The sequence below is a fragment of the Apodemus sylvaticus genome, chromosome 19 (assembly GCF_947179515.1).
Source record: "Apodemus sylvaticus chromosome 19, mApoSyl1.1, whole genome shotgun sequence".
Taxonomy (NCBI): Eukaryota; Metazoa; Chordata; class Mammalia; order Rodentia; family Muridae; genus Apodemus; species Apodemus sylvaticus.
The window spans coordinates 2,091,519-2,333,929 of NC_067490.1; the positions used below are offsets into that span (position 1 = coordinate 2,091,519).

Here is a 242,411-nt window from a genome sequence, read left to right on the forward strand (position 1 = left end):
TTCCTTGTGCCTCTAGGACCTGTCCAGTCCTGATTACTTATATACCACTTCTATTTGATAATAGGTTACTGTGTGTCCTATTTTATGATTTTGTATCCAGTAGACCCTGGTAAGTGTGATTCTTTCTTTCCCACAGTGTATGGTTTACCCTGGTGAAAGTCTGTAGATTCCACCAGGAAAGGACTGGAGAAAGGCTAGCAGTAAACCTTTTATGTATTTTATAAGATACTTACTCAGGGTAACCGGACCATTCAGTCATTCAAGGCATTCTGGGTGTGTAAACTGCCTCAAGTCTAGAAACTGATTCATGGGCAGAGATGATCTTTTGCCAACATTATGCAGCCTATTCTCTCAGTTGTTGACTATTTTTCTACTACCATGATCAAACAAAAAATCAGTAGGCTTCTATGGTAATTGGATTAAGAACATTTCTGGGCCGTGGTCCTGCATACCCAGAGACAGGCAGAACCCTGAGTTGAAGACTAACCTAGTGTGCTGAGTGAGTTTCGGAACAGCCAGGGACTCACAGAGAGAGCTGTAGCTGGTCTTTGTTACTTCATTGGATCTCTACTCAAAAACTCAGCCTGACCCAGTTTAATGTTCCCTCCACCATTATCCCACACCCTCACAATCCCTTCCCACACATTCCCCAGACTTCTGCTTAAATGAATTAGCGAACTTGTCAGGCTCCTTACATGTGTGCACAGAGGTGCAGGGCTCCTCCTCATGCACTACACACTCTACCTCCATCATGGAATCTACTTTGTGTGAAGTCTGCTCATAGGTCTAGAGGCAGGGAACACAGCGACTGAAAAAACCTGGAGTTGTTGTTGAGAAAGGTCTGCTGCATCCGATCAGCTTTCGTATGTAAGGACCGCACAGTGGAAGGAAGGAGTGTGCTGAGCTCAGCGAGAAGCTTTGCTGTTGTTTCAACAAGAGAAGGAAAGTTTTCAAAGTTGAACAGATAGTAGATGGCTAGAAATAAGCAATATTTGCCTATTCTGATGTTCTATAGATACAGAAGTGGTTTTTGAAAATCTCAGAGATCTACAGGTTATGGCGTTCAAAATGTTTTATTAACACGAGGCTTTCCACAGCACTGAGGCAGGACTGTGCTGCAGCACCCTTTCTACTTCAGAGAGGATGGTGGGCACTGAAGAATCTCCATATGGAGTTTGCTTCAAATGTGGCAAAGCTAAGTACCAGCCAAAAACCTGCCCTTACTTCAACTGCAGACTGCATGCTGTCCTAACAGTGGACAAGCAGAACATGGAGGAAGTTGACTGGTGAGCTTTGCCAAGACAAGTTGGGAAAGTCCTTCAATATTCCTGCTTCACATAAAAGTCTGTCATACACTGAGCCAGTAGCCTGAAGATGGATGCCCCAGCATTGCAGAAGAACCTTGGGTGACAGTCCAGGCAGCCATCTCTGCCATTCCCATAGCTTGGGAAGCTGCTTGCTTTGTACTTTCTGTTTCTCAGGTAACATTCATCCTTCTCAGGTCACTGATGGGGAGGAGACTACAGAGTTACAGTCTCACAGTAAGCTTAAGTTGTTTAGGATGTAAGAAACTGATTTAGGTCTAGGAAGATTTTTTAGGTGGAAAATTTCAAGTTACAGTACAAAGATAATTAGCCACAGAGTTTTGGACTCACAGGACAGATAATGATTTCTCAATTGTTGGCAAATACAAATGAGCCAGACATTATGAATGTAACTCTTATATTTTATATTAAGAATTAATTAAAGTTCTTAATTTTTTGTTTTTTTGTTTTTTTTTTTTGCTTTTTTGTTTTTTGTTTGTTTTTTTTTTTTTGGAATTGGTTTTTTCGAGACAGGGTTTCTCTGTGTAGCCTTGTCTGTCCTGGAACTCACTCTGTAGACCAGGCTGGCCTTGAACTCAGAAATACACCTGCCTCTGCCTCCCAGAGTGCTGGGATTACAGGCGTGTACCACCACCACCGGGCCAAAGTTCTTAATTTTTAAAAGTAAGTCCTCTTAAAGAGAGAATAATAATTTTAATAATTACTAATTCTTAATTAATTAATTTAATTAGTTTAACTTAAATTATTATACTTGTTTTTATTGTATATAGTTTATGAAATCAGAGAAGGAGACTTTTGTAGGAATAAAGGGGGCAATGCTGAAGTAATGTTGTCGTACCCTGTGTGAAGATGAGTCTCTGTCCTACCTTGCCTACCTAAAACACCCTCTGCGTGGTAAAATAAAAAGCCTATGTCCTGTAGCAAAGGAGAGTAGAAGGCAGGATTCTGGTCAGAGAGAGGAACTCTGGGAAGAGAGAAGCATGGGGGATTCGCCACCCAGACTCGGAGGAAGCAGGATGTGTGAAACTGAGAAGAGGTGACCAGCCACATGGCAGAACTTAGAATAGTATAAATGGATGACTGAGTTAGGAGAGAGCTGGGAACAGGCCTAGCATAAAGCCCAGGCATTCATAATAAATGTAAGTCTGCTGTCATTATTCAGAGCAAGGCGGGCAAGCAGGGATGTCCCACAGATGCAGCAGGAGCAGGAGCAGGAGCAAGCAGACAGAGAGCAAGCCTTCCCTTCTTCCATGGCTTCCTGTAGGCTTCCAGCAGAAGGTGTGGCCCAGATGAGAAGGGGGGGGGGCTGCAGCTCAAATACCCTGGGGCAGCTCAGCCAGCCTGGATCCCTTTACCCTCAGCTCTGTGGGCTCAGGCGCTGTCCTCTTCTGTTCCTCCACCAGGGGGCGCTGTTGCCCAAGACCGTGATGCTTCTCTTTAGTCTTCCACAGGTGGGACCCTGGAGGGTCTGCAGTGGGAGGAAGATGGGGAAGGGGACACCTTTCTCTGCAGGGACACTCTGGATGTTTGGATGTCAGGGTCTGTTACAAGTTAGCATTCAAACATCTGAGTGGAATTTATCTTGTTCACGGGCAATCAAAAACTCACATTGGCTCAAGTGCAAAGATGAGCACACACTGTGTTTTCTTCCTGGGATGATGCTGTGATCCACTGTGCACAGTAGGTCCATAAAATGAAATATCTTCTGTATTTTTAATTTTATGATTTTTTTCAAATTGTCTTTTCAGTAAAGTCTGTTTCTACCATCTTTTCCTGTTCTGTTCCAGAGCTCTGTTCATTGGCTGGTTGTACAGATTTGTCTAAAGAGCCCTGTGTTCCCAGGTCCTGGCCTCACACTCTAGTTGTGTAGGAGAGAGAGGGAGTATTTTTTCAAATCATATTTATAAAATGTTATTTTTAGTAGATGCATTTGTTTTTTGTATGTGAGTGTGTAGTGCACTAGCATTGGATCCCTTGGAACTGAAATTGCAGACGTTGACAGCCGCCATGTGCTGATGTCAGGGACTCAACCTGGATCCTCTGCAACAGCAGCAAGTGCTCGGAGCTGCTGAGCCATCTCCACAGTCACTGTTGCAATGTTTCCATCAGGAACCCACACAGCTGACCCACAGCACGCTGGCTGAGCACAGTGAGAGAACTAGAGGCTCAGGAAGAGACAGTGCAGTGCAGAGCTCAGGAGGGAGGGTGCTGGGCACTGATGGGGTGAGGCTGAGGGACAGAGACAGAGAGGGGCTGAGGAGAAGGAGACAGAGGCAAAGGGGAGATGCTAACTCAGCAGAGCCCCCTGTTTGAGGGCGTTTCTGTACAGACTGCACTGGACATGTATCTGGACCCTGCTGGCCTCTTACATCCCATAGTGAACGCTGTGCTGGTTTGAATGAGAACAGCCACACAGGCTCATAGCAGTGAACACCTCAAATCCAGCTGTTGGAGCTGTTCAGAAAGGATTGGCATGTGTGGCATGGTTGGAGAAGTGTCACTGGGGCTGGGCATTGAGGTTTTAAACTTTTCCAGGCTCCAGGCACCTGTGGTGGGCAGTGCCAGTTGACTGCACAGGCATGGGCAGTGGTTTTGGCTGGGATTTAATGTTATGGGTGGAAGAAAGTTGGACCCAGGGGCCATTATAGAGCAGGTGTAAGTGCAGATCGCTGTAGCCAATCACAGGAGCTGCTGGAGATGACTGACAGGTGTTTCAGGAAGTGCATCTGGAAGCCTGGGGCTCCTTGGATAACTCAGAGCAGAAATGCATCACCACGTGCATGGACCGCTACATAGATGCCTTGAACACTGTGTCCCATGCCTGCAGCTCTCCACTGCAGAGGGAACAAGCCAACATGTGACTGAGACCTGTGCCTCAGTGACCCGTCCAGCAGGTCCAGTTATTCCAGGGTCCCGAAGGGGCACTACCTGAGGGTCAAAAATGGGGGGGAGAGAAAAGGGAAGCCAAGCACGCTAACAAAATCAGAGTCAGTCTGGGTTGTGTCAAGGCTTCCTCTAATGTCGGGGAGGTAAGTGGGTTTTAAGGCTTACAGAGAAGGAATTGACCTTCACACCAGACAAAGGAGGGAAGGGCAGAGACACCCCTAGAGATGGAAGCAGGAAGCGAGGTGGTCATCTGGTCACCTGGAGGGGACACCCGGAGTTAACGCCAGCAGGTACATTCCGTGGTTAGGGCAGGAACATCTTGTGGTATTCTCGGGATCTTCTCACCCTGGGCAGGAACATCTTGTGGTATTCTCGGAATCTTCTCACACCGATAGCTCAAGGAGAAGGCTCTAGTTAATTGTTCTTATATTTTAGCAGCCACCACCTTAGGGCCATGAGTAAGCAAGCGTAAGTCCGAATAGCTCAGGATGGCTTCCCACACCTCAGGACCCTGTTCTCAGAAGAGAGCAAGGACCAGTGTGAATGCAGGGACATGGCTCCTTCCACTGAACTGTGACCTCATGAGGGCAGGCCAATAAATCCCTGCTGGGAGGGTGGGGGCTGAGAGACTCCTGCTGTTCCCCGATGGCCCAAGAGCTTTCAGAGGAGAAGAACTTTAATCTGTGGCTCAGAGACTGTTTTGGTGAAGAACATGGCTGCTTTTTGCCATTGTCTGAAGAGACTGCCTAGAGCTAAGGTAAAGAGATTTATATTAATTGCATCTGCAAAGGAAGTCTCAAAAAAGCTCAACAAAGACTTTGTTCTATGGTTAAGTCTGATGAAGAGAATTTTGAACAAACATAGCAAGTCAGTATGAAACATCCCTCCATGGTCTCTGCATCAGCCCCTGCTTCATGACCTGCTGGAGTTCCAGTCCTGACTTCCTTTAGTGAAGAACAGGAATGTGGAAGTATAAGTGGAATAAACCCTTTCCTCCCCAACTTGCTTCTTGGTCATGATGTTTGTGCAGGAATAGAAACCCTGACTAAGACAGCAGCCCTCTGCAGGTGAACACACAGCCTGGTGTCTGTGGGGTCAATGTGGGGCTCGCAGGCCAGCACCTCTGCTTCAAGGAGAAGCTTCTTTCCACTGCAAATCCCCTCCCCCCCCAACCTCTTACTGTTGACACTCTATTCACAGAAGTGGCTTTTCTTCTAGAAGACTCCAGGGTCTGACTTCTGAGGAGAAGAAGGAAGAGGAAGGGTGGAGGAGAGGACACAGGGAGTCTGGCTTGTGGATTTATCATGATGTCCAGACAACTTCTGGGTCAGAATTCTGAGGTAGTGATGTCATGGGTGGGGAAGCGCAGGGTTGGGGATTCCCCATCTCTCCAGTTTCACTTCTGCTCCTAACCTGTGTCAGGTCCACAGGTCCATCTGCCAGGACACTGATGACAAGCTGACAGGTCTCAGCCCACCCCCCACCCCACCCTGCAATTGGGTGGCAAAATCCTGGGAAACCAAACAGCATTTCCGTGGCCCTGGTTATAAATTCCACGCAGCCCGCGGGACTCAGATGCCCTGGATCCAAGATGAGTGCGATGGCACCTTGCATGATCCTCCTGCTGCTGGTGGCCGCCCTGGCCCCAGCCCAGACCCGCTCCAGTGAGTGCGGGGTCAGGAGGGAAATGGCCTCTTTGGGGAGGGGCGGGGACTTTACAGGGAAAGCAGTGTCCCCGTGTCGCCCACCGGACCCTCTGCCCCTTCTCCACCCGCGTCCCGAGCCCTGCGCCCTGCTCCCCTCCAGGCCCGCGCACCCGCCCGGGGTCCCGGGAGGAGGTCGAGGTCTCACCGCGCGCCGCCCCCAGGCTCACACTCGCTGCGGTATTTCGAGACCGCTGTGTCCCGGCCTGGCCTCGGGGAGCCCTGGTTCATTATCGTCGCCTACTTGGACGACACACAATTCGGGCGCTTCGACAGCGACGCTGAGAATCCGAGGGCGGAACCGTGCTCATCATGGGCTGAGCAGGAGGAGCCAAAGCATTTGGAGCAGCAAACACAGATCGCCAAGAGAGAAGAGCAGATTTTCCGTGTGAACTTGAAGACACTGCTCCACTACTACAACCAGAGAGAGGGCGGTGAGTGACCCCAGCTGGGAGGTCACCACCCCTCCAGGTCTCTACACAGGGGACAGAAACTTCCAGGGAACCAAGTCTCAGGTTCAGACCAGTTTCCCATTCAGTTTGGAGGAGTCTGCAGCTTAGGCAGGGATGATCCTGGGACAGGGCGAGTGGGCAGGGCCGGTGTGGGAGGGGCCGGTGTGGGTGGGCGGGGCCGGTGTGGGTGAGCTGGGATGACCACAGGGTCCCTGCAGGCTCCCACACACTACAGGGGATGTTTGGTTGTGACTTGGACTTGGACGGGAGCCTCCTCCGCGGGTACTGGCAGTATGCCTACGATGGCCAAGATTACATCGCCCTGAACGAAGACCTGAAAACGTGGACAGCGGCAGACAAGGCAGCGCGGATCACCCGACGCAAGTGGGAGCAGGCTGGTGCTGCAGAGCAACACAGGGCCCACCTGGAGGGCACGTGCGTGGAGTGGCTCCGCAGATACCTGGAGCGCGGGAAGGAGACGCTGCTGCGCACAGGTGCAGGGGCCGCGGGCAGCTCCTCCCTCTGCCCTCGGGCTGGGGCTCAGTCCTGGGGAAGAAGAAACCCTCAGCTGGGGCCATGCCCCTGTCTCAGAGGGGAGACAGTGTCCCTGGGTCTCCTGATCCTCATCACAGTGACTGCACTGCCTCTCCCAGGGCTCAGCCTCCTCCCTGGACAGTGCCCAGGCTGTGTCAGGAGAGAAGGAGAGAATTTCCCCCACTTAGCAATGGCGGCTCCCTGCAGTCTGAAGCCTCTGTCAGCCATGGCCTCTCCCAGGCCTGGTTCTCTGCCCACACCCACTGTTTGTGGACACGGACTCCTGTCATGCTGAGTGTGTCAGCCCTTACACCCTTACCCTTTACCGGATGGGAGACATGGACTCCCCTACACTAGGCTGGTTCCCCAGTTTCTACAATATTCCAAAGAATACATTTTCACAGATCCCTCCCTGTCTGCAGGGTTTGCATCCCTTCCACAACCCAACTCTATCTATTCCTACAGTGGTGAGTGGTCACAGGAGCCCTTATGGGGTGCCCTGGAGAAATATAAACTGTGGAATTTCCTTTGTATTTATTATTATTATTATTATTTGGTTTTTCGAGACAGGGTTTCTCTGTGTAGCGCTGGCTGTCCTGGAACTCACTCTGTAGATCAGGCTGGCCTCGAACTCAGAAATCTGCCTGCCTCTGCCGCCCCAGTGCTGGGATTAAAGGCATGTGCCACCATCACCCGGCTTTCTTTGTTTCTCTTTTCTTTATCTTCTTTCTTTTTTCTTTACCTTTTTTCGGTGGGGTGGGTGGAGAAGGTCTTATTTTGCTTCTAGTCAGTTTTTGTCACTGCACTGGAGTGGTCCTGTTTCTCCATGCCCTTGTGTTATCATTGGTATCAGTCTCCACAAGTGCCAGGGGAAACTGCTAACTTGGATAATTAGACAAGTTAAACCAGGGTTTCCATTAAAGAAGAGCTTCTTGTGATCTTAGACTGTTTCCTGTCAGAACTAAACATCCAGAGCCTCCTGATCTTCCTCTGTCCCACAAGTTACAGTGCTTCCCTAGTGAATCAGGAATTGGACTCTGAGAGACAGGGTCTTCTGCCATCCAGGGCTGGAGTGAGAGGGAAGATCCTCACACCCTGTGAGCCCGCTGTGTTCAGTGAGTGCTGCACTGGGGTCCACAGCACACTCCAGGGATCCTGTGTGACACACCTGTACCTTGTCCTACAGAGGCAGGGGCTGGGAGTCATTTTCTCTGGCTGAGTGTCAGAGGTTCACCACATTTCTGCTATACACTGTGTGATGGCTGCTCACTTGGACTGACAGTTCTGCTGGTCAGCAAGATGACCACAGGGGTTGAGTCTCAGTGGTGGCATCCTTCCAGTAGATACGGCTATAATTTCTAATTTTGATGTGAACTCAAGCACATATTAAATTACCTATTTTCCATTCCATCTTCCATTCTATTAACACCTATCTCATGCTATAGAACATCACGTAAGTACGACCATGTTGATCCACTGGCTCATGTGGATTCCTCTTAGCTTCTGAGTCCCCCAGGAACATGGGCAGTTCTGTGCTGAGGGGACCAGCTCTGACTGTTGCAATGACAGTCGAAGTGTCAGACACATAGTTCAGTGTCATCATTGATTTAACTGTGTCTTGTGTAGATTACCATTTTTCTTGTTAATTGTGCGATATTTTAAATCTTCCACACAGATCCTCCAAAGGCACATGTGACCCATCACCCCAGACCTGAAGGTGATGTCACCCTGAGGTGCTGGGCCCTGGGCTTCTACCCTGCTGACATCACCCTGCCCTGGCAGTTGAATGGGGAGGAGCTGACCCAGGACATGGAGCTTGTGGAGAACAGGCCTGCAGGGGATGGAACCTTCCAGAAGTGGGCATCTGTGGTGGTACCTCTTGGGAAGGAGCAGAATTACACATGTCATGTGCAGCATGAGGGGCTGTCTGAGCCCCTCACCCTGAGATGGGCTAAGGAGGGTGTGGGTGCAGAGCTGAGGTCAGGGAAAGCTGGAGCCTTCTGCAGACCCTGAGCAGGTCAGGGCTGAGAGCTGGGGTCATGACCCTCACCTTCATTTCCTGTACCTGTCCTTCCCAGAGCCTCCTCCATCCACCGACTCCAACATGGTGATCTTTGCTGTTCTGGTTGTCCTTGGAGCTGTGGCCATCATTGGAGCTGTGGTGGCTTTTGTGATGAAGAGGAGGAAAAACACAGGTAGGAAAGGGTAGGGTCTGAGTTTTCTCTCAGCCTCTTTGAAGTGTGCTCTGCCCATCAATGGAAATCACAGCCACACCCACATTGCTACTGTCTCCACCCGGGTCTGCTGTCAGTTCTGGGAACTTCCTAGTGTCAAGATCTTCCTTGAACTCACAGCTTTCCTTCTCACAGGTGGACAAGGAGGAGACTATGCTCCAGCTCCAGGTTAGTGTGGGGACAGGATTGTCCCGGGACATTGGAGTGAAGCTGGGGATGTTGCAAGCTCTGGGAATCCATAACAGCTCCTCCAGAGACATCTTCTGGGGGCTCAGTTGTGCCATGACATTAATACATATTTGTACATATACATTTTTTTAGCTATAGGCAGGGACAGCCTAAAGCACTGATATGTCTCTCCCAGATTGTAAAGGTGACACTCTGGGGTCTGACTGGGGAGGGGCAATGTGGACATGATTGGGTTTCAGGGACTCCCAGAATTCCCTGTGAGCTGTGGGTTGTTGGGATGTTGACTTCACAGTGATGGTTCATGACTTTCATTCTCTAGCATGAAGACAGCTGCCTGGAGTGGACTGAGTGACAGCCAGTGTGTTCAGGTCTCTCCTGTGACACCCAGAGCCCTCAGTTCTCTTTAGACAACAGTGTCTGATTTTCTCTGTGAGCCTCGGGGCTCAATGTGAAGAACTGTGGAGCCCAGCCTGCCCTGCACACAGGACCCTGTCCCTGCACTGCCCTGTGTTCCCTTCCACAGTCAACCTTCCTGGTCCAGCCACACACTGGGGGACATCTGCAACCTGTCAGCTCCATGCTGCCCTGAGCTGCAGCTCCTCACTTCCACACTGAGAATGAGAATCTGAATGTGAACTTGATTGTTCACATCATGACCTGAGGGTCGATTGCTTGTTAATGTCATTGATTGAGAATACATAAGAGTTTTATTTGAAGAAATACATGGTAGATGGAGAACCTTCCAGAATCTGCGTCACTACACTGTGTGTTTTGGGGACAGGATGAGGCTGTGGGAGCTGAGTTTGACAGGACTGTGCCCAGGTTGGTTCAGTGTGCGGTCGCCCCTCAGCTCTGTTACCTCTGAGCTGTGCTCTCTCCATCACTATGAAGCACATGCTGAGATTCTGTGATCACAATGACACTGGAATGCCAGAGCCTTGTCGTGACCCCAGGATTATGAGCACCAAGGACGAAAGAACAGACTCAATTAGGGATTCTTTAATGTGCCAGGTGCACAAGATAAGTCACACTACATTTCCTCTCACCCATTTGCTTTAGCTTCTAATGATGCAGTCGTGAAGCTGCCCTGGGTGCTCCCTGTCCCCTGCTACTGTGGTGATTTCTGCCTCTCCTTCTCTCCAGCGTCTTTTCCAGGGTTCTCAGGTGTCTGGTGTGACCTGTCTGCTCATCTCTCAGGAGCACATCCACAGCTGGGATAAGACCTGACAGCAATGCTTCTCTCTCCTGTAACTTGGGTACCAAATCCTATACCTGGAATATCTTATCTTTTACATCTTGAGCTCTGGAGTTAACTCCCTGAAGTCTTAGTCTCTGTTTCCAGCTCTGTGGACCTTTAGCTTGCAGCCCAAAGTCCTGCTAATCGGCCGGTTATAGCTCTGCATTTAGACGTGTCTGTATTGCAGGAGACCAAAATCCCTCTTATAGGCCTGTATACATTTAATTTATCTCATATTTATACCAATAAGGACACAGGACACATAAACTGAGGTAAAACCCTGCCAGCTCAGTGAGGAAACTTTATTTTCTTAACTATTTATAAGATTCTGTTTACAAGCCTGATTCTACAACTAAACTGCCAGCTCTTTAGAAATCTCTGTGTGTCATTCTACCAAGCCAGTCTGCCTTTCTCTTGAGCTCTACCAACCCTGAGGAGGTTCCTTAGCTTTCTTTCCTAGATTTCTGTTTTACCTGTGTCTTACCAATTGCTTCTTTGTTGTTCCTGCAAGCCCAAAGAGAAAATCCCTATTCCATAAAGGATCTTAAAAGCTAAGAGGAAAAAAAATATATAGGTTTTTTGGATTTTTTTTTGGGGGGGGGTTGGTTTTTTGTTTTGTTTTGTTTTGTTTTTGGTTTTTTGTTGTTGTTGTTTTGGTTTTTTTTTTTTTTTTTTTTTTTTTGCTGAGACAGGATTTCTCTGTGTAGCCCTGGCTGTCCTGGAACTCACTCTGTAGACCAAGCTGGCCTAGAACTGAGAAATCTGCCTGCCTCTGCCTCCCAGAGTGCTGGGATTACAGGTGTGTACCACCACTGCCTGGCTGAGAGAAAAAGAGAAAGAGGAAGTGAGACAGACCAACAGAGAGAGAGAGAGAGAGAGAGAGAGCTGTCAAAAGTCCAATTGCTTATAAAAGAAGTCTCTAGCTCCTCCCCTCCACCCTTGGCAGGTAGAGCCATGTCATTGTCATGGTGGGGTGGGGAAGGCTCCAGGGCAAGCCAGTAGAGTCTGAAAGTCTGAACCCTTTCACCTTTCAGGGGGGCAGCACAAGACCACCTGCTGACTTGTCTGGGGTCACAGGGCAAAGACCACAAGCCCTCTCCCATGCACCTTGCCTTAAAATAAGCAGGCACTTTCCATTCTTCAGTGTTCTTATCATGGAGAATTTAGAGGCACCCAAACTACAGCTCTTCAGGCCACATATAACTGCATCTGCCAAATGCAATGTCTATTTAGGCTTTTATATTTTGCTAACATTTAGGTTTCCTATGTACAATAATAAAATATTCTGTGACATAGGCCTGTCAGTGCTTAGGAACTGAACATGTCCGGTGCAGGCTTTTCTGGCTGGCAGGGAAGGCAGGAACTGGTCAGGCTCTCTTCTTTGCTCTTTCTGGGTCTGTGGCTAAGTTTTCATTAGACCTCCCCCTGACAACTCTGAGTTTTATTACTTATGTTACTATCCACATCTTTTGTGTCCTCTGGAAGTGTAAACAGTCATCATCCCAGCACCATACACTCACTGACTTCCATTCTGATGCTAACACATCCTTATAGTGTATAGGTTGATTTAATTCCACAGCGGTTTCCTTGATCCAGTGTCTCTCAGCTGCTGTTCTTTCTTGTTAATGCTCAGGAAATATGAAGTTAGTGGAGCATGATCTATTCCACCCCTGTGTCTTAATTCTTTCTTTTTGTTTTACAAGTGTGTTCCTTATGGTGTGATAAGGCCTTTTCTACAACTCATTGCCCTGCAGCATTGGATGGTGCAGCTGTAATGTGCTTTACCATGTGCAAAGAGTTGCTGCGTCTTATTGGAGACATGTGCAGGGCATTGTCAGTCCTGGTTTGTACATATTCCCATAGGAACCATTCTAGTAAATGTGTAATTGCGGAATTAGTATTTTCAGAACTCAAAGCAGTTGCACATTGGAAATCCGAGTATGTTTCAGTGTTATATAAACTTTAGTTTTCCAAATTCTGCAAACTGAAACACATCCATCTGCCAGATTTCATTTTTTATTTATTTATTTCGGTGCCCTGAGCATTTCTTCTAGTGAGTACTGGAGTTTGGTTCTACAAAAAACAAGACATTTCTTTATAAATTCCTTGGCTTGTTGCCAGGTGATAGAAATTTTTTCTTTACACCTTAACTGTTAACATGTTGTTTTTCATGAGTATCTGAGGTGTCTAACACATTTCCTATGAATAATTGGTTAATTTCTTCATTTCCTTGTTTTAATGGACCTGGCAAGCCTGTGAGAGACTGAATATGGGTGACATATCATGGGTAGTTTCTATTTCTGACGGCCTGTTGCAGCTCTGTCACTTCTGCGCTGTGCTCCCTCCATCACTATGAAGCACATGCTGAGATTCTGTGATCACAATTACACGGGAATGTCAGAGCCTTGTCGTGACCCCCGGATTATGAGCACCAAGGACGAAAGAACAGACTCAACTGGGGATTCTTTAATGTGCCAAGTGCACAAGATAAGTCACACTACACTTCCTCCCACCCATTTGTTTTAGGTGCTAAAGATGCAGCAGGAGCAGGAGCAGGAGCAAGCAGACAGAGAGCAAGCCTTCCCTTCTTCCATGGCTTCCTGTAGGCTTCCAGCAGAAGGTGTGGCCCAGATTAGAAGGGGGGGGGGGCTCCTGCTCAAATACCCTGGATTACAGGTGTGGCTTCCTACCTCAAAGAACAGGATCAGAAACTGATCTTCCCACTTCAAATTAAGCAAAAACACTTCTCAGATGTTGCCCTCCATTTTGGGGTTTTGGTTCATCCCACATGTAGCCGACATCATAGAATCAACATCACAGGCCCTGTCAGCGTTCTGGAGCTGCTCTGTTTGGGGCTTTGCAGCTCCTTTTAGCACTCATGGCTCTGCCTCCTGCCTCCCCTCTCACAGGGAGTTTTCTTCCCACGGGTGGAGAAGCATGTGAAGTTCTTCTGGGTGTAAGTTTGAGGAGAGCAGGGCAGCATGAGACCTGAGACCCCTGGAGAAGTGCAGACAGGAAGGAGGCCCTGGGGCAGCTCAGCCAGCCTGGATCCCTTTACCCTCAGCTCTGTGGGCTCAGGCGCTGTCCTCTTCTGTTCTTCCACCAGGCGGCGCTGTTGCCCAAGACCGTGATGCTTCTCTTTCATCTTCCACAGGTGGGACCCTGGAGGGCCTCATGGAACAGGTGCCTCTGAGTCCTGGTGAGGCTGAGGGGTGGCTGTGAACACCTGCATGAGGAAGTGACTGGAGTTCACACCCGTGCTCACCGACGTTTATTGCCGTGTGTGACATGTGACTGTGCAGGAGTCCCCGCCCATCTCTGCTCTCACTTTCCAGTTAAGTTACCTGTGGCTGTGATTTGAAGAGATCAGGTCAAAGTCCACAGATACAAATGTATGAATTTAATTTTTCCACACAGTACTCATCAGGGCTGAAACCTCACCTCACCAGCGTGCACTCTCTGCGTGAGAATCATCTTTCCTCCAGTGTCCACACTGCACAGGCCTGAGGAACTCTGGGGCCAACTCTGTTATCAGATGCAGTGTCCCACACAGCTGTGACATTCGTGTCTCTCACCTCATCAGCTAGCTCATAGCCATCTGGGGCTACAGAGGCTTCATCTGTGAGGAATCACGAGGAGTCACGAGGAGTGTAGGAAACACGAGGAGTGTAGGAAACACAAGGAGTGTAGGAAACACGAGGAGTGTAGGAAACACGTGGAGTGTGGGAAACACGAGGAGTGTGGGAAACACGAGGAGTGTAGGCCAAGGTTGAGAAGAGAAATCCTGGGAGAACAAAGTTTCCTCTTTACAGCCACTGCAGGTGAACAGAGACTGATCTCTGTGTGGTCCGTGTGGGGCTCGCAGCCCAGCGCCTCTCCTACAGCACAGGGTTGAGGTAAAGTCTTGGTCTCCAGGAGGTGAGGTCAGGGTGGGGAAGCCCAGGGCTGGGGATTCCCCATCTCCCCAGTTTCACTTCTGCTCCTAACCTGAGTCAGGTCCTTCTGCCCGGACACTGATGACGCGCTAGCAGTTCTCATCTCCATTGGGTGACGCGATCCCGGGAATTCAACCAGCATTGCCGCGGGCGCTGGTTATAAAGTCCACGCAGCCTGCAGGACTCAGATGCCCCGGATCCCAGATGGAGGCGATGGCACCGCGCACGCTGCTCCTGCTGCTGGTGGCCGCCCTGGCCCCGACCCAGACCCGCGCGGGTGAGTGCGGGGCCGGGAGGGAAACGGGCTCTGCGGGGAGGGGAGGGGCGGGGGCGGCACCGGGGAAGCCGCGTCCCCGCGTCGCCCACCGGACCCTCCGCCCCTTCTCCACCCGCGTCCCGAGCCCCGCGCCCTGCTCCCCTCCCGGGAGTAGGTCGGGGTCTCACTGCGCGCCGCCCCCAGGCTCACACTCGCTGCGGTATTTCTACACCGCCGTGTCCCGGCCCGGCCTCGGGGACCCACGGTTCATCTCTGTCGGCTACGTGGACGACACGCAGTTCGTGCGCTTCGACAGCGACGCGGAGAATCCGAGGATGGAGCCGCGTGCGCCGTGGATGGAGCAGGAGGGGCCGGAGTATTGGGAGGAGGAGACACGGAACGCCAAGATCGCGGAGCAGATTTTCCGAGTGAGCCTGAGGAACCTGCGTGACTACTACAACCAAAGCGAGGCCGGTGAGTGACCCCGGGTCGGAGGTCACGACCCCTCCACGTCCCGACACGGGGGGGGGGGGGGGGGCGGAGACGTCCCGGGTCCCAAGTCCGAGGTTCGGGAGCAGAACCGACCCGGGCTGGTTTCCCTTTCAGTTTGGAGGAGTCCGCGGGTGGGCGGGGCCGGGGCGGGGCTGACCTTGGTGTCCCGCAGGCTCCCACACCTACCAGTGGACTTATGGCTGTTACTTGGGGTCGGACAGCCGCTTCCTCCGCGGGTACATGCAGGACGCCTACGATGGCCGCGATTACATCGCCCTGAACGATGACCTGAAAACGTGGACGGCGGCGGACATGGCGGCGCAGATCACCCGACGCAAGTGGGAGCAGGCTGGTGCTGCAGAGAGAGACAGGGCCTACCTGGAGGGCGAGTGCGTGGAGTGGCTCCGCAGACACCTGGAGCTCGGGAAGGAGACGCTGCTGCGCACAGGTGCAGGGGCCGCGGGCAGCTCCTCCCTCTGCCCTCGGGCTGGGGCTCAGTCCTGGGGAAGAAGAAACCCTCAGCTGGGGCGATGCCCCTGTCTCAGACGGGAGACAGTGTCCCTGGGTCTCCTGATCCTCATCACAGTGACTGCACTGCCTCTCCCAGGGCTCAGCCTTCTCCCTGGACAGTGCCCAGGCTGTGTCAGGAGGGAAGGAGAGAATTTCCCCCACTTAGCAATGGTGGCTCCCTGCAGTCTGAAGCCTCTGTCAGCCATGGCCTCTCCCAGGCCTGGTTCTCTGCCCACACCCACTGTCTGTGGACACGGACTCCTGCCATGCTAAGTGTGTCAGCCCTCACACCTCAGGACTGGAAGTCTCCTTTACCTGATGGGAGACATGGACTCCCCTACACTAGCCTGGTTCCCCGACTTTCTAGAATGTTCCAAAGAATACATTCTCACAGATCCCATCCTGTCTGCAGGGTTTGCACCCCTTCCACAACCCAACTCTATCTATTCCTACAGTGGTGAGTGGTCACAGGAGCCCTTATGGGGTACACGGGAGAAATATAAGTCATGGAATTTCTTTTTTCTTTTCTTTTCTTTCTTTTTTGTTTTGGTTTTCCAAGACAGGGTTTCTCTGTGTAGCTCTGGCTGTCCTTTAACTCACTCTAGACCAGGCTGGCTTCGAACTCAGAAATCTACCTGCCTCTGCCTCCCAAGTGCTGGGATTAAAAGTGTGCGCCACCACTGCCCTATTTCTTGCTTTCTCTTTCTTTCTTTCTTTCTTTCTTTCTTTCTTTCTTTCTTTCTTTCTTTCTTTCTTTCTTCCTTCCTTCCTTTCTTTCCTTTCTTTCCTTTCTTTCCTTTCTTTCCTTTCTTTCCTTTCTTTCCTTTCTTTCCTTTCTTTCCTTCCTTCCTTCCTTCCTTCCTTTCTTTCTTTCTTTCTTTCTTTCTTTCTTTCTTTCTTTCTTTCTTTCTTTCTTTCTTTCTTTCTTTCTTTCTTTTTTGTTTTGTTTTGTTTTGTTTTGGATTATTTTTTCAGACAGTGTTTCTCTATGTAGCCCTATCTGTCCTGGAACTCACTCTGTAGACCAGGCTGGCCTCAAACTCAGAAATCTGCAGGCCTCTGCCTCCCAGAGTGCTGGGATTATAGGTATGCAACACCGCCTGGCTTTTTTTTTTTTTTTTTTTTTTTTTTGAGGGCGTTATTTTGTTTCTAGTCAGCTTTTGTCTGCACTGCAGTGACCCTGTTTCTCCATGCCCTTGTATTGTCATTTATATCAGTCTCCACAATTGCTAGGGGAGACTGCTAACATAAATAATTAGACAAGGTAAATCAGGGTTCCCTTAAAAGGGAGATTTTTGTGAACTTAGACTATTTCCTGTCAGAACTAAACATCCAGAACCCCCCTGCTCTTCCTTTGCTCCCACAAGTTACAGTGCTCCCCTAGTGAATCAGGAATTGGACTCTGACAGACAGGGTCTTCTGCCATCCAGGGCTGGAGTGAGAGGGAAGATCCTCACACCCTGTGAGCCCGCTGTGTTCAGTGAGTGCTGCACTGGGGTCCACAGCACACTCCAGGGATCCTGTGTGACACACCTGTACCTTGTCACCCCAGAGGCAGGGGCTGGGAGTCATTTTCTCTGGCTGAGTGTCAGAGGTTCACCACATTTCTGCTACACACTGTGTGATGGCTGTTCACTTGGACTGACAGTTATGCTGGTCAGCAAGATGACCACAGGGTTGAGTCTCAGTGGTGGCACCCTTCCAGTAGTACAAGGCCCTAATTTCTAATTTTGATATGGACTCAAGCACAGATTAAATTACCTATTTTCCATCCCATCTTCCATTCTGTGATTACCTATCTCATGCTATAGAGCATCACATACGGACGACCATGTTGACCCACTGGCTCATGTGGATTCCCTCTTAGCTTCTGAGTCCCCCAGAAACATGTGCAGTTCTGTGCTGAGGGGACCAGCGCTACCTGCAGGTCACTAGGGCAATGACAGTTGAAGTGTCAAACAGACACATAGTTCAGTGTCATCATTGATTTAACTGTGTCTTGTGTAGATTTCAGTCTGTCTTCTTAATTGTGGGATTTCTTATATTTTCCACACAGATCCCCCAAAGGCACATGTGACCCATCACCCCAGATCTGAAGGTGATGTCACCCTGAGGTGCTGGGCCCTGGGCTTCTACCCTGCTGACATCACCCTGAGCTGGCAGTTGAATGGGGAGGAACTGACCCAGGACATGGAGCTTGTGGAGACCAGGCCTGCAGGGGATGGAACCTTCCAGAAGTAGGCATCTGTGGTGGTGCCTTTTGGGAAGGAGCAGAATTACACATGCCATGTGCACCATGAGGGGCTGTCTGAGCCCCTCACTCGGAGATGGGGTAAGGAGGGTGTGGGTGCAGAGCTGGGGTCAGGGAAAGCTGGAGCCTTCTGCAGACCCTGAGCAGGTCAGGGCTGAGAGCTGGGGTCATGACCTTCATCTTCATTTCCTGTACCTGTCCTTCCCAGAGCCTCCTCCATCCACCGATTCCAATATGGCGACCATTGCTGTTCTGGGTGTCCTTGGAGCTGTGGCCATCATTGGAGCTGTGGTGGCTGTTGTGTTGTATAGGAGGAGAAACACAGGTAGGAAAGGGCAGGGTCTGAGTTTTCTCTCAGTCTCTATGAAGTGTGCTCTGCCCATCAATGGAAATCACAGCCACACCCACATTGCTACTGTCTCCACCTGGGTCTGCTGTCAGTTCTGGGAACTTCCTAGTGTCAAGATCTTCCTTGAACTCACAGCTTTCCTTCTCACAGGTGGACAAGGAGGAGACTATGCTCCAGCTCCAGGTTAGTGTGGGGACAGGATTTTCCTGGGGACATTGGAGTGAAGCTGGGGTTGGTGGGACCTCTGGGAACCCATAACAGCTCCTCCAGAGACATCTTCTGGGGGCTCAGTTGTACCGTGATATTAATACATATTTGTACATATACATTTTTTTAGCTATAGGCAGGGACAGCCTAAAGCACTGATATGTCTCTCCCAGATTGTAAAGGTGACACTCTGGGGTCTGACTGGGGAGGGGCAATGTGGACATGATTGGGTTTCAGGGACTCCCAGAATCCTCTGTGAGCTGTGGGTTGTTGGGATGTTGACTTCACAGTGATGGTTCATGACTCTCATTCTCTAGCATGAAGACAGCTGCCTGGAGTGGACTGAGTGACAGCCAGTGTGTTCAGGTCTCTCCTGTGACACCCAGAGTCCTCAGTCCTCTTTAGACAACAGTGTCTGATGTTCTCTGTGAGCCTCGGGGCTCAATGTGAAGAACTGTGGAGCCCAGCCTGCCCTGCACACAGGACCCTGTCCCTGCACTGCCCTGTGTTCCCTTCCACAGCCAACCTTCCTGGTCCAGCCACACACTGGGGGACATCTGCATCCTGTCAGCTCCATGCTGCCCTGAGCTGCAGCTCCTCACTTCCACACTGAGAATGAGAATCTGAATATGAACTTGATTGTTCACATCATGACCTGAGGGTCGATTGCTTGTTAATGTCATTGATTGAGAATACATAAGAGTTTTATTTGAAGAAATACATGGTAGATGGAGAACCTTCCAGAATCTGCGTCACTACACTGTGTGTTTTGGGGACAGGATGAGGCTGTGGGAGCTGAGTTTGACAGGGCTGTGCCCAGGTTGGTTCAGTGTGCGGTTGCCCCTCAGCTCTGTTACCTCTGAGCTATGCTCTCTCCATCACTAGGAAGCACATGCTGAGATTCTGTGATCACAATGACACTGGAATGCCAGAGCCTTGTCGTGACCCCAGGATTATGAGCACCAAGGACGAAAGAACAGACTCAACTGGGGATTCTTTAATGTGCCAGGTGCACAAGATAAGTCACACTACATTTCCTCTCACCCATTTGCTTTAGCTTCTAATGATGCCGTCCTGAAGCTGCCCTGGTCGCTCCCTGTCCCCTGCTACTGTGGTGATTTCTGCCTCTCCTTCTCTCCAGCGTCTTTTCCAGGGTTCTCAGGTGTCTGGTGTGACCTGTCTGCTCATCTCTCAGGAGCACATCCACAGCTGGGATAAGACCTGACAGAAATGCTTCTCTCTCCTGTAACTTGGGTACCAATTCCTATACCTGGAATATCTTATCTTTTACATCTTGAGCTCTGGAGTTAACTCCCTGAAGTCTTAGTCTCTGTTTCCAGCTCTGTGGACCTTTAGCTTGCAGCCCAAAGTCCTGCTAATCAGCCTGTTGTTGCTCTGCATTTAGATGTGTCTGTATTGCAGGAGAACAAAGACCCTCTTATAGGCCTGTATCTGTTTAAATTATCTCATATTTATATCAATAAGGACACAGGACACATAAACTGAGGTAAAATCCTGCCAGCTCAGTGAGGAAACTTTATTTTCTTAACTATTTATAAGATTCTGTTTACAAGCCTGATTCTACAACTAAACTGCCAGCTCTTTAAAAATCTCTCTGTGTGTCATTCTACCAAGCCAGTCTGCCTTTCTCTTGAGCTCTACCAACCCCGAGGAGGCTCCTTAGCTTTCTTTCCTAGATTTCTGTTTTACCTGTGTCTTACCAATTGCTTTTTTGTTGTTGTTGCATGCCCAAAGAGAAAATCCCTATTCCATAAAGGATCTTAAAAGCTAAGAGGAAAAAAAAATATATAGGTTTTTTGGAGTTTTTTTTTTTTTTTTTTTTTTTTTTTTTTTTTTTTTTTTGCCGAGACAGGATTTCTCTGTGTAGCTGTGGCTGTCCTGGAACTCACTCTGTAGACCAAGCTGGCCTAGAACTGAGAAATCTGCCTGCCTCTGCCTCCCAGAGTGCTGGGATTACAGGTGTGTACCACCACTGCCTGGCTGAGACAAAAAGAGAAAGAGGAAGTGAGACAGACCAACAGAGAGAGAAAGAGAGAGAGAGAGAGAGAGAGAGAGAGAGAGAGAGAGCGAGCTGTCAAATGTCCAATTGCTTATAAAAGAAGTCTCTAGCTCCTCCCCTCCACCCTTGGCAGGTAGAGCCATGTCATTGTCATGGTGGGGTGGGGAAGGCTCCAGGGCAAGCCAGTAGAGTCTGAAAGTCTGAACCCTTTCACCTTTCAGGGGGGCAGCACAAGACCACCTGCTGACTTGTCTGGGGTCACAGGACAAAGACCACAAGCCCTCTCCCATGCACCTTGCCTTAAAATAAGCAGGCACTTTCCATTCTTCAGTGTTCTTATCATGGAGAATTTAGAGGCACCCAAACTACAGCTCTTCAGGCCACATATAACTGCATCTGCCAAATGCAATGTCTATTTAGGCTTTTATATTTTGCTAACATTTAGGTCTCCTGTGTACAATAATAAAATATTCTGTGACATAGGCCTGTCAGTGCTTAGGAACTGAACATGTCTGGTGCAGGCTTTTCTGGCTGGCAGGGAAGGCAGGGACTGGTCAGGCTCTATTCTTTGCTCTTCTGGGTCTGTGGCCAAGTTTTCGTTAGACCTCCCCCTGACAACTCTGAGTTTTATTACTTATGTTACCATCCACATCTTTTGTGTCCTCTGGAAGTATAAACAATCATCATCCCAGCACCATACACTCACTGACTTCCATTCTGATGCTAACACATCCTTATGGTATATAGGTTGATTTAATTCCACAGAGTTTTCCTTGATCCAGTGTCTCTCAGCTGCTGTTCTTTCTTGTTAATGCTCAGGAAATATGAAGTTAGTGGAGCACAATCTATTCCACCCCTGGGTCTTAGTTCTTTCTTTCTGTTTTACAAGTGTGTTCCTTATGGTGTGATAAGGCCTTTTCTACAACTCATTGCCCTGCAGCATTGGATGGTGCAGCTGTAATGTGCTTTACCATGTGCAAAGAGTTGCTGCGTCTTATTGGAGACATGTGCAGGGACATTGTCAGTCCTGGTTTGTACATATTCCCATAGGAGCCATTCTAGTAAATGCATAATTGCGGAATTAGTATTTTCAGAACTCAAAGCAGTTGCACAGTGGAAATCCGAGTATGTTTCTGTGTTATATAAACTTTAGTTTTCCAAATTCTGCAAACTGAAACACATCCATCTGCCAGATTTCATTTTTTATTTATTTATTTCGGTGCCCTGAGCATTTCTTCTAGTGAGTACTGGAGTTTGGTTCTACAAAAACCTGCCCAATCTAAGCTTACACCTTTCAAGTAAAATAGCAGGATGGTGTGTCTTTTGTATGCATGGCCTAGAATGTGTCATTCTTTTATACCATTTGTTTTAATTACACTATTCATTGTAATTCTCAAATCTGTAAGCATCACCCCTAGCCCAATTTCTTTTTTATAGCAGGTTCAGGGGAATCCCGCGGGCAGGTAGACTCCTCTGTGTGTTGGGCCCCAACTGCTCTTGTGCCAGCTGATCAAGTGCCTGCAACTTTTCCTTAGAAAGAGATGCACACATGCTTGAGAGCCAACCATTTTAAGGGTAGGGCTATAACTTTAATTTTCTTAAACCATGTTTTTAATTATGTTTTTTAAATGCTTTAACATCTCTTTTAGCCCTTCCCCCAACTCCAACTCCAGAGCTAGCAGGAAAGAAAGGATACAGGGAAAATGGACCTATTTAGAAAGGATTTTTGAGTAACTCTCTCTGTGTTGTCTGGAAATCAGTGGTTTAGTTCATAGGTTAGAAGCGGTTTCTCGATCCATTTGCAAACAGTTCATGGATGCACTAGCAGTCTGGTTTGGCAGAGTAGGGAGAGCAAACACAATCAGCATTGTACTGGCTGGTTTTGTGTGTCAATTTGACACAGGCTGGAGTTAGCACAGAGAAAGGAGCTTCAGTTGAGGAAGTGCCTACATGAGATCCAACTGTGAGGCATTTTCTCAATTAGTGAACAAGGGGGAGGGCCCCTTGTGGGTGGTTCCACCTCTGGGCTGGTATTCTTGGGTTTTATAAGAGAGCAGGCTAAGCAAGCCAGTAAGGAACATCCCTCCATGGCCTCTGTATCAGCTCCTGCTTCCTGACCTGCTCGAGTTCCAGTCTTCACTTCCTTTTGTGATGTACAGCAATGCAGAAGTGTAAGCTGAATAAACCCTTTCCTCCCCAACTTGCTTCTTGGTCATGATGTTTGTGCAGGAATAGAAACCCTGACTAAGACAAGCAGTGTGGCAGTGCCTAGCAGAGACAGCCAGGCCTCAGCCTTGGCTCCACTCAGCAGGAGGGACCCAGAGCCATGTCAGGAGAAGTTTTCAGCTGTGTCCCTTTCAAGGAAGCAAAGGTCAGCAAAGACTTGAGACCCACGAGCTCACTGCACTGGCAAGCCAAACTCAGCCCGCGTCAGGGTCAGCTGAGTCCTGTTTACACTCGCCAGACATCACGCATCTCCCACAGGTCTTGCCTCAACATGTCTCTTGCCTGCGCATGTGTCTGTCTCAGCTGACATCACTCTGCCAATCAGCCTGAGTCTGCTAAGGCAAAAAGAAACTGTACCACAGCCCCACAGGATTTTTGGATCCCATCTCCCTATGGAGTCCCAACACATGCAGCTCAACCACGAAATGTAAGGCAGCCAATACACACGTGTCATTAGTGAAAAATCTTACACCACGTGTCCTTTCGTGCTTGCTTCAGCAGAACAGCCTTTCACCTGTGCTGCTTCAGCAAACATTCCTGCAGGAGTCGCCCTCAGCCTTTCACACCCGTGTCCACTTTAACAAAACCTTCCTTCACGGGTTTGCCCCAGCAAAACCCCATCCAACACAACTGCTCTTCCAAAGAACCCTTAGTTTCCACTTCATAGGGGCCATTTCAGCAGTGACCCCTCTTAGAAATTTGGAAACAATCCCTGTTGTGTCTTGTTTTTGAACAACTGGCATAGTCTGTAGTTGTTTTGGATGACATTTTTCAATAATTTCCCCAGAAGCATCTTCCATTTCACCCCCTTTTTAGGGATTGACGCTCATATTGTGGGAATATTAATCTCTGTTCTCTATTGTTGTAGTAAATCTCATCCCCATGAATTTATGGCTCTGTCAGCCACACGAGGTCTTAACTTTTCTATGTGACCTTCCGGTTCCACACATTTAACCCATCACACACTTGTTTTTACCTGAGATAACTCTTTCTATTCCTAGAAACTGAGTATAAACCTTTAAAAGTGGCCATTCTGAAATCAACAATTTGTGTCACATGATAGTTACATCCTGTATCCACAAAACCTATTTCAATGTGATTCACTTGATAACTCAGTTTTGGCCTCTAGTCATTGACAGCTGTTTGCCAGAACACACATTCCCAACACTTCCAACCCTGCTGAGCTTTCTACAGGAGCAGCTTAGCCTCTGATGTAGGGAAACAGTGACGCTCACGATCCCATCACCTGTGCTAACTGACATCTCTCTTTTTACATAAGCCATTATTTCACTTATAGTTGAAATCTACAACTATAATTTGTGAATGAACAATCAATCCTTCGAGATTCAAACTGTTTCTTCCCAAGACTGTTCCTACTGTCCCTGAGGGCAAAAGACCATATCATCATATCTCCAGTAGTTATTTTATAACTTTCAGTCTTTAGGAAGAGTGTAAGATGTTTGTCTGTGGCCAAGTCTAGAGCAGCACTGGCTGCAATAGCATGCTTTAGATCTGCAACACTTGGTTGAGGATTTTCTGCCTGCTCATTATTTCCTGGCTGACATGGGGCAAACAGCTTGTCCTTTATTCAGTTGAACTTGAGTTAGGTTCCCCATTGGTTTCCTGATGGCAAGAAAATGCTGTCAAGAAATCGCCTTGGCTATCTCTCTAGGACCTGCACTCCTTAGTCCAGTGGCAACCCTTGTTCTGTCACATTGCCTGAGCACTCCTGGAAGCCTAGGGTTTTCTCTGATTTATATTCAGAATATCCATTGCCCTTAGAGATGCCTGTTACAGTCCAAACTCTGCCATGGGATAACCAGGATTCTTTGGTCCAGGAAGGCACAGGTCCGGCGAGATGACAGACGGAAACAACCACACACACACAGAGGTGGTTGAATCTGAATGTATTTAGGAGCTTTAAAGCAAGGATTTTTATACACGAAGAGTTGGTATTACCATTTCAAAAGATGTAGCCAGTGAGGCAGGCACAATTATCATAACTATTTGGTACAAGGAAATGCAAAATCAATCAGGTACAATGTTTCTCATGTAACAGATACAGAGGATAAATTTACAGATGCCATCAAACTTCCTCATTAGAGTACAGGTCACTATTAGTTTACAGTAAACCTTCAGAGAGTTTGAAGTTTCTTTTTTCTTTTTTTGTTTTTTTTCAAGACAGGGTTTCTCTGTATAGCCCTGGCTGTCCTGGAACTCACTCTGTAGACCAGGCTGGCTTCAAACTCAGAAATCTGCCTGCCTCTGCCTCCCAGAGTGCTGGGATTACAGGCGTGCGCCACCACCGCCTGGCGAGTTTGAAGTTTCTTATACCCCCTGTATCTAAACAAGTTTTTGTGAGAAATCCTTATCTAACATTTAGCTTGTACCTTGTAAAAACCTTCCTGACTTAATCAATGCTTTCTGTACCAGAGTGCCAGAGCCACCCTCATCCACATATGCGCACAGCCATATAAGCCTGCATGTGGTTGGAAGGTTGTAATTATGTAAATGACTATGAGGCAAAGCATTGCAATTCTTAAAAGGGAGTTTGGTGGTCAGTGAGTCACCTTCAAAGGCCAGGCTTTAGGAATCCTGGTGAAGAGGGAAAAGGAGGAAGTTCAGAGCAAACTGCTTCTTGAGAACTACTGGCCCTGCTCAATAGCTTGGTTTACCTTGGTCCCAGCTACTGAGAAGGAGGAGAGTTTAGAAAATTGCCAAGTGAGATTTTTGGCTTCTGTACAGGCTGTTCCGCAAAATCCCAGGAGACATTTCCCCTCTTAGTCTGTAAAATTTTGTTATACAGAGTTCACTGGGGCCACTGCGGCAGATGCCTTGTTTACAATTTTGTTTCTGGTGAGCATGTTTCCCACGTTTAAAGCACAGGGCATTTTGAGATCTGAGAACATTACCAGATGGTTCAAGGTCTTTTTGCTGTATTTCCCACAGTTAAAGCACCATGCATGTTGAGATCTAAAACCTTTAGCTATGGCTCATTCAGTTACTGTGGCTTTATTCGGGCTAGAACCAATATCAGTATAGATGCTGTCCTTGTCTTTAAAGGCCTAATGACATTTTCATTCCATGTTTGCATTTTCAGATGCAAAGATGGCAATTAGTACTTGTCTCACCCTAGGGTCTGACATGGCTTTGTTCACAGCTGAAACTAATCTTCACACACACACACACACACACACACACACACACAATCAGTGAAGGTTTCCCCTGAGACTTGTATAATTTTTCTAAATGATGTGGTGGACTTCTTTCCTGACAATTCAAATTTGTCTCATCTTCTTAACACTTCTAAGCAACATCCTTCTAAGATTGTATCTTCAAATTGAACCCACTCTCGCATATCTGCCCATCCACCTGTCACCTGGACCTGTGCTATGTTAATTCCCCTGCTCCTTTGTGCTGATCCACATTCCTGGCTTCTCTCTCCATCATGGCAACCATTGCAGTGGAGGACCAGCCTCCAGTACAGCTGTTACCAGGCCCTCTCTGTCTTGGGGAGTAATTCTATGTTGACTAGTTTAATTATTTAGGGTTTGTTTCACACAGGACAAGTGCTTCCCATAAGACATCCTTGCCTCTTTAAAATGCCTTATGTCCATCATTTCTACAGCATGCTATCCTGTCTTGTCATAACCTTGTGGATTACCTCCATTAGCAAGCATATGCCTGTAACTACTCGGAATGCTGTTGGTGATTCTGTGACCCAGGACAGCCTGTCCTCACAAGGGGCTGAGTTTAGCCCTGTCTCCTGAACATGGCTGTCTCACCTGACCACCCTTCTGCTTTTCTATGTTGTTGACTTGACTGCCCTCTGACACCATTCCTTCCTCTCCTTCTACCTGGGGAAACTCACTCTCTCTGGTTCCATCTCTAGGAATGAACCTATTTGGTCTCCCTTTTCTTTCATTTTTAAAAAATAATTAAAATTTTTTTTTTGTGTATATATGAGTAAACTTTACTATTGCTCGCTTCAAACATACCAAAAGAGGGCATCAGACCCCATTACAGATAATTTAACCATTTTTATTTTATGTGCAATGGTGTTTGAGAGTACCAGATTCTCTGGAGCTGCAGTTACAGACAGTTGTGAGCAGTCATGTGGTTGCCCCGAATTGATCTCACGACCCAGGAAGAGCTGCCATCTCTCCAGGACCCCTCCCCTTTCTTGTGTTTTACATTCATCATCCAGTCTGTCTGTATTCTCAGTTTCTCTAGCTTCACAGCCAACTCTGTTACTATTTCAGAAAGGAGCGAGGAGCGAGGCCTCTCGTTTCCCTTTTCCCACAGTTGTTGATTCACGAGCTTCTGCATTTCTTCCCGAATTTATTCCAGTTGCTCAGTCAAGTCTTCTGTCCTTTTTATATACAATGTAGTCAGAAATGAGGGAAAGTGGAACAGAAAACTGCTGCTGAAAACCTTGTGGACCTGCCTCAAGAAGGAGCTGTTGTTGGTATTTTGAAACAAAGTATCCATCCTTCCTTTTATTGCCTTTGGCTCTCTGCTACTTGAAATCAAACCTCCCATTTTGCAATACTCCGGGTTGGATACAACTTGTAAAATGTGTGTGGGTTGTTTGTTTGTCTCTTTGTTTCTACAAACAGTAACAAGTTCTCTTAACTCCCTGCCTGCCTCCTCCTGGGTTCCAGCCTCCTCCTGGGTTCCAGCCCAGCCTCTTCAAACATTTTCCCCACCGCTTCTCCCAAAGTTCTCCACCCATCTGCTTAAACAGCCCCTTCTCCCAATTTCCCAATACCAGCACCTCCAAACTTATGTACCACGAAGCACACTGCAAAATTGCTCAAAGCTGCAGCAGGCCCTGCCTTCTCACCCCAGCTTTAAGATGCCCCCACAGGAACTGTCAACATTGGTGGCTCCTGTGACAATGGCTGCACCAAGGCACCATCAGTCTGAAGCCATCACAGCAGCTGTCCCTGGCTGTGAATCTCTTTCCCCCTAAGCAGGAGCTGCCCCTCAGGAGCAGTCCATGATGGGGGCAACTCCTCTCCAGCCTCTCCCAGCAGCTCCACAGAGATGGCACCTCAGCAAAAGCCACCTGTGGCCAAGAAGGACTTCCCACCCAGGAGCTCATTACAGAGAAAGGGGGAGGGAGGCGCTGTGAAAAATATCTACCAATCTCTGAGCAAACAAAATGAGCAAAACCACAAGTTCCTGAGCTTCCCACAGAAACCCACCAACCCCTGAGCCGGAAACCTATCAATCCTTGAATAGGAAATCCTACCAGTCTCTCAAAATTTATAATGGGAAATATCCTTTATAGTTTTCAGCAGCAGGTTTTTTTCTTCTTTCTTCATTTTGTGCTATTTCATGTCTCAGGTGCCCTTCCCCTGGGACACCTTCTTCCCTCAGATCTGTGAGATTCCTGGGCTTCTGAGTCCTAGGATGCCCTCCTGTCTGAGCAGAAACACATATTTTGGTGCAGTGACTGGAATAGGCTCTCCTGGTGCCTGTGCTCTCCGCAGTCCTGGGGTCTGATTCGCACTAAGACCCTATCCCCCATCTCCAGTTGGCCTGCAGGAGTCTCACCTTCTGGCTCACTGATTGATTAATATTCCACCCACCAGAACAATTCAGCAAGATTCCTCTTTTAGAAGTGGAAAATTCTGGTTTTATTGGAAAGTCAGTTATGTCAAATGTTTTGTTGGGGCACACAGATGAGAGGATGATTTGCGAAAGCAAGCATGTGAACGGACACATGATGTTAAAAAAATAATATAAATATGACCAACAGGTGGTAGAAGATGCTTGATGACATTGGTACCTAGCTATTCCTTGCTGGTCATTGTTTGTCGTGACTTCATAGAAAGAAATGGTGTTCTGGAGGCTTCTTGGCACTTCTGTGGACTTGGGCCAATTGTCAGAGTGAAGTGGAAGTTTCTGGATATATCACCTGATACAGACCCACATGGAGTTTTGCTAAGACAGACTAGCATGGTGTGTTGCTAAGGAAGACTCATGTGGAGTTTTGCTGATTCATGTGGTGCTTTGCTGAGCTGTGGAAGGACACAGGATTCTTGGAGGGAATCTAATAGGAAGCGATGGACAGTGATGGTGGACTCGCACAGCTAGCTTTGCAACGCCTCTTTGGTCTTAAGTCTATATCTTACCGGCTCTTCACTTTGTTGAGAGAGTCACAGCAGAGAATTTCTCCTGGTGTCCATGCTGATCCTGGTCACTCCTGCTGACTTGTACTACTTCAGGGAAGGTCTGGCCATTTCTGCTGGGTTGTGTTCTCGCTGTTGATTCCTGTTTGATATTGTGAAAACACAGAACTGGAGAGCTTGTATCCTCGCAATTGGAGTTTGAAACTGGACCAAAATGTTACTTCTAAACACCAATTCTTGAAAGGTGTTCGTGTGTGGATTAAGCTCCTGCCGCTGATCATGTGAACTGAACTGCTGATACCCTGACAATGCAGATTGGACTTGCTCCAAAGAATTATATCTAAACTGGTCCAGTTTTCTGATATACTAATTACTTTTCTTTCCCACTACCTTTGATGGGTGGTGGGCTAGAAGTTAAAGCATTTAAGAACCCTTATTATAAGTAGGTTTTGGAGTTGGAGAGATGGTTCAGCAGTTAAGAGCACTAACTGTTCTCCCAAAGGTCCTGAGTTCAAATCCCAGCAACCACATGGTAGCTCACATTCATCTGTAATGAGATCTGATGCCCTCTTCTGGGGTGTCTGAAGACAGGTACCGTGTACTTACATATAATCAATCAACCAATCAATCAATAAATAAGTCTTTACAAATGGGTTTTAAAAAATCAAAGCCTATATCTTTTGTTAAGTGTAAATGTTTCCCTGGCTCTGAGGAAATGACCACTGAGTGTCCAGTACCCTCTGTTGTCTTTGAGGTGGAGGGACCTCCAGTCACAGTCTTTAGGCTACAGCTGGCCCTCATCACCTGACCCATCCTCCTGCCATTGGAGCTGCTGTTCTGCAGTTCCAGAGGTCTCCTGGGCCATGGTGCCCCCTACCTGCCCTTTTCTCACCTTCCCTGCAGGGCTGCCTCTCCACAGAGCCTCCAGGCCCTTGAGGTTTTAGGTGCAGTCCCCTTAGGCCCTGCTGGGCTCCTGTGACCCTTCCTGCCCTCTCCTACCTCTCTCACTTTGGAGCTGCCCATAAATTCCACAGCTACTCCAGGCCCTCATGGCTTTTGAGACTCCATTCCCAAACCTGTCCTATGGACAAGATCCTCTATGAGAGCTTGGTTCTCATTCCACTTCTGGCTTCTACAAAAGTCCTGGTCCCAGGCACTGAGCCTCCTAAGCCTAGTCAGGCTAAGCTGATGGCTGCTGAATTGTGGTGATGACCCACTGAGCAGCTGGTCCTCATTTTGTTCTCCCTGAGTCTGGGGGCGCCCATGGCTACAGGCTGCAGTGGCACCCCCCTTCCCCTCCTCACCCTGAGGAGGAGTACCTTTCCTACCCTCTCACTCTCTTGGGATGTTTCTTAGAAACCTCCAACCTGTGCATCTGAAACCAAACCTGAAGAGCCCTAAATTTATGTACCTGTACAGTCAAAATTGGCCTCAATTTCCCTTAGATAAACAATATGAAAGGCCACCCAATGGAACCCTTGATCCTAGTATTAGTCAGGATTTCTACAAATAAATACAAGCAAACATGGAAATAAAGAGATTTTCCTATTCCCAATTTATCTTTTCTCCAAGCCCTGTTAACAGGAAAAATATGAAAATGTGAGGTATATCAATATTTTATCAAATTTATATTACTAAATTCTAAATATAATTCTTGAATGCATACATACCCAAACTAATACCTAAGTCTCAGAATTCAAGAAATACTAAGCTATACAATGAGCATTTGTGTTATGTATACAAAAATATCTCAACATTGTAATTAATCTTCTTGCTTTTAACTCATAATTTTATTTGTTCACTTTTGTATACTATGAAATTAATCATGTGTGAAAGAAAGTAAATAAGTTGGAGTCCTGTAGAGGCCAGCTCTCACATCTTAACCGTGGGTTTTCTGGAAGGAGAGATGGGTAAGGAACAGGCTGCAAGAGAAGTCACATGGAGAGACACAAAAACACATGGCTTCTGGTCCAAGTCTCCATCTTTAATCATCCCTCTCTCCCAAGAAACAAAGGCAGACCAATCCCCTCCCCTGAAGGCTGGAAACCGGTTCTTCTTGTTCTTCAGGAGGTGGGTGGTCAGGTTGCTGGCTGCTATTCTTGAGAGCAGTGGGCAGGGGGAGGTCCTAATTCCTCCTTTTTTTTTTTTTTAATTTTAAGAAAAACCAGTGGATAACTATATTCGTCAAAAGACAATGGGCGTTGACCTGTGAGGGAAAGCATTGGCCTCGACCCCCTTAAATATTAATTGACATCTTTTTCAGGGGAGGGGAAATAGACTGCCTTAATAATTTAAGGACAATCTTTCAATGTCAACCCCTATGCAGCCAGGATTACTTTCAGGTAAACTCAGAAGCAGGACATTTCCCTTTTCCTTTGCAGTGCCTTGCCTCACACCTCATAACTGGTGCCCATGTTTGTTTTAATTAACAAACATGCATAGATCTGAGTTCTGTGCAGCTCCATTTGTGGAGATCCACTGGTAAAGTAAATGCCCTGTGAATATGAGTTGGCTGGCTTTCATAGCAGCCCACCTTCGAGTCCTGGAAGCCATTGCTGTAGCAGCCCACCTTCGAGTGTTATATCTGAGAGATATCTGCTTGAAACACAAAATAGGAGATTACAAGGAAAAACTGCTTGGACTGTTTCTTTGGAGGGCCCATGGTATTTAATTTGGTTGTAAATTAGTAGCTCGGGAATAAAACCTGGTTGCAAATTAATGGCTAGAGGAAAAGCAGCCTACCTTCCCAATATGGGAGGAGTAGCTTTAAGAACATTATTGAATTAGTCATATTTACCAGCTGATTCAGGGTCTCTATTTACCTACCATATCAATCTTTCTGGCAGCCATCGGGCTCCATCTTCTTTTTGAGAGAAAATATAAATAGAACATCTTTTCTATAATAAAACAGGGTCTGGACCGTTCTATGTATTGGTTAACGAGTCCCGCCATTTAACCATGGCAATCCCTTGGTATAAAAACTTGTGAACAATGATTGATTACATTTAGAGGCTTCTCTTGAATGTAGAGAAATGAAATCTTGAAAAAGTATCAGTGCAAACATGTATAAATTTTAATTTTCCAATTTTGCATAGCAAGTTACATCCATTTGTCAATAATGATAGGGCATAAGGCCACATAGATAACCGCTAAATGGGGAGCTGGAGATAAGGAAAGGCAGTTAGGGCATTGTTTTACAATAGTGAAAGCAAAGATCCTGATGGCGTATTAAAATTAAACATGCCATAGGTTTCCAATAAAGGACAAATTTTGCAACATACAAGCTAATTGTAAAAGAATTAAAACTATTTCTTATAGGTTGAAAAACATTTAATATCATTGTCAACTCTGCTAACTGAGCTGAGCCCAGATGTTTCTATAACCACCTGTTGATTATAAATAAGATATCTAGCTCTTCCTTCAGAAGAGCCATTTATAAAAATCAAGAGTATTTTTTATGCAGAGGCTATAAAGATCATATTAGGAAATACAACCTCATGCATATCTAAGAAATATTATTAATCTATCTTGAGGACAACAGCAATGCCAATAAGTGAATTCTTCTATCTCATCTAGGCATTGGCATGCCTAGTGATAGGAAGCCATATATATTTAGCAAGATTTCCTTGGCATCCAAATTTTAAAATTTTCTTAAAAATATATATGCCTTAAAAATATATATGCATGATTCAAATTATATGCATGGGGATACCATTTCCCCTCTGTTTTTCTTTTTTAAGAAGATATTGTTTTGTTTTGTAAAAATGTTTTATATTACCTCATCTTTGAGGATAATAAAGAATCAATTGTCAAAGATATCTCAAATGAATAGCCTTTATTTATTAAATGGCCAGTTCCAATGTTTGTTCTAATCTAAGTTGGAATACCAAGCATATACTATAACATAGGCAATAACTATGTAACTATAGAAAATAAACATATCATTCTCAGTTGCCTTTTGTTAGAGCAGTTGCAACTAGAATGCCCCAAAATGAATCATAACTATGTACATATTTTAATATTCTAAATTAGAAATATGAGTATCAATTATCTGTAAAAGTTAATTAAGTCCTCTAGAATCAACACCATTATGTAGTAGAAATAGAAATTGAGGACATCAAGAACAAACCTTTATAATTTGATGTACATAAAAATATAAAATTATTTTTAAGCCATTACTCTTTTGATGATATAAATAATAAATAATAAATGTGCTTGTACATCTGAATGTTTCTATATACCCTCTTTGGGATACAAACTTTATGTGCCCTGACCCAAGGGGTCCTGTCCAGGCTCCTTTTTAAAGATTAAATTATAAATAAGTATATTGTAGTAGTCTTCAGACACACCAGAAGAGGCCATTAGATCCCACCACAGGTGGTTGTGAGCCACCACGTGGTCGCTGGGATTCGAACTCTCATGCTCCATGAATGAGGACCTAGCCTTTAGCAGCTGAGCCATCTCTCCAGGCTTACAAACATAAAATACAAGAGTTCAGCTCTTAGCATTCATGGCTATCTCTCCAGCCTTTAGGTTAGCTTATAAATATCTAAAGGATCGTAATTTAGAGAACATATCCTTTGAAATTTGAATTACATTTGTATAAACAATTGTAAAAGTTAAGAATTAGTATTAAAAATAGAATAATTTTAAGCAATTGTAAACCATGAGCTTTATATATATATATATTATTATTAAAAGATTGATTTTTTTACATTTTAAAAATAGCTGCTATAGCACCCAAGTGCCGAAGCAGGGAAAACTTAAAGGAATAGACGTTATATAAACTTTAGTGCCATAGCTGATGTATAATTTATGGGATGTACATATAGAAATATAAAGTAAATCGCAACAACTTATTTTTTTGGATAACAATTATTAATTTTGCCTAAAAAGGCTTGCCATGTAATAGATCAACCATTAATAATAATTAATTTGATTGCTGCTTGAAGCAAGGAATAAACATTTTATTAGGCTCTTAAAATATTTCTTTAAAATATCTCTAACATTTTAACAACACATCTATATCTTTATTAAAGGATATAAAAAACTTTATTTTCTGCACAAAAAATGTGATTCTATATTAACATTATTTTTGCCAAGGAATGGCAGTGAATGCATATCATAAACAGCTGATTATAGCAGCGTTATCTGCCTTGAAAACAGAGGTTTAAGTTCTCCTGTGGCAAGCTTAAAAAGATGTCTTAGCCAATTAATTTATTTTAATAACCATTGAAAATTATTTATTTAAAAAAATTTTAAAAACCCGTAAGCAAAGGCCTGTTTTTTATAAACAAAACATTTTTATAAACAAATATTTTTTATAAAACAAAAGAGATTTCTATAAATAAAGTATATTAAAAAATGTAAGATCTCAGCATTTTGTATTGAAGCAGAGACAAAACACTCCTTCTCATATAAGGCAAGGCTATATTTGAATTGTATTTTGAATTATATCTGTATGAATCTATCACAATATTTTCTAGGCCCGGAGCGCACCTGGTGGGAGAGCTCTAAGGCGGAGGAGACAGTCCCTCTTCCCACCTGCGGGAAGGCTGGAGGGAGGAGAGCATTCTTCTGCGCCTTGCTGGCCAGAAGTAGCAGATCCCAAGCCTAGCCTTGAGCGGGCTCTAGACACCACGCCACCACACGCGTGGCGCGCAGGGAGGAAGTGGCAGGGGAGACACTTCCCTTCTGCTGTCTCACGAAAAAATTGAGTTCCTCAGGCCTTGGCCAGAGTCATAGCCGAAGAACCAGGCCAAGCTGCATTGTGCACTGCTGCCATAGCGGCCGTTTGCAGCGCTCATGCTCGCCTCCAGCTGCTTGAAAAACCATAGGGGCCATGGCACATTCGACCAGGGCCGCCTGCTAAGGCCAAGTCATGCTGTGCTCTGCCGAGGCCGGCCAGGGGCCATCGGCCTAGGGCCCGCGGGATACTGGGCTCCTTCTAGCCAGGCCGCCATCAGCGCCGCCTGGGCCACCCGCAGAGTTCTGGGTTCACTCTAGCCGCCGCCATTATTGGCCTGTGCCCCACACAGCGCCGGTGACATGGGCCGCCTGGGCAACCTGCTCGTGGCCCACAGAGTTCTGGACTCTCTCTAGCCGGGCCTGAATCAAAGTGACCGGGGCCTGCATGGCAGGGACTCGGCTCCAGCCTCTTCCCTACTGGCTCAAGCGAACGCTCAAACTTAGCGGTCTAAATGGCTGCAACTCTAAGCCATCAGCCAAAACCAGCCTCTAAATCTATAACTCCATAGTCAGGACATGTAAAACCTTATACCATTAAGACCAATTAAAAACAAGAACAAAGCAATTACCCAAATCTTATAAGTTAAACCAGAGTTTTCCCCAATCTGGAGGCTACTTGTCCTTTAAGAGAAAGAAAATAAAGAAAAGATTGAGCACACCACCGCAGCCACCACCGGCTCATGGCCCGCTGCTGCACGAGGTTTTGAATCAGCTTGCGGCCTGACAGCTCAAGGCCCCAGCAGACGGAATTTTAATCAATTTTTATTTTTAGCATGAAACAAACACTCATTCACACAAAACACAGACAAATAAATGTACATGTAGACAAACAATCGGTGCACCGCGACAAACAACATAGAAAGATACACAGAAAGAGAAGCGCGCTTGTTGTTAAGCAATTGCATCCATTTTCCTTTTTTCCTGTTTTTATTTTGTTTTATAATTTATGCCCTATTTCTCTTGCCTGATGCAGTTTAGACTGCGGACAATTGCCTAACTAAATTCCCTGTTCCATGTTGTCTTTACATCCTAGCTGATCTCAGTGCAGGGCCTACATACTGAGTCAGTCTAGCCTGTATCTTTACACACATCTGCAGCAACATTCTTTAGAAATAAATGACATTATTAGCGCTAAATTAATACCCTGTTGCTTACCGTGTCCGGTACATAAACTTTTTCCTTTTCTTTTTCCTTGGGGCTCCTAAATACAGACAACATACCTCATTCTGCCTCTCCGTTTCCAGTTATAATCCACGTTGGCACCATATGTAGAGTCCAGCTCTCACATCTTAACCGTGGATTCTCTGGATGGGTAAGGAACAGGCTGCAAGAGAAATCACATGGAGAGACACAAAAACACATGGCTTCTGGTCCAAGTCTCCATCTTTAATAATCCCTCTCTCCCAAGAAACAAAGGCAGACCAAGCCCCTCCCCTGAAGGCTGGAAACTGGTTCTTCTTGTTCTTCAGGAGGTGGGTGGTCAGGTTGCTGGCTGCTATTCTTGAGAGCAGTAGGAAGTCACAATTCCTCCCTTCTATTCTTGATGGCAGTGGGCAGGGGGAAGTCACAGAGTCCATTTGCTTTATTCTGTATAATATGAGCTTCCATTCTTAAAACCTACTATGGATGGTTTTTCTTTCTTTATTCTGTAACCAATTTTCACATCATGAATCACAAAGGTTTTTTATAGCTTACATATAACGTGTATCTTCTTTTAATTCCTCTGTAAAATAAAATATTAGATTCCAGCACCTTCCAAAAAAAACAAAAACAAAAACAAAAACAAAAACAAAAAACACAGTTCCTTCTGGATTGAACTGCCATTGCTGACTCCTGTGAACTCACCTGCTGATATCCTGACAATGCAGAGTGGACTCGCCCCAAAAAACTATTTCTAAACAGGTCCACACCCTCCTCTGCCCTAGTAACCCTTCCTTTCCACTACCACTGGTGGGTGGTGAGCTAGAAGAGAAGTTAAAACATTTAAGTAAGCTTATTAAAGTAGGTTTGGGACAATATCAGCCTACACAGGGCATCTGCAATGTTCTGTCTGTGGGTTATGTTACCCATGATGCATTGGTGCTGGAGGACATCAGACGTTTGTGTAGACTGAGCACTGTGGGGACAGTGTGGGAAGCTCCTTCTCTTGGACTCTGTGACCCTGAGGGACCCAGGGCTTCTCCTGTTCACACCCTCTCTGCAGGGTAGTTAGGGGCTCAGGCCTGAGTGAGGTCCTGTGCTGCAGAGAAAAGAATCACAGAGAGTCACAGCATAAAAATAAAGATGGTGTCACTTCTGAGTAAAATCATGGAGCTGGAGAGATTGCTCAGAGGTGAAGAATGCTCACTGCTGTTCCAGAGGACCTGGGTTCAGTCCCAGCTCTCACCCACTTGTAGCTCCAGTCTCAGAGGGGATAGGGCGCCCTCTGCTGGCCGCCTGGGGCACTCCATGCACCTGGCACACAGACACACATGGAGGCAAAACACCCATAAGATTTCTGTAAAGAAAGCGATCCCTGAACAGTATTGGGGGTCATTGCAGGACTTAGGAACACCTCCAAACCCTAGTGCAGGACTCTAGGGTCCCCTGCACTAGATGTACACACTGATCTTAGGGATTCAGCGAGGGAAAGAAGAAATCCACACAACTCCCCCTAAGAGTGATCCCTGATGCTACTGGCCTATGGAGTCTGTCTGTTCATTTATGCTCTTTGGGTTGTTATGTCTTGACGCTCAGGTTGACCGTGGATTTTTTTTTTTCAGATTTATTATGTACACAGTGTTCTGCCTGCTTATGTGCCTATCCACCCGAAGAGGGCGCCAGATCTGCATAAAAATGGTTGTGAGCCACCGAGATTTCTAAGAATTCTACAGGTACCTGTAGAAGAGCAGTTAAAGGTCTCAACCTCTGAGTCATCTCTCCAGTCCAGAACTTGAATGATCCTCCTGCCTCACCTCTGCATGCCAAGTCCCGAGATCATACGTGGTGTGTGTGTGTGTGTGTGTGTGTGTGTGTGTGTGTGTATGTCACTGTGACTGGAGAGTGTGGTGTGGTGTAACAATCAGGGGAGGAGCCTGAGGTGTAATCTCACTCAGAAGTTGTGTTTCAGCCTGAAGATCATAAGGACCTGTGAAAACCACAAAACGGAGGATTTGGGGCTGAAGGGAAAATCCCTGCTGCTTTTAAGCTAATTGAATAAACCACAGTCTCTCGGTGTCAGTTATTTGGGAGCAAGCTGGGTTAGAGAAAAAACACCACTTATTAATGTCATAATAAAAACCTCGACACAAAATCATGTCTCCTTGTGTCATGTTTAACTTCCAAATAAAATCAATAACCAGATCATAATAATATTGAAACATGAGAAAACTGTCACTCGGGCTGGAGAGATGGCTCAGTGGTTAAGAGCACTGACTGCTCTTCCAAAGGTCCTGAGTTCAAATCTCAGCAACCACATGGTGGCTCACAACCATCTGTAATGAGATCTGACTCTCTCTTATGGAGTCTCTGAAGACAACTACAGTGTACTTACATAAATTAAGTAAATAAATCTTAAAAAAAAAAAGAAAAGAATACTGTCACTCGTACAATTGCAAATACATTATAAATTCAGAAAAAGTGGCAATGTCCCTTGAGGGAGATTCTTTCAGTATCTCCAATTTAAATATGATAGCCATTGATAATTCTCTTAATTGATGCTACATCGTGTCATAAAGAAACAGAAAAGAGAATGCAATATCCGTACAAATACATTCTTAACCAAATACAATGGAAATGCGCATGTCTGCATTTCTGCAGCTGGTCACATGGTTTCAGTAGGTAACCTCATGAGTTCCACAAAGCCTCTTTGTTTAGAGAAATAAGGACTCTGCAATTTATCTTATTTGCTACAGCCTTGGTCAAATAGCTTTGGCTGGTTCCCTGGCTACTTCATAATATATAATCCCATTTCTTTGACACTATTTTCTGCCCTGTGGTTAGTTCCTGCTCCTCTGCTTCATGTGTCTGTCCTCTTCAGTGTCCTGGGCTGAATCTCCTGCTCTCCTGACCGGTGTTTATAACCACCTTCCTCTGCTACCCATTCTGCATTCCTCTCTTTCACCAGCACCTCCGCAGGTCTTAGCTCCTTTCGGGGAGGAGTGACCACCTTACCTCCATTCCTGAAGGGTCTGTGCCCTCTGTCATCCTGCCTGGATTAGGCTGTTGTAGTTTCCCATTGACTTTTTTTCTTTTATTTGCTGTGGTTTTATTCTTTTTACTTTTTTTTTTTTACTGAAAAAGGAAGTAAAAACATTTTATAACAAAATTGAAGATTCACATGGAAATATTTCTGACAAAACTGATGAAATATATAATGATAAAAATGATGAAAAATATGTTAAAATTGACAATTTTCATGGAAAAATTAAAGAGTAAAATGGTAGACAAAACATTGCTAAATTGATTGAAAAAAGAAGTAGAAACATTTTATGATAGAATTGAAGATTTACATGGGAAACATTTTTGATAAAATTGTAGAAAAATATAGAATAACATGTTAAAATTGAAGAGTATCATGGAAAATTACACAGATAAAATGGTAGGCATAAAATATTTCTAAGTTGATTGAAAGTGTAATTATAAACATTTTCTGATAAAATTGAAGATTTACATGAAAAATATTTCTGTTAGTCTATGTCTTTTTATTAGGGAATTTAGTCCATTGATGTTAAGAGATATTAAGGAATAGTGATTGTTGCTTCCTGTTATTTTTGATGTTATATTTATGTTTGTGTGGTTACTTTCTTTTGGGTTGTTGGGAAGATTACTTTCTTGCTTTTTCTAGGGTGTAGTTTCCCTCCTTGTGTTGGCATTTTCCATCTATTATCCATTGAAGGACTGGATATGTGGAAAGATATTGTGTAAATTTGGTTTTATCATGGAATATCTTGGTTTCTCCATCTATGGTGATTGAGAGTTTTGCTGGGTATAGTAGTCTGGGCTGGCATTTGTGTTCTCTTAGGGTTTGTGTGACATCTGCCCAGGATCTTCTAGCTTTCATGGTCTCAGGTGAGAAGTCTGGTGTAATTCTGATAGGCCTTCCTTTATAAGTTATGTGACCTTTTCCCCTTACTGCTTTTAATGTTCTTTGTTTAGTGCATTTGGTGTTTTGATTATTATGTGCCAGGAGGACTTTCTGGTGGTCCAGTCTGTTTGGAGTTCTGTAGGCTTCTTGTATGTTCATGGGCATCTCTTTCTTTAGGTTAAGGAAGTTTTCTTCTATAATTTTGTTGAAGATATTTACTGGCTCTTTAAGTTGGAAATCTTCACTCTCTTCTGTACCTATAATCCTTATATACCATCAGCAAGACATGCCCTGGTCTCTTCTTCCTTAGTCTTCCAATAACAAGGCACCTCATGAGGCTGCAGGTGCAGGCTTGGCAGCAGATGGCATTGTAACAGTAGAGGTCATAGGCATTTGAGCAAAGACTTCGTGTAACTTCCTTGTGCCTCTAGGACCTGTCCAGTCCTGATTACTTATATACCACTTCTATTTGATAATAGGTTACCGTGTGTCCTATTTTATGACTTGGTATCCAGTAGACCCTGGAAAGTCTGATTCTTTCTTTCCCACAGTGTATGGTTTACCCTGGTGAAAGTCTGTAGATTCCACTAGGAAAGGACTGGAGAAAGGCTAGCAGTAAACCTTTTATGTATTTTATAAGATACTTACTCGGGGTAACCAGACCATTCAGTCATTCAAGGCATTCTGAGTATGTAAACTGGCTCAAGTCTAGAAACTGATTCATGGCCAGAGATGTTCTTTTGCCACCATTATGCAGCCTTTTCTCTCAGTCGTTGACTATTTTTCTACTACCATGATCAAACAAAAAATCAGTAGGCTTCTATGGTAATTGGATTAAGAACATTTTCTGGGCCATGGTCCTGCATACCCAGAGACAGGCAGAACCCTGAGTTGAAGACTAACCTAGTGTGCAGAGTGAGTTTCGGAACAGCCAGGGACTCACAGAGTCCCTGTAGCTGGTCTTTGCTACTTCACTGGATCTCTACTCAAAAACTCAGCCTGACCCAGTTTAATGTTCCCTCCACCATTATCCCACACCCTCACAATCCCTTCCCACACACATTCCCCAGACTTCTGCTTAAATGAATTAGCAAACTTGTCAGGCTCCTTACATGTGTGCACAGAGGTGCAGGGCTCCTCCTCATGCACTACACACTCTACCTCCCCCCTTGGAATCTACTTTGTGTGAAGTCTGCTCATAGGTCTAGAGGCAGGGAACACAGCGACTGAAAAACCCTGGAGTTGTTGAGAAAGGTCTGCTGCATCCGATCAGCGTTCGTATGTGAGGACCGCACAGTGGAAGGAAGGAGTGTGCTGAGCTCAGCGAGAAGCTTTGCTGTTGTTTCAACAAGAGAAGGAAAGTTATGGGTTCCTTCAAAATTAATAAATATGAGATCTGACCAGGGGAGATCTAAAAATCTTGTCTGCAAAAATGTAGAAAGAAAACAAGTAGAACAACAAAACAAAACAAAACAAAACATGAATCTTGTCCCTCTACAAGGAAACAGCTCTGAAACTGGCTGAGACACCAGTCAGGATTTCAGCTATACATAGACAATAAATCTTGTTGGCTACAAAGTCCATATGGCTTATCAGGTCACCCTTTCCTGTGGCATGGGTGGACATTTATATAGCAGCTTGAGTAAGTAGACTTACAGTGTTTGATGCCTTTCCTTCTCTCACATAGAAGAGAATCATCTTTAACTGATCTGTGGACACTGTATATTCCATACATGTGTTAATGCAGAAATGTATGTTACCTATAAATGTTTATGTGTTTACAGAGAAGGGACCTGACACCAAGGAAGACAAGACAAACATCCCAGATGATCTGAACTCAAACTGCCTCAATAGCTGTGTCCTCAGAAATGTGCATCCAGAACAACTTCAAATGATAATTTAAAATCTTCCAGCCCGCCGGGCGGTGGTGACACATGCCTGTAATCCCAGCACTTAGGAGGCAGAGGCAGGAGAATTTCTGAGTTCAAGGCCAGCCTGGTCTACAGGGTGAGTTCCAGGACAGCCAGGGCTACACAGAGAAACCCTGCCTCGAAAAAACAAACAAACAAACAAACAAAAAAACAAAAAACAAAAAACAAAAAAAAAACAAAAGACAAAAAAAAAATTGGTAAAATCTTCCAGCCTCACAGACCGCTCCATCCAGGGCTTCAGTTAAGCCCTGCACTTTCCCATTACGCAGAGACTGGACAGCAAATGTTACAGCTAGCTTTCTTAGGACTTGACCACTATCCTCATTGCCTTAGGGCCTCTGAAAGATATTTTCATTCCCAGAAAGCAAGAAACAATTTTGAGAACACTAAGCCCTCATTGTCAATCGTGGGATGGTAAGTATTTGGTTGTTGAGTGGGTGTAGAGTGTTTGCCCTTGTGAAAGTGTGGTTGGTCACTAGTTGTTAAAGGTCCTTGTCAGAGAGGAAGCAAAGGAAAGATTAGATTCAGAAATTTTGTTCTCTCTTTTCCTTTCTTCTGTCTTCCTTTCTCTACTATCTAATGTCAGGGTTGAAGCAGGAAAAAGGGATGAAAAGAAAAACGGGGCATGTAGGCATACATTTTTTCCCACCTATTTTAATAAATGTTCAGCCTCTCCTTTTGCCCACCACCCAGAAGAGGTCACGGAAGAGACAAGTTATTAGGATATTGGGGGAAGCGGACCTGTTTAACAATAGCTCTTTGGGGGTGAGCTCAATCTTCTTTGTGAGCAGTTTAGTCCCATGGTAAACCCCAAATTCAAATCAACAGCTGCAGTCCAGTCGGGAGGCCAGCAAACCCCACACAGGATTCAGCAGCTACAGTCCAGTCCTCTTGGCAGGCAGACACGATGCCCAAACCAGCAACTGTGGTCCAAAACCAAAGAAACCCCAAGGTTAACCAACCAAGAAGTTATGGGAATTCAGAAGCAGTTCTCTGGAGAGTTTCTGTCAATGGTGGTGTTATCACAAGTGGGTATCAACAAGGATGTAAGGAAAATCAATACATGCATGTCCTTAGTGAAGAACAGTAAGGCAAAGCAAACCAAACCAAACCAAAGTTCAGTGCTCATCCCCAACTGTCTGTGGGGTCATATTTATACTTCTTCATCGCAGGTCCTGTCACATGTCTGCTATAGCAAAACATCCTTTCACCTGTGTCTGCTTCAGGAAAACATTCTGTCACATGTCTGCTCCAGCAAACCATCATTTGTTACAACTAACTTTCCAAAGAACCTAGAAGTTTCCTGTCAGGACTATAAAAGAATGATAGAGTAAAGGGTAGACTGTTGAATCTACTTTACACTAAAGAGCAACAAGGACTAGTCTCACATATTTACATTGGTGTGGATTTTTGTATACTGAGAGAAACTTAAGCTTACATTTTGCTACAACTACTGTATACATGCTTCAACTCTTGTTTATGATATTGTACCCATGCAGCTCATTTTAAAGTGTAAAGTTTTAGCCCTTGAAAGAAACTATTGGAAACAGTTCAAGATAATTAAGAAATGTGAGTGGGTAACCAATCAAAGATATGGACATGTTAGGTACTAGTTTTGTTAATTACAGGGATAAGCTTTCTTTAGCCTCTTGTAGATGTTTGCAAAGTTGAACAGATAGCAGATGGCTAGAAACAAGCAATATTTGCCTATTCTGATGTTCTATAGATACAGAAGTGGTTTTTGAAAATCTCAGAGATCTACAGGTTATGGCATTCAAAATGTTTTATTAACACGAGGCTTTCCACAGCAGTGAGGCAGGACTGTGCCTGCAGCACCCTTTCTACTTCAGAGAGGATGGTGGGCACTGAAGAATCTCCATATGGAGTTTGCTTCAAATGTGGCAAAGCTAAATACCAGCCAAAAACCTGCCCTTACTTCAACTGCAGACTGCATGCTGTCCTAACAGTGGACAAGCAGAACATGGAGGAAGTTGACTGGTGAGCTTTGCCAAGACAAGTTGGGGAAGTCCTTCAATATTCCTGCTTCACATAAAAGTCCGTCATACACTGGGCCAGTAGCCTGAAGATGGATGCCCCAGCATTGCAGAAGAACCTTGGGTGACAATCCAGTCAGCCAGCCATCTCTGCCATTCCCACAGCTTTGGAAGGAAGCTGCTTGCTCTGTACTTCCTGTTTTCTCAGGTAACATTCATCCTTCTCAGGTCACTGATGGGGAGGAAGACTAGATAGTTACAGTTTCACAGTAGCTTAAGTTGTTTAGGATGTAAGAATCTGATTTAGGTCTAGGAAGATTTTTTAGGTGGATAATTTCAAGTTACAGTACAAAGATAATTAGCCACAGAGTTTTCGACTCACAGGAAAGATAATTTCTCAATTGTTGACAAATACAAATGGATCAAACATTATGAATTTAATTCTTATATTTTATATTAAGAATTAATTAAAGTTCTTTTTTTTTTTTTTTTTTTGGATTTGGTTTTTTTCGAGACAGGGTTTCTCTGTATAGCCCTGGCTGTCCTGGAACTCACTCTGTAGACCAGGCTGGCCTCGAACTCAGAAATCCACCTGCCTCTGCCTCCCAAGTGCTGGGATTACAGGCGTGTGCCACTACCACCCGGCCAATAATTACTAATTCTTAATTAGTTTAACTTAAGTTATTATACTTGTTTTTATTGTATATAGCTTATGAAATCAGAGAAGGAGACTTTTTTAGGAATAAAGGGGGCATGCTGAATTAATGTTGTATCCTGTGTAAAGATGAGTCTCTGTCTTACCTTGCCTACCTAAAACACCTTCTGCGTGGTAAAATAAAAAGCCTATGTCCTGTAGCAAAGGAGAGTAGAAGGCAGGATTCTGGTCAGAGAGAGGATCTCTGGGAAGAGAGAAGCATAGGGGATTCACCACACAGACTCTGAGGAAGCAGGATGTGTGAAACTGAGGAGAGGTGACCAGCCACAGGGCAGAACTTAGAATAGTATAAATGGATGACTGAGTTAGGAGAGAGCTGGGAACAGGCCTAGCATAAAGCCCAGGCATTCATAATAAATGTAAGTCTGCTGCCATTATTCAGAGCAAGGCGGGCAAGCAGGGATGTCCCACAGATGCAGCAGGAGCAGGAGCAGGAGCAAGCAGACAGAGAGCAAGCCTTCCCTTCTTCCATGGCTGTAGTAAGCCACCTTTGGTCATTCGCCATTACAAGATGGCGCTGGCCAGATGCAGCTCTCTGGTGGTAAACAACTTTAGTACATGCGCAATGTGCTGTGTATGTTATCACACTTGTATGCAGGGCTGAAAAGATGTATAAGGGCCGCAGGGAGAGGGCTCGGGGCCCCAGAAAGAAGAACAAAGAAAAAGTCCTGAATAAAGCATTGAAGAGAAGAACCTGGTCCTGTTTCGTCTTTCCTTGCTGGCAGGGTTGGGCGCAAGACATGGCTTCCTGTAGGCTTCCAGCAGAAGGTGTGGCCCAGATTAGAAAGGGGGGGGGGCTGCAGCTCAAATACCCTGGGGCAGCTCAGCCAGCCTGGATCCCTTTACCCTCAGCTCTGTGGGCTCAGGCGCTGTCCTCTGTTCTTCCACCAGGGGCGCTGTTGCCCAAGACTGTGATGCTTCTCTTTCATCTTCCACAGGTGGGACTCCAGAGGGTCTGCAGTCAGAGGAAGGTGGGGGAAGGGGACACCTTTTTCTGCAGGGACACTCTGGATGTTGGGATGTCAGGGTCTGTTACAAGTTAGCATTCAAACATCTGAGTGGAATTTATCTTGTTCATGGGCAATCAAAAACTCACATTGGCTCAAGTGCAAAGATGAGCACACACTGTGTCTTCTTCCTGGGATGATGCTGTGATCCACTGTGCACAGTAGGTCCATAAAATGAAATATCTTCTGTATTTTTAATTTTATGATTTTTTTCAAATTGTCTTTTCAGTAAAGTCTGATTCAACCATCTTTTCCTGTCCTGTTCCAGAACTCTGTTCATTGGCTGGTTGTGCAGATTTGTCTAAAGAGTCCTGTGTCCCCAGGTCCTGGCCTCACACTCTAGTTGTGTAGGAGAGAGAGGGAGTATTTTTTCAAATCATATTTATAAAATGTTATTTTTAGTAGATGCATTTGTTTTTGTATGTGAGTGTGTAGGTGCACTAGCACTGGATCCCTTGGAACTGAAGTTGCAGACGCTGACAGCCGCCATGTGCTGATGGGACTCAACCTGGATCCTCTGCAACAGCAGCAAGTGCTCGGAGCTGCGGAGCCATCTCCCCAGCCACTGTTGCAATGTTTCCATCAGGAACCCACACAGCTGACCCACAGCACGCCGGCTGAGCACAGTGAGAGGAACTAGAGGCTCAGGAAGAGACAGTGCAGTGCAGAGCTCAGGAGGGAGGGTGCTGGGCACTGATGGGGTGAGGCTGAGGGACAGAGACAGAGAGGGGCTGAGCAGGAGGAGACGGAGGCAAAGGGGAGATGCTAACTCAGCAGAGTCCCCCGTTTGAGGGCATTTCTGTACAGACTGCACTGGACACGTATCTGGACCCTGCTGGCCTCTTACATCCCATAGTGAACGCTGTGCTGGTTTGAATGAGAACAGCCACACAGGCTCATAGGAGTGAATACCTCAAATCCAGCTGTTGGAGCTGTTCAGAAAGGACTGGCATGCGTGGCATGGTTGGAAGATGGGCACTGGGTGAGACAAGGGTTTACAGACTTTCACTGTTCCCAGGGTCTCAACCTGTTGCTTGCAAATCAAATTGTGTGCTCAGGGCTGTTCGTCCACCCCACCTTTCCTCTGCCATCGTGGACTCAAACCCTCTCAGACTAGAGAACAGATTAAACACATTCTTCTATAAGTCGCCTTGGTCACAGTGTCTCATCACAGTAATAAAAAACTAACTAAAGCTGATGTGGCGACACAGGCCTTCAATCCCAGTGTGGTGGACTGAATAGGTGACCCCCATAGACTCATGTGTTTGAAAGCTTGGCCCACAAGGAGTGGCATTATTAGTGGGTGTGGCCTTGTGGAAGTGGGCGTGGCCTTGTTGGGGAAGTGTGTCACTGTGGGATTGGGCTTTGAGGTCTCCTATGCTCCTGCTCTGCCCAGTGTAGAATGAGAGCCTCTTCCTGGCTGCCTTTGGATCCAGATGCAGAAGTCTCTGCTCCCCCAGCACCATGTCTCCCTGCACACTGTCATGCTTCCTGTTATAATGGACTAAATCCCTGAACCTGTAAGCCAGCCTCTGTTAAATGTTTCCTTTTAGAAGTGTTCCCTTGGTCATGGTGTTCTTCACAGCAATGAACCCAGACTAAGACACCCAGCACTGGGATGCAAAGGGACATGTATTTCTGTGAGTTCAAGGACAGCCTGAACTACATAGTGAGTTCCAGGATAGCCAGAGCTGTGCAGAGACCTTGTCTCAAAAACCGAAGAAGAAGAAAAGTAATGGAGATTGATCTGTGGAGCTGCCCAACCCCAGCAGCATCCTTAGGTTGGTCAGGAAGAAACTTAAGAGCATCAGGTTCTCATGGAAACACTCAGAGGGACCAGAGCCCCTTGCCTTGTCGGCTCACAGTGTGAGTGAAGGTCAGAGAGGGAGTGAGGGGTCACAGATTACATAACTCCTACCACACTGTCATCAGTATTCTGTGTTATAGCTGGTGACAATGTCCTACTGTGATTGAGTCACTAAAGCCACTGCACTGTGGAAGTGCTGACACAGGGGGGAGGCGGGAGTATAGACAGGGATCAATACCCTGCTGTCTGTGGTCCCCACAGGGGTCTCTCTTCAGTGGAGAAGGAGGTCTAATGTGCTGTGACAATGTCCCAGGTCCTCATGGACAAACCTGGGACTCGGAATGAAGATCCTTGTAAAACACACCCACCTGGAGCCACAGAGGCATCATCCTTGAGGAAACACTGGAGGAGTCTGAAACTAAGCCTGAGGCTAAGAAGACAGAATCCTGAGGGAAGAGGCAAAGTCTCCCCTTTACAGATGAGAGTCCTGCTGTCAGGGTCAGCAGTGAGAACCACTCACTGCAGGTGCACTCAGAGCCTGGTCTCTGTGGGGTCCGTGTGGGACTTGCAGCCCAGCGCCTCCACCTTCAGGAGAAGCTTTTCTCCACTGCATCTTTGCTTTGCATTGGCAAAGCAACATTGGCAACCTCTTGCTTTGCCAATGTATTCCCGGAAGTGGCTTTTCTTCTAGAAGACTCCAGGGTCTGACTTCTGAAGAGGGAAGAGGAAGGGTGGAGGAGAGGACATACAGAGTCTGGCCTGCGGATCTCTGCTGGTGTCCTGACAGCTTCTGGGTCAGAACTCGGAGTCACCATGACAAACAGGGCTCTGTCCGCAGCACGGGATTCAGGCAAAGTCTTAGTCTCCAGGCGGTGTGGTCAGGGGTGGGGAAGCCCAGGACTGGGGATTCGCCATCTCCTCAGTTTCACTTTTACTCCTAATCTCAGTCAGGACACTGAGGACGCTGGCAGGACTCGCCCCCATTGGGTGGCGCAAAGCACTGGGAACCAACCAGCGTCACCGCGGGCGCTGGTTATAAAGTCCACGCATCCCGCGGGACTCAGATGCCCCGAATCCCAGATGGACGCTATGGCGTCGCGCACGCTGATCCTGCTGCTGGCGGCCGCCCTTGCTGCAATCTAGACCGAAGCAGGTGAGTGCGGGGGTCGGGAGGGAAACGGCCTATGCGGAGAGGGGCGGGTGCGGAACCAGGGAAGCCGCGTCCCAGAGTCGCCCACCGGACCCTCCTTCCCTTCTCCACCCGCCTCCCGAGCCCCGCGCCCTGCTCCCTTCCCGGCCCACGCACCCGTCCGGGGTCCCGGGAGGAGGTCGGGGTCTCACTGCCCGCCGCCCCCAGGCTCACACTCTGTGGGGTATTTCCACACCGCCATGTCCCGGCCCGGTCTCGGCCTCGGGGAGCTCTGGAACTTGGAAGTCAGCTACGTGGACCACATGCAATTCGTGCACTTTGACTGCAAAGCAGAGAATCTGAGGATGGAGCCGCGTGCGCCTTGGATGGAGCCGGAGGGATGGGAGACACAGATCGCCAAGGGCAATGAGAAGAGTTTCCCAGTGAACCTGAGGACTGTGCTGAGCTACCACAACCAGAGGGAGGGTGGTGAGTGACACTCTGGGGCCTGATTGTGGAGGGCCAATGTGGACATGATCGGGTTTAGGGACTCGCACAATACCCTGTGAGTGGTGCTTTGTTGGGATGTTTTTTTCACAGTGATGGTTCATGACTCTCATTCTCTAGCATGAAGACAGCTGCCTGGAGTGGACTGAATGACAGCCAGTGTGTTCAGGTCTCTCCTGTGACACCCAGAGCCCTCAGTTCTCTTTAGACAACAGTGTCTGATATTCCCTGTAATCCTATGGGCTCAATGTGAAGAACTGTGGAGCCCAGCCTGCCCTGCACACAGGACCCTGTCCCTGCACTGCCCTGTGTTCCCTTCCACAGCCAACCTTCCTGGTCCAGACACACACTGGGGGACATCTGCATCCTGTCAGGTCCATGAGATAGATCTAACAGCCTCTTTTGGCGTGTCTGAAGACAGCTACAGTGTACTTACATATAATAATAAATAATCTACATATAATAATAAATCTTTTTTAAAAAAATCTCTTTAAGACTATGGTGTAAACTATGTGTGAATTTGTAAAATCATTCGGTATAATTTAAAACTGATAAAGTGTAAATGGCGAGTTACATCAAACGGGTTACCAGGTTACCTGGAAGGAAAGCTGGGGATAGACCGGGGTTGCGAGAGAAACATGAAGCCAAGACAAAAGGTTTTCTGATTAAGGCTCAAAGTTTAATGGGGGTCACCAAATATATAGGGGGGGGACCCTTCCCCCAAAGGCTGGAAACTCATTGGCAGAACAGGTTCAGGTTGCTCAGCAGGTGGCTAGTGCCTCTCAGGAAACTGCAGGTCCTTGAAGAACAATGGGCTTCAACTTTGAGCACTCCACCCCAGGTGGAGAGAATTATGGCTAACACAGGAATTCCTGCTCAAAGACTGGGAGAGGAACTTCACATTGGTCTATGTCAAGTTCCTGCCAGGTGGCATGGCACCCCAATAAGGGTCTCTACAATAAAGTATATAACAAAATTTGGCCTGAAACTTAAAACTAAAAGGTTATAATTAATATCCATAACAGATAATCTTCATTTGCTGCAATGCAGTATATTTAACTCTATGTAGGTATACGTAACTTAGATTCATCTTTTTCTATTGCCAAAAAGAAAGAAAAAAATGGCCAAAATGGGGAGCCCCGGGAGTTAGGGTTTGCGCAGGGCGATGCTCCTATCCTTCCAGGAGAACAAAAGCATCCAACTAAGGAATCTGAAGATCATGGGGCAAATGAAACGTCTGAAGGAAAAAGATGGGTCATCAAGAGAAAATGTCCCAAGACGAGGAGTCAACTGGCCAAGTGGTGTCATCTGTCTCCATCTTGTCTCTTCCTCCTTCTACAGGCATAGGTGGCAAATGGTCTTTGCCACTTTTCAGTTCAATTAAACATTAAGCTGGATTTTGGGGTTAGAGTGTAGGTCTCTCCTTCTCTAAACCCACACATGATTGTTAAAGGAAAATCCAATAATTCCATCTCATATCAGAAGAACCACTTGGTATGGGACATAGAAAAACAGAAAATAAGGGACCGTTCTATTGCCACCAATCTCATAATCTATTGGTTTTCATTTACTCTCTAACACTTAAGGCATAAAAGTTACAAATATTATGTCAAATTCTATAAGAATATTGTGGATACATAAACTCTTCTGTCATCACACCAGTAGTCATTCAAGGTAGGAACTGATTCTAGAAATGACCTTCATCTTGCTTCCTCTGTGTGTTCCCAAGTTTCAATCTAAAGCAAGTAACTAGAAACAACGTTTGTATACCTTGAATTACTTAAGAGGTTGAGGCTCTTAAATGTTCTGAGATGTGCGGACTATGACACTTAAAATGAATAGGTTTACTAGCTTTCCTAACAGTAATCTTTTAGGTTTCCAAGAAGAAGGATGACACGGCCGACCAATGGCAAATTCACCTGGATTGTGTTAACACTAACTACTGGGGTAAACTGCCCCATGCCTCTTCTGCTGCCAGGTCCTGTGCAAACAGTGGACACCTTTGGGTTGACTGCTATGTTCTACATAGACAGTGTTGCTGCTAAAGTGGCAAACATCACCCAATAATCAGTTCAGACTACAAACTGCTCAGGACACTCAATTTCCTGAGTTCATAGGAAACTGACATAAACCCTGTAGAGAACTCTGAACTCAAAAATCCTGAATCCTAAGACCGCCAAATACAACCAAGCTTAACACTGTGGACAGCTTGGCTGAAACAGCTTCATTGCTGAAAACAGTTTTACTGTGATACACCTAAAATCTTTTTTTTTTTTAAATATAGACACAATGGAGGATATAGGAATAATACAGGAATAATAGGAAACAGGGTTAAATTATTCAATCTATTCTTATGTACAACTGTATATTGATAGAAAATTATTGTATAAATTTACAAAATTATATTAGCTTACATTGGTTTAGATCTTTGCATATTGAAACAAAATTGAGGTTGTATTTGATTACATTAGTATAGATCTTTGTATATTGATACAAAATTGAGGTTTATTTGATTACATTGAGATAAATCTTTGTACATTGATACAAAATTAAGGTTATATTTGCCTACATGGGTATAAACGTTTGTATATTGATGGAAAATCAAGGTTGTATTTGCTTACATTGGTATAGATCCCTGTATAGTGATACAATATTGATGTATATTTGATTGCACTAGTATAGATCTTTGTATATTGATTCAAATTAAAGTTACAGTAGGTTACATTGGTATAGATCCTTGTATATTCTAACAAAAGTAAGGTTATATTTTGGTAATGTAAGACCCCCCAAAACCGAGGGTGCCCCAGCACCCCACGCCTCAGAAGGTGACACCCAAATCACTCTCGAGAAACAGTCTCGATGCAATAACATGAGGATTTCTTTATTCCAGAATTCTGGGTTCCACAGCCGTACACCGCACAGGGTTAGGGGACTGCGGACCCCGAGTGCTAAATTGCAACAGCTTTTATAAATTTACAACAAAGCCCGCAAATCACAAACCAATCATTTCTTAGCATGGAGAGCCCTCGAAATGCGAGCCAATCGATTTGTACCACTCCATAGTTTTTAGGCCATACAGTTTAAATTACCATATTATTTAAATTATGGACCAATTAGTTTCCTATTTTCATGAATGTCTATAGCTGCGTGAACTCCTGGATAGGGTTAATGGCGTAAGCAGTTTACAGAAGCAAGATAAGCTTAGCTCATTTCCAGTTACCTTATGGGGCCAGGATCACCTATTCAAGGCCTTTTTGCCTAGCTCTGAACAAAGGGTGGGCTCTGGACTGTGACCTTTTACCTAGTTTCTAACAAAGAGCACAAAGAGCAGGCTCTGGAATATGAAGTGTTTGGGGCTCCTTAGAAGGCTGGAGTTAGGCTGTATTTTCTATTCTTTCAGTAACAACATACTATGTATGGTATTAAAATAAATAAACCCTATGGTATTAAAATACCTATGTACTCCTTAAAATTGCAATGGGAAATACTAATTCTTTTAAAAACTATTATGAACTGTTTAAGAACATTTTTAAAATGCTAGTTAATAGTTAATCCAACCTTTGTTGGTTTGGTTTTGTTAGGTAGTAGTCTTCAAAATCCTCAGACAGCTACAGAATATGGCATTTAAATATATTTTATTAATTTAAGACTTTTTTTACAATTAGATGTGTCAGCCCCTGGCAGCACCCCCATATACTTCAAGGAAGATGATGAGCATGGAAGAACCTCCTTATGGAGTTTGCTTCAAATGCGGCAAGCTGCCACTGGACAAGAATCTGCCCTTGCTTCAACTGAGACAGAATGCTGTCCAAACTGGACAAAGAAAGCACAGGAAGGCAAATGCTGAAGTCTGCCAGGACCAGGTAGAGAAGAAGTCCCTCATGATTCCCGCTTCACAGAACAATCTATCAGATGTTCTGGGCCAGGAGCCTGAAGACATGGATGCCCCACCTTTCCAGAGGAACCCTGGGAGACTGTCCAGGCAGCCAGCAGTCTCTGTGTTTTCTATAGCTGTAAAAGCTGCATGTTCTGCACTCCCTGTCTAGGTTGAGAACATTCATTCTCTTCAGGTCTTTGATGGGGTTGGAGCCATCCACTGGGTGACAATCTGCCCTTCATCTTGTCTGTCACCAAGAACCTGTCCAAACTGTGAACAAGCAGGACACTGGGGAGTTGATTGCCCCAATTTGCTTAGACAAGGTAGGCTGATCCCCCAGGGTCCTCATCCACTGCACAGTCTTTGGACCTTCTGGACCAGGCTGGGAAGACTGATGCGGCCCTGGGTCCTCTGTCCCCAGTGAAATCAAGACTACTACAGCAGAACCTTCAGTGATTGTCCAGGTAACGGATAAGTCTGTCATTATTAATAGATCTGGAAGCTTCTTAGTCTGTACTTCCTGCTTACTCAGGTGAAATTCCCCCTTCACAGATCTCGGTGGTGTTGACCAGGGAGAACTTTGTCAGTTTAACAGCAGCAACAACACAGGCTTCAGGTGCTTCTCAGTTCTCTTCATGTGTGAAAATCACCAGACACTTTCCTAGAGTTGCTACTAGGTCTAGACACTGACACATTGTTACCAGATTCTAAGAAGAGATAAAGCACACAGCAGATTTCAATGTAATTCTGTAAAGGAAGTTGTTTAACTGTGACTGCTCTCAGGACCCAGCCACCTGTGTCTTGTGGTGAATACTTGGATAGAAAAAATGGTAAAGCTTATGTAAGTTCTGTGGATATGAAAGCTTTAAGTAAATTGCAATGATCTTAATAGTGAGCTTTGAGATCTGTGAATGTGACTTACTTATAAAGGTGTAAAAAGTGTTTTAAATGCAATTTATAAGGCTCTAAGGAGGTGTTTTAAGGTGTGTAATGTAATTTGTAAAGGTATAAAAAAGTGATTTAAGGTGTATGTAAAAATGAAAAATGCTTCAGTTTTCTTCCCTTGCTATGCTTTTGTTACATTAAGATCTAAGAAGGTCAGAGTTTTAGCATTAATCAGTGGAGCTCTGATCAGTTATTGATCTGGCTATGATAAACAGTGATTGCTATTATCATCGTCACGAGCTCAAGATTATGAATTTCTCATGTTTGTCTTCTAAGAATAGACTTAAAAGTGTTTCTCTGAGCTAAAAACACCTGTCCGGTCTGTATACACGCAGTGTTCTGGAAAGAGGGCAGAATGTTCATGCTTTTACCTCCAAACTCCTTTTCTGGGTCCCCTTTTATGGATCCAAGGCCTGAGTCTGCTGCCTTTTCTACAATGTGAAGTTCAGTACTGATTACCCAGTGATGTGTTCACATGTCTAAAAGTTATCTCATTTTGTAAACTAAAAAAAATTATTTTAAGCTTCAAAAAATCTACTTGAATCCACCTCTCTCAGGTTAGTAAGTACTGTCAATCACAGCCTGTTTCATCTCCTGCCTGTTCAGCTTATTCCTGAGGGTGGGGTCTCCTCCTCCTCTCTGTTGTTTGAGATGCCCCACCCCCAGCTAATGGGCATAAAAGTTTAAAATGTTCATCTAAGGAAGAAAGAATTATTCTAACCTCCTGAACTTTACCCTCTGATCCTTATATACACATATGCTTCAGTAAAATGCTCGCTCCAGGTGTTTCCTCAAACCCTGCATGGCAGACAGCCTCAAAGCACCTGCCCCATGACAATTCAACTTAAAGACACATCTGCATTCCCCAGCTGCAGATGGTCCTGCAGAGCCTGGACAGGGAGGGAACAGCATGCTTATCTTGAACCTAGACAGCATCGCAGCTTTCTTGAGTCCTCAAAGATGTTAACACCCTCAGACAACAGGAAGCAGTCTAAAGAGCTCAGTGACCCCATTCTGCCCCACCAGTCACCCCTTCCTATTTTCTCACCTTAAATAATAAATAAGACAAATGGATGTCTGTCAACCAATGACCACCCACATTCCAGAACCAGCCTGCTTTCAGACTCTCAGTGCCAGAAGCCACATCATCACCAGCTACCAAATGTGACACATTTCCACTGTGGCCACAAGTTGTGTGCACCCTTGTCCAGCCCAGGTCTTCACAGATGACACTGTTCTCTTCCACTCACTACTCAACCCCAATATTCTCACATGAAGTCTGCTGTGCGGTGTGATCTTTGCAAAATCCCTTAGCCCTCTGATCCATGCAAGAACCCTAGCAAGCCCCACAGGGTCAGCCCTGAATGTTTCCCCAGCTGGGCAGCTGTCTGTTGGAGCAGGACCTGAAGCTGCATGGAGTCTGAGCAAGAAGGGAAATAGTAGATGTCCAAAGAGTGCAAGAGCGCGTCTTCTCATGCCTGTTTAATTCTATGTCCATCTGTCTGTTGTTGTGGTGACATGGAATAGGACTCTGGTGATGATGGCTTTGAAGTGTGAGGATTTCAGGGCTTTCTAACTGTACTAAAAATACTGATGATAACTTCTAAAATGTCCTTGAAACTTTCTTGCTCTTTCTGAGGGTGAAAGACTGCTGGCTTAGGTGATTAACACCTGTAGCCTAACAGCAGAGGATTAAGCAGTGTGGTCTTTGTTCTATCTCAGCAGGAACTCCTGGGCTCTAACTTTCAGCTTGCTAGTCAGAAGTCTTTGCAGGGAGAAAAATAGGATGCTTAAAGAAGTGGTTACAGCACTTGGGAAGCAGAGGCAGGTGGATTTCTGAGTTCAAGGCCAGCCTGGTCTACAGAGTTGAGTTCCAGGACAGCCAGAGCTATACAGAGAAACCCTGTCTCAAAAAACCAAAAAACCAAAACAAAACAAAACAAAAAAAAAGTGGTTAATGAGTTTATTACTAAGTTGTAAAAAGTTTCCTATGTAAAGCTATCTAAGAGGGAAAAGCAGAAAGATCCTAAGCGGGGAAAGGGAAAAGTTCTAATTGGAGAAAGGTAAAAAGTGAGAGAGAACTGGAGAGAGAGAGGAGGGGAAAAGTACATGTGTAAGAGAGAGACAGAGAGAGAGAGAGACAGAGAGAGAGAGAGAGAGAGAGAGAGAGAGAGAGGTAGTAGTGGTAGTCATAGTGGACTATCTCTTTTGTCTTCAGTACTTATACATCTTTCAGAATGCATGATATAAAAGTTACATGCTTTGTAACTTTGTAACATAGACATGTTACAAAGTTCATCACACGTTCACACAAAATACCAAGTCATAAATTGATATAGTTTACAACAGAGAATATTTACATGCATATCCATTAGGAGTAACTATCTAGATAGTAACATCTATCACATAGGTCTTCTCTACAGGTTCGTAGAAAGTTTAAAACCATAACTAAGTTATAAGTGAAGGTTTGTATAGATAAACCCAGTCAATATTTTATCTTCTGTCCTAGCACCTATAATAAATTGTTAGTTCCCTTTTTATGACCTTTGGTTAATTGTTTTACAACCTCTTGGAATGTGCTATGAGCAGGAGAAAGTCTGGTTGTCATCTAAGAGCAATTAACTTGTGACACTTGGGAGACTGGCAGAGTTCTCCTTGCAGTTTGACTATTAGAAAAGGACCTAGTAGGAGTCCCATTATAAAAGAACTTAATAATCACAGATATAATTTTAGGAATTCTTATAGGATCATCATTAAAACTTAAGCCATCTGTTTGGCTACATAGCATCACTATAAGACAGTACATCTTCGTGGATCTGCAGAGATCTGCTCTATAGGGGTGTGCTATTACTTATTGATTATATAACTGTATAATAATAACAGGAAAAGCATATAAATAGCAGGAATCTTTCCTAAAATCAGTCCCCCACACTCTTGCTGAATGGGGGCTCACCTGTCACAGATTATATAATAACCGGGGCAGGCATTTCCGGATGATCATCTGCTAGTATATTAGCTTGTCCCATTATGGCTCATGACACACCAGGAGGCCGTGCTGTTTGCATTTTGTCAACTCCACACAGACTGAGATGTATTTGGGGAAAGAATCCTGAATTGAGAAAGTGCCTCCATCCAGGGGCCTTTAGAAAGTCAGTATGGCATTTTAAAAATTATTATTAATGATCAGTATGGAAAGGTTCAGCCCCTGGAGGCTGTGCTGTTCGCATTTTGTCAACACAGACTGAGATGTATATGGGAAGAAGATCCTGAATTGAGAAAATGCCTCCATCCAGGGCCCTATAGGAAAGTCTCCAGGACATTGTCATCATCGTCGCCACCACCACCACCACCACCATCATCATCATCATCATCATCACAATAGGTCAATTTGGAAAGCCTAGGCCCCCCTGGAGGTGATTTTACCTGGTGTTCGTGGATTGTATAAGAAAGCCTTCTGAGCAAGTCATTTTCTCTAGGTGACTGTCAGAGGTTTACCACATTTCTTTCTTTCTTTTTTTTCTTTTTTTCTTTTTTCTTTTTTTTTTTTTTTTTTGGTTTTTTCGAGACAGGGTTTCTCTGTGTGGTCCTGGCTGTCCTGGAACTCACTCTGTAGACCAGGCTGGCCTCAAACTCAGAAATCCGCCAAGTGCTGGGATTACAGGCATGCGCCACCACGCCCGGCTCTTTTTTTTTTTTTTTAAAGGTTTATTTATTTACTTTTGTATATGAATACACTGTAACTGTCCTCAGACACACCAGAAAAGGGCATTGGATAGCATTACAGATGGTTGTGAGCCACCATGTAGTTGCTCAGAATTGAACTCAAGATGTTTGGAAAAGCAGTCAGTGCTCTTAACCACTGAGCCATCTCTCCAGCCCTGTTTTACCACATTTCTGCTATACATGTTGTGATGTCTGTTCACTTGGACTGACAGTTATACTGGTCAGCAACTGAACAGTGGTTCAGTCTCAGTGCTGGCACCCTTCCAGTAGCATATGGCCCTAATTTCTAGTTTTAATATGAACTAAAAAACATATTAAATTTATTATTTTCCATTCCATCTTCCATTCTGTGACCATATATCTCACGCTATAGAGCATCACATAAGGACGACCATGCTGACCCATTGGCTCATGTGGATTCCCTCTTAGCTTCTGAGTCCCCCAGGAACATGTGCAGTTCTATGCTCAGGGGACCAGCTCTGCCTGTTGGTCACTAGTGCAATGACAGTCAAAGTGTCAAACAGACACATAGTTCAGTGTCATCATTGATTTAACTGTGTCTTGTGTAGATTTTAGTTTGTCTTCCTAATTGTATGATCTCTTAAATCTTGCACACAGATCCCCCAAAGGCACATGTGACCCATCACCCCAGATCTGAAGGTGATGTCACCCTGAGGTGCTGGGCCCTGGGCTTCTACCCTGCTGACATCACCCTGACCTGGCAGTTGAATGGGGAGGAGCTGACCCAGGACATGGAGCTTGTGGAGACCAGGCCTGCAGGGGACGGAACCTTCCAGAAGTGGGCATCAGTGGTGGTGCCTTTTGGGAGGAGCAGAATTACACATGTCATGTGCAGCATGAGGGGCTTTCTGAGCCCCTCACCCTGAGATGGGGTAAGGGGGGTGTGGGTGTAGAGCTGGGGTCAGGGAAAGCTGGAGCCTTCTGTAGACCCTGAGCAGGTCAGGGCTGAGAGCTGGGGTCATGACCCTCACCTTCATTTCCTGTACCTGTCCTTCCCAGAGCCTCCTCCATCCACCGACTCCAACATGGTGATCATTGCTGGTCTGGTTGTCCTTGGAGCTGTGGCCATCATTGGAGCTGTGGTGGCTTTTATGATGAAGAGGAGGAGGAACATAGGTAAGAAAGGGCAGGGTCTGGGTTTTCTCTTGGCCTCCTTCTGAAGTGTGCTCTGCCCATCAATGGGAAACACAGCCACACCCCACATTGCTCCTGTCTCCACCTGGGTCTGTGTTAGTTCTGGGAACTTCCTAGTGTCAAGATCTTCCTTGAACTCTCACAGATTTTCTTCTCACAGGTGGACAAGGAGGAGACTATGCCCCAGCTCCAGGTTAGTGTGGGGGACAGGATTGTCCTGGGAACATTGGAGTGAATCTGGAGATGGTGGGAGCTCTGGGAATTCATAATAGCTCCTCCAGAGACATCTTGGGGGGGGGGCTGGGTTAGACCTTTCTATGAATATATCTCTGTAATCTTTTACTCTAGGCAGGGACAACTCCCAGAGCTCTGATGAATCTCTCCCAGATTGTAAAGGTAACACTCTGGGCCTGATTGGGGGGTGGGGGTGGGAGCAATGTTGACATGATTGGGTTTCAGAAACTCCAAGGATCACCTGTAAGTGCGCCATGGGTTTGGGGGATGTTGACTTCACAGTGATGGTTCATGACTCTTATTCTCTAGCATGAAGACAGCTGCCTGGAGTGGACTGAGTGACAGCCAGTGTGTTCAGGTCTCTCCTGTGACACATAGAGCCCTCAGTTTTCTTTAGACAACAGTGTTTGATGTTCCCTGTGAGCCTATGGGCTCAATGTGAAGAATTGTGGAGCCCAGCCTGCCCCTGCACACAGGACCCTGTCCCTGTATTACCTGTGTTCCTTTCCACAGCCAACTTTCCTAGTCCAGCCAAACTCTGGGGGACATCTGCATCCTGTCAGGTCCATGCTGCCCTGAGCTGCAGCTCCTCACTTCCACACTGAGAAAAAAAAAGAATCTTAATGAACTTGATTGTTCACATCCTTGACCTGAGGGTTGATTGCTTGTTGATTTTTTAATGGATTGAGAATACTTAGAATTTTTTTGAAGAAATAAATGACATATGGAGAATCTTACAGAATCCGAGTCACTATGCTGTGTCTATATATTGGGACAGGATGAGGCTGTGGGGGTTGAGTGTGAACAGGGCTGTGCTCTCTCCATCACTATGAGGCCCATGCTGAGGGTCTGTGATCACAAGGACACAGGGAAGGCCTTGTCCTCCCCCCAGGAATATGAGCTCCCAGGGCTAAAGATCAGAGACTCAACTGGGGATCCTTTAAAATGCCTGGTGCATAAGATAAGTCACACCACATTTCCTCCCACCCATTTGCTCTAGTTTCTAATGATGCAGTCATGAAGCTGCCCTGGGCGCTCCCTGTCCCCTGCTACTGTGGTGATTTCTGCCTCTCTTCTCTCCAGCGTCTTTTCCAGGGTTCTCAGGTGTCTGGTGTGGTCTGTCAGTTCATCTCTCAGGAGCACATCCACAGCTGGGATAAGACCTAACAGCAATGCTTCTCTCTCCTGTAACGTGGATACCAATTCCTGAACCTGGACTACTTTAACTCCAGGACCAAGGTGCTAAAGTCTCTTCATCTCCACTGCCAGCTATGTTGACTTGTGGCTTGCAGCTCTGACTCAGGCATGATGGATGCTGTATTCAGCATAGTCTGCCTTAAAGTCCTATTCATAGACCTGTTGTTGCTCTGCATGGTGGATGGCTCTGTATTGCAGGAGATCAAAGTCCCACTCATAGGCCGGTAACCATTTAAACTAACTAATATTTACAGCACTAAAGACACTGGAGGCATAAACTGAGGCAATAACTTGCTACCTCAGCAGGGAAACTTTTTCTTAACTATATATAAGATATCTGTTTTTTTGTTTTTGTTTTTGTTTTTGTTTTTTTTGGAGACAGGGTTTCTCTGTGTAGCTCTGGCTGTCCTGGAACTCACTCTGAAGACCAGGCTGACCTTGAACTCAGAAATCCGCCTGCCTCTGCCTCCCAAGTGCTGGGATCAAAGGCATGTGCCACCACTGCCCTGGCCAAAATATCTGTTTACAAGCCTGATTCTACAACTAAACTGCCAGCTCTTCAGAAATCTCTCTGTGCGTCATTCTACCAACCTAGTCTGCCTTTCTCTTGAGCTCCACCAAATGCAAGAGGGATCCTTAGCTTCCTTTTGTAGATTTCTCTTTCACTTGGATCTTGCCAGATGCTTCTCTGTTTTTCCTGCAAGCTCAAAGAGAAACTCTCTATGACTTACCTGGAGCTCCTACCTTGAAGGCTCTTCAAAGCTGAGGGAGAGACAGAAAGATAGACACACACAGAGAGAAAGAGACACAGAGAGAGAGAGACAGACGCACACACACAGAGACACAGAGAGACAGACAGACAGACAGACAGACAGTGGGAGAGTAGGTGAGTTCTGTCAAAGGTTCAATTGCTTTTTCTTTTTTCTTTCTTTTTTTTCTTTTCTTCTTCTTTTTTTTTTTTTTTTTTGAGACAGGTTTTCTCTGTGTAGCCCTTGCTCTCCTGGAACTCACTCTGTAGACCAGGCTGACCTTGAACCCAGGAATCCACCTGCCTCTGCCTCCCAAGTGCTGGGATTAAAGGCGTGTGCCACCACTGCCCAGAAGTCTCTAGCTTGCCCCACCCCACACACACACCCTTGGCAGACTGAGCCAGGTCATTGTCTTGGTGGGGGGAAGGCTCCAAAGCAAGACTGTAGGGGCCAAACCCTTTCTCCTTTCCAGGGGGTAGAGGAAGACCACCTGTGAACTTTGCCTCGGGTCATAGAGCAAAGACCACAAGCCCTCTCCCATACACTTTGCTTTAAAATAGGCAGGAACTTTCCATTCTTTAGTGTTCCTATCTTGGAGAATTTAGAGGCACCCAAACTACATCTCTTCAGGATTCATAAGTCTATTCTACTCCTGGGGTCTTAATTCTTTCTTTTTGTTTTACAAGTGTGTTCCTTATGGTATGATTAGGCCTTTTCTACAACAGTTTGCCCTGCAGCATTGTGTGGTGCAGCTGTAATGTGCTTTACCATGTGCAAAGAGTTGCTGCATCTTAGTGGAGACATGTGCGGGGCATTGTCAGTCCTGGTTTGTGCATAATGCCATAGGAGCCATTACTTCTAGTAAATGTGTAACTGCAGAATTAGTATTTTCAGCACTCAATGCAGGTGCACATTGGAATTCTAAGAATGTATCAGTGGCGTGATATATAAACTTTAGTTTTCCAATTTCTGAAAACCGAAACACATCTGTCTGCCAGATTTCATTATTTTTTATTTATTTATTTATTTTGGTGCCCTTAGAGTTACTTCCATTGTGTACTGGAGTTTGGTTATACAAAAAACAAGACATTTCTTTATAAAGTCCTTGGCTTGTTGCCAGGTGATAGAAATTTTGTCTTTAAACATTATCCATTAACATAGTGTTATTCCCAAATATCTGAAGCCTCTAACATACTTCCTATGAATCATTGGTCAATTTCTTCATTTCCTTGTTCTCATGGACCTCGCATGCCTGTGAGAGACTGAATATCATGATATATCATGGATAGTTTCTATTTCTGACAGCCTGTTGCAGTTGCAGAATAACAAGGTTAACTCTGAATTATCCAAAATAAATTCAGCAGTTGCTATGTGCAGAACAACTCTTTCTGCATATTGACCCAGTAGCTATACTAAGAGATTCAGGAAAATCTGATAATACCATAAGGGTTGCACACAACACTGATATTTTAACTGAAGAATATGGGCTTTGAATTACTTTGCTTATTTTTTTCTGACTTATAGCAGCCATTCCCAATGATTTTGCATTCGTATGGAATGGGGCCCCAGGAATTAGCATTCCTTTTACAATACCTGGGACAATCCAATTCATTCTTTTTATAAGGGGAAGTTACTTTCTTTTAGGATATTTGTTAATTTCTTCCATATAGATGTTACAAACTCTTTGCCAGTCTTCACTGATTTCCCATAATGACATAATCTTCGTATTAGTGTAAGGCTCTGTAATTTCTGCTGGGACTATTACTGGCAGTTGACAGAGTCGTACTTTTGCAATTAAATCAGAAACTTTTAAAATATAAGCCTTTAACTTTTCTCTTTGTGTGCAAAGAAGATCTATTCTGAAATACTACTTCCCTTTTCATAATGATCCTAGTAGGAGAAGGAGTTGAAGGCAAAATAACCAAAATACAGTCCAGTTTGGGATCTATGCCATCCACATATACACCTTCAGTCTCTTTTCTATTAAAGTTAACTCTTTCTCTTCTTATTGGTTAGCTGTCCTGGACTGTCTATGTCTGAATCTACTTGCAACATTTGAAACAAGTTACTAATCCAATGGTGGGCCAGAGCCAATTGGTATCTCCCATTAATATTTGAAAATCATTGAGATTTCACAACTGATCTTTCCAATCTGTACCCTTTGGGGTTGAATGTTTTGCTGACTTATTTTATAGCATAGCTAGTGAATGGAATCCCCTCTCTGTAATTTTTTTTTCAGAAGCAATCTTCAAACCTCAACAAGGCAAAATCCTTTCGGTTTCACCAAACAATCTCTAAATTATCTACATCAGAATCAACCCTCAGAATTTTTTCCATGTAATGGTAACTAATGGATTGAAGAAATTGCCTACAAATTATTTCTAGCAGTTGTTACATTAAATATGACAGAGTGTTTGAATGTTTAACATTCCCTGTGGGAGAATTTCCACTAATATCTTTTTACAGGTCGAGCACTGTTATAAGCAGGTAATATGAAGGCAGTTTTCCTTATCCTGCTGTTGCAAGGGAATAGAAAAAAATCTGCCTTTTAAATTAGTTACAATCAATAAAGAAGATAAAGGAATTCCAGGCTGTAAGGATCCATTTTTTGGGATTGCTCTGGTGCTGATATGCATTCAAATCCTAAATACTGGCCCACAAGATCTGGTTGCCCCAGGAGAAGATCCTCATGCACATCCAGTGATGGTATGTAAGCATTGCCCTCCAAGTTAATTTGTCAATAAAAAGCTAAAGCCTGCGATTGGTCAATAGAGAGAGTAAGGCGGGACTTAAAGATTGAGTGAAGGGTCTTAGGAAAGAAGAGGAAAAGAAGAAAGGAGAGGAGGGGAGGAGGTCACCCTGAGAGTAGAAGGGCCATGAGCAAATGGCCAAGACAGACAGCAAACAACAAGGGACATGTGGCCAGGGTGTAAGTCAGAATAGCTCCAAAACCTGCCCAATCTAAGCTTGCAGCTTTCAAGTAAAATAGCAGGATGGTGTGTCTTTTGTATGCACGGCCTGGAATGTGTCATTCTTTTATACCCTTTGGTTTAATTACTCTATTCATTGTAATTCTCAAATCTGTAAGCATCACCCCTACCCCAATTTCTTTTTTTTTCTAATTTTTTTTATTCGATATAATTTATTTACATTTCAAATGATTTCCCCTTTTCTAGCCCCCCACTCCCCGAAAGTCCCGTAAGCCCCCTTCTCTTCCCCTGTCCTCCCACCCACCCCTTCCCACTTCCCCGTTCTGGATTTGTCGAATACTGTTTCACTGAGTCTTTCCAGAACCAGGGACCACTCCTCCTTTCTTCTTGTCCCTCATTTGATGTGTGGATACATGCTCTACTATGTTCATAGCAGCCCTATTTATAATTGCCAGATGCTGGAAAGAACCCAGGTATCCCTCAACAGAAGAGTGGATGAAAAAAATGTGGTATATCTACACAATGGAGTACTATTCAGCCATTAGAAACAATGAATTCATGAAATTCTTAGGCAAATGGATGGAGCTAGAGAACATCATACTAAGTGAGGTAACCCAGACTCAAAAGGTGAATCATGGTATGCACTCACTAATAAGTGGATATTAACCTAGAAAACTGGAATACCCAAAACATAACCCAATTTCTTTTTTATAGCAGGTTCAGGGGAATCCCGCGGGCGGGTAGACTCCTCTGTGTGTTGGGCCCCAGCTGCTCTTGTCCCAGCTGATCAAGTGCCTGCAACTTTTCCTTAGAAAGAGATGCACACATGCTTGAGAGCCAACCATTTTAAGGGTAGGGCTATAATTTTAATTTTCTTAAACCTCGTTTTTAATTATGTTTTTTAAATGCTTTAAACTCTCTTTTAGCCCTTCCCCAACCCCAACCCCAGAGCTAGGAGGAAAGAAAGGATACAGGGGAAGTGGATGTATTTAGAAAGGTTTTTTGGAGTAACTCTCTCTGTGTTGTCTGGAAATCAGTGGTTTAGTTCATAGGTTAGAAGCGGTTTCTCGATCCATTTGCAAACAGTTCATGGATGCACTAGTTTGGCAGAGTAGGGAGAGCAAACACAATCAGCAGTGTACTGGCTGGTTTTGTGTGTCAATTTGACACAGGCTGGAGTTATCACAGAGAAAGGAGCTTCAGTTGGGGAAGTGCCTACATGATATCCAACTGTGAGGCATTTTCTCAATTAGTGAACAAGGGGGAGGGCCCCTTGTGGGTGGTACCACCTCTGGGCTGGTATTCTTGGGTTTTATAAGAGAGCAGGCTAAGCAAGCCAGGGGAAGCAAGCCAGTAAGAAACATCCCTCCATGGCCTCTGCATCAGCTCCTGCTTCCTGACCTGCTCGAGTTCCAGTCCTGACTTCCTTTTGTGATGTACTGCAATGCAGAAGTGTAAGCTGAATAAACCCTTTCCTCCCCAACTTGCTTCTTGGTCATGATGTTTGTGCAGGAATAGAAACCCTGACTAAGACAAGCAGTGTGTCAGTACCTAGCAGAGACAGCCAGGCCTCAGCCTTGGCTCCTCTCAGCAGGAGGGACCCAGAGCCATGTCAGGAGAAGTTTTCAGCTGTGTCCCTTTCAAGGAAGCAAAGGTCAGCAGAGACTTGAGACCCACGAGCTCACAGCACTGGCAAGCCAAGCTCAGCCGAGTCAGGGTCAGCTGGGTCCTGTTTACACTCGCCAGACATCACGCATCTCCCACAGGTCTTGCCTCAACACGTCTCTCGCCTGTGCTTGTGTCTGTCTCAGCTGACATCACTCTGCCAATCAGCCTGAGTTTGCTAAGGCAAAAAGAAACTGTACCACAGCCCCACAGGATTTTTGGATCCCATCTCCCTATGGAGTCCCAACACATGCAGCTCAACCACGAAATGTAAGGCAGCCAATACACGCGTGTCATTAGTGAAAAATCTTACACCACGTGTCCTTTCGTGCTTGCTCCAGCAGAACAGCCTTTCACCTGTGCTGCTTCAGCAAACATTCCTGCAGGAGTCGGCCTTAGCCTTTCACACCCGTGTCCACTTTAACAAAACCTTCCTTCACGGGTTTGCCCCAGCAAAACCCCATCCAACACAGCTGCTCTTCCAAAGAACCCTTAGTTTCCACTTCATAGGGGCCATTTCAGCAGTGACCCCTCTTAGAAATTTAGAAACAATCCCTGTTGTGTCTTGTTTTTGAACAACTGGCACAGTCTGTAGTTGTTTTGGATGACATTTTTCAATAATTTCCCCAGAAGCACCTTCCATTTCACCCCCTTTTTAGGGATTGGCTCTCATATTATGGGAATATTAATCTGTTCTCTGCTGCTGTAGTAAATCTCACCCCCATGATTTTATGGCTCTGTCAGCCACATGAGATCTTAACTTTTCTATTTGACCTTCCGGTTCCACACATTTAACCCATCACACACTTGTTTTTACCCGAGATAACATTTTCAATTCCTAGAAACTGGGTATAAACCCTTTGAAGTGACCATTTTGAAATAAAAGATTTTTGCAAAATGATAGTTACATCAGCTCCTGCATCCACAAGACCTTCTATTTCGATGTCATTCATATGCAACTTTAATTTTGGCCTCTAATCATTGACAACTGTTTGCCAGAACACACATTTTCCATTACTTCCAAACTCTCCTGATCTTTCTACTGGAGCAGCTTAGCCTCTGATGTAGGGAAACAGTGACGCTCAGGATCCCATCACCTGTGCTAACTTACATCTCTCTTTTTACAGAAGCCATTATTTCACTTATAGTTTAAATCTACAACTATAATTTGTGAATGAACAATCAGTCCTTCAAAAGTCAAAGGGTTTCTTCCCAAGACTATCTCTACTGTCCCTGAGGGCAAAAGACCATATCATCATATCTCCAGTAGTTATTTTATAACATTCAATCTTTAGGACTAGTGTAAGATGCTTGTCTGTGGCCAAGTCTAGAGCAGCACTGGCTGCAATAGCATGCTTTAGATCTGCAACACTTGGTTGAGGTTTTTCTGCCTGCTCGTTATTTCCTGGCTGACATGGGGCAAACAGCTTGTCCTTTATTCAGTTGAACTTGAGTTAGGTTCCCCATTGGTTTCCTGATGGCAAGAAAATGCTGTCAAGAAATCGCCTTGGCTACCTATCTAGGACCTGCGCTCCTTAGTCCAGTGGCAACCCTTGTTCTGTCACATTGCCTGAGCACTCCTGGAAGCCTAGGGTTTTCTCTGATTTATATTCAGAATATCCATTGCCCTTAGAGATGCCTGTTACAGTCCAAACTCTGCCATGGGATAACCAGGATTCTTTGGTCCAGGAAGGTACAGGTCCGGCGAGATGACAGACGGAAACAACCACACACACACAGAGGTGGTTGAATCTGAATGTATTTAGGAGCTTTAAAGCAAGGATTTTTATACACGAAGAGTTGGTATTACCATTTCAAAAGATGTAGCCAGTGAGGCAGGCACAATTATCATAACCATTTGATACAAGGAAATGCAAAATCAATCAGGTACAATGTTTCTCATGTAACAGATACAGAGGATAAATTTACAGATGCTGTCAAACTTCCTCATTAGAGTACAGGTCACTATTAATTTACAGTAAACCTTCAGAGAGTTTGAAGTTTCTTTTTTCTTTTTTTGTTTTTTTCGAGACAGGGTTTCTCTGTGTAGCCATGGCTGTCCTGGAACTCACTCTGTAGACCAGGCTGGCTTCAAACTCAGAAATCTGCCTGCCTCTGCCTCCCAGAGTGCTGGGATTACAGGCGTGCGCCACCACCGCCTGGCGAGTTTGAAGTTTCTTATACCCCTGTATCTAAACAAGTTTTTGTGAGAAATCCTTATCTAACATTTAGCTTCTACCTTGTAAAAACCTTCCTGACTTAATCAATGCTTTCTGTACCAGAGTGCCAGAGCCACCCTCATCCACATATGCGCACAGCCATCTAAGCCTGCATGTGGTTGGAAGGTTGTAATTATGTAAATGACTATGAGGCAAAGCATTGCAATTCTTAAAAGGGAGTTTGGTGGTCAGTGAGTCACCTTCAAAGGCCAGGCTTTAGGAATCCTGGTGAAGAGAGAAAAGGAGGAAGTTCAGAGCAAACTGCTTCTTGAGAACTACAGGCCCTGCTCAATAGCTTGGTTTACCTTGGTCCCAGCTACTGAGAAGGAGGAGAGTTTTGGAAATTGCCAAGTGAGATTTTTGGCTTCTGTACAGGCTGTTCCGCAAAATCCCAGGAGACATTTCCCCTCTCAGTCTGTAAAATTTTGTTACACAAAGTTCACTGGGGCCACTGCGGCAGATGCCTTGTTCACAATTTTGTTTCTGGTGAGCATGTTTCCCACGTTTAAAGCACAGGGCATTTTGAGATCTGAGAACATTACCAGATGGTTCAAGGTCTTTTTGCTGTATTTCCCACAGTTAGAGCACCGTGCATGTTGAGATCTAAAACCTTTAGCTATGGCTCATTCAGTTACTGTGGCTTTATATAGGCTCGAACCAATATCAGTATAGATGCTGTCCTCGTCTTTAAAGGCCTAACGATATTTTCTTTCCATGTTTGCATTTTCAGATGCCAAGATGGCAATTAGTACTTGTCTCACCCTAGGGTCTGACATGGCTTTGTTCACAGCTGAAACTAATCTTCATACACACACACACACACACACACACACACACTCACACACACTCACACACACACACACACACACACACACACACACACACACAATCAGTGGAGGTTTCCCCTGAGACTTGTATAATTTTTCTAAATGATGTGGTGGACTTCTTTCCTGACAATTCAAATTTGTCTCATCTTCTTAATGCTCCTAAGCAACATCCTTCTAAGATTGTATGTTCAAATTGAACCCACTCTCGCATATCAGCCCATCCACCTGTCACCTGGACCTGTGCTATGTTAATTCCCCTGCTCCTTTGTGCTGATCCACATTCCTGGCTTCTCTCTCCATCATGGCAACCATTGCAGTGGAGGACCAGCCTCCAGTACAGCTGTTACCAGGCCCTCTCTGTCTTGGGTAGTAATTCTATGTTGACTAGTTTAATTATTTAGGGTTTGTTTCACACAGGACAAGTGCTTCCCATAAGACATCCTTGCCTCTTTAAAATGCCTTATGTCCATCATTTCTACAGCATGCTATCCTGTCTTGTCATAACCTTGTGTATTACCTCCATTAGCAAGCATATGCCTGTAACTACTTGTAATGCTGTTGGTGATTCTGTGACACAGGACAGCCTGTCCTCACAAGGGGCTGAATTTAACTGTCTCCAGAACATGGCTGTCTCATCTGACCACCCTTCAGCTTTTCTATGTTGTTGACTTGCCTGCCCTCTAACACCATTCCTTCCTCTCTTTCTACCTGGGGAAACTCACTCTCTCTGGTTCCATCTCTGGGAATGACCCTATTTGGTCTCCCTTTTCTTTCATTTTTTAAAAATAATTAAAAATATTTTTTTGTGTATATATGAGTAAACTTTACTATTGCTCGCTTCAGACATACTAAAAGAGGGCATTGGACCCCATTACAGATAATTTAACCATTTTTATTTTATGTGCAATGGTGTTTGAGGTACCAGATTCCCTGGAGCTGCAGTTACAGACAGTTGTGAGCAGTCATGTGGTTGCCCCGAATTGATCTCAGGACCCCTGGAAGAGCAGCCATCTCTCCAGTACCCCTCCCCTTTCTTGTGTTTTACATTCATCATCAAGTCTGTATTCTCAGTTTCTCTAGCTTCACAGCCAACTCTGTGACTATTTCAGAAAGGAGCGAGCAGTGAGGCCTCTTGTTTCCCTTTTCCCACAGTTGTTGATTCACGAGCTTCTCCATTTCTTCCCGTATTTATTCCAGTTGCTCAGTCAAATCTTTGGTCCTTTTTATATACAATGTAGCTAGAAATGAGGGAAAATGGAATAGAAAACTGCTGCTGAAAACCTTGTGGGAGCTGCCTCAAGAAGGAGCTGTTGTTGGTATTTTGAAACAAAGTATCCATCCTTCCTTTTACTGCCTTTGGCTCTCTGCTACTTGAAATCAAACCTCCCATTTTGCAATACTCTGGGTTGGATACAACTTGTAAAATGTGTGTGGGTTGTTTGTTTGTCTCTTTGTTTCTACAAACAGTAACAACTTCTCTTAACTCCCTGCCAGCCTCCTCCTGGGTTCCAGCCTCCTCCTGGGTTCCAGCCTCCTCCTGGGTTCCAGCCTCCTCCTGGGTTCCAGCCCAGCCTCTTCAAACATTTTCCCCACCGCTTCTCCCAAAGTTCTCCACCCATCTGCTTAAACAGCCCCTTCTCCCAATTTTCCCAATACCAGCACCTCCAAACTTAGGAACCATGAAGCACACTGCAAAATTGCTCAAAGCTGCAGCAGGCCCTGCCTTCTCACCCCAGCTTTAAGATGCCCCCACAGGAACTGTCAACATTGGTGGCTCCTGTGACAATGGCTGCACCAAGGCACCATCAGTCTGAAGCCATCACAGCAGCTGTCCCTGGCTGTGAATCTCTTTCCCCCTAAGCAGGAGCTGCCCCTCAGGAGCAGTCCATGATGGGGGCAACTCCTCTCCAGCCTCTCCCAGCAGCTCCACAGAGATGGCACCTCAGCAAAAGCCACCTGTGGCCAAGAAGGACTTCCCACCCAGGAGCTCATTACAGAGGAGGGGGAGGGAGGGGCCGTGGAACATAACTACCAATCCCTGAGCAAACAAAATGAGCAAAACCACAAGTTCCTGAGCTTCCCACAGAAACCCACCAACCCCTGAGCAGGAAACCTATCAATCCTTGAATAGGAAATCCTACCAGTCTCTCAAAATTTATAATGGGAAATATCCTGCATCGTTTTCAGCAGCAGGTTTTTTTCTCCTTTCTTCATTTTGTGCTATTTCATGTCTCAGGTGCCCTTCCCCTGGGACACCTTCTTCCCTCAGAGCTGTGAGATTCCTGGGCTTCTGAGTCCTAGGATGCCCTCCTGTCTGAGCAGAAACACATATTTTGGTGCAGTGACTGGAATAGGCTCTCCTGGTGCCTGTGCTCTCCGCAGTCCTGGGGTCTGATTCGCACTAAGACCCTATCCCCCATCTCCAGTTGGCCTGCAGGAGTCTCACCTTCTGGCTCACTGATTGATTAATATTCCACCCACCAGAACAATTCAGCAAGGTTCCTCTTTTAGAAGTGGAAAATTCTGGTTTTATTGGAAAGTCAGTTATGTCAAATGTTTTGTTGGGGCACACAGATGAGAGGATGATTTGCTAAAGCAAGCATGTAAATGGACACATGATGTTAAAAAAATAATATAAATATGACCAACAGGTGGTAGAAGATGCTTGATGACATTGGTACCTAGCTATTCCTTGCTGGTCATTGTTTGTCGTGACTTCATAGAAAGAAATGGTGTTCTGGAGGCTTCTTGGCACTTCTGAGGACTTGGGCCAATTGTCAGAGTGAAGTGGAAGTTTCTGGATATATCACCTGATACAGACTCACACGGAGTTTTGCTAAGACAGACTCGCATGGTGTGTTGCTAAGGAAGACTCCTGTGGAGTTTTGCTGATTCATGTGGTGCTTTGCTGAGCTGTGGAAGGACACAGGATTCTTGGAGGGAATCTAATAGGATGCGATGGACAGCGACTGTGGGCTTGCACAGCTAGCTTTGCAACGCCTCTTGGTCTCAAGTCTCTGTCTTTCCTGATCTTCACTTTGTTGAGAGAGTCACAGCAGAGAATTTCTCCTGGTGTCCATGCTGATCCTGGTCACTCCTGCTGACTTGTGCTACTTCAGGGAAGGTCTGGCCATTTCTGCTGGGTTGTGTTCTCGCTGTTGATTCCTGTTTGATATTGTGAAAACACAGAACTGGAGAGCTTGTATCCTCGCAATTGGAGTTTGAAACTGGACCAAAATGTTACTTCTAAACACCAATTCTTGAAAGGTGTTCGTGTGTGGATTAAGCTCCTGCCGCTGATCATGTGAACTGAACTGCTGATACCCTGACAATGCAGATTGGACTTGCTCCAAAGAATTATATCTAAACTGGTCCAGTTTTCTGATATACTAATTACTTTTCTTTCCCACTACCTTTGATGGGTGGTGGGCTAGAAGTTAAAGCATTTAAGAACCCTTATTATAAGTAGGTTTTGGAGTTGGAGAGATGGTTCAGCAGTTAAGAGCACTAACTGTTCTCCCAAAGGTCCTGAGTTCAAATCCCAGCAACCACATGGTAGCTCACATTCATCTGTAATGAGATCTGATGCCCTCTTCTGGGGTGTCTGAAGACAGGTACCGTGTACTTACATATAATCAATCAACCAATCAATCAATAAATAAGTCTTTACAAATGGGTTTTAAAAAATCAAAGCCTATATCTTTTGTTAAGTGTAAATGTTTCCCTGGCTCTGAGGAAATGACCACTGAGTGTCCAGTACCCTCTGTTGTCTTTGAGGTGGAGGGACCTCCAGTCACAGTCTTTAGGCTACAGCTGGCCCTCATCACCCGACCCATCCTCCTGCCATTGGAACTGCTGTTCTGCAGTTCCAGAGGTCTCCTGGGCCATGGTGCCCCCTACCTGCCCTTTTCTCACCTTCCCTGCAGGGCTGCCTCTCCACAGAGCCTCCAGGCCCTTGAGGTTTTAGGTGCAGTCCCCTTAGGCCCTGCTGGGCTCCTGTGACCCTTCCTGCCCTCTCCTACCTCTCTCACTTTGGAGCTGCCCATAAATTCCACAGCTACTCCAGGCCCTCATGGCTTTTGAGACTCCATTCCCAAACCTGTCCTATGGACAAGATCCTCTATGAGAGCTTGGTTCTCATTCTACTTCTGGCTTCTACAAAAGTCCTGGTCCCAGGCACTGAGCCTCCTAAGCCTAGTCAGGCTAAGCTGATGGCTGCTGAATTGTGGTGATGACCCACTGAGCAGCTGGTCCTCATTTTGTTCTCCCTGAGTCTGGGGGCGCCCATGGCTACAGGCTGCAGTGGCACTCCCCTTCCCCTCCTCACCCTGAGGAGGAGTACCTTTCCTACCCTCTCACTCTCTTGGGATGTTTCTTAGAAACCTCCAACCTGTGCATCTGAAACCAAACCTGAAGAGCCCTAAATTTATGTACCTGTACAGTCAAAATTGGCCTCAATTTCCCTTAGATAAACAATATGAAAGGCCACCCAATGGAACCCTTGATCCTAGTATTAGTCAGGATTTCTACAAATAAATACAAGCAAACATGGAAATAAAGAGATTTTCCTATTCCCAATTTATCTTTTCTCCAAGCCCTGTTAACAGGAGAAATATGAAAATGTGAGGTATATCAATATTTTATCAAATTTATATTACTAAATTCTAAATATAATTCTTGAATGCATACATACCCAAACTAATACCTAAGTCTCAGAATTCAAGAAATACTAAGCTATACAATGAGCATTTGTGTTATGTATACAAAAATATCTCAACATTGTAATTAATCTTCTTGCTTTTAACTCATAATTTTATTTGTTCACTTTTGTATACTATGAAATTAATCATGTGTGAAAGAAAGTAAATAAGTTGGAGTCCTGTAGAGGCCAGCTCTCACATCTTAACCGTGGGTTTTCTGGAAGGAGAGATGGGTAAGGAACAGGCTGCAAGAGAAGTCACATGGAGATACACAAAAACACATGGCTTCTGGTCCAAGTCTCCATCTTTAATCATCCCTCTCTCCCAAGAAACAAAGGCAGACCAAGCCCCTCCCCTGAAGGCTGGAAACCGGTTCTTCTTGCTCTTCAGGAGGTGGGTGGTCAGGTTGCTGGCTGCTATTCTTGAGAGCAGTGGGCAGGGGGAGGTCCTAATTCCTCCTTTTTTTTTTTTTAATTTTAAGAAAAACCAGTGGATAACTATATTCGTCAAAAGACAATGGGCGTTGACCTGTGAGGGAAAGCATTGGCCTCGACCCCCTTAAATATTAATTGACATCTTTTTCAGGGAAGGGGAAATAGACTGCCTTAATAATTTAAGGACAATCTTTCAATGTCAACCCCTATGCAGCCAGGATTACTTTCAGGTAAACTCAGAAGCAGGACATTTCCCTTTTCCTTTGCAGTGCCTCGCCTCGCACCTCATAACTGGTGCCCATGTTTGTTTTAATTAACAAACATGCATAGATCTGAGTTCTATGCAGCTCCATTTGTGGAGATCCACTGGTAAAGTAAATGCCCTGTGAATATGAGTTGGCTGGCTTTCATAGCAGCCCACCTTCGAGTCCTGGAAGCCATTGCTGTAGCAGCCCACCTTCGAGTGTTATATCTGAGAGATATCTGCTTGAAACACAAAATAGGAGATTAAAAGGAAAAACTGCTTGGACTGTTTCTCTGGAGGGCCCATGGTATTTAATTTGGTTGTAAATTAGTAGCTCGGGAATAAAACCTGGTTGCAAATTAATGGCTAGAGGAAAAGCAGCCTACCTTCCCAATATGGGAGAAGTAGCTTTAAGAACATTATTGAATTAGTCATACTTACCAGCTGATTCAGGGTCTCTATTTACCTACCATATCAATCTTTCTGGCTCCATCTTCTTTTTGAGAGAAAATATAAATAGAACATCTTTTCTATAATAAAACAGGGTCTGGACCGTTCTATGTATTGGTTAATGAGTCCCGCCATTTAACCATGGCAATCCCTTGGTATAAAAACTTGTGAACAATGATTGATTACATTTAGAGGCTTCTCTTGAATGTAGATAAGTGAAAAGAAATCTTGAAAAAGAATCAGTGCAAACATGTATAAATTTTAATTTTCCAATTTTGCATAGCAAGTTACATCCATTTGTCAATAATGATAGGGCATAAGGCCACATAGATAACCGCTAAATGGGGAGCTGGAGATAAGGAAAGGCAGTTAGGGCATTGTTTTACAATAGTGAAAACAAAGATCCTGATGGCGTATTAAAATTAAACATGCCATAGGTTTCCAATAAAGGACACATTTTGCAACATACAAGCTAATTGTAAAAGGATTAAAACTATTTCTTATAGGTTGAAAAACATTTAATATCATTGTCAACTCTGCTAACTGAGCTGAGCCCAGATGTTTCTATAACCACCTGTTGATTATAAATAAGATATCTAGCTCTTCCTTCCAAAGAGCCATTTATAAAAATCAAGAGTATTTTTATGCAGAGGCTATAAAGATCATATTAGGAAATACAACCTCATGCATATCTAAGAAATTTTATTAATCTATCTTGAGGACAACAGCAATGCCAATAAGTGAATTCTTCTATCTCATCTAGGCATTGGCATGCCTAGTGATAGGAAGCCATATATATTTAGCAAGATTTCCTTGGCATCCAAATTTTAAAATTTTCTTAAAAATATATATGCCTTAAAAATATATATGCATGATTCAAATTATATGCACGGGGATACCATTTCCCCTCTGTTTTTCTTTTTTAAGAAGATATTGTTTTGTTTGTAAAAATGTTTTATATTACCTCATCTTTGAGCATAATAAAGAATCAAATTGTCAAAGATATCTCAAATGAATAGCCTTTATTTATTAAATGGCCAGTTCCAATGTTTGTTCTAATCTAAGTTGGAACACTAAGCATATACTATAACATAGGCAATAACTATGTAACTAAGGAAAATACACATATCATTCTCAGTTTCCTTTTGTTAGAGCAGTTGCAACTAGAATGCCCCAAAATGAATCATAACTATGTACATATTTTAATATTCTAAATTAGAAACATGAGTATCAATTATCTGTAAAAGTTAATTAAGTCCTCTAGAATCAACACCATTATGTGGTAGAAACAGAAATTGAGGACATCAAGAACAAATCTTTATAATTTGATGTACATAAAAATATAAAATTATTTTTTAAGCCATTACTCTTTTGATGATACAAATAATAAATGTGCTTGTACATCTGAATGTTTCTATATACCCTCTTTGGGATATAAACTTTATGGGCCCTGACCCAAGGGGTCCTGTCCAGGCACCTTTTTAAAGATTAAATTATAAATAAGTATATTGTAGTTGTCTTCAGACACAACAGAAGAGGGCGTTAGATCTCATCACAGTTGGTTGTGAGCCATCATGTCGTCGCTGGGATTCGAGCTCTTATGTTCCATGAATGAGGGCCTAGCCTTTAGCAGCTGAGCCATCTCTCCAGGCTTACAAACATAAAATACAAGAGTTCAGCTCTCAGCACCCATGGCTATCTCTCTAGCCTTTGGGTTAGCTTATAAATATCTAAAGGATAGTAATTTAGAGAACATATCCTTTGAAATTTGAATTACATTTGTATAAACAATTGTAAAAGTTAAGAATTAGTATTAAAAATAGAACAATTTTAAGCAATTGTAAACCATGAGCTTTATATATATATTATTATTATTAAAAGATTGATTTTTAACTTTTTAAAAATAGCTGCTATAGCACCCAAGTGCTGAAGCAGGGAAAACTTAAAGGAATAGACGTTATATAAACTTTAGTGCCATAGCTGATGTATAATTTATGGGATGTACATATAGAAATATAAAGTAAATTGAAACAACTTATGTTTTGGACCACAATTATTAATTTTGCCTAAAAAGGCTTGCCATGTAATAGATCAACCATTAATAATAATTAATTTGATTGCTGCTTGAAGCAAGGAATAAACATTTTATTAGGCTCTTAAAATATTTCTTTAAAATATCTCTATAACATTTTAACAACACATCAATATCTTTATTGAAGGATATAAAAAACTTTATTTTCTGCACAAAAAATGTGATTGCATATCAACATTATTTTTGCCAAGGAACGGCAGTGAATGCATATCATAAACAGCTGATTATAGCAGCGTTATCTGCCTTGAAAACAGAGGTTTAAGTGCTCCTGTGGCAAGCTTAAAAAGATGTCTTAGCCAATTAATTTATTTTAATAACCTTTCAAAATTATTTATTTAAAAAAATTTTAAAAACCCATAAGCAAAGGCCTGTTTTTTTATAAACAAAACATTTTTATAAACAAATATTTTATAAAACAAAAGAGATTTCTATAAATAAAATATATTAAAAAATGTAAGATCTCAGCTTTTTGTATTGAAGCAGAGACAAAACACTCCTTCTCATATAAGGCAAGGCTATATTTGAATTGTATTTTGAATTATATCTGTATGAATCTATCACAATATTTTCTAGGCCCGGAGCGCACCTGGTGGGAGAGCTCTAAGGCGGAGGAGACAGTCCCTCTTCCCACCTGCGGGAAGGCTGGAGGGCGGAGAGCATTCTTCTGCGCCTTGCTGGCCAGAAGTAGCAGAGCCCAAGCCTGGCGTTGAGCGGGCTCTAGACACCACGCCACCACACCCGTGGCGCGCAGGGAGGAAGTGGCAGGGGAGACACTTCCCTTCTGCTGTCTCACGAAAAAATTGAGTTCCTCAGGCCTTGGCCAGAGTCATAGCCGAAGAACCAGGCCAAGCTGCGTTGTGCTCTGCTGCCATAGCAGCCGTTTGCAGCGCTCATGCTCGCCTCCAGCTGCTTGAAAAACCATAGGGGCCATGGCACATTCGACCAGGGCTGCCTGCTAAGGCCAAGTCATGCTGTGCTCTGCCGAGGCCGGCCAGGGGCCATCGGCCTAGGGCCCGCGGGATACTGGGCTCCTTCTAGCCAGGCCGCCATCAGCGCCGCCTGGGCCACCCGCAGAGTTCTGGGTTCACTCTAGCTGCCGCCATTATCCGGCCTGTGCCCAGCACCGCGCCTGTGACATGGGCCGCCTGGGCAACCTGCTCGTGGCCCACAGAGTTCTGGACTCTCTCTAGCCGGGCCTGAATCAATGTGACCGGGGCCTGCATGGCAGGGACTCGGCTCCAGCCTCTTCCCTACTGGCTCAAGAGAACTCTCAAACTTAGCGGTCTAAATGGCTGCAACTCTAAGCCATCAGCCAAAACCAGCCTCTAAATCTATAACTCCATAGTCAGGACATGTAAAACCTTATACCATTAAGACCAATTAAAAACAAGAACAAAGCAATTACCCAAATCTTATAAGTTAAACCAGAGTTTTCCCCAATCTGGAGGCTACTTGTCCTTTAAGAGAAAGAAAATAAAGAAAAGATTGAGCACACCACCGCAGCCACCACCGGCTCATGGCCCGCTGCTGCACGAGGTTTTGAATCAGCTTGCGGCCTGACAGCTCAAGGCCCCAGCAGACGGAATTTTAATCAATTTTTATTTTTAGCATGAAACAAACACTCATTCACACAAAACACAGACAAATAAATGTACATGTAGACAAACAACATAGAAAGATACACAGAAAGAGAAGCGCGCTTGTTGTTAAGCAATTGCATCCATTTTCCTTTTTTCCTGTTTTTATTTTGTTTTATAATTTATGCCCTATTTCTCTTGCCTGATGCAGTTTAGACTGCGGACAATTGCCTAACTAAATTCCCTGTTCCATGTTGTCTTTACATCCTAGCTGATCTCAGTGCAGGGCCTACATACTGAGTCAGTCTAGCCTGTATCTTTACACACATCTGCAGCAACATTCTTTAGAAATAAATGACATTATTAGCGCTAAATTAATACCCTGTTGCTTACCGTGTCCGGTACATAAACTTTTTCCTTTTCTTTTTCCTTGGGGCTCCTAAATACAGACAACATACCTCATTCTGCCTCTCCGTTTCCAGTTATAATCCACGTTGGCGCCATATGTAGAGTCCAGCTCTCACATCTTAACCGTGGATTCTCTGGATGGGTAAGGAACAGGCTGCAAGAGAAATCACATGGAGAGACACAAAAACACATGGCTTCTGGTCCAAGTCTCCATCTTTAATAATCCCTCTCTCCCAAGAAACAAAGGCAGACCAAGCCCCTCCCCTGAAGGCTGGAAACTGGTTCTTCTTGTTCTTCAGGAGGTGGGTGGTCAGGTTGCTGGCTGCTATTCTTGAGAGCAGTAGGAAGTCACAATTCCTCCCTTCTATTCTTGATGGCAGTGGGCAGGGGGAAGTCACAGAGTCCATTTGCTTTATTCTGTATAATATGAGCTTCCATTCTTAAAACCTACTATGGATGGTTTTTCTTTCTTTATTCTGTAACCAATTTTCACATCATGAATCACAAAGGTTTTTTATAGCTTACATATAACGTGTTATCTTCTTTTAATTCCTCTGTAAAATAAAATATTAGATTCCAGCACCTTCCAAAAAAAACAAAAACAAAAACAAAAACAAAAAACACAGTTCCTTCTGGATTGAACTGCCATTGCTGACTCCTGTGAACTCACCTGCTGATATCCTGACAATGCAGAGTGGTCTCCCCCCAAAAAACTATTTCTAAACAGGTCCACACCCTCCTCTGCCCTAGTAACCCTTCCTTTCCACTACCACTGGTGGGTGGTGAGCTAGAAGAGAAGTTAAAACATTTAAGTAAGCTTATTAAAGTAGGTTTGGGACAATATCCGCCTACACAGGGCATCTGGAACGTTCCATGTGTGGGTTATGTTACCCATGATGCATTGGTGCTGGAGGACATCAGACGTTTGTGTAGACTGAGCACTGTGGGGACAGTGTGGGAAGCTCCTTCTCTTGGACTCTGTGACCCTGAGGGACCCAGGGCTTCTCCTGTTCACACCCTCTCTGCAGGGTAGTTAGGGGCTCAGGCCTGAGTGAGGCCCTGTGCTGCAGAGAAAAGAATCACAGAGAGTCACAGCATAAAAATAAAGATGGTGTCACTTCTGAGTAAAATCATGGAGCTGGAGAGATTGCTCAGAGGTGAAGAATGCTCACTGCTGTTCCAGAGGACCTGGGTTCAGTCCCAGCTCTCACCCACTTGTAGCTCCAGTCTCAGAGGGGATAGGGCGCCCTCTGCTGGCCGCCTGGGGCACTCCATGCACCTGGCACACAGACACACATGGAGGCAAAACACCCATAAGATTTCTGTAAAGAAAGCGATCCCTGAACAGTATTGGGGGTCATTGCAGGACTTAGGAACACCTCCAAACCCTAGTGCAGGACTCTAGGGTCCCCTGCACTAGATGTACACACTGATCTTAGGGATTCAGCGAGGGAAAGAAGAAATCCACACAACTCCCCCTAAGAGTGATCCCTGATGCTACTGGTCTATGAAGCCTGTCTGTTCATTTATGCTCTTTGGGTTGTTATGTCTTGACGCTCAGGTTGACTGTGGATTTTTTTTTTTCAGATTTATTATGTACACAGTGTTCTGCCTGCTTATGTGCCTATCCACCAGAAGAGGGCACCAGATCTGCGCAAAGATGGTTGTGAGCCACTGAGATTTCTGAGAATTCAATTCAGGACCTGTAGAAGAGCAGTTAAAGGTCTCAACCTCTGAGTCATCTCTCCAGTCCAGACCTTGAATGATCCTCCTGCCTCACCTCTGCATGCCAAGTCCCGAGATCATACGTGGTGTGTGTGTGTGTGTGTGTGTGTGTGTCACTGTGACTGGAGAGTGTGGTGTTGTGTAACAATCAGGGGAGGAGCCTGAGGTGTAATCTCACTCAGAAGTTGTGTTTCAGCCTGAAGATCATAAGGACCTGTGAAAACCACAAAACTGAGGATTTGGGGCAAAAGGGAAAATCCCTGCTGCTTTAAAGCTAATAAACCACAGTCTCTCTGTGTCAATTGTTTGGGAGCAAGCTGGGTTAGAGAAAAAACACCACTTATTAATGTCATAATAAAAACCTCGACACACAATCATGTCTCCTTGTGTCATGTTTAGCTTCCAAATAAAATCAATAACCAGATCATAATAATATTGAAACATGAGAAAACTGTCACTCGGGCTGGAGAGATGGCTCAGTGGTTAAGAGCACTGACTGCTCTTCCAAAGGTCTTGAGTTCAAATCTCAGCAACCACATTGTGGCTCACAACCATCTGTAATGAGATCTGACTCTCTCTTATGGAGTCTCTAAAGACAACTACAGTGTACTTACATAAAATAAATAAATAAATCTTAAAAAAAAAAGAAAACTGTCACTCCTACAATTGCAAATACATTATAAATTCAGAAAAAGTGGCAATGTCCCTTGAGGGAGATTCTTTCAGTAGCTCCAATTTAAATATGATAGCCATTGATAATTCTCTTAATTGATGCTACGTCGTGTCATAAAGAAACAGAAAAGAGAATGCAATATTCGTACAAATACATTCTTAACCAAATGCAACGGAAATGCGCATGTCTGCATTTCTGCAGCTGGTCACATGGTTTCAGCAGGTAACCTCATGGGTTCCACAAAGCCTCTTTGTTTAGAGAAATAAGGACTCTGCAATTTATCTTATGTGCTACAGCCTTGGTCAAATAGCTTTGGCTGGTTCCCTGGCTACTTCATAATATATAATCCCATTTCTTTAACACTATTTTCTGCCCTGTGGTTAGTTCCTGCTCCTCTGCTTCATGTGTCTGTCCTCTTCAGTGTCCTGGGCTGAATCTCCTGCTCTCCTGACTGGTGTTTATAATCACCTTCCTCAGCTACCCATTCTGCATTCCTCTCTTTCACCAGCACCTCCGCAGGTCTTAGCTCCTTTCGGGGAGGAGTGACCACCTTACCTCCATTCCTGAAGGGTCTGTGCCCTCTGTCATCCTGCCTGGATTAGGCTGTTGTAGTTTCCCATTGACTTTTTTTCTTTTATTTGCTGTGGTTTTATTCTTTGTACTTTTTTTTTTTTTACTGAAAAAGGAAGTAAAAACATTTTATAACAAAATTGAAGATTCACATGGAAATATTTCTGACAAAACTGATGAAATATATAATGATAAAAATGATGAAAAATATGTTAAAATTGACAATTTTCATGGAAAAATTAAAGAGTAAAATGGTAGACAAAACATTGCTAAATTGATTGAAAAAGGAAGTAGAAACATTTTATGATAGAATTGAAGATTTACGTGGGAAATATTTCTGATAAAATTGTAGAAAAATATAGAATAACATGTTAAAATTGAAGAGTATCATGGAAAATTACAGATAAAATGGTAGGCATAAAATATTTCTAAGTTGATTGAAAGTGTAATTATAAACATTTTCTGATAAAATTGAAGATTTACATGAAAAATATTTCTGTTAGTCTATGTCTTTTTATTGGGGAATTGAGTCCATTGATGTTAAGAGATATTAAGGAATAGTGATTGTTGCTTCCTGTTATTTTTGATGTTATATTTATGTTTGTGTGGTTACTTTCTTTTGGGTTGTTGGAAAGATTACTTTCTTGCTTTTTCCAGGGTATAGTTTCCCTCGTTGTAATGGTGTTTTCCCCCTATTTTTCTTTGTAGGGCTGGATATGTGGAAAGTTATTGTGTAAATTTGGTTTTATCATGGAATATCTTGGTTTCTCCATCTATGGTGATTGAGAGTTTTGCTGGGTATAGTAGTCTGGGCTGACATTTGTGTTCTCTTAGGGTTTGTGTGACATCTGCCCAGGATCTTCTAGCTTTCATGGTCTCAGGTGAGAAGTCTGGTGTAATTCTGATAGGCCTTCCTTTATAAGTTATGTGACCTTTTCCCCTTACTGCTTTTAAGGTTCTTTGTTTAGTGCATTTGGTGTTTTGATTATTATGAGCCAGGAGGACTTTCTGGTGGTCCAGTCTGTTTGGAGTTCTGTAGGCTTCTTGTATGTTCATGGGCATCTCTTTCTTTAGGTTAAGGAAGTTTTCTTCTATAATTTTGTTGAAGATATTTACTGGCTCTTTAAGTTGGAAATCTTCACTCTCTTCTGTACCTATAATCCTTATATACCATCAGCAAGGCAGGCCCTGGTCTCTTCTTCCTTAGTCTTCCAATAACAAGGCACCTCATGAGGCTGCAGGTGCATGCTTGGCAGCAGATGGCATTGTAACAGGAGTCAAGACCATAGGCATTTGGGCAGAGTCTTCCTGTAACTTCCTTGTGCTTCTAGAACATGTCCAGTCCTGATTACTTATATACCACTTCTATTTGATAATAGGTTACTGTGTGTCCTATTTTATGACTTGGTATCCAGTAGACCCTGGTAAGTCTGATTCTTTCTTTCCCACAGTGTATGGTTTACCCTGGTGAAAGTCTGTAGATTCCACCAGGAAAGGACTGGAGAAAGGCTAGCAGTAAACCTTTTATGTATTTTATAAGATACTTACTCGGGGTAACCGGACCATTCAGTCATTCAAGGCATTCTGAGAGTGTAAACTGGCTCAAGTCTAGAAACTGATTCATGGGCAGAGATGTTCTTTTGCCACCATTATGAAGCCTTTTCTCTCAGTCGTTGACTATTTTTCTACTACCATGATCAAACAAAAAATCAGTAGGCTTCTATGGTAATTGGATTAAGAACATTTTCTGGGCCGTGGTCCTGCATACCCAGAGACAGGCAGAACCCTGAGTTGAAGACTAACCTAGTGTGCAGAGTGAGTTTCGGAACAGCCAGGGACTCACAGAGAGACCTGTAGCTGGTCTTTGCTACTTCATTGGATCTCTACTCAAAAACTCAGCCTGACCCAGTTTAATGTTCCCTCCACCATTATCCCACACCCTCACAATCCCTTCCCACACACATTCCCCAGACTTCTGCTTAAATGAATTAGCGAACTTGTCAGGCTCCTTACATGTGTGCACAGAGGTGCAGGGCTCCTCCTCATGCACTACACACTCTACCTCCCCCCTTGGAATCTACTTTGTGTGAAGTCTGCTCATAGGTCTAGAGGCAGGGAACACAGCGGCTGAAAAACCCTGGAGTTGTTGTTGAGAAAGGTCTGCTGCATCCGATCAGCGTTCGTATGTGAGGACCGCACAGTGGAAGGAAGGAGTGTGCTGAGCTCAGCGAGAAGCTTTGCTGTTGTTTCAACAAGAGAAGGAAAGTTATGGGTTCCTTCAAAATTAATAAATATGAGATCTGACCAGGGGAGATCTAAAAATCTTGTCTGCAAAAATGTAGGAAGAAAACAGGTAGAACAACAGAACAAAACAAAACAAAACAAAACAAAACAAAACAAAACAAAACAAAACATGAATCTTGTCCCTCTACAAGGAAACAGCTCTGAAACTGACTGAGACACCAGTCAGGACTTCAGCTATTCATAGACAATAAATCTTATTGACTACAAAGTCCATATGTCTTATCAGGTCACCCTTTCCTGTGGTATGGGTGGACATTTATATAGCAGCTTGAGTAAGTAGACTTACAGTGTTTGATGCCTTTCCTTCTCTCACATAGAAGAGAATCATCTTTAACTGATCTGTGGACACTGTATATTCCATACATAATGCAGAAATGTATGTTACCTATAAATGTTTATGTGTTTACAGAGAAGAGACCTGACACCAAGGAAGACAAGACAAACATCCCAGATGATCTGAACTCAAACTGCCTCAATAGCTGTGTCCTCAGAAATGTGCATCCAGAACAACTTCAAATGATAATTTAAAATCTTCCAGCCCGCAGGGCGGTGGTGCCACACGCCTGTAATCCCAGCACTTGGGAGGCAGAGGCAGGCGAATTTCTGAGTTCGAGGCCAGCCTGGTCTACAGAGTGAGTTCCAGGACAGTCAGGGCTATACAGAGAAACCCGGTCTCGAAAAAACAAAAACAAACAAAAAAAATTGGTAAAATCTTCCAGCCTCACAGACCGCTCCATCCAGGGCTTCAGTTAAGCCCTGCACTTTCCCACTACACAGAGACTGGACAGCAAATGTTACAGCTAGCTTTCTTAGGACTTGACCACTATCCTCATTGCCTTAGGGCCTCTGAAAGATATTTTCATTCCCAGAAAGCAAGAAACAGTTTTGAGAACACTAAGCCCTCATTGTCAATCGTGGGGTGGTAAGTATTTGGTTGTTGAGTGGGTGTAGAGTGTTTGTCCTTGTGAAAGTGTGGTTGGTCACAAGTTGTTAAAGGTCCTCGTCAGGGAGGAAGTAAAGGAAAGGAGATTAGATTCAGAAATTTTGTTCTCTCTTTTCCTTTCTTCTGTCTTCCTTTCTCTACTATCTAATGTCAGGGTTGAAGCAGGAAAAGGGATGAAAAGAGAAACGGGGCATGTAGGCATACATTTTTTCCCACCTACTTTAATAAATGTTCGGCCTCTCCTTTTGCCCACCACCCAGAAGAGGTCATGGAAGAGAAAAGTTATTAGGATGTGGGGGACGTGGACCTGTTTATAAATAGCTTTGTGTGGTGAGCTCAGTCTTCTTTGTGAGCAGTTCAGTCCCATAGCAAACCCCAAATTCAAATCAACAGCTGCAGTCCAGTCGGGAGGCCAGCAAACCCCACACAGGATTCAGCAGCTACAGTCCAGTCCTCTTGGCAGGCAGACACGATGCCCAAACCAGCAACTGTGGTTCAAAACCAAACAAACCCCAAGGTTAACCAACCAAGAAGTTATGGGAACTCAGAAGCAGTTCTCTGGAGAGTTTCTGTCAATGGTGGCGTTATCACAAGTGGGTATCAACAAGGATGTAAGGAAAATCAATACATGCATGTCCTTAGTGAAGAACAGTAAGGCAAAGCAAACCAAACCAAAGTTCAGTGCTCATCCCCAACTGTCTGTGGGGTCACATTTATACTTCTTCATCGCAGGTCCTGTCACGTGTCTGCTATAGCAAAACATCCTTTCACCTGTGTCTGCTTCAGGAAAACATTCTGTCACATGTCTGCTCCAGCAAACCATCATTTGTTACAACTAACTTTCCAAAGAACCTAGAAGTTTCCTGTCAGGACTATAAAAGAATGATAGAGTAAAGGGTAGACTGTTGAATCTACTTTACACTAAAGAGCAACAAGGACTAGTCTCACATATTTACATTGGTGTGGATTTTTGTATACTGAGAGAAACTTAAGGTTACATTTTGCTACAACATACTGTATACATGCTTCAACTCTTGTTTAAGATACTGTACCCATGCAGCTCATTTTAAAGTGTAAAGGTTTAGCCCTTGAAAGAAACTATTGGAAACACTTCAAGATAATTAAGAAATATGAGTGGGTAACCAGTCAATCAAAGGTATGTTAGGTACTAGTTTTGTTAATTACAGGGATAAGCTTTCTTTAGACTCTTGTAGGTGTTTTCAAAGTTGAACAGATAGTAGATAGCTAGAAATAAGCAATATTTGCCTATTCTGATGTTCTATAGATACAGAAGTGGTTTTTTAAAATCTCAGAGATCTACAGGTTATGGCGTTCAAAATGTTTTATTAACACGAGGCTTTCCACAGCACTGAGGCAGGACTGTGCTGCAGCACCCTTTCTACTTCAGAGAGGACGGTGGGCACTGAAGAATCTCCACATGGAGTTTGTTTCAAATGTGGCAAAGCTAAGTACAAGCCAAACACCTGCCCTTACTTCAACTGCAGACTGCATGCTGTCCTAACAGTGGACAAGCAGAACACGGAGGAAGTTGAGCTTTGCTGGTGAGCTTTGCCAAGACAAGTTGGGGAAGTCCTTCAATATTCCTGCTTCACATAAAAGTCCGTCATATACTGGGTCAGTAGCCTGAAGACGGATGCCCCAGCACTGCAGAAGAACCTTGCCTGACTGTCCAGGCAGGCAGCCATCTCTGCCATTCCCACAGCTTTGGAAGGAAGCTGCTTGCTCTGCACTTCCTGTTTTCTCAGGTAACATTCATCCTTCTCAGGCCACTGATGGGGAGGAAGACTAGATAGTTACAGTTTTACAGTAGCTTAAGTTGTTTAGGATGTAAGAAATTGATTTAGGTCTAGGAAGATTTTTTAGGTGGATAATTTCAAGTTACAGTACAAAGATAATTAGCCACAGAGCTTTCGACTCACAGGAAAGATAATAATTTCTCAATTGTTGGCAAATACAAATGGATCAAACATTATGAATTTAATTCTTATATTTTATATTAAGAATTAATTAAAGTTCTTTTTTTTTTTTTTTTTTTGGATTTGGTTTTTTCGAGACAGGGTTTCTCTGTATAGCCCTGGCTGTCCTGGAACTCACTCTGTGGACCAGGCTGGCCTCGAACTCAGAAATCTGCCTGCCTCTGCCTCCAAAGTGCTGGGATTACAGGCGTGTGCCACCACCACCCGGCTAATAATTACTAATTCTTAATTAGTTTAACTTAAGTTATTATACTTGTTTTTATTGTATATAGTTTATGAAATCAGAGAAGGAGACTTTTTTAGGAATAAAGGGGGCATGCTGAATTAATGTTGTAACCTGTGTAAAGATGAGTCTCTGTCTTACCTTGCCTACCTAAAGCACATTTTGAGTGGTAAAATAAAAAGCCTATGTCCTGTAGCAAAGGAGAGTAGAAGGCAGGATTCTGGTCAGAGAGAGGAACTCTGGGAAGAGAGAAGCATGGGGGATTCTCCCCCCAGACTCAGAGGAAGCAGGATGTGTGAAACTGAGGAGAGGTGACCAGCCACATGGCAGAACTTAGAATGGTATAAATGGATGACTGAGTTAGGAGAGAGCTGGGAACAGGCCTAGCATAAAGCCCAGGCATTCATAATAAATGTAAATCTGCTGTCATTATTCAGAGCAAGGCGGGCAAGCAGGGATGTCCCACAGATGCAGCAGGAGCAGGAGCAGGAGCAAGCAGACAGAGAGCAAGCCTTCCCTTCTTCCATGGCTGTAGTAAGCCACCTTTGTTCATTCGCCATTACAAGATGGCGCTGGCCAGATGCAGCTCTCTGGTGGTAAACAACTTTAGTACATTGCGCAATGTGCTGTGTATGTTATCACACTTGTATGCTAATGAAGAATTCACTTAGTTCACCTATCAAGAAGCGGTGCACTATCTATCTTCTGCAGATGGGGCTGAAAAGATGTATAAGGGCGGCTGGGAGAGGGCTCGGGGCCCCAGAAAGAAGAACAAAGAAAAAGTCCTAAATAAAGCGTTGCAGAGAAGAACCTGGTCCTGTTTCGTCTTTCCTTGCTGGCAGGGTTGGGCACAAGACATGGCTTCCTGTAGGCTTCCAGCAGAAGGTGTGGCCCAGATGAGAAGGGGGAGGGGCTGCAGCTCAAATACCCTGGGGCAGCTCAGCCAGCCTGGATCCCTTTACCCTCAGCTCTGTGGGCTCAGGCGCCGTCCTCCTCTGTTCTTCCACCAGGGGGCGCTGTTGCCCAAGACCGTGATGTTTCTCTTTCATCTTCCACAGGTGGGACCCTGGAGGGTCTGCAGTGGGAGGAAGATGGGGAAGAGGACACCTTCCTCTGCAGGGACACTCTGGATGTTGGGATGTCAGGGTCTGTTACAAGTTAGCATTCAAACATCTGAGTGGAATTTATCTTGTTCACGGGCAATCAAAAACACACATTGGTTCGAGTGCAAAGAAGAGCACACACTGTGTCTTCTTCCTGGGATGATGCTGTGATCCACTGTGCACAGTAGGTCCATAAAATGAAATATCTTCTGTATTTTTAATTTTATGATTTTTTTCAAATTGTCTTTTCAGTAAAGTCTGATTCAACCATCTTTTCCTGTCCTGTTCCAGAGCTCTGTTCATTGGCTGGTTGTACAGATTTGTCTAAAGAGCCCTGTGTCCCCAGCTCCTGGCCTCACTCCAGTTGTGTAGGAGAGAGAGGGAGTATTTTTCAAATCATATTTATAAAATGTTATTTTTAGTAGATGCATTTGTTTTTGTATGTGAGTGTGTAGGTGCACTAGCACTGGATCCCTTGGAACTGAAGTTGCAGACGTTGACAGCCGCCATGTGCTGATGGGACTCAACCTGGATCCTCTGCAACAGCAGCAAGTGCTCGGAGCTGCTGAGTCATCTCCCCAGCCACTGTTGCAATGTTTCCATCAGGAACCCACACAGCTGACCCACAGCACGCTGGCTGAGCACAGTGAGAGGAACTAGAGGCTCAGGAAGAGACAGTGCAGTGCAGAGCTCAGGAGGGAGGGTGCTGGGCACTGATGGGGTGAGGCTGAGGGACAGAGACAGAGAGGGGTTGAGGAGAAGGAGACGGTGGCAAAGGGGAGATGCTAACTCAGCAGAGCCCCCTGTTTGAGGGTGTTTCTGTACAGACTGCACTGGACACGTATCTGGACCCTGCTGGCCTCTTACATTTCATAGTGAACGCTGTGCTGATTTGAATGGTTCATAGGAATGAATAGTTCAAATCCCGCTGATGGAACTCTTGGGAAAGTAGTGGGATGAGTGGCATGGTTGGAGAAGTGTCACTGGGGCATTGAGTTTTCAAACATTTCTAGGCTTCAGGCACCTGTGGTGGGCAGTGCTGCTGGACTGTGCAGTCAGGGGCAGTGGCTTTGGCTGGGATTTAATGGCATGGGTGGAAGAAAGTTGGACCCAGGGGCCATTATAAAGCAGGTGAAAAGTGCAGATCACTGTAGCCAATCACAGGAGCTGCTGAAGATGACTGACAGGTGTTTCAGGAAGTGCATCTGGAAGCCTGGGGCTCCTTGGATAACTCAGAGCAGAAATGCATCACCACGTACATGGACCGCTACATAGATGCCTTGAACACTGTGTCCCATGCCTGCAGCTCTCCACTGCAGAGGGAACAAACCTACATGTGACTGAGACCTGTGCCTCAGGACACTGTTCTCAGAAGAGAGCAAGGACCAGTGTGAGTGCAGGGACATGGCTGCCCCACTGAGCTGTGACCTCATGAGAGCAGGGACCTCAATAAATCCCTGCTGGGAGGGTGGGGGCTGAGAGACTCCTGCTGTTCCCAGAGTCTGTGCCTCTGGTGTGCAGACAGAGCTGTGGGCTTACACTGTTCCTCTGCTACACCTCTCCTCTGCCCTTATAGACTAAAACCCAGAAAGCACAGAACAGATTAAACACACATTTATAAGTAGCTGAGGTCACAGTGTCTTATCATAGTCATAGAAAAGTAGCTAAAGCCATGGGGGATGACACAGGCCTTTAATGCCAGCGTTCAGGATGCAAAGACAGGTGGAACTCTGTGAGTTCAAGGCCAGCCAGGTCTACATGGTAAATTCCAAGACAGCCAGAGCTGTGGAGACAGATGAAACCTAAGAGCATCAAGTTCCAGGGAAACAGGGAAGACATCAGTTAAACTCCGCACAATCAAAAAATGTATAAATTTAATTTTTCCACACAGTACTCATCAGGGCTGAAACCTCACCGCATCAGTGTCTACTCTCTGGCATGAGAATCATCTTTCTTCCAGTGTCCACACTGCACAGGCCTGAGGAACTCTGGGGCCAACTCTGTTATCAGATGCAGTGTCCCACACAGCTGTGACATTCGTGTCCCTCAGCTCATCAGCTCACAGTGTGAGTGAAGGTCAGAGAGGGACTGAGAGGGTCACAGGTTACACAACTCCTACCACACTGTCATCAGTATTCTGTGTTAGAGTCGGTGACAGTTCCTCTCCTCACTTAAGCCACTGTACCCTGGAAGTGCAGACACAGGGATGTGCAGTGTAGACAGGGATCACTGCCCTGCTGTCTGTGGTCTCCACAGGGGCCTCTTCCCAGTGGACAAGGGGGTCTCCTGTGCTGAGAAAGTGACAATCCACATGGACAATCTCAGGACCTGGAATGAAGATCCTTGTAAAACACACCCACCTGGATTTGCTCCATCTGTGACCAAGAGGATCCTGAGTCTAACCCTGAGGCTGAGAAGACAGATCCTGAGGGAAGAGGCAGTGTCTCCTCTTTACAGGTTAGGGTCCTGCCCTCAGGCTTCAGAGTGTGGGCGGCTGTGATGGTTTGTATATGATTGGCCAGGAAGTGACCCTATTGGGAGGTGTGGCCTTGTTAAGTAGGTGTGTCACTGTGGGTATGGGCTTAAGACCCTCACCCTAGTTGCCTGGAAGCCAGTCTTCTACAAGCAGCCTTCAGACGAAGATGCAGAACTCTCAGCTCCTCCTGCACCATGTCTGCCTGGATGCTGCCATGTTTCTGCACTGATGACAATGGACTGAACTTCTGAGCTTGTGAGCCAGCCCCAGTTAAATGCTGTCTTTTCTGAAACTTGCATGGGTCACGGTGTCTGTTCACAGCAGTGAAACCCTAACTAAGACAGAAGTTGGTACCAGGAGTGGGGTACTGCTGTGATAGGCACGACCATGCTTTTGTTTGGAAGAATGTGGATTTGGGGACTTTGGGTTTGGAAAGCCATGAAATGCTTTAAGTGGGGCTTAATGGGCCAGCCTAGTAGGAATATGGAAGACAGTGGTGCTGGAGTCATTTGAACTGTGTAGGCCTGATGGCCCAAGAGCTTTCAGAGGAGAAGAACTTTAATATGTGGCTCAGAGACTGTTTTGGTGATGTTTTGGTGAAGAACATGGCTGGTTTTTGCCATTGTCTGAAGAGACTGCCTAGGGCTAAGGTAAAGAGATTTATATTAATTGCATCTGCAAAGGAAGTCTCAAAAAAGCTCAACAAAGCTTTTTTGTTCTCTGGTTAAGTCTCTGGTTAAGTCTGATGAAGAGAATTTTGAACAAACATAGCAAGTCAGTATGAAACATCCCTCCATGGCCTCTGCATCAGCTCCTGCTTCATGACCTGCTGGAGTTCCAGTCCTGACTTCCTTTAGTGAAGAAAAGCAACATGGAAGTATAAGCGGAATAAACCCTTTCCTCCTCAACTTGCTTCTTGGTCATGATGTTTGTGCAGGAATAGAAACCCTGACTAAGACAGCAGCCCTCTGCAGGTGAACACACAGCCTGGTGTCTGTGGGGTCAATGTGGGGCTCGCAGGCCAGCACCTCTGCTTCAAGGAGAAGCTTCTTTCCACTGCAAATCCCCTCCCCCCCCAACCTCTTACTGTTGACACTCTATTCACAGAAGTGGCTTTTCTTCTAGAAGACTCCAGGGTCTGACTTCTGAGGAGAAGAAGGAAGAGGAAGGGTGGAGGAGAGGACACAGGGAGTCTGGCTTGTGGATTTATCATGGTGTCTAGACAACTTCTGGGTCAGAATTCTGAGGTAGTGATGTCATGGGTGGGGAAGCGCAGGGTTGGGGATTCCCCATCTCTCCAGTTTCACTTCTGCTCCTAACCTGTGTCAGGTCCACGTGTCCATCTGCCAGGACACTGATGACAAGCTGACAGGTCTCAGCCCACCCCCCACCCCACCCTGCAATTGGGTGGCAAAATCCTGGGAAACCAAACAGCATTTCCGTGGCCCTGGTTATAAATTCCACGCAGCCCGCGGGACTCAGATGCCCTGGATCCAAGATGGGTGCGATGGCACCTTGCATGATCCTCCTGCTGCTGGTGGCAGCCCTGGCCCCAGCCCAGACCTGCTCGGGTGAGTGCGGGGTCAGGAGGGAAAGGCCTCTTTGGGGAGGGGCGGGGACTTTACAGGGAAAGCAGTGTCCCCGTGTCGCCCACCGGACCCTCCGCCCCTTCTCCACCCGCGTCCCGAGCCCCGCGCCCTGCTCCCCTCCCGGCCCGCGCACCCGCCCGGGGTCCCGGGAGGAGGTCGAGGTCTAACCACGCGCCGCCCCCAGGCTCACACTCGCTGCGGTATTTCGAGACGGCCATGTCCCGGCCTGGCCTCGGGGAGCCCTGGTTCATTATCGTCGCCTACTTGGACGACACACAATTCGGGCGCTTCGACAGCGACGCGGAGAATCCGAGGGCGGAACCGTGCACATCATGGGCTGAGCAGGAGGAGCCGAAGCATTTGGAGCAGCAAACACAGATCGCCAAGAGACAAGAGCAGATTTTCCGTGTGAACTTGAAGACACTGCTCCACTATTACAACCAGAGAGAGGGCGGTGAGTGACCCCAGCTGGGAGGTCACCACCCCTCCAGGTCTCTACACAGGGGACAGAAACTTCCAGGGAACCAAGTCTCAGGTTCAGATCAGTTTCCCATTCAGTTTGGAGGAGTCTGCAGCTTAGGCAGGGATGATCCTGGGACAGGGCGAGTGGGCGGGGCCGGTGTGGGTGGGCGGGGCCGGTGTGGGTGAGCTGGGATGACCACGGGGTCCCCGCAGGCTCTCACACACTACAGGGGATGTTTGGTTGTGACTTGGACTTGGACGGGCGCCTCCTCGGCGGGTACATGCAGTACGCCTACGATGGCCACGATTACATCGCCCTGAACGAAGACCTGAAAACGTGGACGGCGGCGGACATGGCAGCGCAGATCACCCGACGCAAGTGGGAGCAGGCTGGTGCTGCAGAGAGACACAGCGCCTACCTGGAGGGCACATGCGTGGAGTGGCTCCGCAGATACATGGAGCGCGGGAAGGAGACGCTGCTGCGCACAGGTGCAGGGGCCGCGGGCAGCTCCTCCCTCTGCCCTCGGGCTGGGGCTCAGTCCTGGGGAAGAAGAAACCCTCAGCTGGGGCGATGCCCCTGTCTCAGAGGGGAGACAGTGTCCCTGGGTCTCCTGATCCTCATCACAGTGACTGCACTGCCTCTCCCAGGGCTCAGCCTCCTCCCTGGACAGTGCCCAGGCTGTGTCAGGAGGGAAGGAGAGAATTTCCCCCACTTAGCAATGGCAGCTCCCTGCAGTCTGAAGCCTCTGTCAGCCATGGCCTCTCCCAGGCCGGGTTCTCTGCCCACACCGCACTGTCTGTGGACACTGACTCCTGTCATGCTGAGTGTGTCAGCCCTCACACCTCAGGACTGGAATTCTGTCTCCTTTACCTGATGGGAGACATGGACTCCCCTACACTAGGCTGGTTCCCCAGTTTCTAGAACTTTCCAAAGAATACATTCTCACAGATCCCTCCCTGTCTGCAGGGTTTGCATCCCTTCCACAACCCAACTCTATCTATTCCTACAGTGGTGAGTGGTCACAGGAGCCCTTATGGGGTGCCCTGGAAAAATATAAACCATGGAATTTCCTTTTTAATTTTTTAATTTTTATTATTATTATTATTATTATTAGGTTTTTCGAGACAGGGTTTCTCTGTGTAGCCATGGCTGTCCTGTAAATCAGGCTGGCCTCGAACTCAGAAATCTGCCTGCCTCTGCCGCCCCAGTGCTGGGATTAAAGGCGTGCGCCACCATCACCCGGCTTTCTTTGTTTCTCTTTTCTTTATCTTCTTTCTTTTTTCTTTACCTTTTTTCGGTGGGAGTGGGTGGAGAAGGTCTTATTTTGCTTCTAGTCAGTTTTTGTCACTGCACTGGAGTGGTCCTGTTTCTCCATGCCCTTGTGTTATCATTGGTATCAGTCTCCACAAGTGCCAGGGGAAACTGCTAACTTGGATAATTAGACAAGTTAAACCAGGGTTTCCATTAAAGAAGAGCTTCTTGTGATCTTAGACTGTTTCCTGTCAGAACTAAACATCCAGAGCCTCCTGCTCTTCCTTTGCTCCCACAAGTTACAGTGCTCCCCTAGTGAATCAGGAATTGGACTCTGAGAGACAGGGTCTTCTGCCATCCAGGGCTGGAGTGAGAGGGAAGATCCTCACACCCTGTGAGCCCGCTGTGTTCAGTGAGTGCTGCACTAGGGTCCACAGCACACTCCAGGGATCCTGTGTGACACACCTGTACCTTGTCCTACAGAGGCAGGGGCTGGGAGTCATTTTCTCTGGCTGAGTGTCACAGGTTCACCACATTTCTGCTACACACTGTGTGATGGCTGTTCACTTGGACTGACAGTTCTGCTGGTCAGCAAGATGACCACAGGGTTGAGTCTCAGTGGTGGCATCCTTCCAGTAGCACATGGCCCTAATTTCTAATTTTGATATGAACTCAAGCACATTACTTTTTTTCCATCCCATCTTCCATTCTGTGACTACCTGTCTCATGCTATAGAGCATCACATAAGGACGACCATGCTGACCCACTGGCTCATGTGGATTCCCTCTTAGCTTCTGAGTCCCCCAGGAACATGTGCAGTTCTGTGCTGAGGGGACCAGCTCTGCCTGCAGGTCACTAGTGCAATGACAGTCAAAGTGTCAAACAGACACATAGTTCAGTGTCATCATTGAATTAACTGTGTCTTGTGTAGATTTCAGTTTGTCTTGTTAATTGTGGGATTTCTTACATTTTTCACACCGATCCCCCAAAAGGCACATGTGACCCATCACCCCAGATCTGAAGGTGATGTCACCCTGAGGTGCTGGGCCCTGGGCTTCTACCCTGCTGACATCACCCTGACCTGGCAGTTGAATGGGGAGGAGCTGACCCAGGACATGGAGCTTGTGGAGACCAGGCCTGCAGGGGATGGAACCTTCCAGAAGTGGGCATCTGTGGTGGTATCTCTTGGGAAGGAGCAGAATTACACATGCCATGTGCAGCATGAGGGGCTGTCTGAGCCCCTCACCCTGAGATGGGGTAAGGAGGGTGTGGGTGCAGAGCTGAGGTCAGGGAAAGCTGGAGCCTTCTGCAGACCCTAAGCAGGTCAGGGCTGAGAGCTGGGGTCATGACCCTCACCTTCATTTCCTGTACCTGTCCTTCCCAGAGCCTCCTCCATCCACCGACTCCAACATGGTGATCATTGCTGTTCTGGTTGTCCTTGGAGCTGTGGCCATCATTGGAGCTGTGGTGGCTTTTGTGATGAAGAGGAGGAAAAACACAGGTAGGAAAGGGTAGGATCTGAGTTTTCTCTCAGCCTCTTTGAAGTGTGCTCTGCCCATCAATGGAAATCACAGCCACACCCACATTGCTACTGTCTCCACCTGGCTCTGCTGTCAGTTCTGGGAACTTCCTAGTGTCAAGATCTTCCTTGAACTCACAGCTTTCCTTCTCACAGGTGGACAAGGAGGAGACTATGCTCCAGCTCCAGGTTAGTGTGGGGGACAGGATTGTCCGGGGACATTGGGGTGAAGCTGGGGTTGGTGGGACCTCTGGGAACCCATAACAGCTCCTCCAGAGACATCTTCTGGGGGCTCAGTTGTGCCGTGATATTAATACATATTTGTACATATACATTTTTTTAGCTATAGGCAGGGACAGCCTAAAGCACTGATATGTCTCTCCCAGATTGTAAAGGTGACACTCTGTGGTCTGACTGGGGAGGGGCAATGTGGACATGATTGGGTTTCAGGGACTCCCAGAATCCTCTGTGAGCTGTGGGTTGTTGGGATGTTGTCTTCACAGTGATGGTTCATGACTTTCATTCTCTAGCATGAAGACAGCTGCCTGGAGTGGACTGAGTGACAGCCAGTGTGTTCAGGTCTCTCCTGTGACACCCAGAGTCCTCAGTCCTCTTTAGACAACAGTGTCTGATGTTCTCTGTGAGCCTCGGGGCTCAATGTGAAGAACTGTGGAGCCCAGCCTGCCCTGCACACAGGACCCTGTCCCTGCACTGCCCTGTGTTCCCTTCCACAGTCAACCTTCCTGGTCCAGCCACACACTGGGGGACATCTGCAACCTGTCAGCTCCATGCTGCCCTGAGCTGCAGCTCCTCACTTCCACACTGAGAATAAGAATCTGAATGTGAACTTGATTTTTCACATCTTCACCTGAGGGTCGATTGCTTGTTAATGTCATTGATTGAGAATACTTAAGAGTTTTATTTGAAGAAATACATGGCAGATGGAGAACCTTCCAGAATCTGTGTCACTACACTGTGTGTTTTTGGGACAGGATGAGGCTGTGGGAGCTGAGTGTGACAGGGCTGTGCCCATGTTGTCTCACTGTGCTGCTATCTCTGATGTGGTCGCGCCTCAGCTCTGTTACCTCTGAGCTGTGCTCTCTCCATCACTATGAAGCACATGCTGAGATTCTGTGATCACAATGACACTGGAATGTCAGAGCCTTGTTGTTTCCCCAGGATTATGAGCACCAAGTACAAAAGAACAGACTCAATTGGGGATTCTTTAATGTGCCAGGTGCACAAGATAAGACACACTACATTTCCTCCCACCCATTTGCTCTAGCTTCTAATGATGCAGTCCTGAAGCTGCCCTGGGTGCTCCCTGTCCCCTGCTACTGTGGTGATTTCTGCCTCTCCTTCTCTCCATCGTCTTTTCCAGGGTTCTCAGGTGTCTGGTGTGACCTGTCTGCTCATCTCTCAGGAGCACATCCACAGCTGGGATAAGACCTGACAGAAATGCTTCTCTCTCCTGTAACTTGGGTGCCAAATCCTATACCTGAAATATCTTATCTTTTACATATTGGGCTCTGGAGTTAAATCCCTGAAGTCTTAGTCTCTGTTTCCAGCTCTGTGGACCTTTAGTTTGCAGCCCAAAGTCCTGCTAATCGGCCGGTTATTGCTCTGCATTTAGATGTGTCTGTATTGCAGGAGACCAAAGTCCCTCTTATAGGCCTGTATACATTTAATTTATCTCATATTAATACCAATAAGGACACAGGACACATAAACTGAGGTAAAACCCTGCCAGCTCAGTGAGGAAACTTTATTTTCTTAACTATTTATAAGATTCTGTTTACAAGCCTGATTCTACAACTAAACTTTAGAAATCTTTAGAAATCTCTGTGTGTCATTCTACCAAGCCAGTCTGCCTTTCTCTTGAGCTCTACCAACCCTGAGGAGGTTCCTTAGCTTTCTTTCCTAGATTTCTGTTTTACCTGTGTCTTACCAATTGCTCCTTTGTTGTTGTTGCAAGCCCAAAGAGAAAATCCCTATTCCATAAAGGATCTTAAAAGCTGAGAGAAAAAAATAAATAAATATATATATATATATATATAGGTTTTTTGGATTTTTTTTTTCCCGAAACAGGGTTTCTCTGTATAGCCCTGGCTGTCCTGGAACTCACTCTGTTGACCAGGCTGGCCTCGAACTCAGAGATCTGCCTGCCTCTGTCTCCCAGAGTGCTGGGATTACAGGTGTGTGCCACCACTGCCTGACTGAGAGAAAAAGAGAAAGGAAGTGAAACAGACCAACAGCGAGAGAGAGAGAGAGAGAGAGAGAGAGAGAGAGAGAGAGAGAGAGAGAGCTGTCAAATGTCCAATTGTTTATAAAAGAAGTCTCTAGCTCCTCCCCTATACACTTGGCAGGTAGAGCCATGTCATTGTCATGGTGGGGTGGGGAAGGCTCCAGGAAAATCCAGTAGAGTCTGAAAGACTGAACCCTTTCACATTTGGGGGGGGGGCAGCACAAGACCACCTGCTGACTTGCCTGGGGGTCACAGGACAAAGACCACAAGCCCTCTCCCATGCACCTTGCCTTAAAATAAGCAGGCACTTTCCATTCTTCAGTGTTCTTATCATGGAGAATTTAGAGGCACCCGAACTACAGCTCTTCAGGCCACATATAACTGCATCTGCCAAATGCAATGTCTATTTAGGCTTTTATATTTTGCTAACATTTAGGTTTCCTATGTACAATAATAAAATATTCTGTGACATAGGCCTGTCAGTACTTAGGAACTGAACATGTCTGATGCAGGCTTTTCTGGCTGGCAGGGAAGGCAGGGACTGGTCAGGCTCTCTTCTTTGCTCTTTCTGGGTCTGTGGCCAAGTTTTCGTTAGACCTCCCCCTGACAACTCTGAGTTTTATTACTTATGTTACTATCCACAGCTTTTGTGTCCTCTGGAAGTATAAACAATCATCATCCCAGCACCATACACTCACTGACTTCCATTCTGATGCTAACACATCCTTATGGTATATAGGTTGATTTAATTCCACAGAGTTTTCCTTGATCCAGTGTCTCTCAGCTGCTGTTCTTTCTTGTTAATGCTCAGGAAATATGAAGTTAGTGGAGCATGATCTATTCGACCCCTGGGTCTTAATTCTTTCTTTTTGTTTTACAAGTGTGTTCCTTATGGTGTGATAGGCCTTTTCTACATCTGATTGTCTTGCTGCATTGTATGGTGCAGCTGTAATGTGCTTTATAATGTGCAAAGAGTTGCTGTGTCTTATTGGAGACATGTGCAGGGACATTGTCAGTCCTGGTTTGTACATATTCCCATAGGAGCCATTCTAGTAAATGCGTAATTGCGGAATTAGTATTTTCAGAACTCAAAGCAGTTGCACATTGGAAATCCGAGTATGTTTCAGTGTTATATAAACTTTAGTTTTCCAAATTCTGCAAACTGAAACACATCCATCTGCCAGATTTCATTTTTTATTTATTTATTTCGGTGCCCTGAGCATTTCTTCTAGTGAGTACTGGAGTTTGGTTCTACAAAAAACAAGACATTTCTTTATAAATTCCTTGGCTTGTTGCCAGGTGATAGAAATTTTTTTCTATACACCTTAACTATTAACATGTTGTTTTTCATGAGTATCTGAGGTGTCTAACACATTTCCTATGAATAATTGGTTAATTTCTTCATTTCCTTGTTTTAATGGACCTGGCAAGCCTGTGAGAGACTGAATATGGGTGACATACCATGGGTAGTTTCTATTTCTGACGGCCTGTTGCAGCTCTGTCACTTCTGCGCTGTGCTCCCTCCATCACTATGAAGCACATGCTGAGATTCTGTGATCACAATTACACGGGAATGTCAGAGCCTTGTCGTGACCCCCGGATTATGAGCACCAAGGACGAAAGAACAGACTCAACTGGGGATTCTTTAATGTGCCAAGTGCACAAGATAAGTCACACTACACTTCCTCCCACCCATTTGTTTTAGGTGCTAAAGATGCAGCAGGAGCAGGAGCAGGAGCAAGCAGACAGAGAGCAAGCCTTCCCTTCTTCCATGGCTTCCTGGAGGCTTCCAGCAGAAGGTGTGGCCCAGATGAGAAGGGGGGCGGGGGGGCTGCAGCTCAAATACCCTGGGGCAGCTCAGCCAGCCTGGATCCCCTTTACCCTCAGCTCTGTGGGCTCAGGCGCAGTCCTCTTCTGTTCCTCCACCAGGCGGCGCTGTTGCCCAAGACCGTGATGCTTCTCTTTCATCTTCCACAGGTGGAACCCTGGAGGGCCTCATGGAACAGGTGCCTCTGAGTCCTGGTGAGGCTGAGGGGTGGCTGTGGACACCTGCATGAGGAAGTGACTGGAGTTCACACCCGTGCTCACCGATATTTATTGCCGTGTGTGACATGTGACTGTGCAGGAGTTCCCGCCCATCTCTGCTCTCACTTTCCAGTTAAGTTACCTGTGGTTGTGATATGAAGAGATCAGGTCAAAGTCCACAGATACAAATGTATGAATTTAATTTTTCCACACAGTACTCATCAGGGCTGGAACCTCACCTCACCAGCGTGCACTCTCTGCGTGAGAATCATCTTTCCTCCAGTGTCCACACTGCACAGGCCTGAGGAACTCTGGGGCCAACTCTGTTGTCAGATGCAGTGTCCCACACAGCTGTGACATTCGTGTCCCTCACCTCATCAGCTCACAGCCATCTGGGGCTACAGAGGCTTCATCTGTGAGGAATCACGAGGAGTCTCGAGGAGTGTAGGAAACACGAGGAGTGTAGGAGACACGAGGAGTGTAGGAAACACGAGGAGTGTAGGAAACACGAGGAGTGTAGGAAACACGAGGAGTGTGGGGAAACACGAGGAGTGTAGGAAACACGAGGAGTGTAGGAAACACGAGGAGTGTAGGCCAAGGTTGAGAAGAGAAATCCTGAGGGAACAGGCAAAGTTTCCTCTTTACAGCCACTGCAGGTGAACAGAGACTGATCTCTGTGTGGTCCGTGTGGGGCTCGCAGCCCAGCGCCTCTCCTACAGCACGGGGTTCAGGCAAAGTCTTAGTCTCCAGGCGGTGAGGTCAGGGTGGGGAAGCCCAGGGCTGGGGATTCCCCATCTCCCCAGTTTCACTTCTGCTCCTAACCTGGGTCAGGTCCTTCTGCCCGGACACTGATGACGCGCTCTCAGCTCTCGCCCCCATTGGGTGACGCGATCCCGGGAATTCAACCAGCATTGCCGCGGGCACTGGTTATAAAGTCCACGCAGCCGGCGGGACTCAGATGCCCGGATCCCAGATGGGGGCGATGGCGCCGCGCACGCTGCTCCTGCTGCTGGCGGCCGCCCTGGCCCCGAACCAGACCCGCGCGGGTGAGTGCGGGGCCGGGAGGGCTCTGCGGGGAGGGGCGGTGGGGGCACCGGGGAAGCCGCGTCCCCGCGTCGCCCACCGGACCCTCCGCCCCTTCTCCACCCGCGTCCCGAGCCCCGCGCCCTGCTCCCCTCCCGGCCCGCGCACCCGCCCGGGGTCCCAGGAGGAGGTCGGGGTCTCACCGCGCGCCGCCCCCAGGCTCACACTCGATGCGGTATTTCCTCACCGCCGTGTCCCGGCCCGGCCTCGGGGAGCCCTGGTTCATTATCGTCGGCTACGTGGACGACACGCAGTTCGTGCGCTTCGACAGCGACGCGGAGAATCCGAGGGCCGAGCCGCGCGCGCCGTGGATGGAGCAGGAGGGGCCGGAGTATTGGGAAGAGGAGACACGGAACGCCAAGATCGCGGAGCAGGTTTTCCGAGTGAGCCTGAGTAACCTGCGCGGCTACTACAACCAGAGCGAGGCCGGTGAGTGACCCCGGGTCGGAGGTCACGACCCCTCCACGTCCCCACACAGGGGCCGGAGACCTCCCGGGTCCCAAGTCCGAGGTTCGGGAGCAGAACCGACCCGGGCTAGTTTCCCTTTCAGTTTGGAGGAGTCCGCGGGTGGGGTGTGGCCGGGGCGGGGCTGACCGCGGTGTCCCGCAGGCTCCCACACCTACCAGTGGACTTATGGCTGTTACTTGGGGTCGGACAGCCGCTTCCTCCGCGGGTACATGCAGGACGCCTACGATGGCCGCGATTACATCGCCCTGAACGATGACCTGGAAACGTGGACGGCGGCGGACATGGCGGCGCAGATCACCCGACGCAAGTGGGAGCAGGGTGGTGTTGCAGAGAGAGACAGGGCCTACCTGGAGGGCGAGTGCGTGGAGTGGCTCCGCAGACACCTGGAGCGCGGGAAGGAGACGCTGCTGCGCACAGGTGCAGGGGCCGCGGGCAGCTCCTCCCTCTGCCCTCGGGCTGGGGCTCAGTCCTGGGGAAGAAGAAACCCTCAGCTGGGGCGATGCCCCTGTCTCAGACGGGAGACAGTGTCCCTGGGTCTCCTGATCCTCATCGCAGTGACTGCACTGCCTCTCCCAGGGCTCAGCCTCCTCCCTGGACAGTGCCCAGGCTGTGTCAGGAGGGAAGGAGAGAATTTCCCCCACTTAGCAATGGTGGCTCCCTGCAGTCTGAAGCCTCTGTCTTCCATGGCCTCTCCCAGGCCGGGTTCTCTGCCCACACCCACTGTCTGTGGACACGGACTCCTGCCATGCTGAGTGTGTCAGCCCTCACAGCTCAGGACTGGAAGTCTCCTTTACCTGATGGGAGACATGGACTCCCCTACACTAGCCTGGTTCCCCGACTTTCTAGAATGTTCCAAAGAATACATTCTCACAGATCCCGTCCTGTCTGCAGGGTTTGCACCCCTTCCACAACCCAACTCTATCTATTCCTACAGTGGTGAGTGGTCACAGGAGCCCTTATGGGGTACACGGGAGAAATATAAATCATGGAATTTCTTTTTTCTTTTCTTTTCTTTTCTTTTCTTTCTTTTTTGTTTTGGTTTTCCAAGACAGGGTTTCTCTGTGTAGCTCTGGCTGTCCTTTAACTCACTCTAGACCAGGCTGGCTTCGAACTCAGAAATCTACCTGCCTCTGCCTCCCAAGTGCTGGGATTAAAAGTGTGCACCACCACTGCCCTATTTCTTGCTTTCTCTCTCTCTCTCTCTCTTTCTTTCTTTCTTTCTTTCTTTCTTTCTTTCTTTCTTTCTTCCTTCCTTCCTTCCTTCCTTCCTTTCTTTCCTTTCTTTCCTTTCTTTCCTTTCTTTCCTTTCTTTCCTTTCTTTCCTTTCTTTCCTTTCTATCCTTTCTTTCCTTTCTTTCTTTCTTTCTTTCTTTCTTTCTTTCCTTTCTTTCTTTCTTTCTTTTTTGTTTTGTTTTGGATTTTTTTTTTCAGACAGTGTTTCTCTATGTAGCCCTATCTGTCCTGGAACTCACTCTGTAGACCAGGCTGGCCTCAAACTCAGAAATCTGCAGGCCTCTGCCTCCCAGAGTGCTGGGATTATAGGTGTGCAACACCGCCTGGCTTTTTTTTTTTTTTTTTTTTTTTTTGAAGCTGTTATTTTGTTTCTATTCAGCTTTTGTCTGCACTGCAGTGACCCTGTTTCTCCATGCCCTTGTATTGTCATTTATATCAGTCTCCACAGGTGCCAGGGGAGACTGCTAACTTGAATAATTAGACAAGGTAAATCAGGGTTCCCTTAAAAGGGAGATTTTTTGTGAACTTAGACTATTTCCTGTCAGAACTAAACATCCAGAAGCCTCCTGCTCTTCCTTTGCCCCCACAAATTACAGTTCTCCTCTAGTGAATCGAATTGGACTCTGACAGACAGGGTCTTCTGCCATCCAGGGCTGGAGTGAGAGGGAAGATCCTCACACCCTGTGAGCCTGCTATGTTCAGTGAGTGCTGCACTGAGGTCCACAGCACACTCCAGGGATCCTGTGTGACACACCTGTACCTTGTCACCCCAGAGGCAGGGGCTGGGAGTCATTTTCCCTGGCTGAGTGTCAGAGGTTCACCACATTTCTGCTACACACTGTGTTATGGCTGTTCACTTGGACTGACAGTTATGCTGGTTAGCAAGATGACCACAGGGTTGTGTCTCAGTGGTGGCACCCTTCCAGTAGCACAAGGCCCTAATTTCTAATTTTGATATGGACTCAAGCACAGATTAAATTACTTATTTTCCATTCCATCTTCCATTCTGTGACTACCTGCCTCATGCTATAGAGCATCACATAAGGACGACCATGCTGACCCACTGGCTCATGTGGATTCCCTCTTAGCTTCTGAGTCCCCCAGGAACATGTGCAGTTCTGTGCTGAGAGGACCAGCTCTGCCTGCAGGTCACTAGTGCAATGAGAGTTGAAGTGTCAAACAGACACATAGTTCAGTGTGATCATAGATTTAACTGTGTCTTGTGTAGATTTCAGTGTGTCTTGTTAATTGTGGGATTTCTTACATCATCCACACAGATCCCCCAAAGGCACATGTGACCCATCACCCCAGATCTGAAGGTGATGTCACCCTGAGGTGCTGGGCCCTGGGCTTCTACCCTGCTGACATCACCCTGACCTGGCAGTTGAATGGGGAGGAGCTGACCCAGGACATGGAGCTTGTGGAGACCAGGCCTGCAGGGGATGGAACCTTCCAGAAGTGGGCATCTGTGGTGGTGCCACTTGGGAAGGAGCAGAATTACACATGCCATGTGCACCATGAGGGGCTGTCTGAGCCCCTCACCCGGAGATGGGGTAAGGAGGGTGTGGGTGCAGAGCTGGGGTCAGGGAAAGCTGGAGCCTTCTGCAGACCCTGAGCAGGTCAGGGCTGAGAGCTGGGGTCATGACCCTCACCTTCATTTCCTGTGTCTGTCCTTCCCAGAGCCTCCTCCATCCACCGACTCCAACATGGTGATCATTGCTGTTCTGGTTGTCCTTGGAGCTGTGGCCATCATTGGAGCTGTGGTGGCTGTTGTGTTGTATAGGAGAAGAAACAGAGGTAGGAAAGGGCAGGGTCTGAGTTTTCTCTCAGCTTCCTTTAGAAGTGTGCTCTGCTCATTAATGGAAACACAGCCACACCCTCATTGCTACTGTCTCCACCTGGGTCTGCTGCCAGTTCTGGGAACTTCCTAGTGCCAAGATCTTCCTTGAACTCTCACAGCTTTCCTTCTCACAGGTGGACAAGGAGGAGACTATGCTCCAGCTCCAGGTTAGTGTGGGGGACAGGATTGTCCTGAGGCCATTGGAGTGAAGCTGGGAATGGTGGGAGCTCTGGGAATCCATAATAGCTCCTCCAGAGAAATCTTCTGGGGGTCTGCGTTCTACCTTGATATGTATACATGCATGTACATATATGTATGCATGCATATATATGTATACATGCATGTATATGTATACATATACATATATGTTTTGTTTTACCATAGGCAGTGACAGCTCCCAGAGCTCTGATATGTCTCTCCCAGATTGTAAAGGTGACACTCTGGGGTCTGATTGGGGAGGGGCAATGTGGACATGATTGGGTTTCAGGGACTCCCAGAATCCCCGTGAGCTGTGGCTTGTTGGGATGTTGACTTCACAGTGATGGTTCATGACTCTCATTCTCTAGCATGAAGACAGCTGCCTGGAGTGGACTGAGTGACAGCCAGTGTGTTCAGGTCTCTCCTGTGACACCCGAGCCCTCAGTTCTCTTTAGACAACAGTGTCTGATGTTCCCTGTGAGCCTATGGACTCAATGTGAAGAACTGTGGAGCCCAGCCTGCCCTGCACACAGGACCCTGTCCCTGCACTGCCCTGTGTTCCCTTCCACAGCCAACCTTCCTGGTCCAGCCACACACTGGGGGACATCTGCATCCTGTCAGCTCCATGCTGCCCTGAGCTGCAGCTCCTCACTTCCACACCGAGAATGAGAATCTGAATGTGTACTTGATTGTTCACATCTTGACCTGAAGGTTGATTGCTTGTTAATTTCATGGATTGAGAATACTGAAAAGTTATTTTTTAAGAAATAAATGGCACATGGAGACCCTTCCAGAATCTGAGTCACTGTGCTGTGTGTATCTGGAGGACACGATGAGGCAGTGGGAGCTGAGTGTGAACAGGACTGTGCCCAGGTGGGCTCAGTGTGTTGTGATCTTTGATGGAGTCCCTCCATGGCTGTGTCACTCCAGGCTCTGCTCTGTCACTATGAAGCACATGCTGAGAGTCTGTGATCACAAGGACACAGGGAAGCCAAGATCTTCATCCTGTCCCCAGGATTAGGAGCGCCCAGGAGGAAAGGTAAGAGACTCAACTGGGGATCCTTCAGTGTGCTGGGTGGGTGCACAAGATAAGTCACTGTATTTCCTCCCATCCATTTGTTTTATCTGTTAATGATGCAGTGTTCAAGCTGCCCTGGGTTCTCCCTGTCTCATGCTACTGTTTTGATTTCTGTTTCTCCTTCTTTCCGGTCTCTTTTCAAGGTTTCTCAGATATAGGATGCAATTTTTTCTGTTGAACTCTCAGGAGCACATCCAGGTAACAGATAAGTCTGTCATTTTTAATAGATTTGGAAGCTGCTTAGTTTGTACTTCCTGATTGCTCAGGTGAAATTCATCCTTCGCAGATCTCTGATGGTGCTGACCAGGGAGAGCTTTGTCAGTTTAACAGCAGCAACAACACAGGCTCCAGATGCTTCTCAGTTCTCTTCATGTGTGAAAATCAGGAGACACTTTCCTAGAGTTGCTACTAGGTCCAGACACTGACACATTGTTACCAGATTCTAAGAAGAGATAAAGCACACAGCAGATTTCAATGTAATTCTGTAAAGGAAGTTGTTTAACGGTGACTGCTCTCAGGACCCAGCCACCTGTGTCTTGTGGTGAATACTTGGATAGAAAAAAAATGGTAAAGCTTATGTAAGTTCTAAGGATATGAAAGCTTTAAGTAAGTTGCAATGATCTTAATAGTGAGCTTTGAGATCTGTGAATGTGACTTACTTATAAAGGTCTAAAAAGTGTTTTAAATGCAATTTATAAGGCTCTAAGGAGGTGTTTTAAGGTGTGTAATATAATTTGTAAAGGTATAAAAAAGTGATTTAAGGTGTATGTAAAAATGAAAAATGCTTCAGTTTTCTTCCCTTGCTATGCTTTTGTTATATTAAGATCTAAGAAGGTCAGAGTTTTAACATTAATCAGTGGAGCTCTGATCAGTTATTGATCTGGCTATGATAAACAGTGATTGCTATTATCATCGTCATGAGCTCAAGATTATGAATTTCTTATGTTGGTCATCTAAGAATAGACTTAAAAGTGCTTCTCTGAGCTAAAAACGCCTGTCCGGTCTGTATACATGCAGTGTTCTGGAAAGAGGACAGAATGTTCATGCTTTTACCTCCAAACTCCTTTTCTGGGTCCCCAAGCTTTTACTATGACTCAAAGGCCTGAGTCTGCTGCCTTTTCTACAACGTCAAGTTCAGTACAGATTACACAATGTATCTAAATGTTATAAATGTTAAGTGATATAAATGATAAATGTTATAAATGATAAATGTCTAATTTTGTAAACTTAAAAAATTCTTTTAAGCTTCAAAGAATCTACTTGAATCCACCTCTCACAGGCAAATGGGCTCCAGATGAGTACTGTCAACCAACAGCCTGTTTCATCTCCTACCTGTTCAGATTATTCCTGAGGGTGGGGTCTCCTCTTCCTCTCTGTCATCTTGGGATGCCCCACCCCCACCCAGCTAATGGGCCTAAAAGTTTAAAATGTTCACCTAAGGAAGAAAGAATTATTCTAACCTCCTGAACTTTACCCTCTGATCCTTATATACACATATGCTTCAGTAAAATGCTCGCTCCAGGTGTTTCCTCAAACCCTGCATGGCAGACAGCCTCAAAGCACCTGCCCCATGACAATTCAACTTAAAGACACATCTGCATTCCCCAGCTGCAGATGGTCCTGCAGAGCCTGGACAGGGAGGGAACAGCATGCTTATCTTGAACCTAGACAGCATCCCAGCTTTCTTGGGTCCTCAAAGATGTTGACACCCTCAGACAACAGGAAGCAGTCTAAAGAGCTCAGTGACCCCATTTCTGCTCCACCAGTCACCCCTTCCTATTTTCTCACCTTATACAATAAATAAGACAAATGGATGTCTGTCGACCAATGACCACCCACATTCCAGAACCAGCCTGCTTTCAGCCTTTCAAAGCCAGAAGCCACCAAATGTGACACATTTCCACTGTGGCCACAAGTTGTGTGCACCCTTATCCAGCCCAGATCTTCACAGACGACTCCCTTTCTCTTCCACTCACTGTCTACCCCCAAAAAACCTCTCACATGAAGTCTGCTGTGTGGTGTGATCTTTGCAAAACCCCTTAGCCCTCTGATCCATGCAAGAACCCTAGCAAGCCCCACAGGGTCAGCCCTGAATGTTTCCCCAGCTGGGCAGCTGTCTGTTGGAGCAGGACCTGAAGCTGCATGGAGTCTGAGCAAGAAGGGAAATAGTAGATGTCCAAAGAGTGGAAGAACGCGACTTCTCATGCCTGTTTAATTCTATGTCCACCTGTCTGTCTGTCTATCTATGAACTGCCTACCTACCGCTCCTCAGTTCCTCAAAAATCAGACTACCCTGATCTGAGGGAAGAAAATGTTCTCTTCCCCTCTCCTCAGTGGCCCTGACTTTAACAGTCTCCTCTGTGATTATATCAGCAGCAGCAACCACCAGGCAGGGGAGAGACAGGTCCTTGGTACTGAGGGACAGTAATGGAGTTGATCCCACTGTGTTCCCATTCTGTGCATTCCAACTGATTTACCATGGGTCCTCCATCCACAGGGCGGGGTCCTGGCTCCAGGTCAGGGGGGAGGAACCCATACCCATCCTCCTCCCTCAGCTCTCACTGACTGACCCTGCACCAGGAGGCTGTGCTGTTTGTATTTTGTCAACTCAACACAGACTGAGATGTATTTGGGGAGAGAATCCTGAATTGAGAAAATGCCTCCATCCAGGGGCCTTTAGGAAAGTCTATAGGGCATTTTAAAAATCATTATTAATGATCAATATAGAAGGGCTCAGCCCACTGGAGGTGGTCTTGGCTGGTGATCATGGATTGTATAAGAAAGCAGGCTGAGGAAGCCAGGAGCTGCAAGCCAGGTAGCACACTGGTCTGGTCTCTGCTTCAGCTCCTCCCTCTAGAGTCCTCCCTCAAGGTCCTGTCCTGAATCTCTCCCATGATAGACTGTGATGTGGAAGCATAAAGTGAAATAAACCCTTTCTTCCTCAAGTTGCTTTTGGTCACAGGGTCTTACACAGCAATGGAAACCCTCACTAAGACAGGGGTGCATGAGGGCCTCACTCTGCTCCCTGCAGACCCCACCCTCTCCTGCAGCTCAACTCCTGTCCCTCCCTTGCCCAGGAGCAGCACCCACAAGGCTGCTCACAACCACCTACCTGTACACCTCCAGGGGATCTGATGCCCTCTCTGACCTCCTAGGGCAGCAGGCACTGTGTGCTGCACACACCTACATGCAGGTAAAACGCTCCCATACAGAAAATAAAATACATAAATATTTGTCAAAGCTTTAAATTCTATTTGTAGGGACACTCATAGCAAGCCTGAATGTCCATAGTATCTGAAGACAGTAGATATAACAGTTCCTTTTTCTTGATTATTTTTAATTATGTATGTACATGTCTGTGTGGATATGTGCATGTGAGTGAAGGAGCCCACAGTGGTCACAGGTGTTTGATCCCTGGCACCGGAGTTGCAGTTCTGAGCCACCTGATAAGAGACATGGGAATCAAACATGGATACTTTAGATAAGCAGTGCATGTTCCTAACCAAGGAGCCAGCCTTCCAACCTGAATATAACATCTCTTCTGTGCGTCAGTGACACAGGAATTTTACCTGCGTAGACTTCAGCCAAAATGATGCTTAAACAAGAAGGAGACAGGAAAATCCAGTGATTTTGTAACAAAGTGGACAAGAAGGGGACATGGAGAAATGTAAAGTGTAAAAAGATCTACTCCTCACACTGTTATTTGAATTTGACTTGATCTCTCAAACAAAATACTGACTGTTTACACACAATAAGATAATTATTTAAAGAGCGGTTTGGAGGAACTCAAGCGTTGTCTCAGCAGTTCAGGGCTCTTGCTGCTCTTGCAGAGGACCGGGGCTTGGTTCTCAGCAATCACATGGAAGGGGCTTTGTTTAATGCTTTTCTTAATTATTACCTTGTATGATCTCTTGGCTTACTACCTTGCTTGATTACTATCTTATGTGATCTGTTTGTTACTGTCCCGACACTCATGACAGCCAACAGGGTCCACGGACCACCTAGGAGAAGGCGAGAGACAAGAGGCGTGAGAGATGGACAGCAAGACAATATTCTGATCAAGCTGTCAAATTTTATTTTTTATACAAGGCAATTTAAAGGGAAACAAGCAAGGTGTAGGGAGGGGTAAAGGGGGAAAATCTCAGGGGCTGGCATCATTTCTTAGAAACAGTTTATCATAATTTCTGGGAAAAGGTGGCTATTTCTGCAGGAAATCTTGGCATGATAAAGGGGGTCATGAGGAGGTGAAGTGGAAAGGAGTTGCTATAGTAACCTATCCACAGATGAGCTCTGAAAGGAGGGGGTTTTGAGATCTAAGTAAGAATGTCTCCTGGCATCGAGATCTAAGTAAGGATGGCTCCTGGTATTGAGATCTCCTGGCATCGAGATCTGCCACGGGCTGACCCAGCTGGGGGAGACACGACCATAGGAAAACCAGGACTTTGGTATTCAGGAAGGCACAGGTGCAGCAAGGTAATGACAGACAGACACACCGGAGAGCGGTTTGAATCTGCTGCAACTTTGCTTTTTTTTTTTTGTTTGTTTGTTTGTTTTTTTGGATTTTCGAGACAAGGTTTCTCTGTATAGCCCTGGCTGTCCTGGAACTCACTCTGTAGACCAGGCTGGCCTCGAACTCAGAAATCCGCCTGCCTCTGCCTCCCAGAGTGCTGGGATTACAGGTGTGTGCCACCACCGCCCGGCGTAACTTTACTTTTTAGTCAGGCATATTTATAGTATATTGAGGAACAGATCAAGGTTGGCACACCTCCAGAAACACTCAAACAATTGCTAAACAAGGTACATTTCCATCTTAATTAGAACAGTAAGCAAACATAACATGATGCCCACAGGAACTCTTGCTCTATGAACCATGATCAAAAGCAGATAAAAAACCTTAGACACATGGTGTTCGAGTCTAACTTGTGGTTACTTAAAGTTGTGTTAATAATCGATAGGAGAACCTGGGTCTTCGGGCCAATTTTTATGCCATAAGCCTTCTTGTGCCATCAAAAGTCAAAATGCTTTAAGAATGAGCACATATTCATGACAAGAGCCCTCGGTACTGCCCTGGACAGCAGGCACCGAGGTGGTCTAACTCAAACTAATTTATCTCTACTATTTAAAGAATACGATAGGATCTTCTGTCCTTCATTGCTTTTACCCATCTATTATCTACTTTATCATAAGTACCTGTACAAAGCAATAACTCATCAGTAGTCCTATACTTTCTTCTACTGTGTTCTTCCTGCTACAAACTATTCATAATATTCCCTAATGTCTCTGTTCTTTGTGCACTAACTTTGCTAAGGCTAATAATAAAACAGACCCTGAGGAAAAGCATTCCAAGACCTTCTTTCACTAAGGTTCAACATGAGTTCATCGAGTTTAGGACTGGAAGCAGTGGGCGTAATCGCCACATCCTCTTTTCCTTCAACCAGAATACCAAGTTCTCCTTTATCAATTAACCAGCTTGTAGGCTGGGATCGTGCTGTATAAAGAATTAAGAATAGGAAGAAGAAAGACACAGTGCAGAACCTATAAGCCAGGAAGCGCAGTATCCTTGGAGAACATCGAGGCCCTTTTCAAGGCCAGAGGTGGGCACACTGCCAGAGATCTCCAGGGAGCCTAGCCCCGAGGCGCATTTTTCTCCCGTCCACCTTAATGACGTACTATCTTGTCACACAGATGACACTGGAGTTGATGTGACAGAGATCTAAGTGAGAATGGCTCCTGGCATGTCACTACTTTGCTTGATTACTTTGTCTTTGATCTAAGGAGTGACCATGTGTTTTGGGTGTACCTAGAATGATATAAAAGCAGATAATGAAACTGCTTCAGCCTCAGTACAGGCTGAAGCCATGTTTCAGTCTTGTCTAATTGGCTTTTTCATTTCAATCCCTTAAGGACTGGAGATTGGGAGTCCCTCCCTCTCTTGAGACACAGTTGACTGATAGAACTGACTTGGTCACCATGGGAAAACTAAGACAGGGTCACCAGGACCACATTGGACCCAGGATTTTGAGGGGTGTCTTTGCTGTTTTGTTTGTTTGTTTCTAGACAGGGTTTCTCTGTGTAGCCCTGGCTGTCCTGGAACTCACTCTGTAGACCAGACTGGCCTCGAACTCAGAAATCTGCGTGCTTCCACCTCCCAAGTGCTGGGATTAAAGGCATGTGCCACCACCGCCCGGCCCTGAGGGTCTTGACAATGCCTGGCCAACAACTGAATTGTTGTTAGTAGCAGGTTATTTGTTGTGTCAGCCACTTCAGGGGCTGACAGAAGATGGGAAAGGTGACATCACTTCCTGCAGGAAGGCTCTGGATGTTGGGATGTCATGGTCTGTTACAGGTTACCATTCAAGCAATTGAGCAAAATTTTCCTTGTTCACAGGAATCAAAAAGCAACACTCAGGCTCAAGTGTGACCCATTGTACATAGTAGGCCCAGAAAATGAAATATCTTCTGTATTTTTAATTTTATGCTGTTTTTCAAACTGTCATTTAGGTAGTCTATTGAATCATACATTTCAGTACTGCTCCAGAGCTGGCTTCATTGGCTAGTGGTAGCATGCTTTCTAAACAGCCCTGTGTCCTTAGCACCTGGCCGCACACTCTAATAAGGTAGGAGAAAGAAAGAGAGCTTTGGAGCATTTTAAAACTGTATTGTTTTATTTTATTTTCATTAGATGTTCTCATTTTTGTATCGGAGTGTGTAGGTGCACTAGCATTGGATCCCTTGGAACTGAAGTTGCAGACGTTGACAGCCGCCATGTGCTGATGGGACTCAACCTGGATCCTCTGCAACAGCAGCAAGTGCTCGGAGCTGCTGAGCCATCTCCCCAGCCACTGTTGCAATGTTTCCATCAGGAACCCACACAGCTGACCCACAGCACGCTGGCTGAGCACAGTGAGAGAACTAGAGGCTCAGGAAGAGACAGTGCAGTGCAGAGCTCAGGAGGGAGGGTGCTGGGCACTGATGGGGTGAGGCTGAGGGACAGAGACAGAGAGGGGCTGAGCAGGAGGAGACGGAGGCAAAGGGGAGATGCTAACTCAGCAGAGTCCCCTGTTTGAGGGCGTTTCTGTACAGACTGCACTGGACATGTATCTGGACCCTGCTGGCCTCTTACATCCCATAGTGAACACTGTGCTGGTTTGAATGAGAACAGCCACACAGGCTCATAGGAGTGAATACCTCAAATCCAGCTGTTGGAGCTGTTCAGAAAGGATTGGCATGTGTGGCATGGTTGGAGAACTGTTAATGGAGCTGGACATTGAGGTTTTAAACATTTCCAGGCTCTAGGCACCTGTGGTGGGCAGTGCCAGTTGACTGCACAGGCATGGGCAGTGGTTTTGGCTGGGATTTAATGTTATGGGTGGAAGAAAGTTGGACCCAGGGGCCATTATAGAGCAGGTATAAGTGCAGATCGCTATAACCAATCACAGGAGCTGCTGAAGATGACTGACAGGTGTTTCAGGAAGTGCATCTGGAAGCCTGGGGCTCCTTGGATAACTCAGAGCAGAAATGCATCACAACATACATGGACCACTACATGGACACCTTGGACACTGTGTCCCATGCCTACAACTCTCCACTGCAGAGGGAACAAGCCAACATGTGACTGAGACCTGTGCCTCAGGACACTGTTCTCAGAAGAGAGCAAGGACCAGCATGAGTGCAGGGACATGGCTGCCCCACTGAGCTGTGACCTCATGAGAGCAGGGACCTCAATAAATCCCTGCTGGGAGGGTGGGGGCTGAGAGACTCCCACTGTTCCCAGAGTCTGTGCTGCTGGTCTGCAGACAGAGCTGTGAGCTCCCACTGTTCCTCTGCTACACCTCTCCTCTGCCATCATGGACTCAAACCCTCTGAGACTAGAGAAGAGATTAAATACATATTTATAAGTGGCTGGGGTCACAGTGTCTTACCATAGTCATAGAAAAATAACTGAAGCCAGGTGTGATGACACAGGCCTTTAATCCCAGCATTCAGGATGCAAATACAGGTGGAACTCTGTGAGTTCAAGGCCAGGCTGGTCTAGATGATGAGTTCCAAGACAGCCAGAGCTCTGGAGACAGACCTTGTCTTTAAACAGAATAAGATAAGAAGTAAAGTGACAGAGACAGATCCTTTCTGTGGAGCTGTCTAAGGCCAGCTGCTTCCTTAGGCGAGTCAGGGTGAAACCTAAGAGCATCAGGTTCCCAGGGACACAGGGAAGTCATCAGGCCAAAGTCCACACAATAAAAAATAAACGTAGGAATTCAGTGTTTCCACACAGCACTCATCAGGGCTGAAACCTCACCTCACCAGCGTGCACTCTCTGCGTGAGAATCATGTTTCTTCCAGTGTCCACACTGCACAGGCCTGAGGAACTCTGGGGCCAACTCTGTTATCAGATGCAGTGTCCCACACAGCTGTGACATTCGTGTCCCTCAGCTCATCAGCTCACAGTGTGAGTGAAGGTCAGAGAGGGACTGAGAGGGTCACAGGTTACATAACTCCTACCACACTGTCATCAGTATTCTGTCTTAGAGTTGGTGACAGTTCCTCTCCACCTGTGACTGTGTCACTAAGGCCACTGTACTGTGGAAGTGCAGACACAGGGAAGTGCAGTGTAGACAGGGGTCAGTGCCCTGCTGTCTGTGGTCTCCACAGGGGTCTCTCTTCAATGGACAAAGGGGTCTACTGTGCTGAGACAATGATTCAGGTCCACATGGACAATCTCAGGGCTCAGAATGGAGATCCTGTAAAACAAACCCTGGAGCCACAAATGCATCTTCTGGGAAAAAGAAGCATTAGGAGTCTGACTCTAAACCCGAGGTTGAGAAGACAGATCCTGAGGAAGAAGCAAAGTCTCCTTTTTACAGATGAGAGATCTGCATTCAGGCTTGGCAGTGTGAGCCGCCCACTGCAGGGGAACACACAGCCTGGTCTCTGTGGGGTCCGTGTGGGGGCTTGCAGCCCAGTGCCTCTGCTCTAAGGAGAAGCATCTCTCCATTGTATTCCCAACTGCTTGTGTAGCCACTGTATTCCGGAAATGGCTTTTCTTCTAGAAGACTCCAGGATGTTCTTCTCTGGAACATCTGTGGAGAAGAAGGAAGAGGAAGGGTGGAGGAGAGGACATAGAGACTCTGGCCTGCGGGTCTCTCCTCGCTGACAGCTTCTGGGTCAGAACTTGGAGACACCATAACAAATAGTGCTCTGTCCGCAGTACAGGATTCAGGCAAAGTCTTGGTCTCCAGGCAGTGAGGTCAGGGTGGGGAAGCCCAGGGCTGGGGATTCCCCATCTCCTCAGTTTCACTTCTGCTGCTAACCTGGGTCAAGTCCTTCTGCCCCAGACATTCGTCCCCATTGGGAGGCGATTCCGGGGAACCAACCAGCATCGCCAAGGACGCTGGTTTTAAAGTCCATGCAGCCCCCGGGACTCAGGACTCGGACGCCCCATCCCTGATGGGAACCATGGCGCTTTGCATGCTGCTCCTGCTGCTGGCGGCCGCCCTGGTCCCGACCCAGACCCGTGCGGGTGAGTGCAGGGCCAGGAGGGAATGACACTGACTCCTGTCATGCTGAGTGTGTCAGCCCTTACACCTCAGGACCAGAAGTCTCCTTTACTTGATGGGAGACATGGACTCCCCTACACTAGGCTGGTTCCCCCAGTTTCTACAATTTTCCAAAGAATACATTCTCACAGATCCCTCCCTGTCCGTGGGGTTTGCATCCCTTCCACAACCCAATTCATTCTATTCCTACAGTGGTGAGTGGTCACAGAAGGCCTTATGGGGGACCCTGGAGGAATATAAATTGTGGAGTTCCTCTCTCTCTCTCTCTCTCTCTCTCTCTCTCTCTCTCATATTTCTTACTTTCTTTTTTCTTTACTTTTTTTTTAAGGCATTACTTTGCTTTTAGTCAGCTTTTGTCTGCACTGGAGTGATCCTGTTTCTCTATGCCCTTGTATTATCATTTGTATCAGTCTCCAGAGACTGGATAATTAGAAAAGTTAAATCAGGGTTCTCCTTAAAAAAGAGATTCTTGTGAACTTAGACTGTTTCCTGTCAGAACTAAACATGCAGAAGCCTCCTGCTCTTCCTCTGCCCCACAAGTTACAGTGCTCCCCCCAGTGAATCAGGAATTGAACTCTGAGAGACAGGGTCTTCTGCAATCCAGGGATGGAGTGAGAGGGAAGATCCTCACACCCTGTGAGCCCGCTGTGTTCAGTGAGTGCTGCACTGGGGTCCACAGCACACTCCAGGGATCCTGTGTGACACACCTGTACCTTGTCACCCCAGAGGCCGGGGCTGGGAGTCATTTTCTCTGGCTGAGTGTTAGAAGTTCACCACATTTCTGCTGCACACTGTGTGATGGCTGCTCACTTGGACTGAGAGTTCTGCTGGTCAGCAAGATGGCCACAGTGGTTGAGTCTCAGTGGTGACAGCCTTCCAGTAGCACATGGCCCTAATTTATAATTTTGATATGAACTCAAACACATATAACATTACTTTTTTCCCATTCCATCTTCCATTCTGTGGCTACCTATTTCACGCTATAGAACATCACATAAGGACAGCCATGCTGACCCACTGACTCATGTGGATTCCCTCTTAGCTTCTGAGTCCCCCAGGAACATGTTCAGTTCTGTGCTGAGGGGACCAGCTCTACCTGCAGGTCACTAGTTCAATGACAGTTGAAGTGTCAGACAGACAGATAGTTCAGTGTCATCATCGATTTAACTGAGTCTTGTGCCAATTTGAATCTTGTTAATTGTGGGATTTCTTAAATCTTCCACACAGGTGCCCCAAAGGCACATGTGACCCATCACTCCAGATCTGAAGGTGATGTCACCCTGAGGTGCTGGGCCCTGGGCTTCTACCCTGCTGACATCACCCTGACCTGGCAGTTGAATGGGGAGGAGCTGACCCAGGACATGGAGTTTGTGGAGACCAGGCCTGCAGGGGATGGAACCTTCCAGAAGTGGGCATCTGTGGTGGTGCCTCTTGGGAAGGAGCAGAATTACACATGTCATGTGTACCATGAGGGGCTGTCTGAGCCCCTCACCAGGAGATGGGGTAAGGAGGGTGTGGGTGCAGAGCTGGGGTCAGGGAAAGCTGGAGCCTTCTGCAGACCCTGAGCAGGTCAGGGCTGAGAGCTGGGGTCACGACCCTCACCTTCCAGTCCTATGCCTTCTCATCCCAGAGCCTTCTCCATCCACCATCTCCAACATGGCAACCATTGCTGGTCTGGCTGTCCTTGGAGCTGTGGCCATCATTGGAGCTGTGGTGGCTTTTGTGATGAAGAAGAGGAGAAACAGAGGTAGGAAAGGGCAGGGTCTGACTTTTCTCTTAGCCTCCTTCTGAAGTGTGCTCTGCTCATTAATAGGAAACACAGCCACACCCTGCATTGCTACTGTCTCTAACCTGCGTCTGTGTCAGTTCTGTGAACTTCCTAGTGTCAAAATCTTCCTTGAACTCTCACAGCTTTCCTTCTCACAGGTGGACAAGGAGGAGACTATGCTCCAGCTCCAGGTTAGTGTGGGGGACAGGATTGTCCTGGGGACATTGGAGTGAAGCTGGGGATGGTGGGAGCTCTGGGAATCAATAATAGCTCCTCCAGAGAAATCTCCTGGGAGCTTGAGTTGTACCTTGATGTGAATACATATCCATGTACATATACAGCTACAGATACATTTGTTTTGTTTTACCCTAGGTAGGGATGGCTCCCGGAGCTCTGATATGTCTCTCACAGACTGTAAAGTTGACACTCTGGGGTCTGATTGGGGAGGGGCAATGTGGACATGATTGGGTTTCAGGGACTCCCAGAATCCTCTGTGAGCTGTGGGTTGTTGGGATGTTGACTTCACAGTGATGGTTCATGACTCTCATTCTCTAGCATGAAGACAGCTGCCTGGAGTGGACTGAGTGACAGCCAGTGTGTTCAGGTCTCTCCTGTGACACCCAGAGCCCTCAGTTCTCTTTAGACAACAGTGTCTGATGTTCCCTGTGAGCCTCGGGGCTCAATATGAAGTACTATGTTGCCCAGCCTGCCACTGCACACAGGACCCTGTCCCTGCACTGCCCTGTGTTCCCTTCCACAGCCAACCTTCCTGGTCCAGCCACACACTGGGGGACATCTGCATCCTGTCAGCTCCATGCTGCCCTGAGCTGCAGCTCCTCACTTCCACACTGAGAATAAGAATCTGAATGTGAACTTGAGTGTTCACATCTTGACCTGAGGGTTGACTGTCAGGTAAAGGATTGAGAATACTTAGAATATGTGGAGGAAATAAATAGCAGATGGAGAGCCTTCTAGAATCTGAGTGTCTATCTCTTCTAACCTTCTAGAATCTGAGTCACTATGCTGTGTGTATCTCTTGGGTCAGGATGAGGCTGTGGGAGCTGAGTGTGATTCTTGACTTTGTCTTGTATTTATTTCTTGCATCTTTAGCTTGGAGGACTGGGCCTATTCTTGTTCCTGCGAATGGTTCCTATCTGGTTCTTCTCATGAATGTCCATGTATGACAGGAGTAGGAAGTGCTTTTCCATTTTTATCCCTCCAGACACAACAAGGGCCCTGCTCTCAGGACATTGTGGGCCACACGGATCGACTAAACTCCCCTGAGCTCCTGCCTCCTTCCAGGCACCTGCATAGAAATCTCCCCATCTTTCCCCAGCTAACCCTGAGTTGCAGGATCCACACAGAGGAGGGATCCACAGGCTCTCATCTCAGATCTGGTCCCATTGGATCTGAGCCGTGCCCATGGCCCCTCTCCTTCCCTGGCTCTGGGATCCTGGTGCTGCCTCCAGAGAAGATTCCAGGGTTGATGGGATGAGTCTACTTTAGATTCATGTTTATTTTAAAGACTGGTCCAGAAGCTGGAGAGATGGCCCAGAGGTTGAGAACAGTTGATGCTCTTGCAGGGGACCCAGGTCCCAGCACACACATGGTGGCTCACAGCCATCCATAACTCCGGTCCAAGGACCTCCAATGCCCTGTGGATACCAGGCTCATGCAATGAAACAAATACATACTCAGAGACATAAAATTAATAAATCTTTTCAAAAATGCATTGTAAGGTGCCAGAGATGGAAACTCCTTTGTTTGCTGCTCCTGGTTCTGGGCCTTGAAGGATTCTCTTCCAGCTTTGTGCTTTCCAAGCCAGAGTCTCAGCAGCCTTAGCTGAGAGGTGTGGATACCAACATGGTGATAATCTCTGTCATGATGCAGCCATCTTTGTCTTGTTAAGGATGATGACTTCTCCAGACCCTGCAGACGAACATTCATGCACAATAAATGTTTTATTAAAGAATAAAAAGTAATAGTCTATGAGTCAAAGACAGAAAGGCAGGTGGGGAGAGGGAGGGAGGGCCCTGCTTAGGGGAAAGCTCAGGTGACCCTGACCTCAGTGTGAGGGGACAGGGAGCACCTTAATCTTATGAAAGCTACTGAATTATTGTAGGCTGTTGAGGACAATTAACACAAGCAAGTCAAGAACAGGAACAAAGTGTATTTAGCCTCCTGCATATGTTTCCAAAGTTAAGCCCAAAACAAATTACTAGAAACAAGGACAGTTTGTTCAGTTCAGCTATCCTTAGTAGATATCAGTCCTCAAAACTTTTCAGACATCCTCTGAATATGGCATTTACAATGTTTAATGGAAAAAGCTTACTCTGACAGACATAGACCCCAAACCTACTAGAAGTGACCCCAAGGTACGCACTGAAGAACTCCACCTTGAGCTTGTTTTAAATGTAACAAAGGTAGCCATTGGGTTAAAAACCGCCCTTCATCTTGTCTGTCACCAGAACTCTGTCCAAACTGTGGACAAACAGGACACTGAGGAGTTGATTGCCCCAATTTGCTTAGACAAGGTAGGCTGATCCCCCAGGGTCCTCATCCACTGCACAGTCTTTGGACCTTCTGGACCAGGCTGGGAAGACTGATGCTGCCCTCTATCCCCAGCAAAATCTAGACTACCACAGCAGAACCTTCAGTGATTGTCCAGGTAACAGATAAGTCTGTCATTTTTAATAGATTTGGAAGCTGCTTAGTCTGTACTTCCTGCTTACTCAGGTGAAATTCCCCCTTTGCAGATCTCTGATGCTGTTGACCAGGGAGAGCTTTGTCAGTTTAACAGCAGCAGCAACACAGGCTTCAGGTGCTTCTCAGTTCTCTTCATGTGTGAAAATCACCAGACACTTTCCTAGAGTTGCTACTAGGTCTAGACACTGACACATTGTTACCATATTCTAAGAAGAGATAAAGCACACAGCAGATTTCAATGTAACTTTTTACTATTCCTTTATGTAAAGGACATTGTTTTATGGTGACTGCTCTCAAACTGTTTTATGGTGACCGCTCTCAGTAACCAGCCACCTGTGTCTTGTAGTGAGTAATTGGATAGAAAAAACAGGAAAGTTTATGTAACTTCTAAGGATATAAAAGTAAGTTGCAACGATCTTAGTAGTGAGCTTTCAGATCTGTGAATGTGACTTATAAAGGTCTAAAAAGTGTTTTAAATGCAATTTATAAGGCTCTAAGGAGGTGTTTTAAGGTGTGTAATGTAATTTGTAAAGGTATAAGAAAGTGATTTAAGGTGTATGTAAAAGTGAAAAATGTTTCAGATTTCTGCCCTCTCTATGCTATTGTTATATTAAGACCTAAAGGTCAGAGTTTTAACATTAATCACTGGAGTTCTGATGAGTTATTGATCTGGCTATGATAAACAGTGATTGCTATTATCATTGTTATCACAGTTATCACGAGCTCAAGATTATGAATTTCCTGTGGTTGTCTTCTAAGTATAGACTTAAAAGTACTTCTCATTGAGCTAAAAACACCTGTCCGGTCTATATACACACAGTGTTCTGGAAAGAGGACAGAATGTTCATGCTTTTACCTCCAACCCCTTTTTCAGGATCCCCAAGCTTTTACTATGACTCCAAGGCCTGACTCTGCTGCCTTTTCTACAATGTGAAATTCAGTACTGATTACACAGTAGTTTGTTTACATGTGTTTACATGTCTAAAAGTTATCTCGTTTTGTAAACTTAAAAAATTCTTTTAGCCTGGCAGTGGTGGCGCACGCCTTTGATCCCAGCACTTGGGAGGCAGAGGCAGGCGGATTTCTGAGTTCGAGGCCAGCCTGGTCTGCAAAGTGAGTTCCAGGACAGCCAGGGCTACCCAGAGAAACCCTGTCTTGAAAAAAAAACTAACTAACTAACTAACTAACTAACTAACTAACTAAATAAATAAATAAAAATTCTTTTAAGCTTCAAAAAATCTACTTGAATCCACCTCTCACAGGTCAGTAAGTACTGTCAATACAGCCTGTTTCATCTTATTCCTGAGGGTGGGGTCTCCTCCTCCTCTCTGTGGTCTTGGGATGCCCCACCTCCAGCTAATGGGCATAAAAGTTTAAAATGTTCACCTAAGAAAAAGTTATTCTAACCTCCTGAACTTTACCCTCTGATCCTTATATACACATATGCTTCAGTAAAATGCTCGCTCCAGGTGTTTCCTCAAACCCTGCATGGCAGACAGCCTCAAAGCACCTGCCCCATGACAATTCAACTTAAAGACACATCTGCATTCCCCAGCTGCAGATGGTCCTGCAGAGCCTGGACAGGGAGGGAACAGCATGCTTATCTTGAACCTAGACAGCATCCCAGCTTTCTTGGGTCCTCAAAGATGTGACACCCCCAGACAACAGGAAGCAGTCTAAAGAGCTCAGTGATCCCATTCTGCCCCACCAGTCACCCCTTCCTATTTTCTCACCTTATACAATAAATAAGACAAATGGATGTCTGTCGACCAATGACCACCCACATTCCAGAACCAGCCTGATTTCAGCCTTTCAATGCCAGAAGCCACCAAATGTGACACATTTCTACTGTGGCCACAAGTTGTGCACCCTCCTTATCTGGCCCATGTCTTCACAACCAGCTCATTTTCCCTTCCATCCTTACTACCCACCTCAATAAACCTCTCACATGAAGTCTGCTGTGCGGTGTGATCTCTGCAAACTCCCTTAGCCCTCTGATCCATGCAAGAACCCTAGCAAGCCCCACAGGGTCAGCCCTGAATGTTTCCCCAGCTGGGCAGCTGTCTGTTGGAGCAGGACCTGAAGCTGCATGGAGTCTGAGCAAGAAGGGAAATAGTAGATGTCCAAAGAGTGGAAGAGCGCTTCTTCTCATTTCTTTTTTAATTCTGTCTGTCTTTCTATGTATGTATGTACATAGGTACCTACCTACCTACCTTTTCTCAGTCCCTCCAAAATTAAACTATTCTGCTCTGAAGTAAGAAAATGTCCCTATTTCTCTTCTCCCTTACCCTGACTTTATCAGTCTCTCCTGTGATTATAGCAGCAGCAGCATCCAACAGGCAAAGGAGAGACAGGCATCCATCAACACGGTGAATGTGCAAGCCTGGCACACTGCACAGAGAGGGTACAGAAGGGCTGTCCTGATGCTCAGTATTGTTCAGTCTGAAGGGACAGCAGTGGCACGTGTGTCACCCCTCCACTGCATGTCAGGTAAGGACTCCACCAGCCTGGTGGTCTCTGACGTCTTCAGAACAAACAGCAGCCTTCTAGGTCCATGGAGGACACTGCTGTCCTCTGTACAAATGTAATGAGTATGGAGGATAAACAGCGGCGCGGAGGCAGAGGGAATATGGACTCGCTGTCACGGGACAGACAGGCTCAGTGGTTTGTCCTGCCCATGGCTTCTTCCCCGGCTCCTAGGCCAGCAGTCCCTTGGTTTTTACAGAAGCTGAGGCAGGGAGTCATGGAGGCTCACTCTCGGGGTCCTTGCAGGCTGGAGTCAAGGAGACAAGACCAATGTCATAGTCATGACTGCCCCTGTGGGAATTCCACAAATGACACTCTGAAGGCATCTGTGTGGGAGATCACCTTGATTGTGAAGACTCTGAAGTCTTCATCATTGGTCCTAAGCCCACTGCTGGGGACTGGGCTGGTGCAGGTCGCCATAACACTGAGAATGTCAAGGCCAAGTGTGAGGAGAGTGACCTGCAGGACACAGGAGGACGCCATGGTGTTGAGAGCTTTTGGTGCCACATCCAGGAATTTGGCATTTGTCCCTGGGCTCGGAAAAGGAAGTAGGCTCAGGTAAGAATATTAGAAACTGTGACCATGGAGCAGCGCCTCTGAGGGCCTGTGGATCTGTGTCTTGTTTCAACAGTGTTTGGATGGAACAGACCTGGGCTCCCTCTTTAGCTTCCAGCCGCCTCACAGTCTCTCCAGTCACGGCCTCCGGGACCATCTCCTTGCAGCCTTTGGTTCCTAGGACCAGCCAGCACCATCTTCGCATTCAGCCCCGAACTCCGGATCGGCCATGACCTCTCAGATTCGTCAAGAGTTATTCCACCAAAGTGAACGCTGTCATGAGCCTTCTGGTCAGCTTGAACCTGCAGACCTCCTACATGTGTACTACATCTCTCTGGGCTTCTTTTTTTATCTGGATGACCTGGCTCTGGAAGGCATAGGTCACTTCTTCAGCGAATTGGCCCAGGAAAAGCGTGAGGGCACTGAGCGTCTCCTCAGTTACTCACTCTTCCAGGATGTGCAGAAGCCATCTCAAGGCGAATGAGGAAAGACCCAGGAGGTCATGGAAGCTGCCTTGGCCCCAGAGAAGAACCTGAACCAGGTCCTCCTGGATCTCCATACCTTGGGTTCTGCTCACACAGACCCTCACCTCTGTGACTTCTTGGATAAGGGGATGAAGGTGATCAAGAAGATGGGCAACCACCGGACTAACTTTCACAGGGTGGCAGGGCCACAGCCAGTGCAGACTGGTGTGTTCCAGGCACCTCTGGGCTAATACCACCTTGAGCACCTTGCCCTCAAGCAGGACTAGGAGGCCTTCCAAGGGCTTCCCCTCTCTGCTTCCACCTAAAGGAACCCCTCAAGCCACTAGGCAGCTTTGTAACCTCTCTGGAGCCTCTCAAGTCTTGGACCAAGTAAAAATAAAGCTGAGACAGACAAAAAAAAAGAACAAAAGAAAAGAAAGGAAAGGAAAAGAAAAGAAAGCAAAAGAAAAGAAAAGAAAAAGAAAAAGAAACAGCACGGGGCTTTGTTTACTGCTTTTCTTAATTATTTCCTCGTGTGATTGCTTGGCTTACTACTTTGCTTGATTACTATCTTATGTGATCTGTTTGTTATTACTTTGCTTGAGTATTTTGTCTTTGATCTAAGAACTGACAATGTGTTTTGGATGTACCTAGAATGATATAAAAGCAGATAATAAAGTCACTTCAGCCTCAATACGGGCTAGAGTCATGTTACAGTCTTGTCTAATTGGCTTTGTCTTTTCAATCCCTTGAGGATTGAATCTTACTCCCTCCCTTAAGACACAGTTGAATAACAGAGCTGACTTGGTCACCGTGAGAAAACTAAGACAGGACCAAATTGGAACCAAACATGAAGTCAAACATATATTAAATTACTTGTTTTTCATTCCATCTTCCATTCTGTGACTACCTATCTCATGCTATAGAACATCACATAAGGACGACCATGCTGACCCACTGGCTCATGTGGATTCCCTCTTAGCTTCTGAGTCCCCCAGGAACATGTGCAGTTCTGTGCTGAGGGGACCAGCTCTGGCTGCAGGTCAGTAGTACCATGAAACTTGAAGTATCAAACAGACACAGTTCAGTGTCATCATTGAATTAACTGAGTCTTGTGTAGATTTCAGTTTGTCTTGTTAATTGTGGGATTTCTTACATTTTCCACACAGATCCCCCAAAGGCACATGTGACCTGTCACCCCAGACCTGAAGGTGATGTCACCCTGAGGTGCTGGGCCCTGGGCTTCTACCCTGCTGACATCACCCTGACCTGGCAGTTGAATGGGGAGGGGCTGACCCAGGACATGGAGCTTGTGGAGACCAGGCCTGCAGGGGACGGAACCTTCCAGAAGTGGGCATCTGTGGTGGTGTCTCTTGGGAAGGAGCAGAATTACACATGCCATGTGCACCATGAGGGGCTGTCTGAGCCCCTCACCCGGAGATGGGGTAAGGAGGGTGTGGGTGCAGAGCTGGGGTCAGGGAAAGCTGAGCCTTCTGCAGACCCTGAGCAGGTCAGGGCTGAGAGCTGGGGTCACGACCCTCACCTTCATTTCCTGTACCTGTCCTTCCCAGAGCCTCCTCCATCCACTGACTCCAACATGGTGATCATTGCTGGTCTGGTTGTCCTTGGAGCTGTGGCCATCATCAGAGCTGTGGTGGCTTTTGTGATGAAGAGGAGGAAAAACACAGGTAGGAAAGGGCAGGGTCTGAATTTTCTCTCAGCCTCCTTCTGAAGTGTGCTCTGCTCATAAAAGGAAACACAGCCACACCCTCATTGCTCCTGTCTCCACCTGGGTCTGCTGTCAGTTCTGGGAACTTCCTAGTGTCAAGATCTTCCTTGAACTCTCACAGCTTTCCTTCTCACAGGTGGACAAGGAGGAGACTATGCTCTGGCTCCAGGTTAGTGTGGGGGACAGGATTGTCCTGGGGACGTTGGAGTGAAGGTAGAGATTATGGGGAGCTCTGGTAACCCATAATAACTTCCCCACTGTAATCATCTGGGGGCCTGGGTCAGACCTTGCTATGAGTATATCTCTGTATATTTTGTATCCGAAGCAGGTGTGGGTCAGTGAGCTGTGATGTGCAGCCTCGTCCCTGGTCGAGCTCAGGCTCAGAACCCCAGAGTCTGGCAGGTGACCTTTGCTTGCAAGGGGTGGCAGGTGTTTGGCCACATCCCTTGGGCCCCTGGCTCCTTTCTCAGCTACAGCTCCCCACAGTGCGCACCCCCCAGCAGAAAGGTGTGTGTCCATATTCACATAGGAGCAGCACCAAGCCCTCCCACATGCAAATAAGGTTTTTCCAAGCTCTCCGACCAAGCCAATGAAAAGTATCTGCTGTCAGACCCTGATCCACCCCAAAACTGTATATAAGATTCCTATCCAGAAGGATTAAAGGTGTGTCAGAACTACTCTGTCGTCCAAGAGCTTCTGTCATAAGAGCTGAAACACTTGGGAAGAGGTTTGCTCTCCTGAAATGCCACCTGAAGCTCCACCACAGTCCTCACTGGTGAGCCTCTCCTTGGTCCAGCCTGATCCAACTCAGCAACTCAGCGCAGGGTGCTGTAGAGTTCTGGAGATGGCAAGGTGGAGGCAGGGGTGGAGTCAACTGCTGCAGTGGAAGCAGCAGAAAGGCTTCCCCTCCCTGGTCCCACTTGCTCCCCTTTGCATGAAATCTTGCACCCAGCCAGGCCGGAGATCTCCGTGGAAAGCTTCTGGTACACAGGCCCACAGGCAGCCACAGCTCCCAGAGCTCTGATGTGTCTCTCCCAGATGTAAAGGTGACACTCTGGGGCCTGATTGGGGAGGGGTAATGTGGACATGATTGGGTTTCAGGGACTCCCAGAATCCTCTGTGAGCTGTGGGTTGTTGGGATGTTGACTTCACAGTGATGGTTCATGACTCTCATTCTCTAGCATGAAGACAGCTGCCTGGAGTGGCCTGAGTGACAGCCAGTGTGTTCAGGTCTCTCCTGTGACACACAGAGCCCTCAGTCCTCTTTAGTCAACAGTGTCTGATGTTCCCTGTGATCCTCGGGGCTCAATGTGAAGAACTGTGGAGCCCAGCCTGCCCTGCACACAGGACTCTGTCCCTGCACTGCCCTGTGTTCCCTTCCACAGCCAACCTTCCTGGTCCAGCCACACACTGGGGGACATCTGCATCCTGTCAGCCCCATGCTGCCCTGAGCTGCAGCTCCTCACTTCCACACTGAGAATGAGAATCTGAAAGTGAACTTGATTGTTCACATCTTCCCCTGAGGTTGATTGCTTGTTAATGTCATGGATTGAGAATACTTTGAGTTTTATTTGAAGAAATAAATGGCAGATGGAGAACTTTCCAGAATCTGTGTCACTATGCTGTGTGTATCGGGGACAGGATGAGGCTGTGGGAGCTGACTGTGACTCTTGACTTTGTCTTCTGAGTTTACTTCTTGCATCTTTAGTTTGTATGGGGGACTGGGCGTATTCTTGCTCCTGCGAGTGCTTCCTGTCTGGTTCTCCTCATGAATGTCCATGTATGACAGGAGTAGGAGGTGCTTTTCCATTTTTATCCCTCCAGACACAACAAGGGCCCTGCTCTCAGGACACTGTGGGCCACACAGATTGACTAAACTCCCCTGAGCTCCTGATTCCTTCCAGGCACCTCCGTAGAAATCTCCCCATCTTTCCCCAGCTAAGCCTGGGTTACAGGATCCACACAGAGGAGGGATCCACAGGCTCTCATCTCAGATCTGGTCCCATTGGATCTGAGCTGTGCCCATGGTCCCTCTCCTTCCCTGGCTCTGGGATCCTGGTGCTGCCTCCAGAGAAGATTCCAGGGTTGATGGGATGAGTCTACTCTAGATTCCTGTTTATTATAAGACTGGTCCAGTGGCTGCAGAGATGGCCCAGGGCAGAGACACACTGTGCTGTCCTGTGACTCTTACCAGGGGGTGGCACCTTCCACAGTTTTAGTGACTTTGGTTAACTAAGATCTGAAAGGAACAAGGTAAACACTGTAAAAATAGATGAGATACATGCTTTACACATTTTATCTTTCTTTCTCTGGGATGAAGATCCTGTCTCACCTGGTCTGAGACCTTTGCCTCCTCTGTCCAGTGTCCACACTGCTCACGATGCTCAGGTCTGATGTGCTCAGGGGCAGACTCAGCTGTCAGATCCACAGATCCTGATGCCGTGGTCTCTCATTCCCTCAGCGCAGCTCATCTGTCATCTCCCACCACAGGGGAGCGCAGGGCAGTGAGGGGGGGCAGGAACTAAACAATGTCTATTGCATTGCCCTGTTCTCAGCATTCTGCATGTGACTGTTACTCATCTCTTACTGCAGCTGATGTAGCAAGCTTTCCATCGGAGTGCGTACACAGCAACACACAGAGTGCAGACAGGGCTTACTGCTGTGCAGGGTTCACACACAGGCTCCCAGAGGGAATCTTTTTCCCAGCAGGGAAGGGGACAACTGTATAGAAGCAATGTGTGACTGCACACATGTTTGTTCATATGTGGACTCTAATTTAAATATGGTAGAATGGAACAGCAAGGGAACCACTTGGTGAGGGGCAGCAGGAGAGGCAGGACAGAGAGATGAAAGAAGGAGAAATTATTTACATGTATGTAAATGCCACACACCAACTGAGCATTGTGGGTGAGAGGTGTGCTACTGACCCCAGAACTCCATAGGGGGATCCAGAATGTTAGGGGTTAAAACACAGCCTCAGCTACATAGTGAGTGTGAAGGCAGCCTGAGGTCCTGAGACCCCATCCCATCAAGGGGACTGCAGAGGATGCCTGGAGCTGGAGTTGGGGAGCTGGTATCCTTTGCCATGCTCTCTGTGTGGTCGGGAAGATGCTGGAGCACATGAAGACAGTGTGGGCAGAGATAGAGCTCCATGCTACAGATGCAGGGATCACCGACATGGCCTTAAGGGGCCACACACCTGCCTGTGTTCACGGCCTCGATGCTGGTCTCCCTGCTGCTGCTGCTATGTGCTGGGCGTGTTGTGTGACGTCAATTGTTATCTACATTCAACTGGAACTGTGGGAGACACAGCATCCCAGGAAGGAGACCAGGAGCCTTCGGGGTCTCAAGCTGGAGAGCATCCTGCAGTCTCCACAGAGGATCACATCCCATCACCCGCCACGGACACCTGGTAAGGAAGGCCACTGAGGCCAGGCAGAGCATCCTATCAGGGAGCAGGATTAGGACACCAAGAGGCTGTCTTCAACAACTCGGCTCTGAAACATCCCAAGGCCATAATGAATTATTATAATTTGATTTAGAATAAAATATTCACAGAAAGGCCACTTACACATGAATGGAATTAAAGTTAACATGGACCATTACACAATTCATCTGAAATATGTGTATTGTTTGGTCTTAGCCCTACACTTCTGTAAACCTGTAAATTTCTCAGACAAGAACAAAGTTTTATTAGTCATAAAAATGTAGCCTTTCAGCCAGGCGGTGGTGGTGCATGCCTCTAATCCCAGCACTCTGGGAGACAGAGGCAAGTGGATTTCTGAGTTCGAGGCCAGCCTGGTCTACAGCATGAGTTCCAGGACAGCCAGGGCTATACAGAGAAACCATGTCTCAGGAAAAAAAAAAATCCAAAAAACAAACAAACAAAAAAAAAAAAAAAAGAAAAGAAAAGAAAACAGAGTCACTGGGCTACACGTAAAACATTTCTATTTTATATATTCAAGAAAAGTGGAGGATATAAAAATAATACAGGAATAATTTACATCTAAAATTATTATTCAATAATTATTCAATTATTCAATCTCTTCTTATATACAACTTTGTATACTGACACAAGATTAATTGATATGTTTGACAAATTATATTAGCTTACATTGGTTTAGATATTTGCATATTGAAAGAAAACTGAGGTTGTATTTGATTGCATTAGTGTAGATCTTTGTATATTGATACAGATTGCAGTTATATTTCCTTAAATTGGTATAGACTTTTGTATATTGACAGAAAATTAAGATTACATTTGCTTACATAGGTATAGATCCTTGTATAGCGATACAAAATTGATGTTTATTTGATTACTCTAGTATAGATCTTTGTATATTGATTCAAACTGAGGTTACCATTGGTTACATTGGTATAGATGCTTGTATAGTGATACAAAACAAAGGTTATATTTTGGTTACAACATACTATGTATCAACTCCATGGTTTTAAGATACCTATGTAACTCTTAAAAATGCAATGGGAAGTTCTAATCCTTTTGAAAGTTCCTATTATAAACTGTTTAAGAAAAAATTTTAGATGCTTGTTAAAGTCATTTAATCAAACTTTTGATTTGTTTGGTTTAGTTACATCTTCAAGATTCTCAGAGATCTACAGAATGTGGCATTTAAAGATGTTTTTATTAATGTAAGATTTTTTTTTTTTTTTTACAATGAGATGTGTCAGCTCCTGCCAGTACCCCCATATACTTCAAGGAAGATGATGAGCATGGAAGAACCTCCTTATGGAGTTTGCCTCAAATGTGGCAAGCTGCCACTGGGCAAGAACCTGCCCTTGCGTCAACTGCAGACAGAATGCTGACCAAACTGGACAAAGAAAGCACAGGAAGTCAAATGCTGAAGTCTGCCAGGACTAGGTAGAGAAGAAGTCCCTCGTGATTCCAGCTTCACAGAACAATCTGTCAGATGTCCTGGACTAGCAGCCTGAAGTCATAGATGCCCCACCGTTCCAGAGAAACCCTGGGAGACTGTCCAGGCAGCCAGCAGTCTTGCAGTCTCTGTCTTTTCTACAGTATTGGAAGCTGCTTGCTCTGCACTTCCTGTCTCTGTTGATAACATTCATTCTTCTCAGGTCTCTGATGGGGTTGAAGACTAGAGAGTTATACTCTCACAGTTAAGACTAAGTTGTTTAGGATTCAAGAAATTGTTTTAAGGTTTAAAATTAGATTTTTGAAGATGATAAATATAAGTTATAATAGAAAGTGATTTGAGTACAGACCTTTGAACCACCAAACTTGGATAGATAGTAGAAGACTTTCTCCAAGGTTGCCAAATACAAATAAATGGACTGGACATCGTGAATGTATTTGTCACCAGACAGTATATAGTTTATTACTGCTATAAAATAGCAACTGTTCAGACAAAAAGTAGGTAATGTGGCAGGATATTTGATCACATTGTGGAGCCCAAGATTCTGAACTTGGAACAGGAAAAGCCTGTTTCTGCTTTTGCAGACGCACAGCCCTAACAGACACTTTTAAGCCAGGAACTTTCTGTTAATTGAAAACAGGCCATTGTGGTGTGGCTCAGACCTTACACACACTTCCTTCCAAACAGTTTTCTGTAAACAATATTAAATAGAGTCAACCATAGGTCAAGAGGCACAGCATGCAATCAGTTGACAGGGATGAATATAAAAAAACACAGGAAGCAGAAAGAAGGGAGACTGAGTTGGAGGGAACTGAAGACAGTGTGAAGGAAAAGGAGCTTTTTCCTTCTGAGACCTTGCTGGAGTAGAAAGGTCTTTTCTCTGCCTTATTGAGCCAGTGGGTTTTCACCCAACATATGGCCCCTTCATCTTTATTGGTAAAATGAATGACAGGGATTTTGTTTTTAAAAACAACATACCATGAAAGCAGATGTTTTAATATAGCAATCATGTGGCTCTCCTCTATCTTGGCTGATGACTTCACCAAAATATAAGGTGCCATATGAGTGGCAGCCATCTTTACTAAGGTTACATGCCATGTGAGTTCACTGACATCACCACTTGACCACAAGTCACAAAACAATAACTGTTAAAATTGTTGTCCTAATGAGTTTTCTGTATATCATTGTATCTCTTCTGTACAGAGCCATAACGGGGTGTCATGCCACTTGGTAGGAACTTGATATTGGTCAAGGTGAACTTCTTCTCCCAGCCTTTGTTGAGCAGGGATTCCTGTGCTAGTCAGGATCCTGCTCCACCTAGTGTGGAGTGCTCTGAATGAAGGTGAAATTAATTGTTCCTCCAGGTCTACAAATTCCTGAATTAAGCAGGTGACCCACACAGTTGCCTGAGCAGTGGAGCCAAGAACCACCAGATGACTTCCCGGGAACTCAGCCTGGAGTCTGGGGCGAGGGGCTGGCCCAAACTGTTAAATGGTCTGACCTCCATTGAAGTTTCAGCCTCGATCAGTGGTCAGTAAACTATCATCCTGGCCCTTGTTCTTTTTGTCGCTTCCCCATCCATACCTCAGCTTCTGTTCCAGGAACCCTGTTCACAGTAGCTGCAGGCAGCTACAGAATACAACACTCTTCATAAACTAAGAAGTATCAACAAGTCTCGAGTATTTTTGATTGGCATAAATATTTGCCAATGAAGTAAAAACTTAAGGTTATATTTGTTACAACATACTGAATATGTGACTCAACTCTGGTTTAGAATATAGTGTATGTGATGATAAAAATGTAAGATTATAAGGATCTGCTTGGATTAGCAAAAGCTGATTTAAGATGTGTCTTTGCTCCTCCTGTGTCTTTGCTAACTGCTCAGCACCAAGTTGATATAAAATGTAGATAAACGCTACACATGTTTGCTGAATAAAGAATACATTTTATTCTAAAATTTTATGCTATGAGCATGTGAGCATTATATACATTCATATATATGTGATTGTGTCAGATGCCTAGAACTATTATTACAGACAGTTGGGACCTGCAATGTGGTTGCTGATAATTGAATCTGGATTCTCTGGAAGAGAGGCCAGTGCTCATAAGTGCTGAGCCATCTCTCCAGTCAAGTGTATTTGATAATGAGTATACTTGATCACGAAGGTTTATCTATTTCTCAGGCCTGCTCAGCTTCACAGTGATATTCCTCTACCTTTTTTATCCTTGCTCGCCTTGTTAAGCTTTTGTTATTTGGAGAAACTGAGTCATCCAAAAACTGTGGTGTTCTATAACTGTAAACTATAAAAGATAACAGTCTCCTATGGACTAAAGTTTAAGTCATTTATGGTTTATTTAGATGATAAAGAATCTTCAACTCAAATTACTAAGGCTCAAACTTAACAGAGATAAAGTTACAAAATCTCAGGACTAGAGAGATGGCTCAGTGGTTAAGAGCACTGGCTGCTCTTACAGAAGTCCTGAGTTCTGTTTCAGAAAAACTATATAGTGGCTCACAACCATCTGTAATGGGATCTGATGCCCTCTTCTGGTGTGTCTGAAGAGAGCAACAGTATACTCACATACATAAAATAAACAAATTAATCTTTAGAAAAATTATTAAAAAGGTATAAAATCTTATGTAAGTTACTGACTTCTTGTAAACTATTGGAGACAATTAACACATGAAAGTTAAGAACAGGAACAAGGTCTAATTAGCCTCCTGTATATATTTCCAATGTCTAAAACAAGTTACTAGAAGCAAGGAACGTTTGTTCACCTTACTAGCTAACAGTCCTCAAAATTTTTCAGAGATCTGCCAAATATGGCATTTAACATGTTTAATTTTTCAAAAGCTTACTATGACAGAGAACAACAGCTACTAGAAGTGACTCTTCCCCCCTGCATCCCCACAGCCACTGGATGAAAACCTACCCTTCATTTTGTCTGTCACCAGGACCCTGTCCAAACTGTGGACAAGCAGGACACTGGGGAGTTGATTGCCCCAATTTGCTTAGACAAGGTAGGCTGATCCCCCAGGGTCCTCATCCACTGCACAGTCTTTGGACCTTCTGGACCAGGCTGGGAAGACTGATGCTGCCCTGGGTCCTCTGTCCCCAGCAAAATCAAGACTACCACAGCAGAACGTTCAGTGATTGTCTAGATAACAGATAAGTCTGTCATTTTTAATAGATTTGGAAGCTGCTTAGTCTGTACTTCCTGCTTACTCAGGTGAAATTCCCCCTTTGCAGATCTCTGATGCTGTTGACCAGGGAGAGCTTTGTCAGTTTAACAGCAGCAACACAGGCTTCAGGTGCTTCTCAGTTCTCTTCATGTGTGAAAATCACCAGACACTTTCCTAGAGTTGCTACTAGGTCTAGACACTGACACATTGTTACCAGATTCTAAGAAGAGATAAATTCACACAATAGATTTCAATGTAACCTTTTACTCTTTATGTAAAGGAAGTTGTTTTACCAAGACTGTTCTCAGTAACCAGCCACCTGTGTCTTGTGGTGAATAATTGGACAGAAGAAAAAATTGTAAAGTTTATGTAACTTTTAAGGATATGAAAGGTTACTTTGTAACGATCTTGGGGGGTGGCTCTTTTCAGTTTATTGCATGAAGGAGTTACACTAGTCTGAGTTAAAAGCAGACCCCAAATGATTACATTATACAAGCTGTGAAGTTTTTAAACGTGTGACAAGAGACAGAAGAGAAATTCTACTCATTGCAAGGAAATCCTCACTGAAGCTTCAGAGAGCCACAAGCACTTGAACCCCACGAACCTTCAGCTGATCGCCCTTAGCCACTCCAGTCTCTATCAGGAACTGGCATGTGTTCCTGCACGGCTCACCCTGTAGCTGAATTACTTCTTCATATTCTGGATCTCAATTGCAGTACCACTGCAGGCAAATTTCTTCTTAACCGCTTTCACTAGTTTCTTTTTAATGGTAATCATCAGCGATCCCTTGGACAGTTGTAAGGGTCTTCCTGTGGTTTCTCTGTTGCATTCTTATATGGATATAATCCTGAGTGACAGCAGGAGGCAGGTCATCCTGCCTACTTGCATCAGCAAAGGGGTCGAGAGAGTAGAGGGTCTGAGTAGCAGACCCTCTTTCTTTCTTTCTTTCTTTCTTTCTTTCTTTCTTTCTTTCTTTCTTTCTTTCTTTCTTTCTTCTCCTCCTCCTCCTCTTCTTCTTCTCCTTCTTCTTCTTCTCCTTCTTCCAATGTAAGTACACCATAGCTATTTTCAGACACATGAAAAGAGGGCATCCGATCTCATTACAGAAGGTTGTGAGCCACCATGTACTTCCTGGGATTTGAACTCAGGACCTCCAGAAGTGCAGTGGGTGCTCTTAACTGCTGAACCACCTCTTAAGCCTGATACTATTCCTTTTCCTCGGGAAAAGTTCAAACATTCACCTAAAAAAATTATTCTAACCTCCTTAACTCTACCTTAAAGTTTTATTTACATATATATATATATATATATATATATATATATATATATATATATATATATATAATACTAGCACCAAGTGTTTCCTCAAACTCTGCATGCCAGACAGCCTCAAAGCACCTGCCCCATGATGGTTCAACTTAAAGATGCATTTGTGTTCCCCAGCTGCAGATGGTCATGCAGAGCCTGGACAGTGTGGGAACAGCATGCTTTTTTTGAACCTAGATAGCATCCTAGCTTTCTTGGGTCCTCAAAGATGTCGTGCACGCGCACACACGCGCACGCACACACACACACACACACAGACCACAGACAACAGGTATCAGCACGGTGACCTCATTTCTGCATTACCAGTTACCGCTTCCTATTTTTTTCACCACATATAATAAATAAGACAAATGGATGTCTGTCGACCAATGACCACCCACATTCCAGAACCAGCCTGCTTTCAGACTTTCAGTGCCAGAAGCCACATCATCACCAGCTACCAAATGTGACACATTTCCACTGTGGCCACAAGTTGTGTGAACCCATATCCAGCCCAGGTCGTCACAGACGACACTGTTCTCTTCCACTCACTACTCAACCCCAATAAACCTCTCACATGAAGTCTGCTGTGTGGTGTGATCTTTGCAAAATCCCTTAGCCCTCTGATCCATGCAAGAACCCTAGCAAGCCCCACAGGGTCAGCCCTGAATGTTTCCCCAGCTGGGCAGCTGTCTGTTGGAGCAGGACCTGAAGCTGCATGGAGTCTGAGCAAGAAGGGAAATAGTAGATGTCCAAAGAGTGGAAGAGTGCGTCTTCTCGTGCCTGTTTAATTCTATGTCCACCTGTCTGTCTGTATATCTATCAACTGCCTATCCACCGCTCCTCAGTCCCTCCCAAATCAGATTATCCTGCTCTGAGATAAGAAGACGTCCCTATTTCTCTCTCCATCTCTTCCCTTGCCCTGACTTTATCACTTTCTCCTGTGATTATATCAGCAGCAGCAACCAACAGGCCGGGTGAGACATGTCCTCAGGACTGAGGGACAGGAATGGGGTAGGAGCCCACCTTACATTCCAACTGATTTACCATGGGTCCTCCATCCACAGGGCGGGGCCCTGGCTCCAGGTCAGGGAGAGGAACCCATACCCGTCCTCCTCCCTCAGCTCTCACTGACTGACCCTGCACCAAGAGGCCATGCTGTTTGCATTTTGTCAACACACAGACAGAGATGTATTTGGGGAGAGAATCCTGAATTGAGAAAATGCCTCCGTTCAGGGGCCTTTGGGAAAGTCTATAAGAGCTGGGCGGTGGTGACACACGCCTGTAATCCCAGCACTCTGGGAGGCAGAGGCAGGCATATTTCTGAGTTAGAGGCCAGCCTGGTCTACAGAATGAGCTCCAGGACAGCCAGGACTATACAGAGAAACCCTGTCTCAAAAAAAAAAAAAATCCAAAAATAAAAAATGAAAGTCTATAAGGCATATTTAAAGTTATTATTAATGATCAGTCTGGAAAGGCTCAGCCCACTGGAAGTAGTCTTGGCTGGTGACAGTGTCCCTGGGTCTCCTGATCCTCATCACAGTGACTGCACTGCCTCTCCCAGGGCTCAGCCTCCTCCCTGGACAGTGCCCAGGCTGTCAGGAGGGAAGGAGAGAATTTCCCCCACTTAGCAATGGCGGCTCCCTGCAGTCTGAAGCCTCTGTCAGCCATGGCCTCTCCCAGGCCGGGTTCTCTGCCCACACCCACTGTCTGTGGACACGGACTCTTGTCATGCTGAGTGTGTCAGCCCTCACACCTCAGGACTGGAAGTCTCCTTTACCTGATGGGAGACATGGGCTCCCCTACACTAGCCTGGTTCCCCGACTTTCTAGAATGTTCCAAAGAATACATTCTCACAGATCCCGTCCTGTCTGCAGGGTTTGCACCCCTTCCACAACCCAACTCTATCTATTCCTACAGTGGTGAGTGGTCACAGGAGCCCTTATGGGGTACACGGGAGAAATATAAATCATGGAATTTCTTTTTTCTTTTCTTTTCTTTTCTTTTCTTTCTTTTTTGTTTTGGTTTTCCAAGACAGGGTTTCTCTGTGTAGCTCTGGCTGTCCTTTAACTCACTCTAGACCAGGCTGGCTTCGAACTCAGAAATCTACATGCCTCTGCCTCCCAAGTGCTGGGATTAAAAGTGTGCGCCACCACTGCCCTATTTCTTGCTTTCTCTCTCTCTCTCTCTCTCTCTCTCTCTCTCTCTCTCTCTCTCTCTCTCTCTCTTTCTTTCTTTCTTTCTTTCTTTCTTTCCTTTCTTCCTTTCTTTCTTTCCTTTCTTTCCTTTCTTTCCTTTCTTTCCTTTCTTTCCTTTCTTTCCTTTCTTTCCTTTCTTTCTTTCTTTCTTTTTTGTTTTGTTTTGGATTATTTTTTCAGACAGTGTTTCTCTATGTAGCCCTATCTGTCCTGGAACTCACTCTGTAGACCAGGCTGGCCTCAAACTCAGAAATCTGCAGGCCTCTGCCTCCCAGAGTGCTGGGATTATAGGTGTGCAACACCGCCTGGCTTTTTTTTTTTTTTTTTTTTTTTTGAGGGCGTTATTTTGTTTCTAGTCTGCTTTTGTCTGCACTGCAGTGACCCTGTTTCTCCATGCCCTTGTATTGTCATTTATATCAGTCTCCACAATTGCTAGGGGAGACTGCTAAAATAAATAATTAGACAAGGTAAATCAGGGTTCCCTTAAAAGGGAGATTTTTGCGAACTTAGACTATTTCCTGTCAGAACTAAACATCCAGAACCCCCCTGCTCTTCCTTTGCTCCCACAAGTTACAGTGCTCCTCTAGTGAATCAGGAATTGGACTCTGACAGACAGGGTCTTCTGCCATCCAGGGCTGGAGTGAGAGGGAAGATCCACACACCCTGTGAGCCCGCTGTGTTCAGTGAGTGCTGCACTGGGGTCCACAGCACACTCCAGGGATCCTGTGTGACACACCTGTACCTTGTCACCCCAGAGGCAGGGCCTGGGAGTCATTTTCTCTGGCTGAGTGTCAGAGGTTCACCACATTTCTGCTACACACTGTGTGATGGCTGTTCACTTGGACTGACAGTTATGCTGGTCAGCAAGATGACCACGGGGTTGAGTCTCAGTGGTGGCATCCTTCCAGTAGCACATGGCCCTAATTTCTAATTTTGATATGGACTCAAGCACAGATTAAATTACCTATTTTCCATCCCATCTTCCATTCTGTGAATACCTACCTCATGCTATAGAGCATCACATACGGACGACCATGCTGACCCACTGGCTCATGTGGATTCCCTCTTAGCTTCTGAGTCCCCCAGGAACATGTGCAGTTCTATGCTGAGGGGACCAGCTCTGCCTGCAGGTCACTAGTGCAATGACAGTTGAAGTGTCAAACAGACACATAGTTCAGTATTAGGATGAGTGGCATGGTTGGAGAAGTTTCACTGGGGCATTGAGTTTTCAAACATTTCTAGGCTTCAGGCACCTGTGGTGGGCAGTGCTGCTGGACTGTGCAGTCAGGGGCAGTGGCTTTGGCTGGGATTTAATGGCATGGGTGGAAGAAAGTTGGACCCAGGGGCCATTATAAAGCAGGTGAAAAGTGCAGATCCCTGTAGCCAATCACAGGAGCTGCTGGAGATGACTGACAGGTGTTTCAGGAAGTGCATCTGGAAGCCTGGGGCTCCTTGGATAACTCAGAGCAGAAATGCATCACCACGTGCATGGACCACTACATAGATGCCTTGAACACTGTGTCCCATGCCTGCAGCTCTCCACTGCAGAGGGAACAAGCCAACATGTGACTGAGACCTGTGCCTCAGGACACTGTTCTCAGAAGAGAGCAAGGACCAGTGTGAGTGCAGGGACATGGCTGCCCCACTGAGCTGTGACCTCATGAGAGCAGGGACCTCAATAAATCCCTGCTGGGAGGGTGGGGGCTGAGAGACTCCTGCTGTTCCCAGAGTCTGTGCCTCTGGTGTGCAGACAGAGCTGTGGACTTACACTGTTCCTCTGCTATACCTCTCCTCTGCCCTTATAGACTAAAACCCAGAAAGCACAGAACAGATTAAACACACATTTATAAGTGTATTATATTTATAGCTGAGGTCACAGTGTCTTATCATAGTCATAGAAAAATAACTAAAGCCATGTGGGATGACACAGGCCTTTAATGCCAGCATTCAGGATGCAAAGACAGGTGGAACTCTGTGAGTTCAAGGCCAGCCAGGTATATATGGTAAATTCCAAGACAGCCAGAGCTGTGGAGACAGATGAAACCTAAGAGCATCAAGTTCCAGGGAAACAGGGAAGACATCAGGTCAAACTCCACACAATCAAAAAAATGTATAAATTTAATTTTTCCACACACTACTCATCAGGGCTGAAACCTCACCGCACCAGTGTCTACTCTCTGCATGAGAATCATCTTTCTTCCAGTGTCCACACTGCACAGGCCTGAGGAACTCTGGGGCCAACTCTGTTATCAGATGCAGTGTCCCACACAGCTGTGACATTCATGTCCCTCAGCTCATCAGCTCACAGTGTGAGTGAAGGTCAGAGAGGGACTGAGAGGGTCACAGGTTACACAACTCCTACCACACTGTCATCAGTATTCTGTGTTAGAGTCGGTGACAGTTCCTCTCCTCACTTAAGCCACAGTACCCTGGAAGTGCAGACACAGGGAAGTGCAGTGTAGACAGGGATCACTGCCCTGCTGTCTGTGGTCTTCACAAGGGCCTCTTCCCAGTGGACAAGGGGGTCTCCTGTGCTGAGAAAGTGACAATCCACATGGACAATCTAAGGACCAGCAATGAAGATCCTTGTAAAACACACCCACCTGGATTTGCTCCATCTGTGACCAAGAGGAGCCTGAGTCTAACCCTGAGGCTGAGAAGACAGATCCTGAGGGAAGGTGCAGTGTCTCCTCTTTACAGGTGAGGGTCCTGCCCTCAGGCTTAGAGGAATGTAAGCTGCCCACTGCAGGTGAACAGAGCCTGGTCTCTGTGGGGTCAATGTGGGGCTCGCAGGCCAGCACCTCTGCTTCTCTCCACTGCAAATCACCTCGCCCACCTCTTACTGTTGACACTCTATTCCCAGAAGTGATTTTTCTTCTAGAAGACTCCAGGGTCTGACTTCTGAAGAGAAGGAGGAAGAGGAAGGGTGGAGGAGAGGACACAGGGAGTCTGGCTTGTGGATTTATCATGGTGTCCAGACAACTTCTGGGTCAGAATTCTGAGGTAGTGATGTCATGGGTGGGGGAGCGCAGGGTTGGGGATTCCCCATCTCTCCAGTTTCACTTCTGCTCCTAACCTGTGTCAGGTCCACAGGTCCATCTGCCAGGACACTGATGACAAGCTGACAGGTCTCAGCCCACCCTCCCACCCCACCCTGCAATTGGGTGGCAAAATCCAGGGAAACCAACCAGCATTTCCATGGCCCTGGTTATAAATTCCGGGCAGCCTGCTGGACTCAGACGCTCTGATTCCATATGGTGGCCATGGCACCTTGTATGCTGCTGCTCCTGCTGCTGGTGGCTGCCCTGGCACCGACCCAGTCCGGTGCGGGTGAGTGAGGAATCCGGAGGGAAACGGCCTCTGCGGGGAGGGGCGAGGACGTCACCTGGAAAGCCACATCCCCGCGTTGCCCACCGGACCCTCTGCTGCTTCTCCACCTGCGCCCTGCTCCCCTCCCGGCCCGAGCACCCGCCCAGGATCCCGGGAGGAGGTCGGGGTCTCACTGCGTACTGCCTTCAGGCTCACACTCGCTTCGGTTTTTCTTCACCGCCATGTCCAGGCCTGGCCTCGGGTAGCCCCGGTTCATTGTCGTTGGCTATGTGGACGACAGGCAGTTCGGGCGGGCGCTTCGACAGAGGTGCGGAGAACCGAGGGCGGAACCGCCCGAGCCATGGGCTGAGCTGGAGGAGCCGAAGTATTTGGAGCAGCAAACACAGATCGCTAAGGGCTATGAGCAGATTTTCCGTGTGAACATGAGGACCCTGCTCCTCTACTACAACCAGAGCGAGGGCAGTGAGTGACCACGGTTGGGAGGTCAACCCTCCAGGTCCTTACACAGGGGCCAGAAACTTCCAGGGAACCAAGTCTCGGATTCAGACCAGTTTCCCATTCAGTTTGGAGGAGTTTGCAGCTAGATGGGAAGGATCTCTCGGGACAGGGTGGGTGGGCGGGGCTGACCGCGGGGTCCCGCAGGCTCTCACACACTGCAGTGGATGACCGGCTGTGATGTGGGGTCAGACCGGAGCCTCCTCCGCGGGTACATGCAGTTCGCCTACGATGGCCGCGATTACATCGCCCTGAACGATGACCTGAAAACGTGGACGGCGGCGGACTTGGTGGCACAGATTACAAGACAAAAGCAGGAGCAGGCTGGTACTGCAGAGCAAAGCAGGGCCTTCCTGGAGGGCGAGTGCCTGGAGTGGCTCCGCAGATACCTGGAGCGCGGGAAGGAGACGCTGCTGCGCACAGGTGCAGGGGCCGCGGGCAGCTCCTCCCTCTGCCCTCGGGCTGGGGCTCAGTCCTGGGGAAGAAGAAACCCTCAGCTGGGGCGATGCCCCTGTCTCAGAGGGGAGACAGTGTCCCTGGGTCTCCTGATCCTCATCACAGTGACTGCACTGCCTCTCCCAGGGCTCAGCCTTCTCCCTAGACAGTGCCCAGGGTGTCTCAGGAGGGAAGGAGAGAATTTCCCCCACTTAGCAATGGCGGCTCTCTGCAGTCTGCAGCCACTGTTCTCTGCCCACATGCACTGTCTGTGGACACTGACTCCTGTCATGCTGAGTGCGTCAGCTCTTACACCTCAGGACCTTTACCTGATGGGAGACATGGACTCCCCTACACTAGGCTGGTTCTCCCAGTTTTCAGACCTTAACAAAGAACATATTCTTGCAGATCCCTCCCTGTCTGTGGGGTTTACACCCCTTCAATAACCCAATTCTTTCTATTCCTAAAGTAATGAATGTTCACATGAGCCCTTATGGGGTACCCTGGAGGAATATAAATTGTGGAATTAGTTTTCTTTTTTTTTCTCTTTTGTTTTTCTTTTTTCTTACTTTCTCTTGCTTCTTTTACTTTTTTTTTAAAGGTGTTATTTTGTTTCTAGTCAGGTTTTGTCTGCACTAGGGTGATCCTGTTTCTCCATGCCCTTGTATTATCATGTGTATCAGTCTCCACAGGTGCCAGGGAGACTGCTAACCTGGATAATTAGACAGGTTAAATCAGGGTTCCCTTTGAAGGAGAGATTCTTGTGAGCTTAGGCTGTTTCCTGTCAGCACTAAACACACAGAACTCTCCTGTTCTTCCTCTGCCCATAATTTAGAGTGCTGCCCCTAGTGAATCAGGAATTGGACTTTCTGAGAGACAGGGTCTTCTGCAATCCAGGGCTGGAGTGAGAGGGAAGATCCTCACACCCTGTGAACCCGCTGTGTCCCAGTGAGTGCTGTACTGGGGTCCACAGCACACTCCAGGGATCCTGTGTGACACACCTGTACCTTGTCAGCCCAGGGAGTCATTTTCCCTGACTGAGTGTCAGAGGTTCACCACATTTCTGCTACACACTTTGTAATGTCTGTTCACTTGGACTGACAGTTATGCTGGTCAGCAAGATGGCCACAGTGTTTGACTCTTAGTGGTTGCACCCTTCCAGTGGCATATAGCCCTAATTTCTAACTTTGATGTGAAGTCAAACATATATAAAATTACTTGTTTTTCATTCCATCTTCCATTCTGTGACTACCTATCTCATGCTATCGAGCATCACATAAGGACGACCATGTTGACCCACTGGCTCATGTGGATTCCCTCTTAGCTTCTGAGTCCCCCAGGAACATGTGCAGTTCTGTGCTCAGGGAACCAGCTCTGCCTGCAGGTCACTAGTGCCATGAAACTTGAAGTGTCAAACAGACACATAGTTCAGTGTCATCATTGAATTAACTGAGTCTGAGCTGAGAGCTGGGGTCATGACCCTCACCTTCATTTCCTGTACCTGTCCTTCCCAGAGCCTCCTCCATCCACTGACAACAACATGGTGATCATTGCTGGTCTGGTTGTCCTTGGAGCTGTGGCCATCATCGGAGCTGTGGTGGCTTTTGTGATGAAGAGGAGGAGAAACACAGGTAAGGTCTGGGTTTTCTCTCAACCTCCTTTAGAAGTGTGCTCTGCTCATTAATAGAAACACAGCCACACCCCACATTGCTCCTGTCTCCACCTGGGTCTGCTGTCAGTTCTGGGAACTTCCTAGTGTCAAGATCTTCCTTGAACTCTCACAGCTTTCCTTCTCACAGGTGGACAAGGAGGAGACTATGCCCCAGCTCCAGGTTAGTGTGGGGGACAGGATTGTCCTGGGGACATTGGAGTGAAACTGGAGGTGATGAGAGCTCTGGGAATCTATAATAGCCCCTCCAGAGACATCTTCTGGGGGCCTGAATTGTACCATGATATGAATACATACATGTAGATATGCATAAACATTTGTTTTGTTTTACCCTAGACAGGGACAGCTCCCAGAGCTCTGATATAGCTCTCTCAGATTATAAATGTGACACACTCTAGAATCTGATTTTGAGAGGAAATGTGGACATGGCTGGGTTTCAGGGACTCCCAGAATCCCATGTGAGCTGTGGATTGTTGGGATGTTGTCTTCACAGTGATGGTTCATGACTCTCATTCTCTAGCATGAAGACACCAGAGCCCTCAGTCCTCTTTAGACAACAGTGTCTGATGTTCCCTGTGAGCCTCGGGGCTCAATGTGAAGAACTGTGGAGCCCAGCCTGCCCCTGCACACGGGACCCTGTCCCTGCACTGCCCTGTGTTCCCTTCCACAGCCAACCTTCCTGGTCCAGCCACACACTGGGGGACATCTGCATCCTGTCAGCTCCATGCTGCCCTGAGCTGCAGCTCCTCACTTCCACACTGAGAATAAGAATCTGAATGTGAACTTGATTGCTTCTTAATTTCATGGATTGAGAATACTTAGAAGTTTTTGAAGATATAAATGACATGCATAACCTTGCAGAATCTGTGTCACTATGCTGTGTGTATCTGGTGGGAGACAGTGAGGCTGTGGGAACTGCGTGTGAACAGAGCTGTGCTGAGTTGGGCTCAGTCAGTTATTATCTGTGATGGGGTCACTGCATGGCTGAGTCACTCCAGGCTCTGCTGTCTCCATCACTATGAAGCACATGCTGAGAGTCTGTCATCACAAGGACACAGGGAAGGACAGAGCTTTGTCCTATCCTCAGGCTTACAAGGCCCCAGAACTAAAGATCAGAGAATCAACTAGGGATCCTTCAGTGTGCCAGGTGCACAAGATAAGTCAGTGTGCCGGGTGCATAAGATAAGTCACTCTACATTTCCTGCCACCCATTTGCTTTAGCTTCTAATGATGTTGTATTGAAGCTACGCTGTCCCATGGTACTGTGGTGATATCTGGTCCTTCTATCCAGTGTCTTTTCCAGGGTTCTCAGGTATAGGATGTGATTTTCTGTTGAACTCTCAGGAGCACATCCACACTTGAGATAATTGGCTTAGATTTTTCAAAACCTATTTTTATTAAGGGTTCTTAAATAAATTAAAAAAAACCCTTCCTTCTAGCCCACCATCCACCAGAGGTTGTGGAAAAGAAAGGATATGAGGATACAGGGGGAGTGGCCCTGTTTAGAAATGGTTCTTTGGAGCATATCCAATATATGTTGTCAGGATATCAACAGTTCAGTTTACAGATTCAGCAAAAGCAGCTCGATCCTGAAGAAACCAGGAGGCTCAGCTGTTTGCTGTTTAGAAGGAGTTCCTTGGGGGCAATTTCAATCTCCTATTGTCAGGAGCCTCCAGTGTCCAGGTCAGTGGTGTCAGGATAGCAAACAGGAATCCTCAGCTGTGACACAACCCCGCTTATAAAAGAAGTCTAGCTCCTCCCATACGCCCTTGGCAGGCTGAGCCACATTGCTGTCATGGGGTTTTTCTGCTGAGAGATTGCTAACTTTCTTCTTCTCCCCCTTTTCTCTGGCATGGGGCACATGGGTTAGAGTGGGAAGTGCTTCACAGATGCAGCTGGGTTTTGCTGAGGTGCCATTTGTGTGGGGCTGCTGGGGACTGGAGAACTGTTGCCATTGTGGACAGCTCCTGACATGTTTCACCAAGGCTACAGGCTGAAGCAGGAATGAAGGTGTTACCACCATGGGCAGCTCCTGTGAGGCCTGCAGGTTCTGACTGTGGATTTGCCTTTCCTGCATGTGATGCTTCTGCTGAAACCACCATCAGTGAACTCACAGAATGCCTTATCCACCATCATGGGGTTCCACGTGGTGTTCTGACCCAGGAACTCACTTCACAGCAGAAGTGTGACGGTGGGCCCACGGTCTTGGAGTGCTCTAGTCTTATGATGTTCCTCACCAACCTGACATAGCTGGGTTGACAGAACGATGAAGTGACTGTCTGAAGATACAGTTACAGTGCTAATTAGGTGACAGCAGCCTGCAGGGCTGAGTCATGGATAGTGGGACTTTCTTGGTCCTGCCAGGGGATGAATAAAGACACAGAGACTTATCATCATCATCATCATCATCATCATCATTGTCATTATTATTTTAGTTTAGTTTAGATGCTTAGCTTGGCAGACTTTCAGCTTTTCTAACGTGACAAATACTGGCATATGTCCTATCATGTGACCTGTTCTTTACCTCTCTCTCACAGCCCCGGTACATCTGTCCTTCCCCATGTCATGCTGGTGAATTCTCCTGCCACTGATTCTTTTCCCGGAGGCCCTCTCTCAGCTGAGAATTTCTACCTTTACTTTCCTATCTAGGATATCAGGGTAAGCAAGGGAGTAACAGGGAGCCAGGGGGCTCCACAGACTTCTGTGCAAAGCCCACCAGGAGAGAGATCTCCCAGCAGAGCTTTTACTTCTGAGCACAGAGGTGAGATCTCCACCTTCTCTCTGGAGGGGACCGACTGGGAGTGCACGGGCATTAGATCAGTGGAGCAACTGGAACAGGAGCCTTCAGTCACCATTCACACCAGGGAGCCAGGCAGCTCCACAGCCTTCTGTGTGCAGACCCTGCCAGAAGAGAGTTGATCTCCCAGGAGTGTTTACAGGCCCATAGGAGGGACAAGCTTCAGCCAGAGACAGCAAGACCAACTAACACCAGAGATAACCAGATGGCAAAAGGCAAGCACAAGAACCCTACGACCAGAAACTAAGGCCACATGGCAACATCAGAACCCAGTTCTCCCACCACAGCATGTCCCGGATACCCCAACATAAGAGAAAAGCAAGAGTTGGATTTAAAATCATATCTTATGATGCTGATAGAGGACTTCAGGAAGGACATAAGTAACTCATTTAAAGAAATACAGGAAAACATGGGTCAACAGTAAAAACCCTTAAAGAGAAAAGACAAAAATCCCTTAAAGAATTACAGGAAAACACAAGCAAACAAGTGAAGGAACTGAACAAAACCATCCAGGACCTAAAAGTGAAAGTAGAAACAATGAAGAAATCACAAAGAGAGACAACTCTGAAGATAGAAAACCTTGGAAAGAAATCAGGAGTCATAGATGCAAGCATCAACAACAGAATACAAGAGATAGAAGAAAGAACCTCAGGTGCTGAAGATATCATAGAAAACGTTGACTCAACAGTCAAAGAAAATGCAAAAATGCAAAAAACTTGTAACCCAAAACATTCAGGAAATCCAGGACACAATGAGAAGACCAAATATAAGGATTATAGGTACAGAAGAGAGTGAAGATTTCCAACTTAAAGAGCCAGTAAATATCTTCAACACAATTATAGAAGAAAACTTCCTTAACCTAAAGAAAGATGCTCATGAACATACAAGAAGCCTACAGAACTCCAAACAGACTGGACCACCAGAAAGTCCTCCTGGCACGTAATAATCAAAACACCAAATGCACTAAACAAAGAACATTAAAAGCAGTAAGGGGAAAAGGTCACATAACTTATAAAGGCAGACCTATCAGAATCACACCAGACTTCTCACCAGAGACGATGAAAGCTCGAAGATCCTGGGCAGATCTCATGCAGACCCTAAGAGAACACAAATGCCAGCCCAGGCTACTATACCCAGCAAAACTCTCAATCACCATAGATGGAGAAACCAAGATATTCCATGATAAAACCAAATTTACACAATATCTTTCCACATATCCAGCCCTACAAAGAAAAATAGGGGGAAAACACCATTACAACGAGGGAAACTATACCCTGGAAAAAGCAAGAAAGTAATCTTCTTCCAACAACCCAAAAGAAAGTAACCACACAAACATAAATATAACATCAAAAATAACAGGAAGTAACAATCACTATTCCTTAATATCTCTTAACATCAATGGACTCAATTCCCCAATAAAAAGACATAGACTAACAGAAATATTTTTCATGTAAATCTTCAATTTTATCAGAAAATATTTATAATTACACTTTCAATCAACTTAGAAATATTTTATGCCTACCATTTTATCTGTGTAATTTTCCATGATACTCTTCAGTTTTAACATGTTATTCTATATTTTTCTACAATTTTATCAGAAATATTTCCCACATAAATCTTCAATTCTATCATAAAATGTTTCTACTTCCTTTTTCAATCAATTTAGCAATGTTTTGTCTACCATTTTACTCTTTAATTTTTCCATGAAAATTGTCAATTTTAACATATTTTTCATCATTTTCATCATTATATATTTCATCAGTTTTGTCAGAAATATTTCCATGTGAATCTTCAATTTTGTTATAAAATGTTTTTACTTCCTTTTTCAGTTAAAAAAAAAAGTAAAAAGAATAAAACCACAGCAAATAAAAGAAAAAAAGTCAATGGGAAACTACAACAGCCTAATCCAGGCAGGATGACAGAGGGCACAGACCCTTCAGGAATGGAGGTAAGGTGGTCACTCCTCCCCGAAAGGAGCTAAGACCTGCGGAGGTGCTGGTGAAAGAGAGGAATGCAGAATGGGTAGCAGAGGAAGGTAGTTATAAACACCAGCCAGGAGAGCAGGACATTCAGCCCAGGACACTGAAGAGGACAGACACATGAAGCAGAGGAGCAGGAAATAACCACAGGGCAGAAAATAGTGTCAAAGAAATGGGATTATATATTATGAAGTAGCCAGGGAACCAGCCAAAGCTATTTGACCAAGGCTGTAGCACATAAGATAAATTGCAGAGTCCTTATTTCTCTAAACAAAGAGGCTTTGTGGAACTCATGAGGTTACCTGCTGAAACCATGTGACCAGCTGCAGAAATGCAGACATGCGCATTTCCGTTGTATTTGGTTAAGAATGTATTTGTACGGATATTGCATTCTCTTTTCTGTTTCTTTATGACACGGATGTACCATCAATTAAGAGAATTATCAATGGTTTTCATATTTAAATTGGAGATACTGAAAGAATCTCCCTCAAGGGACATTGCCACTTTTTCTGAATTCATAATGTATTTGCAATTGTACGAGTGACAGTTTTCTTTTTTTTTTTAAGATTTATTTATTTATTTTATGTAAGTACACTGTAGTAGTCTTCAGAGACTCCATAAGAGAGAGTCAGATCTCATTACAGATGGTTGTGAGCCACCATGTGGTTGCTGAGATTTGAACTCAGGACCTTTGGAAGAGCAGTCAGTGCTCTTAAACACTGAGCCATCTCTCCAGCCCGAGTGACAGTTTTCTCATGTTTCAATATTATTATGATCTAGTTATTGATTTTATTTGGAAGTTAAACATGACACAAGGAGACATGATTGTGTGTCAAGGTTTTTATTATGACATTAATAAGTGGTGTTTTTTCTCTAACCCAGCTTGCTCCCAAATAACTGACACAGAGAGACTGTGGTTTATTCAATTATCTTAAAAGCAGCAGGGATTTTCCCTTCAGCCCCAAATCCTCCGTTTTGTGGTTTCCAGAGGTCCTTATGATCTTCAGGCTGAAACACAACTTCTGAGTGAGATTACACCTCAGGCTCCTCCCCTGATTGTTACACAACACCACACTCTCCAGTCACAGTGACATACACACACACACACACACACACACACACACACACACCACGTATGATCTCGGGACTTGGCATGCAGAGGTGAGGCAGGAGGATCATTCAAGGTCTGGACTGGAGAGATGACTCAGAGGTTGAGACCTTTAACTGCTCTTCTACAGGTCCTGAATTGAATTCTCAGAAATCTCGGTGGCTCACAACCATCTTTGCGCAGATCTGGCGCCCTCTTCTGGTGGATAGGCACATAAGCAGGCAGAACACTGTGTGCATAATAAATCTGAAAAAAAAAAAAATTCACGGTCAACCTGAGCTTCAAGACATAACAACCCAAAAAGCATAAATGAACAGACAGGCTTCGTAGACCAGTAGCATCAGGGATCACTCTTAGGGGGAGTTGTGTGGATTTCTTCTTTCCCTCGCTGAATCCCTAAGATCAGTGTGTACATCTAGTGCAGGGGACCCTAGAGTCCTGCACTAGGGTTTGGAGGTGTTCCTAAGTCCTGCAATGACCTCCGATACTGTTCAGGGATCGCTTTCTTGACAGAAATCTTATGGGTGTTTTGCCTCCATGTATGTCTGTGTGCCAGGTGCATGGAGTGCCCCCGGCGGCCAGCAGAGGGCGCCCTATCCCCTCTGAGACTGGAGCTACAAGTGGGTGAGAGCTGGGACTGAACCCAGGTCCTCTGGAACAGCAGTAAGCATTCTCCTCTGAGCAATCTCTCCAGCTCCATGATTTTACTCAGAAGTGACACCATCTTTATTTTTATGCTGTGACTCTCTGTGATTCTTTTCTCTGAAGCACAGGGCCTCACTCAGGCCTGAGCCCCTAACTACCCTGCAGAGAGGGTGTGAACAGGAGAAGCCCTGGGTCCCTCAGGGTCACAGAGCTTCCCACACTGTCCCCACAGTGCTCAGTCTACACAAACATCTGATGTCCTCCAGCACAAATGCATCATGGGTAACATAACCCACACATGGAACATTGCAGATGCCCTGTGTAGGCTAATATTGTCCAAAACCTACTTTAATAAGCTTACTTAAATGCCTTAACCTCTCTTCTAGCTCACCACCCACCAGAGGTAGTGGAAAGGAAGGGTTACTAGGGCAGAGGAGGGTGTGGACCTGTTTAGAAATAGTTCTTCGGGGCGAGTCCACTCTGCATTGTCAGGATATCAGCAGTTGGGTTCACAGGAGTCAGCAATGGCAGTTCAGTCCAGAAGAAACTGTGTTTTTTGTTTTTGTTTTTGTTTTTTTTGGAAGGTGCTGGAATCTAATATTTTATTTTACGGAGGAATTAAAAGAAGATACATGTTATATGTAAGCTATAAAAAACCTTTGTGATTCATGATGTGAAAATTGGTTACAGAATAAAGAAAGAAAAACCATCCATAGTAGGTTTTAAGAATGGAAGCTCATATTATACAGAATAAAGCAAATGGACTCTGTGACTTCCCCCTGCCCACTGCCATCAAGAACAGCAGCCAGCAACCTGACCACCCACCTCCTGAAGAACAAGAAGAACCGGTTTCCAGCCTTCAGGGGAGGGGCTTGGTCTGCCTTTGTTTCTTGGGAGAGAGGGATTATTAAAGATGGAGACTTGGACCAGAAGCCATGTGTTTTTGTGTCTCTCCATGTGATTTCTCTTGCAGCCTGTTCCTTACCCATCTCTCCTTCCAGAAAACCCACGGTTAAGATGTGAGAGCTGGACTCTACATATGGCGCCAACGTGGATTATACCAGGAAACGGAGAGGCAGAATGAGGTATGTTGTCTGTATTTAGGAGCCCCAAGGAAAAAGAAAAGGAAAAAGTTTATGTACCGGACACGGTAAGCAACAGGGTATTAATTTAGCGCTAATAATGTCATTTATTTCTAGAGAATGTTGCTGCAGAAGTGTGTAAAGATACAGGCTAGACTGACTCAGTATGTAGGCCCTGCACTGAGATCAGCTAGGATGTAAAGACAACATGGAACAGGGAATTTAGTTAGGCAATTGTCTGCAGTCTAAACTGCATCAGGCAAGAGAAATAGGGCATAAATTATAAAACAAAATAAAAACAGGAAAAAACAAAACAAAAAAATATTTCTAGAAACATAAAAGAAAAAAGGAAAATGGATGCAATTGCTTAACAACAAGCGCGTTTCCCTTTCTGTGTATCTATGTGGTTTGTCGCGGTGCACCGATTGTTTGTCTACATGTACATTTATTTGTCTGTGTCTTGTGTGAATGAGTGTTTGTTTCATGCTAAAAATAAAAATTGATTAAAATTCCATCTGCTGGGGCCTTGAGCTGTCAGGCCGCAAGCTGATTCAAAACCTCCTGCTGCAGCGGGCCATGAGCAGGTGGTAGCAGCGGCGGTATGCTCAATCTCCTTTTTTTTCTTTCTCTTAAAGGACAAGTAGCCTCTAGTTTGGGGAAAACTCTGGTTTAACTTATAAGATTTGGGTAATTGCTTTGTTCTTGTTTTTAATTGGTCTTAATGGTAAAAGGTTTTACATGTCCTGACTATGGAGTTATAGATTTAGAGGCTGGTTTTGGCTGATGGCTTAGAGTTGCAGCCATTTAGACTGCTAAGTTTGAGCGTTCACTTGAGCGAGTAGGGAAGAGGCTGGAGCCGAGTCCCTGCCATGCAGGCCCCGGTCACTTTGATTCAGCCCCGGCTAGAGAGAGTCCAGAACTCTGTGGGCCACGAGCAGGTTGCCCAGGCGGCCCATGTCACGGGCACGCGGCACAGCAGCTAGAGTGAACCCAGAAATCTGCGGGTGGCCCAGGCGGCGCTGATGGCGGCCTGGCTAGAAGGAGCCCAGTATTCCGTGGGCCATAGGCTGATATATCACACCACTGATACATTCTTAGAATTCCAATGTGCACCTGCATTGAGTGCTGAAAATACTAATACTGCAGTTACACATTTACTAGAAGTAATGGCTCCTATGGCATTATGTACAAACCAGGACTGACAATGCCCTGCACATGTCTCCACTAAGATGCAGCAACTCAATCTCTGATATGTGGATATTAATTAGCCCAGAAGCCCTGAATACCCAAGGCACAAATTTCATAACAAATGACTCCCATGAAGAAGTATGGAGAGGGTTCTGATCCTGGAAAGGATTGATCTAGCATGGGAAGGGAATATAAGGACAGAGAAAAAGGAGGGAGGTGATTGGAGAAGGGATGGAGAGAAGAAGGTTTATGGGACATATGGGGAGGGGGGATCCGGGAAATGGGAAATCATTTGGAATGTAAACAAAGAATATAGAAAATAAAAATATTAAAAAAAAAGATGCAGCAACTCTTTGCACATGGTAAAGCACATTACAGCTGCACCACACAATGCTGCAGGGCAAACTGTTGTAGAAAAGGCCTAATCACACCATAAGGAACACACCAGTAAAACAGAAAGAAAGAATTAAGACCCCAGGAGTAGAATAGATTTATGTATCCTGAAGAGATGTAGTTTGGGTGCCTCTAAATTCTCCAAGATAAGAGCACTAAAGAATGGAAAGTTCCTGCCTATTTTAAAGCAAAGTGCATGGGAGAGGGCTTGTGGTCCTTGTTCTATGACCCGAGGCAAAGTTCACAGGTGGTCTTCCTCTACCCCCTGGAAAGGGGAAAGGGTTTGGAGCCTTCCCCCCACCAAGACAATGACCTGGCTCAGTCTGCCAAGGGGGGGGGGGCAAGCTAGAGACTTCTGGGCAGTGGTGGCACACGCCTTTAATCCCAGCACATGGGAGGCAGAGGCAGGTGGATTCCTGGGTTCAAGGTCAGCCTGGTCTACAGAGTGAGTTCCAGGACAGCCAGGGCTACACAGAGAAACCCTGTCTCAGAAAAAAAAAAAAAAAGAAAAAAAGAAAAGAAAAAGAAAAAGAAAAAAGAAAAAGCAATTGGAGCTTTGACAGAACTCACCTACTCTCCCACTGTCTGTCTATCTTTCTGTCTCTCCCTCAGCTTTGAAGAGCCTTCAAGGTAGGAGCTCCAGGTAAGTCATAGAGAGTTTCTCTTTGAGCTTGCAGGAAAAACAGAGAAGCATCTGGCAAGATACAAGTGAAAGAGAAATCTACCAAAGGGAGCTAAGGATCCCTCTTGCATTTGGAGGAGCTCAAGAGAAAGGCAGACTAGGTTGGTAGAATGACACACAGAGAGATTTCTGAAGAGCTGGCAGTTTAGTTGTAGAATCAGGCTTGTAAAGAGATATTTTGGCCAGGGCAGTGGTGGCACACGCCTTTAATCCCAGCACATGGGAGGCAGAGGCAGGTGGATTCCTGGGTTCAAGGTCAGCCTGGTCTACAGAGTGAGTTCCAGGACAGCCAGGGCTACACAGAGAAACCCTGTCTCAAAAAAAAAAAAAGAAAAAAAAAAAAGAAAAGAAAAGAAAAAGAAAAAGCAATTGGAGCTTTGACAGAACTCACCTACTCTCCCACTGTCTGTCTGTCTCTCTGTGTCTCTGTGTGTGTGGGTCTGTCTCTCTCTCTCTCTCTGTCTCTTTCTCTCTGTGTGTGTCTATCTTTCTGTCTCTCCCTCAGCTTTGAAGAGCCTTCAAGGTAGGAGCTCCAGGTAAGTCATAGAGAGTTTCTCTTTGAGCTTGCAGGAAAAACAGAGAAGCATCTGGCAAGATACAAGTGACAGATAAAGGGAGCTAAGGATCCCTCTTGCATTTGGAGGAGCTCAAGAGAAAGGCAAACTAGGTTGGTAGAATGACACACAGAGAGATTTCTGAAGAGCTGGCAGTTTAGTTGTAGAATCAGGCTTGTAAAGAGATATTTTGGCCAGGCAGTGGTGGCACATGCCTTTGATCCTAGCACTTGGGAGGCAGAGGCAGGCGGATTTCTGAGTTCAAGGTCAGCCTTGTCTACAGAGTGAGTTCCAGGACAGCCAGGGCTACACAGAGAAACCCTGTCTCCAAAAAACAAACAAACAAACAAACAAACAAACAAAACCCAAAAAACAAAAAACAAAAAAAAACAAAAACAAAAACAAAAACAAAAAAACAGATATCTTATATATAGTTAAGAAAAAGTTTCCCTGCTGAGGTAGCAAGCTATTGCCTCAGTTTATGCCTCCAGTGTCTTTAGTGCTATAAATATTAGTTAATTTAAATGGTTACCGGCCTATGAGTGGGACTTTGATCTCCTGCAATACAGAGCCATCCACCATGCAGAGCAACAACAGGTCTATGAATAGGACTTTAAGGCAGACTATGCTGAATACAGCATCCATCATGCCCGAGTCAGGGCTGCAAGCCAAGAGTCCACAGAGCTGACAGTGGAGATGAAGAGACTTTAGCACCTTGGTCCTGGAGTTAAAGTAGTCCAGGTTCAGGAATCGGTACCCGAGTCACAGGAGAGAGAAGCATTGTTGTCAGGTCTTATCCCAGCTGTGGATGTGCTCCTGAGAGATGAGCAGACAGACCACACCAGACACCTGAGAACCCTGGAAAAGACGCTGGAGAGAAGGAGAGGCAGAAATCACCACAGTAGCATGGGACAGGGAGCGCCCAGGGCAGCTTCACGACTGCATCATTAGAAGCTAGAGCAAATGGGTGGGAGGAAACGTAGTGTGACTTATCTTGTGCACCTGGCACACTAAAGGATGCCGAGTTGAGTCTCTGAACTTTATCCTGGGGACAGGACAAGGCTCTGGCATTCCCGTGTCCTTGTGATCACAGAATCTCAGCATGTGCTTCACAGTGATGGAGGGAGCACAGCGCAGAAGTGACAGAGCTGAGGCGCGACCACATCAGAGATAGCAGCACAGTGAGCCAACCTGGGCACAGCCCTGTCACACTCAGCTCCCACAGCCTCATCCTGTCCCCGATACACACAGCATAGTGACACAGATTCTGGAAGGTTCTCCATCTGCCATTTATTTCTTCAAATAAAACTCAAAGTATTCTCAATCCATGACATTAACACGCAATCAACCTCAGGTGAGGATGTGAACAATCAAGTTCACATTCAGATTCTCTCAGTGTGGAAGTGAGGAGCTGCAGCTCAGGGCAGCATGGAGCTGACAGGATGCAGATGTCCCCCAGTGTGTGGCTGGACCAGGAAGGTTGGCTGTGGAAGGGAACACAGGGCAGTGCAGGGACAGGGTCCTGTGTGCAGGGCAGGCTGGGCTCCACAGTTCTTCACATTGAGCCCATGGGATCACAGGTAACATCAGACACTGTTGTCTAAAGAGAACTGAGGGCTCTGGGTGTCACAGGAGAGATCTGAACACACTGGCTGTCACTCAGTCCACTCCAGGCAGCTGTCTTCATGCTAGAGAATGAGAGTCATGAACCATCATTGTGAAGTCAACATACCAACAACCCACAGCTCACAGAGGATTCTGGGAGTCCCTGAAACCCAATCATGTCCACATTGCCCCTCCCCAGTCAGACCCCAGAGTGTCACCTTTACAATCTGGGAGAGACATATCAGAGCTCTGGGAGCTGTGGTTGCCTAGGGCAAAACAAAACATATGTATATATACATGTATGTATTCATATCATGGTATAACTCAGGCCCCCCAGGAGATGTCTCTGGAGGAGCTGTTATGGATTCCCAGAGCTCCCACCATCTCCAGCTTCACTCCAATGTCCTCAGGACAATCCTGTCCCCACACTAACCTGGAGCTGGAGCATAGTCTCCTCCTTGTCCACCTGTGAGAAGGAAAGCTGTGAGAGTTCAAGGAAGATCTTGACACTAGGAAGTTCCCAGAACTGACAGCAGACCCAGGTGGAGACAGGAACAATGAGGGTGTGGCTGTGTTTCCATTTATGAGCATAGCACACTTCAGAAGGAGGCGGAGAGAAAACTCAGACCCTGCCCTTTCCCACCTGTGTTTCTCCTCCTCTTCATCACAAAAGCCACCACAGCTCCAATGATGGCCACAGCTCCAAGGACACCCAGACCAGCAATGATCACCATGTTGGAGTCGGTGGATGGAGGAGGCTCTGGGAAGGACAGACACAGGAAATGAAGATGAAGGTCATGACCCCAGCTCTCAGCCCTGACCTGCTCAGGGTCTGCAGAAGGCTGCAGCTCTCCCTGACTCCAGCTCTGTACCCACACCCTCCTTACCCCATTTCAGGGTGAGGGGCTCAGACAGCCCCTCATGCTGCACATGGCATGTGTAATTCTGCTTCTCCCCAAAAGGCACCACTACAGATGCCCACTTCTGGAAGGTTCCATCTCCTGCAGGCCTGGTCTCCACAAGCTCCATGTCCTGGGTCAGCCCCTCCCCATTCAACTGCCAGGTCAGGGTGATGTCAGCAGGGTAGAAGCCCAGGTCCCAGCACCTCAGGGTGACATCACCTTCAAGTCTGGGGTGATGGGTCACATGTGCCTTTGGGGGATCTGTGTGGAAGATGTAAGAAATCCCACAATTAACCAGACAAACTGAAATCTACACAAGACACAGTCAAATCAGTGATGACACTGAAGTATGTGTCTGTTTGACACTTTGACTGTCATTGCCCTAGTGACCTGCAGGCAGAGCTGGTCCCCTGAGCACAGAACTGCACATGTTCCTGGGGGACTCAGAAGCTAAGAGGGAATCCACATGAGCCAGTGGGTCAGCATGGTCGTCCTTTTGTGATGTTCTATAGCATGAGACAGGTAGTCACAGAATGGAAGATGGGATGGAAAAAAAGTAATGTAATATGTGCTTGAGTCCATATCAAAATTAGAAATTAGGGCCATTGCTACTGGAAGAGTGCCACCACTGAGACTCAACCCTGTGGTCATCTTGCTGATCAGCATAACTGTCAGTCCAAGTGACAAGCCATTAGGAAGTATATAGCAGAAATGTGGTGAACCTCTGACACTCAGCCAGAGAAAATGACTCAGAGCCCCTGCCTCTGGGGTGACAAGGTACAGATGTGTCACACAGGATCCCTGGCGTGTGCTGTGGACCCTAGTGCAGCACTCACTGAACACAGCAGGCTCACAGGGTGTGAGGATCTTCCCTCTCACTCCAGCCCTGGATGGCAGAAGACCCTGTCTCTTAGAGTCCAATTCCTGATTCACTAGGGGAGCACTGTAACTTGTGGGGGCAAAGGAAGAACAGGAGGCTCTGGACGTTTAGTTCTGACGGGAACCAGTCTAAGTTCTCAAAAATCTCTCTTATAAGGGAACCCTGATTTAACTTGTCTAATTATTCAAGTTAGCAGTCTCCCTGGCACCTGTGGAGACTGATATAAATGATAATACAAGGGCTTGAAGAAACAGGATCACTCCAGTGCAGACAAAAACTGACTAGAAACAAAATAACACCTTCCAAAAAAAAAAAAGTAAAGAAAAAATAAAGTAAGATATTGGAAAATTAGAAAAAGAAAAGAGAAAGAAAAAGAAATTCTACGATTTATATTCCTCCAGGGTCCCCCATAAGGGCTCCTGTGACCACTCACCACTGTAGGAATAGTTAGAATGGGGTGTTGAAGAGATGCAAACCCCACAGACAGGGAGGGATCTGTGAGAATGTATTCTTTGGAAAGTTCTTGAAACTGGGGAACCAGGCTAGTGTAGGGGAGTCCATGTCTCCCATCAGGTAAAGGAGACTTCTGGTCCTGAGGTGTGAGGGCTGACACACTCAGCATGACAGGAGTCCGTGTTCACAGACAGTGGGTGTGGGCAGAGAACCTGGCCTGGGAGAGGCCATGGCTGATGGAGGCTTCAGACTGCAGGGAGCCGCCATTGCTAAGTGGGGGAAATTCTCTCCTTCCCTCCTGACAAAGCCTGGGCACTGTCCAGGGAGGAGGCTGAGCCCTGGGAGAGGCAGTGCAGTCACTGTGATGAGGATCAGGAGACCCAGGGACACTGTCTCCCCTCTGAGACAGGGGCATCGCCCCAGCTGAGGGTTTCTTCTTCCCCAGGACTGAGCCCCAGCCCGAGGGCAGAGGGAGGAGCTGCCCGTGGCCCCTGCACCTGTGCGCAGCAGCGTCTCCTTCCCGCGCTCCAGGTATCTGCGGAGCCACTCCACGCACGTGCCCTCCAGGTAGGCCCTTTTTTCCTCAGCAACACCAGCCTGCTCCCACTTGCGTCGGGTGATCTGCGCCGCTGTGTCTGCCGCAGTCCACGTTTTCAGGTCTTCGTTCAGGGCGATGTAATCGAGGCCATCATAGGCGAACTGCTGGTATCCGCGGAGGAAGCTCCCATCCGACCCCACGTCACAGCCAGACAGCTTCTGGATTGCGTGAGAACCTGCGGGACCCCGCGGTCAGCCCCGCCCCTGCCCCGCACACCCACCCGCCCAATTCGTCCAGGCCCGGCCCCGCCCACCTGCAAACTCTTCCAAACTAGAAGGGAAACCGGTCCCAGGTCTGTTTTGCTCCAGAGCCACAGAAGCGGGACGTTTCCAGGCTCTTGACCTTAGGTGGAGGGGTCGTGACCTCCGACCCGGGGTCACTCACCGGCCTCGCTCTGGTTGTAGTAGCCGAGCAGGGTCCTCAGGTTGACTCGGTAAAGTTGCTCTTTGCCCTTGGCGTTCCGTGTGTTCCGCTCCCAATACTCCGGCCCCTCCTGCTCCACCCACCCAGCGCGCGGCTCCATCCTCGGATTCTCCGCGTCGCTGTCGAAGCGCACGAACTGCGTGTCGTCCACGTAGCCGACAGAGATGAACCGTGGCTCCCCGAGGCCGGGCCGGGACACGGCGGTGTGGAAATACCGCAGCGAGTGTGAGCCTGGGGGCGGCGCGCGGTGAGACCCCGACCTCCTCCCGGGACCCCGGGCGGGTGCGCGGGCCGGGAGGGGAGCAGGGTGCGGGGCTCGGGACGCGGGTGGAGAAGGGGCGAAGGGTCCAGTGGGCGACGCGGGGACGCGGCTTCCCCGGTGCCGCCCCCGCCCCTCCCCGCAGAGCCCGTTTCCCTCCCGACCCCGCACTCACCCGCGCGGGTCTGGGTCGGGGCCAGGGCGGCCGCCAGCAGCAGGAGCAGCGTGCGCGGCGCCATCGCCCCCACCTGGGATCCGGGGCGTCAGAGTCCCGCGGGCTGCCTGGACTTTATAACCAGCGCCCTTGGAATAGTTCGTTGGTTTCCCAGGATTGCGCCACCCAAAGGAGGTAAGTGAGACCTACCAGATGGTTCCTTCAGTCTTAGAGTAGAGAGGGCATCAGATCCCCAGGTGGTTGTGAGCAGCCTTGTGGGTGCTGCTCCTGGGCAAGGGAGGGACAGGAGTTGAGCTGCAGGAGAGGGTGGGGTCTGCAGGGAGCAGAGTAGGGCTCTTGTACACCTCTGTCTTAGTGAGGGTTTCCATCGCTGTGTAAGACCCTGTGACTAAAAGCAACTTGAAGAAGAAAGGGTTTATTTCACTTTATGCTTCCACATCACAGTCTATCATTGAAGAGATTCAGGGCAGGACATTGAACGAGGATTCTAAAGTAGGAACTGAAGCAGAGACCGCGAGGGCCAGTGCGAACTGCATTGTAGCTCATGGCTTGCTCAAAAGGCTTTCTTATACAATCCACGAACACCAGCCAAGACTACTTCCAGTGGGCTGAGCCTTTCCAGACTGATCATTAATAATAACTTTAAATATGCCTTATAGACTTTCCTTTTTTATTTTTGGATTTTTTTTTTTTTTTTGAGACAGGGTTTCTCTGTATAGCCCTGGCTGTCCTGGAGCTCACTCTGTAGACCAGGCTGGCCTTGAACTCAGAAATATGCCTGCCTCTGCCTCCCAGAGTGCTGGGATTACAGGCGTGTGCCACCACTGCCAAGCTCTTATAGACTTTCCCAAAGGCCCCTGAACGGAGGCATTTTCTCAATTCAGGATTCTCTCCCCAAATACATCTCAGTCTGTGTGGAGTTGACAAAATGCAAACAGCACAGCCTCCTGGTGCAGGGTCAGTCAGTGAGAGCTGAGGGAGGAGGACGGGTATGGGTTCCTCTCCCTGACCTGGAGCCAGGGCCCTGCCCTGTGGATGGAGGACCCATGGTAAATCAGTTGGAATGTAAGGTGGGCTCCTACCCCATTCCTGTCCCTCAGTCCTGAGGACATGTCTCACCCGGCCTGTTGGTTGCTGCTGCTGATATAATCACAGGAGAGTGATAAAGTCAGGGCAAGGGAAGAGATGGAGAGAGAAATAGGGATGTCTTCTTATGTCAGAGCAGGATAATCTGATTTTGGAGAGACTGAGGAGAGGTAGTTAGGTAGGTAGGTAGTTGATAGATAGACAGACAGACAGGTGGACATAGAATTAAACAGGCATGAGAAGACACGCTCTTCCACTCTTTGGACATCTGCTATTTCCCTTCATGCTCAGACTCCATGCAGCTTCAGGTCCTGCTCCAACAGACAGCTGCCCAGCTGGGGAAACATTCAGGGCTGACCCTGTGGGGCTTTCTAGTGTTCTTGCATGGATCAGAGGGCTAAACTAAGGGAGTTTGCAAAGATCACACCACACAGCAGACTTCATGTGAGAGGTTTATTGGCGTTGAGTAGTGAGTGGAAGAGGAAAGTGTCGTCTGTGAAGACCTGGGCTAGATAAGGGTGCACACAACTGTGGCCACAGTGGAAATTTGGTAGCTCGTGATGATGTGGCTTCTGGCACTGAGAGTCTGAAAGCAGGCTGGTTCTGGAATGTGGGTGGTCATTGGTTGACAGACATCCATTTGTCTTATTTATTGTATAAGGTGAGAAAATAGGAAGGGGTGACTGGTGGGGCAGAAATGGGGTCACTGAGCTCTTTAGACTGCTTCCTGTTGTCTGGGGGTGTCAACATCTTTGAGGACCCAAGAAAGCTGGGAAGCTGTCTAGGTTCAAGATAAGCATGCTGTTCCCTCCCTGTCCAGGCTCTGCAGGACCATCTGCAGCTGGGCAGTGCAGATGTGTCTTTAAGTTGAATTGTCATGGGGCAGGTGCTTTGAGGCTGTTTGCCATGCAGGGTTTGAGGAAACATCTGGAGTGAGCATTTTACTGAAGCATATGTGTATATAAGAATCAGAAGGTAAAGTTCAGGAGGTTAGAATAATTCTTTCTTCCTTAGATGAACATTTTAAACTTTTAGGCCCATTAGCTGGGGGTGGGGCATCCCAAGATGACAGAGAGGAGGAGGAGACCCCACCCTCAGGAATAAGCTGAACAGGCAGGAGATGAAACAGGCTGTGATTGACAGTACTTACTGACCTGTGAGAGGTGGATTCAAGTAGATTTTTTGAAGCTTAAAACAATTTTTTAAGTTTACAAAATGAGATAACTTTTAGACATGTGAACACACCACTCTCTAATCTGTATTGACCTTTACACTGTAGAAAAGGCAGCAAACTCAGGCCTTTGATTCATAGTAAAAGCTAGGGGACCCAGAAAAGGAGTTTGGAGGTAAAAGCATGAACATTCTGCCCTCTTTCCAGAACACTGCGTGTATACAGACCGGACAGGTGTTTTTAACTCAGAGAAGCACTTTTAAGTCTATTCTTAGAAGGCAAACATAAATAATTCATAATCTTGAGCTCGTGGACAATGATAATAGCAATCACTGTTTATCATAGCCAGATCAATAACTGATCAGAGCTCCACTGATTAATGTTAAGACTCTGACATTCTTAGATCTTAATATAACAATAGCATAGCAAGGGAAGAAATCTGAAGCATTTTTCATTTTTACATACACCTTAAATCACTTTTTTATACCTTTACAAATTACATTACACACCTTAAAACACCTCCTTAGAGCCTTATAAATTGCATTTAAAACACTTTTTAGACCTTTATAAGTAAGTCACATTCACAGATCTCAAAGCTCACTACTAAGATCATTGCAATTTACTTAATGTTTCATATCCACAGAACTTACATAAGCTTTACCATTTTTTCTATCCAAGTATTCACCACAAGACACAGGTGGCTGGGTCCTGAGAGCAGTCACAGTTAAACAACTTCCTTTACAGAAAGGGATAGTAAAAAGTTACATTGAAATCTGCTGTGTGCTTTATCTCTTCTTAGAATCTGGTAACAATGTGTCAGTGTCTAGACCTAGTAGCAACTCTAGGAAAGTGTCTGGTGATTTTCACACATGAAGAGAACTGAGAAGCACCTGAAGCCTGTGTTGCTGCTGCTGTTAAACTGACAAAGCTCTCCCTGGTTAACAGCATCAGAGATCTGCAAAGGATGAATTTCACCTGAGCAAGCAGGAAGTACAGACTAAGCAGCTTCCAGATCTATTAAAAATGACAGACTTATCTGTTACCTGGACAATCACTGAAGGTTCCACTGTGGTAGTCTTGATTTCACTGGGGACAGAGGACCCAGGACAGCATTAGTCTTCCCTGCCCAGTTCAGAAGGTCCAAAGACTGCAGTGGACCCTGGGGGATCAGCCTGCTTTGTCTATGCAAATCGGGGCAATCAACTCCCCAGTTTCCTGCTTGTCCACAGTTTGGACAGGGTCCTGGTCACAGACAAGATGAAGGGCAGATTGTCACCCAGTGGATGGCTCCAACCCCATCAGAGACCTAAGAAGAATGAATGTTATCAACATAGACAGGGAGTGCAGAACATGCAGCTTTTACAGCTATAGAAAACACAGAGACTGCTGGCTGTCTGTCTGGACAGTCTCCCAGGGTTCCTCTGGAAAGGTGGGGCATCCATGTCTTCAGGCTCCTGGCCCAGAACATCTGATAGATTGTTCTGTGAAGCGGGAATCATGAGGGACTTCTTCTCTACCTGGTCCTGGCAGACTTCAGTATTTGATTTCCCGTGCTTTCTTTGTCCAGTTTGGGCAGCATTCTGTCTGCAGTTGAAGCAAGGGCAGGTTCTTGCCCAGTGGCAGCTTTCCACATTTGAGGCAAACTCCATAAGGAGGTTCTTCCATGCTCATCATCTTCCTTGAAGTATATGGAGGTGCTGCCAGGGGCTGACACATCTCATTGTCTAAAAAAAAGTCTTAAATTAATAAAAACATCTTTAAATGTCATATTCTGTAGCTGTCTGAGGATTTTAAAGACTACTACCTAACAAAACCAAACCAACAAAGGTTGGATTACCTATTAACTAGCATTTTAAAAATGTTCTTAAACACTTTGTAATAGTTTTCAAAAGAATTAGTATTTCCCATTGCAATTTTAAGGAGTACATAGGTATTTTTAGGGTTTATTTATTTTAATACCATACATAGTATGTTGTTACTGAAAGAATAGAAAATACAGCCTAACTCCAGCCTTCTAAGGAGCCCCAAACACTTCATATTCCAGAGCCTGCTCTTTGTGCTCTTTGTTAGAAACTAGGTAAAAGGTCACATTCCAGAGCCCACCCTTTGTTCAGAGCTAGGCAAAAAGGCCTTGAATAGGTGATCCTGGCCCCATAAGGTAACTGGAAATGAGCTAAGCTTATCTTGCTTCTGTAAACTGCTTACACTATTTACCCTATCCAGGAGTTCACGCAGCTATAGACATTCATGAAAATAGGAAACTAATTGGTCCATAATTTAAATAATATGGTAATTTAAACTGATTGGCCTAAAAAGTATGGAGTGGTACAAATCGATTGGCTCGCATTTCGCGGGCTCTCCAGGCTAAGAAATGATTGGTTTGTGATTTGCGGGCTTTGTAGTAAACTTATAAAAGCTGTCACAATTTAGCACTCGGGGTCCAGAGTCCTCTAACCCTGTGCGGTGTACGGCTGTGGAACCCAGAATTCTGAAATAAAGAAATCCTCATGTTATTGCATCGAGACCGTTTCTCGAGAGTGATTTGGGTGTCACCTTCCGAGGTGTGGGGTGCTGGTGCACCCTCGGTTTGGGGGGGGTCTTACATTACCAAAATATAACCTTACTTTTGTTAGAATATACAAGGATCTATATCAATGTAACCTACTGTAACTTTAATTTGAATCAATATACAAAGATCTATACTAGTGCAATCAAATATACATCAATATTGTATCACTATACAGGGATCTATACCAATGTAAGCAAATACAACCTTGATTTTCCATCAATATACAAACACTTATACCCATGTAGGCAAATATAACCTTAATTTTGTATCAATGTACAAAGATTTATCTCAATGTAATCAAATAAACCTAAATTTTGTATCAATATACAAAGATCTATACTAATGTAATCAAATACAACCTCAATTTTGTTTCAATATGCAAAGATCTAAACCAATGTAAGCTAATATAATTTTGTAAATTTATACAATAATTTTCTATCAATATACAGTTGTACATAAGAATAGATTGAATAATTTAACCCTGTTTCCTATTATTCCTGTTTTATTCCTATAACCTCCATTGTGTCTATATTAAAAAAAAAGATTTTAGGTGTATCACAGTAAAACTGTTTTCAGCAATGAAGCTGTTTCAGCCAAGCTGTCCACAGTGTTAAGCTTGGTTGTATTTGGCAGTCTTAGGATTCAGGATTTTTGAGTTCAGAGTTCTCTACAGTGTTCATGTCAGTTTCCTCTGAACTCAGGAAATTGAGTGTCGTGAGCAGTTTGTAGTCTGAACTGATTATTGGGTGATGTTTGCCACTTTAGCAGCAACACTGTCTGTGTAGAACATAGCAGTCAACCCAGAGGTGTCCACTGTTTGCACAGGACCTAGCAGCAGAAGAGGCATGGAGCAGTTTACCCCAGTAGTTAGTGTTAACACAATCCAAGTCAATTTGCCATTGGTCGGCCGTGTCATCCTTCTTCTTGGAAAACTAAAAGATTACTGTTAGGAAAGCTAGTAAACCTATTCATTTGAAGTGTCATAGTCCGCACATCTCAGAACATTTAAGAGCCTCAACCTCTTAAGTAATTCAAGGTATACAAACTTTGTTTCTAGTTACTTGCTTTAGATTGAAACTTGGGAACACACAGAGGAAGCAAGATGAAGGTCATTTCTAGAATCAGTTCCTACCTTGAATGACTACTTGACCCGTCCAGCAGGTCCAGTTATTCAGGGTTCCGAAGGGGTGCTACCTGAGGGTCAAAGGGGGGGAGAGAAAGAAGGAGACCAGGCAAAGGGGGGTTCAATTGTCGAGGTCTCGTTTAATTTTCTGGGGTACACAGGTTTTAAGCTTTCAGAGGAAGGGCTCGCCTCGAGGCAAGAACAAAGGAGAGAGGGGCATTCTTGGCAGTATCTGCAGGAAGAGATAAGGGTCTTCTGGTGGAGACATCTGATGTTTGCACAATGTGGAGCATCTTGAGGTTATCTCAGAACTTCCCTTCAATGGCAGTTCATGGGGAGAGGCTCTTCTTTTTTTACTCAGGACCTTTGCCCTGCCAGCCCTCCGGGCTGTAGTCAGGGTCTATTATGGCTTCCCACAACTACTGGTATGATGACAGAGAGTTTATGTATCCACAATATTTTTATAGAATTTGACATAATATGTATGCCTTAAGAAACGTGTTAAAGATAAAAACCGAAAGATTATGAGATTGGTGGCAATAGAACAGTCCCTTATTTTCTGTTTTTCTCTGTCCTGTACCAAGTGGTTCTTCTGATATGAGATGGAAATATTGGATTTTCCTTTAACAATCATGTGGGTTTACAGGAGAGACCTGTGCTCTAACCCTAAAATCCAGCTTTAATGTTTAATTGAATTGAAAAGTGGCAAAGACCATTTGCAACTTATGTTTGTAGAAGGAGGAAGAGATAAGATGGAGGTGGGCGATTCCACTTGGCAGTACTTTACTTGGGACATTTTCTCTTGATGATCCATCATTTTTCTTCAGACGTTTCATTTGCCCAGTGGTATCCAGATTCCTTAGTTGGATGCGTTTATTCTCCTGGAAGGATAGAAGCATCGCCCTGCCCAACCCTAACTCTTGGGGCTCCCCATTTTGGCCATTTATATTTTTCCTACTTTTTTTGGCAATAGAAAAAGATGAATCTAAGTTATGTATATCTACATAGAGTTAAATCAAATATACTGCATTGCAGCAAATGAAGACTATCTGTTATGGATATTAATTATAACATTTTAGTTTTAAGTTTAAGGCCAATTTTTATTATTATTATTTTGTTTGTTTTTTTGGATTTGTTTTTTTGTTGTTTTTTTGTTTTGTTTGTTTGTTTTGTTTTGAGACAGGGTTTCTCTGTATAGCCCTGGCTGTCCTGGAACTCACTCTGTAGACCAGGCTGGCCTCAAACTCAGAAATCTGCCTGCCTCTGCCTCCCAGAGTGCTGGGATTACAGACCTGCGCCACCACTGCCCTGCAAAATTTTTTATATACTTTATTGTAGAGAGCCTTATTGCGGTGCCATGCCACCTGGCAGGAACTTGACATAGACCAATGTGAAGTTACTCTCCCAGCCTTTGAGCAGGAATTCCTGTGTTAGCCATAATCCCCTCCACCTGGGGTCGAACACTCAGACCAAGGTGAAGCCCATTGTTCTTCAAGGACCTTGCAGTTTCCTGAGAGGCACTAGTCACCTGCTGAGCAACCTGAACCAGTTCTGCCAAGGAGTTTCCAGCCTCCCCCCCCCCATTTGGAGACCCCCATTAAACTTTGAGCCTTGATCAGAAAACCTTTTGTCTTGGCTTCATATTTCTCTTACAACCCACATCTATCCCGAACTTTCCTTCCAGGTAACCTGGTAACCCGTTTGATGTAACTGCGGGCAGTTACACTTTATCAGTTTTAAATTATACCCAATAATTTTACAAATTCACACATAGTTTACACCATAGTCTTAAAGAGATTTTTTTTCAAAAAAGATTTATTTATAGTTATATGTAAGTATACTGTAGCTGTCTTCAGACACCCCAAAAGAGGGTGTTAGATCTCATTACAGATGGTTGTGAGCCACCATGAGGCTGCTGGGCTTTGATCTCAGAACCCTCAGAAGAGCAGTCAGTGCTCTGAACCACTGAGCCATCTCTCCAGCCCCTTAAAGCGATTTTTTGAGAACAGAACACAGAGAAATGAAAGAGATAAAATATTTTTAGGAGTGGAAAATGGGGAAAGTACAGAGGGGAGAAAATTTAGATATAAGATATTTGGGGATCACTCGTCTGTGCAGTGGCAGTTGTTATGGTTTGGGAAAAGCTGGAATCAATTACACCAAATTTTTGTTCATTCATCTGCACTGAGGACAAGCTGTTGTAATAAAACCTGACTCCAAGGAGGTAGAGAGAAAGGGTTGTAAATCCAAGTTCCTGTAGAGGGAATTTCTTTAGCTGTGCAATGTCACTCTCCAGCTCTGCTCTGAAGCCCCAGAGCAGACCAGCCTTGTTGGTAACCTAGAACCACCACATTCCACTCTATGGGTGAGAGGCGAGGAAACTCACAATGTACAGACAGGCTCAGGGAGAGCAAAGAGAGACAGAGCAGGCAGCAGAAAAAATATAGCTCAACCTAAATCCTCACCCAGGGGACAGGGCGGGACCTCCACCTCCAAGAGAGCCAAGACTCAGGGAGCACTGCGAGGGTCACTCACCAGGGGAGCACTGCGGGGGTCACTCACCAGGTGCGGATGGATGGAGGCCATGGTGCATCTGTTGTGGGGGTACTGGAGATAAAGTGTAGCTTCGGTTCTCCAAGGGTTACACAGGCCTGAGGACAGCCTACTGAACCATGGCACCCATGTGAGGTTTGGGGTTTTTCATGGCAATCAAAGAGCCAAGCAATGCCTCAAAGAGCACACCCCCAACAGACCTCAGGAGCAAGACTTACTGTGTGTGGAGGGTCCTATAAAAAATGCTGCCTCGCTGAAAGAATGGAAGAGAAAGTGGGTGTGGGCAACAGTGGTAATGTGTCCCATTTGTGACTGGTGAAGCCTTATCTGCTGGTGCTGAGTGTCTGAGGGCAGGCTGGGAGAGTGGCTGGTGCTGGAATGTGGTGGTTCTAGGTTTATCAACAAGGCTGGTCTGCTCTGAGGAGTCAGAGCTGAGATGGAGTGTGACATCAGCAGAGGGACAGGGACTGTGCCTTGGGTCTGGTCTTAATCAGCATCCGGGTCCATCTTCCTTCCAGGTGAGGTGACTGCTGGATGGACGGGGACATAGATGACAGAGACAAGGAAATGATAGGATGTCTTAGACACTGCTCTATTGCTGTGCAGGGACACCATGACCAAGGTCGTTCTTAAAGAGAAAGCCTTTAATCAGAGCTTGCTTAGGGTTTCATTGGCTTAGTCCATTCTCACCATGGTGGGGAGCATGGCAGGAAGCAGGCGGGCGGGCATGGGGCTGGAGCTGTAGTGAGAGCTCGTCCTGGTCTATGGGCAGCAAACAGACCAAGACTGGGCTTGGGGTGGGCTTCTGAGACCTCAAAGCCTGATCCCATTGATCCACTTCCTGTATCAAGGCCACACCACCATACCTTCTAATCCTTTCAAGGTGCCACATTCCCTGGTGACTATCTTCAAATATATGAGCCTATAGGGGCCATTCTTATGCAAAGTACCAGAGAATGTTCAAGACTTAAGCAGCAGCATCCTCCACCATCAGTCCTGACTGAGGTGGAAGAGTGTGGAGGGGACCCTATGTCACTGTCCCTTGGGACTGCCCATCTTGTGCTACACAGAAGGACATGCTCTTCATGTTCAGTGGCCTCAGATCATCCTGGGAAGTCAGTGATAGCAGCAGGTGTCAGGACTCCTGTGACAAAGCCTGAGCCATTTTCCAGCCTTCTCTATGGCAGGAGTGGACACAGGGGTGCCCTGGAAACAGAATATGAGACCCTGAGGTATCCTGTTCCCTGGATGCCTGGGTCCCTGGTGGAGCAGCAAACATTTATCCATAAGACCTTTCTTCTGTACACCTTTTGCATGTGCAAAGGTCCTGTGGAATGTTCTGGGTGAGCTGAGTGTCAGCTCAGGTGCCAGTCCTCTTCCTCCCAACCACTTCTCACACGGCTGTCCTCTGTGTCCATCTCCCCATGCAGTACTTTAGGTGTCCTAGGAGTGTGGGCGTGCAGCCTTTCCTGAAGGAGTGCTCACCAGGGCCTCTGTCTAACAGCAGCAGGGACTGTGCAGAAAACCAGTGTGGTGTCCTGCTGTGGGTTGTCCTGATGTTGTTTGTATTCTGATGTTAGTTCTGCTTCCTCAAGAGGGATTGCAGCCAATGAGCAGTCCATCACCTACTCAGGTGATCTCATGTGAACCTGCTCCCCATCTTAACTGCTCAGTAAAGGCTAGAGCCTGTGACTGGGCAGTGGAGAGGAAAGGTGGGACTGGAAGTTTGAGAGTGGGGCAGGTAGAGGGGCAGAAGAGGATAAGAGGGGCAGGAGGGAGGAGTGAAGAGGAGGAGGAAGAAGCCATGATGGACCAGAACCACGTGGCCAGGAGAAACCACAGGTAGCAAGGGATCTTATAGCTGGGAATAAGTTAGTATAGGGTCAGCTATGCCCAATCTTGGATTAATAAGTAAATTGTGTGTTTTTTCCATTCATAAAACTTTTATTCCATTTACATGAACTTAAATACATGTGTTCTTAACAATTATGCTTGGATTATTCATGAAATTTTCATAAGACATTAAAACAAAGCTAGCCGTCATCTCAAGTTATTTCCCTGTTAACTGTTTTATAGCACATGCATGTTAGGCAAGTATCAAAAAGAAAAAAAATCACAAAAGCAAAAACAAAACAAAAACTTTTTTAAAAAAAGTTAAGTACATGGGATTCTCTTTACCGCTGTGCTCTATACACATAGAGCCGGGAACACCAAGCAACTCGTTTTTACTGCATCTTCACTTTTACATTTGTTCTTAAATTGACTAAAACATTTAAATACAAATAAAATGTGTAGTAAACAGAATGAAAGCAAACAGCAGGTAACTTTACAAATAATGGAATGGAACCGTTTCTGCCCTTATCAGAGTAAATTGGGTCACAACTTTTGTCTAGAGACGACTCTGGAGCTGTGGTCAAGGGTGTGCACGCAGAGACACGCGTTCCTGGCGTGCATCCACAGGATGTTTGTGTCACAGCCTCAGAAGCGCTCCAAGCCTTACAGTGCCCACAAAGACTACACTCGTGACTGGAGCCATTACCCTGCTTATTCCGCGCCAGCACACACCAATATGGAGGCAGGTTTCTTTGCTGGCTTAGACATGGAAGCAGTTTTAACACGGGCCCTTCTGAAGCCACAATGCACCAAAAGTACTATGCCCAGCATGTGCAACTCACGACAAATTCCACATCCCATGTTGGCCACCTCAAGATGAAAAGGAGCAACTCCCTAAAGTTAACTGGCTCTACTCCCCTAATACTAAGACATAAAAACCACATGGGAAATATGGAAATTCAAATAGAAGCAACATAAACCTGTCATAAATCGTAAACAAAAAAACTATCTGTGGGACAGCATGGATGACAAATAGTCTACTGTGTCAATTTTAGAATGAGGCAGACAAAGGTTGGAAGGCCGGTTAATTTTCCCCTCCTCCTGTTTCTGCTTCGTCTCCTTGGGCATCCGAAGTCCACAATGTCAAGTTGTCTCTCAGTAACTGCATTATTAGCGTGCTGTCTTTGTAGGACTCTTCACTTCATGTATCAAGTTCAGCAATGGCTTCATTAAAAACTGCCTTTGCCAGAGCAGGCTTTCTCTGGGGAGTTCAGGATCTCATAGTAAAACACAGAGAAGTTGAGGGCCAGACCCAGTCTGATGGGGTGTGTCAGCTGCATCTCCTTTTTGCTTATCTCAAATGCTTCTTGGTAGGCTTGCTGTGACTGGTCCACAATTCCTTTTTTGTCATCACCAGCAGCAACCTCGGCCAAGTAACAGTAGTAGTCACCCTTCATTTTCGGATTTTGGGGTTTGGTTTTTTTCGAGACAGGGTTTCTCTGTATAGCCCTGGCTGTCCTGGAACTCACTCTGTAGACCAGGCTGGCCTTGAACTCAGAAATCTGCCTGCCTCTGCCTCCCAGAGTGCTGGGATTACAGGCGTGTGTCACCACCGCCCGGCTCACCCTTCATTTTCAAATAGAAGACTTTGCTTTCTGGTTGAGAAGCATTGGGGATCAGGAACTTTTCCAAGAGAGACAGCGCATCGTTGCAGAAGTCTCGCCGCTCAGCCTCGAGCTTCTCCCTGTGTTCCCGAGCCATCTGCTGCTTTTTCTCAGCACCTCCGTCTTCTGCTCCATGCTTGAGATAACCCTCCAAGATGACCTACGGGCTCCTCCGACGTTTTTAGAGGCAACAGAGAGAAGGTGCCTCTCCTCGTTCGACAGCTCCGCTCCTTGCTCAGTGACAGACTTCATGCAGGCCGCCATGCCATCGTAGCGTTCTGCCTGCTCAGCCAGCTTGGCCTTCAGCACCAGCTCACTTTTATCCATAACTGGAGAGTCTGTGTCCTGAGTGGGTGGTGGCACACGGACCCAGCTCGGTAGTCTCTGGGCTGCGGTGGCGGTGGTCAAATTGTGTGTTTTTTAAATGGTTTATTAGTGTTAGAAATTCCAGCACAGTGTCCCACATCTTCCTTCCCCACACATGACAGATGACACCAGCTTTGATTTCTTTCATCAAGACTTAGGGAGTTGTGACCGTTTCTTGCCCCTCAGCCACACTGCTTGGCCTGGACAGGCAGTCCCATGTGTGTCCCGTGTCCAAGGAAACCAGGAGAGCATGTCAGAGCTACAGCTGGAGCAACAGGCTCTTGTGGATCTCCCTCTCCCATCCACAAGGAGACAGGGAGCTGGGATCACAACCATCACTGTCTGGAGGGACAGCAAATGTTTGTACCTGGGGCCATATTTCCATTCCCTCAATGCCACATAAACCTCATGCACCAGCAGGGAACAGCTGGCCCATCAGCTGAGGTAATGAGACCCTGACATGCAAATTCACATGTAAATGAGCTGGGGCAGTGACAGGAGTGTCACCTGATTGACAGGAATAGGGTGCAATCCAATTCCTGAGAAGTTAAAATGTCAAGGAAAGGCTACATTTTATGACTAATAAAACTTTGTTCTTGGGCCTGGAGAGATAGCTCAGTAGTTAAGAGCACTGACAACACTTCTGGAGGTCCTGAGTTCAAATCCCAGAAACCGTGGTGGCTCACAACCATGTGTAATGAGATCTGGTGCCCTCTTCTGGTGTGTCTGAAGATAGCTACAGTGTACTTACATATAATAAATAAATCTTAAAACAAAAAACAAAAGAAAAAACCCTTTCTTCTTGCCTGAGAGGTTTACAGACTTACAGAAGTGTATACCGAAGACCTAACAACATACATATTCAGGTAAATGTGTAATGGTATAATTTAAGTGTAATTCCATTTCTGTGTATATGGTTCCTGTGAATATTTTTAAGGTGATTCTAAATCTAATAAACATTCATCATGGCCTTGGGATGTATCAGAGCCGAGTTGTTAAAGACAGGCTCTTGGTGTCCTAATCCTGTGTCCTGATAGGATGCTCTGTCTGGCCTCAGTGGCCTCCCTACCAGGTATCCTTGGCGGGTGATGGGATGTGATCCTCTCTGGAGACTGCAGGATGCTCTCCAGCTTGAGACCCCGAAGGCTCCTGGTCTCCTTCCTGGGATGCTGTGTCTCCCACAGTTCCAGTTGAATGTAGATAATAATTGACGTCACACAACACGCCCAGCACATAGCAGCATCAGCAGGGAGACCAGCATCGAGGCTGTGAGCACAGGCAGGTGTGTGGCCCCTTAAGGCCATGTCGGTGATCCCTGCATCTGTAGCACGGAGCTCTTTCTCTGCCCACACTGTCTTCATGTGCTCCAGCATCTTCCGGACCACACAGAGAGCATGACAAAGGATGCCGGCTCCCCAACTCCAGCTCCAGGCATCCTTTGCAGTCCCTTTGATGGGATGGGGTCTCAGGACCTCAGGCTGCCTTCACACTCACTATGTAGCTGAGGCTGTGTTTGAACCCCTAACATTCTGGATACCCCTATGGAGTTCTGGGGTCAGTGGCACACCTCTGTGCTCAGTTAGTGTGTGGCATTTACATACATGTAAATCAGGGCCCTTTGGTCATTTCTCCTTCTTTAATCTCCCTGTCCTGCCTCTACTGCTGCACCTCACCAAATGGTTCCCTTGCTCTCCCAGTCTAACATATTTAGAGTCCACATATGAACAAGCATGTGTGCAGTCACACATTGCTTCTATACAGTTGTCCCCTTCCCTGCTGGGAAAAAGATTCCCTCTGGGAGCCTGTGTGTGAACCCTGCACAGCAGTAGGCCCTGTCTACACTCTGTGTGTTGCTGTGTATGCACTCTGATGGAAAGGTTGCAACATCAGCTGCAGTAAGAGATGAGTAACAGTCACATGCAGAATGCTGAGAACAGGGCAATGAAATAGACATGGTTTAGTTCCTCCCCCTCCCCACTGCCCTGCGCTCCCCTGTGGTGGGAGATGACAGATGAGCTGTGCTGAGGGAATGAGAGACCATGGCATCGGGATCTGTGGATCTGACAGCTGAGTCTGCCCCTGAGCACCTCAGACCTGTGCATCGTGAGCAGTGTGGACACTGGACAGAAGAGGCAAAGGTCTCAGACCAGGTGAGACAGGATCATCATCCCACAGAAAGAAAGATAAAATGTGTAAAGCATGTATCTCGTCCATTTGTACAGTGTTTGCCTTGTTCCTTTCAGATCTTAGTTAACCAAAGTCACTAAAACTGTGGAAGGTGCCACCCCCTGGTAAGAGTCACAGGACAGCACAGTGTGTCTCTGCCCTGGGTCATCTCTGCAGCCCCTGGACCAGTCTTATAATAAACAGGAATCTAAAGTAGACTCATCCCATCAACCCTGGAATCTTCTCTGGAGGCAGCACCAGGATCCCAAAGCCAGGGAAGGAGAGGGACCATGGGCACGGCTCAGATCCAATGGGACCAGATCTGAGATGAGAACCTGTGGATCCCTCCTCTGTGTGGATCCTGCAACACAGGCTTAGCTGGGGAAAGATGGGGGAGAACTCCACAGAGGCACCACGAAGGAGGCAGGAGCTCAGCAGAGTTTAGTCCATCTGTATGGTCCACAGTGTCCTGAGAGCAGGGCCCTTGTTGTGTCTGGTGGGGCAAGAATGGAAAAGCACCTCCTACTGCTGTCACACGTGGACATCCATGAGGAGAACCAGACAGGCAGTTCTCTCAGGAACAAGAATAGGCCCAGTCCTCCATACAAACTAAAGATGAGAGAAAGAAACACAGAAGACAAAGTCAAGAGTCACAGTCAGGACAGCATTCTGGGCTCTCACAATCCTGAGGACAGCACAAGGCTCTGGCCATCCTGTGTCCCTGTGATTACAGACCCTCAGCTTGTGCTTCACAGTGATGGAGAGAGCAGAGCCTGGAGGAGACAGAGCTGAGGGTGACCCTGTCAAAGGTAACAACAAACTGAGCCCCACCTGGGCACAGCCCCGTTTACACACAGCTCCCAAAGCCTCATCCTGCCTCACCAGATACACACAGCAGAGTGACACAGATTCTGGAAGGTTCTCCATCTGCCATTTAGTTCCTCCACAAACTCTATTCTCAATTCTTTAATTAACCTGTCAATCAACCCTCAGGTCAAGATGCTAACAATCAAGTTAACATTCAGATTCATATTCTTGGTGTGGAAGTGAGGAGCTGCAGCTCAGGGCAGCATGGAGCTGACAGGATGCAGATGTCCCCCAGTGTGTGGCTGGACCAGGAAGGTTGGCTGTGGAAGGGAACACAGGGCAGTGCAGGGACAGGGTCCTGTGTGCAGGGCAGGCTGGGCTCCACAGTTCTTCACATTGAACCCATAGGATCACAGGGAACATCAGACACTCTTGTCTAAAGAGGACTGAGGGCTCTGGGTGTCACAGGAGAGACCTGAACACACTGGCTGTCACTCAGTCCACTCCTGGCAGCTGTCGTCATGCTAGAGAATGAGAGTCATGAACCATCACTGTGAAGTCAACATCCCAACAACCCACAGCTCACAGGGGATTCTGGGAGTCCCTGAAACCCAATCATCTCCACATTGCCCCTCCGCAGTCAGGTCCCAGAGTGTCACCTTTACAGTCTGGGAGAGACATATCAGAGCTCTGGGAGGTGTCTCTGCCTAGGTGAAGAAATATACAGAAAAGGCCGGGTGGTGGTGGCACACACCTGTAAGCCCAGCACTTGGGAGGCAGAGGCAGGCGGATTTCTGAGTTTGAGGCCAGCCCGGTCTACAGAGTGAGTTCCAGGACAGCCAGGGCTACACAGGGAAACCCTGTCTTGAAAAAAAAAAGCAAAAAACAAAACAACAAAAAAAAAAAAAAGAAAGAAGGAAAGAAAGAAAGAAAGAAAGAAAGAAAGGAAGGAAGGAAGGAAGGAAGGAAGGAAGGAAGAAAGAAAGAAAGAAAGAAAGAAAGAAAGAAAGAAAGAAAGAAAGAAAGAAAGAAAGTTCCTTCACAGCATTGGGCTGCAGGCAAGCCTGTAAGGCATTTTCTTAATCAGTGATTGCTGGAGAAGGGCTGGTGGTCCTGGATTCTATAAGAAAGCAGGACTGGGCTCTTTGCTCTCCGCTCTCCCACATACTCTCACCTCTCTGCCCGTGGGGCTCTTCCTCCCCCACCGCTGTGGTCATGGTGGCCTCCACTTCTCTACTCTCTCTCTCTCTCTCTCTCTCTCTCTCTCTCCCATCCTCTACCACTAACTCTCATCCCCTACTCTGAATAAACTCTATTCTATACCAAAAAAAAAAAAAAGAAAGAAAGAAAGAAAGAAAGAAAGAAAGAAAGAAAGAAAGAAAGAAAGAAAGAAAGCAGGACTGGGCACATTTATGAAAAGGGGAGGGAAGTTGGGGGAAGGGATGTGCGGGGAGGGGGTTAGAAGTAGGCGGGGCTGCAAAGTGAAGAAATCATGGAAAAGTATGAAAGGCTGACTTAGGACATGGCAGTACATGCCTGTAATACCAGCACTTGGGAGGCAAAGACAGGCAGAGCTCCATGAGTTCAAAGCCAGCCTGGTCTGCCAGAGCTGTCAGACAGAGAAACCCAATCCTGTCTTGAAAACTCACAGTGTTGGGGGTTGGGGGAGAAGGCTGAGCAAGCCAGTAAGCAGCGCTCTTCATAGCCTTTGCGTCAGCTCCTGCCTCCAGGTTTGACTTCCTGTCCTGACTTCCTTCCATGATGAACAGCGATGTGGACGTATAAGCCAAATAATCTCCTCTCCAAGATTCCTTGTTCGCCGTGTTTACCACAGCAATAGAAACCCGGGGACACATCACTGTGAGTTTGGTTCTCACACAGCACAGTCTCCATAAAAGCCCTGGAGAGTGAGAGGCAGATGTCTAGCAGGAGATCCCGAGATTCAAATCCTGTAACCAGTGCAACCCCTGAACCCTTCCAAACACCAATACAGCTGCTGCTCTCTTCCAGCCAGCTCTAGAAAGTTCGTGCAGGTGGGGACTGCAGTAGGAGCTAGTGACCTATCTGAAAAAGAACCAGACGGTGGGGCTGGAGAGGTAGGTGGCTCAGTCGTCAAGAGCATGGCAGCTCTTGCAGAGGACATGAGTTTGGTTCATAGCACACATGGAAGCTCACAACCATCTGCGGTTCCAGTTCCAGGGAATCTGTTTGTTGCCTTCTTATGGCCGCCATGGACAGTCCACACACACGGTGCACAGACATCTATACAGACAAAATGCTCATACGTAAAAAGACTCAGTGTTTTCTGTGGGTGATGTTGCTCCGTGGATACAGCATGCATATGGTGCACAGATGTTCGTGCAAGCAAAACACCCACATACACAGAAATAAATCAGAGGTTGGAGAGATGGCTCAGTGGTTAAGAGCACTGGCTGATCTTCTAGAGGAGCCAGGTTCAGTTCCCAGCACCCACACAGCAGCTTACAACTGTCTGCAACTCCAGTTCCAGGGACCTCAACACCCTCGCACAGACATACATGTAGGCAAAACACCAATGCACATGAAATAAAAATAAATAATTAAAAATATATTTGAGGGGGGACTGGGAAAGGGGAAAGCTTTTAGAATGTAAACAAAGAATATAGAAAATAAATAAAAAATAAATTTGAAAAAAAATATTTGAGTATCACGTAGTAGATTATGAGGCATTGGAGAGACTGCTTGTCTCCCTGGAAGCAAGAGCTAACAGTGCCGCCGATGGGCTTTTATTCTTCTCATTTACACGCTTTCATTACACGCTGGAAGGCTGGACAGACCTGCTCACTTCAGCACCCTGCCAGTTAAACAGAACCCCTCTGCCAATGCCTGTTCCAAGTCTGGTGAACGTTTACAAGGAGAGCAGGCAGCTGCAGGCAGCAACTGAGCATTTCCCACGAGCACTGACTCTCAGATACAAGCTCACTGACAGTTGCTTTAACCTGGGAGTCACCCTGGGAGCATCCAGTGATGTGTGTGTGTGTGTGTGTGTGTGTTATATAGTGTGTGTGTAAGTGTGGTATGTGTGATGTGTAGTGTGTGTGTATGTGTGTGAGTGGTGTGTGTTGTGTGAGTGGTGTGTGTGTGGTGTGGTGTGTATGTGTGTGTGTATGTGTGGTGGTATGTATGTGACGTGTGTGTGCTCCATGGTGTGCATACATGTGTGTGTACATATGTGTGTGTGAGTGTGTGTGGTGTATAGTGTGTGTGTGTGTGTGTGGTATGTGTGTAATGTGTGTGTGTGGTTTGTAGTGGGCATACATGTGTGTGTACATTTGTGTGTGTATGGGGTATAGTGTGTGTGTGTGCGTGCGCGCGCGCGCGCGCGCACGCGCGCACACTCTTATCTCTGCTTTTCAGAACAGTCCTGAGCTGTCTGTGCTCACATGACCTGGGGAACCCGCTCAGAGCCCTGGTCCACTGGGAAGAATCTGAGCATGTTATTTGACAGCAACTGAGGTGCAAGCAATTTGTGGTGACATTGATTTGCATTTCCAGCCACATAATTAATTCATGTTGGTGAATTCTCAGATATATCACTTGGAAAAGGCTGTTATGGGGCCGATTGAATCTGCTTGCTACCAAAGCCCAGCTACCTAAGTTCCATTTCTGCGACTCAGACAAAGGTAGAAGGAGAAAACTGAGTCATAGTGCCTGCTGACCTCACACAGGTTCTGTGGTGGTGAGCAAGCACACACACTGGTAAGTTTTCGGTATGGCTTTTGGTTTTTATATATGTGTGTGTATATTATATATAATGTATATGTATATATATATATTTCAAGGTTTTGTTTAGCCCCAGTTGTCCTAGAACTCTCTGTGTGGATCTAGGTGTCCCAGAACTCCAAAGATCTGCCACCCCACCACATCCTATTGCTGAGATTAAAGTCTTGATCAGCTTTAAAAATAAATTCTTTAAAGGTTGTCATTGCTGACCTAGAATTTCCCAAATGGCTTGTAACAATTTCGGAAAGTGTCGTGAAAGAGGTACGCTTTTTAAAAACAAAAAACAACCTGTTTATTTCAGTGTGATTTACATACAAGTTACAAACTCTTCCTTCTGCAGCTCAAAACATTTCCAGAAAGGTCTCCATTTCTTCCTTAATCCTGTTTTCTACAAGTAATGTGAAGTTACTTCGGCGTTAGAGAGGTTGTAGCTGACAAACACCTGGTCTTTCTGGCTAAGCGCTGAGAAAGGCTGGTGGAACTTGTATCAGAAGTGTCTCCAAAAAGGGAGGTGCACACAGAGATGGAGTCATGGAGTCGTAGCGGCGAGGTTGCTTAGATGCGGCGATGCCCCCACCCACAGGAAGAGCGAGTCCGTCAGTCGCATGACATGAAAGTGGACAGCCTTGCCCTGAAGTTGTGAAGCGACACATTTGCACCTATGGTGGCTGGAGGCTCATCTATCCCGCCAGCCACCGCGCCACTGCCAGAGGTACAGTTTTTTTTAATTGATATATTTTTTATTTACATTTCAAATGATTTCCCCTTTTCTAGGTCCCTCACTCCTCGCAGAGGTACACTTTTTGACAGCAGTGTGGTTGGTTCCCTGTTTTTCTTGCCTTGTTCAAATCACGTGGGTATACTCATAGTATCAAGTTCCACAGACCAGGAGAGAGCCGCCTGCAGGCCATCTGTGGAACTGCAGCCTACCTGAAGCTTTGAGGGAAGCATGAAGAAACTCCAGCAGTGAAGAACAGAAGCATGGTCAGCTTGCCTCTAAAGCATCATCTTTTATTCATTCATTCATTCATTCATTCATTCATTCATTCATTCATTCATTCATTCATTCATCCATTCATCCATTCATCCATTCATCCATTCATCCATTCATTCATTTATTTTGCAGCCTTTTTGGACAGCAGAGAAATTGAGACGTCCCCGCAGGAGGTGAGGGGGAAGGCTGGACTCAGGATGTAAACACACACATTTCTGAGAAAGTGAAACTGGTCCGATCCACAAGCATCGTCTCCCAGGGTTACTTTTGGAGGATTCTGAGCATCCCCGCGGCCCAGAGGAGAGTCTCAGAGTTCCCGGGTCCCAGATGTCACGAGTCTTCGCCCGGAATTGCATGGGCTTCTCAACTGCCTTTCAGTCACCCCCTACTCCTGTAAGTAACTGTCTTAGGGCTTTACTGCTGTGAGCAGTCACCATGACCAAGGAAACTCTTATGTGATTGGGGCTGGCTTACAGGCTCAGAGGTTTCAGTCCATTACCATCAAGGCAGGAGCATGGCAGCATCCAGGCAGGCATGGTGCAGGAGGAGTGAGAGTTCTACACCTTATTTATTTATTTATTTATTTATTTACTTATTTTATGCATATGAGTACGCTGTAGCTGTCTTCAGACACACCAGAAGAGGGCATCAGATCCCATTACAGATGGTTGTGAGCCACCACTGGGAATTGAACTCAGGACCTCTGGAAGAGCAGTCAGTGCTCTTAACCACTGAGCCACCTCTCCAGCCCCTGAGTTATACATCTTCATTTGAAGGCTGGTAGGAGAAGACCTAGTGGAGTTAGGAGGAGGGTCTCATTGCCCATCCCCACAGTGACACACTTCCTCCAACAAAGCCACGCCTATTCCAGCAAGGCTGCACCTCCTACTAGTACCACACCCTTTGCCAACCTTACTCAAACCACCACAGTACCCATCACCTCTACTCCTGGTAACCCTGTAAAATCTCACTGGCTCACCATGGTGGACTTTGGTGCCATCGTTACTTTTGTCTGTCGTGGGTTCACATTTAGGGGAGTGAAGAGGGGTGTCAAGTCTACCAGGACAATCCCGTCACACAACATGGGTGCACATTTGAATTTAGCAAGTTGTAAGCAGGGAAAACCGCGGAGGGGCTGGTGGGTTATGAGGGAGCTGTTCAAGTCAGCCCTACGTTTGCTGATGCTTACTCGGCTATGGGAACACTCTGAAGGAGGTGCAGATGCTCAGAACCTTACTGCACCACACCGCTGCCAACGACTGCCAACGAGACTCCCCTGCAACTGTAGATGTACACAGAAATCCCCCTCCACTTATAAGGCTTGCAGAGAAACAGTAGCTGCACTACTTTAAACTTAAGCCTGGCTTTCCTGGTGCTTACTGTGACCCGGCTTGTTGCCTGCAGACTGTGCAATGTGTGACAGACTACGATGAACGGAAGGAGAAGCCAGCGGGCGGGCATGCGGTGGACCCTCTGCATCCGTTCATGAATATGCAATATAATTGGCTTAGACCTTGGCTCCTTATACCAACCAGGCAATCGCAGCCTCTATTTGATCCCGTCTCTCTTCTCTCCCTGATGCCAGCAGCCAGAGAGACCCTTTGTTCTTTTAAAACTGTGCCATATACACATGTCTCACTGTGATCCACAGCACCCAATCCAGGTCCTTATATTCAGTTCTCCCCCAACAGTGGTTGGAGCCTTACATCAACCTCAGGGGATCCTATGCCAACAGGAAGCGCCTCAACTACTAACCGAGGTGGCTATAAAAGAAGAGAATGTACCTTAAAAATTATAGGTAAAGAACCTGATGAAGGCGGGCAGTGATGGTGCACGACTTTAATCCTAGCATTGGGAGGCAGAGGCAGGTGGATTTCTGAGTTCAAGGCCAGCCTGGTCTACAGAGTGAGTTCTAGGACAGCCAGGGCTACACAGAGAAATCCTGTCTCGAAAAACAAAAAACAAAAAACAAAAAAAAACCAAAAACAAACAAACAAACAAACAAAAAAACAAAAAACAAAGAACCTGATGTAACTGATGTTCTACCCTTCTCCCTCCCAGACATCCAATGGCTCCTGAGAAACCACACCTCTTTTGCTAATCGTCTCATTGGCTTTCCAGGACAGACAGACAACCATTACCCCAAAGATAAATTCCTGCAGCCACACCAGTCTTTAGGTGTCTTCCTCCCACACTGCTCTCGTGGTCCGCTACCCCACGGCCCCCACAGCTTTTACGGATGGAGAGCGACAGGGGCTGTCTACACAGCATACCAAACAGATACTAACTCTGAGTCACATTTTTTCCCTTCTCACAGATAAACCTCCCCGATTTAAATTCCTCTCTTCCTGGTCTTAACACGCCTGAAAGAGCCAGCTAATCTATATTCAGACAGTACTTTTAAGGTCAGCTTACTCCCATGGCTGGCCTGCTCCTATGTCAGACTTGACGGTAACCCTCTTTCCTAACTAATAATTAAGATTCCAAAAATTCTTTTTTTTTGGGAGGGGGGTTGTTTTGTTTTGTTTTGTTCTGTTTTTTGTTTTTTCGACACAGGGTTTCTCTGTATAGCCCTGGCTGTCCTGGAACTCACTCTGTAGACCAGGCTGGCCTCGAACTTAGAAATCCACCTGCCTCTGCCTCCCAAGTGCTGGGATTAAAGGCATAAAGCACCACCGCCCGGCTCCAAAAATTCTTTAACCTAGAATGTATCCCATTTTTAATTATCCATGTGTGGTCACACTCATCCACCCCTCACCAGACCCCTCTCTGATGGCAACACATCAGCCGGTAAGATTGTCACACCTGGGGCCTCTACTATGTCACCCCTCACTGCTAAAGAGCTCCCATCAGTTCACCCATATTAACCTGAAAGGGCTACAGTTCAAATTCCCCAACACCCCAATAAAACACCTCAAAGACATTCTCAGAACTTTCTCCTCCTGTGCCTCCCTAATTCACACCCCCACTATACAACAATTGGGCACCAACCCCAGAGCCCTCAGGCTCATGCCCAATTGAAGAATGATGTCACCCACATCTCATCACTCCACACAGAAATTTGTATTCGTTGCTGTTGATACCTATTCCTATTTAAAAAAACTAATTAATTGCATGTTCTCCACTTTTGTTATTATGGGGGTCCCTCTGCATATCAAAGCTGATACTGGACCGGCGTTCAGGAGACATCAATTCTAAAATTACTGCAAGACTTGGAAAATTGTCCACCATACCTGTGTCCTCACAATCCTCAGGGCCAAGCAGTCAATAAAAGAACAAATTGAATAATTAAAAACTAATTAATTAAGCACAAGGCTTCCTACCACCAAACACTGAATCAAACCTGAAATTAATAACACTCAATGTGTTCAACATCTGTGCCACCCAAGACAAACCTACCATTGTCTGTCACTGGAGTCAACCCCCACGTATACCATGCATCCTGGCCAGCTGGAAGGATTTGACAGGAGTTGGAGGGGGACAGTTTCCTGTGAACAGTAGGAAGGGGAAAGGGAGAAAGGACAGGATATCTGAGAGTCGTGCCAGTGAGATTCCAGGCGGGACAGTGTAACAGGCACCAGAGTGCTCCCACGAGACCATCGAGTCATTGTCATGAACATTTGCAAACGAGGAACTGTGGACAAAATGGTATACCGTGGGACATACCGTGACATACTACAGCTTCCATAGAAAGCTATCTTTCCACAGGTCCAACCTCACCCTGTCTGGGTACCAGCCTGCAATGTCTGACCAGACCCCGCCAGTCAGAAAGATGGCGCGCACCGGGCAGTGGTGGTGCTTGCCTTTAATCCCAGCACTTGTGAGACAGAGGCAGGTGGATTTCTGAGTTCGAGGCCAGCCTGATCTACAGAGTGAGTTCTAGGACAGCCAGGGCTACACAGAGAAACCCTGTCTCAAAAAGACAAAAAAAAAAAAACAAAAAAACAAAAAAAAACCCACACACGGAAAAGGAAAAGAAAAAGAAAAACAAAAAGAAAGAAAGATGGTGTGCCTGGGGATCACAGAGAAAACAAAGGGAGACCATGCAGGCACCCGAGGGCACAGAACCGGGTCACCTGGAAGGACATTTATGTTCTCATTGGCACAGCCCGATGCCGCCGTTCTCCCCACCCCACCCCCAGCATGGCTCCTTCTGTCATTCCCATGGCTGTTTACACCCTGCTTACCACCTTGCTTCTCCAGCGAGCCCCACTCCCCCTAAGACCACGCCGAGCTTGTTTAGTGTCCGGGAAACATAGCAGGGAAAGAAGCAGATAATCGGGACTGGAGACTGCTCAAGAGCAGGATGTCAGAGACATTATCATTCCTAGACACCAAATGCCACTTCCTGTGCTGAGTCCTTTGCTTGCTTTCTTGACAATCAGACCCATCATGCCTCACGGTCGTTAATACCTATGGGGGATGTCCCTATTGTCCTGTGAGTTTTAAAGGGGGGTGCGTGGGACATCCCACACTACAGATATCCACCACCCTACCGTTCCTAAAGTTAACCACATTTGGATAAACATTGGAGAACCTTGGAACGGACCGTGGAGAATGGGGTGATTCATAAAATGTATGATCCTTTTGATATCAAAACCCTCTTCCCAGTGGACATGGGGATGTTTCTACGGTGCCGAGAAAATGAACCAGGTCCACACAGATAATCTCAGGACTGAAAAGAAGATCCTTGTAAATAAAACACATCCATCTGGAGCCACAGAGGCTTTATCTGGGAAGAAACACAAAGAGTCTGAGTCTAAGCCCGAAGCTGAGAAGACAGATCCTGAGGGAAGAGGCAAGGTCTCCTCTTTACAGGTGAGAGTCCTGCATTCAGGTTCGGAAGTGTGAGTCACCCACTGCGGGTGAACAGAGCCTGCTCTGTGGGGTCCGTGTGGGGCTTACAGGCTAGCGCCTCTATTTTAAGGAGAAGCATCTCTCCACTACATCCCCAACCGCTTGGGTCGCCATTGTATTCCCGGAAGTGGCTTTTCTAGAAGACTCCATGGTCTAACTTCTGGGAAGAAGTAAGAAGGGTGGAGGAGAGGACACAGAGAGTCTGTCTCTTCTCGCTGACAGCTTCTGGGTCAGAACTCGGAGACACCATGACAAACAGGGCTCTGTCCACAGAACAGGGTTCAGGCAAAGTCTTGGTCTCCAGGCTGCGAGGTCATGGGTGGGGAAGCCCAGGGCTGGGGATTCCCCATCTCCTCAGTTTCACTTCTGCTCTAAACCTGGGTCCTTCTGCCCGGACACTGATGACGCACTAGCAGCTCTCGCCCCCATTGGGTGACGCGATCTTGGGGAACCAACCAGCGTCACCGCGGGCGCTGGTTATAAAGTCCACGCAGGCCAAGGCCAGGTGGGGGCGATGGCGCCACGCACGCTGCTCCTGCTGCTGGCGGCCGCCCTGGCCGCGAACCAGACCCGCGCGGGTGAGTGCGGGGTCGGGAGAGAAACGGGCTCTGCGGGGAGGGGCCGGGGCGGCACCGGGAAAACCGCGTCCCTGTCCTGCGCCCTGCTTCCCTCCGGTTCAGGGAGGAGGTCGGGGTCTCACCGCGCGCCGCCCCCAGGCTCACACTCGCTGCGGTATTTCGACACCGTCGTGTCCCGGCCCGGCCTCGGGGAGCCCCGGTTCATCTCTGTCGGCTACGTGGACAACACGCAGTTCGTGCGCTTCGACAGCGACGCGGAGAATCCGAGGATGGAGCCGCGCGCGGGGTGGGTGGAGCAGGAGGGGCCGGAGTATTGGGAGCGGGAGACTTGGATCTTCAAGGACAAAGAGCAGGTTTACCAAGTGAGCCTGAGGAACCTGCTCGGCTACTACAACCAGAGCGAGGCCGGTGAGTGACCCCGGGTCGGAGGTCACGACCCCTCCACGTCCCGACACAGGGACCGGAGACGTCCCTGGTCCCAAGTCCGAGGTTCAGGAGCAGAACCGACCCGGGACCGGTTTCCCTTTCAGTCTGGAGGAGTCCGCGGGTGGGCGGGGCCGGGGCGGGGCTGACCGCGGGGTCCTGCAGACTCTCACACAATCCAGAAGATGTCTGGCTGTGACATGGGGTCGGACAGGCTCCTCCTCCGCGGGTACCAGCAGTACGCCTATGATGGCCGCGATTACATCGCCCTGAACGATGACCTGAAAACGTGGACGGCGGCTGACATGGCGGCGCAGATCACCCGACGCAAGTGGGAGCAGGCTGGTGCTGCAGAGGAAAAAAGGGCCTACCTGGAGGGCACGTGCGTGGAGTGGCTCCACAGATACCTGGAGCGCGGGAAGGAGACGCTGCTGCGCACAGGTGCAGGGGCCGCGGGCAGCTCCTCCCTCTGCCCTCGGGCTAGGGCTCAGTCCTGGGGAAGAAGAAACCCTCAGCTGGGGCGATGCCCCTGTCTCAGAGGGGAGACAGTGTCCCTGGGTCTCCTGATCCTCATCACAGTGACTGCACTGCCTCTCCCAGGGCTCAGCCTCCTCCCTGGACAGTGCCCAGGCTGTGTCAGGAGGGAAGGAGAGATTTTCCAACATAACAGCTGCCAGCCTGTAGCCTCCATCAGCCATGGCCTCTCCCAGGCCGGGTTCTCTGCCCACACCCACTGTGGACACGGACTCCTGTCATGCTGAGTGTGTCAGCCCTCACACCTCAGGACCAGAAGTCTCCTTTACCTGATGGGAGACATGGACTCCCCTACACTAGGCTGGTTCCCCAGTTTCTAGAACTTTCCAAAGAATAGATTCTCACAGATCCCGTCCTGTCTGTGGGGTTTGCATCCCTTCCACAACCCAACTCTATCTATTCCTACAGTGGTGAGTGGTCACAGGAGCCCTTATGGGGGACCCTGGAGGAATATAAATCGTGGAATTTCTTTTTTGTTTTCTTTCTTTCTTTCTTTTCTTCTTTCTTTTCTTCTTTCTTTCTTTCTTCTTTCTTTCTTTCTCTCTCTCTCTCTCTCTCTTTTTCTTTCTCTTTCTTTCTTCCTTCCTTCCTTCCTTCCTTCCTTCCTTCCTTCCTTCCTTCCTTTCTTTCTTTCTTTCTTTCTTTCTTTCTTTCTTTCTTTCTTTCTTTCTTTCTTTCTTTCTTTCTTTCTGTTTTGGTTTTCCAAGAGAGGGTTTCTCTGTGTAGCCCTGGCTGTCCTTTAACTCACTCTAGACCAGGTTGGCCCTCGAACTCAGAAATCCACCTGCCTCTGCCTTCCAAGTACTGGGATTAAAAGTGTGTACCACCACCGCCCTATTTCTTACTTTCTCTTTTTTCTTTTCTTTCTTTTTTCTTTTTCTTTCTTTCTTTTTGTTTTTTTGTTTTTTTTTCGTTTGTTTGTTTTTTGAATTTTTTTTTTCAAGACAGGATTTCTCTGTGTACCCCTAGCTATCCTGGAACTCACTCTGTAGACCAGTCTGGTCTCAAACTCAGAAATCTGCCAGCCTCTGCCTCCCAGAGTGCTGGAATTACAGGTGTGCAACACCGCCTGGCTTTTTATTTATTTATTTATTTTTGAGGGCGTTATTTTGTTTCTATTCAGGTTTTGTCTGCACTGCAGTGACCCTGTTTCTTCATGTCCTTGTATTATCATTTGTATCAGTCTCCACGGGTGCCAGAGGAGACTGCTAACATAAATAATTAGACAAGGTAAATCAGGGTTCCCTTAAAAGGGAGATTTTTGTGAACTTAGACTGTTTCCTGTCAGAACTAAACATCCAGAGCCTCCTGATCTTCCTCTGCCCCACAAGTTACAGTGCTTCCCTAGTGAATCAGGAATTGGACTCTGAGAGACAGGGTCTTCTGCCATCCAGGGCTGGAGTGAGAGGGAAGATCCTCACACCCTGTGAGCCTGCTGTGTTCAGTGAGTGCTGCACTGGGGTCCACAGCACACTCCAGGGATCCTGTGTGACACACCTGTACCTTGTCCTCCAGAGGCAGGGCCTGGGAGTCATTTTCTCTGGCTGAGTGTCAGAGGTTCACCACATTTCTGCTGCACACTGTGTGATGGCTGCTCACTTGGACTGACAGTTCTGCTGGTCAGCAAGATGGCCACAGGGTTGAGTCTCAGTGGTGGCACCCTTGCCGTAGCATTAAACCCTAATTTCTAATTTTGATATGAACTCAAGCACATATTACATTACTTATTTTCCATTCCATCTTCCATACTTTGACTACCTGTCTCATGCTATAGAACATCACATACTGACGACCATGCTGACCCACTGGCTCATGTGGATTCCCTCTGAGCTTCTGAGTCCCCCAGGAACATGTGCAGTTCTGTGCTGAGGGGACCAGCTCTGCCTGCAGGTCACTAGTGCAATGACAGTCAAATTGTCAAACAGACACATAGTTCAGGGTCATCATGATTTAACTGTGTCTTGTGTAGATTTTAGTGTGTCTTGTTAATTGTGGGATTTCTTACATCTTCCACACAGATCCCCCAAAGGCACATGTGACCCATCACCCCAGATCTGAAGGTGATGTCACCCTGAGGTGCTGGGCCCTGGGCTTCTACCCTGCTGATATCACCCTGACCTGGCAGTTGAATGGGGAGGAGCTGACCCAGGACATGGAGCTTGTGGAGACCAGGCCTGCAGGGGATGGAACCTTCCAGAAGTGGGCATCTGTGGTGGTGCCTCTTGGGAAGGAGCAGAATTACACATGTCATGTGCACCATGAGGGGCTGTCTGAGCCCCTCACCCTGAGATGGGGTAAGGAGGGTGTGGGTGTCAGGCAAAGCTGGAGCCTTCTGCAGACCCTGAGCAGATCAGGGCTGAGAGCTGGGGTCATGACCCTTTTCCTGTTCTCTCCTTCCCAGAGCCTCCTCAATCCACCAACTCTATCATGGTAGTCATTGTTGTTCTGGTTGTCCTTGGAGTTGTGGCCATCATTGGAGCTATGGTGGCTTTGTGATGAAGAGGAGGAGAAACAGAGGTAGGAAAGAGCAGGGTCTGGGTTTTCTCTCAGCCTCCTTTAGAAGTGTGCTCTGCCCATCAATGGGAAACACAGCCACACCCCACATTGCTCCTGTCTCCACCTGGGTCTGCTGTCAGTTCTGGGAACTTCCTAGTGTCAAGATCTTCCTTGAACATACATGTACATATACATTTGTTTTGTTGTACCCTAGGCAGGGACGGCTCCCAGAGCTCTGATGTGTCTCTCCCAGACTGTAAAGGTAACACTCTGGGTCTGATTGGGGAGGGGCAATGTGGACATGATTGGATTTCAGGGACTCCCAGAAAATCCTGTGAGCTGTGGGTTGTTGGGATGTTGACTTCACAGTGATGGTTCATGACTCTCATTCTCTAGCATGAAGACAGCTGCCTGGAGTGGACTGAGTGACAGCCAGTGTGTTCAGGTCTCTCTTGTGACACCCGAGCCCTCAGTTCTCTCTAGACAACAGTGTCTGATGTTCCCTGTGAGCCTCGGGGCTCAATGTGAAGAATTGTGGACCCCAGCCTGCCCTGCACACAGGACCCTGTCCCTGCACTGCCCTGTGTTCCCTTCCACAGCCAACCTTCCTGGTCCAGCCACACACTGGGGGACATCTGCATCCTGTCAGCTCCATGCTGCCCTGAGCTGCAGCTCCTCACTTACACACTGAGAATAACAATGTTAATGTGAACTTGATTGTTCACATCTTCACCCTGAGGGCTTTGATTGCTTCTCAATTTCATGCATTGAGAATTCATAGAATTTTTTTAAAGAAACAAATGACATGTGTAACCTTCCAGAACTGTGCCACTATGCTGTGTGTATCTGGTGGGAGACAGTGAGGCTGTGGGAACTGAGTGTGAACAGAGCTGTACCGAGTCGGGCTCAGTCAATTATTATCTGTGATGGGGTCACTCCGTGGCTGGGTCACTCCAGGCTCTGCTGTCTCCATCACTGTGAAGCACATGCTGAGAGTCTGTCATCACAAGGACACAGGGAAGGACAGAGCCTTGTCCTGTCCTCAGGATTGTGAGCCCCAAGAGCTAAAGCTCAGAGACTCAAGTGGGGATCCTTCAGTGTGCTGGGAGGGTGCACAAGATAAGTCACTCTACATTTCCTCCACCCACTTGCTTTAGCTACTAATGATGCCGTCCTGAAGCTGCCCTGTCCCCTGCCACTGTGGTGATGTCTGCTTCTCCTTCTCTCCAGTGTCTTTTCCGTGGTTCTCAGGCATAGGATGTGATTTTCTGTTGAACTCTCAAGAACACATCCACAGCTGAGATAATTGGCTTCGATTTTTCAGAACCTATTTTTAATAATGGTTCTTAAATGCTTAACCTCCCTGCTATCTGTTACCCACCAGAAGTCATGGAAAAGAAAGGATATGAGGACACAGGGAAGTGCACCTGTATAGAAATGGTTATTTGGGGCAAATGGAATCTACGCTGTCAGGATATTAGCAGTTCAGTTCACAAGAATCAGCAAGGGCAGCTCCATGCAGAAGGCAGGAGGCTCAGCTGTTTGCCGTTTAGAAGGAGTTCCTTGGGACAATTTCAATCCAGCAGTCCAGGTCTGTAGTGTCAGGATAGCAAACAGGAATCATCAGCTGTGCTATGACCCAGCAGAGACAGCCAGGCCTCCACTGAATCAGCCTGAGTCAGCAGGAGACACCAGGAGAAGTTCTCTGCTGTGCCTCTCTCAACAAAGTGAAGACCAGCGAAGATGAAGACTTGACACCAACAAAGCGCTGCAGAGCCAGCTATGTGAGCCTGCCATCACTTACACTGCGTCCTATTACACTCTCCCCAGACATCACCTGTCCTACAGGAGTCTTGCCTTCCATGAGTCTTGCCTCAGCACAACACCACATGACTCTGTCTTAGCAAAACTCCACATGAGCCTGTATCAGCTGACATAGCCAGACACTTCCCTTCACTCTGTCAATCAGCGGCTGCAAAAGCAGCAAGAAGCCACCAGAACATCACCAGAAGATTTTTGATGCATTTGTCTCTATGGAGTCCTGAGAAACAATGACCAATAAACAATGGTAAGGCTTACCAATACCATGCAGCCTCATCTACTGTCTGTGGGGATTTATTTACATTCCTTCTAAACATCAGGTGTCCTTTCATGTGTCTGCTTCAGCAAAACATCCTTTCACCTGTGTCTGCTTCAGCAAAACCTCATTTGACACAACTGACTTTCCACAGAAAACAGAAGTTGTCACTTCAAGAACAGCAATATTCTCTCTCCTGAAACTTGGGTATGGCTTCCTGAACCATTTACACTCCTGGACTAAGTCTCTTCATCTCCACTGCCTGCTCTGTGGACTTGTGGCTTGCAGCCCTGACTCAGCATGGTGGATGCTGTATTCAGCATAGTCTGCCTTAAAGTCCTGTTCATAGGCCCGTTGTTGCTCTGCACTGTGGAGGGCTCTGTATTGCAGGAGAACAAAGTCCCGCTCAGAGGCTGTAACCATTTAAATGAAGTTAGGCTTATAGCCCTAAAGACACAGGAGGCAAAAACTGAGGTAAAACCCTGTCAACGAACCTTTATTTTCTTAACTATATAGGAGATGCCTATTACAAGCCTGATTCTGCAACTAAACTGCCAGCTCTTTAGAAATCTCTATCTGTGTCATTCTTCTGAGCAAGTCTACATTTCCCTTGAGCTCCTCCAAATCCAAGATGGTTCCTTAGCTTTTCCTAGATTTGTCCTTCCAGTTGCTTCTGTTGTTCCTGCAAGCCCAAAGAGGAAATTCCCATCACTTACCTGGAGTTCCTTCTTAGAGGCTCTTCCAAGCTGAGAAAGAGAGAGAGAGAGAGAGAGAGAGAGAGAGAGAGAGAGAGAGAGAGAGAGAGAGAGAGAGAGCGAGCGCTAGCTCTGTCTGTCAAGGGTCCAATTGCTTATTTAAGAAAAATGTCTAAACCGGGCAGAGTTGGCGCACGCCTTTAATCCCAGCACTTGGGAGGTAGAGGCAGGCTGATTTCTGAGTTTGAGGCCAGCCTGGTCTACAGAGTGAGTTCCAGGACGGTCAGGGCTACACAGAGAAACCTTGTCTCGAAAAAAAAAAAAACAAAAACAAAAACAAATTGTCTAGTTCCTCCCATACACCCTTTCCAGGCTGAGCCACGTCGCTGTCATGGGATTTTTCTCCTCAGGAATTTGTATGTTTTTGTTTTTTTAATCCCTTATTTTTCTGGCATCAGGCCCATGGGCTAGAGTGGAAAATGCTTCTTGAATGCAGCTGGGTTTTGCTAAGGTGCCATTTCTCTGGGGACTGGAGGGGACTGGAGAGGTGCCGCCACCATGGACAGCTCCTGTGAGGCCTGCAGGCTGAGGAGATGTAGTGCAGCCTCCATTTTAATAGGACCTGCCATTTTGGACAGCTTCTGTGGGGCATTTACTGAGGTGGCCCATAGGCTGGAGCAGGAAGGAAGGGCCTGCCCCACTGTAACGGATTTAGCGTTATGGACCACAATACCCCAGGATAGACCCTTTCTCCATAAGCTGTGTCTCGTCAGATATTAAGCCACAGGGATGGAAAAGGGAACTGTATTCATTACTTTTCTGTTGCTGTGATAAAACGTCATGTCCAAGGAACTAACAGAAGGTTTAACTGGGGATTAGGGTCTCAAAGAGTTAAGAGTCTGTCACCATCATGACAGCAAACACCAGGCATGGCAGCAGGAGCTCACACCTCCAACCATGCCCCCCAGTGACATACTTCCTCCAGCAGGGCCACACCTCCTAATGTTCCCCAAACAGCACCAACTGGGAGCTAAGTATTCAAGTGACCAAGAATATGGGGGTCATCTCGTCAGATATTAAGCCACAGGGATGGAAAAGGGAACTGTATTTGTTACTTTTCTGTTGCTGGGATAAAACGTCATGACCAAGGAACTAACAGAAGGTTTAACTGGGGATTAGGGTCTCAAAGAGTTAAGAGTCTGTCACCATCATGACAGCAAACACCAGGCATGGCAGCAGGAACAGCTGAGAGCTCACACCTCCAACCACGCCCCCAGTGACATACTTCCTCCAGCAGGGCCACACCTCCTAATGTTCCCCAAATAGCACCAACTGGGAACTAAGTATTCAAGTGACCAAGAGTATGGGGGTCATCTTATTCAAAGGACCACAGTAACTAATACAGTGATACTCAAGCTCTCAGGGCAGATATGGGATCTTGAGTTATAGGGCCAGGGAAATGTTAGCGATCCCCAAAACCAGACAGGAGCTGATCCGATGGAATCACAGTAGCGACTTTTTATAAGAGCTAGCTCAGGCCAGCACACAGTGTCGTGCAGGACAGTTTTGGGGATGAGGAGACCTGAATATCTCTCAGGGCGAGGCTTTGTAGTGAGCAGCAAGCAGGGGGTGAGTGTGCAAGCCTCTAACTGGGAAGGAAATTGGCTGGTGCTGGGAGTCACATCATAAACTTTTGTTTCTCTCTGCATTGCTGGTTGTTAGACTGAGGACGGGTTTGTAAACTGGGGGGTGCAGTTTTGTTGGGGGTGTAACCTGGAGACACAGATCCTCTTGGGGGGTAAGCCTAGGTACTGGAATGAGGTTTTGTTGAGAGGTAACTTGGAAACTAATTCTAGGAAGTGGGCTGTTAGTTTGCCTGAATTCTAGTTCTCTAAAATGGAGTCTGAATGTAAAGGTTTGGCCTCTCACAGGTGCAGCTGACACTGCCACAGGTGGGACCTGGGTAAGAAGACCTGGCTCTCCAGAGTCACCCAAGGCAATGCTGGTGCCCATCTGGCCAGGAAACACCTTTTCTAATGTTATGGTGGGCACCCCTTGTATGTGCCAAGTCTAGGAATGAAGCAAATTTCCCAAGGAAACATTCAAACCCAACGGTTTCCAAGGGACCATCTAGATGGCTCAGCGTGTGAGGTTCTTGTCACCAAGCTTGGTGCCCTGAGTTTGATCCACGGAAGCCACATGGTGAATGGAGAGGCCTGACTCCTGTAAGTTATCCTCTGAGCCTCACACGGGAATCATGACATGCACATGCCTGCACATTATTAAATCCGTGCAATAAAAAATGAAAAAGTAATCACCATGGTTTCATGTAGAAGGACATAGGAACACATATGTATAAGGACACATATGTATAAGTTGTATCCAGTTTTCCTTCAGAGTTTGCACTGGGGAAATTTTCCTGTGTCTAAAACCTACATTATGAGAAAAATTGAAGGGAAACCCATGCAAGGGTGATCACAGAGATTTTAAACTATCTTATGTGTTATGTATTTACACTATTGCTTTATGTGTGTGGTGTGTGAATGAGGGCACTCCCCAGCTGTGGTGTGTGTGTTCGGGATTGGGGGAGTCAGAAGACAATCTTGGGGACCCAGTTCTCTCTTTCCATGTGGGTTCTGGGGGACTGACACCAGGTGGTGAGACCTCATGGCAAGCACCTCTACCTAAGTCACCTCACCATCCTGGCCTGGGTGCCAACCACCCTGTTTATGGAGGTGTTGAGAAATTGACCCCAGGGCCTGTGGTGTACAATTGGGCACTCTAATCACTGAGCCACATTCCCAATGTTTGAAAACCTGTCAGCAGACAAGAGTTTTCTGTTATTTCAAAGGCCTGTACTAAAGCTTTGGGATGAAGATGGAATTAGAGACTACCTATTAAAAACAGACATGGGTGGAGTTCAAGAAGCACTTTGGCAACACAGCCAGCTAATGTGAGGACCTAATCTGGGAGAACCAGGCCTGAAGAGGAAATTTCTGGTTCCTTTGAAGACTCAGTTTGGTAGTGTGATGCTTTCCTGGAATTGTCTTCTGAGAGGATGATTTTGCTGAAGCAGACATGTGGTGTATTTCTGGAAGCTTCCTGGAAAAGGGGCGAGTGATGTTTGGCTAGAGCTTGAGAGATGTCCTCTTGAGAGAACACCTGGTGTTTGGAAAGGGTGTGAATATAACCCAACAGACCATGGACGACGCTGTGTGGCATTGGTTCACCTGCCACTCTGTGCTGGTCCTCACTGACGATGCTGTGGCATTGGTTAGCCTTGCCTTCTTTGCTGATCATTTGTCATGACTTTGTAGAGAGAAACGAACCAAAGAACTTCTGGTGAGTTCCAACAACTTCTTCCTGCTTCTGCAGACTCAGGCCGATTGGTAGAGCCTCAGAGTTTCTTCTGGACTGAACTGCCATTGCTGATTCCTGTGAACTCAACTGCTGATATCCTGACAATGCAGAGTGGACTCGCTCCAAAGAACTATTTCTAAACAGGTCCACACCCTCCTCTGCCCTATTAAGCCTTCCTTTCGACTACCTCTGCTGGGTGGTGAGCTAGGAGAGGTTAAGGCATTTAAGTAGATTTATTAAAGTAGTATTTGCAAAGACTGAGCACTGTGGGCACAGTGTGGGAAGCTCCTTCTCTTGGACTCTGTGACCCTGAGGGACCCAGGGCTTCTCCTGTTCACACCCTCTCTGCAGGGTTGTTAGGGGCTCAGGCCTGAGTGAGGCCCTGTGCTGCAGAGAAAAGAATCACAGAGAGTCACAGCATAAAAATAAAGATGGTGTCACTTCTGAGTAAAATCATGGAGCTGGAGAGATTGCTCAGAGGTGAAGAATGCTCACTGCTGTTCCAGAGGACCTGGGTTCAGTCCCAGCTCTCACCCACTTGTAACTCCAGTCTCAGAGGGGATAGGGCGCCCTCTGCTGGTCGCCTGGGGCATCCACACACGGGTTGTACAGACATATGTGGTGACAAAATGCCCATATAATAAAAATATTTTTTGAAACAGCATAAAAGAAATGGAGGGAATAAGATTTCTGTAAAGACAGAGATCCCTGAACAGTATTGGGGATCATTGCAGCACATAGCAACACCTCCAAACCCTAGTGCATGACTCTAGGGTCCCCTGCACTAGATGTACACACTGTGCTCTTAGGGATTCAGCAAGGGAAGGGAGAAATCCACACAACTTCCTCTACAGAGAGGCCCCTGATGCTAATGATCTGTGAAGCCTGTGAGGTCGTGCATTTACGCTGTTGGGTTGTTATGTCTGTAGCTCCGGTTGAACTTGCTGGGGTTTTTTTTTTTTAAACATTCATTATGTACACACATTCATCATGTACACACATTCATTATGTGCAGTGTTCTGTCTGCAAATACGCCTGTTCGCCAGAAGAGGGCGCCAGATCTCACTATAGATGGTTGTGAGCCACTGTGTGATTTCTGAGAATTCAACTCCTGATCCAAGAAAGCAGTTAGTGCTCTCAACCTCTGAGTCATCTCTCCAGTCCCGACCTTGAATGATCTCCTGCTTCACCTCAGCATGCTGTGGTGTGTGTGTGTGTGTCTGTGTCTGTGTGTCTATATCACTGTGACTGCAGAGTGTGTTGTTAACAATCGGGGGAGGAGCTGAGATGTAATCTCACCCAGAAGTTGTGTTTCAGCCCAAAGATCATAAACACCCGTGAAACCCGCAAAACAGAGGATTTGGAGCTGAAAGGAAAATCCCTGGTTGCTTAGGTATGAGGAGGGCAAAGGCGACCACAACTCCCTGCCTTCCCCAGCATTCAAAGCTCACAGTGGCTTAGGTGACCCAGAACCTGACCACTTCCTGCTCCTGTGTCCTGCTGCCCCCTGGCGGCCACGAGCGGCATCGCGGGTTCGGACCGGGCTCTATGTCAACTGTCCCTGCAGACTGCAGACTGCAGAGTCCAGGAACCTCTGGCCGGCTTCACGAGCCCCCGAAGCTGTCCGGGTCACACTGAGGAAGGGCCGCACTAAGGAACCGGGTATCCCCTGCACAGCCCCCACATCGGAGCGTTAGTTTCTTTATCTTGTGGTTGCTGTTGCCCGGGATTTATGCCAGGGCTTCCTTCCTGTTGCCTGTGTCCTAACTGAACCACACACCAGCTGAGTGTGATGTGACCACCCAAAGAAAGGCTCCTGGGTTTCTTAGGGTATGCCTTTAACCCCGGCCCTCAGGAGGGCGGGTCTCTGGATTCTTTGACCACATTGCAAGTCCAAGAACACCCAGGGCTATAAAGTGAAACCAGAACAGGAGATCCCCAGGACTGAAACCTGGAAGGGGGTGGGGTCTGGGGTGGCATAGGTGGGAAAGTTGTAACAAGTGAGGGAGCAGCATGGTTCCCCAGCCTAGCACAGCCCAGGCCCCGGGCAGTGAGTGGGGTGAAGGAAATGACCTCAAGTTACCTTTTGTTTCCTTGATGGCACCTTTCACCTGGAATTTCCCCCACATAGAAGGTTCCTGGGGACGGCTTCCCGCCCCTGAGCTGTGTCCCAGACCTTTAAAGATGTGGTCCAGGCTGGCCTTGAACTGATGCTGTAACTGAAGCAGCTTTCCATCCAGTGCCTCAGGCTCCCAGTCAGCCAGGATTGCAGGCCTACAAACCCCTGGCTTTTGTTTAAGACTTGGTCAGGGGTGCCAGGCCGTGATGACACACACCTTTAATCCCAGCACTTGGGAGGCAGAGGCAGGTGGATCTCTAAGTTCAAGACCAGCCTGGTCTACAGAGTGAGTTTCACAATGACCAGGTGTACACAGAGAAACCTTGTGTCAAAGGCTAAACAACTTGGTCAAGGATGTTCCTTCACTCTAGAACCTGTGGGTCATGACCCCTTTGGGGGACAAACCCTTTCACAGGGGTTGCTTAAGAGCATCAGAAAACACAGATATTTATATCACTGTGGTTTTTTTGTTTGTTTGTTTGTTTTGGTTTTCCGAGACAGGGTTTCTCTGTGTAGCCCTGGCTGTCCTGGAACTCACTCTGTAAACCAGGCTGGCCTCAACCTCAGAAATCCACCTGCCTCTGCCTCCTAGAGTGCTGGGATTAAAGGTGTGCGCCACCATCACCCGACTATATTACTGTTCTTAACAATAGCAAAATTATAATTATGAAGTAACAATGAAAATAACTTTATGGCTGGGGTCTCCATGAGGAACTGTATTAAAGGGTCACAGTATTAGGAATGTTGAGAACGGCTGCTCTGGAGCCTGCAAACTCCGTACAGAGGTGGGGCAGAGGGCAGAGGGCAGCGGGTAGCGGGGAGGGTCTGGGTTACATGGAAATGACAAGATCTGTTTTGGAGCCAGGCCCACCCCTGCCTCGATGCCTGGGTGCAGGTGTTACAGGCCCTCTACCCTCAAAGGAGCTGTGAGGGCCACTTAGAGCCGACACAGACAACCTCAGAGTCTGTGTGGATTTCTCCCATGGTAGCTCTCACGACAGCGCACAAAGCTACCACGATCCCAGACCCTGAGGCAACTGCCAGCCTCCTGGAGATCTACAAACAGTCCCCTCCTGACCAACTATGCCACCCCTGGGCCAGAAGCAGCCACTGACCTGGGGGTCCTACCCCGCCCTCTTCCTGATGCCCACCAGGAACTGACTAGGTCCACAATAAGGAAATGCTGGAGAACTCAAAGACACAGGGACAAAGGAGAGGACATGGGCCCAGCACAGTGAGTACTCATTATTGCCACAGACAGAGTGAGCCCTCCAGGAGGTGATGTCACTGTCCCAGAGGAGCCCGCAGATCAGCGACAGGGTGGGCTGCACCGCTCTGCCCTAAGAGCTGAGGGTCAGTCAGAGACTGGGGCGCTGGAAGCTCACAGGCTGGGAATGAGCAGCAGAGGAGCTGACAGGACTGGGAAAGGAAGGTCACAGAAGCCCAGGGCGTGGCCTCGGGCTCACTCTGTTGAGGCAGAGTCCTGGCAATGCAGGCTGAGTGGGGTGTGTGGAAGCCTTGGAGACAACGGGAACCGGAAGGGATCCCGGGGGCTGGCGTGCGACCTGCAGAGCCCACGGGAGCCCAGGGCCCCGGCGGGTTTGGATCAGAAGTTGGGCTTGTGTTTCTTCAGCTCCACCATGAGGTGATGGATGTTGATGAGCTCCGCCCTGGCCGGGAGCGCGCGCAGCTGGGGCTGGGACAGCACCCGGTGGAAGCGGTGGTACAGCTGGATCAGCTGCGTCAGCGCCCCCTGCAGGGCAGAGTGGGTCAGACTCGTGGTGACAGGACTGTCAGAGCTTCACCAGCATAGCAGGCACAGCTGCTGGTGGCCCTTCAGGGCGGGTGTGTGTGTGGTGCAGAGCCCAGGGGAAGGTCAGGGAAACAGACGAGCGCGGGGCTCGGGCAAAGGCTGGGGTGGCCGGTCACCTGGATGATGCTGGTTCCATTGCGAAAGTTGGTAAAGCTCCTCATGACATCCTGACTCAGGGACTCCACTGACGCCTTCCAGGAACCGCCAAAGCCGTGGATCAGCTGAGTGACTCGGGCTGACCGCCAGAGGAAAGGGGGTGTCACTGAGCGACGAGGCCTGGGGACCGTCCACCCGGCACAGAGCAACCAGGGCTGGTGACAGTCCACCAGGCAAGGCCTGCCAGGGCACAGCCGTGCTCATCGTCCAGCCTGGCTTTCCTGGTATTCTTCCAGCCAAGTCTTACCTGCTGTGCCTCCTCCCCGACCCTGTGACCCACACCCAAGCTGTACTGGCTGGTTTTGTGTGTCAACTTGACACAGGCCAGAGTTATCACAGAGAAGAGCTACAGTTGGGGAAGTGCCTCCATGAGATCCAGCTGTGGGGCATTTTCTCAATTGGTGATTAAGGGGGAAGGGCCCCTTGTGGGTGGTGCCATCCCTGGGCTGGTGTTCTTGGGTTCTATAAGAGAGCAGGCTGAGCAAGCCAGGGGAAGCAAGTCAGTAAGGAACATCCCTCCATGGCCTCTGCATCAGCTCCTGCTTCCTGACCTGCTTGAGTTCCAGTCCTGACTTCCTTTGGTGAGGACCAGCAGTGTGGAAGTGTAAGCTGAATAAACAGTTTCCTCCCCAACTTGTTTCTTGGTCATGGTGTTTTGTCCAGGAATAGAAACCCTGACTAAGGTTGGGCGGTGGTGGCGCATGCCTGTAATCCCAGTACTCTGGGAGGCAGAGGCAGGCAGATCTCGGAGTTCAGGGCCAGCCTGGTCTACAGAGTGAGTTCCAGGACAGTCAGGGCTACACAGAGAAACCCTGTCTCGAAAAAACCAAAATCAAAAAAAAAAAAAAAGAAACCCTGACTAAGACACCCGCCGACCCTAACTCCCGCTGCCCACAGCACCGTGACAACACCGCATACCTTCCTCCCCTCGGAGCCGCTCAGCCTGCCCACGCTCAATCAAGGCTTCAGCCTCCTTCACGAACGCCACCAGACCCCCGAAGGGGGGGGGACAGCAACTCCTCAATGAACTCCTAGAGAGAAGTGCGAGCCCACACAGGGTCAGACTCCTGGGAACAAAGGACCCTGACTCTGGACAGTGACGGCTAATGACAGGCCAGAGAGCAGCGTCTGTGAGCCTCCACGTTAGGTGATGTCACGAGGTGCAAGGGACGTCCCCAAGGATTTCCTTCCAGAACCAAGGACCAATAATGTGGCTCATCAGGGAGCAGTGCTTGCCACTGTCCCCAGAACACAAGGTGGGAGAGGGAAGAAAGGAACCCGCTCCTAAAAGTTGTGACCTCTGACCTCCATGTGCTTCAGATGTGCCAGTGCACATGGGGGGACACACAAACAGTTCCCTGCAAAGCAGAATGCAGACACACACACACACAAACACACACACACTTCCAGAGGGCTATAGTGCATGCAAACACATACACACAGGGATAGAGTGCACACACACACACACACATAAATACAGGGCTATAGTGCATACACACATGCATACATATATTGCACACACATGCATATACATGCATACCTATACTTCAGTCACACACATACATATGCATAGCTATGCTGCATGCACATGCGCACACGTGAATAACTTTAGTGTACACACATGCATACACATGTGTAGCTATAGTGCACGCACACACATAAATATCTATAGTTTTATTTTGCTCCTAAGCTATTAGTACCATGAAAAATTTAACAGATGAACAACGAGGCAGTGGGTTGAAATCGTGACTGCTCACAGAGGTCAGTCCAACAGCATCGCGGTCTCCTGCCGCACCCAGGCCCTACCTGTGTCCGAGCATTGAGCAGCTGCTGGAAACTCTCCACCTCTTTGCTGTCGTCAGCAGCTCGCTCCTGAGGAAGACAAGACGGGTCAGGAGCTTGGGAACCCTTTTCTGTCACCAGCAGGTCCTGTTCAGTCATCACTGCAGACAACCCCAGGATCTGGGTGAAGTGCTGAGCTCTGTGGAGCTCACAAGCTGTGGGGACTCCACACGGGAGGGGCAGCGTTACCATCAGCACGCCCAGCATCATGTCGTAGTTGTTGATCAGAAACACAAGCTGTTCCTTCCTGGAGGAGAACTCCGCAGCCACGCGGAGGACAAAATTCTCCACCTCCACCTGCAAAAGCCAAAGAAGGCAGCAGGTTAAGAAGCTAGGCCACAGGCCCCTCCATGTGGGCGGGTCTCCTGCCCAGCCTCACCTGGAGCTGTCCCAGCAGCTGCAGGGTGCGTTCATTGGGGGATGGTCTGGTTGATGCTGACAAGTGCGGAGGAGAACTCGGCATAGCGGCGCGTGATCTCAGAGCAAGAAGGGAAAGAAGGCTCACACCTGCCTGCCTGGCACACGCGACTCAACTGCCTCTGCAGCTCCAACTCCAGTCAGGACCGGAGTTGTCTGCCCACGCTGACTCCTTCGGCAGCACCCAACCCCCACCCAGTGTGACCACGACACCCCCTTGTCACCCTCACCCCTTACATAGTGGGGCCGAGTGTCCAGTCCCCCAAGGCGCTGGGGGTCAGTGCTGCGGACACTCAGGACATTCATCTCCAGGATCAGCTCAAACCGAGGCCACAGCAGGGCAAGCACCTGCTCCCAGTACCTGCAGGAATCAGAATCAAGGTCAGCGGGCAGGGGTGCTGGCCCAGGGGAGCACAGGGTGACAGTGAGCGGGACGTCCCTCTTTGCTGCGATGTTGCGGGACCGGAGAACAATGTGGATACAGAGAAAAACAGCAATGGCGTCATAGCAGTCGGCCAGGTAGGACTCCAGGTGTTTCTGTGGCAGACAACTGAATGTTAGCTTGTTGTCCGAGGGCCGAGGGCAAACAGATGTGCATTTCTTTGGGGACCAGGCACTTGTGACCGCACTGGCTGCTGCTGAGCTCTGAGGACAGAGGGCAGAAGCACGGAAGTCGGAAGCTCACCAGCGTCATGGAGAGCGTGCGGCCCATGACGGCGTGGAACAGGTCGTGTGCAGCCGGGCCAGACACAACGAAAAATTCACAGATGAAAAGATATTCACGGCAAGAATTGTCGAGGAGGGCGTAGTGCTGGCTGCGGAAGAGCGCTTCGAACGGATACTGCCGAGATAGAGACACGGATGGGTCTCCCACTGACCCCGTGGACATGGAGACTCAGCACAGCTTAGTAATCAGAGCTCACAAGAGCACACGCCCAGCCTCCAGGCAGGGAGGAGAACCCTGGACAGGCACTGAAGAGGGGCACAGGACACAAGAAATCCCCGCCCACTGGCTGCCCCGCCCCCGCATCCACTTCAACTGTTGCCTCCCAATGGCCACACCCCAGCCAGTCTCCCTCTGCAGGCCTCTCAGTCCATGGCTCCTAAGCCTCCTGCATCACAGCAGGCCAGGGACCCCCAAACTAACACTTAGGGAACTGATCCCTGGCCACGACATACCCTCTGCTCTCCACGCTGGGCAGGATGGGACACCAGGATGGGGGCCTCGAGCTCGGGCGGTGAGATGACAGCACCTCGGGTGCCCAGGGTAAAGATGGTGTTCCTGCTTCGGAGGGACGGCTGCGAGAAGAAGCGTGAACAGCATCGGAGTCAGGGAAAATAATGAGACGGACCGCGCGAGACCCAACAAGCCAAGGCCTGAGGATCCCAGGAAGCTAAATATGACCCGGACAGCCCTTTCCAGAGCCAGAGCCCCGCTTCACCTGACACCTATAATGGCCGTCAGGGTTTCACAAAGCCTCAGAAGTAAATGTGAAAAACCATCAGAATGGCGTGTGCTTCCTGGAGAGGAAGCTCTGACTTTCATGTCCTCAAAGGTCGAGAGCCACAGAATGGGTAAGAAACACAGCCCTGGGCTGGAGAGATGGCTCAGGGGTTAAGAGCACTGACTGCTCTTCCAGAGGTCCTGAGTTCCATTCCCAGCGACCACATGATGGCTCACAACCATCTGTAATGGGATCTGATGCCCTCTTCTGGTGTGTGTGAAGACAGATACGGTGTACTCACACATAGAAAACAAGTAAATCCTAAAAAGAAAGAAACAAAGAAAGAGAGAAAGGGGGAAGGGAAGGGAAGGGAAGGGAAGGGAAGGGAAGGGAAGGGAAGGGAAGGGAAGGGAAGGGAAGGGAAGGGAAGGGAAGGGAAGGGGAAGGAAAGGGAAGGGAAGGGAAGGGAACACAGCCCTGCAGGCTGCAGCCCCACATCCCCACCATGGTCCCCACCATGAGCCTGGCGTGTGAAGCTCCCCTCTCCAGGATATCTTTCTTTGCTGTGTCTTCTACACCCATTAGATCGTCTTTCTCAGCAACTTCCTCGTACTAAAGAAAATAATAGAGAGCTGAACCATCACTCTCCACCACCAGCCAATGGAGAGCCCTGTCCCTCTTCCTCCCCCCTCCCCGTTCCCCTCTCCCTCCTCCCCATGATCCAGGAGCCCTGTCCCTGCCTGGCTCACCTGGACTTTCATGAGGCGCCCCAGGTAAGAGCGGAAGTAGGACAGGTAGATCTTACTCAGCGTCTCTACATACTCATCCCTGATCTCCTTGGCTGTAGCGCGCTCATTGCCCAGTAGGAACTGATAGAAAAACCTGGAAGGACCAGGACAAGTCCGTCAGGCCCCCTGGATGCCCACGCTGGGCTGTGGAGAGAGAGGCTCCCAGGCCAACCTGTGCCCATCCTGGCAGGAAGGGGGGTAATGAGGGTGGAGTGTGTGTGTGTGAGGTGGTGAAGATAAAGGAAAGGGAAGGAATTCTTCAGCTGTGTTCTGGTTATGGAGACACAGTCTCTCTGTGCAGCCCTTGCTGGCCTGGGACTCACAGGTCTGCCCGCCTCTGCCTCCTGAGTGCTGGGGATAAAACTGTGCACCACCTCGCCGGGTCTTATTTTTCCTGGTTGTTTCATTTTGTAAACATGGAAGGCTTTATAATGTGCGTGTCATCCCTAACTTACACAGTGGCCACGCTAATCTCCTCTGTACTGTTCTAGATTTAGCATCTACACTGCCGAGGCGAGCGAGCACTGCTTGGTTTTGAGGCAGAGTCTCATGTATCTGGGGCTGGCCCCAAACTCCTTTTCTTCTTCCACCTCCTGTGTGCTGGGACAGCAGACTTGCCCCATGGTGCCAACGAATGCGGCACTGGGGATGGAACCTGGGGCTGCGAGCCTGCTAGGCAGGTGCTCCACCAACTGAGCCACACCTCAGCCTCTTCAGGTTTTCACAGGAGCTGGAGGGATGACTTTGCACTTCCCACCCGTGGGAAGAAAACTCCCTGTGAGAGGGGAGGCAGGAGGCGGAGCCATGAGTGCTAAAAGGAGCTGCAAAGCCCCAAACAGAGCAGCTCCAGAACTCTGACAGGGCCTGTGATGTTGATTCTGTGATGTCGGCTACATGTGGGATTAACTAAAACCCCAAAATGCAGGGCAACATCTGGGAGGTCTTTTTGCTTAATCTGAAGTGGGAAGATCAGTTTCTTTTCCTTCTTTTTTTTTATTTATGTATTTATTTTATTTATGTGTATACACTGTTGCAATCTCCAAACACACCAGAAGTGGGCATTGGATCTCCATTACAGATGGTTGTGAGCCACCATATGGTTGCTGGGAATTGAACTCAGGACCTCTGAAAGAGCACTTAGTGCTCTTAACATCTGAGCCATCTCTCCAGCTCAGGGGAAGATCAGTTTCTGATCCTTTTCCTTGAGGTGGGAAGACACAGCTGTAATCCAGGATATTTGAGCTGGAGCGCCCCCCCCTTTTTTCATCTGGGCCACACCTTCTGCTGGAAGCCTACAGGAAGCCATGGAAGAAGGGAAGGCTTGCAGAGCCCTGCTGTCTGTGGTTCCCCAGTTTCTAGAACTTTCCAAAGAATAGATTCTCACAGATCCCACCCTGTCTGTGGGGTTTGCACCCCTTCCACAACCCAACTCTATCTATTCCTACAGTGGTGAGTGGTCACAGGAGCCCTTATGGGGGACCCTGGAGGAATAGAAATCATAGAATTTCTTTTTCTTTTCTTTCTTTTCTTTTTTTTTTTTTTTTTTTTTTTTTTTTTTTTTTTTTTTTTTTTTGGTTTTGGTTTGGTTTTCCAAGACAGGGTTTCTCTGTGTAGCTCTGGCTGTCCTTTAACTCACTCTAGACCAGGCTGGCCTCAAACTCAGAAATCACCTGCCTCTGCCTCCCAAGTATTGGGATTAAAAGTGTGCACCACCGCCCTATTTCTTACTTTCTCTTTTTTCTTTTCATTCTTTTTTCTTTTTCTTTCTTTCTTTTTGTTCTTTGTTTGTTTGTTTGTTTGTTTTTTGGATTTTTTTTCAAGACAGGATTTCTCTGTATACCCCTAGCTGTCCTGGAACTCACTCTGTAGACCAGACTGGCCTCAAACTCAGAAATCTGCCGGCCTCTGCCTCCCAGAGTGCTGGGATTATAGGTGTGCAACACCGCCTGGTATTTATTTATTTATTTATCTATTTATTTGTTTATTTATTTATTTATTTTTGAGGGCGATATTTTGTTTCTAGTCAGGTTTTGTCTGTACTGCAGTGACCCTGTTTCTCCATGCCCTTGTATTGTCATTTATATCAGTCTCCACAACTGTTAGGGGAGACTGCTAACAAAAATAGACAAGTTAAGTCAGGATTCCCTTAAAAGGCAGATTTTTGTAAACTTAGACTATTTCCTGTCAAAACTAAACATCCAGAAGCCTCCTGCTCTTCCTCTGCCCCACAAGTTAAGTTGATTCTCCCCTAGTGAATCAGGAATTGGACTCTGAGAGACAGGGTCTTCTGCCATCCAGGGCTGGAGTGAGAGGGAAGATCCTCACACCCTGTGAGCCCACTGTGTTCAGTGAGTGCTGCACTGGGGTCCACAGCACACTCCAGGGATCCTGTGTGACACACCTGTACCTTGTCCCCCAGAGGCAGGCCTGGGAGTCATTTTCTCTGGCTGAGTGTCAGAGGTTCACCACATTTCTGCTATATACTTCCTAATGGCTTGTCACTTAGACTGACAGTTATGCTGGTCAGCAAGATGACCACAGGGTTGAGTCTCAGTGGTTACATCCTTCCAGTAGCACATGGCCCTAATTTCTAATTTTGATATGAACTCAAGCACATATTACATTACTTATTTTCCATTCCATCTTCCATTCTGTGACTACCTGCCTCATGCTATAGAGCATCACATAAGGATGACCATGTTGACCCAGTGGTTCCTGTGGATTCCCTCTTAGCTTCTGAGTCCCCCAGGAACATGTGCAGTTCTATGCTGAGGGGACCAGCGCTACCTGCAGGTCACTAGTGCAATGACAGTCAAAGTGTCAAACAGACACATAGTTCAGGGTCATCATTGAATTAACTGTGTCTTGTGTAGATTTCAGTTTGTCTTGTTAATTGTGGGATTTCTTACATCTTCCACACAGATCCCCCAAAGGCACATGTGACCCATCACCCCAGATCTGAAGGTGATGTCACCCTGAGGTGCTGGGCCCTGGGCTTCTACCCTGCTGACATCACCCTGACCTGGCAATTGAATGGGGAGGAGCTGACCCAGGACATGGAGCTTGTGGAGACCAGGCCTGCAGGGGACAGAACCTTCCAGAAGTGGGCATCTGTGGTGGTGCCTTCTGGGAAGGAGCAGAATTACACATGCCATGTGCAGCATGAAGGGCTGTCTGAGCCCCTCACCCGGAGATGGGGTAAGGCGAGTATAGGTGCAGATCTGGGATCAGGGAAAGCTGGAGCCTTCTGCAGACCCTGAGCAGGTCAGGACTGAGAGCTGAGGTCATGACCCTCACCTTCATTTCCTGTACCTGTCCTTCCCAGAGCCTCCTCCATCCACCAACTCCAAAATGGCGACCATTGCTGGTCTGGTTGTCCTTGGAGCTGTGATCATTGGAGCTGTGGTGGCTTTTGTGTTGTATAGGAGAAGCAGAGGTAGGAAAGGGCAGGGTCTGGGTTTTCTCTCAGCCTCCTTTAGAAGTGTGCTCTGCTCATTAATGAGAAACACAGCCACACTCTACATGCTACTGTCTCCACCTGGGTCTGCTGTCAGTTCTGGGAACTTCCTAGTGTCAAGATCTTCCTTGAGCTCTCACAGCTTTCCTTCTCACAGGTGGACAAGGAGGAGACTATGCTCCAGCTCCAGGTTAGTGTGGGGGAAAGGATTGTCCTGGGGCCATTGGAGTGAAGCTGGAGATGGAGGGAGGTCTGGGAATCCATAACAGCTCCTCCAGAGAAATCTTCTGGGGGCCTGAGTTGTACCGTGATATGAATACATACATGTACATATACATTTGTTTTGTTTTACCCTAGGCAGGGACAGCTCCCAGAGCTCTGATATGTCTCTCCCAGACTGTAAAGGTGACACTCTGGGGTCTGATTGGGGAGGGGCAATGTGGACATGGCTGGGTTTCAGGGACTCCCAGAATCCCCTGTGAGCTGTGGGTTGTTGGGATGTTGACTTCACAGTGATGGTTCATGACTCTCATTCTCTAGCATGAAGACAGCTGCCTGGAGTGGACTGAGTGACAGCCAGTGTGTTCAGGTCTCTCCTGTGACACCCGAGCCCTCAGTTCTCTTTTGACAACAGTGTCTGATGTTCCCTGTGATCCTATGGGCTCAATGTGAAGAACTGTGGAGCCCAGCCTGCCCTGCACACAGGACCCTGTCCCTGCACTGCTCTGTGTTCCCTTCCACAGCCAACCTTCCTGGTCCAGCCACACACCTGGGGGACATCTGCAACCTGTCAGCTCCATGCTGCCCTGAGCTGCAGCTCCTCACTTCCACACTGAGAATAAGAATCTGAATGTGAACTTTATTGTTCACATCCTCACCTGAGGGTTGACTGTCAGGTAAAGGATTGAGAATACTTAGAATATGTGGAGGAAATAAATAGCAGATGGAGAAACTTCTAGAATCTGAGTGTCTACCTCTTCTAACCTTCTAGAATCTGAGTCACTATGCTGTGTGTATCTCTTGGGACAGGATGAGACTGTGGGAGCTGAGTGTGATTCTTGACTTTGTCTTCTGAGTTTACTTCTTGCATCTTTAGTTTGTATGGAGGACTGGGCGTATTCTTGCTCCTTCGAGTGCTTCCTGTCTGGTTCTCCTCATGGATGTCCATGTATGACAGGAGTAGGAGGTGCTTTTCCATTTTTATCCCTCCAGACACAACAAGGGCCCTGCTCTCAGGACATTGTGGGCCACACGGATCGACTAAACTCCCCTGAGCTCCTGCCTCCTTCCAGGCACCTCTGTAGAAATCTCCCCATCTTTCCCCAGCTAACCCTGGGTTGCAGGATCCACACAGAGGAGGGATCCATAGGCTCTTCTCTCAGATCTGGTCCCATTGGATCTGAGCCGTGCCCATGGCCCCTCTCCTTCTTTGGCTCTGGGATCCTGGTGCTGCCTCCAAAGAAGATTCCAGGGTTGATGGGATGAGTCTACTTTAGATTCCTGTTTATTATAAGACTGATCCAGGGACTGGAGAGATGGCCCAGAGGTTGAGAACAGTGGATGCTCTTGCAGGGGACCCAGGTCCCAGCACACACATGGTGGCTCACAGCCATCCATAACTCCTGTCCAAGGACCTCCAATGCCCTGTGGATACCAGGCTCATGCAATGAAACAAATACATACTCAGAGACATAAAACTAATAAATCTTTTCAAAAATGCATTGTAAGGTGCCAGAGATGGAAATTCCTTTGTTTGCTGCTCCTGGTTCTGGGCCTTGAGGGATTCTCTTCCAGCTTTGTGCTTTCCAGGCCAGAGTCTCAGCAGCCTTAGCTGAGAGGTGTGGATACCAACATGGTGATAATCTCTGTCATGATGCAGCCATCTTTGTCTTGTTAAGGATGATGACTTCTCCAGACCCTGCAGATGAACATTCATGCACAATAAATGTTTTATTAAAGAATAAAAATTAAATAGGCTATGAGTCAAAGACAGAAAGGCAGGTGGGGAGAGGGAGGGAGGGCCCTGCTTAGGGGAAAGCTCAGGTGACCCTGACCTCAGTGTGAGGGGACAGGGAGCCGCACTTCACAACATCAGGCTGGAGCTTGTGTTGATAAACAGAGCCTCCACAGAAGCAGGAGGTGACTGCAAGAGGTTCTCCTCCAGACTGAAACATTCCCCCCGGAGCCAGGAGGAGGCTGATGAGGCCCAGGAAACACAAGGGCTACAGATTCACTGAGCTCACACAGTGTAGCAGGTCCCTGTCAGGGTTGAGTCAGCAGCAGTTCCTGAGGGGGAGGAGGCTGTTGAGTGGAGCTGCTGGGAGCCTAGCAGGGAACTGCACTGATGCAGCTGTTGTGAGTGGACATGCACACTGGGTAGGGCTGCTCGGTGATTATCCCCAACTCACGCTTCCGTGAGTAACCAGGGAGCCCAGGGTTCACCGAGCTGACTATAGATGGATGCTTTCCTTGGTCTGCTATCATTGTCCCTGTGAAAGGTGGAGGAAATCCCCTCCTCAAGCAGGTGACACACCTGTGTCTGTTGTCATCGGCCCACAGTGTCTGTTCCAGATGTGTGCTGTAAGGTCTCTGCTTCTGAGACACACTAGCTGGGCACAGCACAGCTTTGCTGGCCTGAGGAACAAGTACTGCTGAGGGAAGATGGTGTGATACGGTGTAGGAGAAATAACAAGGACTCGTTGTCTCAGGATGTGGAGGCAGAAGGGAAGGCGTCCAGAGTGCAGGTGAGGGAACAGGGCAGAGAGCTATTTGTTTTTTTATGACTCATCATGATTTAGTGTGGCGTACAGGCACATGCTTTTATACCTAGCCTTTTGAAGGAAAAGGCCGGTGGATCTCTGTGAGTTCAAAGCCAACCCAGTCTACATAGTGACACTTGTATCAAAAACATTGTGTGTATATGTATCACTTTTCTGTTGCTGTGATAAAGCACTGTGACCATTCAGAAGAGTGTGTTTGCACTGCAGCTCCAATGGATCAGAGTGCATCATGGTGGGCAACGGTTGCAGCAAGCTGCAGGCATGGCGGCTGGAGCAGGACGCTGAGAGTTCACATCCTTAGTGGAAAATAGGAAGCAGGGTGAGCAAAATGGAAACAGCCAGGACTTTTCACTCTCACAGACTTCCTTCAGTAACATACTTCCTCCCCAAGGCCACACCTCTTCTTAAACCTCCACCTCCCCATACATCTCTACCAAGCAGGGAACAAAGTTCTCCCTAGCCCATGGAGGACATGTCTCCACTGGATCCACCTCAGTGGAAGTATGTACCTGTGTGGACATGGTCAGGTGAGTGCAGGGGTCCTGGAGGTCAGGACAGGGTTTCAGATACCATAGATGTCAGTGCTGAGAATTGAACTTGATTCTTGGCAGTAACAGAAGGTGCTCTCAGCATCTCAACCTTCTCTGAAGCACTAAGAGTGCTGTTGAAATAGGTGCTCAGTTTGGCGTCAGTCAGAGGGTGACATATGAAGAAAGAGTTGAAGATTGTAAGAAATCTTTCCAGAGGGTATTGAACCAAGTTCCTTCCAGACCATGGATCCTACAGCGTTGATGTGCTGAGGCAGAAGCAGGTCTGTGTATTCTGAAAAACATAAGGAAACAGTTGCCTGGAGCAGAATCAGGGCCTGTCTACACCATGAGGCATAGGAATGCTGGAAGGATCCAATAGCTCTAGAGATGTTTCTTCAATCCAAGGCTCTAGGATGCTAGGGAAGGAGGAACAAGCTGGAAGAAAAGTCACTGTGACTCCAGAAAATCCTGCAGAGGACTTTATGCATTGCGGGAAGATGCTGATGGGACCCAAGTGTGACAGATCCTTTAGTCGCCATAGAACCATGTGATTTAGAAAATACCCAGTCAGGTCCTCATTCGGGGTATGGATGGACAGAGGGAGTGGAATGGCACAGCACAGGATACTCCCCACACAGATATCATCCTGTAATCTGTGATGATATCACAGCTAATAGTGATCTTTGTGTCAGTGAAGGGAGCCAGGCACAGCTGACATAGGGAAGAGGAGAAGGAGGTGGTTTGGGTCCAATCACCAGAGTCCAGGCTCTCACTGTTACTATGCAGATTTGCATATCCGCTAGGATGGCCTTGAGGTCTGCATTGTGGGCCCTTCACTCCTAGGGCTGAGGACAGGCTGGGCAAGGGATTCCTTAGAGGGGCCAGTGATTTCCTGCCCCAAGACACTTAGGCTTGAAAATCCCCACAGGTAAGTAAACTGGTTCATAGATAGATAGATAGATAGATAGATAGATAGATAGATAGATGATAGGAAGGATGGATAGATGGATAGGTAGGTAGTTGGATGGATGAGTAGTTATAGATAGATAGATAGATAGATAGATAGATAGATAGATAGATAGATAGGAGGATGGATCAATATATGGGTAGATAGATGGATGGATCGGTGGATGGGAAGGTAGAGATAGACAGACAGTCAGACAGACAGATAAATTGACAGATTTCCTGTGATTCTCTCTATGTAGCCATGGCTTTCTGAGTCTCTGTGTAGACCAGGCTCACCTTGATCCTACAGGAATCTGCATGCCTCTTCCTCCTGCCACAGCTTTGAGAGTCCTGGAAATTAAGACCAGCACCAACATGCCCTGCCAGGACCATAGATTTTTATAGACACATCTGCAGAGCCTAGCAGGACATCCTTCACCTTTTGGTATTTGACGCATTCTGAGAAGCAGCCAAAGGCAACACTGTCAAGTTTCCCAGGAAAATATACACAGAGCTTTGTGTGAATTGTTCATGGGAACAGTAGTGCCTCAGCCCTGAAGAGGGTGCAGGGCTGCTGGGGACCCAGGCAGCATGAGGTGACTAACATTCTTTCTGCTCTGGTTGCAGTACACCAAGACAAACTGTGCTGCCCTGGGACTCTTATCAGGGGGGTTTCTCTTTCCTCAGTTTTAGTGCTTTGGTTAACTAAGATCTGAAAGTAACAAGGCAAACACTGGGTGGTTCTAGGTACCAACAAGGCTGGTCTCCTCTGAGGAGTCAGAACAGAGATAGAGAATGATATCATAGAGCTATAGAAATTCCCCCTACAGAAGGGATTTACAATCCTCTCTCTACCTCCAGGGAATCAGGTTTTATTACAACATCTTGGCCTCAGTACAAATGAATTGGCAAACATTTGGTGCAATAGATTTCCAACTTTTCCCAAATAATACCAACTACTCAGACAAAACGGGGGGATGTGGCAGGATAATTGATCACATTGTGTAGTCCAAGATTCTGAACTTGGAACAGGAAAATCCTGTTTCTGCTTGTGAAGTTGCACAGCCCTAACAGACACCTTTAAGCCAAGAACTTTCTGTAAACAATATTAATTAAAGTCAGCCATAGGTCAAGAGGCATGACATGCAATCATTTGACAGGGATGAACACAGGGAAACACAGGAAGTAGAAAGGCGGGAGATTGAGTTGGAAGGAACTGAAGACAGTGTGGAGAAGGAGAAGGAGCTTTTTCCTTCTGAGATCTTGGTAGAGTAAGAAGATCTTTTCTCTGCCTCATTGAGCCAGTGGGTTTTCATACTAAAATCTGGACTTTTCATCTTCCATTGGTAAAATTAAATGACAAGGATTTTGTTTTGAAAACAACAGACCATGAAACATGTTTTAAGACAGCAACCCCCTCCATCTTGGCTGATCACTTCATCTAAATACAAGTTGCCAAAGACTGGGAGCCATCTTTACCAAGGTTAAAGAGCACATGCCATGTGAGTTCACTAACATCAATTGACCGCAAGTCACAAAACAATAACCGTTAAACATCTTTGTTCAGCCGGGCGGTGGTGGCGCACACCTTTAATCCCAGCACTTGGGAGGCAGAGGCAGGCGGATTTCTGAGTTCAAGGCCAGCCCAGTCTACAGAGTGAGTTCCAGGACAGCCAGGGCTACACAGAAAAACCATGTCTCAAAAACAAAACAAAACAAAACAAAAACCCCCTTTGTTCTAATGAGTTTTCTGTATATCATTGTATCTCTTTGTATACTGTATGTAATGATAAAAATGTAAGGTTATAAAGATGTACTTAGATTAGCAAAAGCTGATTTAAGATGTATGTCTATATTTATTATAGTTACAGACCATTGTGAGCTTTAGCTATTTGGAGAAACCGAGTCATAGAAAAAAGTGTGGTATTCTTTATTGGTAAACTATAAAAGATACCAGTCTACTATGGACTGAAGTTTACTTCATTTATGGTTTATTTAGATGATAAAGGATCTTCACATCAAATTACTAAGGCTCAAAGTTAACAGGGATAAAAGTTACAAAATCTTAATCTTATGAAAGCTACTGAATGATTGTAGGCTGTTGAGGACAATTAACACAAGCAAGTCAAGAACAGGAACAAGGAGTATTTAGCCTCCTGCATATGTTTCCAAAGTTAAGCCTAAAACAAATTACTAGAAACAAGGACACTTTGTTCAGTTCAGGTATCCTTAGCAGATATCAGTCCTCAAAACTTTTCAGACATCCTCTGAATATGGCATTTACAATGTTTAATGGAAAAAGCTTACTTTGACAGACATAGACCCCAAACCTACTAGAAGTGACCCCAAGGTCCGCACTGAAGAACTCCACCTTGAGCTTGTTTTAAATGTAACAAAGGTAGCCATTGGGTTAAAAACCGCCCTTCATCTTGTCTGTCACCAGAACTCTGTCCAAACTGTGAACAAGCAGGACACCGAGGAGTTGATTGCCCCAATTTGCTGAGACAAGGTAGGCTGATCCCCCAGGGTCCTCATCCACTGCACAGTCTTTGGACCTTCTGGACCAGGTTGGGAAGACTGATGCTGCCCTCTATCCCCAGCAAAATCAAGACTACCACAGCAGAACCTTCAGTGATTGTCTAGGTAACAGATAAGTCTGTCATTTTTAATAGATTTGGAAGCTGCTTAGTCTGTACTTCCTGCTTACTCAGGTGAAATTCCCCCTTCACAGATCTCTGATGGTGTTGACCAGGGAGAGCTTTGTCAGTTTAACAGCAGCAACAACACAGGCTTCAGGTGCTTCTCAGTTCTCTTTATGTGTGAAAATCACGAGACACTTTCCTAGAATTGCTATGAGGTCTAGACACTGACACATTGTTACCAGATTCTAAGAAGAGATAAAGCACACAGGAGATTTCAATGTAACTTTTTACTATTCCTTTATGTAAAGGACATTGTTTTATGGTGACTGCTCTCAAACTGTTTAATGGCTACTGCTCTCAGTAACCAGCCACCTGTGTCTTGTAGTGAGTAATTGAATAGAAAAAACAGGAAAGTTTATGTAACTTCTAAGGATATAAAAGTAAGTTGCAACGATCTTAGTAGTGAGCTTTCAGATCTGTGAATGTGACTTATAAAGGTCTAAAAAGTTTTAAATGCAATTTATAAGGTTCTAAGGAGGTGTTTTAAGGTGTGTAATGTAATTTGTAAAGGTATAAGAAAGTGATTTAAGGTGTATGTAAAAATGAAAAATGTTTCAGATTTCTCCCCTCTCTATGCTATTGTTATATTAAGACCTAAAGGTCAGAGTTTTAACATTAATCACTGGAGTTCTGATGAGTTATTGATCTAGCTATGATAAACAGTGATTGCTATTATCATTGTTATCACAGTTATCACGAGCTCAAGATTATGAATTTCCTGTGGTTGTCTTCTAAGTATAGACTTAAAAGTACTTCTCATTGAGCTAAAACGTCTGTCCAGTCTATATACACACAGTGTTCTGGAAAGAGGGCAGAATGTTCATGCTTTTACCTCCAACCCCCTTTTCAGGATCCCCAAGCTTTTACTATGACTCCAAGGCATGAGTCTGCTGCCTTTTCTACAACGTGAAATTCAGTACTGATTACACAGTAGTTTGTTTACATGTGTTTACATGTCTAAAAGTTATCTCATTTTGTAAACTTAAAAAAATCTTTTAAGCTTCAAAAAATCTACTTGAATCCACCTCTCACAGGTCAGTAAGTACTGTCAATACAGCCTGTTTCATCTTATTCCTGAGGGTGGGGTCTCCTCCTCCTCTCTGTGGTCTTGGGATGCCCCACCCCCAGCTAATGGGCATAAAAGTTTAAAATGTTCACCTAAGAAAAAATTATTCTAACCTCCTGAACTTTACCCTCTGATCCTTATATACACATATGCTTCAGTAAAATGCTCGCTCCAGGTGTTTCCTCAAACCCTGCATGGCAGACAGCCTCAAAGCACCTGCCCCATGACAATTCAACTTAAAGACACATCTGCACTGCCCAGCTGCAGATGGTCCTGCAGAGCCTGGACAGTGAAGGAGCAGCATGCTTATTTTGAACCTGGACAGCATCCCAGCTTTCTTGGGTCCTCAAAGATGTGACACCCCCAGACAACAGGAAGCAGTCTAAAGAGCTCAGTGATCCCATTCTGCCCCACCAGTCACCCCTTCCTATTTTCTCACCTTATACAATAAACAAGACAAATGGATGTCTGTCGACCAATGACCACCCACATTCCAGAACCAGCCTGCTTTCAGCCTTTCAATGTCAGACGCCACCACACACATTTCCACTGTGGCCACAAGTTGTGCACCCTCCTTATCTGGCCCATGTCTTCACAACCAGCTCATTTTCCCTTCCATCCTTACTACCCACCTCAATAAACCTCTCACACGAAGTCTGCTGTGTGGTGTGATCTTTGCAAAACCCCTTAGCCCTCTGATCCATGCAAGAACCCTAGCAAGCCCCACAGGGTCAGCCCTGAATGTTTCCCCAGCTGGGCAGCTGTCTGTTGGAGCAGGACCTGAAGCTGCATGGAGTCTGAGCAAGAAGGGAAATAGCAGCTGTCCAAAGAGTGGAAGAGCGTGTCTTCTCATTTCTTTTTTAATTCTGTCTGTCTGTCTATGTATGTATGTACATAGGTACCTACCTACCTTTTCTCAGTCCCTCCAAAATTAAACTATTCTGCTCTGAAGTAAGAAAATGTCCCTATTTCTCTTCTCCCTTACCCTGACTTTATCAGTCTCTCCTGTAATTATAGCAGCAGCAGCATCCAACAGGCAAAGGAGAGACAGGCATCCATCACCACGGTGAATGTGCAAGCCTGGCACACTGCACAGAGAGGGTACAGAAGGGCTGTCCTGATGCTCAGTATTGTTCAGTCTGAAGGGACAGCAGTGGCACGTGTGTCACCCCTCCACTGCATGTCAGGTAAGGACTCCACCAGCCTGGTGGTCTCTGACGTTTTCAGAACAAACAGCAGCCTTCTAGGTCCATGGAGGACACTGCTGTCCTCTGTACAAATGTAATGAGTATGGAGGTTAAACAGCGGCTCGGAGGCAGAGGCAATATGGACTCGCTGTCACGGGACAGACAGGCTCAGTGGTTTGTCCTGCCCATGGCTTCTTCCCCGGCTCCTAGGCCAGCAGTCCCTTGGTTTTTACAGAAGCTGAGGCAGGGAGTCATGGAGGCTCACTCTCGGGGTCCTTGCAGACTGGAGTCAAGGAGACAAGAACAATGTCATAGTCATGACTGCCCCTGTGGGAATTCCACAAATGACACTCTGAAGGCATCTGTGTGGGAGATCACCTTGATTGTGAAGACTCTGGAGTCTTCATCATTGGTCCTAAGCCCACTGCTGGGGACTGGGCTGGTGCAGGTCGCCATAACACTGAGAATGTCAAGGCCAAGTGTGAGGAGAGTGACCTGCAGGACACAGGAGGACGCCATGGTGTTGAGAGCTTTTGGTGCCACATCCAGGAATTTGGCATTTGTCCCTGGGCTCGGAAAAGGAAGTAGGCTCAGGTAAGAATATTAGAAACCGTGACCATGGAGCAGCGCCTCTGAGGGCCCGTGGATCTGTGTCTTGTTTCAACAGTGTTTGGATGGAACAGACCGGGGTTCCCTCTTTAGCTTCCAGCCGCTCACAGTCTCTCCAGTCACGGCCTCCGGGACCATCTCCTTGCAGCCTTTGGTTCCTAGGACCAGCCAGCACCATCTTCGCATTCAGCCCCGTACTCCGGATCGGCCATGACCTCTCAGATTCGTCAAGAGTTATTCCACCAAAGTGAACGCTGTCATGAGCCTTCTTGTCAGCTTGAACCTGCAGACCTCCTACATGTGTACTACATCTCTCTGGGCTTCTTTTTTTATCTGGATGACCTGGCTCTGGAGGGCATAGGTCACTTCTTCGGCGAATTGGCCCAGGAAAAGCGTGAGGGCACTGAGCGTCTCCTCAGTTACTCTTCCAGGATGTGCAGAAGCCATCTCAAGGTGAATGAGGAAAGACCCAGGAGGTCATGGAAGCTGCCTTGGCCCCAGAGAAGAACCTGAACCAGGTCCTCTTGGATCTCCATGCCTTGGGTTCTGCTAACACAGACCCTCACCTCTGTGACTTCTTGGATAAGGGGATGAAGGTGATCAAGAAGATGGGCAACCACCTGACTAAGTTTCCCAGGGTGGCAGTGCCACAGCCAGTGCAGACCGGTGTGTTCCAGGCACCTCTGGGCTAATATCACCTTGAGCACCTTGCCCTCAAGCAGGACTAGGAGGCCTTCCAAGGGCTTCTCCTCTCTGCTCTGCACCAGCCCGTGTTAGGACTTCCACTTAAAGGAACCACTTAAGCCACTAGGCAGCTTTGTAACCTCTCTGGAGCCTCTCAAGTCTTGGACCAAGTAAAAATAAAGCTGAGACAGACAAAAAAAAAAAAAGAACAAAAGAAAAGAAAGGAAAGGAAAATAGAAGAAAGGAAAAGAAAAGAAAAAGAAAAAGAAACTGAGCACGGGGCTTTGTTTACTGCTTTTCTTAATTATTTCCTCGTGTGATTGCTTGGCTTACTACTTTGCTTGATTACTATCTTATGTGATCTGTTTGTTACTACTTTGCTTGAGTATTTTGTCTTTGATCTAAGAACTGACAATGTGTTTTGGATGTACCTAGAATGATATAAGCAGATAATAAAGTTGCTTCAGCCTCAGTACGGGCTAGAGTCATGTTACAGTCTTGTCTAATTGGCTTTGTCTTTTCAATGCCTTGAGGATTGAATCTTACTCCCTCCCTTGAGACACAGTTGAATAACAGAGCTGACTTGGTCACCATGAGAAAACTAAGACAGGACCAAATTGGAACCAGGATCCTGAGGGATGTCTTGACAATGCCTGACCAACAACTGAATTTTTTTGAGTAGCAGGTTATATTTTCTCTTAGCCCCAGAAGATGGGAAAGGTAACGTCACTTCCTGCAGGAAGACTTTGGATGCTGGGATGTCGTGGTCTGTTATAAGTTACCATTCAAGTGACTGAGCAAATTTTTTGTTGTTCACAGGAATCAAAAAGCAACACTTCACCTCAAATGCTATGCAGTGTGCACAGTAGGCCCAGAAAATGAAATATCATTTGTATTTTTAATTTTATGCTTTTTGACAAATTGTAATTTCAATACACTCTACTTCAACCATCTTTTCCTGTTCTGTTGCAGAGCTCTCTGTATTGGCTGGAGGTACAGTGTTGTCTAAACAGGCCTGTGCCCACTGTTCCTGTCCTTACACTCTGGATGTGTAGAAGAGAGAGGGGGGGAGTATGTTTAAAATCATACTTATTAAATTTTATTTTCATTAGATGTTCTCATTTTTGTATGTGAGTGTGTAGGTGCACTAGCACTGGATCCCTTGGAACTGAAGTTGCAGACGCTGACAGCCGCCATGTGCTGATGGGACTCAACCTGGATCCTCTGCAACAGCAGCAAGTGCTCGGAGCTGCTGAGCCATCTCCACAGCCACTGTTGCAATGTTTCCATCAGGAACCCACACAGCTGACCCACAGCACGCTGGCTGAGCACAGTGAGAGGAACTAGAGGCTCAGGAAGAGACAGTGCAGTGCAGAGCTCAGGAGGGAGGGTGCTGGGCACTGATGGGGTGAGGCCCGAGGGACAGAGACAGAGAGGGGCTGAGGAGAAGGAGACGGAGGCAAAGGGGAGAGGCTAACTCAGCAGAGCTCCCTGTTTGAGGGTGTTTCTGTACAGACTGCCCTTGATCACCTCCAGATCCCTGCTGGCCTCTTACATTTCATAGTGAACTCTGTGCTGATTTGAATGGTTCATAGGAATGAATAGTTCAAATCCCGCTGATGGAACTTTTAGGAAAGTATTGGGATGAGTGGCATGGTTGGAGAAGTGTCACTGGGGCATTGAGTTTTCAAACATTTCTAGGCTTCAGGCACCTGTGGTGGGCAGTGCTGCTGGACTGTGCAGTCAGGGGCAGTGGCTTTGGCTGGGATTTAATGGCATGGGTGGAAGAAAGTTGGACCCAGGGGCCATTATAAAGCAGGTGAAAAGTGCAGATCGCTGTAGCCAATCACAGGAGCTGCTGGAGATGACTGACAGGTGTTTCAGGAAGTGCATCTGGAAGCCTGGGGCTCCTTGGATAACTCAGAGCAGAAATGCATCACCACCACCACGTACATGGACCGCTACATGGACACCTTGAACACTGTGTCCCATGCCTGCAGCTCTCCACTGCAGAGGGAACAAGCCAACATGTGACTGAGACCTGTGCCTCAGGACACTGTTCTCAGAAGAGAGCAAGGACCAGTGTGAGTGCAGGGACATGGCTGCCCCCACTGAGCTGTGACCTCATGAGAGCAGGGACCTCAATAAATCCCTGCTGGGAGGGTGGGGGCTGAGAGACTCCTGCTGTTCCCAGAGTCTGTGCCTCTGGTGTGCAGACAGAGCTGTGGGCTTACACTGTTCCTCTGCTATACCTCACCTCTGCCATTGTGGACTCAAACCCTCTGAAAGCACAGAACAGATTAAACACACATTTATAAGAAGCTGAGGTCACAGTGTCTTATCATAGTCATAGAAAAGTAACTAAAGCCATGTGGGATGACACAGGCCTTTAATGCCAGCATTCAGGATGCAAAGACAGGTGGAACTCTGTGAGTTCAAGGCCAGCCAGGTCTACATGGTAAATTCCAAGACAGCCAGAGCTGTGGAGACAGATGAAACCTAAGAGCATCAAGTTCCAGGGAAACAGGGAAGACATCAGGTCAAACTCCACACTATCAAAAAAATGTATAAATTTAATTTTTCCACACACTACTCATCAGGGCTGGAACCTCACCTCACCAGCGTGCACTCTCTGCGTGAGAACCATCTTTCTTCCAGTGTCCACACTGCACAGGCCTGAGGAACTCTGGGGCCAACTCTGTTATCAGATGCAGTGTCCCACACAGCTGTGACATTCGTGTCCCTCAGCTCATCAGCTCACAGTGTGAGTGAAGGTCAGAGAGGGACTGAGAGGGTCACAGGTTACACAACTCCTACCACACTGTCATCAGTATTCTGTGTTAGAGTCGGTGACAGTTCCTCTCCTCACTTAAGCCACAGTACCCTGGAAGTGCAGACACAGGGATGTGCAGTGTAGACAGGGATCACTGCCCTGCTGTCTGTGGTCTTCACAGGGGTCTCTTCCCACTGGACAAGGGGGTCTCCTGTGCTGAGAAAGTGACAATCCACATGGACAATCTAAGGACCTGGAATGAAGATCCTTGTAAAACACACCCACCTGGATTTGCTCCATCTGTGACCAAGAGGAGCCTGAGTCTAACCCTGAGGCTGAGAAGACAGATCCTGAGGGAAGGGGCAGTGTCTCCTCTTTACAGGTGAGGGTCCTGCACTCAGGCTTAGAGGAATGTAAGCTGCCCACTGCAGGTGAACAGAGCCTGGTCTCTGTGGGGTCAATGTGGGGCTCGCAGGCCAGCACCTCTGCTTTTCTCCACTGCAAATCACCTCGCCCACCTCTTACTGTTGACACTCTATTCCCAGAAGTGATTTTTCTTCTAGAAGACTCCAGGGTCTGACTTCTGAAGAGAAGGAGGAAGAGGAAGGGTGGAGGAGAGGACACAGGGAGTCTGGCTTGCAGGTGTATCATGGTGTCCAGACAACTTCTGGGTCAGAATTCTGAGGTAGTGATGTCATGGGTGGGGGAGCGCAGGGTTGGGGATTCCCCATCTCTCCAGTTTCACTTCTGCTCCTAACCTGTGTCAGGTCCACAGGTCCATCTGCCAGGACACTGATGACAAGCTGACAGGTCTCAGCCCACCCTCCCACCCCACCCTGCAATTGGGTGGCAAAATCCAGGGAAACCAACCAGCATTTCCATGGCCCTGGTTATAAATTCCGGGCAGCCTGCTGGACTCAGACGCTCTGATTCCATATGGTGGCCATGGCACCTTGTATGCTGCTGCTCCTGCTGCTGGTGGCTGCCCTGGCACCGACCCAGTCCGGTGCGGGTGAGTGAGGAATCCGGAGGGAAACGGCCTCTGCGGGGAGGGGCGAGGACGTCACCTGGAAAGCCACATCCCCGCGTTGCCCACCGGACCCTCTGCTGCTTCTCCACCTGCGCCCTGCTCCCCTCCCGGCCCGAGCACCCGCCCAGGATCCCGGGAGGAGGTCGGGGTCTCACTGCGTACTGCCTTCAGGCTCACACTCGCTTCGGTTTTTCTTCACCGCCATGTCCAGGCCTGGCCTCGGGTAGCCCCGGTTCATTGTCGTTGGCTATGTGGACGACAGGCAGTTCGGGCGGGCGCTTCGACAGAGGTGCGGAGAACCGAGGGCGGAACCGCCCGAGCCATGGGCTGAGCTGGAGGAGCCGAAGTATTTGGAGCAGCAAACACAGATCGCTAAGGGCTATGAGCAGATTTTCCGTGTGAACATGAGGACCCTGCTCCTCTACTACAACCAGAGCGAGGGCAGTGAGTGACCACGGTTGGGAGGTCATGAACCCTCCAGGTCCTTACACAGGGGCCAGAAACTTCCAGGGAACCAAGTCTCGGATTCAGACCAGTTTCCCATTCAGTTTGGAGGAGTTTGCAGCTAGATGGGAAGGATCTCTCGGGACAGGGTGGGTGGGCGGGGCTGACCGCGGGGTCCCGCAGGCTCTCATACACTGCAGTGGATGACCGGCTGTGATATGGGGTCAGACCGGAGCCTCCTCCGCGGGTACATGCAGTTCGCCTACGATGGCCGCGATTACATCGCCCTGAACGATGACCTGAAAACGTGGACGGCGGCGGACTTGGTGGCACAGATTACAAGACAAAAGCGGGAGCAGGCTGGTACTGCAGAGCAAAGCAGGGCCTTCCTGGAGGGCGAGTGCCTGGAGTGGCTCCGCAGATACCTGGAGCGCGGGAAGGAGACGCTGCTGCGCACAGGTGCAGGGGCCGCGGGCAGCTCCTCCCTCTGCCCTCGGGCTGGGGCTCAGTCCTGGGGAAGAAGAAACCCTCAGCTGGGGCGATGCCCCTGTCTCAGAGGGGAGACAGTGTCCCTGGGTCTCCTGATCCTCATCACAGTGACTGCACTGCCTCTCCCAGGGCTCAGCCTTCTCCCTGGACAGTGCCCAGGGTGTCTCAGGAGGGAAGGAGAGAATTTCCCCCACTTAGCAATGGCGGCTCTCTGCAGTCTGCAGCCACTGTTCTCTGCCCACATGCACTGTCTGTGGACACTGACTCCTGTCATGCTGAGTGCGTCAGCTCTTACACCTCAGGACCTTTACCTGATGGGAGACATGGACTCCCCTACACTAGGCTGGTTCTCCCAGTTTTCAGACCTTAACAAAGAACATATTCTTGCAGATCCCTCCCTGTCTGTGGGGTTTACACCCCTTCAATAACCCAATTCTTTCTATTCCTAAAGTAATGAATGTTCACATGAGCCCTTATGGGGTACCCTGGAGGAATATAAATTGTGGAATTAGTTTTCTTTTTTTTTCTCTTTTGTTTTTCTTTTTTCTTACTTTCTCTTGCTTCTTTTACTTTTTTTTTAAAGGTGTTATTTTGTTTCTAGTCAGGTTTTGTCTGCACTAGGGTGATCCTGTTTCTCCATGCCCTTGTATTATCATTTGTATCAGTCTCCACAGGTGCCAGGGAGACTGCTAACCTGGATAATTAGACAGGTTAAATCATGGTTCCCTTTGAAGGAGAGATTCTTGTGAGCTTAGGCTGTTTCCTGTCAGCACTAAACACACAGAACTCTCCTGTTCTTCCTCTGCCCATAATTTAGAGTGCTGCCCCTAGTGAATCAGGAATTGGACTTTCTGAGAGACAGGGTCTTCTGCCATCCAGGGCTGGAGTGAGAGGGAAGATCCTCACACCCTGTGAACCCGCTGTGTCCCAGTGAGTGCTGTACTGGGGTCCACACCACACTCCAGGGATCCTGTGTGACACACCTGTACCTTGTCAGCCCAGGGAGTCATTTTCCCTGACTGAGTGTCAGAGGTTCACCACATTTCTGCTACACACTTTGTAATGTCTGTTCACTTGGACTGACAGTTATGCTGGTCAGCAAGATGGCCACAGTGTTTGACTCTTAGTGGTTGCACCCTTCCAGTGGCATATAGCCCTAATTTCTAACTTTGATGTGAAGTCAAACATATATAAAATTACTTGTTTTTCATTCCATCTTCCATTCTGTGACTACCTATCTCATGCTATAGAGCATCACATAAGGACGACCATGTTGACCCACTGGCTCATGTGGATTCCCTCTTAGCTTCTGAGTCCCCCAGGAACATGTGCAGTTCTGTGCTCAGGGAACCAGCTCTGCCTGCAGGTCACTAGTGCCATGAAACTTGAAGTGTCAAACAGACACATAGTTCAGTGTCATCATTGAATTAACTGAGTCTGAGCTGAGAGCTGGGGTCATGACCCTCACCTTCATTTCCTGTACCTGTCCTTCCCAGAGCCTCCTCCATCCACTGACAACAACATGGTGATCATTGCTGTTCTGGTTGTCCTTGGAGCTGTGGCCATCATTGGAGCTGTGGTGGCTTTTGTGATGAAGAGGAGGAGAAACACAGGTAAGGTCTGGGTTTTCTCTCAACCTCCTTTAGAAGTGTGCTCTGCTCATTAATAGAAACACAGCCACACCCCACATTGCTCCTGTCTCCACCTGGGTCTGCTGTCAGTTCTGGGAACTTCCTAGTGTCAAGATCTTCCTTGAACTCTCACAGCTTTCCTTCTCACAGGTGGACAAGGAGGAGACTATGCCCCAGCTCCAGGTTAGTGTGGGGGACAGGATTGTCCTGGGGACATTGGAGTGAAACTGGAGGTGATGAGAGCTCTGGGAATCTATAATAGCCCCTCCAGAGACATCTTCTGGGGGCCTGAATTGTACCATGATATGAATACATACATGTAGATATGCATAAACATTTGTTTTGTTTTACCCTAGACAGGGACAGCTCCCAGAGCTCTGATATAGCTCTCTCAGATTATAAATGTGACACACTCTAGAATCTGATTTTGAGAGGAAATGTGGACATGGCTGGGTTTCAGGGACTCCCAGAATCCCATGTGAGCTGTGGATTGTTGGGACGTTGTCTTCACAGTGATGGTTCATGACTCTCATTCTCTAGCATGAAGACACCAGAGCCCTCAGTCCTCTTTAGACAACAGTGTCTGATGTTCCCTGTGAGCCTCGGGGCTCAATGTGAAGAACTGTGGAGCCCAGCCTGCCCCTGCACACGGGACCCTGTCCCTGCACTGCCCTGTGTTCCCTTCCACAGCCAACCTTCCTGGTCCAGCCACACACTGGGGGACATCTGCATCCTGTCAGCTCCATGCTGCCCTGAGCTGCAGCTCCTCACTTCCACACTGAGAATAAGAATCTGAATGTGAACTTGATTGCTTCTTAATTTCATGGATTGAGAATACTTAGAAGTTTTTGAAGATATAAATGACATGCATAACCTTGCAGAATCTGTGTCACTATGCTGTGTGTATCTGGTGGGAGACAGTGAGGCTGTGGGAACTGCGTGTGAACAGAGCTGTGCTGAGTTGGGCTCAGTCAGTTATTATCTGTGATGGGGTCACTGCATGGCTGAGTCACTCCAGGCTCTGCTGTCTCCATCACTATGAAGCACATGCTGAGAGTCTGTCATCACAAGGACACAGGGAAGGACAGAGCTTTGTCCTATCCTCAGGCTTACGAGGCCCCAGAACTAAAGATCAGAGAATCAACTAGGGATCCTTCAGTGTGCCAGGTGCACAAGATAAGTCAGTGTGCCGGGTGCATAAGATAAGTCACTCTACATTTCCTGCCACCCATTTGCTTTAGCTTCTAATGATGTTGTATTGAAGCTACGCTGTCCCATGGTACTGTGGTGATATCTGGTCCTTCTATCCAGTGTCTTTTCCAGGGTTCTCAGGTATAGGATGTGATTTTCTGTTGAACTCTCAGGAGCACATCCACACTTGAGATAATTGGCTTAGATTTTTCAAAACCTATTTTTATTAAGGGTTCTTAAATAAATTAAAAAAACCCTTCCTTCTAGCCCACCACCCACCAGAGGTTGTGGAAAAGAAAGGATATGAGGATACAGGGGGAGTGGCCCTGTTTAGAAATGGTTCTTTGGAGCATATCCAATATATGTTGTCAGGATATCAACAGTTCAGTTTACAGATTCAGCAAAAGCAGCTCGATCCTGAAGAAACCAGGAGGCTCAGCTGTTTGCTGTTTAGAAGGAGTTCCTTGGGGGCAATTTCAATCTCCTATTGTCAGGAGCCTCCAGTGTCCAGGTCAGTGGTGTCAGGATAGCAAACAGGAATCCTCAGCTGTGACACAACCCCGCTTATAAAAGAAGTCTAGCTCCTCCCATACGCCCTTGGCAGGCTGAGCCACATTGCTGTCATGGGGTTTTTCTGCTGAGAGATTGCTAACTTTCTTCTTCTCCCCCTTTTCCCTGGCATGGGGCACATGGGTTAGAGTGGGAAGTGCTTCACAGATGCAGCTGGGTTTTGCTGAGGTGCCATTTGTGTGGGGCTGCTGGGGACTGGAGAACTGTTGCCATTGTGGACAGCTCCTGACATGTTTCACCAAGACTACAGGCTGAAGCAGGAATGAAGGTGTTACCACCATGGGCAGCTCCTGTGAGGCCTGCAGGTTCTGACTGTGGATTTGCCTTTCCTGCATGTGATGCTTCTGCTGAAACCACCATCAGTGAACTCACAGAATGCCTTATCCACCATCATGGGGTTCCACGTGGTGTTCTGACCCAGGAACTCACTTCACAGCAGAAGTGTGACGGTGGGCCCACGGTCTTGGAGTGCTCTAGTCTTATGATGTTCCTCACCAACCTGACATAGCTGGGTTGACAGAACGATGAAGTGACTGTCTGAAGATACAGTTACAGTGCTAATTAGGTGACAGCAGCCTGCAGGGCTGAGTCATGGATAGTGGGACTTTCTTGGTCCTGCCAGGGGATGAATAAAGACACAGAGACTTATCATCATCATCATCATCATCATCATCATTGTCATTATTATTTTAGTTTAGTTTAGATGCTTAGCTTGGCAGACTTTCAGCTTTTCTAACGTGACAAATACTGGCATATGTCCTATCATGTGACCTGTTCTTTACCTCTCTCTCACAGCCCCGGTACATCTGTCCTTCCCCATGTCATGCTGGTGAATTCTCCTGCCACTGATTCTTTTCCCGGAGGCCCTCTCTCAGCTGAGAATTTCTACCTTTACTTTCCTATCTAGGATATCAGGGTAAGCAAGGGAGTAACAGGGAGCCAGGGGGCTCCACAGACTTCTGTGCAAAGCCCACCAGGAGAGAGATCTCCCAGCAGAGCTTTTACTTCTGAGCACAGAGGTGAGATCTCCACCTTCTCTCTGGAGGGGACCGGCTGGGAGTGCACGGGCATTAGATCAGTGGAGCAACTGGAACAGGAGCCTTCAGTCACCATTCACACCAGGGAGCCAGGCAGCTCCACAGCCTTCTGTGTGCAGACCCTGCCAGAAGAGAGTTGATCTCCCAGGAGTGTTTACAGGCCCATAGGAGGGACAAGCTTCAGCCAGAGACAGCAAGACCAACTAACACCAGAGATAACCAGATGGCAAAAGGCAAGCACAAGAACCCTACGACCAGAAACTAAGGCCACATGGCAACATCAGAACCCAGTTCTCCCACCACAGCATGTCCCGGATACCCCAACATAAGAGAAAAGCAAGAGTTGGATTTAAAATCATATCTCATGATGCTGATAGAGGACTTCAGGAAGGACATAAGTAACTCACTTAAAGAAATACAGGAAAACATGGGTCAACAGTAAAAACCCTTAAAGAGAAAAGACAAAAATCCCTTAAAGAATTACAGGAAAACACAAGCAAACAAGTGAAGGAACTGAACAAAACCATCCAGGACCTAAAAGTGAAAGTAGAAACAATGAAGAAATCACAAAGAGAGACAACTCTGAAGATAGAAAACCTTGGAAAGAAATCAGGAGTCATAGATGCAAGCATCAACAACAGAATACAAGAGATAGAAGAAAGAACCTCAGGTGCTGAAGATATCATAGAAAACGTTGACTCAACAGTCAAAGAAAATGCAAAAATGCAAAAAACTTGTAACCCAAAACATTCAGGAAATCCAGGACACAATGAGAAGACCAAATATAAGGATTATAGGTACAGAAGAGAGTGAAGATTTCCAACTTAAAGAGCCAGTAAATATCTTCAACACAATTATAGAAGAAAACTTCCTTAACCTAAAGAAAGATGCTCATGAACATACAAGAAGCCTACAGAACTCCAAACAGACTGGACCACCAGAAAGTCCTCCTGGCACATAATAATCAAAACACCAAATGCACTAAACAAAGAACATTAAAAGCAGTAAGGGGAAAAGGTCACATAACTTATAAAGGCAGACCTATCAGAATCACACCAGACTTCTCACCAGAGACGATGAAAGCTCGAAGATCCTGGGCAGATCTCATGCAGACCCTAAGAGAACACAAATGCCAGCCCAGGCTACTATACCCAGCAAAACTCTCAATCACCATAGATGGAGAAACCAAGATATTCCATGATAAAACCAAATTTACACAATATCTTTCCACATATCCAGCCCTACAAAGAAAAATAGGGGGAAAACACCATTACAACGAGGGAAACTATACCCTGGAAAAAGCAAGAAAGTAATCTTCTTCCAACAACCCAAAAGAAAGTAACCACACAAACATAAATATAACATCAAAAATAACAGGAAGTAACAATCACTATTCCTTAATATCTCTTAACATCAATGGACTCAATTCCCCAATAAAAAGACATAGACTAACAGAAATATTTTTCATGTAAATCTTCAATTTTATCAGAAAATGTTTATAATTACACTTTCAATCAACTTAGAAATATTTTATGCCTACCATTTCATCTGTGTAATTTTCCATGATACTCTTCAGTTTTAACATGTTATTCTATATTTTTCTACAATTTTATCAGAAATATTTCCCACGTAAATCTTCAATTCTATCATAAAATGTTTCTACTTCCTTTTTCAATCAATTTAGCAATGTTTTGTCTACCATTTTACTCTTTAATTTTTCCATGAAAATTGTCAATTTTAACATATTTTTCATCATTTTCATCATTATATATTTCATCAGTTTTGTCAGAAATATTTCCATGTGAATCTTCAATTTTGTTATAAAATGTTTTTACTTCCTTTTTCAGTTAAAAAAAAAAGTAAAAAGAATAAAACCACAGCAAATAAAAGAAAAAAAGTCAATGGGAAACTACAACAGCCTAATCCAGGCAGGATGACAGAGGGCACAGACCCTTCAGGAATGGAGGTAAGGTGGTCACTCCTCCTGAAAGGAGCTAAGACCTGCCGAGGTGCTGATGAAAGAGAGGAATGCAGAATGGGTAGCAGAGGAAGGTAGTTATAAACACCAGCCAGGAGAGCAGGACATTCAGCCCAGGACACTGAAGAGGACAGACACATGAAGCAGAGGAGCAGGAAATAACCACAGAGCAGAAAATAGTGTCAAAGAAATGGGATTATATATTATGAAGTAGCCAGGGAACCAGCCAAAGCTATTTGACCAAGGCTGTAGCAAATAAGATAAATTGCAGAGTCCTTATTTCTCTAAACAAAGAGGCTTTGTGGAACTCATGAGGTTACCTGCTGAAACCATGTGACCAGCTGCAGAAATGCAGACATGCGCATTTCCGTTGTATTTGGTTAAGAATGTATTTGTACGGATATTGCATTCTCTTTTCTGTTTCTTTATGACACGGATGTAGCATCAATTAAGAGAATTATCAATGGTTTTCATATTTAAATTGGAGATACTGAAAGAATCTCCCTCAAGGGACATTGCCACTTTTTCTGAATTCATAATGTATTTGCAATTGTACGAGTGACAGTTTTCTTTTTTTTTTTTAAGATTTATTTATTTATTTTATGTAAGTACACTGTAGTAGTCTTCAGAGACTCCATAAGAGAGAGTCAGATCTCATTACAGATGGTTGTGAGCCACCATGTGGTTGCTGAGATTTGAACTCAGGACCTTTGGAAGAGCAGTCAGTGCTCTTAAACACTGAGCCATCTCTCCAGCCCGAGTGACAGTTTTCTCATGTTTCAATATTATTATGATCTAGTTATTGATTTTATTTGGAAGTTAAACATGACACAAGGAGACATGATTGTGTGTCAAGGTTTTTATTATGACATTAATAAGTGGTGTTTTTTCTCTAACCCAGCTTGCTCCCAAATAACTGACACAGAGAGACTGTGGTTTATTCAATTATCTTAAAAGCAGCAGGGATTTTCCCTTCAGCCCCAAATCCTCCGTTTTGTGGTTTCCAGAGGTCCTTATGATCTTCAGGCTGAAACACAACTTCTGAGTGAGATCACACCTCAGGCTCCTCCCCTGATTGTTACACAACACCACACTCTCCAGTCACAGTGACATAGACACACACCCACCCACACACACACACACACACCACGTATGATCTCGGCACTTGGCATGCAGAGGTGAGGCAGGAGGATCATTCAAGGTCTGGACTGGAGAGATGACTCAGAGGTTGAGACCTTTAACTGCTCTTCTACAGGTCCTGAATTGAATTCTCAGAAATCTCGGTGGCTCACAACCATCTTTGCGCAGATCTGGCGCCCTCTTCTGGTGGATAGGCACATAAGCAGGCAGAACACTGTGTGCATAATAAATCTGAAAAAAAAAAATTCACGGTCAACCTGAGCGTCAAGACATAACAACCCAAAGAGCATAAATGAACAGACAGGCTTCATAGACCAGTAGCATCAGGGATCACTCTTAGGGGGAGTTGTGTGGATTTCTTCTTTCCCTCGCTGAATCCCTAAGATCAGTGTGTACATCTAGTGCAGGGGACCCTAGAGTCCTGCACTAGGGTTTGGAGGTGTTCCTAAGTCCTGCAATGACCTCCGATACTGTTCAGGGATCGCTTTCTTGACAGAAATCTTATGGGTGTTTTGCCTCCATGTATGTCTGTGTGCCAGGTGCATGGAGTGCCCCCGGCGGCCAGCAGAGGGCGCCCTATCCCCTCTGAGACTGGAGCTACAAGTGGGTGAGAGCTGGGACTGAACCCAGGTCCTCTGGAACAGCAGTAAGCATTCTCCTCTGAGCAATCTCTCCAGCTCCATGATTTTACTCAGAAGTGACACCATCTTTATTTTTATGCTGTGACTCTCTGTGATTCTTTTCTCTGAAGCACAGGGCCTCACTCAGGCCTGAGCCCCTAACTACCCTGCAGAGAGGGTGTGAACAGGAGAAGCCCTGGGTCCCTCAGGGTCACAGAGCTTCCCACACTGTCCCCACAGTGCTCAGTCTACACAAACATCTGATGTCCTCCAGCACAAATGCATCATGGGTAACATAACCCACACATGGAACATTGCAGATGCCCTGTGTAGGCTAATATTGTCCAAAACCTACTTTAATAAGCTTACTTAAATGCCTTAACCTCTCTTCTAGCTCACCACCCACCAGAGGTAGTGGAAAGGAAGGGTTACTAGGGCAGAGGAGGGTGTGGACCTGTTTAGAAATAGTTCTTCGGGGCGAGTCCACTCTGCATTGTCAGGATATCAGCAGTTGGGTTCACAGGAGTCAGCAATGGCAGTTCAGTCCAGAAGAAACTGTGTTTTTTGTTTTTGTTTTTGTTTTTTTTGGAAGGTGCTGGAATCTAATATTTTATTTTACGGAGGAATTAAAAGAAGATACATGTTATATGTAAGCTATAAAAAACCTTTGTGATTCATGATGTGAAAATTGGTTACAGAATAAAGAAAGAAAAACCATCCATAGTAGGTTTTAAGAATGGAAGCTCATATTATACAGAATAAAGCAAAAGGACTCTGTGACTTCCCCCTGCCCACTGCCATCAAGAACAGCAGCCAGCAACCTGACCACCCACCTCCTGAAGAGCAAGAAGAACCGGTTTCCAGCCTTCAGGGGAGGGGCTTGGTCTGCCTTTGTTTCTTGGGAGAGAGGGATGATTAAAGATGGAGACTTGGACCAGAAGCCATGTGTTTTTGTGTCTCTCCATGTGATTTCTCTTGCAGCCTGTTCCTTACCCATCTCTCCTTCCAGAAAACCCACGGTTAAGATGTGAGAGCTGGACTCTACATATGGCGCCAACGTGGATTATACCAGGAAACGGAGAGGCAGAATGAGGTATGTTGTCTGTATTTAGGAGCCCCAAGGAAAAAGAAAAGGAAAAAGTTTATGTACCGGACACGGTAAGCAACAGGGTATTAATTTAGCGCTAATAATGTCATTTATTTCTAGAGAATGTTGCTGCAGAAGTGTGTAAAGATACAGGCTAGACTGACTCAGTATGTAGGCCCTGCACTGAGATCAGCTAGGATGTAAAGACAACATGGAACAGGGAATTTAGTTAGGCAATTGTCTGCAGTCTAAACTGCATCAGGCAAGAGAAATAGGGCATAAATTATAAAACAAAATAAAAACAGGAAAAAACAAAACAAAAAAATATTTCTAGAAACATAAAAGAAAAAAGGAAAATGGATGCAATTGCTTAACAACAAGCGCGCTTCTCTTTCTGTGTATCTTTCTATGTTGTTTGTCGCGGTGCACCGATTGTTTGTCTACATGTACATTTATTTGTCTGTGTCTTGTGTGAATGAGTGTTTGTTTCATGCTAAAAATAAAAATTGATTAAAATTCCATCTGCTGGGGCCTTGAGCTGTCAGGCCGCAAGCTGATTCAAAACCTCGTGCAGCAGCGGGCCATGAGCAGGTGGTAGCAGTGGTGTTATGCTCAATCTCCTTTTTTTTCTTTCTCTTAAAGGACAAGTAGCCTCTAGTTTGGGGAAAACTCTGGTTTAACTTATAAGATTTGGGTAATTGCTTTGTTCTTGTTTTTAATTGGTCTTAATGGTAAAAGGTTTTACATGTCCTGACTATGGAGTTATAGATTTAGAGGCTGGTTTTGGCTGATGGCTTAGAGTTGCAGCCATTTAGACCGCTAAGTTTGAGCGTTCACTTGAGCGAGTAGGGAAGAGGCTGGAGCCGAGTCCCTGCCATGCAGGCCCCGGTCACTTTGATTCAGCCCCGGCTAGAGAGAGTCCAGAACTCTGTGGGCCACGAGCAGGTTGCCCAGGCGGCCCATGTCACGGGCACGCGGCACAGCAGCTAGAGTGAACCCAGAAATCTGCGGGTGGCCCAGGCGGCGCTGATGGCGACCTGGCTAGAAGGAGCCCAGTATTCCGTGGGCCGTAGGCTGATATATCACACCACTGATACATTCTTAGAATTCCAATGTGCACCTGCATTGAGTGCTGAAAATACTAATTCTGCAGTTACACATTTACTAGAAGTAATGGCTCCTATGGCATTATGTACAAACCAGGACTGACAATGCCCTGCACATGTCTCCACTAAGATGCAGCAACTCAATCTCTGATATGTGGATATTAATTAGCCCAGAAGCCCTGAATACCCAAGGCACAAATTTCATAACAAATGACTCCCATGAAGAAGTATGGAGAGGGTTCTGATCCTGGAAAGGATTGATCTAGCATGGGAAGGGAATATAAGGACAGAGAAAAAGGAGGGAGGTGATTGGAGAAGGGATGGAGAGAAGGTTTATGGGACATATGGGGAGGGGGGATCCGGGAAAGGGGAAATCATTTGGAATGTAAACAAAGAATATAGAAAATAAAAATATTAAAAAAAAAGATGCAGCAACTCTTTGCACATGGTAAAGCACATTACAGCTGCACCACACAATGCTGCAGGGCAAACTGTTGTAGAAAAGGCCTAATCACACCATAAGGAACACACCAGTAAAACAGAAAGAAAGAATTAAGACCCCAGGAGTAGAATAGATTTATGTATCCTGAAGAGATGTAGTTTGGGTGCCTCTAAATTCTCCAAGATAAGAACACTAAAGAATGGAAAGTTCCTGCCTATTTTAAAGCAAAGTGCATGGGAGAGGGCTTGTGGCCCTTGTTCTATGACCCGAGGCAAAGTTCACAGGTGGTCTTCCTCTACCCCCTGGAATGGGGAAAGGGTTTGTCCCCTGGAGCCTTGCTTTGGAGCCTTCCCCCCACCAAGACAATGACCTGGCTCAGTCTGCCAAGGGTGGGGGGAGGCAAGCTAGAGACTTCTGGGCAGTGGTGGCACACGCCTTTAATCCCGGCACATGGGAGGCAGAGGCAGGTGGATTCCTGGGTTCAAGGTCAGCCTGGTCTACAGAGTGAGTTCCAGGACGGCCAGGGCTACACAGAGAAACCCTGTCTCAAAAAAAAAAAAAAAAAAAAAAAAGAAAGAAAGAAAAGAAAAAGAAAAAGCAATTGGAGCTTTGACAGAACTCACCTACTCTCCCACTGTCTGTCTGTCTCTCTGTGTCTCTGTGTGTGTGGGTCTGTCTCTCTCTCTCTCTCTGTCTCTTTCTCTCTGTGTGTGTCTATCTTTCTGTCTCTCCCTCAGCTTTGAAGAGCCTTCAAGGTAGGAGCTCCAGGTAAGTCATAGAGAGTTTCTCTTTGAGCTTGCAGGAAAAACAGAGAAGCATCTGGCAAGATACAAGTGACAGATAAAGGGAGCTAAGGATCCCTCTTGCATTTGGAGGAGCTCAAGAGAAAGGCAAACTAGGTTGGTAGAATGACACACAGAGAGATTTCTGAAGAGCTGGCAGTTTAGTTGTAGAATCAGGCTTGTAAACAGATATTTTGGCCAGGCAGTGGTGGCACATGCCTTTGATCCTAGCACTTGGGAGGCAGAGGCAGGCGGATTTCTGAGTTCAAGGTCAGCCTTGTCTACAGAGTGAGTTCCAGGACAGCCAGGGCTACACAGAGAAACCCTGTCTCCAAAAAACAAACAAACAAACAAACAAACAAACAAAACCCAAAAAACAAAAAACAAAAAAAAACAAAAACAAAAACAAAAACAAAAAAACAGATATCTTATATATAGTTAAGAAAAAGTTTCCCTGCTGAGGTAGCAAGCTATTGCCTCAGTTTATGCCTCCAGTGTCTTTAGTGCTATAAATATTAGTTAATTTAAATGGTTACCGGCCTATGAGTGGGACTTTGATCTCCTGCAATACAGAGCCATCCACCATGCAGAGCAACAACAGGTCTATGAATAGGACTTTAAGGCAGACTATGCTGAATACAGCATCCATCATGCCCGAGTCAGGGCTGCAAGCCAAGAGTCCACAGAGCTGGCAGTGGAGATGAAGAGACTTTAGCACCTTGGTCCTGGAGTTAAAGTAGTCCAGGTTCAGGAATCAGTACCCGAGTCACAGGAGAGAGAAGCATTGTTGTCAGGTCTTATCCCAGCTGTGGATGTGCTCCTGAGAGATGAGCAGACAGACCACACCAGACACCTGAGAACCCTGGAAAAGACGCTGGAGAGAAGGAGAGGCAGAAATCACTACAGTAGCAGGGGACAGGGAGCGCCCAGGGCAGCTTCACGACTGCATCATTAGAAGCTAAAGCAAATGGGTGGGAGGAAACGTAGTGTGACTTATCTTGTGCACCTGGCACACTAAAGGATGCCGAGTTGAGTCTCTGAACTTTATCCTGGGGACAGGACAAGGCTCTGGCATTCCCGTGTCCTTGTGATCACAGAATCTCAGCATGTGCTTCACAGTGATGGAGGGAGCACAGCGCAGAAGTGACAGAGCTGAGGAGTGACCCCATCAGAGATAGCAGCACAGTGAGCCAACCTGGGCACAGCCCTGTCACACTCAGCTCCCACAGCCTCATCCTGTCCCTGATACACACAGTGTAGTGACACAGATTCTGGAAGGTTCTCCATCTGCCATTTATTTCTTCAAATAAACCTCCAAGTATTCTCAATCCATGACATTAACACGCAATCAACCTCAGGTGAGGATGTGAACAATCAAGTTCACATTCAGATTCTCTCAGTGTGGAAGTGAGGAGCTGCAGCTCAGGGCAGCATGGAGCTGACAGGATGCAGATGTCCCCCAGTGTGTGGCTGGACCAGGAAGGTTGGCTGTGGAAGGGAACACAGGGCAGTGCAGGGACAGGGTCCTGTGTGCAGGGCAGGCTGGGCTCCACAGTTCTTCACATTGAGCCCCGAGGCTCACAGGGAACATCAGACACTGTTGTCTAAAGAGAACTGAGGGCTCTGGGTGTCACAGGAGAGACCTGAACACACTGGCTGTCACTCAGTCCACTCCAGGCAGCTGTCTTCATGCTAGAGAATGAGAGTCATGAACCATCACTGTGAAGTCAACATCCCAACAACCCACAGCTCACAGAGGATTCTGGGAGTCCCTGAAACCCAATCATGTCCACATTGCCCCTCCCCAGTCAGACCCCAGAGTGTCACCTTTACAATCTGGGAGAGACATATCAGAGCTCTGGGAGCTGTGGTTGCCTAGGGCAAAACAAAACATATGTATATATACATGTATGTATTCATATCATGGTATAACTCAGGCCCCCCAGGAGATGTCTCTGGAGGAGCTGTTATGGATTCCCAGAGCTCCCACCATCTCCAGCTTCACTCCAATGTCCTCAGGACAATCCTGTCCCCACACTAACCTGGAGCTGGAGCATAGTCTCCTCCTTGTCCACCTGTGAGAAGGAAAGCTGTGAGAGTTCAAGGAAGATCTTGACACTAGGAAGTTCCCAGAACTGACAGCAGACCCAGGTGGAGACAGGAACAATGAGGGTGTGGCTGTGTTTCCATTTATGAGCAGAGCACACTTCAGAAGGAGGCGGAGAGAAAACTCAGACCCTGCCCTTTCCTACCTGTGTTTCTCCTCCTCTTCATCACAAAAGCCACCACAGCTCCAATGATGGCCACAGCTCCAAGGACACCCAGACCAGCAATGATCACCATGTTGGAGTCGGTGGATGGAGGAGGCTCTGGGAAGGACAGACACAGGAAATGAAGATGAAGGTCATGACCCCAGCTCTCAGCCCTGACCTGCTCAGGGTCTGCAGAAGGCTCCAGCTCTCCCTGACTCCAGCTCTGTACCCACACCCTCCTTACCCCATTTCAGGGTGAGGGGCTCAGACAGCCCCTCATGGTGCACATGGCATGTGTAATTCTGCTCCTCCCCAAAAGGCACCACTACAGATGCCCACTTCTGGAAGGTTCCATCCCCTGCAGGCCTGGTCTCCACAAGCTCCATGTCCTGGGTCAGCCCCTCCCCATTCAACTGCCAGGTCAGGGTGATGTCAGCAGGGTAGAAGCCCAGGTCCCAGCACCTCAGGGTGACATCACCTTCAAGTCTGGGGTGATGGGTCACATGTGCCTTTGGGGGATCTGTGTGGAAGATGTAAGAAATCCCACAATTAACCAGACAAACTGAAATCTACACAAGACACAGTCAAATCAGTGATGACACTGAAGTATGTGTCTGTTTGACACTTTGACTGTCATTGCCCTAGTGACCTGCAGGCAGAGCTGGTCCCCTGAGCACAGAACTGCACATGTTCCTGGGGGACTCAGAAGCTAAGAGGGAATCCACATGAGCCAGTGGGTCAGCATGGTCGTCCTTATGTGATGTTCTACAGCATGAGATATGTGGTCACAGAATGGAAGATGGAATGGAATAAAAGTAATTTAATATGTGCTTGAGTTCAAATCAAAATTAGAAAGTAGGGCCATTGCTACTGGAAGAGTGCCACCACTGAGACTCAACCCTGTGGTCATCTTGCTGATCAGCATAACTGTCAGTCCAAGTGACAAGCCATTAGGAAGTATATAGCAGAAATGTGGTATACCTCTGACACTCAGCCAGAGAAAATGACTCAGAGCCCCTGCCTCTGGGGTGACAAGGTACAGATGTGTCATACAGGATCCCTGGAGTGTGCTGTGGACCCTAGTGCAGCACTCACTGAACACAGCGGGCTCACAGGGTGTGAGGATCTTCCCTCTCACTCCAGCCCTGGATGGCAGAAGACCCTGTCTCTTAGAGTCCAATTCCTGATTCACTAGGGGAGCACTGTAACTTGTGGGGGCAAAGGAAGAACAGGAGGCTCTGGACGTTTAGTTCTGACGGGAACCAGTCTAAGTTCTCAAAAATCTCTCTTATAAGGGAACCCTGATTTAACTTGTCTAATTATTCAAGTTAGCAGTCTCCCTGGCACCTGTGGAGACTGATATAAATGATAATACAAGGGCTTGAAGAAACAGGATCACTCCAGTGCAGACAAAAACTGACTAGAAACAAAATAACACCTTCCAAAAAAAAAAAAAAAAAGTAAAGAAAAAATAAAGTAAGATATTGGAAAATTAGAAAAAGAAAAGAGAAAGAAAAAGAAATTCTACGATTTATATTCCTCCAGGGTCCCCCATAAGGGCTCCTGTGACCACTCACCACTGTAGGAATAGTTAGAATGGGGTGTTGAAGAGATGCAAACCCCACAGACAGGGAGGGATCTGTGAGAATGTATTCTTTGGAAAGTTCTTGAAACTGGGGAACCAGGCTAGTGTAGGGGAGTCCATGTCTCCCATCAGGTAAAGGAGACTTCTGGTCCTGAGGTGTGAGGGCTGACACACTCAGCATGACAGGAGTCCGTGTCCACAGACAGTGGGTGTGAGCAGAGAACCCGGCCTGGGAGAGGCCATGGCTGACAGAGGCTTCAGACTGCAGGGAGCCGCCATTGCTAAGTGGGGGAAATTCTCTCCTTCCCTCCTGACACAGCCTGGGCACTGTCCAGGGAGGAGGCTGAGCCCTGGGAGAGGCAGTGCAGTCACTGTGATGAGGATCAGGAGACCCAGGGACACTGTCTCCCCTCTGAGACAGGGGCATCACCCCAGCTGAGGGTTTCTTCTTCCCCAGGACTGAGCCCCAGCCCGAGGGCAGAGGGAGGAGCTGCCCGCGGCCCCTGCACCTGTGCGCAGCAGCGTCTCCTTCCCGCGCTCCAGGTATCTGTGGAGCGACTCCACGCACTCGCCCTCCAGGTGGGCCCTTTTTTCCTCAGCAACACCAGCCTGCTCCCACTTGCGTCGGGTGATCTGCGCCGCCTTGTCCGCTGCAGTCCACGTTTTCAGGTCATCGTTCAGGGCGATGTAATCGCGGCCATCATAGGCGAACTGCTGGTATCCGCGGAGGAGGCTCCCATCCGACCCCACGTCACAGCCAGACAGCTTCTGGATTGCGTGAGAGCCTGCGGGACCCGCGGTCAGCCCCGCCCCTGCCCCGCACACCCAGCCGCCCAATTCGTCCAGGCCCGGCCCCGCCCACCTGCAAACTCTTCCAAACTAGAAGGGAAACCGGTCCCAGGTCTGTTTTGCTCCAGAGCCGCAGATGCGGGACGTTTCCAGGCTCTTGACCTTAGGTGGAGGGGTCGTGACCTCCGACCCGGAGTCACTCACCGGCCTCGCTCTGGTTGTAGTAGCCGAGCAGGGTCCTCAGGTTGACTCGGTAAAGTTGCTCTTTGCCCTTGGCGTTCCGTGTGTTCCGCTCCCAATACTCCGGCCCCTCCTGCTCCACCCACCCAGCGCGCGGCTCCATCCTCGGATTCTCCGCGTCGCTGTCGAAGCGCACGAACTGCGTGTCGTCCACGTAGCCGACAGAGATGAACCGAGGGTCCCCGAGGCCAGGCCGGGACACGGCGGTGTCGAAATACCGCAGCGAGTGTGAGCCTGGGGGCGGCGCGCGGTGAGACCCCGACCTCCTCCCGGGACCCCGGGCGGGTGCGCGGGCCGGGAGGGGAGCAGGGCGCGGGGCTCGGGACGTGGGTGGAGAAGGGGCGGAGGGTCCGGTGGGCGACGCGGGGACGCGGCTTCCCCGGTGCCGCCCCCGCCCCTCCCCGCAGAGCCCTCCCGGCCCCGCACTCACCCGCGCGGGTCTGGGTCGGGGCCAGGGCGGCCGCCGGCAGCAGGAACAGTGTGCGCGGCGCCATCGCCCCCACCTGGGATCCGGGGCGTCAGAGTCCCGCGGGCTGCGTGGACTTTATAACCAGCGCCCTTGGAATAGTTCGTTGGTTTCCCAGGATTGCGCCACCCAAAGGAGGTAAGTGAGACCTACCAGATGGTTCCTTCAGTCTTAGAGTAGAGAGGGCATCAGATCCCCAGGTGGTTGTGAGCAGCCTTGTGGGTGCTGCTCCTGGGCAAGGGAGGGACAGGAGTTGAGCTGCAGGAGAGGGTGGGGTCTGCAGGGAGCAGAGTAGGGCTCTCGTACACCTCTGTCTTAGTGAGGGTTTCCATCGCTGTGTAAGACCCTGTGACTAAAAGTAACTTGAAGAAGAAAGGGTTTATTTCACTTTATGCTTCCACATCACAGTCTATCATTGAAGAGATTCAGGGCAGGACATTGAACGAGGATTCTAAAGTAGGAACTGAAGCAGAGACCGCGAGGACCAGTGCGAACTGCATTGTAGCTCATGGCTTGCTCAAAAGGCTTTCTTATACAATCCACGAACACCAGCCAAGACTACTTCCAGTGGGCTGAGCCTTTCCAGACTGATCATTAATAATAACTTTAAATATGCCTTATAGACTTTCCTTTTTTATTTTTGGATTTTTTTTTTTTTTTTTTTTTTTTTGAGACAGGGTTTCTCTGTATAGCCCTGGCTGTCCTGGAGCTCACTCTGTAGACCAGGCTGGCCTTGAACTCAGAAATATGCCTGCCTCTGCCTCCCAGAGTGCTGGGATTACAGGCGTGTGCCACCACTGCCAAGCTCTTATAGACTTTCCCAAAGGCCCCTGAACGGAGGCATTTTCTCAATTCAGGATTCTCTCCCCAAATACATCTCAGTCTGTGTGGAGTTGACAAAATGCAAACAGCACAGCCTCCTGGTGCAGGGTCAGTCAGTGAGAGCTGAGGGAGGAGGACGGGTATGGGTTCCTCTCCCTGACCTGGAGCCAGGGCCCTGCCCTGTGGATGGAGGACCCATGGTAAATCAGTTGGAATGTAAGGTGGGCTCCTACCCCATTCCTGTCCCTCAGTCCTGAGGACATGTCTCACCCGGCCTGTTGGTTGCTGCTGCTGATATAATCACACAGAGAGTGATAAAGTCAGGGCAAGGGAAGAGATGGAGAGAGAAATAGGGATGTCTTCTTATGTCAGAGCAGGATAATCTGATTTTGGAGAGACTGAGGAGAGGTAGTTAGGTAGGTAGGTAGTTGATAGATAGACAGACAGACAGGTGGACATAGAATTAAACAGGCATGAGAAGACACGCTCTTCCACTCTTTGGACATCTGCTATTTCCCTTCATGCTCAGACTCCATGCAGCTTCAGGTCCTGCTCCAACAGACAGCTGCCCAGCTGGGGAAACATTCAGGGCTGACCCTGTGGGGCTTTCTAGTGTTCTTGCATGGATCAGAGGGCTAAACTAAGGGAGTTTGCAAAGATCACACCACACAGCAGACTTCATGTGAGAGGTTTATTGGCGTTGAGTAGTGAGTGGAAGAGGAAAGTGTCATCTGTGAAGACCTGGGCTAGATAAGGGTGCACACAACTGTGGCCACAGTGGAAATTTGGTAGCTCGTGATGATGTGGCTTCTGGCACTGAGAGTCTGAAAGCAGGCTGGTTCTGGAATGTGGGTGGTCATTGGTTGACAGACATCCATTTGTCTTATTTATTGTATAAGGTGAGAAAATAGGAAGGGGTGACTGGTGGGGCAGAAATGGGGTCACTGAGCTCTTTAGACTGCTTCCTGTTGTCTGGGGGTGTCAACATCTTTGAGGACCCAAGAAAGCTGGGAAGCTGTCTAGGTTCAAGATAAGCATGCTGTTCCCTCCCTGTCCAGGCTCTGCAGGACCATCTGCAGCTGGGGAATGCAGATGTGTTTTTAAGTTGAATTGTCATGGGGCAGGTGCTTTGAGGCTGTCTGCCATGCAGGGTTTGAGGAAACTCCTGGAGCGAGCATTTTACTGAAGCATATGTGTATATAAGGATCAGAGGGTAAAGTTCAGGAGGTTAGAATAATTCTTTCTTCCTTAGGTGAACATTTTAAACTTTTAGGCCCATTAGCTGGGGGTGGGGCATCCCAAGACCACAGAGAGGAGGAGGAGACCCCACCCTCAGGAATAAGATGAAACAGGCTGTGATTGACAGTACTTACTGACCTGTGAGAGGTGGATTCAAGTAGATTTTTTGAAGCTTAAAACAATTTTTTAAGTTTACAAAATGAGATAACTTTTAGACATGTGAACACACCACTCTCTAATCTGTATTGACCTTTACACTGTAGAAAAGGCAGCAGACTCAGGCCTTTGATTCATAGTAAAAGCTAGGGGACCCAGAAAAGGAGTTTGGAGGTAAAAGCATGAACATTCTGCCCTCTTTCCAGAACACTGCGTGTATACAGACCGGACAGGTGTTTTTAACTCAGAGAAGCACTTTTAAGTCTATTCTTAGAAGGCAAACATAAATAATTCATAATCTTGAGCTCGTGGACAATGATAATAGCAATCACTGTTTATCATAGCCAGATCAATAACTGATCAGAGCTCCACTGATTAATGTTAAGACTCTGACCTTCTTAGATCTTAATATAACAATAGCATAGCAAGGGAAGAAATCTGAAGCATTTTTCATTTTTACATACACCTTAAATCACTTTTTTATACCTTTACAAATTACATTACACACCTTAAAACACCTCCTTAGAGCCTTTTAAATTGCATTTAAAACACTTTTTAGACCTTTATAAGTAAGTCACATTCACAGATCTCAAAGCTCACTACTAAGATCATTGCAATTTACTTAATGTTTCATATCCACAGAACTTACATAAGCTTTACCATTTTTTCTATCCAAGTATTCACCACAAGACACAGGTGGCTGGGTCCTGAGAGCAGTCACAGTTAAACAACTTCCTTTACAGAAAGGGATAGTAAAAAGTTACATTGAAATCTGCTGTGTGCTTTATCTCTTCTTAGAATCTGGTAACAATGTGTCAGTGTCTAGACCTAGTAGCAACTCTAGGAAAGTGTCTGGTGATTTTCACACATGAAGAGAACTGAGAAGCACCTGAAGCCTGTGTTGCTGCTGCTGTTAAACTGACAAAGCTCTCCCTGGTTAACAGCATCAGAGATCTGCAAAGGATGAATTTCACCTGAGCAAGCAGGAAGTACAGACTAAGCAGCTTCCAGATCTATTAAAAATGACAGACTTATCTGTTACCTGGACAATCACTGAAGGTTCCACTGTGGTAGTCTTGATTTCACTGGGGACAGAGGACCCAGGACAGCATTAGTCTTCCCTGCCCAGTTCAGAAGGTCCAAAGACTGCAGTGGACCCTGGGGGATCAGCCTGCTTTGTCTATGCAAATCGGGGCAATCAACTCCCCAGTTTCCTGCTTGTCCACAGTTTGGACAGGGTCCTGGTCACAGACAAGATGAAGGGCAGATTGTCACCCAGTGGATGGCTCCAACCCCATCAGAGACCTAAGAAGAATGAATGTTATCAACATAGACAGGGAGTGCAGAACATGCAGCTTTTACAGCTATAGAAAACACAGAGACTGCTGTCTGTTTGTCTGGACAGTCTCCCAGGGTTCCTCTGGAAAGGTGGGGCATCCATGTCTTCAGGCTCCTGGCCCAGAACATCTGATAGATTGTTCTGTGAAGCGGGAATCATGAGGGACTTCTTCTCTACCTGGTCCTGGCAGACTTTAGCATTTGCCTTCCTGTGCTTTCTTTGTCCAGTTTGGACAGCATTCTGTCTGCAGTTGAAGTAAGGGCAGGTTCTTGCCCAGTGGCAGCTTTCCACATTTGAGGCAAACTCCATAAGGAGGTTCTTCCATGCTCATCATCTTCCTTGAAGTATATGGAGGTGCTGCCAGGGGCTGACACATCTCATTGTCTAAAAAAAAGTCTTAAATTAATAAAAACATCTTTAAATGTCATATTCTGTAGCTGTCTGAGGATTTTAAAGACTACTACCTAACAAAACCAAACCAACAAAGGTTGGATTACCTATTAACTAGCATTTTAAAAATGTTCTTAAACACTTTGTAATAGTTTTCAAAAGAATTAGTATTTCCCATTGCAATTTTAAGGAGTACATAGGTATTTTTAGGGTTTATTTATTTTAATACCATACATAGTATGTTGTTACTGAAAGAATAGAAAATACAGCCTAACTCCAGCCTTCTAAGGAGCCCCAAACACTTCATATTCCAGAGCCTGCTCTTTGTGCTCTTTGTTAGAAACTAGGTAAAAGGTCACATTCCAGAGCCCACCCTTTGTTCAGAGCTAGGCAAAAAGGCCTTGAATAGGTGATCCTGGCCCCATAAGGTAACTGGAAATGAGCTAAGCTTATCTTGCTTCTGTAAACTGCTTACACTATTTACCCTATCCAGGAGTTCACGCAGCTATAGACATTCATGAAAATAGGAAACTAATTGGTCCATAATTTAAATAATATGGTAATTTAAACTGATTGGCCTAAAAACTATGGAGTGGTACAAATCGATTGGCTCGCATTTCGCGGGCTCTCCATGCTAAGAAATGATTGGTTTGTGATTTGCGGGCTTTGTAGTAAACTTATAAAAGCTGTCGCAATTTAGCACTCGGGGTCCAGAGTCCTCTAACCCTGTGCGGTATACGGCTGTGGAACCCAGAATTCTGAAATAAAGAAATCCTCATGTTATTGCATCGAGACCGTTTCTCGAGAGTGATTTGGGTGTCACCTTCCGAGGTGTGGGGTGCTGGTGCACCCTCGGTTTGGGGGGGGTCTTACATTACCAAAATATAACCTTACTTTTGTTAGAATATACAAGGATCTATATCAATGTAACCTACTGTAACTTTAATTTGAATCAATATACAAAGATCTATACTAGTGCAATCAAATATACATCAATATTGTATCACTATACAGGGATCTATACCAATGTAAGCAAATACAACCTTGATTTTCCATCAATATACAAACACTTATACCCATGTAGGCAAATATAACCTTAATTTTGTATCAATGTACAAAGATTTATCTCAATGTAATCAAATAAACCTAAATTTTGTATCAATATACAAAGATCTATACTAATATAATCAAATACAACCTCAATTTTGTTTCAATATGCAAAGATCTAAACCAATGTAAGCTAATATAATTTTGTAAATTTATACAATAATTTTCTATCAATATACAGTTGTACATAAGAATAGATTGAATAATTTAACCCTGTTTCCTATTATTCCTGTTTTAT

General features: G+C 46.8%; 5 protein-coding genes, 2 long non-coding RNA genes and 8 pseudogenes across 52 annotated transcripts; 8 read left to right on the plus strand and 7 right to left on the minus strand.

Moving 5' to 3' along the window:
- Window positions 1-12,560: 12,560 nt before the first annotated feature.
- Window positions 12,561-14,709, minus strand: LOC127669436 (uncharacterized). Its single transcript, XR_007974355.1, has 3 exons — window positions 14,548-14,709; window positions 14,002-14,179; window positions 12,561-13,910 (listed from the first exon to the last, which is right to left on the minus strand). It is a non-coding gene; the product is annotated as an uncharacterized LOC127669436 (long non-coding RNA).
- Window positions 14,663-59,172, plus strand: LOC127669413 (RT1 class I histocompatibility antigen, AA alpha chain-like; annotated as a pseudogene).
- On the plus strand, window positions 18,549-49,216 carry LOC127669435 (uncharacterized). 2 transcript variants are annotated; one of them, XR_007974354.1, is made up of 3 exons: window positions 18,673-18,742; window positions 18,878-18,926; window positions 49,019-49,216. It is a non-coding gene; the product is annotated as an uncharacterized LOC127669435 (long non-coding RNA). The 2 variants fall into 2 exon arrangements; XR_007974353.1 differs by lacking the exon at window positions 49,019-49,216 and having other exon boundaries at window positions 18,549-18,742; window positions 18,878-19,306.
- Window positions 48,279-49,064, plus strand: LOC127669428 (H-2 class I histocompatibility antigen, Q9 alpha chain-like; annotated as a pseudogene).
- A 35,331-nt stretch (window positions 59,173-94,503) lies between the features above and the next one.
- Window positions 94,504-95,850, plus strand: LOC127670107 (H-2 class I histocompatibility antigen, alpha chain-like; the record flags this gene model as incomplete). Its single annotated transcript, XM_052164426.1, has 4 exons — window positions 94,504-94,849; window positions 94,977-95,093; window positions 95,268-95,300; window positions 95,642-95,850. Coding segments are annotated over 4 exons (501 nt in total), but the record flags the coding sequence as incomplete, so codon positions are not given.
- Window positions 95,851-100,300: 4,450 nt separating this feature from the next.
- On the plus strand, window positions 100,301-222,038 carry LOC127669410 (H-2 class I histocompatibility antigen, D-B alpha chain-like). 45 transcript variants are annotated; one of them, XM_052163314.1, is made up of 10 exons: window positions 100,302-100,427; window positions 100,624-100,893; window positions 101,074-101,349; window positions 103,443-103,614; window positions 116,235-116,338; window positions 116,466-116,537; window positions 204,888-204,944; window positions 205,123-205,155; window positions 205,323-205,370; window positions 205,506-205,717. In XM_052163314.1, the coding sequence occupies exons 1-10, from the start codon at window positions 100,340-100,342 to the stop codon at window positions 205,508-205,510; spliced, it is 1,125 nt and encodes a 374-aa protein (XP_052019274.1). In that variant the 5' UTR covers window positions 100,302-100,339; the 3' UTR covers window positions 205,511-205,717. The 45 variants fall into 45 exon arrangements, with proteins under 45 accessions (XP_052019277.1, XP_052019271.1, XP_052019276.1 ...); XM_052163313.1 differs by lacking the exon at window positions 116,466-116,537 and adding an exon at window positions 124,426-124,497; XM_052163315.1 differs by lacking the exons at window positions 103,443-103,614; window positions 116,235-116,338; window positions 116,466-116,537 and adding exons at window positions 116,063-116,234; window positions 124,196-124,299; window positions 124,426-124,497 and having other exon boundaries at window positions 100,316-100,427; window positions 205,506-205,696.
- On the plus strand, window positions 120,957-123,282 carry LOC127669426 (ferritin light chain 1-like; annotated as a pseudogene).
- On the minus strand, window positions 132,154-133,587 carry LOC127669530 (eukaryotic translation initiation factor 1-like; annotated as a pseudogene).
- LOC127669424 (H-2 class I histocompatibility antigen, Q9 alpha chain-like) lies at window positions 139,417-142,325 on the plus strand (annotated as a pseudogene).
- Window positions 154,284-157,899, minus strand: LOC127669432 (H-2 class I histocompatibility antigen, D-K alpha chain-like). The gene is made up of 7 exons (XM_052163367.1): window positions 157,815-157,899; window positions 157,342-157,611; window positions 156,857-157,132; window positions 155,012-155,287; window positions 154,768-154,884; window positions 154,558-154,590; window positions 154,284-154,390 (listed from the first exon to the last, which is right to left on the minus strand). Exons 1-7 carry the CDS (start codon window positions 157,876-157,878, stop codon window positions 154,299-154,301), a joined length of 1,128 nt encoding a protein of 375 aa, XP_052019327.1. The 5' UTR covers window positions 157,879-157,899; the 3' UTR covers window positions 154,284-154,298.
- LOC127669434 (14-3-3 protein zeta/delta-like) lies at window positions 168,241-172,640 on the minus strand (annotated as a pseudogene).
- LOC127669430 (H-2 class I histocompatibility antigen, L-D alpha chain-like) lies at window positions 173,255-237,163 on the minus strand. The gene is made up of 8 exons (XM_052163364.1): window positions 237,085-237,163; window positions 236,619-236,888; window positions 236,135-236,410; window positions 234,285-234,560; window positions 234,041-234,157; window positions 233,831-233,863; window positions 233,616-233,663; window positions 173,255-173,811 (listed from the first exon to the last, which is right to left on the minus strand). The coding sequence occupies exons 1-8, from the start codon at window positions 237,146-237,148 to the stop codon at window positions 173,768-173,770; spliced, it is 1,128 nt and encodes a 375-aa protein (XP_052019324.1). The 5' UTR covers window positions 237,149-237,163; the 3' UTR covers window positions 173,255-173,767.
- LOC127669429 (proteasome assembly chaperone 4-like) lies at window positions 177,256-177,646 on the minus strand (annotated as a pseudogene).
- Window positions 196,273-201,628, minus strand: LOC127669408 (vacuolar protein sorting-associated protein 52 homolog). Its single transcript, XM_052163245.1, is given in 13 exon segments — window positions 196,273-196,800; window positions 196,977-197,095; window positions 197,935-198,022; window positions 198,024-198,047; window positions 198,823-198,888; window positions 199,048-199,155; window positions 199,238-199,276; window positions 199,278-199,334; window positions 199,513-199,812; window positions 199,961-200,116; window positions 200,455-200,574; window positions 201,237-201,332; window positions 201,470-201,628. Coding segments are annotated over 13 exon segments (1,332 nt in total). The 5' UTR covers window positions 201,482-201,628; the 3' UTR covers window positions 196,273-196,653.
- On the plus strand, window positions 213,948-215,671 carry LOC127669427 (ferritin light chain 1-like; annotated as a pseudogene).
- Window positions 237,164-242,411: the final 5,248 nt, after the last annotated feature.

Coding starts and splice junctions, on each gene's coding strand:
- LOC127669432 (XM_052163367.1), bottom strand. CDS start 157,878: ATGGCGCCGCGCACGCTGCTCCTGCTGCTGGCGGCCGCCCTGGCCCCG. Junction 155,288..156,856: donor GGAGACGCTGCTGCGCACAG/GTGCAGGGGCCA, acceptor TCTTCCACACAG/ATCCCCCAAAGGCACATGTG. Junction 154,885..155,011: donor GCCCCTCACCCTGAAATGGG/GTAAGGAGGGTG, acceptor TGTCCTTCCCAG/AGCCTCCTCCATCCACCGAC.
- LOC127669410 (XM_052163299.1), top strand. CDS start 100,340: ATGCCCGGATCCCAGATGGGGGCGATGGCGCCGCGCACGCTGCTCCTG. Junction 100,428..100,623: donor CCCGAACCAGACCCGCGCGG/GTGAGTGCGGGG, acceptor CGCCGCCCCCAG/GCTCACACTCGATGCGGTAT. Junction 101,350..103,442: donor GGAGACGCTGCTGCGCACAG/GTGCAGGGGCCG, acceptor TCATCCACACAG/ATCCCCCAAAGGCACATGTG.
- LOC127669430 (XM_052163364.1), bottom strand. CDS start 237,148: ATGGCGCCGCGCACACTGTTCCTGCTGCCGGCGGCCGCCCTGGCCCCG. Junction 236,889..237,084: donor CCCGACCCAGACCCGCGCGG/GTGAGTGCGGGG, acceptor CGCCGCCCCCAG/GCTCACACTCGCTGCGGTAT. Junction 236,411..236,618: donor CTACAACCAGAGCGAGGCCG/GTGAGTGACTCC, acceptor CGGGTCCCGCAG/GCTCTCACGCAATCCAGAAG.